Genomic DNA, 288,358 nt, shown 5'->3' with positions numbered 1-288,358 from the left:
ATGGTTAACTGATTTTCAATCATTTATTTATAATATTTCTGCAAGAAATATTGTCTTTTACCTTTGGAAGAGTATCATAGTTAGATAAAATAACAGAAGTAAAATTGTTGGTTATTTGGCAGACTAATTGTTGGTTATTTTGTATTTTTATACAAGTTGTTAAATTGTTTCCAAAAGAATGTACCAATATATTAGTTCATTCTCATGCTGCTATAAAAGACTGCCCAAGACTGAGTAATTTATAAAGGAAAGAGGTTTAATTGACTCACAGTTCCACATGGCTGGGGAGGCCATCCTCTGAAATCTAGACAGAGGTTCCCAAACCTCAATTCTTGTCTTCTGTGCACCTGCAGTCTCAACACCACATAGAAACTCCCAATACTTGGGGCTTGCACCCTCTGAAGTCATGGACCAAGCTGTACTTGGGCCCATTTTAGCCATGGCTAGAGTGGCTGGGACATAGGACACCAACTCCCTAGGCTGCACCCAACAGAGGGGCCCTGTGGCCAGTCCACTAAACCATTTTTTCCCTCTTAGGCCTCTGGGCCTGTGATGGGAGGGGCTGCTGTGAAGGTCTCTGACATGCCCTGGAGACATTTCCCCCATTGTCTTGGTGATTAACATTCGGCTCCTTATTACTCACGCAAATATCTGTAGCAGGCTTAAATTTCTCCCCAGAAAATGGGATTTTCTTTTCTATCACTTTGTCAGGCTGCAAATTTTCCAAACTTTTATTCTCTGCTTCCCTTTTAACTGTAAGTTCCAATTCCAAACCAAATTTTGTGAATACATAAAACCGAATCTTTTTAACAAAACCTAACCACCTCTTGAATACTTGCTGCTTAGAAATTTCTTCCTCCAGATACCCTAAATCATCTCTCTCAAGCTCAACGTTCCACAGATCTCTAGGGCAAGGGCAAAATGCTACCAGTCTCTTTGGTAAAACATAGCAAGAGTTACATTTATTCCAGTTCCCAATTAGTTCCTCATCTCCATCTGAGACCATGACAGCCTGAACTTCATTGTCCATATCACTATCAGCATTTTGGCCAAAGCCATTCAGCAAGTCTCTAGGAAGTTCCAAACTCCCACATCATCCTGTCTTCTTCTGAGCCTTCCAAACTGTTCCAATCTCTGCCTGTTACCCAGTTCCAAAGTCACTTCCACATTTTTGGGTATCTTTACAGCAGTGCCCTACTACTTGGTACAAGTCTACTGTATCAGTCCATTCTCATGCTGCTATAAAGGACTGCCTGAAACCGGGTAATTTATAAAATAAAGAGGTTTAATTGACTAACAGTTCTGCAGGGCTGGGGAGGCCTCAGGAAACTTATAATCATAGCAGAGGGGAAAGCAAACACATCCTTCTTCACATGTTGGCAGGAAGTAGAAGTGACAAACAAAAGCAGAAAAAGCCCCTATAAAACCACCAGGTCTCTTGAGAACTCACTATCATGAGAACAGAAGCACGGGGGTAACCACCCTCATGATTCCCTTACCTCCCATCACGTCCCTCCAATGACATGTGTGAATTATGGGAACTACAATTCAAGATGATATTTGGGTGGGGAGACAGCTAAATCGTATCAAGCAATGTACACTCCCACAATTGGTGCCCATTTCTTCACATAGCCACCCACACCAGATATTACCAATTGATTTTACTTTTTGCATCAGTCAAGACAGTGGTACCTTGGCGTAGAAGTTTACATAAATATGTAATCCCCAAATCCCAATGGTTTAACAAAATCTAAATTTTATGTATTTATCACCAAAGTTTTCTCTCCTCCTAACCTTGTCACTAAGCCATCTGGAACCAATATTTCTGAAATTTGCTGCAGAAGTCTGGAAGAGAGAAGATGTTTAAATGTCCAGGCGCAGCAGTGATGAATATTGCTTCCTCTTGCCAGGCTTGGCACTCATTACCTGCCCCATCTAATTGCAAAGGAGTAGGGAAACATAATTTTCTTATGTGCCATGAAGGAGGGCAGCAATGGTTATGGATGAATACTGGAAGTTACTATCTTACTCTCACTAATATAATGTGTGAAAAATGTTATCTCATTATGGTTTTAGTTTTTATTTCTCTCTGGTGATCTTTCTACTGTGTTGCTTTTTAAATTAAGAACTTTTTAATTTTTATCACTGATTTATAGAAGATCATAAAGTACTATGCATAATAACTTTTCTTTCTATATATTACAAATGTCTCTCAGGCTTTCTGCTGTTAATTATAATCATAACATTTTAAATAAATGGATGTCCTTGAGAAAATCAATAGACGCCACACAATACAGGTTGGGGTCTTTTATTTACATTAGCCAAACTTCTTTGAGGTTATGAGGCTAAAAAGACACACACTCAAAAGTGCCATATTTCAGGTGTCAAAGTGAAGATAGTGATGCTGCATTACCTCAGCCTAGTTTCTGGATTATTTTTCTAATCTTCACATCCGTAATTTTATTTTCACCAAAGCTCAGAATTTTTGAGAGGCTGTCCATGATTGAGGACTGTCATTTTAAGCTATAAAGAGCAAACAAGAGACCCAATCAAACAAACCAGGACTAAAAGCCTGGTGAACAAGAATAACACGGTGTGTGTTATAGTTCTGAACAAACTGGAATGGGCTGTCAACAGAATCACATTCATCCCTTAAAAACATACACAAATAATACAAACACATGTGCCCAAAATTTGATTAATTAACAAAAGGAGCAGGTAAACAATGAGAATTTAAATGAATAAATCAGACTCAGAGTCCAGGAAATCGATATATAAATGGTAGTACCAAGCCGATAGCACAGATTGCAAGGGAAGGCCTACATGATTGTTGCCCTGGTTTTATGCTCCCTGCTGAGAGTTAAGTACAAAGCATGTCCATAGGCTGATATTTGATGGGTTTGGCTGACCTCTAAGCACAAGATGTCCGAAACTACCCATTTTCTCTATTTGCTTTTCCTTTTTATAACCTTCAGAAAAATCTTTCCGTAAAGCAAGAAATAATGGTTGCCCTTCCAAACGAGCATTTCTGGTCTTTTGAAAGCAAGCATGGTTGTTAGAGAAGGTTCTGAAAGGAAAATTTCTTATCACAGCTCCCACGGCAGATGCCAATACAGCAATTCTTTCCCCAGGAAATGTGTAACAAAGCATCACGCAGGTATGTCCACTCCACTCATGCAATCTGAAACAGACATCCTATCAGAGACCACAAATGATGACAAATATAATAGGATGGTGAATGCACTTTGCACGCCACTGTAACCATGTCTGTGTTATCATCACTTCTGCCGTAAAACACATTTCTGCAGACTCTAAATCACATTAGCCATAAGCTGTGTTCCAGGCTGGAAGTTGGAGTATAGAGCCATAACTGAAAGCAACATTGTTAAGCTGAATGTCAAAAGAATTGAGGTTGCACAGTTGTAAACAAAACAGAAATTCAGCAGGATTTAGGATTAAGGTAATAATCTGATTCCATAAGAGTTTTCTATTTTTAAACTATGTTTTTCAAGGCATGAATCCAGGATATGGAATTTATAATCTCTGCTTTATTTAATGCACTGTCCATCATATTGCCTGATGCCAAAAGTGTCCTGACATAAGGATGAGAACCTAAATATAAACGATTGAATCAAAACATTACTGAAATGACAACCATATCAAAATGTAATTTAAAATAAGATATGTTCCACAAATTTAAGTTCTCTTCTCCAGGAACATTCCAAGCTCATAGTTAGTTTTAAAGGATGATTTTTTTATCCTTGCACATACCAGTGCATTGTAAGTATAAATTCGGTGGACTGGGAGTTTCTGAGAATAGATGTATGGTTCAGAAGGAGGTGAGGAAGGTCTTTGAGATGCAGCCCCTGTCATTTTCCACCCTACCACATCATCACACCACTGTAGTGAGCTATAAGCACCAAATGGCGTTACCTGCTTATATTATACTCCACTAGGATCACAGATTCTATTTACTTCAGGAGTCATCAGGGTGACATTCCTAAGTGAAAAGGAGCAGATGAAATCCAATGGGAGTGCTTAGGTATAAGATAAACTATACTGCAATATGCCTGTGCTGACTAAAGACATTCACATTTTTAAAGAAATTAATAGAGTTGTCAGTTAAAATTAACCAGATGCACATAAATATTTCTGAATTGATTCTGTTAAAATGAGCACTTCTCCAAGATGACGCTAAGTTATAATGTGCCGGTCCACCCCCAGAGTTACAGCAGTATCTAATATTAAGAGTTTTGCGATGACCATTTGTATAGTTGAATTGAGGGAATGCTCTTACAAGAATTGTGATTAGACAGGACGTTCAAGCTCCCGTCTTATTTCCTTCAACCACTCTGAAGGCAGATGGGGGCAATGGGAAGATGTAAAGAGCCATCAGACAAGCAGAGCACAGAGGCAAGGCCATGCCATTGAAAAAGAAAAGCAGACCATGAGAACAACTGTACCCATCCCTCTGAGCTTTCAGAATTTTCCCTAGGGTCCCCTCCCTGGAGTACCTCTTCCTTAATCAGTGCCCTACAATTGCTCCATCAAGACTATCAATGGTCATTTGTATTTTAAATGAATAACTTCTTAATCCAAAATATGTGTGCTAATAATGGAATTTTAACAAGTGATTTAGGGGTATGTGAGAAGTGGAAAATACTACCAGGATTATTAAAATCATGCTATGGAGATGAACTACTACATAAACTATGTGTAAACGAAGATGTGGTCAGGCCCGGTCGCTCACACCTGTAATCCCAGCATTTTGAGAGGCTGAGGCAGGCGGATCACTTGAGCCCTGGAGTTCGAGACTGGCTTGGGCAACAAAATGAGGCCCTTTCTCTAAAAAAAATTTTCAAAATACAAAAACTTAAAAAATTAGTCAGGCATGCTGGTGCATGCCTGTGGTTCCAGCTACTCAGGGTGCTGAGGCAGGAGGATTACTTAAGCCCAGGAGGTCAAGGCTGCAGTGATAGTGCCACTGCACTCCAGCCTGGACAACAGAGTGAGATCCTGTCTCAAAAAATAATAATAATAAAAAAAGACATTAAATACTTAGAATAAGGGAAGTATTCCTAGAATTCTGTTGGAATACAGTCAGAAAATACTATAGAGGTTATTAGCCCTATCTTATTCTTTTACGGATATAATTACTGAGACCCAGAAGAGTGATGTTCTATGCACAAGACAGTTTTATGATCATTATCACCCTTTTAGATCTCTGTAACAGAGCTAGAATTCAAATAGTTGGATTCCTAATCCAGTCCTGGTTCCTTTTACCACAGCATACGGTCTCCTTATGAAAGCAAATCTATCTCAGTAGGTTGTTTCATTTCCACCATTACAGATAAACTGGGGGAAAAAGAGCCAAGCAGAAAGGGAAGATCACTCTCCTTAGGTATTCTCGGCATGTGGGGGAGTTGGCACCAGGGCAGGGAAGAGAAATTTTCCTGTGCTGTTGTAGAGAATAAAACAAACTTTGAATGAATCAGGATATAGCAAGTCTATAATACATTTTACGCTCTTAAAAAGAACAAATTTAGCAATTCAAACAAAGGGAAAAAACTATAAATTGCAGAAAATCTACCTTCTTTATCAAAATTACAAACTGAGCTATATGATTCACTCAAGTTAGTGTTTTCACAAATTCACAAAATTCTGCAGTTAGAAGCATTAAGAGTAGGTAAAAAAAGTAGTAATAATTGAGAGGTTGATAGCTTTTGTACAGAGGGAGCAAAATTCTCTACATTTCCACTAAAACTTAGTTTTTATAAAGATCTTTTATTTAACATAAATGCTAGCAACTACTTCCCTCATTTTGAAAATGTTTTTATACTTTTGCTTATACTCTGTGCTTTCTTTCCTGCTTGGGATGTGATTGTGAAATACACAGATGCTCCTCAACTTGCAGTGGGGTTACGTCCAGATAATAAACCCATCATAAACTAAAAATATAATAGTTGAAAATGCACTTAGTACACTTAACCTACCAACATCATAACTTAGCCCAGCTGCCTTAAATATTTTCAGAACACTTACAATAGCCTACAGCTGGGCAAAATCATCTAACAAAAAGCCTGTTTTACAATAAAGTGTTGAATATTTCATGCAATTTATTGAATACTGTACTGACAGTGAAAATCAGAATGGTTGCATGGGTACTTGGGGTAGGGTTTTGACTAAATTCATATAACTTTCATAACATTGTAAGGTTGAAAAATTGTAACTTAAATCCTTGTGAGTTGGGGACTGTCTGTATGTATAAATACATAGTCAATCTTTGGTCTTCACGGTCCCTGCATCAGCAGATTCAATCTTGGATCAAAAATATTTGGGAATCTCAGGGTATGCTTAAGTTAAAACAAAACAAAACAAGCAAAACAAAATTTGGAAAAATAAATAAATAACAATACAACAACAATAATAAAATTTTTTAAAATACAGTGTAACAACGATTTACATAACATTTACATTGTATTGGGTATTATAAGTAATCTAGAGATGATTTAAAGCGTAATGGAGGACGTTTATAGGTTATATGCAAATACTACACCATTTTATATAAAGGGACTTGAGCATTCTCGGATTTTGGTAGCCACAGGGGTCCTGAAACCAATCCACCGGGGATACCGAAGGATGACTTTACATGTATGTAAAATTTCATCTTGAAAATATTTTCATTTAATTGCTTGATGTCCTGCCTATACCGAAAGCAGCCCACAAGACACTGGCATTCAAACCGCAGCTCCACGTCATCAAGTTGAGCTTCTTACCCATTTAAATAGTGGAGAACAGACTGAGATCATTTCAGCCTCAAGACAAGCTCTAATCACTTCCTTTGCCAGATAAAAACGTGTGGTTGAGGTAAGTACCACAGATATTCTGAGGGAAACACTAGAGGAGCAAGCTACTGGGTGGTTCAATTAGTCTTTCTCTCCTACAAGGAGCTGAGATGACAGGTTTATGTTAGGATCTGTAGGAATCTCCAGGTGAACAGCCCTTTGGCATCGCCCTTCCCAGGCACAACTTCTATCTCTTGGATCCTGTCTTGCCACCACACAAGGTGTGTGCATTGGGCTGGAGATGCCTCCAGATCTCACCTTGGACAGGAACTTCTGCCTTGACAATGAACTGAATCTTTCTGTGTCTCTCTAAAATTAGTGTATTGAACCCCCATTCACAGTGCGATGGTATTGGGAGGTGGGGACTGTGGGAGGTAATTAGGACATGAGGGTGTAGCCCTTGTGAATACGATTAGTACTCTTATAAAAAGAGGCCATAGAGCTAACTTGCTCTCTCTCCGTCCTGTGAGAATACAATCAGAAGTCGCCTATCTGCAACCCTGAAGAGGGCTTTCATCAGAACCCAACCATGCTGGTACCCTGGGCTCAGACTTCCAGCCTCTGGAACTATGAGAAATAATTGTGTGTATTTTATAAGTCTCCCAGTCTATGGTAATTTGTTAGAGCAGCTGGAGCTAAGACAACCTTTATTGCTCCATGGCCTTCTGAGCAGCTTTTTCTCAGGACTCACTGACTCCCCCTTTCAATTGCTGTTCACATGGGACCCAGTTCCTCTTCAGCCTTCAAAGTTCTCATTTGAATATTGGCTACTGCCACCAAGATCTGCACCTGTACCTGTGACAATGGCCTTCCTACTCATAGGGACTTGGGAAGAATGGGAGTTGTTCTGTTCCCTCTCTTCTAGGGCATCCACTCTCTCCATGGCCAGGTATGGGCCCAAAGTTCCTACTCTGCTTACAGAAACACACTTGACCTTCCATATTAGATAAGTTAGTTGATCTATTCTCCCTGTGGATAAATATTTATTTAATGCTTCTATGTGTCAATCATTGCTTAGTTTGGAAACATGATTGTCTCTTCCCTCAAGGAGTTCATTGTCTCAGAAGGAACTCCTCCTATCTTCCCAAGACTGAGAATTTTAACAACTTCTTGCCCTTCATCTGACATTTAGTTTACCATCAAGTTGTTCTAATTCTATTACTTTCTAACCTATTTCCTCTAAACTGAAGAAGCTATTCATTTTCTCAGTCTGAAACTTACTTACTGAAACAATATATCTTACCTTAGAGAAATTGCCCAGCTTATTCTCCATTAAGAACAGCCCTGTTGGGGGGGGGGCAGGGCGGGGGGCGGGGGAAGCAACCACCTCACTATTCCAATAAAACTGGAACAGGGTTAAACACTAATAAAGCTTATACTAATAAAATTTTCTTGCCTGGGAATTTGGCAAGCAGAGAAAGCTAATCCAAAGAGAGACTCAGAGAGAAGATGAGAACGTAAAAAAGACACAGGTAACCATGCAGAGACATTCAAGTGGAGTGATGGTTTTTCTATACCTTGCAATCCTCTAAGTTCTGAAAGATCAAGCTACTTTTTTACAAGAATTCTCTTTTAGTTCCACTAATAATTTTTCCTGCCACCCAATGACTTTCACTTAAAATACTTAATTTCCATGTTCAAAATCAGCACCAATCATAGGCAACCTTCATGTCTTACTGAGTATACTGTAATAGCACTCTTAGTAGTTTCAGGTTTAATACATTCCCTTTCTTAATTTTAAAATATTTCATTCACAAATAGAGATCGTATATATTTAAGGAATACAATGTGATGGCCTGATATAGATTGTGAAATGATTATTATAATAAAATTAATTAACACAGCCAGTAACACCCACACTGTACATCAGAGCCCAGAAGTTATAACTCATAAATTATTGTGTTATAAGTTATTGTGTTCATCTTACGACTGAAATTTTGTACCCTTTCATCAACATCTCCCAATTTTCCCCACTTCTCAGCCCCTGGCAACCACCATTCTACTCTGTTTCCTTTAGTTCAACTTTTCTAGATTCCACAAGTAAGTGATATCATACGGTATGTGTCTCTCTGTGTCTGGGTTATTTCTCTTAGCATAACTTCAAATATATTCTTAACATGGGCTACAGTGCTACCAGCTAAAATATATACCATTCATGGCATACCTTACTGAAACCTTTAAAATGTCCCCATTGTCTACAAAATGATGTCTGCATACCTTAGCATAGCATTCCAGGACCTGTATAATCTGCACTCTCCATAGCTAGGTTACCTTTTCCACACACACACACAGAACATTTCTCAGTGGTATACTGAGCATTTTCCTGAACCCACATTAATCGATGCATGTTCTTCTTTCCTCACGTTTTATCTTCTCTGAATTCTCTTCTCTCCACAGGCAATCGCCTAAGTCTATTCATCCTTCACAGTCTAACTCAACTGGCATTTTCTTGATGAAGACTTCCACAGTTAACATTTCTGTACCATTCTTTGTGCCTCCATAAGACTAGAAATTGATATTTCAATTTCACAACATCCAATAAAGTTTAATCAACCCTGCAAAACTCAATGAAATTATTATATTTATAATCATACAGTGTCCAATCACAAAGTTAGCATTCAAGCAAGATCAGATTCCAATATGTTTGCCCTTCTCACTACGATAATTTTCTCGTTATTATCATGAAGTTTTTCTTTGTTGGGTCAATAATTCTCATATTATGACTTGGATAATTTATTTGTATATACAGATAGACTAAAGAGATGGTTGATTGTTATAATAGGCTTTCAAAGAAAGCTATATTGTTCAAAAGTCATTTCTTTTTCAATATGCATTTTTAACCCTAAGAAAAGAACATTAATTTTAGGATCAAAACCTATAGTAACATAAGCCTTTTGTTAATATAATCCAATTGCCTTTGACACTAAATGCAAACATTTTCTTAGAAAAACTTCTAGTTTATGGCTTAATATTTTACTCGAAACCATAAAAAATATAAAATTTCAAGCCCAAAGCAATCCCATTAAATGCTATAATTATTTAATTCAACTCCATACCAAATCTTACATTATTCAAATGCAGTCTTTTTAAAGAATTAAGCAAATTGATGGAATTATATACTGGGTAAACCTGGACATAATATTGATTCAGAAAAATGTAGGTATTAATTCCCTATGATTTGCCTTTGAAATTTGAAGCCAGTTGTATGGGTCTAAATCAGGAAAATTGATGAGAAAATGTTTATTTTAGGCTTTTTTAAATGACAAAATTGGGTATACAGAGAGTATCCTCTGCTAAGGTGTCTTATATCCTATGCTATTTAATCTTCTAATTTTTATTTATCCTAATAGGAAATTCAGAATTTGCACTGATGAACTTTTCTTAAAGTATGTTCTGAAGAACAGTCATAAGTAAATATAAAATCATTGCTTAATATAACTCTCTTGAAGAGTTAGAATATAGAAATTATAATAAGCTCTGTGGATCATTACAAAGTAGTAAACCATTTACTCTTACATAATTTGTCATTGACTAATCTCTTTTGAACACAGGAACTATTATTCGATGATATTTGAAACAAATTAAGGTGCAAGTTTCCCTTTGGGAATTTCTGTCTTGTGCGGAGGGCATCTCTGTGACTTTCCTGAGTCCATGTGATGAAGCACAGAAGATCACCCTGTGGAAGCTTTTCAGCTTTCCACATTAGGGAGTGCCCCAAATGGAGGGCATGGAATTTCTGAAGGAGGTCCTACCTGCTCCTCTCTGAAGAGGTCTTCAGTGAATAAGTGGGCTGGAGGGAAGCAGAGCAAGAGCAAGGCCCCGAGAAAACCACACATGTCACCTTCCAGGAGATCACCATTTCTACAGGGCTACTAGGAACTAACTGGAGCAACTGGAAGCAGAGTGAGGACATGGACACCTGTCAATGACTGGCATAGCCTCCCCACTCACCTATACACTTTCATTCTCAAAAGCCTGGACCTAGATGTGGGAAGTGTAGAAGAGATGACACAGAGGCATACAGGGAGGCCTCTCTTTCAAACCACAGGTGACAAATCGATCCTTTGGTTGAGGGATGTGAGAAACAGAAATTCAAAATCATCTGAGATTAAATTTTTAAATTGGATGTTTTATAACAAAGTTATCAGAAAATTTTAAAATTTTTTCTCAAGTTGTCTTTATGAATTGAAAGAGATTTTGCATAGCATAATGGGACTCACTAATTAGAAAAAAAGAGAGAAATTTTATATCTGTATCACTGATTTGAGAATCCTTATAAAAAATCTACGACTTTCTCTCTCACTGCTCCTTGAACGAAGATATTGTAAGTCCTTCATATTTTATCTCAACATGAAGCATAGAGTAGATGTTCAAACTGTGCAGGTTGAATGAATAAATAACTGCAGAGATATTAGTAAAGCAGTGTAAAACTCAGACTCTCCATATCTAAAAGTGCTCATATTCAAACAATTCTTCTCTGTATGCATACCTTTAATATTTCTTCAGGCTCAAGAATGATATGTGTATATTACAGAAAGAGGATATCCTAGTTATGGTTTTAAAGATGAATCTAAATGAATTTCCAACATGACTGGATAGAAGGTAAGTAGGAACAGTTTTTTAATCATAATTTTTCTTGTAGCCAGAGCTACAGATTTTTACAGTTTTTCAGTAAGACAATATCCATATGACTGAGCAATATATTTTCTATGTATTTACTTAAGTCTTCATGTACATGCATAACTCAACAGTGATTTGGGAAGTGGGAAACATAAACATAAATATATCTGTGATGGTAAATAGTGAGACTTTAAACAAATGAAAAGAAAGGATGATGAGAGAAGCAAAATTTCATGCAAAAGCCAACAAGTGTTACTAGATGTTTGCCTGAGAATGTATGTTCTATTTGGTAATGCATTACTTTTCACTTGAGTAGTCACTTTTTAGAGGTGGGGCAGGTTGCACCTGTAGTCTAATCTGGAGCAATAAGAAATGATCTTATTAGCATACTACAACATAGATATTGAAAGAGAAACTTTCATAGAAAAGACTTCTAATAATCCTAGAAAAACTAAAGCTATAGGTAAAGGTCCTCATGAACGATCATGCCTAGTAACTTGATATTTACCCTGCAGAAAATGGAGATCAATTACTAAAAGAGTTTAAGATGGAGTTTCATGGTCAGATTTTTTAGATTAGCCCCTTTAAAAAAATTAATTTAAGTTTGGGGGTTCATGTGAAGATTTGTTACATAGGTAAAAACGTGTCACGGGGGTTTGTTGTACATATTATTTCATCACCCAGGTATTAAGCCCAGTACCCAGTAATTATCTTTTCTGCTCCTCTCCGTCCTCCCAGCTTCCCTACTCAAGTAGACCTCAGTGTCTGTGTCTGTTGTTTACTCCTTTGTGTTCATAAGTTCTTATCATTCAGCTTTCGCTTATAAGTGAGAACATGTGACATTTGGTTTACTGTTCCTGCATTAGTTTGCTAAGGATAATAGCCTCCAGCTCCATCTGTGTTCCTGCAAAAAACATGATCTTGTTCTTTTTATGGCTGCATAGTATTCCATGGTGTATATGTACCACATTTTCTTTGTCCAATCTGTCATTGATGGGCATTTAGGCTGATTCCATGTCTTTGCTATCCTGAATAGTGCTGCAATGAACATTCGCATTCATGTGTCTTTATGGTAGAATGATTTATATTCCTCTGGGTATATACCCAGTAATAGGGTTGCTGGGTTGAATGGTAGCTCTGCTTTTAGCTTTTCAAGGACTCGTCAGACTATAGATTAACCCCTTCAGCAGCTCTGAGGTGAGTGAAGTCTAGAATCTCAATGCAGGGAGACTGTTTGCAATAATGCAGACAAAGGATGGTGAGAGTCCACACTAGAGCTCTTTTAGCCGGAATAAAAAATTAGGGACTGATTCAAAAACTGTTTATGGAATTAAATAAGCAGTACACAGTAATTTGATTAAACATTAAACGTAAGAATGGGATACGAAGCAAAGAGAATGCCTAGGTTTGTAGCTTGGGTGACTGGATGAAGGTGAATGGGATTAAGTGTGTTGGAGCACAGAGGAAACATGGGGTTCAGGAAGAAGATGATAATCATGCATCTTTGAGTGAAAAAAATTGACAGCTTTTATGGGACAAAAGGCATCTTTTAAAACCTGAAGACATAATACCTGTAACTTGACAATTGTGTGCCTTCAAATTAAAGTACATTTCAATGATAGTACAAATTAGTTCTATGTTCCTCAGCTATTCAGAGAAAATGAAACAAAGGAGTTCAACAAACCACTCATGCTGATTCAAAGTAGCTCTGAAATTCAATGATAATATAAACAACTAATCTGTTTTTGTTTTTTCATTGGCAATTTTAGTGGATACTGGCATGACATATAGAAAGAGCTAGGGAGAGAGATAGAGACAGCCCAAATCTCCAGCAAATATAATTGCTTGCTCTCCTTTTCAATCAATGTCAGGTGTTAGATAGAACTAGCTTTGAGTATAACAGATGTTATAACTTCAGGTTTTCATGAGTTAAAAGACTAATGACTAAATGACTGTTAGTACATCAAGAAAGCCAGTAGGTAGCTGTAAATCCAGTTTGTATCTCAACACTTTCCTCAGTGATGATCTGGTGGCCTCAAGCCCTCAGGAGCTCTAATAGCATGAGAATGAATTGGGAGGTGGTAGCAAACCCAAGCAGAACACAGGGAAAATAATCTGAATATTGCCCCTGGTAACCAATAATTTTAACACATAATTGTAACATTTTCCTAACTCACTTAACTTTGAAGCACTTGAGAACATCTTGTTTCTTCTAATAGGAACAGATGGGTGTATCATAGATGATCACACTCTAAACACTTCATGCTTATGGCCTCCTCAATCCCTCATTCCCACACGGTTTGCACATTTTTTCACTATTTGTTAATATATTTTATAAAATGTCCAAAAGAAAACAACACCAAATATTGAGTTGCCTCAGGAAAAGGTCATTCATTCTACCTGCTTCTTAATATCATAAAGCCTCTAGGCTCCATTCCCTGTGCTCTTCAGAATAAACAAATGTTCCATTGCTGTACTACTGAAAACATGCTTGGATAACTTTTTAGGTTATTTTTTCAATTCATTTGAATTCAAACCTGCAATGTTACATCAACCAATAGTGCTTAAATATATACCTTTTTCTTCTTTATGAATAAAACCAAGGCACTTCAAATCTGTCTGTTCAAATCAAGTTTAACAGATTGCTAATTCTAAGAAATTAACTTTTGTGACTTTTAATATATTCTCAAAAATACATCAGCCTATCTTTAAGTTATTGTTTTTGAATCTCAACCTATTTTTCAGAATAGCACAGTGTTTTTTTTCAAACTAATATGACTTTAACTGCCTTTTTCCCAGAGCATAAGCTACCTGACATCCTCATGAAGAAGACCAGTTTATCATATTCACAAATCTCTATTTCTTGGGGAAGATTCTGCTATCAAACACAACTTTCAAATATAAGATTTCAGTGAGGTATGTCGACGAGGTGGTACTTTGTATTTACCCCTCGTGCTTGTAATTGTCAGTTCTCACCAAAAACCCAAATATGTAGTTTTGATTATTTGCTTGTCCATGGTCCATTAAGTTTTGTTTCGTTTTTGTGTTTTGGATTTTTGGTTTTGAGTTTGTTTTGTTTTGCTTCAGCTACAGAAGGAAAGAAAAATCATTGTAAGGCCCAGGCAGCAGAATTGGCTGTTCGTTGGTTTTCTGAATTGCCACCGTCTTCCCCATTCATCCCATGTACTCAACTCAGAGCTTGCAATTGCTTATCTTCCTTCTGCCTCTTACTCTTACTCATGGGGTAACAAGACTGTTAGCCAAAATGGCAAGAATACTTAGCACGACGCTTTCCTCGCCAACTGCCAGGTGTTTCTGGCTTTCATTACCTGTATTATCCTCTACCAAACTTGTTTAAAATATTCAATGAACAACATAGCATCATTATCCAGTACTTATGTCCTTGTTTTAGAAAAATGCACACCTACAAGTAACTTAGTCTGCATATTGAATCAAGACGCACCAGAAAAAAATATGTGTCATAAGGTGTCCAACATTATGTTACTTCCAAGGGGCCTGGTTACGTAATTGCTGGAAATGGCACCTGGCAAGACGGACTGATCCATGAGTCCACCATGGATCTTGAAAATGTCAACTACGAGGAGGAGCCAAGATGACCAATCAGAAGCAGCTCTGGGCCGGGTGCAGTGGCTCACGCCTATAATTCCAGCACTTTGGGAGGCCGAGGCGGGCGGATCACAAGATCAGGAGATCAAGACCATCCTGGCTAACATGGTGAAACCCTGTCTCTACTAAAAATACAAAAAATTAGCTGGGCGTGGTGCTACGCGCCTGTAGTCCCAGCTACTCAGGAGGCTGAGGCAGGAGAACCGCCTAAAGCTGGGAGGTGGGGGTTGTAGTGAGGCAGGATCGTGCCACTGCACTGCAGAGTGAGACTCCGTCAAAAAAAAAAAGAAAAGAAAAGAAAAGAAGGCTTTCTGGTCTGTGGCTCCCGTGGAGAAGAATGAAAACAGCTGGTGCATCCTATACCTTCAGCTGAGGTATCCAGGTTCTCTCAATGGAACCTACCAGGCATTTGGCACGACCAATGCAAAGCAAAGAAAAGCAGGGTGGAGCAATGACCCAGGAACTGCACAGGATAAGGGGAACTCCCACACCCAGCCAAGGGAGGTGGGAAGTGACTGTGCTACCTCACCCAGGAAATCATGTTTTCTCCACAGATCTGTGCATCCTGTGGATCAGAAGATCCCCTTGTGAGCCCGTGCCACCAGGGCCTTGGAACCCAAGCACGGAGCTGTGCATCCCCCTTGAGTTGCCGCTGGCAGCAACACACTGGACACTGCCTAAGACAACTGAGTTCCTGGGGCAGGGCAGCCACCATCACTGCAGCTCCAGTCAGTCATTTTCCCTGCTGTTGTCAGGGAGACTGGGCAGTTTGGACCAACAGGAATTCCCCACAGCACAGCAAAGCGGCTGTAGCAGATAATGGCCACACTGCCTCTTTAGGCGCTACCTGGATCCATCCCTCCTCATTGGGTAGTGCCTTGCTGCAGGAATTGCAGCAAATCCAGCCAAGGGTTTATGGACAGAACTGTTATATCCCTGGGAAGGAGCCCCTGGGGAGAGGAGCAGCCATGGTCTCACGTTCAGAGGACCTAGTCTTTCCTGCCAGCTGTCTCTAAAGAGGCCAGGAAGTCTGGATGAGTGTGAGTCCCCCCAGCACAGCACTCCCACTCCACCAAGGGGCAGCCAGGCTGTTTCTTTAAGTGGGCCCAATCTCACGCTGACTGACTGAAACCTCCTAACGGGTTGCCAGACACCACATACAGTAGCGTTATGGTCAGCATCAGCTCCATGGCCCTCTGGGATGGAGCTCCCACAGAAGAAGGAGCAGGCAGCCATCTTTGTTGTTCTGCAGCCTCCCCCAGTGATATCTTCAGGTCCAGGTGAATTGGGTCTGGAGTGGTCTCCTAGTAAACTGCAGCAGCCTTACAGAAGAAGGGCCTGACTGTTAAAAGAAAAACAAACAAATAAACAACAACAGAAATATCAACAAAAAAGACCCCACAAAAACCCCATCCAAAGGTCACTAGCCTCAAAGATCAAAGGTTGAAAAACTCAGGAAGATGAGAAAGAACCAATGCAAAAATGCTGAAAACTCAAAAAGCCAGAGTGCCTCTTCTCCTCCAAATGATTGCAACATCTCTCCAGCCAGGGCACAGAACTGGGAAGAGGCTGAGATGGATAAATTGATAGAAGTAGGCTTCAGAAAATAATGAAGGTTGCTGAGCTAAAGGAGTATGTTCTAACCCAATGCAAAAAGGCTAAGAACCATGATAAAACATTACAGGAGCTCTTAACCAGAATAACCAGTTTAGAGAGGAACATAAATGATCTGATGGAGCTGAAAAACACAACATGAAAACTTCACAATGCACCACAAGTATCAACAGCTGAATAGACCAAGAGGAGGAAAGGATCTCAGAGGTTGAAGACTATCTTGCTGAAATAAGACAGGCAGACAAGGTTAGAGAAAAAAGAATGAAAAAGGAATGAACAAAACTTCCAAAAACTATGGGATTATGTAAAAAGACCAAACCTATGACTGATTGGGGTACCTGGAAGAGACAGGGAGAATGGAAACGAGTTGGAAAACATACTTCACCATATCATCCAAAAGAACTTCCCCAACCTAGCAAGACAGGCTAACATTCAAGGAAATCAAAAGAACCCCAGGAAGATACCCCATGAAAAGATGAACCCCAAGACACATAATCATCAGATTCTCCAAGGTAGAAATGAATGAAAAAATGTTAAGGGCAGCCAGAGAGAAAGGCCAGGTCACCTGAAAGGGAAGCACATTAGACTAACAGTGGACTTCTCAGTGGAAACCCTACAAGCCAGAAGAGATGGGAGGCCAATATTCAACATTCTTAAAGAAAAGAATTTCCAACCAAGAATTTCATATCTGGCCAAACTAATCTTCAGAAGTGAAGGAGAAGTTAAATCCTTTTCAGACAAGAAAATACTGAGGGAATTCATCACCACCAGTCCTGTCTTGCAAAAGCTCCTGAAGGAAGCACTAAATACAGAAAGAAAAAAACTGTTACCAGTCACTACAAAACCGCACTGAAGTACACAGATCAATGACACTATGAAGCAACTGCGTTAACAAGTCTGAAAAATAACCAGCCAGCATCATGATACAGGATCAAAGTCATGCATAACAATATTAACCTTAAATGTAAATGGGCTAAATGCCGCAGTGCAAAAACACAGAATGACAAGCTGGATAAACAGACAGGACCCATCAATGTGCTTTATTCAAGAGACTCATCTCATGTGCAAAGACACACATAGGCTCAAAATAAGGCATGACAGAAGATTTGCCAAGCAAATGAAAAGCAGAAAAAAGCAGGGGTTGCAATCCTAGTTTCTGACAAAACACACTTGAAACCAACAAAGATTAAAAAAAAAAAAAAGGCAAAGAAGGACATTACATAATGGTAAAGGGTTCAATTCAGCAAGAACAGCTAACTATCCTAAATATATATGCACCCAATAGAGGAGCACCCAGTTTCATAAAACAAGCTCTTAGAATAATAGTGGGAGACTTTAAAACCCCACTGTCAATATTAGACAGATCATTGACATAAAAAATTAACAAAGATATTAAGGAAGTGAACTCAGCTCTGTATCAGTTGGACCTAATAGATACCTACAGAACTCACCGTCCAAAAACAACAGCACCACATTCTTCTCGGCAGCACATGACCCTTACTCTAAAATTGATCACATAATTGGAAGTAACATATTCCTCAGCAAATGCAGAGGCGCTGAAATCATAACAATCTCTCAGACCACAGCACAATCAAATTAGAACTCAAGATTAAGAAATTCACTCAAAACCAAAAAACTGCATGGAAATTGAACAACCTGCTTCTAAATGACTCCTGAGCAAATAAAGAAATTAAGGCATAAATCAAGAATTTCTTTGAAATGAATGAGAACAAGACAACACACCAGAATCTCTGGAATGCAGCTAAAGCAGTATTAAGAAGGAAACTTATAGCACTAAGGGCCCACATCAAAAAGCTAGAAAGATCTTAAATTGACATCCTAACATCACAACTAAAAGAACAAGAGAACCAAGAGCAAACACACCCCAAAGCTAGCAGAAGGCAAGAAACAACCAAGATCAGAGAAGAACTGAACAAGATAGGAACTCAAAAAACCTTTCAAAAAATAAATGAATCCAGGAGCTGTATTTTTGAAAAAATTAATAAAAGAGATAGACCACTAGCTAGACCACTAAAGAAGAAAATAGAGAAGAATCAAATAGACACAATAAAAAATCATAAAGGTGATATCACCGCTGACCCCACAGAAATACAAACAACCGTCAGAGAATGCTATAAACACCACTATGCAAATAAACTAGAAAACCAAGAAGAAATGGGTAAATTCCTGGACACTTACACTCTCGCAAGACTGAACCAGGAAGAAATTGAATCAGTCCCTGAATGAGTTCTGAAATTTAGGCAGTAATAAATAGCCTACTAACCAAAAAAAATAAAAGCCCAGGACTAGACAGATTTACAGCTGATTTCTACCACAGGTACAAAGAAAAGCTGTTACCATTTCTTCTGAAACTATTCTAAACAATTGAAAAGGAGGGACTCCTCCCTAACATATTGTATGAGGTGAGCATTAACCTGATACTGAAACCTGGCAGAGATATAACAAAAAAGGAAAACTTCAGGCCAGTATCTCTGCAAAAAATTCTCAATAAAATACTGGCAAACCAAATCCAGCAGGACATAAAAAACTTACCTGCCACGATCAAGTTGGCTTCATCCCTGGGATGCAAGGCTGGTTAAACATATGCAAATCAATAAACATAATTAATCATATAAACAGAACTAAAGACAAAAATCACATGATCATCTCAATAGATGCAGAAAATTCAACATCCTTCATATTAAAAACTATCAATAAACTAGGTATTAAAGAAATATACCTTAAAATAATAAGAGGCATTTATCTAGATCCTGTATCTAGAAAACCGTATTGTCTCAGCCCAAAAGCTTTTTAAGCTGATAAGCAACTTCAGCAAAGTCTCAGGATACAGTCAATGTGCAAAAGTCATAAGCATTCCTATACACCAATAACAGACAGCAGAGAGCAAAATCATGAATGAACTCCCATTCACAATTGCTACAAAGAGAATAAAACACCTGGGAATACTGCTAAGAAGGGAAGAGAAGGAATGCTTCAAGGAGAACTGCAAATCACTGCTCAAGGAAATCAGAGAGGACACAAACAAATGGAAAAACATTCCATGCTCATAGATATGAAGAACCAAGATCATGAAAATGGCCATACTGCCCAAAGCAATTTACAGATTCAGTGCTATTCCCATTAAACTACCATTGACATTCTTCACAGAATTAGAAAAAACTATTTTAAAATTTATATGGAACCCAAAACAGCCCACATAGCCAAGACAATCCTAAGCAAAAAGAACGAAGATGGAGACATCACATTACCCAACTTCAAACTATACTACAAAGCTACAGTAACCAAAACAGCATGGTCCTGATACAAAAACAGATACATAGAACAATGAAACAGAGAACTCAGAAATAAGACTGCACAACTATACAACCATCTGATCTTTGACAAACCTGACCAAAACAAGCAATGAGGAAAGGATAATTAACTCAAGATGGATTAAAGACTTAAATGTGAAACCCAAGAAGAAAATTCAGGCAATACCATTGAAGACATAGGCATGGCCAAAGATTTCATGACAAAAATGCCAAAAGCAATTACAACAAAAGCAAAAATTGACAAATGGGAACTAATTAAACTAGAGCTTCTGCACAGCAAAAGAAACTATCATCAGCATGATCAAACAACCTACAGAATGGGAGAACATTTTTGCAATCTATCCATTTGACAAAGGTCTAATATGCAGAATCTACAAGGAATTTAAATTTACAAGAAAAAACAACGCCACTAAAACTGGACAAAGGACACAAACAGACACTTTACAAAAGAAGACATTCATATGGCCAACAGACATGAAAAAAGCTCAACATCACTGATCATCAGAAAAAATGTAAATCAAAACCACAATGAGATACCATCTCATGCCAGTCAGAATGGCAGAAATCAAGAAACAACAGATGCTGGTGAGGCTGCAGAGAGATAGGAATGCTTTTACACTGTTGGTGGGAATGTAAATTAGTTCAAACATTGTCAAAGACAGTGTGGCAATTCCTCAAAGGCCTAGAACCAGAAATACTGTTTGACCTAGCAATCCCATTACTGGGTATATACTCAGGGGAATAGAAATTCTATTATAAAGATACATGCACATGTATGTTTGTTGCAGCACTATTCACAATAGCAAAGACATGGAATCCACCCAAATGCCCATCAATGATAGACTGGATAAAGAAAATATGGTACATATACACAATAGAATACTATGCAGCCATAAAAAGGAATGAGATCATGTCCTTTGCAGGGACATGGATGGAGCTAGAAGCCATTATCCTCAGCACTTATAAGTGGGTTCTCACTTATAAGTGGGAGCTGAACGATGAGAACACATGGACACAGAGACGGGAACAACACACACTGGGGTCTATACTAGAGTGGTGGGGAGAGGGAGAGAATCAGGAAAAATAGCTAATGCATGCTGCACTTAATACTTAGGTGATTGGTTGATAGCTGCAGCAAACCACCATGGCACACATTTACCTATGTAACAAACCTGCACATCATGCACATGTACCATTGTTCTGAAAATTAAATTAAATTAAAAAAAGAAAATGTTGAATAACTCCTCCAAAGCACTTTTTAAAAAGAACTGTAAGTAGCCAAGCATATTATGAGGAGTTTGAAGCTTATTTTCTTTGAAGCAAGAAACGAATATGTTCCAGGAGCACAGAGTACTTAAATCAGACTGTGACAAATAGAATCGTGTCCAAAGCAGACTCTGTGAGTTTTCCCCTCTTCAGGAGTAGAGAATAGGAAGAACCAAATAAATGCTATAGAACCAACTTGTGTGACTCTTATGTTATTTCCTGAAATCTTTCCTGTAGAGCTTATTTTATTTGGGAACAATTCCAGAGGTGTGGCTACTGATCATGTTTCTTCCTTGAGTTCTACAAACTATTACTAACAGAGAAAACCTAGTGGTTCCTAAATCAACTTGCTGTGCCAAAAATGAAATAAAGTGGGCATGTTGCAAAATGCTGTGTCATCTTTTATAGTCATTAGTTTGTATGAAGCCCTTCTGTTGATAAATGATAGTTTTCCTGGTTATTTGACCACCAAACATATCTTCACATCTAGAAAAAAAAAGATTAAATTAATTTATTTAGTGCTTGAAAACTTGAAACATCTATAAATTGCTTACTACTGAAATCTGCCAGTGTGCATAATCTTATGTTGGAGAGTAGGCCCTGCTCTGAATTAAAACCAGGTTTCTAACCTCTAGAGAAGAAAGATATACCAAACTCATTTTATAAACACATGCAAATATAAGCCTGAATTGTATTTGTAATAACTTTTCACCTAGATTTATAAGCCAGCTAACAGAGGGGAATAGCAACATTTCAAGTATTTTAATTGAAAGTATTCAGTTGTCTCATCCATTAATAGAGTAGCTATAAATATATGTATATATTCATATATATATGATATACTCTGCTTAATAATTGTTTAAAACTTTGAACTCTGAAGAAAATAAACTTTAACATGTACTTTTAAAAAATAATGTGTAGCTCTGGGACAATTTAATATTCTCAAGCAGAGTTAGAAAGAAATACCAAATTTGGCCCTGCCTGCCAGCCACTGCCTCACAAAAGCTTTCCAACCCATGCAATTTCCTTCTTTTCCTTAATGTCTTTCTTTACTGTCTTCTCTTGAATAATAGCCTAGTATCTAACCTCAGCACTTTGGATCATAATGTTCCGTTCTTTTGGAATGCCTCTCTTCTACTTAGGAACATATTCAATTCCTTTTCATAATTTAAAACTTGCTCAAAACCCCATGAACATCCAAGGCAGAAAAGATTGTTCTTTTCTCTCTAATCTTATCTCCTTTATTATCCATATACCAGGCAGGAACAGCAATCCCACACTACCTGTTGTTTCTTCCTCTTTTGTTGCATATGATCAGTTACAATAAATAGCACATAAAAAGCTAGAATCTTCAGTCCTATTTCTAAATAACAAAACTCAAATTTAAGTAGTAGAACTGGATTTCATTGCAGATTGTCTGACTCTATGACACTTGTGCCCAATCATCAAGCTCTAGGCAAGATTTACAGTGTTATTTTCATTAGGAGTTAAAAAATGGGCCTGGCGCAGTGGCTCACGCCTGTAATCCTAGCGTTTTGGGAGGCTGAGGCCGGCAGATCACCTGAGGTCAGGAGTTCAAGACCAGCCTGGCCAATATGGTGAAACCCCATCTTTACTAAAAATAGAAAAATCAGCCAGAAGTGGTGGTGCATGCCTATAATCCCAGCTACTTGGGAGGCTGAGGCAGGAGAGGCGGAGGTGGCAGTGAGCCGAGATTGCGCCACTGCACTCCAGCGTGGGAGACAGAGCAGACTCCGTCTCAAAAAGAAAAAAAAAGAGTTACTATGCAGCCATAAAAAAGGATGAGTTCATTTCTTCTGTAGGGACATGAATGAAGCTGGAAACCATCATTCTGAGCAAACTATCGCAAGGACAGAAAACCAAATATCGCATGTTCTCACTCATAGGTGGGAATGGAACAATGAGAACGCTTGGACACAGGAAGGGGAACATCACACACCGGGGCCTGTTGTGGGGTGTGGGGAGGGGGGAGGGATAGCATTAGGAGATATACCTAATGTAAATGACAAGTGGATGGGTGCAGCACACCAACATGGCACATGTATACATATGTAACAAACCTGCATGTTGTGCACATCTACCCTAGAACTTGAAGTATAATAAAAAAAAGAGAGTCACAAAAGATAATTAAGGTTATATTTATAAAGTAATTCAGGAGCTAGGATTAACACTGTATTGATATTGTAATACACTTTTTATTGTTTTAGCTACTTAGTATATTTTTGTCCTATTAAAACAGTTCTGTATTTACTTTCAACATCTTACCAAATGAGATGGAATTTAATGATAATGAAGTGTTTCACTCATGAAATTAATACTTACTGTAGTCATTATGGTTTTGCTTTGGTCAAGAAACATTTTATTTTACCGATGAAGCATGATTCCTAATCACCCCCCTCAGTGGAATTATATATTAGCAATTGTTTACAGACAGAAAAATTGGAAAGAGTAACTGAGTGGCACGTTCAGTATGAGTAGAAAAGGTGAGTCCTAAGTTTCAAACTGTCATTGATATTAAAGGGGGATCTGAAAAAAAGAATAGACCACACACACTTACCCACAGTCTGCATCGCTTTCATCCTGCATGAAAATCCACGAGAATTAAGTCATTGTCCCTTAACCTAGAACAAAAATAGATAAACACGATGTTGAGTTTCCTTACTTCTTAAAGTTTAAAGAACTCACTCTCTTATATAAAAAAAGTTGAAATCTATTCAAATTTAATTTATAAGTAATTTAAAGTAACACTATTATTAATGTAATAATAATGGTCATTATACTGGATTAGACTCTTCTTGTTCATATATGAGATCTTAACTTCAGATTCAACAAGAGAAAAGTTAGAACAAAATTTCCTTAGACTCCCTCAAGATTAAAATAATACATTCGTCTTACACTTACAAAACCATATTTTTCTTTATCAGCATTTTGCTCTGCTGTTTCTCTTTGCGTGCAGAATGGGCCAAGAAACTTACATTTTGGAAAATTGCCCACTGTTAGAAAAGTGTTCTTACCACAATATTAATAATAGGCACAATTTTGTACACGAGGCACATGTCTTCTTTTTCCTTTCATATCCACTATGGATTTTAAGTGGGTGATTTTTTAAAAAAAGGATATTGAATTAAGGCAGAGTCCAGGAAATTGATTGTGTAAACAAAGTATGAGGATAGGTTCTGAAATATGGCAGATGGTTCATAAGAGTTCAAATGAGTAGGTATATAACTATACATACCCAAGCATCAGAGAGGAAAGTGAGAAGCTGATGTTTAGAGAATTAAAGTCCCTTTAGACTTTCATGTTGAAAGTAAACACTCAAATAAAATGCTTTCATTTGAAATATTTTGAAATGATTGAAATATTGTATGCTACAGTACCTTAACATTAAAGAAGAACAATAAAGCAAGGAATTAAAATAGAATGAAAAGAACTTTCGATGGGGAGTTGTGGGACCTTGGGAGGCTCACTTAGAAACATGGATTACCTCATCATTTCTCTTAAATGAAATGGTTGGACTGCATTATCTGTGATGTCTCTCCTACACATCTAAACTAAGTTCAAAAATAGATACACTTCTGAAAAATTATTTCTGATATAAGTAGTTTTGCATACAAAATATTTATCTTATAATTCTAAGAGGTAACAGATAGAAACTGTAGAGAAATAAAGTTGTAGATAAGGAGTAATTACTTAAATATGAAGATCATAGTTGATAGTAACAACCGAAATAAAAGCTGGCTTCTTGACATATTTAATAATAAATCTTATCACTAGTTTTGAAATAACTATCTCTTATAATAAGAAAATTTTTACTGCATAATAATGCAGTAACTAAAATAAAATATCATTTATTCAATAAATATCTGTTCAACCAATATTATAAACAACTACTTTGCCACAAGGTAGGTGATAGTCTATTGTTGTAGGTGCTGGAAATACAGTAGTGAAAAGATAAAAACGCCTGCAGTCATGAATCTCACATTCTAACTACACACTCACCCACACATACACACTCAAACATACAGTTGGGGCACAATATGACTAAGTTTCAGGAAGATGCTGCATTTAAAGAATACTTTCCAAAACAACAAATATTAACTAATGCTGATATTTACTTTCAGATCTCCCATAATATTTTATTAAAATTCCCTTTCTCTTTTTTCTAGTTTCTTCAACACTGTTCTTATTTCTCATTCTATGAAACCTTCACTCTTGGTCCTGTATTCCAAATCATTCCATTTTGTAGCCCTGGTGAGTTTTAATTTTCTTCCTCTCTTAGGCTCTTCCAGCTTTTCTGTTGGGAGAATGAAGGTATTATTTTGTAAAAGTGTTGCAGTATCACACTTTCTTCATTCTCAAGCTTCTTGTTTTGATTCAACTATTGCTTGACTGGACTTTTTCCAAGAATGTTTACTAGCAGGTGCATTTTCTGAGTTGTTTCATGTTTCAGAATGTGCCTATACTATATGCTATGGATTGCTAAAGGTGCTGTGTGCATAACAGTGAATAAGTGGTTCCTGCTCTCTTGGATATTATCTAGATGATACTTACAGACACATTTCCATTCTCTTTTGGCATTGATGGTTATTGTGAAGATGTCTGAGACCAAACAGATTTTTCCTTTTTCATGCTTCTTGCTTTAATGAGAATGAATGCATGAATGATTATATTTTCATTCTTGTAAAATTCCATAGCTTTACTGAGATAAGATTTAGTGTGTGCCCTTTCAGTTTACAGATACAGTGATTTCTTCATTTCAGGGACATTTTTCTGTGATGTATCATTTAATACGTCTCCCTTTTATGTAGGTTATGTATTTCCGAGACACTCATTCTTTTATGTGATATTACTGCACCCGTCTTTCCCTATTATGATCCCTTTTTACTTTAATCTTTTTTATATTTTCCCTCTGTATCGTGATCATCTCAATCTTCTCCTCTACTTTAACAATTTAATGTTCAACTGGGCCTATTCTCCTCTTTGAGATTTCATTTGTTCTGCAGGTTGCTCTTTTGACTGTATGGCATTTTGCCAGATGATTTCTTGCTGTGTTGCTCATGCTTAACTTCTGAAGCTCTGTTCAGAATCTCTAATTGTTTTTATAGAGTGTGGCAGAATTTTCCCCTTTATGAGACTCCATTTCCAAATTATCTGAGAGCTGTTAGTATTCTCTGGCTATAACAGTTTGAGGGCTTGGCTTAGGTTATACTCTTTTGGAGGAAAAAGGGAGAGCTGAACTGGGTCCCTTTGATTATTGGTGGGATGGGGCTCTGTCCCATGTTCTGCAATGGAACAGCTGTCTCCCAAGGTTCATTTTCCATAATGAATGGTATATTCTATGTCTGAGATGGAAATAACTTCGTAATCTGGAGCTCCTCTCTGTTGCATCTCTGAAGCTAACATTTCTTTATAAAATGGCACCTTTACTTTTACATAAAAAGGCAGCCCTGGTTTTACATATACCCCCTTCACCTATCTCTACAAAACTAATGTTTCCATCAACAAACAGAAGAGCAATCAAATAAGTGTTAACCTCAAGCTTGCCTCTTTCCAAAGTTGGAAACATTATTAAACATTCTTATGTCAAGTCATCACAACTGCCTTGTGCAGAAGAGGTAATGAGGTGAGGAAATATTCAAGTTTCCTGTAACTGTTTCTCCCATAAATGCCATAGATGATGGATTAATGCCTTTATCTTAAGTTGGGACCCTAAGCAATAAAAATTGTGACCTCATAAATGTATATAGTAGCTTCTTTGAGCATGAAACTTCATTCTCTGCTGAAAGTCAGTGTATCTGGGGTCTGTGTTATGCCTGAGGGGGTCAACAAGAATAACAAAATTCCAAAGAGACACAGATTCAGAATGTCCTTTTAGTTTTACACAGGGCTTGCATGAATGTCACTGGGGAGCTTGCCAAGTTTTTACTATGTCCTGTAAGTTGTATAGAGACAATAAACTAGAGGCTACATTAGTAACCCAGAACCTGCCTGAAAATAAGAGAGATCAGAAAGACTAACTCAATGAAAGGCAGCTACTAAGAGTTGTCACAACTGACAGTAAAGAAAGTTACTGAGAGCTGCTGCTTGCTTCAGCATACCTTGGAACTGAGGGGAAAGGAAGAGCCAATATTTAAAATAGTTGTTAAAAGATGGCCTTCCAACTGGGAGCTCTCAAAGATGGCAGGCATCAGGGTCAGCTGACTTAACTTCATCCAATAATGGCTGAAAACGTGACACCAGGAAAGACAATATACATTGTCAATTTTTTTCAAAACGTCCCTTTTTTTGGAGAGAAAATAAAATGTTTCCTCCAGTAAACTTGTGGGTTTCAAGGCTTTGTAACTCTGGATATAGTCTCAACTCAACCACAGAGATTTTGATTTTAAACCCTTCCATTGCATCCTAATGTAGAACATCACCTAGGAAAATAAAGTCATTTTAAAATGCAGGAGCTAATTAAACAGCTCTGTAGATGGTCATGGAGTCCATCTGTGTTAATTTGAGATGGACTTTGGAAGGTAATGCAGGTCAGTTTCCTCAGTTGTCAAAACAAGATGTCATGTATACCTCCTGTTCATCTGGAATTTAAATCACATGGATACTTCTATAATCAACGGTGGTAGAAGAGCTGTACTTCAGGCACTTGTCAGAGGATGCAGCTATAAATAGGCTGTGATGCAGCACTTGCCTGAGGCTTACTGGAGAGAGCTGATATATGATTGGCACAGTCTAATGACAGGCTAGCTCTTTATTCCTCAACTTTCTCCAAACTCTTTCCCTGTATTAAGTCAAATGTCAGATTATACATGGAAAAAAAATAAGATCTAGATCAGATTCCTTATAATTCCCTGTAGAAAGAATTTTAGTGAACTAAAATTTTGACGTCTCTATCTTGCTCAGAGATGTAATTTAAGGAATTCCAATATGAAAAATAATTACTTTCTGTTTTGTAAGGTTAAACTGAAGACTTAAGAGAAATGTGATTTAAATATTCACAATCTGTTTTTCATAGAATTCAAAGTCAGTAAAATATTTGTTTTTCAAGATCAGATTTTACAATATGGTGTGTAATACTCAGGAGTCCAATAGGTTTAGATTGCAGCTCTTCTACTTACAGGATATTTAGCAGGTTACCTCCTGGGGTGAAATCACAATAATCACTGTACTGGCCTCCTAGGATAAGGGTTAAATAAGTTAATATACATAAAGATTTGGGGTGACTGGTACATAGTGAACTATTACAAAAGGGCAAAAAAAAATGATTGTTATTTGTACTAGGTAAGTAGCAATAAAGATGGGGAGAAGTGGACAGATTTTAGAGATTTAGGAGATAATATTGACAGGACTTGGTATGGAATTGGATATGGAATGTAAAAAGGAAGAAGGATATCTAATATAACACCTAGATTAGGGCTTAACAACTGGAGGAGAGATGATATCATTCATGGAGACAGAGTACATTGAGAGAAAATTACATTTAGGGGATAAGATCCTAACTTCAGTTTATATGTCTTGAGTTTGAAAGGTTTTTGAAACAGATGGTAGTTTGATATTCAGATCTCAAACTTCGTAAAGCAGTCTAAATTGGCTTTGTACATGTGGACATTAACAGTTTCAGATCAGGATAGGAGGAGAGGGAAACAGTTTCCAAAAAAAATACACCTAGGACTGAGACCTGAGGCACTCTCAAAGGCATTATGACATTATCACACTAATACACTAATCCATACTTTTTAGAAATGAATACAGGTACTTCATTATCTTTTTTAAGTCAACTCTTAAAAATCCTTGTTAATAGGAAGTGAAGATTGTAGACACAGATAATCCCAAACTGAAAGAAGCAAGACAAGACATTTCAAAGCATGTTATAAAATAGCTTTCATATAAATGTTGTTTAATAATTAAGTATAATATTGAGAAATCAAACACATTTGATAATTAACGGTAATAGTATTAAGGATAATATTCTTGACGTATTCCATTATACTAAGTGACCTCAATTTGGTGAAACTATAATGAATAAAGAATTATCTGATTATTCATAGATGGGTTTCGTTTAGTTTATTATTCCCAAATACATTTTAAAATAAATTCTGATTTCCTTAACACTCTTCTCAAGCTTACTTTGAACATGTATCTTAAATAAACTTTAATTGGTTAACAACCAGAAGATCAATGCAGATATAGACCATCAATACAAGTAAGTCTCAAGGAAAAAAGAAAATAGCACCAAGTTAAGTGATTATCCTAGACAAAATTGCTAAATTATATTCTGTGAAAGATTGTGGAAGACTCAGAATGAATGAGGAGGTCAAAACTTTTTATTTTAAGTATGTCACAATTTTTCCATTTGTAAAAATTGATAATATAATAGTATTTATCTCGTGGACTATTCTGAGAATTAAAAGAGTTAATACAACTAAAGATCTTAAATTAGTACCTGGCATATAGGATGAGCTTAATAAATATTAGTATAAATTATATGATTCAGAGATTTGGCACACTTTTGAGTAAACTAATGTATGCTTAAATATTATATTGTTAAAATTCTTATTTACTTAAAAATTAATTTTAGAAAGAAAATAGTCAAGAAGCAAAGTTGGCTCCAATTCATTAATAATTAGAGATAGCAGTGAACTTTTCTAAAAATAAAATAATAAGTAAAGGGTAAATTATCGTGAGTAATTTTAAAAAATTTTAAATTCATTTGGATGACTAAACGCATGAGTGATCATTAATATGAGAATTTATTGAAGAAGAAAACGAGACATAATAGACCAACTGCTTTACAGGGATAACTTATTATTCTTAAATTATATGTAGATTAATACATGGTTGGATACATAAGTGTATAGATAGATACCGATGTAGGTGTAGATATTTCTCTAGTGATAACCAGCTATTATAATAGATGTAAGTGGGAGAATTTGAACACTGACTATGTAAAATAACAGCATTGTATAAATATTACATTTTCTGAATAATAGAATTGTGTTATAATCATTATAGGAGAATGCCTTTGTTCTATAATCATTATAGGAGAATGTCTTTGTTTTAAGGGTGTAAATTCTGAAATACTTAGGAATGAAATGTCATGATGTCTGTAACTTACTCTGAAATTACACACGCAAACACATACACAAAGAAAGAGAAATCAAATGCAGTAAAACGTTAACATTTAGTGAATCTGACAATAAAGCAAAGTAAAGTAAAACACAATAAAACAAAATAAATGGCACAATTTTATTCCAAAAACTATGTCAATCGGTCATGTTCTATTACTTTATTAAAAATTATTTGTATTAACAACACTTTAATATTTCTTAAAAGACAATATCTTTTCTGTTAGAATGTAATTTTTTTCTGTCTATACATTACATCTCCTAGTACAATTCAATGCAAAGTAGAAGCTTAAGAAATACTTTTTTTTTTTTTTTTGAGATGGAGTCTCCCTCTGTCACCCAGACTGGAGTTCAGTGGCGCAATCTGTGTTCACTGCAACCTCTGCCTTCTGGGTTCAAGTGATTCTCCTGCCTCAGCCTCCCTAGTGGCTGAGATTACAGGCACACACCACCATGCCCAGCTAATTTTTGTATTTTTCGTAGAGACAGGGTTTCACCATGTTGGCCAGGCTTGTCTTGAACTCCTGACCTCAGGTGATCCACCTGCGTCAGCCTCCCAAAGTGCTTGGATTACAGGCATGAGCCACTGGGGCCAGCCAGAAATACTCATTTTTGTTAGTTACCATCTATTACATCAAAACCTATTTAAGAGATTCTTTTGGGATTTAATCAGTTACATAAAAATCTTATGGACACTGCTGATTCTCTGCCCAAATCTCCTTGGATCACTTTTACCCATTCTGCAGCCTTTCCTCTTGCTTCTGTAGGCTTTTGCTTCCATGGCCCATACCAGCTACTGTCTTTCAAGAATTGGCCCTTGGCTATATAGATTCACTTACAAAGAAGTAAAGTCAGAAAATCAAGAACCAGAAGTGCTTGGAGTTGATCTCGCCATTGCCACCATGCTAGGATGGCCCTTACCTAATGGCTAATCAATGGGCCAGTGTGGACACGCAGCTCCTTTGACTCAGGGTGAGAACCACTCTGAAATGTAATTTACATTCCACAACTTCCATGGAGTCATATCTGTTACTTGTTCTCTTCCCCTTCCCTGTTCAGTTTCCCCTATTCTCTTTCCCAGGCTTCTCCTGGGAACACGTTCCTAATACAACACTTGTATGCAAACCCTTGTCTCAAGCTCTACATTATTTTAAGAAAATATATTTCATTATAGAATTTACCTTCGTTTTGGTACTTTTGTACTAAAATGAGCATTTTATATATTCCAAATAGATTATAAATTAGATTCTTCTTCAATTACCATTTGTTTCAAAATAGTGCATACGAGTATATATAAACTTTTCTACTCTCACGTTGTTTTATTTTAGCAAAATATTGCCTCCAAAAACTACAAATTCAAATTTAAAAGCCTAAACAAGGGAAACTCTTAAAAGGTAGCAGATGGAGGAATTAGAATTAAAAAATACTCAAACATTTAAAATAAATCTCCTTTACTCATGAATATTACAAAACTTTATATTTCAGGGAAATTCTCTTGCTCTCAACCATTTTTTTCCATCTCTGCCCCACAAAACCAATATACAATGATTCTGCTGTCTCAACTCTCCCATTCATTCATCTTCTCCTAAATTCCAGATATTTTATATGAATGTATGCACATATAACCACACGTGCCAACAGGTATTTTATAGATATACATATAGAAATAAATATAGAGATATATAAAGTTTTATTATAATTTATATATACTGATTTTTTTTTTGAGATGGAGTTTCACTGTGTCACCCAGGCTGGAGTGCAGTGACACGATCTCGGCTCACTGCAACCTCCGCCCCCAGGGTTCAAGTGATTCTCTTGCCTCAGCCTCCCAAGTAGCTGAGATTACAGGCATCTGCTACCATGCCCGCCTGGCTAATTTTTGTGTTTTTAGTGGAGACATGGTTTCACCATGTTAGCCGGGCTGGTCTCATACTCCTGATCTCAGGTCAGCCGCCTGCCTCAGTCTCCCGAAGTGCTGGGATTACAGGCGTGAGCCATCGCGCCCAGCCTATATATACTGATTTTAATGCAATATTTGTTTAACTTAACATGATGCACATTATAATTTCCAGCCATAATAGCCTAGCATTATATCTCAATCCTGAAAATTTGAAATTACTTATAGTAAGAAAAAAAAAACCTGAGGTTAACTCTTTTTCTGTCTTCTAATATTTTCTTATTTACTCTTAATTCAACAACAAAAAACAGTCTGCCTACAAAGATACACAAAATAAGGAAAAATAAATAAAATAGCAATGGGTGATAAAAAGAAAATAGAATATGAGAGAAGAGATACAAAATGGAGCATGGAAAGGAGTTAATTTTATTATAGACACAGAAAGAACAAATTAACCTTGGTCAGGGGCAGGGAAAGGAAAGTGAGCATAGCAAACATTCTACATTGCACCTGCCTATCCCTATTTTTCTTTCCAAGTTCCCCTTTGGCACCAGGATGAAAACTGTTGCAAAACTCATTGTTCCTTCAGTGACATCATTTTATTATTTTTTTAATTTATTTATTTTTTTATAATTGACATTTAAGGAAGTTTATTGAAAGAAATATGAATAGCCTTCAACATGTAAAAACATTGTTCAACTTCAGTCATAATATGAGGAATAAAAATTAAAAGCACTAATATACAGTTTCTCACTTATTAAATTGACAAAAATCCAAACATAAAGAAATTCTTCAAATAGAAAAGAATTCTCTAAAATGAATGAAGCTAACTACGCATCAAATTAGAAACTAAACTACAGAAAGTATGTTTTACAAATAAGTCTGAAGTTTAATTTTGTATCAAAGAAACCTGCACGTTCTGCAAATGTATCCAAGAACTTAAAGTGAAATTAAAAAGAAGAAAATATGTATATCAGAAATTATGAGTTTTTAATAATATTTTCAGTAAACTTTTAGCTGAATAAATAGTATAACTCATTTGATTTTAGAATGTTTCTTGGCTGAAAATATTGATTTACGTATTATTTACTTCCTCTTACAATGCACAAAGGCAGTGATTTGTGCTTACCAGTAAGTTACAAATTAAAAATCCAAAATAACTTAAAATGTTTTGAAGTCTATTTTTGATTTTTAGAATATGTCTTACTAAAGATATACAAAATTAAAGTGACATCATTTTAAAATGAGTATTTCTAAGTCTTTTCTATTAATTAAATTGGCATAACTCAAGAAAAGAGACTATGAAATGAGATAATAGCTTTAAAAATTATACTAATAAGCTGGATTTTACCTAGCACCTAAGATTAAAAACAAAGATAAATGTTGTAGATTATATAAAATTAAAGTATTTTAGCCACATTTTAATTAAAGGGTACTTCATAATATTGTGCCATAAAGAAATGTAGTTAATGGAAAAAAAATAGTATTTTTCAAGGATGATTTTCTAAAATATTCTATATATTTTTAAATTATTTGAAAAGTGAAATTTGATAGTTGCTTTAAACATATATTTTCTTATGTACTTTATTTCAAAAAATTTTCTTTAAAATCTCATTAGAAGTTTGCAGAAATGCTAGAAATTATACAAACCAGCTAGCAAAACAAACAAATGAACAACAGCTACAAAAAACCCAAAACAACAACAAAAAACCCAAAATACAAAAACCAAACAAGTGCCTGAAAAGGGATTCCCTTTCTTGCTTCCTCCACCCACTATCTCCCTCAGCTGTTTGGCATTGCCCTGATATTTTTCGAGGGATTTGCTTTCTTACTGTATTAATTACAACGTTTATTTTCCAGAGGATTATTTTTGATTTGTTGGGGTTTTTTTGGTCTTTTTTGATATTAAAGACAGCTGGAATTCAATGGTCTCATAGCAAGAATCAGCACTTAGCTACAAATTGTATGATAACAAATGCAGCGTTTCTCTTGTTTCTATTTGGCTCAGAAACATGTTAAGGAATATTTAACAAGAGGTGGTGGAAAAAAATCTAGAAAACATGAGGATCTTGGCTTTAGACTTATGCTAGATGGCAACAGCATGCGTTTACTACTGAAACTTCTTTCTCTTGTGAACTCTGAGACCAAATAGGAAGGGAAATTTAAATCCTACCACTATGACATTTTCCAGGTCCAATATATGGTAAACACCTATAATTAGTAGACCAGCCATAAGCAATGCCTTCAAACTTTTATTTTGTTTTCGTCTTTTCCTGGGATTGTGCCACAAAGGATATCTTTATTTGGTAACTTCCATTTGAAACACATCAATACCCCAATTAAAAGAAAAAGAAAAAAATGCCAATTACTGAAGGTAAATCTAACAATTTTAAATTCAACAGCTCTTTTTGTTTTGAAAGTTCTTTAGAAAATTTAAGATGCTGTTACACTAGTGAAAGTCACAGAGATACTGTGGTAGGCAACCAGATTGATGCTTGCCTGCCTGTGTAATCCCTTCCTTTTGAGTGTGGGCTGGACCTAGTGAATAACTTCTAGCAAATAAAATATGGCAAAAATGATAGAATGCCACTTCTGAAATTGATTATTAAAAGGCTGTAATGTGTATCTTGATTGTTCTCTGTCTCTCATTCAGTCATTTCTATTGAAGCTACATGTTGTGAGCTGCCCTATGGAAAGATATTCATATCTGGGAACTGAGGAAGGCCCCTGTACAACAGTCAGTGAATAACTGAATCCTGTTGACAACCACATGAATGAGGCTAGAAATGACTTTTCCCCAATCGAGCTGTCAGATGAGATCACTGGCCCAATAGACACCTTGATTGGGGACTTGCAAGAGACCTTAAGGCAGAGGCACCCAGGTTGCATCACCTTATTTCTAACCCACAGCATCAGTGACATAAAAAAAAAAATACTTGTTGTTGCTTCATTTCAGGGTAATTTATTACACAGTAATAGATAACTAATATAGATGCCAACTGCAAATGTATTAGATATTTTGGACGGATATCTGTTTAGAATCTATTCTCATCTCTTTTCATAACTTAGCATACTTTCTGGGCTACAAAATTTAAAACTACATTTCCTAAGATTCCTTGCAAGCTGAGGTTTGGATTGAACATAATTAAATTCTGATAGTTAGAAGAAAATGTGTGAATTTTGGAAGGCAAAATGAGGTAGAAGCCATCTCTCTGCTGCTGTTTTCAGCTCAGCAGCGTCATCACGGGTCTGTGATGATTTTCTCCAGCGGTGTTCCTGGATCTACTCTCCAGTTTTGAGGGGGTAAGGAAGCACTAATAGCCATGAAAATCTCTATCTGCAACAGCCATGTGTTCTTAAACCTAAAAACTCAAGAGGCAGTCCTCTGAGTTTCTGCCTTTCAGACTGTGGCACAGGTAGCAATTCTCTAGCAGGTTACTTTTGTGATCTCAGAGAGACAATAGTACCCCTATTGTCTATTAATTCACAAATACATGAATTAATTCTATTTTTGCTTAAAATATCCAACATAGCTTCTAATTATTATGCTGAACTCAGACTCATGCTTCTCATACTGATAAAAAGCAGGTGCTATATCTATTGGGTTTTTTCCAAAATCTATTTATTTTGAATTTTAATACAGTTTATTCAAGCAAGGGACAATTCATGAACTGAGCAGCACCAAGAGCCAGAAGAGCTTCAAGAGCTATGTTCAGTAGTGTAAGCAGCAAGCTTTGATAATCCAGAAACAAAAGCAAAGTAGAGAAATCACCTGACTGGCTACAGCTAGGCATTGGCCTTATTTAGGCATGGTGTGATAAGGCATTTACTTTACCTGGGCATGGCCTGATCAGGTGGTTTTTTAAAGTTTGTATTTTTTAATTGTAAACTGACAAATTACAGCTGTATATATTTATTGGGCCTGAACTGATGTTATGATTTATGAATATGATGCACATACAATTAAATCGAGCTAATTAACATATTCATTACCTCAATTTTTTAAAATTTTTTCATGGTGAGAATATTTGAAATTTACTCCCTTAATGATCTTGAAATGTATATTACATTACTACCTAGTATATACACCATGATGTGCCATATATTTCAAAAAAAAAAGATCTCTTTTGAATAACCAAGATTTTGTACTCTTTGATCATAATCTTTACATTCTGCCCATTCCATACCACTCCAGCCTCTGGTAACCATCACTCTACTATTTTTCTTTTAGTTTAATTTTTTTAGATTCCACATATAAGTGAGGATATATGGCATTTGTCTTTCTTTGCCTGGTTTATGTCACTTGGTATAATATTCTCTGATTTTATTCATGTTGTCACAAATGACAAAATTTCTTTTATAAGGCTGACTTGTATTCCATTGTGTGTATATACCACATTTTCTTTATCCAGTCATCTGTTTATGAACACTTAGGTAGATTTCATAACTTGTCTATTCTGAATAGTCCTGCAATAAATATGAGAGTGCAGATATCTCTTTGACATACTGATTTCAAATATTTTGGGTAAATACCCAAAAGTGGGATGACTGAGTCATATTTTTAGTTGTTGAGGTATTTCCATACAGTTTTCCATAATGACTGTACTAATTTACATTCCCACCAACAGTGTATAAAGGTACTTTTTCCTCCACATCCTTACCAACACTTCTTATCTCTTGTCTTTTTGATAATCACCATACTGACAGATATAAGGTGATATCTCATCATAATTATAATTTGCATTTCCCTAATTATTAGTGATATCTCAAGAAATTAGGAAAAAAATGTGCCTTGATGCAATAAGGGTCACTTATGATAAAGCCACAACTAACATTCTACTCAATAATGAAAAATTAAAACTCTTCCCAATAAGATCTGGAGCAAGACAAGGAGGCCCACCCTCACTACTACTATTCAACATAGTATTTGAAATTTGTGCCAGAGAAAATAGGCAATAAAAACAAATAAAAAGCATCCATATAGAAAAGGAAAATGTGAAACTGTTTCTGTTTGTTAATGATATAATCCTATATAGAGAAAACTCTAAAGATGTCAGCAAAAACCTGTTAGAACTAATAAACAAATATGGTAAAGTTACAGGATAAAAAATCAACACAAAAAATAGTAGCATTTCTACACAGTAACAACAAACTTTCTGAAAAAGAAATCAAGAGAACTACTCCATTTACAGTAGCTACATAAATTAATATACTTAGGAATACATTTAACCAAATAGGTAAAAGACTTCACACTGAAAACCATAAAATGTTGATGAAAAACATTGAAGAACACACAAATAAATGAAAAAAATCCCACATTCATGGACTGGAATAATTAATATTGTTAAAATGTCTACATGACCCCAAGCAATCTATAGATTCAATACAATCCCTATCAAAATTCCAATACCGTTTTTTATAAATTCATATGCAACCATAAAAAAATCTCAAATAGCCAAGGCAATCATAAACAAGAGAAAAAAAGCAAAACTGAAGGCATCACACTACCTGATTTCAAACTATATTGCAAAGCAATAGTAATTAAAACAGCATCATATTAACATAAAAATGGATCAATGAACCCAAAAATAGAGAGCTGAGAAATAAACCAACACATGTGTATAGTCAATTGATTTTCAACAAAGCTGCCAAGAATACACAAAGGGAAAAGGACAGTCTCCCAATACAAAGTATTGGGAAAAGTAGTTATCTACATGCAGAAAAAATGAAATTGGATCCTTATTTAGACCTGAAGCTATAAAACTGCTAAAACAGAAACATAGGTGAGAAACTGCACAATATCACACAACATTCGTCTGGGTAATGATTTTTTTTAGATTTGATAACAAAAGCACAGGCAACAGAAACTAAAATAGGGAAGTGGGATTACACCAAAATAAAAAGCTTCTGCACAACAAAGGAAACAATTGAAAGACTGAAGAAACAACCTATGGATTGGTAGAAAATGTTTGTAAGCCATATATCTGTTAAAGAGTTAATATCCAAAATACATAAGAAACTAAATCAACTCTGTAGAAGAAAACATAGTTTGATTAGGAAATGAGAAAAGGGCCTGCATAGACATTTCTCAAAAAATATATACAATATCTATTTACATTTTTATAATAGACTTATGCATGGTCACCTTTATGTAATACTCTAACATGCAGTTAATTTGGTTACATTAGTAACACTTGGTAGCACTAAAAAGGTGTATTAATTGCTTCCTTTTTAGCACTAAGAATCTCTTTTTCTGGTACAGTTCTCCACCTCTAGACAGAATTTTAATTCTTAGTCTTTTCATTTGACTCCACAAAAGCAAGACTTCCTCCAATATTATTCATTTCAGATGAATAGAGGTATTTAATAGCTCTCAATCTATGATGAAGTAGGTTCAGGTTTGCTGAAGATTAAGGTAGAATAAAAATGGAATTTCTCTTCATCTCAAACTTCGTATCTCTTTGAATTTGCAAGGTTACCTGTTATACTGAGATCCTTATTCTTTTCAGAAATTTTAAAGGAACAAAAGATGTCATTTTGAGAAAACAAATTCTTAAGTGGAAGTAAAATATGTACAAGTTTAGCATCATTTTTCTGTATTAAACAAACAACTCTTACATTCACAGATTAAATTATAGGTTGATAAGCTAGTCTTTTTAAGGGATTAAAAAATGACTTATCTTTTCATACAGGTAGCTTAAGGTAGTTAAGAAAAATACTTGCTTAAAAATTGAAATATGCTTTCCTTATTGCTGAAAATCTAATTTATTTGAGTTGCTATAAAATGACCTTAGCATCTTAACTCAAATTTGTTTTAAAATACAGATGAGACAAATTGGAGAGAGAAAGAAAGAGAGAAGTCTCTTTTTTATTCTAAAAAAGTAATGTCGCAGTTTTGCAATGTAACCAAACTAAACATACTTATGAAGAAAGAAGGATAACATATTTCATCTTCATTATTATAAATGACAATCTCTTTCTGTATTAGTCATATGGTTTATTAACTTCATATCAGTGTTACTCAGAAAATATTCCAGATCTTAACGTGACAAGTACTCATTTTTTGAATTATGTAATTTTCAGCATATTAGGTTAGTTCAACTTAATTTTATTCAATCTCATTTCAATTCAATTTAAGCAATCTATATAGGAGGTCTTTTTAGTGTGCAGTTCTGTGTAAGTACAGAAAAAAATAAATAGCATCTACTTGCTTTTGAGGATCTCAAAACATTGCACAGAAAAAGTATCAACATAAGAATAAATGAAATCAGCATGACAAGTAATTTGGGGGCATACTGAGAAGTGCACTCAAGATAATTTTCAATACCTTTTCTGTAGTGCTTTCTAAAGCATATTATCTTATAACAAAAGCTATATATTTGATGCACAATATACTACGAAATTGATTTACCTTGCCTTTCTCTACAGAATTACTTAAAGGAAACTGCAGCATAAAATGCATATTATCTTTATAATTCATAGATAACATGCTAACAGAAATCTTTTATAATATCTGGCATTTGGAATATTTTTCTCACATTGAAGTACAATCTTGATCTCATTAAAATTAATAAAACAGAAAACATGAATAAAAATGATTTATAAAATTATCATTTTAATAATGTTCCTTGAAGTTAGGACAATCCTCTGTAGAAGGCTAAAATTAAGGATAACTCAGATACATTTTTACTTCTGGATTCTCATTTGAGTTGTTAACTGTATTTATTGACAATTATCTTCCGCTGAAAATTATTAGGTTTTTTAAATCATTTTGTTTCTTAGTAACTACATCATTTGTTGTTCTTTTTCTTCTAATATATGATAGTGCCTTTAGGAGATGGATTTCTTGTGATTTTTCAAAAAAATTGTTTAAAAATATTTCCAATTTTCCTACAGTGTTCTGTAATTAGATATTTAATTGAATTATGGATTCAGCATTTTCTGTCAAGTACATTTTGGCAAAGATTAACAGTTAACCTCTGCACAGATTCACAGCCCTTCACTCTGCATCAAGAATGAGATTACACCTGGATAGTAAAAGTACAACATAAAATGTTGCTTCATTTTTAACAGGTTCCCTTCTATCTGAGCATTTGATCCCTCAAGTCCTAGCTCTGTTGGAAGCTTGAGGATGCCTTAAACATAGAATTATTTTCTTTTTAAATGTTTTAACCCACTTTTCTGTTTATTCTTGGTGGAATATATTAGTTTTAGGCAAGCTACTCTATTATAACTCTAAATAGAAATCAACAAAATTTAATCAAACTGCATAAAATCATGTACTTAATGGGAAAGCTAATGGCTTTCCTTGCTTTTAAGTGAGATAATTTTGAACATATTAGCATTTAAAATCACACTATAAAGAGCAAAGTGAAAATCTGAATTTATGATTACTTTTTAAATTTAAATATAATTTCTATATCTATCCCTCTTTAAAGGGATTCTCTTCGTCACAGACATCATGTGATCTTGTATGTATTTTATATCCAAGATTCCCATCTGTAATATTGGAATAATAATACTTATCTCACAAGGTTATTGTGCACTCTATAAATGCTGAATCTGAATTAAAAATCTACATAGACATGAATTATAATATTTTATCTTAAAATCTCTTGAAAACATGTTTTTTAAAAAATCATAGATCATGTTGTAAAAAGCTAAAGGGGAAAAAAGAGAAAGAGAAGGAGGAGATTGGCATTCCTAGCTGGCAATTTTTTTATAATTTATGGTACATATAAATGTTTGTTTTTAATATAGCCAAATATTTAATTCTTATGATTGTGGATTGATTAAAATTGTGTAAAGTTCATAAATACATAATGTACATTTATATTCTAATATTATGTCATATTATATGTACCAATTGTCTATTTATTGCTTCTCAATTCTAAATATGTTTTTCATTGCCTGCTTTAGAAAATGGAGCTGGTCCCTTTGAAAAATTATCCTTTGCTCTTCTGATGTGAAGCTGCATCAATACAGAACCATGCAGGATGTTGCTGGAGGAAGGGGCTTCTCCTAGTTCTGGTGTCCTTCTCTGCTTCTCTCAGCAGGCTCTGAAAGACTGCACAGCTTCCCCGTAGCCCAGCTACTGGAGTTCAGGTGACTTCCTAAAACCAGTTCAAAATGAGAGTTTTTCTATAGCAAGGAATTAAATTTATGGTCAATGAAAAAGAGCATCTGCAAGTATTAGTGTCAAATGGTTATCCAAAATGTTTGCATTACTGTTTACTGCATTTCTGTCAGCAGTGCGTAAAAGTTTCTATGCTATACATCCTTGCAAACACTTGATAGTGTTTAAGGCTTTAGTTACTAATGCAATGGACACAAGATAGTACACTATTCTTTAAATTTGAATTTTCCAAAATAACAGCAATGTCAAACATGTTTTCATCTCTTTTTTTTTTTTTAACCATTCTGCTTTCCTCTTCTGTGAATTGCTTGTGTGTATCCTTTGCACATTTATCGATTACATGGGTTGCCTATTTTCTTCTTTAAAGGACCAAGTGGCACTTTAGGATTTCTAGGCCAACAGACAATGTCTTCAAGTCTTAACTTTTCTTGCCAAAAGGCTAACAGTCATTTTAGGTATCATTCTTAGGTCATGGAGTGGACACAAATAGTCAGTGAGCTGAAATTGACTCACAAGATGTAGATTGCCAATTCCTGATCGACGGGGTTGTTTGTATCTCACTGAATTTGAGGGTTTTAAAAATAATCTGGTTCCTAATCCTTTGTCAGATATATATCTTGCAAATACCTTATATTATGCTATCTGTCTTATTAAGATCTTAGTATCTTCATATTATCATAATGAATTACATTTTTATGATTTTGATAATTGTATATATTTTGAGGCTCTAGATTTACATTAATCAAAAATTTTTTAAATGTTCTAGATGCATTGTTTCTTTTGTCATTGGAGTTGCTAATCTTATTCCAAATAGTCTCTTATGCCTAAAAAAAATCAGCTATCATTAGCTTAAAATATGCCCAATATATTTTTTCACTTTCAGCTTTTCTCATACTTTTTTACAAGCATCTTTTCTAAAAGCTCATGGATGACACTTTAATCCAATCTGAATATGCCTTTTCTTAAATTGGAAATTTTAGTGTACTTACATTTATTGCAATTACTAGTGTATTTTTTATTTCCTCACTCATAAAATGGGGACAATAAATTCTAACTCACATATCTGTGAGAATTAAATGAATTACTATCTCAGACACTTAGAAAAATGCCTGGAAGATGTGTTTTACATTTTAAATATTACTTATTACTGTCTTTTTACCATTTTATTTTGTGCTGTCTATGTTTCTCACTTTTTCTATGCCTCTTAATCTTCCTTTTATAAAATCCTTAAGATTTATTATTTTTATGCTATCTTTCTCTCTCTACTGGTTTAGAAATTATATATCCTACTTTTATTGTTTTGGTTAGCCTACCATTTTACCCTGAACATTTAACAAAATATTAAAGTAGTACTCTTCTTAAACACTACAAGGACCTTAGAACTTTTCAACTTCAATTAATCCTCTCTAGTTGTACATGATATTATATTACTGTTTTATATTTACTTCCACTTTCTTTTAAAATTATTCATTATTATAATTAATCACATTAATTGTAACAAGATAATGAACATTATTTTATAGTAGTAAATATTTTAAATTGACACCTAACCACCAATTCTTGAATAACTAATCCTTCTTGCATATCATTTAGTTCCTATTTGTAAGTGGTATTTAACAGGATATAAAAATTTAGGTTGACAATTGTTTACTCTTGATATCTTGAAGACTTGATTTCACTATATTCTGTATTGGAAAGTCTGCTATATTTCTAAAAGTACCTTCTTGATGATCTGCCTTTTTCTTTGACTACTTTTAAGATTTTTTTTAACTTCGTATTAATCAATTTCAGTACTATGTGTCTAATCTTTATTTTTATGTATTTAGCTTTAAGTGCAGCTTTATTTTTATGTGTTTTCTAAGTGCAGCCTTATTTTTATGTATTTTCCTTGGGAATTTTTTGTGTTTCCTGAATGTGAGGATACGTGTCTCCCAAAAGTTTTGGGGCATTTCAGGTATTTATATTGAATATTTTATTCTCCTTCATTGTCTATATTGTCTTCCTCTATAACTCCTAAAAATACATATTAAACATTCACATCTACTTCTCATGTCTCTTAAAATATATTTTTTCATCTGTTTGTCTCTCTGTTGTGTTCTGTGATTCTTATGTGCTTCCACCTCATAAATCATACCATCAACCATATCGACTACATTTTTTATTTCAATTACTGTATTTTTGCATTTCTGCAAGTTTAATTTATTCTTTAAAAATCTACTCAATATTTTGAAAGTGTCTATAGCTTTTCCACATATTTCGATTTCCTTTCCTTAATTATTTTAATGTGCTTTTCTTTATACTCTACATTTGATCATTCCAGCATTTAAAATTCTTAGAGTCTAATTCTGTTACTTATGGTTTGGGATTACTCTTACCTGATCTTTCTATAGATTTTTCTAAATTGTGGCATCATATTCTATGAGGCGTTATCTGTGTGCATAATATGTTGCCTAGGTTGCAGGTATGTGCTTCCAGAGTTCTTCTGTATATATACACACGTGTGTGTGTTTGTGTGTGTGTGTGCATGCACCTGTATGCGTGCTCTTGAGAGAGCTGGGCATTCTAGGGACTTTACTCACCTTTAAAAAATCACTCGTTGACTTGGAAGAGAGGCAAATAGTGAGACAGTGTGGCATTTTACTGTCCTGCAATCACACTATTGGTGAAAAAAACTCCTTTTTCCACCAGTTAGGTCAGCATTGATTGGAGATAATGGGTTACATGTGTTTGATATTTAGAACTACAATTTATCAAGTGCTGCTGGTGCTAGTATTAGGTAGCTCTTTTTGTAAAACATATTGTTTACAAAAAGCCCCAATTGTCCATCCTGAGGTTCAGTAATTTATAAATTAAAAATACAAGTAATACGTGCAAAGAAAAACTTACTTTTATAGGACAACTGAATTTTTTTAAATGCTCAAATGCAGAACCAAGGATGTTTATGTTGATGCTAGTCTCAAAATACAAACCACACAATTTTGCAAAATGCTCCCAAATGGCAGTAGAATACACATGCATGTTTCATTACTGAAATTTCAACTTTGGGGGGTTACTTTAAATTAATGCTTATCTCTTTAGTATGTAAACTGCATGAGAGCAAAGATTGCTACTTTTTCTTTTTTATCTCGAATTCATAGTACTTAGCACAGTATGAAGCATATTGTTCAGTGAATAAACAGAATAAATGAGTGAGTAAAATACATTGTTGTACTATGCGTTTTGGTTTGAAAATGGCAAAACTTATTATGAGCGACCTTTTAATCCCAGGGAATTCAAACACATCTAATACACATATAGTAAAAGTATAAAAATTGAAAACTTTATGAAAAAATTTTTCATAAAGAAATGTTTCATAAGGAAACGTTGAAAAATTTGTGATTCCCGAGGAAAATTTTCCTGCTATTTACATTTTGTCTCAATTATAGTTCCTTCAGGAATATCCACTAAATAATTTTTAGGGGAGGTTGACATATTGAAGCCTTATTATCTATAATCCTTTCACTTTGTCCTGTCTGGGCAATCTTTCTGTTTAAATATTCTTAATGTCATTCCTTAAAGTAATTCCTCTTATACCTCTGTTAGTGCGGTGACATTACTACTCTGTTTTCAATGTCAGCTATCACTTTTGTGAGGCACTAATTCTAACATAAAAATATTACAAGGGAATATAGATGCATTTTTATATTTTGATGGACATTTATTGTATTTAGCTAAATGTTTACAGTTGCTCTTCAAAAAAAAAAAACAGAGCTTTTGAACGATAATGCAACTTTTTCTTTCTTAGATTTGTTGTAGAATTAAATATTGTGGCTAATATAATCATCCTATAATATTATTCAATAGAAGAAGCACCATTGAATCTATTTTTAAATATGTAATTTGCAAAATACACTGAAACATTGAGAACATGTTTAAAACAGTGTAAATCAGTTTAGTAATCTTCATTGCTATTTGTTTTCAGAAGCAAGTATGCTCTGAAAATTTGATAATTGAGCAAAAATAAAATGTTATATAAGTAACTTTCCAGATATAAGGACAATACAGACAGACAGACAAAGTAAGATCAGAGGGACTGGGGAAGCCGTTAACTTGTATTCATATAGAAATATAACAACAGAAGCAATGTCAATATTTACTCATATACCTCCAACCTGGCAATGCATAAAGATAAGCCCTGATCACTAGGACCTTCTAAGTGCCTCAATCTGTGTATAGTTTAATAGATCTCTTTTCAACTGCTTTTTATGCAGATACATTTCCACCTACAAGTTTTTTGAAGTTAGAAGTTGATATTCATTGTATTCATTTGCCGCTTAGAATATTGGATGAGAGGGAGGTTATATATAGTAAAGTGTGCTCAGAGCCCTGTAATTCCTTTGTTTTCATCCTGCATGGGTACTTGCATTAGGGTGTCATGGCTGGAACTAGAGTCACGTGACCAGCTTGGATTCAGGTTCAATATACTGGAGTGAGGGAAAGTTAGGCAGGTTGGAAACTAGACAGTGAAAATGTAGATGTCAGAAGAAAGTTTGGAGACAAACAATACTATTTCACAAAATATCAGAGCCAGCCTCTCCACTTCTTGTTTCCTAACCTAATGCAAAGTTTCTCAGTTTTATAACAATAACATAAAAGACCAAAAGCTAAATATTCATTGGAAACCAATTACCATGCATTGAAGCATAACAACTTTCAATTCATTCACAGGCCACCTTTTTTTCTCTTTTTGACAAGTTCTTATTACACATTTGTTGTTGTAAAATAGAAAGCATTACTGCAATTCGAATTATATATCTTTAGGAGGCAATTATATTTTCTGCTTTCCTCCTTCCATGCGTGATTTAACAAGTGGCATCAAAAATTCTCCATAAGGCAAGTCTTATTCTTATTAGTAAATAATAGTTTCCAAATATTTGATAACTGTTTTAAGTAATTTATAATGTCACACAGGGTTATAGTCCTTCTAAATCTACACAAAGACATAATTTAATGTTTCTTTTAAAAATAAATTTTAACCTTACAAAAATAAAATTAGTCATTTGATGCTTTTAGAGATCTTTCTATATGGCAGAACAAAATTTGATATTTGAAGCTTACCACCAAAGATACAGCAGTATCACAAACCAAATAAAAGAGACTAAGATATTTTAAAACAAAGTTAAACAGAATTTGAATCTTATACTGTGACATATTAAAATGAGTTGTAGATAGCAAAAATCCAGCCAATATAGGAATGGGATACTTGAGGGTTTTGGAAACACAATTGCTTCTCATGCATTTCTTTTAAAAAGTTATTTTGTCCATTTAAGTTAAGTCACGATCTCCTTAATAAACTCAGTTATTTTCAAAATTGACTTTTAAAAATAATTTAATAAAATCAAGCGAGAACAGTGTTTTTTTGTTCTGTGTATAGTCAGAGAGGACAATATGGGAGTTAGGACTTTGGCAAATATAAAGCACAACCAATATACTGATGTAGGGTGGAAAATAATTTAAAAAATTAATTTAATAAAATGCCTGGAGCAGTAACTAACAATTATTAACAACACAACAATGAAGCTGTCTGTATTTTCATTTAACAACACATTTAAGGCAAATGTTGAATTAATATAAAAATAATATGTGGTAAACTGATATCTGACATGATACAATAAAAATTAATTTTCACGTTGAAGACCTAGTTATGACAACATCTCTATATGCCTTCTAAATACCTAATTTCTCAGTTGTGCAGAGCATAGCTCCCTGTGGCCTAATAAGATGTCAATCAGAATATCCAGAATATTTCTTAATATAGAGCAACACATTTCCCCTACCACATCAGGCAAAATAATTTAATATATTTATTTTCACAAAAGGCTCATACTAACTCCAAACTATAGGTTTTTTTAATTTCTAGTACTAATTCTGATTCTTAAAGATAGCTATCATTGATATTCTAAATTTCATGCTGTTCTTGAAAAGAACAAAATGCTTATCCTGAAAGTTTTACTCTAATTCACCCCTAAAATTTACTTTATGTGGGAAAGTTTCACCATAAAAAATCTACTATTTATATAGGTCAAGATTGATTCTATTACCTTTGTAGAACAAGCAGAGACTCATTTATATAAGACAAACTGGGTTTCAACATCTAACTTTACACTGTGACTCCGGGAAGGTTACATAAATTCTTTGAGCCTCAGTTTCTGAACTACAAAACGAGAACATGATGACAGTCCTCAAAGTGTAGCACGGAATTTAAAAAGAGCTAGTGCACATTCCTAGCACACGGGTAGGAGTAGTATAGAACAGTATAGGTGTTAATGACTTTTTCTCCTCTCTTTCCCATTTCTGGCATATTTTGGCTAACTGGAGATTAGTGAGAAAATACGGAAGAAGTTACTGGAATAAATCAGCTCTACTAAAAGGCTCATCTACATTGCAGGCAATAGTTATACATTTTCAAAGTAACATTCAATAAGATCAAAACTTGGTTATAAAAATGTATTTACATTTTACAATTCATATGCAAGAAATTTTTTCAGGGCAACAATTTAAGAAAAAAACAGATAAGCTACATCTGTGTGTATAGTTTAATTTTGTAAAACTGAAAGAATACACCCAATTGTATTCAATGTTGTATGCTCATGGACAGGTAACAGAAACAAAGCTACTTCATACAGTAATCTATATTGACATCAAAATAGAGTTTATCTAAAGGAAAGAGCCTTTTTTTTTAATGGGATTGATCAAAATTAGAAGTTCCCATTATTTGTCCATGAAACCTAAGGAAGGCGCTATTTCAAATGGAATTCTAGTAGAACTTGGCACATACATTTTAACTTTTCAACCACCTGTTATTTTTTACCTCTTGTAGTTTCACTCACTCAGACAATCACACTTCTACATTCATTAATTTTAAAAACACACATGCCTTTAAAGCAGAAAACTCATCCTCAAATTACATTTTCTACAATAAAAGCAGCACACCATATTTATATCCAATGCTTCAGTCATGGAAATGGATTTTCTTCATAGAGCTGTTAATTAACATACACTATTATGTTCAACATTTCAAAAGGTGTGTTTTAGGAGGATCTGTTTGATCATGTGCAAGAATTCTAAGGCATTATAAGTAGTTGTTCCACAGGACAAGTGTTGCCCTTGCAATGATATACTCTTGATATATTTGACAAGTCTTTAGTCTTCAAATGCCACCAGCCATAGGGAGACATTCGTAGTCTACAGGTGGGTTGGCTCAAAGGTCAAAAACTTGTTTAAAAAAAAAGTTTATGGAATAGCACCATAAGAAGTCTTTCAGAAACAAATCTTTTTTTTCCAGCATTGCATTTTGAAAAAATGAATCCCAGGAAAAGAAAAATGAAAGAGATCTTTCAGTTCTCACAAGACCTACTTCTGCTTCATTTCATTTTTAAAAAATAGATTAACCATGACAACATCAACAATAATAATACAGCAATAACAGATCGACAACAAAGGAAAGACAATAGCAGCAGCAGTAACTTGAGTAATGAACCATCCAGACAGTCATTCAGAAGAATCCTGCTCACACCTCTTCGGAGTTTTCTCACAAGGTTCATAAGACATCACAGGCTTCTTGGATTTGGTGTGAAAAGACAGCACTTCCAAAAAAATGAACTAAGTTTACCAATTCACTGGGCATTTTCCAAGACTTAAAGAACCGGTGTCTAGAATTTAACTGCAATAATAGACACCATTGACATTTCAAACTCATCAAAATGTAAGTACACTAAAGTGGTCTCAAGATCATTTGTGTTTCAGAGGTTAAGCTGGCCTGCAAGTAGAAATAATGAAGCTGAAATATCCCAGTTTCCAAACACCAGACACACACATACACATGGAAAGTACAAATCACCCTCAAAAGACTCCCATTTCACATTCACCTTATATGGATCTGGTTTACACTGTATCCAAGATACAAAGTCAGCAATTATCCTAAGACAACCAGAATACTGTTTTCCAGTTTATGACCTGCAAGATCATTTTATGTCCCTAAATCTTGACAAATTGTCAAAAAGAACACTGCAGGGTCACAGTTCCTGAATTAAACTGTCTGAATTGTGAGGCATCTATTTCAAGCTTTGAACAAAAGCTTGTAGAGTCTTCCTTGAAGTATATGCTGCCCTCTCACCAGCTTTATTAATACCATCAAGCATGGAGTTCAAATATCCTTGTAATGCTGATGAGGGTTTCGCTGGAAACTTCTCTTTTAGTACAAAGATAACTCTGGTCTTACAGGGATTTTTTTGTTCAAACTCTTTGTATAAAACATTTGTGCCAATATCTTCAGTTTTAAAAAAAATATGTCTTCTCTCCATTATGCACATTCCTTTGTGTTCTGACAGAGGTTTTGGTGTTATTTTTTGGTATGTGTGGTATCTGGATATCTTATGCTTTTGTATCTTATATGAAATCCCTTCTTGTTGATTGTGTCATCAGTGTGGAAATGAATTAAAACTGCATCTCCAATTGAATAAATCTCTTCTGGTGGCTGAAGGAAAACAAAAACAACAAGCAAGTAAAGAAGCAATAAAAAGAATCACTTTTTCTTCAATGTAATGCATGTTTGGGAATACTTTTCTTTGGAATATAATTTAATCCTCCCAACAACCTTGGAGAGTAGGTGCAATCGACTTCTTCACTTTATAGAGGAGAAAATGGGATTCGGAGAAGAAAGTGACATGCTAGAGCTCATGTGGCTAGTCGGTGATGTAGCTGAGCTCTGAACATACATTACATTTTCTAAGTTCCGGGCACTTTTCTCTCTAGAACTTGAGTGTTTTTCCCTAAACTTTTAAGCCAAGTTCTCTTGATTTACAAATCAGTAAAGTGAGGTTCAGAGAGTGTAGAGATACTAAATGTGTTTCAGAAGCTGCTCTGGAGCAGAGCCACTTCCAAAATCCAAATCGTCCATTATTTCTTGTTTTAACAATCTAAGCACGAAGAAGCTTTTTCGTTATATTTCAGTTGTCATTTGGGCAGGAGTTCAACAGTATTACTGAAGCAATAGCTACTGGTAGATGTTTGAAAAACTGGGACTATTATCTTCAGGACAAAATATGTATTCAGAAGACTATAAATATATAAATATTAATGCAGTGAATCCTGGGGGAAAAGCACTGAGAAAACCTTATGTTTTTCTTTTCCTTATTTCTCATGGTGACCTCTTCTGACCTGTACCTGGCACTCTGCACCTGCACAAGCGACACTCTGCAATGGAACAATATCTCTGTAGCACTGCCTGTGTACAGACACCAGTGGCTGACCTTGCCACTGCCGCCAAATATATTTTTTAAAAAGAGAACGTGAATTAGAATGGTGTGCATATTATTTTTTTCCTTTATGCTTTACTTTAGAAATGTGACAGAATTGTCTATGGTATGTGTGTAAATATGCTGCTGTTAGATTAAGTATTTAAATATTTATTGCATAATAAGTTAGAACAATGGAAAAGTGACAAGAAATTATACGTACTGATTTCATCGGTTTCACCTGATATTCAGGCAAATTCATAGAAGTGAAGTGATAAGGGTAGAGACATGTTATATTTTGTCAAGCCATTTATAATACAATGTAGCTTTTTTTTTTTTTTTTTTTTTTTTTTTGCAAAAGCATTGCCAACTTGTGAATGGTACACATATCAATCATGAATCAATAGGCATCTTTAATCATGTCTAGGGTATGCTGTTGGTGGTATATTTACCCCGGATCCACAGAATCGACCAAGCCCCACAGCTGTTGAATCGAGACCATCAAAGAGCTCCACGTAGTCATAGCCACAGTCTGCTTCTTCTTCCACTTCAAATGTCTGGAAGGCTAATTCAAGTCGAGAGCCCCGTTCTGATACTAACAGCCATTCACAGTCAGCCTGTCCTGGGTAGTTGTTATCACCAAACTGAGCATGTGAGTACAGATCTCTGGGTTTTGATTCTGCTTTCAATCGTCCACCACACTCTGCCCAGGAAAGAAAAATAAAATGAGTAAGGTCAATGAGCTTTAATGGGTCCAATTTAAATTTCAGTGTAGTTTCAGTGTAGCCTAGCCATTGTCTAACTTGTGTTTCTACTTCCAGCGTCAGATACATTTTCCATAACTGGAGAGTCAGATAGTGTCATGGGTGTCCACCCAGGCCCCAGACATGGACGACCTGGGTTGGAATCTCAGTCCCAATACCTGCTGGCTCTGTGACTCTGGGTAAGTGATGTCTTTGAGCCATAATTTTCTCAAGGGTAAAATACAGATGAAAATAATGGTACCAATTGTAGTGAGGTTTGAGAATTTAAAACATGAAAATCACTTAGAATCTACCACCTAGTAACTCCATAATTTTTAAAATTTTTCTACCTAACACTGTCTCTAGTCTCAAATAACTATTTTCTTAAAGAAGACGCCAGAGTATTAACTCAAGTTTAATCGTAACAATTTAAGAACCCCAAATGCAAAGAAGAAGTAACTTAAAATTCAACAATAGATATAAAACTCCTCTGCGTGTGTTTGTGTTACATAGAACTTTCTATATAGAATATATACAATAGTAGTATTTTACTTCAATAGAAATATTTATCTCACTTGATGGGGAAAAACCTACATATATCATTAATTATAATTATCTTTGCAGTTCTACAACCTATCCAATAATAGTCTGTGTTTATTACATGAAAAAATAGTAAATGCTCCTCACAGCTCCTTTAAAAAAGAAATTAATAAACATAGTCTCTACCAGTTATTTTTGAGTGACCTTTGTTGCTCAAGGTAAATACACCAACAAAATAAATAAGTGTGCATAAAACCTTTCAGTTAGTATAATTTAGAAAATAAAAGGTTTCAAACACTCTTCTCAGGAACACTTTGTAGTCAGAGCCCCAAAGCTTTTTTTTTTTTTTTTTTTTTTTTGTTGAGAAGAACTCTCACTCTATCACCCAGGCTGGAGTGAAATGGCGTAATCTCAGCTCACTACAACCTCTGCCTCCCAGATTCAAGCGATTCTCCTGCCTCACCCTGCCAAGTAACTGGCACTACAGGCGCTCACTACCACATGTGGCTAATGTTTTGTATTTTTACTAGAGACAGGGTTTCATCATGTTGGCCAGGCTGGTCTTGAACTCCTGACCTCAAGTGATCCACCTGCCTTAGCCTCCCAAAGTGCTGGGATTACATGCATGAGCCACCGCACCTGGCCAGAGCCCTACAACTTTTTAATTACTGGAGATTAAATAAAGGCAGAAAGCCTACAATGCCCCACCAACCTATCCAAGCAAGCATGGTGGTTAGGAGGGAGATAAAAGAATGGGATATGAAAAGTGTCAGGAGAAAGTAGAGTTTCTTTCTGTCCCTGTTCGTCAAGGATTGAAAGAGTTTCTGGGAAGCAGGAGTTTCACTGCTAAAATGAGGAACATCCCGGGGGAAATCCAATGTGGTAAGATCTGGAGAAGCAAACCCCTGGATAGCCAAGTACAATTGTAATACTGTCATGGTAGTCTGTGACCAGATAGTCCTTAGTGAAGATGGTTAGGCAGCTGAAATTCTAAATTGGACTTTTCAGATTTGTGTATAGTTTACCCATATTGTGGTTTGTTGACTTTTAAATAACAAAATATTTCTGAATTACGGGTATGGAACCCCTTTCACATATGTCTGAATTCATGTGTGCCCAAGCAAATCTATGGGTGTTGTCATAAACAACAGCAAATTCAGAGACCTTTGTGTGACTAACATATGAAGGAACTTCCAGCTAGGGTTCCAATCACAAGAATGACTTCCCCATTGGGCTGTGTTACATGGTGAATGTAAATGTAGCTCCATCTTCCAAATGGTAGATGAGTATCTCACACAACCTACTGATAGAGGTGCCACTATTACAAATGTATTTATGTGAGGAAATATTCCTGAAAGCTGGAATACTAATTAGCCTTGGGATTTTATCTCCCAAGTCCCACAAACTGGAAGCCAAGCATCTTCCCTTTCCCACTACAGTGGTTTTTTTATCTCAGTAACTCCAAGAATTATTTGCCCCTTCTTGGGATGGAACTCTCAGTCAAATTGCCTGGGTGCAAATCTGGCTCTGTTCTTTACCAGCTGGGGGACTTTTTTCCACAATTTCTTTTCTAAAAAGGGAATCATCCATAGTACTCACATCATAGGGTCCAGATGAGGAGTGCATAGGTTCATATATGAAAAATGCTTAAAAGGTACCTGGCATAGTAAAACCTGTATAAATTTAAGCTACCATTATTATTGTTATTATTTTCCTATAAGTACATGTAAATGCCATCATCTGTGCTGTAGGATCCACTCAGGTATGAAATGAGAAACCAGGAAAATTGAACAACAATTTAAAGCACTATTAATCTCCTATTAGAAAGGAAAAATTCGATTTTTGAAGGCCAGTAAAATATTTTGTGGAAAATATTTCTGAATTCAACATATAAATATGTAAATCTGTAATCTCATTTACAGATTTTTAAAAATTCTCCCTCTTCTCCAAGTTTGAGAATTGACTGATATATTTTGCTTTCAGCTTTTTAAAATAGCTTCAGCACTTGCATTACTTTTATTCCACAGCCCAGGAAATGCTGCAGCAGAGGACCTGGAGATCTGGTGCAGGCAGCCTTTTGTGTGTCTGCCTCACAGATACAAGTTAGCATCACAAAGACCAGGATCCAGAAGAAGCAACCCTCTGCCAGCCACAGCTTGGAATAAAAATCAAGGAAGAACTGAAGAAATTAAACAGAAGAGGAAAAATGACTTCATAGAGGCTTTATGAATCTGAAAATCACAGGAAGTTGTCTTTATGGAACTTTATTAAAAACTTCTAGAAAAATGGCCTACATTTAAAAACAAATGCCTTAAATTGCATTTAAGGACAACAAGAAGTTCCCCCCACCCCCGGTTTTGCTTCCGTTTTCGTTTATCTGTTGCAGTGCACACCTTCATTCCTATGGATCACCGCTCAAACTAATAAATCTGGAATTAATTTCTAACCATCACACACACACACACACACACCCCATGACAGAATTCAGTCCACAGGATGAATTTGTAAAGAATGAAATGAACATTTGAATGCTATATGCAAAAGAGGTGTGATTTTATTAAACTGTAATTACTGTTGCACCAACCTATAATATACCCTGAGAGAAATTCCAGAATAAAATAGGCAGCCTGAGGGCAATTGCTTCTGGGTGTTTTCCAGAATCCTCCCGGCCACTCAAGCAATGGTCAATAGGTCATTTATTGTAATAGGTCACTTTAAAAGATGATTTTTAAATACGGTGAACACATTTTCATCACAGATTTCATCAAATCTACCTATTCATTTACCAAGTCAGAAAAATACAAAACCAGTTATTTAGTATGTTGGCAATAGCATTTTTACATCAATAAAGAACAGCTGCCCAAGCGGTTCTTATAGAATTCTGAGAAATGGAAAATGAAGCTGAATAAGAAAGGTAACAAGAAGGGAAGAGAAGCCTAGGGTGAACTTCATTTTAATTTGGAAAGACAGGTTTGTTTATTTCCTGGTAAAGTATTAAACTCCAGGAGAAATCTTGTAATTTGACCTACAAATGCTTTTAGTGAACATTCCAATTTAATTGATTTAGATCGAATAATTTCCTTTCCAAAGAGTTTAATAATATATTATTTTATTTTTAAATGTCATTGACAAAGAGCATGATGTTTTATATTACAGAAAAGAAGTCCCAAGAGACAATGCTTTGATTTTAAAAATTATTTTCTCTCCATGTTTCTCCTGTTTTTCTGTTTTGTAGCCACATCCTCTTAGAAAAGACACAGGATTTTTTTTTTACTAAAGATTTGTTTCCTTTAATTAACTTATTTAAGGCTGGAGTAATACTGTTTGTTACTTATTAAAATAAATTTGGAATTAGAATTTAAGCAAACTATCAGAGGAAAAAAGAACTCTTTCCAATTAAGTCCATTTTCCGTGGACTTTTTTTTTAACTTGTAAAGAAAAGCAGCCATCATTACATAGTACAACATTTCTAATCACCTAGTTTAAAAATTCATAGTTAAAAATTTTTCTTGGGCATAAAATTAAAATTGTATACAGAAATATAAATTTACCTAAGCAAATTAAACTGTATACTTAAGGATCCATCAAAAATAGCTGTCCATATTCTAGAAGACAGTAAATAATGAATAAATGCTTTATACATGTAGCAAATGCTGACAGATATGGTACTGGACTTGGCTGTCTTGTCAGCAGAAATTGAAAGATAAATTGAAAATCATAAGTTTAACTTATCAGACTGTAAGCTGTCAATAGGCAGGATTCCCTTCTATTGTCTTAAAAATTCCCACACATTTACATTGTCCAAAGCAGATGCAAAATAAATATTTGATGAAAGAGTAGAATAAATGAACCTGTTAAAGAGACTTTGAGGAGAAATAAAAGCAGACATAAATAAGAGTATTTCAGCATGTATGACTGCTAGAAAGTAACAGAAAAAAGAAGTCTACCAGAAAAATTCCAACCTAGCTGAAAAAACAAACAAGTAACATAAAAAATTCTCAGAATAATAAAGGAACAGCAATCGGGAAGCCAGGACTCTAATTTCAACTGTTAATTTCTTATGCTATTTTAGTTACCATTAAATGTTTTAGCCTCAAATTTCTCATTTCTGAAATGACAGGGCAGGCTTAAACAATATCCATGGCCCGTTTTGCCTGACAAATTGTGATTAGGCTTCTTCACGTAGGTATCTGAATGGTTGTGAATGAAACAGGGAAATAAAATGAGCCTAGTCACATATACTTTGAAGAGATTTACTTAATATTTCTATAAAGAAGCATTCAATCTTCACCTAATAAGAATGACAGTTTTATATTCATTTTCTTCCTAATCCAAAAGTTTTACATGAGAAAATATTACTATAGTAGGAAGTACATTATCTTCGGAGACAATCAGAATTAGAATAAAATCCAGGCTTTGACACTATTTTAGAAACTGCAAATTAATCATCCAGATTTTCACTGACTTCGTCTGCAAAATGAGGATAATATCTATGTCATACAGTTCTTTTGAGGATTCAATCTATGTAAACTATGTGTGTATGCCTAAAATGTCCAGTGCATTCTCTACCATTGGATCACAATACATGACTGTAGAGAAAAGAAAGAGAGATCAGACCATTACTGTGTCTATGTAGAAAGGGAAGATATAAGAAATTCCATTTTGACCTGTACCTTGAACAATTGCTTTGCTGAGATGCTGTTAATTTGTAACTTTGCCCCAGCCACTTTCCCCAACTTTGAGCTCAAAAAAACATATGTTGTATGGAATCAAGGTTTAAGAGATCTAGGGCTGTGCAGGATGTGCCTTGTTAACAAAATGTTTACAAGCAGTATGCTTGGTAAAAGTCATCGCCATTCTCTAGTCTCAATAAACCAGGGGCACAACGCACTGCGAAAAGCCACAGGGACCTCTGCCTTGGAAAGCCGGGTATTGTCCAAGGTTTCTCCCCATGTGATAGTCTGAAATATGGCCTCGTGGGATGAGAAGGACCTGACGGTCCCCCAGCCTGACACCTGTAAAGGGTCTGTGCTGAGGTGGATTAGTAAAAGAGGAAAGCCTCTTGCAGTTGAGATAGAGGAAAGCCACTGTCTCCTGCCTGCCCCTAGGAACTGAATGTCTCAATATAAAACCCAATTGTACATTTGTTCAATTCTGAAATAAGAGAAAAACCGCCCTATGGTGGGAGGCGAGACATGTTGGCAGCAATGCTGCTTTGTTATTCTTTACTCCACTGAGATGTTTGGGCGGAGAGAAACATAAATCTGGCCTACGTGCACATCCAGGCATAGTACCTCCCCTTGAACTTAATTGTGACACAGATTCCTTTGCTCACTGTTTTCTTGCTGACCTTCTCCCTATTATCACCCTGCTCTCCTAGTGCATTCCTCTTGCTGAGATAGTGAAAATAATAATCAATAAAAACAGAGAACTCAGAGACCAGTGCCGGTGCAAGTCCTTGGTATGCTGAGTGCCAGTCTCCTGGGCCCACTATTGTTTCTCTATACTTTGTCTCTGTGTCTTATTTCTTTTCTCAGTCTCTCGTCCCACCTGACGAGAAATACCTACAGGTGTGGAGGGGCAGGCCACCCCTTGACATGACCTCTATTAAGATAAAATTAGATCCTCTCAATGGAACGTTAATCATAATACAAACACTGCAAATGGCGTGCATGGGCAGAAGTCATGCAAATTAGGGAGTTACGGAGTTTTACTGCTGTAAGTAACCTTGGGAGTATTATTTTACAGATGGGAAAACTGAGATCCGAAGAAATGATCTTTTCAAAAGTTTCCCGCTAGTTAAGGGTTCACTTGTAGCAGGAACCCAGATGTACCGACACACTGGGACATGATGGAACCTCAGTTATCCCACTTACAAGGGGTAAAAAGAGACAGTATAAAAGTAAGTTTTTATAAAACTAAGAAAAAAATAGATAATCTTAAAATACTATATCATCAACTATTTAAACAGTTTTGACAGCATATTTTCACACTACCTTCTTGGAACCTATGATGATGATATTTTCTAAAATGTGATGAACTCTGCGCTATCAGTGAAATATTGATTAAGTAATAGGATTTTATTTTTCCACCCCTTCATTAGGTGACAAGTTATAAGAAAAATATTCAAAGAGTAAATGTCAAATGTGTGGAAAATCTCTCATTAGCATGACATTTCTCTGGTCCATGTAAGATTTTCCTCATGCCATAATATTTATATTTATATTAATCATAAGAAGCAATTAATTTGCATTATTGATAGAAGACCAATTATTACTATTATTAATCAGATTAGTATCCTGGCAATATCTTTATCACAGACTTCAATATAAATCTAATGCTCATCATAAAATATACTAGAGTGAAAAATAATGTTGGATAATGGAATAGTTAAAATTATGAATTACAAAATCAAGCAAAAGAATAAAAACAATCAGCAGAAATTCATGACAAAATTTCACTAAAATTATGTCATGGATGAATTTGTATGTTTTTGTTTTGTTTTGTTTTGTTTTTTTAAGACGGAGTCTCGCTCTGTTGCCTAGGCTGGAGTGCGGTTGCGCAATCTCAGCTCACTGCAACCTCCGCCTCCCAGGTTCAAGCGATTCTCCTGCCTCAGCCTCCCAAGTAGCTGGGACCACAGGCGCATGCCACCACACCCGGCTAATTTTTTATTTTTTTATTTTTAGTAGAGACAGGGTTTCACCATGTTAGCCAGGATGGTCTCGATCTCCTGACCTCGGGATCCGCCCGTCTCGGCCTCCCAAAGTGCAGGGATACTGTGTTTTCCACCAAGCCAAATTTCTCCCGTGTATCAATCGTTTATGCATCAGCAATGCCACTAGGTGTCAGTATAAGCTAAATGACCAGCTAATATCTACATTTAACTGATACATTGTCTTAACTGAATGAAAAGGGGACATTCTCTAGATATTTTATGGAACATATAACTAAACTGTCTCCAAACTATAAGTAATGTTACTCTATATTTTTGTCTAAAATTTTTCATGTTTTTCTAAATTAAATTCTATTTCTTTAAGATTTCCAGAGCAGTTAGTTGAAATCTGTAAGAGTAAATTAGAGAGTAGGATTAGGCAAAAGATCATGTTGCATACCAAATAAACAAAGGAAAAATAGAGGCTCTGTCAAGTAGATCAGTCTTAAACTTATTTATAAAAATATATTAATGTAAAATATAGCTAATCAGATAGGTTATTAGATAAAACATACATCTTTAATATCAAGCCATTTCTATCTGTTAAACATAACATACAAATCAAACTGCTAATGTTAATATGAAATACATTGTATAAATATTTAGGTACAGTTCTACTTAAACAAACTGCACTGTTCTACTTAAACAAACTGTACTGATCACAAATCAGACAGAAACTATTGGGTTTTCCTAAAGCTCAACAACTGCAAAGATCTTTAGGTAGGATGCTGTGTGGTACTGCAAATATTTCACAAAGTGCTTCAATGAAATTTTATCTGCTATGCTTGGAGATTTATTTACAATCCTATTATTGAACCAAATTCACCAGAAGAGAAACCTGGATCTCAGTCAAAAAAAGAGAAGCATGACTCGAATTTGCTGACCTGTAGAATGTGTGGCTTGAAAGCCTTTTCTTTGAACAGATGCATCAGAAACAAACCGAACGAACATTTTATTTCCAGTAGCCACAAGGGGATCTGGTATCTTGTTGCCACATAGTCGTCCAAGAATTGGTGACTTTTCTGTTTCTCCATCAAATACTTCTAGGTGGTCATAAGCACATTCTTGATGCTGCTCAATCTCAAATTCACTAAAGGCCTTTTTTAAAAAGAAGAAAAATTTCTTTTTTAAAAAAACAAATCACTCAAAATGAGATAATTTTTGGGACAGAAATACATATCAATAAAATATGTTCAGGGCATACTAATAATTTAATACATTTAGAGCATAATTGAGAAAGATGTGAAGTCATTAAAATATGTAATCTCTGAAAAGACACAATGAGGAAAACAATGTAATAACTTCATATGAAATTTTACTATTTGGCTATTAAAACCAATTCTACTATTGCAATTCAATCTCAGAATTTAAACAGAATATAAAAAATGGTATTTTATTCTGAATTTAATCCAAAGGATTCATCAGAAAATTTCAAACAATCATATTAAAAGATTGGGTCCTTCTGGGTTTGATAATCATAGAACCCATTGAACATTATCCTACCCTTAGGCACTTAAACTAAACTCAATAAAGTATTATTACATTTTTACAAAACTTAAATGCAACAAATCTTCATAGCATAAATAAAAGGAGAATAATTTTCACTATATATTTCTTTATTTAGCTCTTACAAACCATATCATTAGCAAACACTGATAATACTTAATGCTAGAATATTTTTAATTTACTTTTCATGTAGATGGTACACTTATTTTAATATTGGACATCTTGGAGAGTTTGAATGCTTTGCTCTTATTTATGACATTTAAAAACTATTCTAATTTACCTGTGTTGTAATTTTCATCTGTGTGACTTAGCACATTTAAAATAAAAAATAATTAAATGTATAACATACTATAGATCACAAAGGAAAGTTTAATTGAGATGGACTGAAAATAACATTGTCCAAGCTATTAATAATTACATAAATTACAGGTTATTTGCCATTGCCAAAGGCTCTTTCCTTTCCCCAGAAAAACCATCATACATTGAAGAAATAAAGCCATCATTCCTACTTAAGTCTATAGAAGAAAACTAAAATATTATAAAGCAAATAAACATGAAAAAGTATGAAATATATTTCAAACTTTGTTAATTTGCTATAATCCCTCCAAAAAAATATTGGCACATAAATTTTAATATACTTATTTTCTTTGATACAGTTTTACTGAAGTGACCATAATGTTCAGTCTAATTGAAGACATACAAAAAAAAAGACTAAAAATTGCTCTGTCTCAGTGTGAACCCACTGTCTATTCCATACCACACTACATCACCCACTATCACTTCTGACTTTGGAGAAGTGAGGAAAGAAATGAAATAAACAATTCATATTAACTAGGGAGTAGAAGAAAGGAATGGAGTTACTTAACAGAAGAAAGAAAAGGGGGAAAAAAAGCTGATCTCTCTTTTGCCTCTTTCCACTGCACTCTACTTAAAAAGTAGAAATAAAAAAATTATAACCAATAAGCATTAGAGTAATTGTTTGTTATAATCATTATGGATGAAAAGGAATGCTTATTTCATTTGACCAAAGACACTGGCTAGTACAAAAAGACTGAACATATCACAAAGAATCTCACTGGAAAGAGAAGACAGTGTAGGGAAATACAGTGAACAAGGAGACATCAGTAGAGTCTCTTTATCCTGAAGCACAACATGCAAAGCAGGTGATAACTGAAGGAATGTGTCACTTGTTAATCTCTGTAACCCACTGGAGTACACACATTGCGCAGGATGCAGAAGATTCTGAATAAGTATATGGATGTCTGCGTAAATCTGTCAATGTATCTACCCAAAAACCTAGCTGACGTTTATGGCCAACCTCAAGTATGAAAATTCTACAGACAGGGCCTACTAAATCTCATTTTCTGCCTCTCATGAAATAGCAGTCTGCTTCTATTACCATTGTGTACATATATACATTCCTAACATCAGTTTGTAATTGATAGGAAACCACTATGAGAAAATTGGTTTAACCGCACCTAGAGTTCTTTATTAAATATGAAACTACGCTTCTGAATTATAAATATAACGTTATTTCAAGAGGAAAAACATTGGTTCAGGAAAAGAATATCTGAAAACCACTGCATGTTGAACAAGTATCTCTTTTGATTGTGATTTAAAGTCATTAATCTGTAAATATAAAGAGCAAAGAATCAGGGAAACCTGCTGCATAGAAGAGAGTATTTTAAGAAAGTTGGAGGTAGTGGCATTCTAAAGTATTTGCTGTAAGTAATGGCTAAAGCTGGGATCAGAATTTACAGACCACACATGTTCAGTTAGTTGATTGGTCCATTGAACACTGAATGAATGAGATAAATAGGTGACTATTTTTCTTCCTAATGAAATGCAGGATGTCTGGCCTAAATCATAACATCTGTTTAACAGAACGGAGCAACACCACACAAAGTAGCATTGAGCTGGTGGGCTGGGGGCCATTCTGACAGCTGGTCTGGAGTCAACTGACTACAGCTCTTTATCAAATTACTGGTGGAATCAGACTGAGTCTGTAAGAGTCATATTAGTCAAAGGTTCCATAGCTGACATATATTCTAGTGATGCAAACAACTCTCATTCATTAAGGTATTAATGAATTTTCTTTTTGGAATAGGTAGCAACTTGTTAGGTCAAATGCCAAGGCCGGGTGGTCCTTTTCCAGAAATCAGCCTGAACTAAAAGCTCCACCACACACAAGCAAATGTGTGACTAATTCACAGGCTGAGATCTCGGAAGTCTGCACCTTGTATAGTAGAGATACCCACACAGAGAACCTTCCATACCCTGTGACTTTACATCAATAGAAAATATTTCCAGGCCACAGAAATTTATTATAGGAACTCTTCGGAAAGGAAAAACTTCTAAAATATTTTTCAGAGTTCATGATGATAAGGTGTGATATGCCATTTATCACTTTATTCTACAACACAAGCTCAACCATGAATCTCAATATCTAAATAATAAAGAATGTGCACATTTCCAACCACCAGGAACCAATGCTGCAGAAATGTCCCCAGAAGACACTTAGGTTCCCGAAAAGTCCTGCAAGTTCTCAACGGAGACAGGATAGCCAGCAAAGCTGAATGTATAAAGCTGTAAGGAACTTAGATTTCCACTCAAACACTATCTTCCTTTGGTAGACTTAAACATTTTTCTTAAGTGTTTAAGACTTTATAAGTATTTGGGTATTAAAAAACTTTAAAGCATACTCATTCCATGATTATATTTCTATAATTTTAGGGTTACTAATCTGGGTTTTAGAAAGGCCAAAAAAAAAAGTGAATAACCATGGGCCCTAGTCAGAAATCCTAATGCATTTCCCACAAGACAAGCAAGCTAAGAGATTAAGGAGTCCAATTCAAAAGAAATAAAACTGAACTCTTGTTATAGGCTGTGGAAATAATAACTTTATTTCTGGAACACCTAAGCAAGCCTAATCTACCTGGCTGGCCCCTGGCCAGGCTTCCAGACGCTGTTCTCTCATATGAACATCTGTAGAGGTTCTTTTATTGAAAATACAGGCAATGGCTAAAGAATGAGGCCTTACAGAGTAACTGCATATATTCACAAAGGACAAGATAGTAAAATGATAGCACTTAATGCACAAATAAAATTTAGCAAGGGTGAACATTTAAACTAAAAGAATTAAAGAGACTGATGCAATTTGAGCAACTGTAAGATAAGCTTTAGAGGTCCCTAGTCCCAGCCATCTTTCACCTTTTCCTGTTCTTGGTAAAAGCTGGCATTTGGTTTCCCACAAAATATTTGAAGGATTAGAAGCCACTGGAAAAAAATGGCGTCATGGAGTACAAACCTCAGTCTCCTGATTCAAAAGAACCTTTCTTCTCCATGAGTCCTCTATAACTGTGATCAAATATATTTCTTATGGATTTATGATGGATAATTATTTAACAGTTGTAGATGTTTTTGTTTTTTAAATATCCCATATATAAAGCTATAACTTGTAACTGTATGTTATATAGCAAAACTCAAGGATATGATAAATCAACTAAAAATGATATAAGCACTTTAGCTTATTGCAGTATGCTCAGATGCCTAGAACTTTGTTTGTTTGTATTGTGTTTTGAATGAACATTAATTCAAAATATAAAAAGGTACCCTCAAATTTAATGATCAGAGTCTTTCAGAACCAAGACAGGATAAAAACAGGGATAACAGATACTTGTACTTACACATTTAGAACTTTGTCCCTTTTCTAGCAAGAAGACTTTTTTCCCCAAGCATTTTGGACTGCAATTTCTTTGTATTTTAAAGCTATAATCATGCAGTCAGTACCTCCTGATTAAATAAACACACACACGCATAATAAAAACAAAGCAAATGTGTTTTTTGTGTGTCTTGGCTGTAGCAGATTGCCAAACATTTAATGCCTTAAAACAACACAAATTTATTCTTCTACAGCTGTGGAGGTCAGTAGTCTAAATTGGGAAGGCAAGGTTGTGTGTTTCTAGTCTAATTCTCCTCCCCTTGAATCCTGGCCAGCCTTAGTGATTTGCTTTACCAACAGAATGTTCCAAAGTAACATTCAAGGGCTTCTGAGGCTTCCATGGCCTCTTGGGACACTTTGGGGATCCAGGACTGACAGAAAAGAGTCTGGTTCCTTTGAGACCGCCACGTTGCAACGGTCATGTGTAGGTGCTATGGTTGTCCCGGCTGAGTCAGCCTTTTAGCCCTCCACATCAAGATGACAGACATACAATTGAAACCACCTTGACCCTTTACATATGCTCCCAGGTGAATCAATCAATGTCACATGCAACAGAAAAGTTACCAGCAAAGTACTACTTAAATACTGATGACACTCCCTCATACTATGGGATATAACAGTGCTCATTTTAAGCCATGAGGTTTTGGGCTAATTTTCTATGCAGCAGTAGATAACTAGAACAGTCCATAAAAGGTAATAACTGCATTATAATGCCTAAGTCTCGATATACATCTATAATAAACTGACCCTGATAGTTCAGTTCTCATATTAATGTACAGTAATATATATTAGATTTAGATAATCATACTGTAAATTGAATATACATATGGTGAATGAATACCATGCACACAAATGCTCCTATCTCACAAAGGGCACATAGGAATTTTATTGTAATTCCTATTATCTATAACCGCTAGATCATCTAAATATCTTTTTGAGATTATAGTCTTATAACCCAAATTAACCAAAATAATTGTTATCTCAGACACAGTGAAAGAAGGCTTGTTTATACCTATCAGCCACTACCTACATGTCACTCAGCGAAACCATATATCAAGTTAGAGGACAATTTGGATTAGAAAGTACAGTAGGCTTTCAAAATTCATAAACTATGATTTTAAAAAATTGTCTCATAAAATTGTCTTCAGTGACAATTTTATTTTCCTTGCTTCTAAATTGAATAGAGAACATGTAGAAATCTTGTGCTATCCTTATACCAAAACCAGACAATTAGGCAACAACAGCAACAAAAAACCTGAAGACCAGTATCACTAATGAACATAGATGAAAAGCCTTCAACAAAATACTAGCAAATCAAATTCAACAGAACATTGAAAAGATCATTCACTATGATAAAGTGGGATTCATCCCAAGGATGCAAGGATGGTTCAACATACGCAGATCTATAAATGTGATGCACGACATTAACAGAATGAAGGACAAAAATCATCTGACCATATTAATAGAAAAAAGCATTTGGCAAATTCAACGTCCTTTCATGAGAAAAAAAAACTCTCAACAAATTAGGCATATAAAGAATGTGCAACAACACAATAAAGACTATGTATGACATACTCACAGCTAACATCATAATCAACTGAGAAAAGCTGAAATCTTTTCCTCTAAGATCTGAAATAAGACAAGGATGCCCACTCTCACCACTTCTATTCAGTATAGTACCGGAGGTCCTAGACAGAGCAATTAGGCCATAGAAAGAAAAGGCATCCAAATTGAAAAAAAAAAAAAAAGTTAAATTATCCCTGTTTGCAGATGACACAATCTTATGCAGAGAAAACTCTGAAGACTCCACCAGAAACCTATTAGAAAGTAATAAATAAATTCAGTAAAGTTGCAAGATATAAAATCAATAGGCAAAAATCAGTAGCATTCTTATTTACTAGTAATAAACTATCTGAAAAAGAAATCAAGAAAACAATACCATTTACAACAGCTCCAAAAATTAAAATACTTTGAAATAAATTTAACCCAGTAAGTGGAAATCTCTACACTGAAAACTACAAAACATTGATGAAAGAAAACACAAATAACATTTTTTCACAGAAATAGAAAAAAAACACTAAAATGTGTATGGAACCATAAAAAGACTGCATAGCCAAAGCAATCTTGAACAAAACAAAAACCGAAGAACAAAAAAACCAAAGTTAGAATCATCCTAATACCTGATCTCAAAATATACTACAAAGCTATTGTAACCGAAACAGCATGATACTGGTATAAAAACAGACACATCAACTGATAAAACAGAATAGTGAGTCCAGAAATAAATCCACACATTTACAGCCAACTGATTTTTGACAAAGATGCCAAGAACACACAATAGGGAAAGGACAGTCTCCTCTAATGGTGTTGGGAAAACTGGATATCCACATGCAAAAGAATAACATTAGACCCATATGTCATGCCATATTGAAAAATCAATTCTAAATGAATTAAAGACGTAAATATAAGATTCAGAACTATGAAACTACTAGAGGAAAACATAGAGAAAAGTTCCATGATATTGGTCTGAGCAATGACTTTTTGGATTTCATCCCAAAAACACAGACAATGAAAGCAAAAATAGACAAATGAGATTACATCAAACTAAAAAGCTTCTGTACAGGAAAGGGAGCAATCAACAGAGTGGAGAGACAACCTACAGAATGGGAGAAAATATTTACGAACCATACATCTGATACCAGGCTAATATCCAAAATATAAAAGGAACTCAAACAACTCAATAACAAGGAAATGAATAAACCTATTTATGGGCAAAGGACTTGAATAGACATTTCTCAAAAGAAAAGACACATATAACCAACAGGTATTTGAAAAAACGCTCAACATCACTAACCATCCAGAAAATGCAAATCAAAACCAAAATGAGGTATCACTCCACACCTGCTAGAGTGACTATTACCATAAACACAAAAGAAAACAAGTGTTGGTGAGGATGTGGAGAAAAGGGAATCCTTGCATACTGTTGTTGGGAATGTAAATTAGTACAGCCATTCAAAAAAGTACGGAGGCTCCTCGAAAAGTTAAAAATAGAATTACCCTATGGTCCAGCAATTTCACTACTGGGTTTATACCAAAAAGAAATAAAATCAGGATGTTGAAGGAATGTCTGTTGCTCCCATGTTCATTGCAGCACTATTCACAATAGCCAAGATATGGAATGAACCTAAGTGTCCATCAGTGGATGAATGGATTACAAAATGTGATATATATACACAGTGGAGTACTATTCAGCCACAAAATGAAGGAAATCTTGTCATTTGTAACAACATGGGTGAACCCGCAGGACATTATGTTAAGTGAAATAAGCCAGGCACAGAAAGACAAATACTACATGGTCACACTTATATGTGGAATCTAAAATGATCAAACTTAAAGAAGCAGAGAGTTGAATGGTGTTGACCAAAGGCTAGGGTGGTCGAGATAGGAAAGGGTTGAGTAGATTTTAGTCAAAAAATACAAAATTTCAGTTAGATGGAAGGGATAAATTCAATAGAACTATCATACAACATGGTGACTTATAGTTAATAATATATTATACTCTTAAAAATGCTAAGATAGTGGATGTTAAGTGTTTTTTCCCCACAAATATGATCAAAACATGAATAATACATATATTAATTAGCTAAATTTAGTCATTAAACAATGTACATATACTTCAATATATCATATTGTACATGGTAAATACATGCAATTTTATCTGTCAATTAGAAAACATAAATTAAAAAAAGAAAAAAAATTCTTTCTTTTTTATTTTCCCACCCTGCTTAAAGAAAAAGAAGTATCAATCCATGAACTGTGAAGAAAGCTCCACTGTATACATAGGTACCCAAGTGTTTTATTTGCCTTTCATCACTGCCCTTGCCCATAATGAAGCCAGTTGGTAACCAAGTATCTATCAGGAGTTCTTGACCTAAGAAGATTAAAATATTTCATAATTTTTCAAGTTTCATTGAACCCATTTTCTAAATTACAGTTTTGGTTTAAGTTCTTCCATCTAGCAGGGCACGGTGGCTCACTCCTGTAATCCCAGCACTTTGGGAGGTTGAGGCCAGCAGATCACCTGAGGTCAGGAGTTCGAGACCAGCCTGGACAACATAGCAAAATCCCGACTCTACAAAAATACAAAAATTAGCCAGGCGTGGTGGCAGGCGCCTGTAATTCCAGCTGCTCGGGAGGCTGAGGCAGGAGAATTGCTTGAACCTGGGAGTCGGAGGTTGCGGCGAGCTGAGATTGCGCCACTGCTCTCCAGCCTGGGTGACAGAGCGAGACTCCATCTCAAACAAAACAAAACAAAACAAAACCAAAAGAAAATGAAAGATCCTGAAGAAATCAGGCAAAATGCTTTTCTTTTACACATTGTAACATCTTGATGAAATTTCCTGTATTATAAATGTCAAAGTACATGGGTAGATGATTGAATGGTTTGAACTGTTATTATAAAGTATTGTTCACTAAATGACTATTGGCTGATATCTGTAATAATAGTGATTTCAGTTTTAAAGCAGATAACACTAGATAACAGTTACATTACATGCAGAAAGTCAATCGGGGAAACACAAGCAATTATAATGTCAAAATGGCAAGAGTTAAAAAATATAGAACAAAAATGTTACTTGGAGTGGTGGCTAATCCTTTGTGACACACTTTCTACCAACCCTGGCTCTTAGGATGATATTGAGAGTCAGGTTTTATATGAACATGATCCATGGGATAGGATGGTGGGAGTCAATATTATGCTCTGAATCAGAAGTTCTGGTGTGGCAGCGATGTGTGTTTTCACAAGCCTTCCAGGTAATTCTGACACATGCTAGCATTTGAAAAACCTGGCTTACACTGTAATTACTTCCACAAAAAACACAAATTCCAGTTCCTAAAATAAAGTTTAATACTGTGTTAAAGCTCTCATTTTGCTTCTGAATATTACCTTCCTAGGATACCAGCAGGTATGACCATTGTTGAACAGACATGCTTTATGTCCTAATTCTCAAGTCGAATATTGGCAAGAAAAATAAATCCTGCAATGTGTGAAGGAACAGATTGCCCTAGAGTTAGATGGGATGTTTCAAGCTGAAAGATATATAATTGAGAATGGATTGAGTATTGCTATTTTTAAAACCGGGGTATATCAGGAGTTCTACTTCCCCTTAGATATAGAAAGCTGGAACTAGTTTTGCTTCTACCCTGACAACAAGAAAAAGCCATGATGTAGAGTGTAAAAAAAAAAAATAACAACTTTGAACACATCAATGTATGGAAATCACAGTAGTCTGAATGAAGTCTACTGAATGTCAGGTCCTTCCAAGGAAAGATGTGATAGTGGCAGACTACAAGAGGAAGAGATGTTTGTATCATACAGCCAGATGAAAAGCATTCTGATAAAATTGGTGATGGGTTGGTGAAGGTCATGTGTGGATGAGGGGAAAAGGATAGAACTAATGGAAACTGCAGATACAAGGGGAGCTTGCACACACTCACAGATCCTTTTCCATGGACCTCCATCTCCTGCTCACAAGAACATTTGTGGAAAAAGCAGGAGGTGCATGAGTGCCTTCCTTGGTGTTTCAGGCTTGAGAAAGGGAAATGGTCACTGCCATGAGAAAAGTCTGAAGCCTCATTGTAATCGTTCTTCAGAAAACACAGCTGTAAGCCTCTGAAGGAGAAGCAGAAAACTCTGCCACCCCTACGACAAAGGTACAGACCCACTGGAGGCAGAGGAAATGTCAAAACAAAACAGACAAAATAAAACCAAAAACAAAACCTACTACCCCTAGGGGAAGTCCTGGATTCAGGATCAAATGCCTGTAATATTAGAGATCTTCTACCCCTAGGAGACTGAAAAGAAACTCTCTCCCATGGAAGACTCATAAGATATATAGACAGAGTTTCACTGCCATGAAGAGAAGAAATAGGATCACTGAGAAAGCTCAACACCAAGACCTGAACATGCAGGGCCTGCCTAAGGTGGAGTCTGTACTGAAATAATAAAGAACCCCTTGCCTTCACCACCAGACTAGCAAGTACCAAGTAACAAGCAACTGCCATCTACCACTGATAAAGATAAAAATGGGTGGAGAGGAACAATATTTGCACTGGGGATGAACAGAGAAGGTAAGGGTAAAATAGAAGCATTGGGAAAACACCTCTTAAATCCCAGCCTCCACCCTAAGAAAAAGGAATCTGAAGCCAGTGGTGCAATGAAGATAATAATAGAACAAGAAAACCCAATCTTGACTTAATTCCTGATTAGATCCACCTAACACCCTCCTTCATACACATAAATACACTAATAACCTAACACAAGAGATGCATCCATTTCCAGACATAAAGTCTCTATTATTGCATATATAATGTCTTATTTTAATAAAAAAAGAGACACAAAAAGGCAAGAAAAATAAAAACAACACTGCTAAGAGACAATCAACAGAACAGACTCGAGCACATGGCCCCAATGTTTATATCAAATGGAATTTAAAGGAACTACGAATTTAACATTGATAAGTTAAAGGTTCTAGTGAAGATGTAGAGAATATGCAAGAACAGATGGGAGATTTCAGCAGATAAATGGTGTTATGGATTGAATTTTGTTTTTCTAAAATTAACATTGAAGTTCTAACCCCCAATGTGATATGTTTAGGGAGGTAATTAAGGTTAAATGAACCATAGGGATGCAGCCCCAATCCTATAGGGCTGGTATTCTTATAGGAAGAGTAAGAGACACTGGAGCTCTGTCTCTCTCTATGAATACCCAGAGAAAATGCCATGTGAGGATACAGTGAGGTGGAGGCCATATACAAGCCAGAAAGAGAGGCCTCACCAGACACTAACCTTTGTTAAGTCCAAGTTAATCTTGGACTTCTAGCCTCCAGAACTATGAGAAAATAAATTTCTGTAATTTAAGCCATAAGTCTGTGATAATCTGTTATGGCAGCCCAAACAGACTAACACAAATGGAAACTATAATAAGTGAAATGTAAATGCTAGAAATAAAGAACATGGTAATAGAGATAAAGAATGCTTTTGACAAATTCATCAGTAGATTCAAGACAGCTGAAGAAATAATTACTGAATTTGAAGATAGGTCAATAGAAATTACTGAAACTTAAACTCAGAAAAAAGGGCAAAAAAATGAACTGAATATCCAAGAGTTGAGGAATAACAGCAAACAATCTAGCCCATAAGTAATTTGAATCCCAGAAGAGAGACAATGGCAAAGAAGAATTATATGAAGAAATAACAATTGAGAATTTTCAAAAATTAATGACAGACCCCACAATACAGATGTAAGAAATTCAGAGAATTCTGAGAAGGAAAAATACCAAAAAATTACTAAACAGAAATATACACACACATAAACACATACACCTGCATACATTATATTCAAATTGCTGATAAAAAGAAAATTTTGAAGGCAGCCATAGAAAAAAGAATCATGACTTACACAGAAATAAAGATAAGATTTACGAAAGAAGTATGGAAAACTATGTAAACCAGAAAAAAAATGGAATCATTCAAGATGGAGAAAGAAAACTGTCGTCCTAGAATTCTATATGCAATGAAAACAGCTTTCAAAAGTGCTAATGCACATACTTTATACAAAATATAAAAATAATTTCTTCAGAAAGAAGGAACGTGATACCCAAAAAAAATGTGGATTGAGACAAAGAAATGTCTTCATGAAAATCAATTTTTCCAACTCTCTTAAGAAAATGAACGCCTTAAAAGAATGCAGCCTCTATATTTCAGCCCATAAGGCTCAGGAAGTTACCATGAGGTTCAGGGAATCATCCTCTCAATCAGGACCTTGGACAGGACTGGAAAGCAGTTGAGTTTCTCTAGTGCTGTCATTTCAGCATTTAGTATCCTTCAACAGTGTGGCTGAAATGAATCGATATCTCTGTCTGGGAAGTCACTTACAACTATGGAGATTGGAAGGACCTCCATACTAAGAATATGAATTTCTTGGCGACTGTCTCTGATTTTATTATAATGTCGTATATAAAGAAGGCCTTTTTATTGGCCAATAATACTCACTGAAGGGAAGAGTCAAAACAAGAAATTTAAAAATTAAGCTTATGATTGGACTGATCTAGTGAGCTACCTTGGATTGGTAGCCTCACTCCTCAGACAATTTTTGTTATAGTGCCTGCTAGGCTCTTTCCTGAGCCTTGTTAGTTGGCACTGCCTTCTGCTTCTAAAAACAACATATTGCCGGAAATTGTTAACATTTCTACATTTCTATAATTTTATTTCTTTAGATTATACTGTTTAAACACTCTGTGGCCTATAATGAAATTTAACATTTATTATCAGGTTATTATTTATGACCAGGCCAGAATGCAAAATGCAAAGAATGCAGGAGAGATGAGACATTATACTCATATTTGAATTACTCAGGCCAAATAAAATGTGGGCAAAATCTAAGGAAATCAGTATCTTTGTACAGAGGGCAATACATCATGCAAAAATAATATTCTGTAAACCACAAGACAAAATTGATTCTATTATGAAAAATACGTATGTATACGGAATTGGTGTAACCAGTAGAATATGTTATGCTGGGTTTAAGTGAATTATTATTCTATTGCTTTCTGGCAAATTCCAATTTTTTTGTTCCTTCATTTATTTTCCAAATTTGGAAATATAATTACCAGTAATACATTAGGAAGTAAAGACTACTGTTTTGCAACAACTTTGGTAATGCCTTTGAAAACATCCAGAATGAGAAACCCTAGAGGAGAACAATGTGGCAGTCACCTTGATCTAGGAAGTCAAGGATTTTAGTGCAAGTAGGAAAGCATGAGACAAAAAATCTTTTCCAGCTGCCTATGATTCGATTCAATTAGATAAACCTCCATTTTATTTCCAAGTGCTTGTAGTGAAAGAGAAGGGCAGTCAGCTTAATGGAAAGAAAAAGGATGTGCTCACTTACTAATTTGATTCGGTGGCCGGGAGTGGCGCTGATTTCCCAAGTGCATTCTTTCCTGCTTGGGTACTTGTCTGGCCAGTTGGGACTGGTGATGAGGCCAGTTGGACTGTGGATCTTCTGTTCACACTCAGCTGCACCAATAACCATAATATCAGACAGTGTGGCAATCCAGCTCAGGTTTGAGGCAGAAAGCAAGCAGCCTATTTACCCACTGCCCTGTTGAAAGATTTTCCTGAATACCAGCTAATTTTCACTCCCGTGTCGGTTATCATATTCATCTGCTCTGGAAAATATGTTGCTGAGCATAATCAGGCAATGTTTGTTGTCTGCCTCACATGAAATTAAGTATTTACCATAAATCAGATAAATGCCTAAAAGAAAATGAACTTTTATTTTAAACTGATGGGTCTGTAGCTCAGATTTTAACAGTGCAACTTATATTGACAGTCGAGAATATCAGCACTGGGTGTATTTAATCCAATGTCACAAACAAACATCATTGGACTATGCCATTTTTAATTTTTTTCCTATTAAAAGAAACATCATTTACAGCTAATTAACATCATTAAGGCACCTTATGAATCATGTATTTACATTTTCTCTCTCCCTTAGTTAAATATACACTTGAATACCTACATCATAATTTTAGCTTCTAAAATAAATTAGCCCTAATTTTATCAAAGCAAATGGAAGCACTAAGTGGAAAGATAAATGAACAGCTACTAGCCCTGGAGATGCTTCTGAACTAATTTCAAAGGATACCTCATTCAATCAGTATAATTATTTAAGGTTTTTTTTTTTTTTTTACAATTAAAATAACCTCATTTTAGACAAGATCATTCCACATGGTTAATGTTAAATTTCAAAAACATTTAATATCCTCAAGCTGTGCTCTTTCTATATAATTTAGGAAGCTCTATAATATACATCCTTGTTTAGACTGGGATTGTTTGTTATATATTGTGTATCCCATTCTAAAATACAAATAACTTTCTAAAATTTCCGGAGCAATATATTTGGTGAAATACTTTATTCAATGGACAACACACCTGTTGGTGTGGCACCCTTCGGGGTTACCCACACAGCAAGGGTAACATGCCCAACATTAGTTAGTGCACCTGCTGTAGTTTCTGTTGCCCCCACTGCTGCAATCATTAATACTAGACCTTCACCTTAATTGTGCTAGGTTTCCATAGGGAGATTTGTATTTGCAACAGAAGATTACAATAAAGTGGAAGGTAAAATTCAGTTTCTGTCTAATAATCTATGATTATGGTAGCAAGACATAGCCTTAAAAGTTTGGATCCAGTCATGACAAGGGTTTTCTAAATTCCATTGTCCCTGTCTCTGCCTCACAATGTGAAATGTGAACTCTGCAGGATGTGGCAATGACACTGAGACTAGGTTGAGAGGCTCGTTGCTGAACTGTACAAGGAGCATGTACCATAGTGAAGGTAAAAGATGATCCAACCCCTTTCCTGGCAATAGGACAAGTTTATGAAGGTGCGTCTGGATGTTGTTTTATCTATTATGAAGTTTCCTATATCATTTATGTAATGAACAAATTTGCTACCTGTGATCCACAGGCTACAGGTATAATCTATAAAAGCTGTCTTGTTTTTTTCTCTGAATGACCTTCAATGTCTGCAAAACAAAAAATAAAAACCTGGGCCAAGTGCAGTGGATCATGCCTGCAATCCCAGCACTTTGGGAGGCCATGGCAGGTGGATTGCTTGAGCTCAGGAGTTCAAGAGCAGCCTGGGCAACATGGCGAAAACCCGTCTCTACAAAAAATACAAAAAATTAGCCAGGCGTGGTGGTGTGCACCTGTAGTCCAGCTACTTGGTAGGCTGAGGTGGGAGAATTGCTTAAGCCTGGGAGGTCGAGGCTGCAATCAGCTGAGATCACCCCACTGCATTCCAGCCTCGGTGACAGAGGCAGACCCTGTTTCAAAACAAGAACAAAAACGAAAACCCCAACACCCACAAAAACCTGGGCCTATTTCCTAACCTACTGATTTAATAGCATATCATATCTTACCAAGTTACAGATATTATGCTTATACATGAAAGTACAGAAAGAAAAATTCCTGTTTGTATATGATTCTGCACAATGTAATTAGCTCAATGAAAAAAAGAAAATCCCTGACATGTAACCATATTTCAAAGGAGCTACATGGAACAAGGGTCAACTCAGGATATTCTCTATTATTCCAATGTTTACACAAAACATTCTTATCTAACTGTGGTTAGAGTCAGGTACCTTCCAATGTACATATGGTGACTAAAGTTATAAAATTTGCCTTAGTAGTTCTCCTGTCAAAACATGCATAAATCCAATTTAAGTAGAAAATTCGGGAACAGACTGTCAAAGGAAGAAATAAGAGCTGAATAACTATTTATTGTTCTCATCCAGTTCATAGTGGCTAAGGGGATTAGGATTACTGCTTTAAAGTTTTGGAATTTTGTAAGGCCTTGGGGACAAAATCTGGTAGGGTATGACTGTGCTACTATTAAGCTTTTCTGGACCAAAACCATGACTTAAAACTTTAAATGACACAGTGTCTACCATTTTCAAATGTCTTCCCTTTGGTAGGCATTTGAGTTTGATGCTCCTGGTATTTAAAGGGACATCACTTATGTAGCACATGCACAAGATACACAAGATATTTTTGGGAGGAATATTACATCAAATGCAAAACATTTAGCAGAAGTTAAGTTTAAATATGCATAGTGTTATAAGGTCTGTTCCACAAAGACCTGGGGAGAACTTGGTGCTTTTCTGGCTACCAGATGGTATCCTAGCAGCTACTATGTCTGCTATACAAAGCTACTCTAATGCCACCTATGTGCGAAGTACAGATCCAGTCACTTGCCTTGGATCTTTGAACATTACACAGGATTTTGTTTTTTGACATTTGGCTAGCCCACCATGATATCACTCCTTGAAATGATTAACTCTACTTGGAAGCAGTGCTTTACCCAAACCACATGAAATTCTACATGTTGTCAAAAAAAGTGTATTCCTTTCCATACCTTCCTTGCAATCATGTTTATTTTCATGCAGCACAAATCCATTACGGCATTGACACATGTAGCTCCCCATTGTGTTGACACATTCGTGCTGACATCCACCATTATCCTTAGAGCATTCATCTTTGTCTAGCAAAGAGATCAATCCCATAGTTTAGTAAGTAACTTTAAAAACAAACGATATCAAAGGGAGTCATTTAGTTGTGGTTAACACTGCCAAAGGGTAAACTAAGTCATGGTTTCTCCTGTTCCCAACATAAAAGAAACAAAAATGTATGATCTCTTAGTTTTACCCTTTCCTTGTTTAGCTTGAAGCCTTGTACCATGAATCAAGTTTCCAAGACTATTAGTGCTATGATAATAACTTGTAATCCTCTTTTATTCCTATGCTGGAGTAGAAGTTTTAGGTAGGAGAAAGAGGGAATCAATAGATCTTTTTTCAAATTAACCCTAAACATTTATTGCCAATTTAAAAAATAAATTTAAAATTGTGCATAGTTTGAATAGGGGCAAGAAATAGCATTTAAGTAGAGGGATATCCTTCAATATATTAACCATGGTATACAGACAGAGGCTAAACAAGGTTCCAAGATTTGTATGTAATCACTTAAAAAAATCACTCAGTATAATTACTGTAGTTGATTTTTTTCCCCATTAACTCTGCAGTTGTGCTTAGCGTTAACGAATTTGGACATTTCATAGCATTCCAAGCAGAAAAAAGGCATAAACTACTCTAAAGAAGAAATGAAATTTATATGTTTTAAACAAATCTACTCTGGTAGACAAGTTTATTAATAAGTCATCCCCTAAAAGGGCTTTTAGTGTGCTAGAAGTAAGGTAAAGATTAGACTAGGAAATATGAGCCCCAAGAAACAGCCAACAAATTCACTACAGGGAAAAAAGCCAAACTAGATTAACAGGCAGTCAATTCGGGGAGACATCAACCATCACTCTATGTCACTCAGCTGTCGTTCCATAGCTGGCCTGTCCATTAACGTCAAAACTGGCAGATTGCTCCTGACACACATTCATGATGGCACGTCACTCAGACTTTCATCACTCCCACACATAGAGAATGAAAAGGACTTGTTACAGTCATATGAGGAGTTAGGCTGAATTCAAATTGTACCCTCTCAGCTGATTTTGCAAGTGAGCACTAGCAAGATCTTGGTGGCATAGAAATTATACTATTTTTGCTTTTTTATCAATTCAATATTCATTCCACGGAAAAAGGTTTAGGGAAGATATTTTCATCAAAGAATCTGATAGTAATTTTTAAAGGTGCATCTATTTTGTTACATTTGAAGATGGATTATACGACGCACGCGCTTACAGGTGATATGAATGCATTGGCAATATCTGAATATTTTAAATACATACAGGCAATCTCAGTTTTTAAAGAATATATCATAATTAGTGTATTTGTGATTTATGTGTTCTCCACCTATCCTTGACACTTCCATTATTCTTTCAACACTTACTATGGAGAATAAGCCAAAAGCAAAACAAAATGAAAGCAGAATAAAGAAAATTATTCTGTGAAAGAGCATCAAACACCGAAATGTTGAAAAAACCAGGAGTTAATAGAAAATTAGATTTGTAAAATTAATTTTAGAGAAATTTACCATAATTTTGAACTCTTATTCCATTAGCTGTATCAACAGTGAGAATTATAGTTTATGAATTATAAATGACTTCTACAGAATGGGTGGATAGTAAACCATACTTCCTATCACCGTGGCATCAGCTGCCTGCATTTTCTAATGCAGACAGTTAAGCAGTAAATTGCTTGAATTTGTTTTTCACTCTGACTTTCTAGAGGCTCTTTACCTTACGAAACTTCAGAAAAATGCTTCCTTATGAGTGAATGTAGAATTTATCTCTGCTAAATGGAAGAACCAATTAAGAAAATGCTGGTGGCAGAATTATTCTGAAATAGACACATATTTCCTTTGACAATGTTTATATAATGATGGTTTGGTATATTTAATATAGACCTGATAGAGTGAACTTTAGTTGTACCCTGGGTCAACCAGGCTTTTGAGAGTAGCTTGGAAACCTAACAACTGTATGCAAAGCAGCTTAGAGAAAATTAGTTCACATCTGCAATTGACTGATAAACAGATGAACTGCTCAGAGACGAACAGTGTGGAGGCAGAGATGGCCTGAATCACCCTTTTATTGGTACCTATTTGGATTGCCATGCAAGAAAGATACAAAAATGTTAAAATACAAATGTGAACACGAGTGTTATTCAACAACACATGCATTATTGCTGTGTTTAAATCCAGTCATTTTATAATAAAAATAATTCCAAAACATAAAATATGCCTAATATCCAAACTTCATTCTAGTGGAAAGGTTAAGTCCTTTGCTCATATTTCTGAGTATAATTAATTTCAAGATTTGTTAAAAAATAAACTGACCTATAGTAATAGTAACTAAAGAGAGATAAAATTAAAAATGAAAGCAATTATATTTCAATGATTTTGTAGCCAACCATTAATACTCTTGTTGTGCTAAAAATAATAATAATAACAATTTCAGAATAATTTTTGGAAGACGAGAAAGCAGAGGAGGAGGAGGAGCAAGAGGAAGCAGAAAAGAAAGAAGAGGAAGGAAAAGAAAGAGAACAGGTATAAGAAAGCGAAGTAGAGTTATTATTATTATTTATATAGTCATTATTCTCTAAGTATCTGTCATTTTTTACTTTCTCAATTTATCAGAGTTTCCTGCCTTCATTCGCACATCTGATATAGCATAATTTAATCAAGGGTGCATGAAAATGAAAAGTTATCTGTTAGGCGGCTAGAATATACTTATGAGTTAGTCTAAATTTAAGCTAAGATTCAAAACTGAACTAATCAAAATAGCATCTAAAGGCAGCAGAAGAAAGTTATTATATCCTGAAATGTAGCATGTAAAACTGTGCCTCCATGTGTCAAATAGTCATATGAAAAGAGAAAATTTCAGGAAATCATTGGAATACTTAAAATTATCCAGATGTTTGACATCATGCAGACTAAAAAAATTTTGGTATTTTGCACTATATTTTGAAAAAATTTTAATTTGTCTGCAGAGTAGTAAATATGGTGTGGTTGTTTTAAAACCACTTGTTTGAAAGGGAGTTAACAGACTATTCTAATTAAAGTGAATACAATTTCGGATTTCTGATGTTGGTGAGAAATGGCAACTTCATAAAAGATCAATTCTGCAAATACATTATAGATTTCTTATTTACGAAAGGTCATCAAACTTGGGAAAAAGCTATTAGCAAACATAATTAACTTCTGTTTTCACTTTCCATTTCTGCTCTTAGGACAAAAACTCTGTTTTGAAGAATACAAATCCAAGGAAAGAGAAAAGGGAGAAGGAGAGACATTTAAACATTTGTCATAATGTCTGCATAACACATTCAATAATTGAGATTTCTATCAATAATTTATTTGAAATTTTCTGGCATTTTCATACACTAGACACAAAATAAAGAAAAAAGTGTTTTCCTTAGTGCTAGAAATAAATGTTTTATCGAGGAGAAATAAAAGCATTTATTTTCTGCAGAAGGAAATTAGCCCCCTTCTTTGGAATGGACATGTCTGCTTTCCATTCCTTCATGTAAGATAAAGAAAAGGCCCATCATTAGGAAAAAGGAAGAGGGTATTCTTCCATCAGAGGCCTGCAGCGAACCTCTGAGACTATCAGAGGTCATCAGTCTATGAATGATACATACTGGATGGAACTGAAGTTGCAACCTGTATCAAGTTCTTGCAAGATTCAAAAATAAAAATTTTCTCTTTGCAGAAAGCTTCCTTATCTGTAGGAAAAAGAAGTCAATGGTCCATGCAACAGAACAGAAACATACAAGAGCAGGTATTCTCAAATTAAATGTTCAAGATCTGAAATAAATGGACACATGCACAGCACACACAGGCCCAACATAAAACTATCCAGTAAATAATCACCTACAAAAAAGCACCAATAAACACTGTGAGAGCTACAACAGAGACAATTTTCTCTTTCCATAAACATGCAAATATTTAAATTTCAATAATGATGAAAACTTGGAAGCAGGATTCAAAATCATACAAGAAAGTTGTAGTTCTGTTACTGTGTGTAATTAATCACTTTAAAGTTTTGTTAGAGTAATATCATGTCGAATTTCATTTGCAAATATCAACAACCATTCCATGAGAGAAAAAGTGAACAAGAAGGACACTTACAAATATCGAGACACAGTGAAAGAAAGATAAGATGAGGAGCATGTCAATTGAAATCACTTGAATTTAGAGCTAGACAGATTGCAACGCACACATTATTTTAAGTGACTCCTCCGTTTGTTACAGACAGAAATGAACTGGGAGTCGGAAAACGAGTTTTAGTCCATTTCTGTCCTTGAGCAAGTCCCTAGGCTTATCAGCAATAGTTAGATCACATTCCTAATAGATTTTTCCCCAAGGGAGACTGCTATTATTCTTCATATTTTCTGTTATCAGAATAGCAGTCATAACTGAATCTTTTCATTAATACAGGGTTGCCTATAAAAGGCAGAATGCCTGTGCTCAACTCTCATTGCCTGAAGTCATTGTTATATTATTCCCAAATAATAAATGCTATAATTAAAATTTTAAAATATGTCAAGTTCCCAAATGTGCTATTTTTTTCAGGTATAAAGTCCAACTAATATTCCTGTTATGCTTAACTCATTTAAAGAAAAGAAACTCTTCTGAGCGGAATACTCTTAGCTTTGCTTCCTCACTTAAAGTTAAGTAAATTGCATCATGTATACCTATGCAGACTTGCAGACTTGTGCTCAAATATATCATATAAAATTAAATTTGGTTTTACTACCATATAAACGAAATTATTATTGTTAATCTAGCAACAAATCTCATTTAGTCGAACAAAATAACACCGATCTATTGTTGGACTATACATCCTCTAGAAAATGTCTATGGCACTATATTCTCAATTACCTGAAAATAAATGAATACACACATAATACTACATAATGTCCAAATGGTCTTATGTTGGCTTCCTAATTTCTTTATTTTCTTTAATATTACTTCATTGTATTACTCTTTAAATATACCCTGGAATAAGTGTAGCATATTACACTGATTTTTATAGAGCAGCTTATAAATTATTTTGCTATAAAATCCAATGACTTCTTAATTTTTAAGCTATGGCATTTTTATGATTCATTTATGATATTTAGTCAGAATTGATAGATGAGAGTTTCTTAATTTTATGAGCATGGAACTGATGTGAATTATTCCTCTAAAAAGTTCTTAGAGACATCCCTTCAATGTTATTTCTTAAATCTAAAAAGTGTTTGTTTTAAAAATCTGAGGCTACGTGCAAGGATAGCTAAAATCTCTTATGCAATTATTTTATTAGACAATGTTATGTTGAAAATAATACTATAAATATATTATTTCATTGTATGTTAAAACTTAAATATATTTGTCTTTTTCCTGATGTATCACTTAACTGAAAGAAAGCTAGAGTTTTATTTTTAATAGATTTCTTTTCCAAATACTATAGAATCACTTATTACCAAATATTATTTTTTACTATTATTGAGTTCCTTGAAAATTCTTAGAAGTTCCTGGAAAAAGAATGTGGAACAAATAGCTGAACATGCTATATATTCTGTGTTAAGTTTTCATAAAGCCACAACTACTGAAATTTTTAGAATACTGGCTATAAACATAACCATTTAAGACTGTGTGTCTATAAAATATCTCTTGATTAATGTATATAATATATTAACATCTTTATTAGATTGCCTGTAATAAAATTTTTGGGAATCTAACTCAATTAATTACACTTGTATTAATATTTATTAACTAATGAAGAAATAGGTGTCTATAAGGCAGTGTTTGCAAACTAAAAATATTTGGCTAACAGTAATAGGTGGAAACATAATAGGAGTTTTTTTTCTTTTATATTTATTTTTATATTTAAATGAAAAGAAAACTGAGAAGAAAATGGAGAAAACCATAATGCATCGTCTTTCCACCCTAACCAAGCATTCTTGGTATTTTTATATGGCAACTTTCAGGTTTGTTCCAATCTGTATGCTTAGCTGTATAGACACTGCATGCACTGTTTTATGCCTAGATTTCCATTGACATTTTACCACGTACAACATTTTACACCGTGAAATCGCTGAACCATCTTTGTAGCACAGAAGAGTCCACAAAGTGCATTTGCCATAACTTATTTACGATTTTCCTGTTGTCGCAATTATTAGGTAGCTCCAAATTTCTGTCACTATCATATTATTTTGAAATTCTTCTTCTGGATTTTGAGATATTTCTTGATGAAAAAGTCCCATGGATGGGATTTCTGGGGCAAATAGAATAGTCATTTTAATGACTCTTGATTTCGATGCTAAATTTCTTTCTATAGAATTTGTGACAATAAATCCAGTAACAAACTTTATCAAAGCCCCAATAGTGAGTTTTAGCATTTAAGAAAACTTCGATTTTGTTTGTGAAGTATAATATCTTTATAGTTGACATACCTACTTTATAATAATGTAGTTACAGTGAATTACTTGGCTTTTGACATATGATTATATATTATCACACTGAAAGCATTGTTAGAAATCTAATATTTGCAATGTGAACAGACATCAATTAAAATGGATAATCTTTTGTAAATTATGACTTCATAAGATCATCATAATGAAGATATTTATTCACCTAAATTCTTATTTTCTGCCATCTCTTGATAATACAACAGCAATTTATTACAAACACGTTTTTAACCTTCGCTTTTCGTGGGCAAACATCTTTCCCGCTAACAGAAACTCCCAGGAAATTAAATGTGAAATAGATCTAATCACTCATCCAGAACTACAGTATTTTAAATATCAATCTGACAAACAGCCAAGACTTTTCAATGATTCACAAAGTGAACCCTGAAAATTTATACTTAATAATAATTGTCTTGGACTTTACAAAACAATAATCTAATAAAGAAGTGAAAATTATATCTGCTGTTGTTTCCCAGGTCATAAGGAAAAGAACTAATGCCATTTGCCAAGGTCATGATCAGTTCTTACGGTTAAGAGAACGGTCTTTGGACCAAGAGATACTAGGTTTAAATGCTCTGTGACACTGAGCAGCTTACTTAACTCCTCAGCTGCCTCATCTGTCATATAAATATATGAATATAACAATATAAAATGAAACTTTGGGGTTTAATTTCTTCATGAACTTTATTGTTCAGTTTAGTTAACTACTTATACTCCATCAAACAATCTAGGCTAGACTCTTTGAAAACTATTGTCATGTTAATTGATTTATATATATATATTTTTTTAAGTGCACTGATAAATACTTAAAACATGGATGATTTTCTGAAATCATCCATGTTTTCAGTATGCGTCAGTGAACATGATTTATACCAAATTATCTGTTATTGGCTCAAGTACTGCCAAGGTGCTCAGTTAATTTTACAAAGCACAGTTCCACAGAGATAAAGAATAAAGACCATACATGCTCATGTGGTGGAGAACAGAATCTTCTGCACAAGCCTTCAGAGCTGTATTTCAAAGAATTAAGGAAGCATATCTTATATTTCAACAGTACTGTTTCTAAGGACAAGAATAATCTGTTTTTATAATTTGGAAAATTTTTTCTGACCAAAAATATCAGAAAGGGAATTTTAAATTTTCTGGGTAACTAAATTTAATCATACTTTGTAGCATGTTTCTTTTCTTAAAAAAATTTAAAATTAAATATATGACTAAAGTAACATAAAAAGGATCCTGAACACTTTCTTTTTAAAATCATTTTAGATTCATGTGGTACGTGTGCAGGTTTGTTACATGGGTATATTGTATAATGTTGGGGTTTGGGGCTTCTATTGAACTCATCACCCAAATAGTGAACACAGTACTCACTAGTAACTTTAATTATTATGACAAAATTCATTTACTTCATAATTTCAATTTTTAAAATAAATGTTTAGATAGCTTTAAGATAAGTAACTTTGTATCTACCTAACCACTGGATCATTTAAACTTCATAAAACACATAATATTTATAAAATAGTGAAGTCTTAAAAAGTCTTATTTTCATTAAAATATTAAAACTATACTTTGACTAACACAAATCTTAAATGAATACCTGAGAAGCATTTGTAAAAGGTCATTTAATCTGGGAAAAAGAAGGGAATGAGAACACGGGAGCCGAGGTCCATTGTATTCTGGAGGCTCTTTTCTGTATGACTTGGAACTCAATGGAGCTTGTGAACCATTAACTTCAATTACAGTGAAAACCCCAAACAAACCCTGGACATTGTAAATCTCATTAATTTTAAACACATGAGGACCAGAATAAATGGCCTTTGAATTAACTCAATCCAAATTACCTAATATTAAAACATAATTGGAATTCAGTTGCTCTAAATTGCTTGCTAGTTGCAAAGACAGAATAGATTGCTATACTAAGGTTTATTATAATTTTATCTACTTGGGAAGTTTCAAAATAATGTTTTTATAAAGCATGATTCTGAGATTGAGAAAGAAATTTCTTGGTTTTTTTATATATTTCCATACAATCTGGGGAGTTTTATAAAATTTCAGCTCTTTAAGAAGGAAATTTTACTTCGAGCTGCTTAAACTAAATGTTAAATTCCAAACACAAAAGTGCAAACCATTAAATACAGCTGACAATATATTATATTTAGTAAAATTATAATTTCCATGTTCCTAGGTTTCTTACTGCAAACATTTCTGTAACGATGAGGCTAAGCACAATTTTAATATTAACTTAATAATAATGAAAATATATTAAAATAAGAAACAACATACTGCTAAATAAAAAGATATAAAAGTGTTGCTAAAATGAGACTACATTTTCCAAACACAAAGAAAAATTATTTTGAAAAATCTGCCCCTTTTGGGAGGTCTTGTATCATTATTCCCATCCACCTGTAAAGAGTAAAGTCACTGTATAAAAATATTGCTATAATTATTTTTGTGTTGTTTGTACCAGACTTTATAATATTTGACTAAATTTTATATAAGATCTAATTGTTTGGAGGCAACATTTCATCAGGGCCCCTATTATTTAATATCCTACTTTTAAGTAAAATATTACTAAACCTATGTCAAATGGTAAGGCCTTCTTAACTTCAAGTTGCATTTACAGAAAACTACGAAAAATAGATCACATATAATTTAATCCAATCCACACTGAAAATCTGTAATATACACATACAACATGTGAATACTTATACCTGAGAAAAAATGTGCTTTGAAGCCCTTCTTGGATACAGTATTGTCAGATTTGAATTCAATTCTCATATTGTTGAACTGGGATGTGATCACTTCAGGCACTTCAGCGCCACAGAATTTGCCATGCAATTTAGACTCAGAGGAAAGACCACTCCAGATCTCCACATAATCATATTTGCAAACCTAGAAAAAAATGTGGTTATCAGTTGCCGGATTTGTGAGTATTGACATTTACCTTAAAAAAACGTATCTTGTTTTTCCCATTTTACTCTTACGGTAGTCAAACTAGAACTAACAGGTAAGGAAAAAAATCAGGCCAGACACAGTGGCTCATGCCTGCAATCCCAGCACACAACTACTAGCAATAGAAATAGCTCTTTCCATTGTAGAGATGAGAAAACTGAAGTTCAGAGATTTTTATATAGCTTGTCCAAAATGATGCTTGTCATACATGGCACTGCGGTGATTAACAACAAGGAGTTTGGCTTAGTCCAGTGCTGTCTCCCAGAAACACCACATTCTAAAGAGAACAGCACCATTAGTAACTTTAAAAGAGAAAGATGGATACTTGATGTATAATAAAAAATTATTTGCTTTTTAAACTTACTAAAAGGACTGATATTACTTAATTTCTTTTTGTTGCTGAGCGCTGTGAAGTTACTCTGTAGGATTGCTGCAGGACTGCAAACACACAGGAATTCTCTTCAGTGCAAAGGAGGTAAGAATTTATATTAAAATAAGGTAGCCTCATTCTGATTTATATATAATATACTAACAACACTAAAATGGAAGAAGCTAAATGAATGCCAGGTATTTTTAAGCAATTTTATGGCCACTAACAGATGTTTCCAGAATATACTTTTCCAAAGTTCCAACAGGACACATGTTCAAGAACAAATCTTGCATGAATGACCTTATTACATAAATATGTAATTAGCAAGGTTTAACAATGCATATGATTGAACCCTGGGGCACGATCTGTGCTTTGAAATATGTCAACTCAAATTACTGGTTCTTGTGCTATTAAATAGGTGATAAATAAGCAAAATGCTGCTAGGGAAAATGAAATAACTTTTCTACTTACTTTGTTACAATTGCAATTTTTGTTTGGAGAGTTCCAATATAGTATAAAAGACTGTTTCCAAGGCTAAAGATGTTGTCATTGACTTTCCTTTGGAATATCAATATAATGAATAAAATAATGATGTTTTAAGCCTAACCCATTATTCTGTAAGTCAAGTTTTTGCTCAGTCGTTTTATTTTAAATAGCTAAGATATCAAACTATGAAAATACAGAGAATTCTGTAACAGCTTTCTACAGAGTAACATGATTGTAAATTAAAGAACACAAGAACATGTTAACATAGTTTGTAAAGAGCCCTTCTATGAATGGTGACCCTGACTATGAGAATAATGCTTTCAGAACACAACACCTCAGTTATATAAAACCATCTCCCCTGCTTTCTCCTGAATGCAGACCTCTAGACTTATTACAAATATCTATCAATTAATAAATCAAAATGTCACACCCAACACAGTAATAGCTTAAGGGAAAACTATGGGAGTAGATGTCATTCAACACTAAGTTCATATCAAATCGCAGAATTGGAGGGAAATTCCCATTTTCAAAAGGTGTAGCTCAAAAAGAAAAACCTCTCTAAAAACAGTATAAAATAATTTTCTTTACTTATTAAAAGAAAATTATATTTCATGTAAAGTATGTTAAAATGATAAATTGCAGTCTTTCTCATTATAAAACTTACACATAATGTTAAAAAGAAGCTCAAATGGCCCATTGAGTTCCAAGATTCTACAATTCCTTGAAATATGTAAGTTCATCACATTTCTTTTTTTTTTTAATTATTATACTTTAAGTTCTAGGGTACATGTGCACAATGTGCAGGTTTGTTACATATGTATACATGTGCCATGTTGGTGTGCTGCACCTATTAACTCGTCATTTACATTAGGTATATCTCCTAATGCTATCCCTTCCCCCTCCCCCCACCCTATGAAAGGTCCCAGTGTGTGGCAGGATGTTCCACACCCTGTATCCAAGTGTTCTCATTGTTCAATTCCCATCTTTGAATGAGAGCATGAGAGCATGCGTTGTTTGGTTTTCTGTCCTTGCGATAGTTTGCTCAGAATGATGGTTTCCAGCTTCATCCATGTCCCTACAAATGAGATGAACTCATCCTTTTTTATGGCTGCATAGTATTCCATGGTGTATATGCGCCACAGTTTCTTAATCCAGTCTATCATTGATGGACATTTGGGTTGGTTCTAAGTCTTTGCTATTGTGAATAGTGCCACAATAAACATATGTGTGCATGTGTCTTTAAAGCAGCATGATTTATAATCCTTTGGTTATATACCCAGTAATGGGATGGCTGGGTCAAATGGTATTTCTAGTTCTAGATCCTTGGGGAATCATCACACTGTCTTCAACAATGGTTGAACTAGTTTACAGTCCCACCAACAGTGTAAAAGTGTTCCTATTTCTCCACATCCTCTCCAGCACCTGTTGTTTCTTGACTTTTTAATGATCGCCATTCTAACTGGTGTGAGATGGCATCTCATTGTGGTTTTGATTTGCATTTCTCTGATGGCCAGTGATGATGAGCACTTTTTCATGTGTCTGTTGGCTGCATAAATGTCTTCTTTTGAGAAGTGTCTGTTCATATCCTTCACCCACTTTTTGATGGGGTTGTTTGATTTTTTCTTGTAAATTTGTTTAAGTTCTTTGTAGATTCTGGATATTAGCCATTTGTCACACGAGTAGATTGTAAAAATTTTCTCCCATTGTGTAGGTTGCCTGTTCACTCTGATGGTAGCAAATCAATAAATGTAATCCATCATATAAACAGAACCAAAGACAAAAACCACATGATTATCTCAATAGATGAAGAAAAGGCCTTCGACAAAATTCAACAGCTCTTCGTGCTAAAAACTCTCAATAAACTAGGTATTGACGGAATGTATCTCAAAATAATAAGAGCTATTTATGACAAACCCACAGCCAATATCATACTGAATGGGCAAAATCTGGAAGCATTCCCTTTGAAAACTGGCACAAGACAGGGATGCCCTCTCTCACCACTCCTATTCAACATAGTGTTGGAAGTTCTGGCCAGGGCAATCAGGCAGGAGAAAGAAATAAAGGGTATTCAATTAGGAAAAGAGGAAGTCAAATTGTCCCTGTTTGCAGATGACATGATTGTATATTTATAAAAGTCCATCATCTCTGCCCAAAATCTCCATAAGCTGAAAACCAACTTCAGCAAAGTCTCAGAATACAAAATCAATGTGCAAAAAATCACAAGCATTTAGATACACCAATAGCAGACAAACAGAGAGCCAAATTGTGAGTGAACTCCCATTCACAATTGCTTCAAAGAGAATAAAATACCTTGGAATACAACTTACGAGGGATGTGAAGGACCTCTTCAAGGAGAACTACAAACCACTGCTCAAGGAAATAAAAGAAGACACAAACGAATGGAAGAACATTCCATGCTCATGGATAGGAAGAATCAATATTGTGAAAATGGCCATACTGCCCAAGGTAATTTATAGATTCAATGCCATCCCCATCAAGCTACCAATTACTTTCTTCACAGAATTGGAAAAAACTACTTTAAAGTTCATATGGAACCAAAAAAGAACCCACATTGCCACGACAATCCTAAGCCAAAAGAACAAAGCTGGAGGCATCATGCTACCTGACTTCAAACTATACTACAAGGCTACAGTAACTAAAACAGCATGGTACTGGTACCAAAACAGAGATATAGACCAATGGAACAGAACAGAGTCCTCAGAAATAATAGCACATCTACAACCATCTGATCTTTGACAAACCTGACAAAAACAAGAAATGGGGAAAGGATTCCCTATTTAATCAATGGTGCTGGGAAAACTGGCTAGCCATATGTAGAAAGCTGAAACTGGGTCCCTTCCTTACAACTTATACAAAAATTAATTCAAGATGGAGTAAAGACTTAAATGTTAGACCTAAAACCACAAAAACCCTAGAAGAAAACCTAGGCAATACCATTCAGGACATAGGCATGGGCAAGGACTTCATGAATAAAACACCAAAAGCAATGACAACAAAAGCCAAAATTGACAAATGGGATCTAATTAAACTAAAGAGCTTCTGCACAGCAAAAGTTCATCACATTTCAAACTTTAATCTTCTTTAAGAGAACACAGAAGTCAGCTACCTCTTTTTTACCTAAAAGCCACTAGTAAAAAGCTAAAAATTCCTTGGTTACTACAAGCAGAATTAAGAGGAGAAAAAGTAATTAAAAGGAAAGAGGCCAGGCACGGTGGCTCATGCCTGTAATCCCAGCACTTCTGGAGGCTGAGGCAGACGGATCACTTGAAATCAAGAGTTCGAGATTAGCCTGGCCAACATGGTGAAACCCCATCTCTACTAAATACAAAAATTAGCTGGGTGTGGTGGCACATGCCTGTAATCCCAGCTACTCGGGAGGCTGAGGCAGGAAGAATTGTTTGAACCCAGGAGGCGGAGGTTGCAGTGAGTCAAGATAGCACCACTGCACTCCAGCCTGGGCAACAGAGCGAGACTCTGTCTCAAGAAAAAAAAAAAAAAAAAGAAAGAAAAAAAGGAAAGGAGGAAAAGTAGGCAGTAAAAAAGGAAGAAGCAAAACAGACACAAAAGCAAAACTATGGTATAAAACCCACACATATTATCAACAATTACTGCTTCAATGGCATAGATCCATTACATTTCTGTTCTCTGATATACATCAGAGACAAAAGTGTCCAACTGATATACATCAAAGACAAAATATTTTTTGTGGGTTAATTTTATTTTATGGATGGATAAAAATCATGTTCATTTAATAAACATTAAAAACATTGTTGGGAGAAAAGGATGCAAAGGAAGTTAGAAACAGAAGAGAACGTACAGAAGATTAAACAAAACAAACGTTTATAACCTTTCCTCTGGAATTAAACCAGTGTTGACCAATCACACAAAGGACATTTTTCTAAATGTTCCCATTTCAGGCTTGACATTCCATTTGAATTTGATGTGTGTGTGTGTGCACTAGCACAAAGGAACTTTCAAATAAATGATTTCACTTGTTTAAATGTAGTCACCTGACAGAAACTGTACCTTTAGTAGAGTAAGCTATATTCTGTATAAAAAAGGATAGCTTTAAATACATCTTTTACTGACGTTAAAAAATTAATCTTTCTTTCTTTATGAACCATGATCACATTCATAATGAAAAGCTACATATATAATGAAAATATACCCATTTCCATAAGTAAAATATGCCAGGTACTTCCAAATGATATTTTTGTTATGACTCAGCCAGAGGGTTTTGGTTTATTTTTTTCTAGAAGTGTCTGTGTGACAAGAAGTTGACCCTAAATACTCCATAGTTATTTAATAAATCAAGAAAATGGTAACTATTAAATACACTAAATAAAAACTCCCTCTAGATAATTTTCAATCTTCCAGAAAGAGTCTAAACTGTCACCCAATGCCAACAAGATTCATAAGCAGTTGCAGAAATGAGCAGTAAGACAAAGAAAGAATACAATGTCTATACTATTTTACTACATCTTTCTTTTTTTTTTTAATTTGACAGTTTGCCTTCACGGAGTTCCAAAACATGATTTTAAAAAATTACAGTTATTGTTCACTTACTTCATTGCCTTCCAATTCAAAAAACTCAAACTTCACAGAAATTCTGTACTGGGTTGGTGCAACCACTTGCCACACACAGTTCTTATTAGGAGGGTACTCCTTGGGCCAGCCGGGGGTGGTTATGGTGCCGTTAAGTTTGGTAAGAAGTCCACCACAAGCAGCTAGAAGAAAAGAAAAGAGAAAGGTATATTCTCCCCATAAAGTCACCCACTTCTTAGCACCTGTCCATTAATTAATACCCAAACATCTCAGCACTAAGTTTCAACCATCTTCTGGATTTTAAAATCCAGAAATGGCAGTCTCTGTTCCTTAGTCTTTATACAAGTATTGTGGTCATTAAGTCTCATTTTTAAAGTGTTATTTTGTAGCTTAGGAGCAGAGAATATTATGGCTGTACTAAATTTTAGTAACTTTAAAGTAGGGGGAGCAATTTAAAAAAATTTAAAAACCTGGGTCTCAGTTTTCTTATCTTTAGAGTTGGTCTAATAATATCTTGTAGTGCCTTGGCCACTACAGAATTAAAGAAAAAATAATATTTTTTTTGTCGGAATTGAGAAGGGTGTTAGGAGATTTAAGGAAAATATACATGTAAAGCACAGTTTAGGCTGATGTAATAAAACCAAATCAATTGTTCATTTCCTCAAACTTTTTTTCCAAGACAAGTAACTCAATATTACGTGAGCTACCAGACAAGATAAATTATGGTAAATAGAACATATTTGTTATTCCAAAAAGCTCAATTTAAATACTGATTTTCTTTTTAAATAGACCTGTGATGATCTATTTTTAAAAGGTTCTATTTAAATTTCATCTCTTCCTTATTGACAGTGAAATTAGCAAAATCAAAAAAATCCAAAAGCAAGCTGAGTGAAAAGAACATATATTGTTCATAATTAATTCCTAAGGAGTCAAGAGTTACCTAAAATAACTGGTCCCTTTTTTGTCTTTGTGCACGTGTGTGTGTGTGTGTGTGTGTGTGAGTGTATACACATATACATATATGCTATAATTATGAGTATATACAAACACTACCTGTACAGTTACTTTTACCACTTTCTTGGTAAATTATGATAACGTAAGTATTTCTAGTTGCTCCACAGAAACAGTAGTCTTGTTATTTTTTGATCGTCTCATATACAATGTACTCTTTTAAAAATACACTGCTTCATTACTAGGTCTTTTTTATTCTAGTAAAGGGGGAAGATTAGTAGGTTAATAGGTGGGATAGAGACTTCTGGAAGCCAAACAGGAAAGTTCAGACTTTTAAGAAGAAACAGGGAGTCTCTGATTTTTGCTAAATAGGTCAACAGGGGGGTGTGCATTAAGCAAATAATTCTTTCCCCTTTGCCATTTATTATATCCTCTATCACAGGTACAGTAGAGAACAGGTGCTCATTTTCAGAGGACTAACATTTTGGTGGGAGACACCAACAGTAAACCAATAAATACATAAATATAAATAATGTTAAACTGCTACACATTCTATGAAGATGAATTTTGCAGAAATTTTTAAAGAGGAATAAAGGAGGAACAGACTGGAGGAAGAAAGATCTTCCAATTCATCCTGCCTGTAATAGCGGTATGGGGCCTGTAATAGGGTGGAGGCAGGGAAAATAAAAAAGAGTTAGCTTTAAAATCTGAAGGAAGAGATCATAGATAATGGTAACAAAATGCTGTACAAGAAACCTCATCTTAAAATGTAAAGACGAAACACAGATAACCACGACAAAAGCGTCTTTTTTAAAAAATCAATCATTTATTGATAAAACACATATTTATCTCCTGCTTTATGTCTGACTGTGCTAGATGTTAGAGATACAAAGATGATTCTAGCTCAGGACTTTTCATTTTAATAATGGAGACATACCTACAGACTATATTAAGAAAAAGATAAAAACAAATGATAGATAGGCAGATGGATGGATGGAGAAATGGAGGGATGAATAGAAATATAGATGGGTGGATGAAAATCTAGATCTAGATAGAGATGGAAATAGATCTAGATACATTAACGTATATACACATGGTGGCCTGGTATGACAGATGGATGAATGAATGATGGTAGGATGGATAGATAAAAATCTAGATCTAGACAGAGATATTTACAGATATATTAATATGTACAAACACAGTGGCCTGGTGAATGGATGGATGGATGGATGAAAGGAAGGATGGATATAAATCTAGGTCTAGATGTAGATTTATATAGAGATGAATCTAGATAGAAACAAATACAGATACATTTATTTATATATGTGTGAAATGGTTTGGCTGTGTCCCCACCCAAATCTCATCTTGAATGACAGCTCCCATAATTCCCACATGTCATGGGAGGGACCTGGTGGGAGGTAACTGAATCATGGTTGGGGGTAGTCTTTTCCATGCTGTTCTCATGATAGTGAGAAAGTCTTACGAAATCTGATGGTTTTACAAAAAGGAGTCCCCTGCATATGCTCTCTGGCCCACTGCCATATACGATATGCCTTTGCTCTTCTTTTGTCTTCTCCCATGATTGTGAGGCCTCCCCAGCCATGTGGAACTGTGAGTCCATTAAATCTCTTTCTATTATAAATTACCCAGTCTTGGGTATGTTTTCATTAGCATAATAAATATGCTAATGTGTCTGTATTAGCAGCATGAGAATGGACTACTATGGTGTGTTACACATATATAAACAAGGTGGCCTGGAAATCAAAGGAGGAAAGGACCCATTCTATAACAAGAATTCAGGTAAGGTTTCACATCAGCTGTGACTGTGAATTGAGTCTTACTAATTGAGGAAAGAGGTCACTATAGGAAAAAGGGAAGGAAAGAGGAAGACAGACAGAGAATGAGAATATAGAAATAAATAATTGTGGGGGGTGGGGGTCCAGGAAGGAGCGCAGTCATACCTTCACAGCTCCTCCTGTCTGGGCCCAGCTCATAGCCAGGCTCACAGGCGCACTGGTAACTGCCCAGAGTGTTCAGACATCGCTGCTCACAGCCTCCACGGTCAGGTTTGGCACACTCGTCTTCCTCTATGAAAATGGTCATAGTTATAGAACAACTATACATATATATATGTGTGTATGTATGTGAAATGGTTTGGCTATGTCCCCACCCAAATCTCATCTTGAATGATATCTCCCATAATTCTCACGTGTCATGAGAGGGACCTGGTGAGAGGTAACTGAATCATGGTTGGGGGTTCTTTTCCATGCTATTCTTATATGTATATATATATGAGAGTGTAAATCTTTCTAAAAAACTACCATGCTTAATGGTTCCAAATAAAATGGAAACAATTCATTGCTTCCATTGCTTCCATCAACAAAGGAGCAGGAACAACATATAAGCCCCTGATGGATAACGTTTACAAATTCATGTTGCTGCTACCTAAGCATTATCAAAAAACCCACAGAAGGCCTGGAAACCTATTGCTGGGCGAACTGAAGATCACCTTATCTCAGACACAGTGTGTGTTTTTCTGAATTTGAAGTCAAATGAGGATAATGAAGCCTAGGCTTTTTTCAGAATGAAATTTAAAAACTTACTAAAAAGCATAGCTTCAGCAACGCTGATTTTACATTATAGTTAGATAGATATATCCACAAAAATGCTTTTAAAGAAATATCATTATTAAGAAATGGATTGTGGTGAACATAAATTAAAAGATATAAAACTCAGAAATTGACTAGATCTCTTTAAATTTAAAATATTGTGTTTCTTATATAGACATTTTGCTCCAGAAAATATGATAACCCCATATTTTAATAAATATACATACTGTATAATTGTATTTTGAAACACAAAAGTATACATAAAGTATATATATAATATATACTATTTTTAAAAATGTATATGACAGGATACTTCATAATCTCATTCTTCAGGAATAACCTAATATGAGTTAGACAAATAGTAAACAGTCCCTGAAGAAATTATGCATCAACAAGATACTTGATTTTAATAAGTAAATATATGAATATCACATGAAAGAAGATTGATAGCATGTTTCTTCTATGAAATATATCACATACAGAAAATTTCAAACAGGTAAATGGAGATTTTAATGAGTTCTTTTAATACCTGTAGTAAAAGTGCCAAGTTTTTCTGTCTTTCATTTCATATGATGAATAAAATAGCTTTCAGGGAAAATCCATTATACTGTTCTTCTTTAAATTTTGACAATATTTACATATCTGTCACTCTAAGTTTTGCAATACACAATTGAATCCTTTATCCTATCCTATATCATTTATCCTATAAAATCAATATAGAGGAAAATTTTGTTTTCTCTTCCCATAGAAATATTTTATTCTATAATGACACACAACATAAGTGTCAATGAATTTCCTAAATGCATATGTCATGTTAATATTTTCACCAAAATATTTGCTTTCTTTTCACCTCACAATACATACAAAATATGGGACATAAGAATAAACTGAAATGTAGTTATGTAATTCAAAATCAAAGCTGATCAGAGATAATTATTTGTCAAAAAGACATTTTAGATATCAGAATATTCTGCTAAGGAGGCCATAAATTATTTTCAATGTGGGGGAATACTAGTCTGAAAGGGAGTAATGCTGGGACCAGGAAACAAATAGACAAACTTCATGTCAGTAACCTTTTTCTGTTCATGAATTCTTGGTTGGTTATTTGCATTGCAAATATTTTCTTTCTGTCTGTATATCCTTTTCTGGAACTTGCTGTTTTGACTATTTCATAAAAAACAGATGGTAGAATATCCTAATGGAATTCCTACCCTGTGCTACAAAGTTCTAAACTCTAGTATTTTATTAATAACCTTTTCTATCAAAACTCTCCAAAATATCCATATTCATATTCAACTTTCAATACAACTTTCTCTAGTTCTCCCCTAACTCAAAGCTAAACACTACAATTATCCTTGATAAAGAAAATCTCATGTTTGAAAATTATTTCAAATTACCTTTAAAAAAGTTAGCAGCAAACCCTGCTTTGTTCACAGTTCCATCAGAAACAAACTTCATCCACAAAGTATTGGAGGTAGATCTTATATCTTCAGGTTTGTCATAACCACAGAAACGCCCTATCAAAGGGCTATTTTCACTGGTTCCATCTCTAACTTCCAGGTAGTCATAAGCACAGTTGTCATGTCTTTCAATCTGCAACAGAAAAAAATATGTGAACATATATGTTTATAGATAAAACATTTTCTGTAGGAGGATAGATGTCTTCTCAGTGCCATACTTCTGATTTGTTAATATAAAAAGTTATTTGTATCAAATGAGTGTACTTGAATGTTTCTCATGAGTGTACACTGTAATAGCCATGAACAAAGAACCTTATTCTAGTAGACAGGGAAGGACAAAAAATAACTATGAAACAGTACATCCACATGAGTCAGGATCAACAGAAATTAGTTGTCTTTTAAAAGAAAATTAAACTACAAGTAGAAATTCTTCATTCAATAGAGGCTGAAAAAAATCCCAAATTAAAAATTATCACTAAAAATCTGGGCCTGATATGCTGCTACAAGTAATACATAATTTCTTCTGAATCATAGTTATAAAAATTGCTCCATAGTCTTTCAATAAAATCACTATTTTATTCATAGAAAATTTGGATTCAAATTCTCTGAACAAATGTAGCACTGTTTTTGGTTATAAATCTCTTTTTGAAACGAAAATCTGATAATATGGGATTACTGTTCTTCCTTAGTCTATTGAATTCTTTCTCCGCAATTAACCCGGCTGTGTAGAGAAAGACTACTATATAGTAGAAGCAACAGTGGTTTTCCCTTTCCCAAGGAAATATGGCCTTGTTTGGATGAGGCTTTTTACCTCAACACACTCCTCTCAGCCCAGATAATCAGGGGAAACTCAATCTCTTTCCTTAACAAATGAATGCAAATATCAGGTCAGACTATTGGCCTATGACACTTTATGGGGAACTACATGTTCATGGACCCGTGTTTCAGCCCTGAGCTTCTAAAAACAAGCCAACAAAAAAACCCAAAATTTACAAATTGTTTTAAAAATTGTAAGACAATTTTTATGTAAAATTCTTGTTTTTCACCTTTCGCAGAAGTTGACTACTAGAACTAAAGTCTTCAAAGAGTCAACTGCTTATTAGGTAGTTAAAAGTAGAAAGCAGAGATATCTACAATTAAAACACCATGAAAAGTATAAAATGTTGTCAATATCACTCAACATACAATTTGTTAATTTATGAAACTCTGTTACTAGTGTTAAAGAATATGTAGAATGTCAAGGAATATCGGGGAATGTCCATGGAACTGCAACTTGAACGCATGAAACTGCTGGTATAGTTGGTAGAAAAATCTGCTTTCTGCCTTATCAATACACTAACAATAATAGTCTTCAAATGAGGTAGTATAAAGACAAACCAAAAAAAATACACTTTGAAGCACAGATTTAGTTAGAACTAGGTACTACATTTGCTGCTTCCTAGTCACAAAATACTCAGTGCCTACTCTCCACTAGGCACTCTCTCTGCTTGGTATGCATCATTCAGAAAAATATCAAATAACCTTGCCCTCCTGGTGCTTGCATTCTACTGATGAGTAGCCAGAAAAGGAACAATAAACAAAATAAATAATTAAATCATAAAATGTTAGAAAGTCATCAATTCAACGGAAAAATAGAAAGCGTGGCAAGATAAGAAGTGTGAGAAGATGTCTATGGCCTTACCACCCTGAAGGTTCCTGATCTGATCTGATCTGATCTCAGAAATTAATTAAGAACAGGCCTAGTTAGTAACTGGATGAGAGAGGTATGAGAAATTGGGTGGGGGAGAGAAGGCTGTAATTTTAAGGTAGGTGCTCATTGGATACTTTTCATAAATCCATATTTTTCCCAAAAATAAATTATTTTTGTGAGTGTACAATTATGGGAATAAATGGAAAATATTTATATACAGAATATCTAATTTTAAAAGCACATTTTAAAAACTAGCTCAATTGGTCACCAGGGGTGACAAGCCCAATTTGGCCAAATATATATATAACCTCTTATCTCAGTCTTTAATATAATCCCTTCAAAATTAGGGTTCTCTATAAATATGAGAACATTTCCAGATGGCCAAAGGCTGTTCTTGGTCAAGGGGACAACACAGAAAATAATATCTCAGATTTCAAGTTATAGAGTCTGAAAACAGAATAAATGACAAAACTGTAGACAAAATAACCAAAGTCTTGGCAAACCAAACTATCCTCCCCTGCTAAAGCAGCACAGAATGAACTGCTCCTGATTCACAAATCCTATTGGAAGAGGGGGAGAAAGAATGAGATAGAAAACCACAAGAATTGAAAATACACAGTGAAGGAAGCAACATCTTGCAGTAGAAGGTCCATTAATAAAAATAATATTATGACCAGGCACGGTGGCTCACATCTGTAATCCCAGGACTTTGGGAGGTCTTGGCAGGTGGATCACATGGTCAGGAGTTCACGAACAGCCTGGCCAAGGTGGTGAAACCCTGTCTCTACTAAAAATACAAAACAATTAGCTGGGCATGGTGGCAGGCACCTGTAATCCAAACTATTTGGGAGTCTGAGGCAGAGAATTGCTTGAACCCAGGAGGTAGAGGTTGCAGTGAGCCGAGATCGTGCCCCTGCATTCCAGCCTGGGCAACAGACCGAGACTCCATCACAAAATAAAAATAAATGAAAAAGATAATATTACATTGCTTCATATTAGAAATCAGGCTAGTGTAAAAATTAAAAATGTTAATTAAAAAGGGTTTTAATTACTCTTTTAAGAAGATTATTATTAAAAATTATGGTACAAACAAGGAAGACAACATAGTTCCTATTGAAAATGAAACTCAAAATTTCAGATTTCTTCAATGATTAAAAAGAAATAGGATACTTTATATTGCCTGGTCTATAAAACTCACTCTATTCCTTTAATAGATATACAATCATTCACTTTACATTTTAATTTACAGTGTATTCACTGGTTACTTAGTAAAAATTGGAATTTTAAATATTTTATATGATACACAAAGAGTAAATATTTCACAGGTAAAAATAGCTAATTTATAGGGTTAAATTCACTAGTACATATTTATGCATTACATGTTATTTACATATTAAATATGTACCTGGTATTTGGGGTAACAACATTCTCACATAGTGAATGCCACAGATTTTGAGTTACCTAGAAAATAATATGTGCCTCATCTACATGAATTTATGATATTTGGAAATACATTATATCTTTACAACAACAATTCCAGATATCTCATCAATTACCTGAATGGTCTTCAGTTACTTATTTTTCCAGTTTAATCCTAAATGCAAGTCTTGCACAATGAATTTGCTCCATTTGTACTAATTATAATTACACTTCATCAGCTACATCAACACATGAGTGATAACAATGAGCACAAATGAATATTTGAGTTACTTTATTTGTGTCATTTGTGCAACATTTTCTTGAGCTATATCAATTACTTCATCAATTAATATATGGAATGGGTAGAAATAAATATGGTTGAAACTAAAACGTGAATCAAGCCCATCGATGTCATGCCAGTAACTTAATTTAAGCTTCATCAGTAAAAGAATACCAAAGGCAATGATTTATAGAAAGAAAGAATGAAAGAGAAAGAAACAAAGAAAAGAAAGGAAAGAAAGAGGAAGGAAAGAAGGAAGGAAGGAAGGGAGGGAAGAAAGAAGGGAGGGAGGGAGGGAGGAGAAAAAAAGAAAAAAAGAAAAAAGAAAAGAGAAAGAGCAGTTTCTTTTTGAGTTAAAGCATGGATACAGTTCAGATAACTGGGAACCGAACTCAACGTCATGTATAATTAAACACACAATAAACATATAATAAATAAAGATGATGCCGATTTCTTACACACTTTAAGGTAAGCAGAGCATAAACCATGTATTAATATGACAAGTTTATCATAACGTAAACAGACCTAATATCTTCATAGAGAATATAGGGAAAGCAATAGTAAGCTCTGAACAATTTTCAGAAAACTAATAAGTAAATGATATCAGAAGTAGAGCCAAATACAAAAAGAAGGAAGAACATGTACAAAGACTAGTCAGAAGGGATTCATAGTATATTTCACTACTGAGGGTTCATATCTTTAATGCAGAATGAAGACAAACCATAGAAAAAGTAAGTGATTTCTATTTAGCAAGAACTAAAATAAATTTAACCAAAAGTGGTCAACTTCTCATTCTAAACCTGCCAACCTGTACAGAGTTTAGTGGTCAGTGCATGTGGGTGAGCTCTGGCACTGAAGGAAAGCCAGCCCTGGAGGTAGGGGTCAGGCTCAGGCTTGGGACCCACTCACATGCTTGCCTTCATTTGATAACCAAATTTCCAAATCAATATACCATTGCACAAATATCTATTGCAGTATCTAGTTATTTGTAAAAATCTCTGAAAACTTAGAAATTTCTAGAGAATAAATTTTAGTAAAAGTATCCCATGCTCCCTAAAAAATTAAAAATAGAATTACCATATGATCTAGCAATACCACTTCTGGGTAAATACCCCAAAGAATTGAAAGCACAGTCTTGTAGAGATATTTGCACACTTATGTTCATAGCAGCATTTTCACAATAGCCAAAAAGTGGAAGCAATCCACAGGTTCATTGATAGATGAATGGATAAATAAAATGTGGTATACACATACAATGGAATATTATTCCACCTTAAAAAGGGGTACCAAAAATTCTCTAATTCACAGAGACAGAAAGAATGGAGGTTGCCATAAGGAATTAGGGGAAGGAGGAAAAAATTAGGGTGTTTTTGTGTGATGGAGACAGTGTTTCAGCTTTGCAAGATGAAGAGTTATGGAAATTGCTTGAACATTTTGAATCTACTTAACACCACTGAACTGTACACTTAACAACTGGTTAAGATGGAAAATTTTATGTTATGCATATTTTACTATAATCAAATATATCTCTCATGACTGTTACAATGTAGCTTTAAAACATAGCTAATCAGATATAATTAATGCAATCTAAATTATGCAACTTGTATAGATAGTATTATTTTAAATGAGATACACTTGGAGCAATGTTAAAGCTGTTTATGCTTTGGGGGAAAATGTTAAATAAAACTCTGATTAATAAAAACAATGCAAATGAGCATTTATCATTAAAAATTAAAAATAATTTTTATAATGAGAAAAATCTAGTAAAGTCTAGGAAATAATAGTATAAACAAAAGGAACACTGAACAAAAAGGTGAAAAGCTTAATACGTAATTATTTTAAATTATATTGTCTTATTGATTTAATAGTTTATTAGTAGTAATATTTAAAATTAAGTTGACACAACACATGAATAATTACAGCTCAAGAAAAGGTTCAAACATGTTAAAAGCAACATCATAGGTCTTGCTTAGGTTTATTTTCACGTGAATGGTTTATTTAACTGCTGCCACTTCATTTTTTTTCTTCATGATTCAAGTATTTTTTTATTACTCGTGAATTGAATAATTTTATTGTAAACCTGCTATGGCCAAATAATATTCACTTCACAGTATGTGAACAGTGGTGAATAAAACAGACATGCCTCTGATGGACTGATACATAATGATTAAACAACAAAAATGTATAAGTGAAGATAGTTACAAAAGGAAAGATTTGAATGCTGTAATATTATATTAATAGAATACTGACGCTTCTCTTTACTACTAGACCTGGTGACATAAATGCACAGAGCCAGGACTTGGTTTCGATCATAGTGCTATCAGTTGTGCAACCTTGGGCAAGTTTATTGAAACTAACAAGTGCTAATCTTTCAGACACAATGATAGCCTAGACCGTAATTCATGAAGAGCTGCATAACTCCTCTGTTTTATAGTCATTACTAAAATATATTCTCAGCTAAGTGGCCAGAAATAGTACATGGCAAGCAGAAAATCCTTAACTAATTAAAACCTCCTTATCTCGGCTTTTTAGTTCATTCACAAAGACTAGTCTACTTATCATTAAATTAATAAAAAATATTTAAAGGATTTAAAGGATTACTTTTAGACAAGCAATCTACCAAGTACCAAGATAAAAACTTATGCACATAGTTTAGAATGTTTCAGCTCGCAGCCGTGGTGGTTAAGGGTATTAATCAGCTCTGGTTTTCATAAGGAAAGTATGACCAAATCAGAATGTGTAGTAATGTTGACAAGTACCTCAAACTTAATACCATTCGAACTAATGTACGTGGTAATTTCAATTTAAACAAAAGTAAGCTCCAGGTTTATTTCGCTTCTTTTCTGCTTTGGTGACATTCCTTTGAAGTTGTTACTGTAAACATTTCCAGCCTTCCAAACTTTTTCTCTTTTATATTTCTTCTTACTGAAAGTTCTCAAATAAAATAATAGTACTAGAAGCTTCTTTACAAATGACTCTGCTGCTAAATAGAGAACAAGCTTTCCAAATTACTTTCAGAGGAGATTTATATTCATATACAAACTCACTTCAGTATACTGGTCTTAAGAAATAATGTATCCAATAACTACCAGAGGAGAGAAAGCTTCCTGTATTAGTCCATTCCAGGTGCTATGAGAAAATATCATAGATAGGGTGGTTTACAAACCACGAAATTTATTTCCATAGTTTTCAAGGCTGGAAGTTCAAGGTTAAGGCACTAGCAGATTCAGTGTCTGGTGAGGGCCCTCTTCATAAGCGTTGCCTTTTCATTTTGCCCTCACATGGTAGAAGCTCCCTAGGCCTTTTTTTTTTTTTTTTTTTCCCGAGATGGAATTTCGCTCTTGTTGCCCAGGCTAGAGTGCAGTGACACAATCCTGGCTCACTGCAAACTCTGCCTCCCAGGTTCAAGCGATTCTCCTGCCTCAGCCTCTTGAGTAGCTGGGATTATGGGTGCCCACCACCACGCCCAGCTAATTTTGTATTTCTAGTAGAGACGGGGTTTCACCATGTTGGTCAGGCTGGTCTTGAACTCCTGACCTCAGGTGATCCGCCCACCTAGGCCTCCCAAAGTGCTGAGATTACAGTCGTGAGCCACAGCACCTAGCCCCTAGGCCTCTTTTATAGGAGCACTGATTCCATTCATGAGGGCTTCACTCTCATGACTAATCACGTCCCAAAGACCCCACTGCTAATACCATCACCTTTGGAATTAGTGTTTCACCATATAAATTTTGGGTAGACACAAACATCCAGACCACATCACTTCCCAAATGGTATAATTACAGAAGCATCAAGATTCTATTGCCTGCCAAATAGTGTTCCTTCCTGCTCAAAGATTCCTGAAACTCATTGACCAAGACACATAGACTTTATTTGAGCACTTTCATGAAAATGCAAATGGCACTGGCAAAGGTAAAGCCATGACATAAATTCACATAGAAGCATGAATGATGGACAGCTAAGAAGTTCTTTAAAATAGATTTCAACAGCATGATAGACAAGTTTATCTTCATAGTCGTTATATCTGAAGAGGAATACAGTAATATAAAGAATAATAAACGAGTCCAGGTGCGGTGGCTCATACCTGTAATCCCAGCACTTTGGGAGGCCAAGGAGGGCAGATCACGAAGTCAGGAGATCGAGACCATCCTGGCTAACATGGTGAAACCCTGTCTCTACTAAAAATACAAAAAATTAGCCGGGCGTGGTGGCACGCGCCTGTAGTCCCAGCTACTCGGGAGGCTGAGGCAGGAGAATCGCTTCAACCTGGGAGGTGGAGGTTGCAGTGAGCTGAGATCGCGCCACTGCCTTGCAGCCTGGGAGAAACAGAGCAAGACTCCATCTCAAAAAAAAAAAAAAAAAAATAATAATAATAATAATAATAAACAAAAATATAAACAGTTTTTGAAATAGGCAAAGACTAAAATCAGTGACTAAAAACTGTACTTTGTCAGGTAAAATCACATAATATTGGAAATTTATGAAAACATTTTGATTATACATTTTCAACATAAATATCTATAAAATGTGTAATATCCATATTGAAAACATATGTAAACAAAAAATTGATATAAACAGATAACTGACTAAATTAACCAACTAATGACTATTAGAACAAATAAGAAAATATATAAAGCTGATTCTTGATATTCATACTAGTTACATTCTATTAAGTTGCTCAGAATACTGAACTAGCAAGTACTGATTCATTGCTCCTAAAGTTAGAGTTCCTGTGAGATTCTAGTCACAATATTTTGTTTTGTGCATTTCTGTTTAAAGACACATTAATACAGGTTGCCTATTTATTAATACTGAACTCTTAGCCAACAGCACCATATATACGCCATACATGTCTGAATGAAGATAATCTGACACACATATTTTCTCAGTAAGGCACATCACAGCTGGCAAATGGGCACATTAGGTGACTCAAAATTTGCTGCTGTGTACACATCTGTGAATGACTCAGAAGGCACTGCAAATATTAATTTTAGACTTCCAAAATTTTAGTAAATAGGCAAATTTGCAAATAAAATCAGGATCAAATGTACCTGGGTTTTAATGCTCTTTTAGTACTCACCTATGTGATACTAGGTTAACGGCATAAACTCAGTTTCCTTACCTAGAAGATTTAGATGTTTATTAGGCACCTTTAAATCCTGTTACTTGTGAATTTCTTGAAACTCAGCGTCTCTAGTCTAAAGTCAATCTAACTTCAGCATACCAGGTACTCCATAATCTAAATCTTTCTTATCTATCCAGCCTTGTTTTCCTCTGCATGGAAACTTACATGCCTTTAATAAAGGATATATTCATTTTCATCTGCCAACCGTCACACATTCATACATTGACTTACATATAATCCATCCATCCATTTATCTTGTCTATTACCCAACATTAATCTCACAAACAATGTTGCTGAAGATAAAATGATCAGAGACACAGGTAAGATCCCAACAAAATGATCAGAGACACAGGTAAGATCCCAACCCATTGGTGGACATATTCTAGTACAGATAATAAACATGTACATAAAGAGATCTGTAGCATAAATTCCGGTAGTTGGAAGTGCAATTTACTAAAAATAAAACAGAGTGATGATTTGGAGATAATTGTAGGTAAGAAAATATTTTAAGTAGTGTTATCAGCCAAGAACTTTTTAAGAAGGCAGTAATTAAGCAGAGATCCAAATAAAGTAACAGGAGAGTAAAAGCAAAGACCTGAGGCAGCGGAACATCAGTGGTAAATGCTGTGATGTGGGAGTGAGGTTGGTGTTTCTGAGAAAGAGAAAGAGGGCGAGACGAGCTGACACAGAGGGAGTGAGGAGGAGCCAAAGACCAATCAAAAGTATCGTGGCCCATGATAATCGAGTCTAGATGTTATTTTAGGTGTGACGGAAATCCCCTGTCAGTAGCGCAGTGTCATAATCTAACGTACATTGTAAAAGCATCACTCTGGTTGTGAGGTGAAGAACGGGATATGCAAAGCAAGAGTAGAGACCTGAGTTCTTCCTGTGAGTTCCAAGCAAAGGGGGGGATGGTGAGAACAGTGGTGGTGTAAAGTCATCGTGTATGGGGTATAGTTTGAAAACAAAGCAACTGATATATGCTGATAGATTGGCTGCAGGACTTAAGAGAAAAGGTAGAATTAAGGATGTTCCTTGGATAAGTGGTGACAAAAAGTACTGAAATAGTACTGAAATAAATAGAAGAAGAGTGGGTTTAGTGAGTAAGACAAAATAAGCAAGCGTTTGGTTTTGGTCATGTAAAGGCAAGAGATCTACCAGATATCAAAATATGTCTAACACATAAATGAGGGAGGCAGAAACATATAGAAATAAAGTAATATGAAGATAAGACAGGAAACTAGAGACAATAAATAAAATGTACTCTCAGCCATTCTATGACATGACTTTTCCCAGGTCATAAAGCATAGTTATCACTGATTCATTCATTCAGTAAGCAAGTATTTATTAAGCGACTGCCGTGTGTCAGGCACGGTTCTAAGTACCTGAGGTGCAAATCTTTTCCATTTGTCCTTATGTTATCTTATTTTTGAAGACTATCACTGCTATTGCATTGATAAATAAAAAAATAAACTACAGATCAACTAAGGTAGCAATTTCATGCATCAGTTTTCAGGTTGATGGAATGAATGCATTTTCTGACATCACGTCTATAATAGAATTCCACAAAAAACTGAATTACATATTAAAAGACAGTTAATCTCTTAATTCTTGAAATATCACAAAACAAAGCAAATACATTAGGTGGATAATTTTTATGAGGCTTTTTTGTCTAAATCATGGGTGAAATTTTTCTACTCAATTTTAGTTAACTATCAACAATAAACTGGTCTATTGGAACAGTATTTGCAAACCTATTAGTCCATTAAATTAACAAAGTTCAACTGTCAATCAAATAATGGCAGAACCAAAGTTTCCAAAAGTACGAAAAAAAAAAAAAAGGTCAGGAGCATAAAATACAACATAATGACTAAAGTAGAAAGTATATATTTTTTTGGTAACAAAAGGAAATTCATCTGGGAAGTTAAATGGTACATGCAAGGGGAGAGAGACAAGTACTGAAGAAACAGAATGTACAGGCTTGCAGATGAGGATGAGAGATTCTCTGGGTTTACTGGCAATGCCTGGATTCCCCTGGTGCTCCTGCTGCAGTTACAGACACACAACCATGACCATGTTCAATTGCCCTCAGTAGGTAGTGTTCATAGTGCTCATTACTACGCACTGGGTAGTAGGGCTCATTACTGCCTTCCGATCACTTGGTGAATTAGTCTTCCAATCAGTAAAGACTCCATCTCCAATCATGCATCTAAATTTCTAACCCTGGCTGGGACCTCCCACCTGCGTCTCATTGTTCTTCTCCACTTCAGCTTGGGCTCTCAATTACTAGACCAACTCTGATTTAAACATACTCTGGAGTTCCTGAGAAATTCCTCTATTTCTTGGCTTTAAATCTTTAACTCAGTCCCTTTCATCCCACAAAAATGACTCATGCGCCAGCGTGTTAGTTCTGGACCCGGACTTTGATCCAAAAATTCTGATTGGCCTTTGGTTTCTTCTGGCCCTTCATCTTTGGTTTCTTCTGGCCCTTCATCAGCAACGATGCTGCTGATCTCCCTGACGAATATTTTTAAGGAGGTTGAAAGCTTGTAAGAACACTTAAAATCCCTATATTTGATATAAACAATTATCTGTGTTAGGGTAAAAAAAAAAAAGGTGAAAAATGTTTTGTTCCTCTTACAAAAAAGACTTTCTACCTTTTAACCTCTTAGTTTAGAAGAGAAATACAAGCTCTATTACTTAGTGGACCCTCTTGTGAAACAGGCCTGTGCATTTGTCAAAAGAAACTATTGTCAGTACTTCAAACATTCTAATTCAAATAGCACAGATAATGTAAACTCACTTTAATCTTCTTGAAAATGTCTGCAAATGAGGAAAGAAGAAAAAAAACCCTTTTGCTCTTGATGTTGCATTTTATGAGCGATCCTTTGCTTCTTTGCTGATTAAAAGGCTGATTCTCTGTTTCTTTGCTGATTTAATGAGGATTCTCTTAAATGCCATTGTCGTTTATGAGAATATGTGCCAGGAAGATAGCCTAAAAGACTTTACCTCAAAGGACTGAAAGGTCAGCCCGACGTGGTAGCTCTCAGACACTGTTATTTTCCACACACATTCTTTCATCGGGCGATAGTCATCAGGATAATTAGGAGACTGAATCTGTCCTTCGTTTTTACGTATCTCACCTCCACAGATCGCTGAAGAAAGCCAAAAAACAAACAAATAACTAAGCCTGGACATGCCATTTCATTTTCATTTTCTTCTAGGGTAACATTGAAGTTCAGCTCCTGTAGCTCAGTACATAAAGACCAGGCTATAAAAATCAAAGTTGACTGGTTGTAATGTAGTAAATATTTACGTGGTAGAAAACCCTAGTCAAGTAACTACAAATATTAGATAATGGTCAAGGAATAAATAATTTTTAATCCTATCTTAACAAAAAGGTATTTTTTAACCTTTAAAAACCTTTAGCGGCTTTGTGAATTTATTCTCTGTGCGTTTGTTCTGTGATTCTCTGGGCTACTTCCTTTGGTCTTCTGACCACAAGTAAAATAGCTCATCAGAAGAGGAGCCTCATCCTGAACTCAACTCACTGGGTCTCTGGCAGTGAGTTAGTGTCATGTGCGCAGCGTCCGTGACTCCCTCCAAATAATCCTCTTCACTACTAGGTAGCTAATCCTTAAAACAAAATGCTTCCGTTTACTTAAAAGTTTAAGGGAAGCAGAAATCTTCTGTCTTCAAAATTACTTAAACTGCCGTACTAGGAAGTGTCTCCTCCACCCAAAACCTGGCAAGAAAGGAGCTGGTTTTAAAGCCAAGAAAGCACAATGCCAGTTTATTGTTTTAGAGAAGCATAAAACAAAGCATTTAATAAGTCCTTCCTCAAATGCTGACTCTCTTATTTAGATAAAGCATGCCTCAGAAATCGGCACAATTACTTTCCGTGCAATTTCCTCTAATAAAAAGTATTTCAGGAATACAGGGACCAAACAGACACAAAATCAGCACAAAGGAAAATGATAATTTCTTCATAATGTTTTAAAACTATCATGAAACAATTAAACTTTAAGCATTCTTGCGCCATTTGCTTTTTTCTCCACACAGCCTGAACACATTTAGATATTATTACATCACTGATACTAGACAACAGGTTGTTCTTGCAATTTAAATTTACTGAGTATTTTTATTAAAATTATCTGTATGAATATTATAATACAGATTCAGAAAAATTCATAATTTTAAAATGTGGTCACAATGTCATTGTAATGAAATTAAGAAATGAACATTTCTGTTGAGATATAAGATGAATTACTCTCTAAAATTCAATGTGACTTACCTTCATAGACAGCTGCAAAGCCTTTTCCTACCCAATTACTGCTGCTACGAAACTCAATCCACATTCTGCTGTCTGTAGAAGTAAGAACTTCAGGCACTTTGTCCCCACAGAATCTACCTAAAAGAAATAAAAGAATAAAGAGAAACTCCTAAATAGGACTCTATATTCTACGTTCTTTTTGTACTAGCCACAAATAATATATAAACACTAATTTGGTTCACGTTTCCATTCCAAGTGGTTGCAGCTACAAGTGTGACTTAAATTTACTTACTAATGGTAGATAAACAAAACAATGTCTTCATATATATTTATAAAGTATTTGACCACCAGCCTCAGAGTAGCTGACTGATGTCAGTATGTTACCATATGTAGAAGTAAGATGGTTACTCAAAAACAATATTTGAAAAAGGTCAAATGATGCATCAAGGTGGGGAATATTATTTAAGGGGGAACAGAAAAAAGGTGCAAGTCACCCTAAGAAAGTGGTTTCAAATTGTCAACCTGGCCAATAGCAGGGAAATGACTTGGTTAAGAATGTGCTCTCGGCCAGGCACAGTGGCTCACGCCTGTAATCCTAGCACTTTGGGAGGCCGAGGCGGGTGGATCACAAGGTCAAGAAATTGAGACCATCTTGGACAATATGGTGAAACCCCTTCTCTACTAAAAATACAAAAATTAGCTGGGCGTGGTGGCGTGCGCCTATAGTCCCAGCTACTCGGGAGGCTGAGGCAGGAGAATCGCTTGAGCCTGAGAGGCAGAGGTTGCAGTGAGCCGAGATGGCACCACTGCACTCCAGCCTGGCGACAGAGCAAGACTCCATTTCAAAAAAAAGAAAAGAAAGAAAAGAAAAAGAGAGAAAGAATGTGCTCTCAGCTCAAAGTGGAGTTCTTTATTCACCCAGGTTCAACAGTACTCCTGAGGAAAACCCTGAGGCTACTCTTGGTATCTTTTATCACTGCACACATTCCATCTCATCTATAAAGCTATAATCTGTAGATTCTATCTGTATAGGCAGAATAACAAATACTATCAGAAGACTTGAGCATAATTTCTAATTTCTTCTAATTCTGTATCCAGAAATATGAATTACAGCAAATGAATATAATACCTGTCATTCCTTCCTTCCTTCCTCATCTTTCCACAAATATTTATGCTTATGTCTGCCTCTGTGCGCTAAGCTTTCACATGATCACAAAATGCTTAAATATAACAAAGCACATGCAATAATTCTACAAACATGTTATCCATTTTTATGTGTCTCTGGAAATGGCATACGTAGTTTTAGTATATGAAAAATGTAGCCAACTTGCATAAAGCAAGTTCATACTAAGAGCTAACAAGTGAAGACATATTTTCCTAAATTGCAAAGCAAATTAGAGGCAGGTAACACAGAGCAGTGTGTTTTAAACTGTAGTGTGCATCTGAATTTCTAGGAAATCTATTAAAATGCAAACCCTAATTCAGAGGATATAGAGTGAGAGCCAAGTTTCTACAATTCTAACAGCTTTCCAGATGATTTCGATGCTACCAATCTAAGTGCTGCACTTTTTGGAGCAAGGTCTTAGAAGAAATAATAAGGAAAGCTTTTCACATAAAAACCATGATTACACTGCCTCACTCTGGTGGTCCATTATACATTGAGTCATTTAATGCTGATGGTGCTCTAAAAAGAAGTGTCGTTCAGAATTTTAGCTCTAGATTTGTTTCTCTAATATGAGTTTAATGAAATATTTTCTTTGGCTTGTGCATACATATGTAAAAAATTGCTTCATCTAGGCTAAGAAACTAAATATAGAAGACAATGTTTTCCTCAACCTGACTTAGCACATTAGTTCAATTCTTTATTTTTAAATATTTCTACAGATCTCTTAGATTTACTACGGCTGCTGTCACTTTTAATACAATTGTGCCCATTCAGTAGGTGTTAGATGTTAAAAGAGCTGTACAGTTCATCAATGCAACTGAGCAAAACTACTTCTAAAAGTAAAGAAAAAGTTACAATCTCAGAAAAAGATCAATATAGAGTAGATGCCTGCATGCTCCAAACAGCTCTCACCTTTAAGTAAAACAGAGGGCAACAGTAAACTGCCTATGCAAGTTAATAGTGTGGTCTGTGGTTAAACGTTGGCAGCAGACTTTCATGAGCACCAGATCTGAGCTACAGTTTATGACACAAACTACAAATGTCTCTTCTCAGCCACAGAAAACTCTCTGAGAAGCAAAATTGTGACGTCTATAATATAATAAGAGTTAATATGCTTGGCATAGGAAGCCAGTTACCAACATGTACCTAACAGTTTACACTACTGGCTTAGCAACAAAACAAAAACAAAACACACAAACACACAACATGTACACCCACAATTAGTTTTTTTAAAATCAAAAACTGATTCTTAAAGCAAAAATACAGAAACACTGTGAGGAGTACTCATGATAGGCACAATATATGAGAAAGCTATTCTCAATCATTATGTTCAAATCCTAGTACCTACCTCATAACTCAAGCTAGCTCAAATTAATTAATCAGTCAATGTATTTATCCATTTGTCTTTGAGTATTTTTGGTATGGTTGAAAAAAGTATAACTAACATAAAAATAATGTTAGTCACACACATTTTTAACTCTAAGATGACTCTTGAGAGAATCGGTTGGTTATTTTAGACAGGACAGAATAGATACATAGCCACATAAGAGGGAAAAGATATCTTACCAAGGAGAGGTGATTTTCTCCAGTACCCGTCTCTTACTTCAATATAGTCATACCAGCACAAACTACTCTTGTATAGATCCATCGTTGTAAAATTTAAAACAATCTGCAAAATGGAGGTAAGCAATGCACAGAGTAAAAATGATTGTATCTACATATAGTGATTTGATTCCTAAAGGTAAGGAACCCTGGTCTACAGTAAAAATGCATGTACAGCTAATTATTTTTCTGTATTATAATTATCCTAATAGTTTTTTCTGAACCAAACCTTGAAACCATGTTTTCCCATTTTCTTTAACTATTTTACAATGTCAGGAGAAGTACAATATGAGTAGTTGAACAAACTAGATATTTTAGCAATTAACAAAAAGTTTCTGTAAAGTTAATCCAGACAACTGTAAAGCAAACAGAAATTTTTATTCAAATAGTTTATTTTGAATTTTCCCAAGATAAACATAGCTTGAACCATGAAGAATTCTATTTTTTTCATGAAAGTCTTTTTAAAAATAATTTATTTCAAAGATGACCAGTCAGACATCTATAATTATGTTAAAAATAACCACCATGTGCCACTTTCCCAGAACATATAATATCATTGTGCATGTTGAAATGTTTTAAATACAGTCCTAGAATTAGAATTTATTCATCTAATGATAATTAAAGGCAGATGTCACTATGTTTCTCTAGATCCAAAGATGTATATACAAAGAACTTTCAAGTTACAGCATCTTATACATGACCCTTATTCTGTGCTTTGTTTCAAAATGATGCTGTTGTGTAAAGATAACTCAAGAGACAATTCTAGGAAAGACAACTTTCTTACTGCTTTATAAAAGGACTTTACTTTTCAAACAACTCTTTTTTTCTTACTTGATTACGCCAAAAGTAAAGCCAAACTTATGTGAGAAATGTGCTTATCTGATGCAATTAAATTCATTTGGATTTTTTTTTTCACACTCAAAAACTCATTCTAACTCTATTCTGCTTAAAACATCTGAGATGCTTAAGGCTCACAGTAAGCCAGTTCTCTACTCTAGAAATTGTAATGGACTTTGGCCAAAAGCAACAAATTTTGAGTATTCAAAATGCTCCTACTACAAAACTATAGTTTGTAGCAATATTCAAAAATCCCTTTTGTGAAAATACAAAAGGCTGAATGTGAAAGAAGTCTCAAGGAATAACAAAGGAAGGAAGAAAAAAAGAAGAAAGAAAGGGAGATAAGGAGATAGGAAGGAAAGAAAGAAGGAAAATAAAAACATAATCAATACTGAATCCATATTCTAGAAAAGTATTAGCAATTCTGTGTTGGAAAGTATATGCTTCTCCCCTTTCTTGAACACAATATTTAACATCAAGGTAAGCACTAATTATTGCAAATCAATGCTGAATGAACTTACTGCTTTCCCAAATGACACAGGATAACTATAAATATTTCTCATGGCATCTCATATCTAGGTACCACAGTGATCAGTGATGAAACTGTACACCAGAGTTGGTTTCAAATATCCATATAGACTAACATGTACTTTCCTAGTAACAAAGACAAAAATCTGCCAAGGATAAGAAAATAGGGGTGTAACTTTTTAAAAATGTAGTACACTAAGTTGCGGAATAAGTTTTTTTTTTCTTTTTTTTTTAATTGGAGACGGAGTTTCACTCTCATCACCCAGGCTGGAGTGCAGTGGAGCAGTATCAGCTCACTGCAACCTCTGCCTCCCGGGTTCAAGCGATTCTCATCTCTCAGCCTCCTGAGTAGCTGGGATTACAGGTGCCTGCCACCACGTCCAGCTAATTTTTGTATTTTTAGTAGAGACAGAGTTTCGCTGTGTTGGCCAGGCTGGTTTTGAACTTCTGACCTCAGGTGATCCACCAGTCTTGGCCTCCCAAAGCTCTGGGATTGCAGGCATGAGCCACTGTGCCTGGCCATAAGTTGGTTTTAATAGAGTTGTTCATTTATTTTTATCTTCCCTCTTTGCAGTTTATCTTTTCTCTGTTTTTCTTCACCTCATTGTAAGGTTCCATTTTTTAAATGTTTACAAAAATTTTCAAAATATCCAAAGGCAAAGCATTGATCATTTTTCCCAATAATCCTCAACCCTTGATTATCAAAATGCTTTAGTATCTAATTTATTTTTGTGAATTTCCCACAATATTTTCTCCTACATCTCTAAATACCAATGCAACATTAGACTATATTCAGGAAATAACTAGGAAATAATACCTGGTTTTTCCCTTTAACTTTATGTTTACTTTAAGTCTGCTCCAAATGGAGAATACTATCACTGCCTGATACTATGTTTCATTTTGCATTTATATTTTCCCTATAGCAACCACCAAGGTTTCAACTCTATATGATTATATAAGAACTCATTTATTATAGCAGAGACAGCAAAACTTGAATATAGACACAAACAGAGACTCCCCCAAGGCTCACGTTCTGGCTTCCCTCTTAGATTGAAAGGGCAGTTTTATAATGATATGCAAATAGCTTCTACTGCCTTCTTCATGACGAAAAAAATAAAGCTAAATTAGAAGTATGTGTATTATCAATTTCATCCAAAATTAAAAAGTGTGTTTGGATTGCAAAGAAATAGTTAATATTTGATCTCTTGAAACACACACACACACACACGCACACACACACACAGTTGGATGGGGATAACTCTAAGCAGAAAATTTTTCTAACTTGTTTTTAATCTTCTAGTTTAAACACCAAGCACCATGGAGGAACGTAACTGGCCTGACATTAACATAAAACACAGAGTCCTTTAAAAGCAGAAAATGTAATAAAGATAGGTTTTCTAAAATCAAATCATAGGGCTCTGATTATAGATGTAAAATTCTGGCCTTTGACTGAGGTTGCTAGCAGGATTCGTACTTGAATAACAAATCAAATACACTTGGAAAATATCTGGTTGTTTTACATTATGTTATTTTATGTAAACATATTGCGTCTTTCCCCAAAGAATGATCAAACGAAAAATACAAAACACAACTATATAAATATTTTATTTTTGACGTAAGTATAAGTAACAACTCAAAATTAATTATAGCTCCCTTGGAGTATGAGATTGAGGGAACAATTTTAAGATTTCCTGTGATCTGTTAGGAGTCTAAGTTGCAACGTTGAATAGATGTCACTGCTGCCAATTGTGCTTATTAAAGACTTTGTTTTCCAATGCTGCGGAGTGAAGAATCCTAAAGAAAGGCAGATCAACAGTTCAAGGGACTGGATGTCTGCAAGTCTCCAGAGAAAGATATAATCAATGAACTTTTTTTCAGCACAATTAAGATATTACTGGCTACCTAAACAAATTCCATGAGCACCACAAAAAAGGCCAATTAGTGTAATATTTGCACCATACCTTATAAGGCTGAAGATAGAGAATGTACAAACCTTGCCAATTAGACTGAAAAAGCAGCAAGATAAACTAGATTGCTATGCTACAGCCAGAAGAAGCCTGGACAAGTCCAGTAAACTTTCTAGAGTGGCGATATTTTTTTTTCCTCAGAAATAAGGCTCAGAGAGAGTAAATCAGGGATCAGTAAACTATAACCCATGGATCAAATTCTGCCTGAAGCCTGTTTCTGTAAAAGTTCTATCAGAACCATTCCTTTACCGCATGTTGTTAATGTCTGTTTCAATGCTACAGTGTTAGAAATCAGTATTTGTGACAAATACTGTATAGCCTGCAAAAACAAATGTATTTACTGTATGTTCCTTCCAGAAATGTTTGCCAGTCTCTGGAATAACTGTTCATTAAAGTTTTGTTCAGCTCTGAAATTGTATCATGTTATAGGAAAAAAAATACAACATTTTCTACATCTGGAAGCTCTTCTTGATTGGGAGTCAGAAGACCTGGGTTCAAGTTCTAACTTCTCAGTTCGCTGGTTTACTTAAACATTCTGAGGTTGAATGAATCTTACTGCTGTAAACGGGAGGTCACAATATCAGGCTTATCTCACCAGAATTAACTCGCAAGACTTTAATTGAATGATGTGGAGAAAAATACTCAGGTAATCCCAAAGCACTATTAAGATTCTTATGTATTATTATTTTCATGGTATATATTCAGACGTTCCTCACAATATAAACCCTGAAAAAAATATATAAAATGAAGTATTACTCCATTTCTTTATTCCTTCTATGCTCTGAAACATATAAACATCAGTTTGATGACAGGTGGAAACCAGGAGTTGAATTATTCTATTAAAATAATTTTTCTGCTTAAACTTATGTGATAACATCTGACTTTGAAATTTTGATGAATCATCACTCACTATTCATCAGAACATTTTTATACGTCTCGCTATGGTTTGAACGTGTATGTGCCTCCAGAATCCATATGTTGGAAATTAAATTCCAAAGTGATGGTATTAGGAAGTGACCACTGGAAGCTGATTAAGCCAGGAGGGTTCTGCCCTTAGAAATGAGATTAGTGACCTTATAAAAGGGCTTGAGGAAACAAGTTGATCCTTTTATCCCTTTGTCCCTTCCAACCCTTCAGCCAAGTGAGAATGCAAGAAGAAGCAGAGAATGAGAACTAACCAGACACCTGAATCTACAGGCACCTTGACCTTGGGCTTCTCAGCGTCTACCTCTGTGAGTGAGAAATACATTTCTATTGTCCATAAATTACTCAGTCTGAGGAGCTTTGTTACAGCGGCATTAATGGACTAAGACTTCTCTTTCCTAAATTCCCACTACACCCCTACATCTAGTTAACTGTCAAATTCTATAGATGATATTCTATAATATCCTTAAAAATACTCCTCTGCTTCTTTTTCCTTTTTCATGTCAATGCTGGCCGTACTTCTCTTCTGAATATAATGTAATAGTTTCACAAGATGTGCTTTGGCTTTTAATTTTACTCTTCTCCATTTCATCCTACAATTTATGGCCATAGTAATCTCAATAGAGTTTGCTTCCCATCAAGGTTTTGGAATCAATGACTAGTCATAACCCAATTTTGCTGCCTCATCTTTCATTATCTCAAGCACACAAACTTCATCCCACTCATCCCTAACTTCTTGCTATTGTGCTCTGACAAAGTATTCCAATCTCAGCTCTATTCCCATTCCTTTACTTAAAGTGAACATAATTCTATATGGATTCTACTTTCCCCTTCCTTGTTCCTTGAAATTCTTCATATCACTCAAAATCTTTATTGAATGCCACCATCTCTTCAGTCACGCATGGATCTTCCAAAAATATCTGAGCTTTCCTAAAGTCCATGACAAATTGTATTTTCTTTTTTCAGTTATTTTTCAAAGTTTAACCATTATATTACTAGGTTATAAGTTTATAATAGCAATAATTTATTTCACACATCAAAAGATACATCTATTTTAATAGAATAAAAATGTATTTATGTAGTAATTGCTAACTTTAAGCAATGTCTTTGGCAATATAAATACACTATTGTGAATTGACTCCATATGTGTAAATCATAGATGAGTGATTAAAAAGAAATATCTGCAAAAAATAGTCAATAGCTTCTAAATGGGTTATATAGGAAAATAGAAAATATTAAGTCTATTCAAGACATAAGCAATCTGCCCTTGTTCACAGGTTAGTCAATTCTAAGGGATGCAAGAATCAGTACCATGCGCTTCTATCAGCTCAACACAGCCACCCTCTTAGCTGCACATTTTGGATTGTTGCCAGCATGAACCATGTAACATCAAAGAATAGCCTTAGATTGAACAGAAATCCCTCTGTACCTTGGGTGGCTCAGTCTAATAAAGATATGCATGTGAACTGAAACGCTTATTTTTTAATTGTGGTATAATATGTGTGCACAATGTAAAAGTTACCATTTTAAGCATATTTATGTGTACAGTTCTGTGCATTAAGTACATTCACATTATTGTCCAATGATGACTGTATTTTTTAAAGAGAATATTTTTCTCTTGCCCAAAATAACATATGCTTATTGCAGATAATTTTTTAAAGGAACAAAGAAGACATAAAAACTATTTGCAAACTCAGCAGGTAGAAATAAGCATCATTTTGTTATATATTCTTCCATAAATTTGTCTCAATGTACATAATTTAAAATGCAGAACTTCTCATGCCACTAACTTTTGATTTGCCTTAAATATTTCATAATATATTGTAAACATTTTCTCAAATCAGAGTTTTAAGTTTTCAAAATTTATTTTGTTTCCAATTTTCACTATTATAATAAACAGTTACCTTTGCACACACTCAGGTAATTGTTCTAGGATAAATATCTGGGCAAAAGTGCAGGTACATTTTGTAAAGTGTAATACAAATTACCCAATGTGCTCCTAAAAGGTTATTTTAATTTCTACTTTGAGGAGTTGTATATCTTCATGATCACTTGATATTAACATTCAATTCCATCTTTACCAATATGACAGGTGAAATATGACAAATTATTGTTAGTTCAACTAGCATTTCTCTGATAAAAAATAAGATTAAAGAATTTCATATATTCATTGAATATCTACTTGCATTGATACTTCACTAAATTTTCTACTTTCTCAGGCATTTTCTGCTGCGGGGTGAATCTTTAGTTACCAGTTTATAACAGCTCTTTACATATGAATGACCCAATGGTCCCTCATCCTTATGTGTTATAATAGTCTCCACTTTCATTTTTATTTGTGCTTTTTGTATTTTTATAAAAACAATTTTACGTGGATAATCTGAACAAGTTATTTTAAATTTTCTTATTTTCAACTCATGTATTCAACACATCTTTTTCAGAAAGAAAATAAAGCATTGTTTTCTTTAGAAAACTATGCAATATGAAGTAGAACTTGTTTAATTTTTTCACATATCCTTTAAAATGATTTAAGTATTAAATCATCTTAAAAATGATTTAAGAAAATCCATTTTTCCAATTTATTTGAAAAATGATCCTTACAAGTATATGACAGAAGTCTTCTATGCCCTCAGGCATAATTCTGGTCTTTTTAGTTTGTCCACTGATTCAGAAGACTTTTTGACATTGCCACAGAACTTGAATTACTGAGGCTTCATGTTTTTCTATCTTATAGTGCAACCCACTCCCCCATATTACCATTGTTTGTGAATTTGCCAACTATTTTATTTTTAAGATAAACTCTAGAAAAAATTGGTCTTGTACAAAACAAAAATCTATTGGAATTTAATTTGGAATTACTATTCATTAATTTGACAAGAACTGATAATTTATAATACTACACTTTTACATTTCGGTTCATGACGTTATTCCAGTTTATTTTAGTCCCACAGTAAAGTTTCTAGTTTTCTAAAATATGTTATATTTTAATACATTTGAATACCTCTAGTCTTGCTTAACTTTTGGTTGATTATTTTGATTTTAGAGAAAAGAAAACACATTCTCTATAAGTAAAGAAAAATTTAATAATTAGCTCTGGCAAATGTCAGATGCCACATGTGTGATGTTAGATAAGTTACTCAATCCTTTCTCAACTTCAATTTCTTTGTAATATGGAGATAATTCTAGTACTAACCTCAGTAGGGTGCTGGGAAGATTAGAGAAGCTTGGCACAACACCTAGTATATATAGTGTAGGCACTCAAGAAATACTAGGTTTTTTCTATTTATTGTATTTTTAAAAAATTCCTTCTACTCCTATTTATTCAATTGTTTATCATTATATGTTGAATTCTAATTCATTCAGTATTTGTGGAAATTTTGAGACAGGATTTGTTAAACTTTGACCTATTACTTTTCAAATTAACATATTTTATAACATTGAAATACTCTCATATTATTGGAATCAAAAAAACTTAAGGCCAGGCATGGTGGCTCATGCCTGTAAGCCCAGAACTTTGGGAGGCTGAGGCAGGTGGATCACTTGAGCTCAAAAGCTCAAGACCACCCTGGGAAACATGGTGAAACCCTGTCCCTACTAAAAATACAAAAATTAGCCACGTGAGGTGGTGCATGCCTGTAATTCCAGCTACTCAAGAGGCTGAGGCACAAGAATTGCTTGAACTGAGAAGCAAAAGTTGCAGTGAGCCGAGATCACACTCACACCGTTACACTCCAGCCTGGGCAACAGAGCAAGGCTCCATGTCAAAAAAAAAAAAAAAAAAAAAAAAAAAAAAAAAGACCTTGCAATTGCCATAATTTATAAAATTTATAAATGATACAGCTTGATTTAACTTATTTATATAACAGCCATGTGTTTATATTCATATAATGAGCTGTATATAGTTCTATTTTTTGGATTGTATGAGGTGTGCCTTTCAGAATTTTACTTGTTTAAAAAATAAATAAATAGACTTCACATTGACTTACAATACTTTTAAGATACATTTTATTACATGAGAGGTATCCAAGAATTTGGGAAAACTGCCTTGAGAAATCATCTTAAGCAGCTTCATTTTATGAGTAATTCTTTGTTCATTCATTTTATATGGGTATTAACTTATTAAATTTTTAGTGCTTGTTAAATCACTTTTGATAACTTTAATGTGAAAAATTGTACATTAAAAATGTTTGAAATAAAGGTATTTTTGCAAGCTTTTATTTAAAACAAAGGTAAATGTGCAGCCAACTATATCCAGTGAAACTATAGTTTTATAAATTCATGTAAAAAATCCACATTTTCAAACAGAAAAAAACAAAAACGTTAATTTAAAAAATAATCTATAATGTAAGCTATAGGCAGGACCAAAATAAGCCATAATGAAAGTCAGAAACATGAGCAGGAATGCTGAATAAAAACATTTAGTAAATCTTCAACAAATGGTGTTGAAGAAACTGGATAGCCACGTGTACAAGAATGGTTTCAATTAACACAATATTGATTAAAGACCTAAATATAAGACTGTAAAACTATAGAACTCATAGAAGAAAACACGGGGTAAAAACTTCATGTCATTACATATGGCCATGATTTCTTCGCTATGACACCAAAAGCACAGGCAATAAAACTAGAAGCGGACAAGTGGTATGACATCAAACTTTATAATTTGTGTTCATCAGAAGACACAATCAACAGAGTGAAAATGCAACCTGTGAAAGAGGAGAAAATATGTGCAAATCATATCTCTAATCAGTGCTTAATAACCAGAATATATAAAAACTTCCACAGTTGAAAGACAAAATCAAATAATCTGATTTAAACATAGGCAAAAGACTTGAATAAACATTTCTACAAAGACGATATACAAATGGCCATTAAGTATACAAAAAGACGCCCAAGTTATCACTAGAAGATGTTCACTAGTCATCAGAAAAATTCAAATCAAAATCATAATGAGATATCACCTGACACCCAGTAGGATGGCTACTATCAAAACAACAGAAAATAACAAGTGTTGGTGAGGATGGAAAGAAATTGGAACCCTTTTGCAGTCTTAGCGAGGACTGTGAAATAATGCAACCACTATGGAAAAGAGTATAAAGGATATTTAAAAAATTAAACGTAGAACTACCATACAATCCAGCAACCTCACTTCTGGATAGATAACCAAAATAATTGAAAACAAGGTCTCTGAGAGATATTTGCAATCCCAGGTTCATATCAGCACTATTCACAATAGCCAAGAGGTAGAAGCAACCTAAATGTCTACCAATGAATGAAAGGATAAAGAAAATGTGGTGTATTCATACAATGGAATATTATTCAGGCATAAAAAATAAATCATGTCACATGGATGAACCTTGAGGGCATTATGCTAAGTGAGATAATCCAGTCACAAAGGGACAAATACTCTATGCTTCCAATCATATGAGGTTTCTCAAATTCACTGAAACAGAAAGTAGAATGAGGACTGCCAGGCACAAAGGGATGGAGGGAAAAAGGATTTGTTGGGTTTAATGAGTATAGGGTTGCAGTTTTGCAAGATGAAAAAGTTCTGGAGATCTGTTTCACAACAAAGTGAATATACTTAACATACTGAACTGTACACCTAAAAATGGTTAAGATGGTAAATTTTATGCTATGTAGTTTTTACCACAATAATGTTATAGTTTATTTTACCACAATAAATAATAAAAATCCATGGTAGCATTTGCACATGTAAAACTAATCTTAAGTGCAAAAGACAACAGTGTCTTACTTGTGTGATTAAAAAAAGGTATCAACAAATATGCAAAACAATATCTTATGAAAAGGGAATAATCTTATATGTTTTAAGATCCTTTTTTGAATTTGGATAAGATCCTTTTTTGAATTGGGAAGAGGCTAGAGATACAAATTAAATATAACTTGATTAAGAAAGAAAGCTGGTAGAGAGTACCAAATGATAGAGCATACATTTAAAACTTTCAAACCAGTAGAGAGAAAAATATGAAATAAGAAAAAAACAGAACATAATTCAATGCATAAGAAGGCAAAGGGGGAGAACAAAAAAAGGTATGTATTAAAATGCAAATAAGAAATAAAAACACACCAATAGTCACAATAAATAGAACCGCAATGAGCATTCTAACGAAAGACAAAACCTGCCATCATGGGTTAAACAAAAAATAAACTGGACTGTATACTGTCTAAAACACACCAATAGTCACAATAAATAGAATTAAAATAAGCACTATAATTACAGACAAAACCTGCCATCCACCGATTAAATAAAAATAAACTGAATTGGATACCTGAAACAAAAGGTTGGAAATTATTGAATCCCTAGATGTCTAGGAACAGGACAAAGATATACCTGGAAAATATATTAATCAAAATATAAGTGTAGCTTTACTAATAATAGACAAAATAGAGTTTTAACCTGAACCATCTCTAGAAATAAAGAAATTCATTATACAGTGATAATAGTTTAATACATCGGGGGATAAAATATTGTAAACATGTGTATAAAATGATATAGCATAAACATATATAAAACAAAAATTAACAAGGCTATAAAGAGCAATTAACGAATCTACCATAGTGACAAATATTTGTAAATATCTGATAAACAGACAAAACAATAATATCGAGAATCTATGAGCATCACAATTAAGATGATGCACTCAACCATTGCACAAAACATATTTTTAAAGCAAAGATTAGTCTTATGAATACTAGTCACTTCCAAGGTCATATCAGCCTGAAGCTATTGCAAAGACTGACACACAAACATAGTGCTTTACCTAAAGGTGACTCAAGGAGAGATAAATAGGAAAAGGATGATTGAGAAAACAATGTTTGCAAAGAAGAAAAACACATTACTGAAAAAATATGTGGGTTAAGAAGAAATAATAACAATAAAAAAAGTAGAATTGAAACATAACAAATTCTCTATTTTGAGCTGGTGGAATTCAGGTAAAGTAGTTCTGAGGGGACAATTACAGCCTTCAGTGTCTGCTTTGGAAAAGAAAAGATGCTTGAAATTAATGAGTTAAATTCCCAGCTCAAGAAGTAAGAAAAAAACCCCAGCAGAATGAAACCAAATATTAGGAGAAAGAAAATAAGAAAATAATAAAGACACAAGGATTATAATGAGTTAAAATTGTTCACTGGCTTCTTATAACACTCCACTTTATTTGCTAATCATCATAAATAATATTAAGAAAAATAATAGATGATAGATTTTTTCTTCCTATTTACAACATTTTTGGAAATATAGTTTTATAGATAATCATACATACAAGAAAAATAAATTAACTCTAAATGCTAATGGTGAGAGTTTTAGAATTGGACAAGAGAAATGTTTTTCCCAGATATTAACTTGCTGTTATGAAACAATTTAATTTGATTAATCCTGTTCCCTAACTTTTCATATTCTATGAGGTTTTCTTTTCAAAATCGTGTATACTTTAAACTTGTTCTCAAAATTTGTGTCTTTTAAAGTTCACTCTTCAGTGTTTTCACAAGAATGACCTTCATAATATATTTTCTGACTCTTATTTAAAGAACTTAAATAAAAATTGATCAACACCTATAACCATATTACAACGGACTTATAATTTTTAAATTAAAAATAACTGTCAAGAACTATGCATGCATTCATGTATTCCAAGTCAGTTGTAACTTTTTGCATCTAAAAATTATTTATGTTTCATGAGGGTTTCATTCAGAGTTTCCACTGCGAATATTATAAAAACCTGGACAACTCCATACCCATGATTATCTCCTAATACCATTTAGTTATCATCAAGAACATCAAACTGTTAAAAAAATTGCAATTGCATTCCCACCACAGCTAATGAGAGTATTTACATTCTTCCAGGTAAATAAGAATCAGACAAAGTACAAACTACCCATAGGTCGTTTTTCAACCCATTCTCTCTTTTCAGGCTCCCCCATCTAGCAGTCTTCAGTGTCTATTATTCCCATGTTTGTGTCTATGGGTGCTCAATGTTTAGCTCCCACTTACAAATGAGAACTTGTGGTATTTAAATTTCTGTCCCTGCATTGATTCACTTAGGTTTATGGCCTTTAGCTCCATCTATGTTGCTACAAGGACATGAGGTTATTCTTTTTTTATGGCTGCATAATATTCCATGGTATATATGTACCACATTTTCTTTATCCCATCCACCATCGATGGGCATCTAGCTTGATTCCATGTTTTTGCTGTTGTGGATACTTTTTAATTTCTTCTTGAATAAGAACTTAGTTGTAATATTTTATAGAAATTTGCCCATTTTACTCATTGTTTTTAAGTTATTGATATAATGTTCAAAAGATTCTTTTATTCTCATTTTGTTGTCTAAAGACTCTATGGTTCTAATAATCTTTTAAATTTTTTTCCCAAATGTTAGATAATTGCGCTTTCTCTATTATTCTTCATCCTTCTTGATCAGACATGTTTTCATCTATTTCCTTGGGGTTTGTTCTTTTTTTTTTTTTGAGACAGAGTTTCGCTCTCATCGTCCAGGCTGGAGTGCATAGGCGCCATCTCGGCTCACCGCAACCTCCGCCTACTGGGTTCAAGCGATTCTCCTGCCTCATCCTCTCAAGAAGCTGGGATTACAGGCACATGCCAACACGCCCAGCTAATTTTTGTATTTTTTGTAGAGACGGGGCTTCACCATGTTGGCCAGGCTGGTCTCAAACTCCTATTCGCAGGTGATCCACCCTCCTCGGCCTCCCAAAGTGTTGGGATTACAGGCGTGAGCCACCGCACCCGGCCTTGTTTTTGTTTTTGACAGAGTCTTGCTCTGTCACCCAGGCTGGAGTGAAGTGGTGGGATTTCAGCTCACTGCACTCTCCCTGTCCGGGTTCAAGTGATTCTCCTGCCTCAGCCCCCTGAATAGCTGGGATTACAGCTGTGTGCCACAGTGCCAGGCTAATTTTTGTATTTTTAGTAGAGATAGGGTTTCGTCATGTTGGCCAGTCTGGTCTCAAACTCCTGACCTCGAGTGATCCGCCCACCTTAGCCTCCCAAAGTGCTGGGATTACAGGCGTGAGCCACCTCGCCTGACCCATTTCCTTGTTTGTTTTTTTTAAAATCAATTCAAATTATCAACTTTTTCATACTTCCAATCGTATGTTATTTTCATGTTATTAATTTCATCTTTTACTATTTACTTTTAAAATATCTTTTATTTTATTGCTCTTTTTCTAACCTCTTCATATGGTCGTCTAGGCCCATTAGTGTGAGGTCTGAATTTCATATTTCCTAATGTAAGTATTTAAGTCTGTGAATTTTCTTTCAGCTAAGTACTATCCTATTTGCATTTTGCAGGGTTGGTATTCAATATTTTTCTGATATTATAGTTGAAAATAGTTTACAATTTTCATTATAATTTTTTCCTGGTTGAACTGGACATCTAGATATATATTTTTAAATCTCAAAATATATGGAGATTTTTCTAAGCATCTTTCTGATACTGATTTTTACCACAATTTCATTTGTGTCTGAGAATATAATTTGTATTATTTCAACCCTCCTATTGCATTAAAAATTTTAAAATTATATCTTTCAAAAAAATTCCTGGAGTTTAAGCAATTCCCATTATGAATTTTCTGAACTTTTTAGTGTATTTGAAAACTCAAACAAGAATAAAGGATAAAGCAAATTTATATTTGAAGGATAATGAACTTTTGTACTTATATAAGCATAAAATAGTGGGCTTGATGATATAAACTACCTTCTCCCCTGGGGTCACAGAAACTCTCCAGATGCAGTGTGTGTAAGAAGGGTAGCCATTGGGAAATCCTGGAGAGGAAAGGTTGCCATTGGATTCTTGTAGAGTTTCTCCACATGCTGAAAGGAAAAAAATATATAAGATCATTAGTTAATTTGTATAAAATACATGAATATCATAAATAAAGCCATGAAGGGTTTTTTTGGTAGTAGACAAGACTAAATGTATTTTATAGAAGACGCTTCCTTTCTAAGTAAATTTCTTCTTATGTCCCTTACTGGAATTCCAGTATATTTAATGGCATCATTATGGCAAATCACCGAATAAGATTATAAGATAAATAATGTGGCATTCATAAAATGAGAATGGAAACCTTTCTCATTCATTTCCAAGGAGCCAGTAGCCCCTCTAAAGCACACCCATGTTCAAATTCAGGCCAGTGATACCTGGACGATATGGCTCTGGGACCACGTGAAACATTTCACTAATATGTTTGATTTAAATTGAGGCTAAGCTTAAGTGAATATCATATCAAGTTTAAAAAATGTTACATAATAACTAATGAGTAGTCAACAAAGGTAATATCAAAATGTCAAACAATAAACTTTTTTTCAAAATAAGAAAAAAATATATATGTATATAAACATCATGGAAGATTCAAATTTTCCAAAAAGATGTAAATATTTATTTACTTTTCTCAGTTGAGGTTAAGTAGAAATTGCTAAAAAAGCAATTTGTGTATTTTCCTCTTGCTAAGCTTGTCTAATTCCCTGGAACCAATTTTCAGTCATTTGAAATAGCAAATTATTAGCTGCACAGCATGAGGATCTGTGTTCACCCAAGGCTAGTTCTCAGCACCATTCTACAATGGGCTTCCCTGTTGCTCTTGCAAGACATGTTATGTGCCATGAACCTAGGCTGTTTGAAGTATCCTTAACTTAAGAATAATTCCTCCACTGCAGCTAGTCCTCTTTCTAACCTTCACTCAACAATTTGAAAGAACAGTTCCTTCTCTCTGAAGGACACTGCAATCAAAACAGAGCTATCATCATATTACAAGGCCTTAGCTACCAGCAGGTGAACCCTCATCTCATCAACTCCTCAATAAATTATAAATGGATCTTATAGCTTGTGTTAAATAAAGAAAGATAGTGAATACAAAAACAAAGCATACAGCTCTAAAAATAGTCAGATATGATATAAATGTTTATTCAGAAAAATAGGTATTATGTTTGTACAACACAATATATTTAAAGTAGGAGTAAATAATGTTTAGTCTGATGAACAGGCAGACAAAAGCAACTTTAGGACAAAGAAGCTCAAGGTCAAGAATACATAAATCAGTGCTGTTCTATAAATCATCCAGGGCACTTGATAAATGGAAGGTTAAAAGAGGTCTTAGAAAAATGAAAATGTATTAAGATTTTTATTGATGCAAACAATGTGCTTCTAAGTAGGATCAGTTAAATGCTAAACAATGATTTGGGAGTTGAGTGTGTTTCTATTAAAAAAAAAACAACCAAATCTATAATTAACAGCAGTTTAAAAATAAATTCTGTAATAATTTAAAACCCCACCAAGCCACAGAGAATGCCAGTACTGAATTTCCTCAAGTGCCATTAAATAAATTAAATATACTTAATCCATAAATGTATGCATACAATACTGTTCTGATTAAGAAGATAAATACATGCTAAACAAAATACAACATACACTAAAAATTAACAAGTCCAGATAATATAGTGTCTGATTATAATGCAAGAAGTAGAAACATGTATATTCAAGTTGTGGTAATTACTTGTGAATTTTCTTCAATAAATGTGATTGTCCCAGGCTAGCTGACCCCTACTACATAAGATGTTTCAGAATTTGTTGATTTATTCTCAGATATAAAAGTCAAACTTTATTATTTAAAAAACTAAAGGAAAATTAGTAAAACAAAAAAGTGGGCACTACTAAGTCCAAATACTTAGACTGTTCATTGACAGCAAGGTGAGTGGATGAGATGACATAAGTTTTTTATTTCACTTTGGGGAAAGATACTCAATCTGTCACCCAGGCTGGAGTGCAATGGCTCAATCTCAGCTCACTGCAACCTCCACCTCCCAGGTTCAAGTGATTCTCTTGCCCCAGTCTCACAAATAGCTGGGATTGCAGGCGTGCACCAACACTCCCAGCTAATTTTTGTATTTTTAGTAGAGATGGGGGTTTCACCATGTTGGACAGGCTGGTCTCGAACTCCTGACCTCAGGTGATCCACCTGCCTCGGCCTCCCAAAGTGCTGGGGTTACAGGCGTGAGCCACTGCTCCTGGCCAAGATGACACATTTAAATGCTGTCATTGTCAGTTATTGATTACATCATCACATGCAAAGCTCAAAAGCTTTATCCCAGTTTTCTCTTCTGTAAAATGGCTATCATGATAATATAAACTTCACAATGGTGTTTCTTGTGAGAGTAATAATCTGTGAGCAATACAACTACTTCTGCAATAATATTAGGGAAAGTAAAAGCATAATTATTAATATAAAGAAGCATACCAATGTTCTAATCACAAGAAATTTAAAACAAAACAACTGAGAAGTTAAACTTACAAAACTTTTATCATGTGATCCATCTTACTTTTAAATTAGATATCCATATGTATGTTCCTTCTAGCATACAAAATTGTGTTTGAATTGTGTAAACACCACTTAGATTGTGCGTTGTTGAGGAATTATTATAATAAACTCTCATTCTTTTAATTACATGGTTACTTTTATGGCTGACTCCACATCCATCTGCAAATATTTTTGCTGTCTAATGTCCATAGCTCCCATCATATCTCAAAGGTTGAAAACTTCCCCTTCTCCATATTCTGTAGGAACACATTTATAATTTTACTAAGAGTAATGATAACATAAGTAGACACACAATAATTTGTATTAGGTTAGTCTCCAAAGAAACAGATAAACTTGGCCAGGCACAGTGGGCTCATGCCTGTAATCTCAGCACTTTGGGAGGCCAAGGCGGGCTGAATAAAATAAAAACACCTGAGGTCAGGAGTTCCAGACCAGCCTGGCCAACAGGTGAAACCCCGTCTCTACTAAAAATACAAAAACTAGCCAGACGTGGTGGCGGCAGGCACTTTTAATCCCAGCTTCTTGGGAGGCTGAGGCAGGAATCGCTTGAACCCGGGAGGCAGAGATTGCAGTAAACCCATATTGCATCACTGCACTCAAGCCTGGGTGACACAGCAATACTCCATCTCGAAAAAAAAAAAAAAGAAAAAGGAATCTTTAGGGCAAAGAAAGAAATAAAAATATGTTGAACCAACTTAGTAGTTGGTAAATTTAAACTATTCATAAATCCATAGTTCCTTTCCATTTTTAAATATCATAAATACAATTGTGGTTTAAAATTATGTTTAAATAAGGAATATTAAAAGAGATAAATTACTAGAACATTTAAAAATACATTTCCGTTATAACTGCATAGCCAAGCCCAAACTATCCTTTAAAATGAAGCACCAATATCAACTCCAGGAAGCTTTTCTCATCCAGTATGCAGCCCGCACAACAAGCAGCATAGCTGGAGAACAGATAGGATATAAAAATAAAGGCAAGAGGCCAACGGGAGGCCTGCGAGCTGTCCAGAAAAGAGAGGATGACACCTAGACAAGGGATTCACTACAGGAATGTGAGATACTAAGAGGGCAAAAATAGGCCAGGCGCGGTGGCTTATGCCTGTAATCCCAGCAGTTTGTGAGGCCGAGGCAGGTGGATCACGAGGTCAAGAGATTAAGACCATTCTGGCCAACATGGTGAAACCTCATGTCTACTAAAAATACAAAATTCAGCCGGGCATGATGGCACACACCGGTAGTCCCAGCTACTTGGGAGGCTGAGGCAGGAGAATTGCTTGAACCCAGGAGGCGGAGGTTGGCAGTGAGCCAAGATCACACCACTGCACTCCAGCCTGGTGACAGAGTGAGACTCTGTCTCAAAAAAAAAAAAAAAGGTAAAAATAATAGTAATAACCCAGGAACTCATTGAGTATCAGGAGGGAAGCAGAGGGAGGAAGGAGGCAACAATGTTCCCCACAAGCCACAGTTCTGGCTTGGGCTGCTGGATGGCCCTGGCTACCATTCACTAAATGAGGGAATATCTGCTGGGTAGATGAATAAACATATCCATGAATAAATTAAAAGAAATAGCTAAACGCATTTTTTTGCATCTTGGCAATATAGTTTAGCCAAGAATCACATATACAAAAGCAGTTATATAAAATATATTCCATTCAGAATCTAGGAGAATTCTCTCAAAACATAAGTAACTATGATTTAAGTAATTGAAAAGAAGCTTTACTTCATTTTAACGCTAAATTAAGTGAAGCAACTGTTTAAAACAATGCATTCAAACTCCATGCGTGTTGAAACTGGCCTGCCATTCCTACAGCCTCCACATAAATGTGCATCCATAGATATGTACACTCTATATAAGCATTATTTGTTTATTAAAAGTAGAAACACTTGTATATTTGGGAACATAGGTTGTATGTATGTTCCTGTGAGAATAGGCAACATTTTACATAACAATAGAGATTCTAATCCTCAAAATCCCTTTATTTTTAGATTATCAATTTATGTTATACTTTTAAAAATTTCACTATGTTACTTGACATAATTAAGGAAGACTTACTGAGAGAATATTAGGGACAATAGTTGGTCTAAATACTAAACAGTTATAAGCAAAAGGTCATGAGATTATAGAAAAACTAAATTAAGATAAAATGCAGATAAAAGCAAAAGAATAGTTAAAGTAAGCATCTTAGTAATAAGAAGGGAAAGTAATGCTATGAGTAGGGTAAAGTGAAGGTCAATGCATTTAGAAAATGAGAATCACAGAAAAAGGGGACCCCAAAAGAGAGAAAATACGAGAACAAATCAATCATTTAAGACGAGAGAAAATACGTTACCACTCGTATACCTTAGAAATGATCTCCTTCACAAATAAACTGCTAATATTGGGTTACTGTGAAGATGAAGTGTTGTAATAATAACCTTTCTCCTCCCTATGTGGACATCTGTTGTCCTCACAGTATATGGAATGCAAAAGATTATAAGACAGGCAAGTAGCATTAGCTACTAGTTGTTCTTTAAAATGCCTTATGCTTGAAAGGCTTGGAATCCATCATAAAGACAAAGGATTTGCCTTTTGGAAGCAGTGTCCAGAAACCTATTCAACCCCAGTGTCGAGCAGCTCTACCTTCCTTTCCCACACCGCTTGTGGCTATGTGATGTGGCAATGAATGAGGGTGTCTTATAGTAGTAGAGTGCCAGAGCTCTAAGGGATCATATTCTTTCTTAACACAGTAATGCATAAAGAGACTTTACTCTCCTGTCCCTAAAGCCAAGAGCAAGAAATGGCAATGAAAACAACTGCAAACTGAAGGAAACATATCCTCATACTATCCCCTTCCTAACTTTATTTCTGTATTGAGCTTTTTCATGATGAGTATGCATTGACTGTGTAATAACTAATAACTAATTGTGGTTTCATATGCCAACCTAATTTATATTTTTGGCATATATAAATAAATATAAGAATATACTACAAGGTATTTATCAGCTATAAATTTCATAAACTGATAGTATTATTTTAAGGAAAACTAAAATATATACATTTCAATGCCATCACTCTTCTGACACATTAAAAAATTTATATATCATTTAGTAGAGTTCAGCAGTATTTATAGCTTGCCTGTTAGAAACTTGCCCTCTTGGACTCAAGGCCCCACTTATCACAGACCATAAAACCCATAGTCTTGTATATACAACTATATTCTTTACCAGGTCAGTATTTTTTTAAGATTAACTTCTATAAAACAGTGCCATAAAATGCAGATCTAATAAAGCTGTGAGCAAAAACTGATGAGAAAAAAAGCTGGCATTAAAAGTAGCCAAATATATTTTATTGACTTCATTTGCCAGCATTTCTTTTATTTTTTAATTTCAACTTTTATTTTTAGGTACAAAGAGTACATGTATAAGATAGTTACATAGGCATATTGCACCCAGGTAGTGAGCATAGAACCTAACTGGTAATTTTTCAACCCTTGTCACGTCCCAGCCTCTCCCCTCTAGTAGTCCACAGTGTCTATTGTTTCCATGTTTATGTTCATGTGTGCTCAATATTTAGCTCCCACTTATAGGTGAGAACATGCAGTATTTGGTTTTCTATGCCTGTGTTAGTTGATTTAGGATTATGGCCTCCAGCTCCATCCATGCCACTAAAAAGGACATGATTTCATTCTTTTTTGTGACTGCCTAGTATTCCGGGTCTATAGGTACCACATTTTAAAAATCCAACCCACCATTGATGGACACCTAGATTCATTCCATGCCTTTGCTACTGTAAATAGTGCAGTGATGAACATGAGAATGCATGTGCCCTTCTGGCAGAACAATTTATTTTGGTTTGGATATATACACAGTAATGGGATTGCTGGGTTGAGTAGTAGTTCTGTTTTAAGTTCTTTGAGAAATCTTCAAATTGCTTTCCACCATGGCTGAAGTAATTTAAATTCCCATCAACAGTGCATAAGTGTTCCCTTTACTCCACAGCCTCAGCAGCATCTGTCATTTTTCATCTTTTTAATAACAGCTATTCTGACTAGTGTGAGATGACATCTCATTGTAGTTTGGATTTGCATTTCTCTGATGTTTAGCAATGATGAGCATTTTTTCATATGTTTGTAGGCTGATTGTATGTCTTCTTTTGAGAAGTATCTGTTCATATCCTTTCCCCATTTTTTAAATGGGGTTATTTGTTTTGTTTGTTGATTGGTTTAAGTTCTTTATAGATTCTGGATATTAGACCTTTGTCAGATGCATAGTTTGTGGATATTCTCTCTCATTGTGTAGGTTGTCTGTTTGCTTTGTTGATAGTTTCTTTTGTAGTGTAGAAGCCCTTTAGTTTAATTAAGTCCCACTTGTCAATTTTTATTTTCGTTGAATCGCTTTTGAGGACTTAGTCATAAATTATTTCCCAAGGCCGATGTCCAGAATAGTGATTCCTATGTTTTATTTAAGATTTCTTATAGTTTGAGGTCTCACATTTAAATCTGTAATTCATCTTGAGTTAATTTATGTATATGGTTATATATGGTAAAAGATAGAGTCCAGTTTCATTCTGCTGCACATGGCTAGCCAGGTATCCCAGTACCATTTGTTGAATAGGAAGTCCTTTCCCCATTGCTTGTTTTTGTCTGCCTTTCCACCACGGATTTCTAACAAAAGAGTAAGAATAAAACAAACTCCAAAGGAATACTCAGCTTTATAACCCCCTCCTCTCTGTATGAAAACCAAACACAATCCGAACTCAATTTATAAACTCTTACTCTCTTCTGGGTCATTCACAGATAAGTCACCCTATTTAGACTTACATGTACAGTTATGAATCTTTAACTCTACTCCATTTATATACTTGCAGTTATTGGTAAACCTACTGCATCAGTGTAGCTTAATGTCATTTGGCTTGTGGGAAGTATTTTATGCCAATATCATTGTCCTTATCCTGATAAGTCATGAGTGTACTTCATTTAAGGAAAAGAAGAACCTTAAACATATAACTATATGTAGAGCTCAAAGCTAACGATTTCAGAAAGAGAAAGAAGCAAAAAGGGAGACAGATATATCCACATGCACAGAGTGGCTGAGAGGGACAGAGAAAGAAACATAGAAAAAGAGAAGGAACAAGAGGAAGGGAGGGGGCTATTTGTTGAACATTTAAAAGTCCCGCTCATACCAATCAAAATAGCTGTTATTAAAAAAATGAAAAACAATAGACACTGGCAAGGCTGTAGAGAAAGAGAATGCTTACACACTGTTGTTAGGAATAAAAGCAGTTCAGCCATTGAGGAAAGCAGTTTGGAGATTTCTCAAAGAACTTAAAAGAGAATGACAATTCAACCCTGCCATCTCATTACTAAGCATATATCCGAGGGAAAATAAATCGTACCCCCGAAAAGACACATGCACTGGTATGTTCATCGCAGCACTGTTCACAATAGCAAGGCCAAGGAATCAACCTGGATGTCCATCAATGGTGGATTGAATAAAGAAAGTGTGATACGTATATACCATGAAATACTATGCAGCTATAAAAGGAATGAAATCATGTTCTTTGTAGCCACATGAATGGAGCTGGAGGCCATAATCTGAAGTGAATTAACTTAGGAACAGAAGACCAAATACCACATATTCTCACTTATAAGTGGGAGCTGAACATAGAGTATACTTGGACATAAAGATAGGAACAATAGACAGTATGGACTACTAGAGGGGAGGGAGTGGGAGGCGGCAAGGGTTGAAAACTACCTGTTGGGTTCTATGCTTAGAACCTGGGTGACAGGGTCATTCGCAGCCCAAAACTCAGCATCACACAACATTCCCATGTAACAAACCTGCACATATAGCCACTGAGTCAAAGATAAAAGTTGAAAAAAAGGCCAAGATAGAAGTCATTCCCAAAGATTTGGGGAACTAAAATTTAACACTAAAAGATATAGATATAGATATAGATATAGATATAGATATCTATCTATATATGTATATTTATATATCTCTCTATATATGTATATTTATATATCTCTATATATGTATATTTATATATATCTCTCTATATGTATATTTATATATCTCTCTATATATGTATATTTATATATATCTCTCTATATATGTATATTTATATATCTCTATATATGTATATTTATATATCTCTATATATGTATATTTATATATCTCTCTATATATGTATATTTATATATCTCTATATATGTATATTTATATATCTCTCTATATATGTATACTTATATATCTCTATATATGTGTATTTATATATCTCTCTATATATGTATATTTATATATCTCTCCCTCTATATATGTATATTTATATATCTCTATATATGTATATTTATATATATCTCTCTATATGTATATTTATATATCTCTCTATATATATGTATATTTATATATATCTCTCTATATATATGTATATTTATATATCTCTATATATGTATATTTATATATCTCTATATATGTATATTTATATATCTCTCTATATATGTATATTTATATATCTCTATATATGTATATTTATATATCTCTCTATATATGTATATTTATATATCTCTCCCTCTATATATGTATATTTATATATCTCTCTCTCTATATATATTTATGTATCTATATATGTATATTTATATATCTCTATATATGTATATTTATATATCTCTCTATATATGTATATTTATATATCTCTCCCTCTATATATGTATATTTATATATCTCTCTATATATATATTTATATATCTATATATGTATATTTATATATCTCTCTACATATTTATATATCTCTCTATATATGTATATTTATATATCTCTATATATTTATATATCTCTCTAGATATGTATATTTATATATCTCTCTATATATGTATATTTATATATCTATATATGTATATTTATATATCTCTATATATTTATATATCTCTCTATATATGTATATTTATATATCTCTCTATATATGTATATTTATATATCTATATATGTATTTTTTTCTTTTATTATTATTATTATTATTATTATTATACTTTAGGTTTTATGGTACATGTGCCCAATGTGCAGGTAAGTTACATATGTATACATGTGCCATGCTGGTGCGCTGCACCCACCAACTCGTCATCTAGCATTAGGTATATCTCCCAATGCTATCCCTCCCCCCTCCCCCCAACCCACAACAGTCCCCGAAGTGTGATGTTCCCCTTCCTGTGTCCATGTGTTCTCACTGTTCAATTCCCACCTATGAGTGAGAATATGCGGTGTTTGGTTTTTTGTTCTTGCGATAGTTTACTGAGAATGATGATTTCCCATTTCATCCATGTCCCTACAAAGGACATGAACTCATCATTTTTTATGGCTGCATAGTATTCCATGGTGTATATGTGCCACATTTTCTTAATCCAGTCTATCATTGTTGGACATTTGGGTTGGTTCCAAGTCTTTGCTATTGTGAATAATGCCGCAATAAACATACGTGTGCATGTGTCTTTATAGCAGCATGATTTATAGTCCTTTGGGTATATACCCAGTAATGGGATGGCTGGGTCGAATGGAATTTCTAGTTCTAGATCCCTAAGGAATCGCCACACTGACTTCCACAAGGGTTGAACTAGTTTACAGTCCCACCAACAGTGTAAAAGTGTTCCTATTTCTCCACATCCTCTCCAGCACCTGTTGTTTCCTGACTTTTTAATGATTGCCATTCTAACTGGTGTGAGATGGTATCTCATTGTGGTTTTGATTTGCATTTCTCTGATGGCCAGTGATGGTGAGCATTTTTTCATGTGTTTTTTGGCTGCATAAATGTCTTCTTTTGAGAAGTGTCTGTTCATGTCCTTCGCCCACTTTTTGATGGGGTTGTTTGTTTTTTTCTTGTAAATTTGTTGGAGTTCATTGTAGATTCTGGATATTAGCCCTTTGTCAGATGAGTAGGTTGCGAAAATTTTCTCCCATTTTGTAGGTTGCCTGTTCACTCTGATGGTAGTTTCCTTTGCTGTGCAGAAGCTCTTTAGTTTAATTAGATCCCATTTGTCAATTTTGGCTTTTGTTGCCATTGCTTTTGGTGTTTTAGACATGAAGTCCTTGCCCATGCCTATGTCCTGAATGGTATTGCCTAGGTTTTCTTCTAGGGTTTTTATGGTTTTAGGTCTAACATTTAAGTCTTTAATCCATCTTGATTTTTGTATAAGGTGTAAGGAAGGGATCCAGTTTCAGCTTTCTACATATGGCTAGCCAGTTTTCCCAGCACCATTTATTAAATAGGGAATCCTTTCCCCATTTCTTGTTTTTGTCAGGTTTGTCAAAGATCAGATGGTTGTAGATATGTGGCATTATTTCTGATGGCTCTGTTCTGTTCCATTGATCTATATCTCTGTTTTGGTACCAGTACCATGCTGTTTTGGTTACTGTAGCCTTGTAGTATAGTTTGAAGTCAGGTAGCGTGATGCCTCCAGCTTTGTTCTTTTGGCTTAGGATTGACTTGGCGATGCGGGCTCTTTTTTGGTTCCATATGAACTTTAAAGTAGTTTTTTCCAATTCTGTGAAGAAAGTCATTGGTAGCTTGATGGGGATGGCATTGAATCTGTAAATTACCTTGGGAAGGATGGCCATTTTCATGATATTGATTCTTCCTACCCATGAGCATGGAATGTTCTTCCATTTGTTTGTATCCTCTTTTATTTCCTTGAGCAGTGGTTTGTAGTTCTCCTTGAAGAGGTCTTTCACATCCCTTGTAAGTTGGATTCCTAGGTATTTTATTCTCTTTGAAGCAATTGTGAATGGGAGTTCACTCATGATTTGGCTCTCTGTTTGTCTGTTATTGATGTATAAGAATGCTTGTGATTTTTGCACATTGATTTTGTATCCTGAGACTTTGCTGAAGTTGCTTATCAGCTTAAGGAGATTTTGGGCTGAGACAATGGGGTTTTCTAGATATACTATCATGTCATCTGCAAACAGGGACAATTTGACTTCCTCTTTTCCTAATTGAATACCCTTGATTTCCTTCTCCTGCCTAATTGCCCTGGCCAGAACTTCCAACACTATGTTGAATAGAAGTGGCGAGGGAGGGCATCCCTGTCTTGTGCCAGTTTTCAAAGGGAATGCTTCCAGTTTTTGCCCATTCAGTATGATATTGGCTGTGGGTTTGTCATAAATAGCTCTTATTATTTTGAGATATGTCCCATCAATTCCTAATTTATTGAGAGTTTTTAGCATGAAGGGTTGTTGAATTTTGTCAAAGGCCTTTTCTGCATCTATTGAGATAATCATGTGGTTTTTGTCTTTGGTTCTGTTTATATGCTGGATTACATTTATTGATTTGCGTATATTGAACCAGCCTTGCATCCCAGGGATGAAGCCCACTTCATCATGGTGGATAAGCTTTTTGATGTGCTGCTGGATTCGGTTTGCCAGTATTTTATTGAGGATTTTTGCATCAATGTTCATCAAGGATATTGGTCTAAAATTCTCTTTTTTTGTTGTGTCTCTGCCAGGCTTTGGTATCAGGATGATGCTGGCCTCATAAAATGAGTTAGGGAGGATTCCCTCTTTTTCTATTGATTGGAATAGTTTCAGAAGGAATGGTACCAGCTCCTCCTTGTACCTCTGGTAGAATTCGGCTGTGAACCCATCTGGTCCTGGACTTTTTTTGGTTGGTAAGCTATTGATTATTGCCACAATTTCAGCTCCTGTTATTGGTCTATTCAGAGATTCAACTTCTTCTTGGTTTAGTCTTGGGAGGGTGTATGTGTTGAGGAATTTATCCATTTCTTCTAGATTTTCTAGTTTATTTGCATAGAGGTGTTTGTAATATTCTCTGATGGTAGTTTGTATTTCTGTGGGATTGGTGGTGATATCCCCTTTATCATTTTTCATTGCATCTATTTGATTCTTCTCTCTTTTTTTCTTTATTAATCTTGCTAGTGGTCTATCAATTTTGTTGATCCTTTCAAAAAACCAGCTCCTGGATTCATTAATTTTTTGAAGGGTTTTTTGTGTCTCTATTTCCTTCAGTTCTGCTCTGATTTTAGTTATTTCTTGCCTTCTGCTAGCTTTTGAATGTGTTTGCTCTTGCTTTTCTAGTTCTTTTAATTGTGATGTTAGGGTGTCAATTTTGGATCTTTCCTGCTTTCTCTTGTGGGCATTTAGTGCTATAAATTTCCCTCTACACACTGCTTTGAATGCATCCCAGAGATTCTGGTATGTTGTGTCTTGGTTCTCGTTGGTTTCAAAGAACATCTTTATTTCTGCCTTCATTTCGTTATGTACCCAGTAGTTATTCAGGAGCAGGTTGTTCAGTTTCCACGTAGTTGAGTGGTTTTGAGTGAGATTCTTAATCCTGAGTTCTAGCTTGATTGCACTGTGATCTGAGAGACAGTTTGTTACAATTTCTGTTCTTTTACATTTATTGAGGAGAGCTTTACTTCCAAGTATATGGTCAATTTTGGAATAGGTGTGGTGTGGTGCTGAAAAAAATGTATATTCTGTTGATTTCGGGTGGAGAGTTCTGTAGATGTCTATTAGGTCTGCTTGGTGCAGAGCTGAGTTCAATTCCTGGGTATCCTTGTTGACTTTCTGTCTCGTTGATCTGTCTAATGTTGACAGTGGGGTGTTAAAGTCTCCCATTATTAATGTGTGGGAGTCTAAGTCTCTTTGTAGGTCACTCAGGACTTGCTTTATGAATCTGGGTGCTCCTGTATTGGGTGCATATATATTTAGGATAGTTAGCTCTTCTTGTTGAATTAATCCCTTTACCATTATGTAATGGCCTTCTTTGTCTCTTTTGATCTTTGTTGGTTTAAAGTCTCTTTTATCAGAGACTAGGATTGCAACCCCTGCCTTTTTTTGTTTTCCATTTGCTTGGTAGATCTTCCTCCATCCTTTTATTTTGAGCCTATGTGTGTCTCTGCATGTGAGATGGGTTTCCTGAATACAGCACACTGATGGGTCTTGAGTCTTTATCCAATTTGCCAGTCTGTGTCTTTTAATTGGAGCATTTAGTCCATTTACATTTAAAGTTAATATTGTTATGTGTGAATTTGATCCTGTCATTATGATGTTAGCTGGATATTTTGCTCGTTAGTTGATGCAGTCTCTTCCTAGTCTCAATGGTCTTTACATTTCGGTATGATTTTGCAGTGGCTGGTACCGGTTGTGCCTTTCCATGTTTAGCGCTTCCTTCAAGAGCTCTTTTAGGGCAGGCCTGGTGGTGACAAAATCTCTCAGCATTTGCTTGTCTGTAAAGTATTTTATTTCTCCTTCACTTATGAAGCTTAGTTTGGCAGGATATGAAATTCTGGGTTGAAAATTCTTTTCTTTAAGAATGTTGAATATTGGCCCCCACTCTCTTCTGGCTTGTAGGGTTTCTGCCGAGAGATCCGCTGTTAGTCTGATGGGCTTCCCTTTGATGGTAACCCGTCCTTTCTCTCTGGCTGCCCTTAACATTTTTTCCTTCATTTCAACTTTGGTGAATCTGACAATTATGTGTCTTGGAGTTGCTCTTCTCGAGGAGTATCTTTGTGGCGTTCTCTGTATTTCCTGAATCTGAATGTTGGCCTGCGTTGCTAGATTGGGGAAGTTCTCCTGGATAATATCCTGCAGAGTGTTTTCCAACTTGTTTCCATTCTCCCCGTCACTTTCAGGTACACCAATCAGACGTAGATTTGGTCTTTTCACATAGTCCCACATTTCTTGGAGGCTTTGCTCGTTTCTTTTTATTCTTTTTTCTCTAAACTTCCCTTCTCGCTTCATTTCATTCATTTCATCTTCCAGGGCTGATACCCTTTCTTCCATTTGATCGCATCGGCTCCTGAGGCTTCTGCATTCTTCATGTAGTTCTCGAGCCTTGGTTTTCAGCTCCATCAGCTCCTTTAAGCACTTCTCTGTATTGGTTATTCTAGTTATATATCTCTCTATATATGTATATTTATATATCTATATATGTATATTTATATATCTATATATGTATATTTATATATCTCTCTCTATATGTATATTTATATATCTCTCTATATATGTATATTTATATATCTCTCTATATATGTATATTTATATATCTCTCTATATATGTATATTTATATATCTCTCTATATATGTATATTTATATATCTCTCTATGTATATTTATATATCTCTCTCTATATATGTATATTTATATATCTCTCTCTATATATGTATATTTATATATCTCTCTCTATATATATGTATATTTATATATCTCTCTCTATATATATGTATATTTATATATCTCTTTTAGCTCTCCCTTACTCCAGGTACTTTATTAGCTGTAGTACAGTAATTTGCTTTTCATACTGTTTCAGATATACAAAATATCTTTTTCACAGATCATAGTGCTTTCTTCAATGTGGTTTTATTGTATTAAACAAAATAATGTACACATTATTTCTATATTTCAAGTAAGAAAATGGCCCATTAATGTATTTTACACAATTGAAATCTAAACTAGAAACTATACTTCTAATTATCTTCCTGTTTATAACTGAAATATCCAAGAATTGTAGGCTAAAAAATAAATTACAGTATCATAAGGTTAGTTTTTTATTCTTCCTGACTTTCCTGCAGTTCAGTGTGCATACAAATCTCCAGTGTGCTTCTCAAATGCAATGTATCTAGACATACATTTAGAGATATAATCAAGATAGTTTTATACACAAAGTGTTCATTTATTTAGTTGCTGTTAATCAAATAATTTTCACTTTTTAAACGTTGAAAAGTATATGCCCAATGTTACTAGACATTAGTTAAGGATCATCCATATCTTTTGTCATAGCAGTATCATTCTCTTATAAATTCATTTTTTCCTGTGGAAATTTGAATTTAAAAAGTATACCACATATACATGTGTATCTTACATACATACATAAAACATTTTAAAGGGATTTATGTAAATATGAATGCAACTTAAGTAAACAGCATGAAGTAATAAATGAATGATTATTAAGTAGAAATGTCTTTTAGTACATGAAAAGTTAGGCAGACATATATTTATACGCAAAAAATTTTTGAAAACTCACTTTCATTATTGAATCATTATGATGTAAAAGGTTTTACATACAGCTTTAAATTCCAAAAATATCAACTGGCCCTTTAAAAACTTAATAGTCCTAAGTTACAAGAAAACTAACAATTACAGTAAAATTGAAAAAAAACATAATTTCTTACAATTTTCCTTAGCAAATCAGTATTAAGGAATAGGAAATCCCTTCTCTCAGCAGGAATGTCAACAGAATCCACTGGGTTGAATCAATGAATTAAGTACCATCACATACACAATTATGAACTTCCAGGGAAGTTTCCAGGTATTTCCTGGGATTATTCAACCAACTCACTTTTTCTTGCTTGCACTTGAGTTTTATCTGTCCAATAGAGGGTTCTATACCATATGTCAACGTGTACATATTAAATTTTTATGAATGAATTAGCTAGCCCTCTTCTACAGCCTAAAAGTTCCCTGGACTGACACCAGAAATCATAAAAATTTAACTAATACAATATTTTCCCAATAACTTAATATATAAATAAAGAACATAAGCAACTATCTATGTAAAACTCCAATGATTAAGATATCCATCATTTCTGATTTTCTGCAAACATTATCAGATTTGCAGCCAATTAAATCTTTTATAGTTATTGTTTTATTGTATCTGCAACCTTAAGTATCTAGAACAATATTTCCAAAAGTGAATTCTACAAGTAAGTATTAGGTAAAAGGAGGTTTCCTTGGACAAATAATTTGGAAAAGACTGTGTTATGCAAAGTTAAACATGTTTCTTTGCTGTAGGATATTTCAAATATTGTGAGTATACTGGAGGTGCATAGAATCTAGATTTCTAATGTGGAAAACAGAATCTTTTTCTTTCTCGGACGATTAAGGCATAGTGTTCTCTTGGAACATTAAGACCTTTCATGAATCTGCTTTTGAAACTTTATTTAGGGGCAAAACGCAGAGCAGTTCACTTGCAACTGGTTAGAACATTTTTTTTTACAACAAAGTTATAAAATTTCTACTGATAAAATTGTAATTTATATGCCATTAACTATGGTACTTGCGAGAAAAGATCATCCAGGATCCAGTTCTGAAGTTCAAATAAAGGATATTCTTTTTATGTTAGAAAGGAAACTTAGCATTTGACTATGAAATTATGCAACTATTTAATTAATGACTATCAAGCAACCATTCTATTTTGCTCTTTCACTCATTAAATTAAAAGAAATAAAACATACTATCCCTGTGTTTGAACTTTGATTTCAACAACTTGTTTTTATTTACAGCAATTAGGTGTTCCAGAGTTCCCTCCCGCCTCATTTTATGATTACTGACTTTGAACTGTACACGTCACTTGCCAACAGGGAGGGAGACAAACAAACAGTTGAGTAAATCATGACTTATTCATCTGGAAGAGCACAATCAAGTACAATCATGCTCTTGTGTTTGTGTAGTGCAATACCTGGACATCTATACAGCTTTCTTGCCTGTGCGATATCTCCTTTGCTTAGACGGGTTCGTTGACCAATTGCAGGACGTATGCCATTATCATCACGGGAGGGGAGAATGGTATCCAGAAACATCCCCCTGAAAAAAAGCAGAAGCAAACCACACCTAAGTCACCAAATGAAAACTCATGAATTCCTTACATTTATAAGGTTATTTATTTCAAACTCAAGTCAATCAAAGGGGAACTACACCTTGTGTGCTTTAAGCAGTGTATCAGGCTTTCAAAACACTTTCATCAAAGTAGAAAAAAAAATGCATGTTAAATGTGTATGCCTAGTATAAACTGAATGATGACATTCATTTTTTTCCTTGAAACATGTATGTTCTTAAAAATATGGAATACCTTATAATCCCCTACAAAGTACACCATGATATTTGTTTTGGTTTCCCAAGCAGATCTAAGAATTCCTTAGATTATCAGGTTATAAAACAATGATTCCTCATAGAGGTCTATTTCCCTAATAGCAAACTACAATAAATAATGTTGAAGTCACTAAAATTGTAAGAGTAAAATAAAATATACATAGGTTAATTTTTCTGAATTAAACTACTAATTTAACCTAAGTATTCTTAGAAGTCCAAGTATTACAGCATATGTTAAAAAAAAAAAAAGGAAGTAAAACAAAGAATGCCAAACCTTAGGGCAGTTTAAAGCAATTTTTTCAATTTTTCCATGGTAAAACTAGTAAATAAGAAAACCTAATCAATGCCCTAATAATGTTAAACTACTGTTAGTGAGTTGTTTGGGACTCAAGATTGTGGTAAAAGATTCACTAATTTTTCCTAATATGCATGACCTAAAGTTCTGAATATAGCGCCCTAAAAATACTTTCTAATTTTTTTAATGTATGTCAAACATTTATAGCCCTAAAGAAGTGGGAGCTTAAAAGTTACATGAACTGGGAGGCTATTCCAAGGGTTTGAGAAGTATGAGTTGTGTGTTTGTGGATTTACCAAAAACAAACAACAACAAAAAACCTTTCTATAAAAATATTTTAAATTAAGAAATAAAATTTTATAATATCTTTTAAATTGAGATAATGATGGAACACTTCTTTCCAAAAGTTATAAATGAATATAATGCATTTAAACTAACATTTGCATTAAAAGAACAGCATTTTCAGCTCTACTTAGCTTCCATTAGGAAATAGTTACTAGGTACTGTTCTAGGTCTGGATTTGTAGCAGTAAATAAAACAAACAGAAATTCCTTCCTTTATGATTCTAATATTCAAATGAGAGGAAAAAAACATTAAACAAACGATTAATAATCCAGGTAGTAATAGGTACTATGGAGAAAAATAAAGGTGAGAAGATGGGTATTGATTGTGCAGTGATGGGCTACTTTTAAATAGAGTGATCAAAGTGAAACTCACTTGAAAATTGACATTTTAGTCACACATGAAGAAAGTGAAGATCAGAGAAATATGGGTAACTGGCAGTAGAGTCTTTCCAGACAGAAAGAACAAGAAACACAACAGCTCAGAAATGAGAGGACCCCTAAAGTGTCTGAGAACCAGCCAGATAATTTAACTTTTACTCTGAGGACAACTGTTAATCTGTAGGAAAATGGTAAGCAGAGGAGTAATATGATCTATGAGCAATTTTATTACTAACTTCCCTAGCTCCTAGGTAAGGGAAAGGGCACTGATCTATAGATACAACTAATTCAGATAGGGAGACTGGAACTCTTTACTACAAGATCTAAACATCTACAGAACTCCATATGTACATTGTCTGAAAAGAGAGTAGAGAAATAGAGCTAGTGATTTATGGGAATTGACCATCAAAAGTGAGATCTGTGCATATTTCATAAGAAACCACTCCAGGTAGGCCAGTGTAACTGAAAAAGAAATGAGTTACAAGGTAGCATTGAGAAAGGCCTTGTAACTTGAGGCATGAGTCAACAGATACATTAATTACATAAACCCAAATTAATGGAGTATTAAATTTCTGTAGTACTTCAGTACTAACAAAGTATTCACCATTTTCTTTTTCTATTTCTAAAAACAAACTTGTGGTCTCTGGGGTTCGATTTTTTCCTAACTTTCAAAAAAAGGTTCAATTTGAAAAGGTCAACAACATCTTGGAGAGAATATATTCAATTTCAGACAAGAGAATTATGAATTTTGTTTCATTCTGTCTACTAAGGTAATCTCCCTTCCATTTTAAGGGAGTTAGTCACTCACTCTTTTCTTCTTTTTTTGTGGTCAGGAAGTTAGCAATTATTCTTCTCCATATCCTGACAAGTAAGCAATGCAAGATCTTACTGAACCTCCTCACTGAGCCACTATCAATAGGCAGAGACAGATCATATCATGGTTCACTTACTATTCTTGATTTGTTCTAACTACATTGAAAGAGCAAATCAGCTATACTTTTAACAAAAATTTGTAAAATTTTACAACTTTTTAAATGAAAAATAATCAGTCCACAGTTCAGAAGCATGTATATTACAAAATAGTCACTCATATAAAGACCCTACAGATACATTCCTATTCTTCCCATAAGTGATTTCCTAACTATATTGATGGGCAACATCATAAAAACAATTGGAACTTTTATAGACTCTGTGGGTTCAGAATTTTTAAAACTGAGAAACTTCAAATACCTACATTAACAGAATAAAGAACAAAAACCACATGATCATGTTAGTTGATATAGAAGAAGCACTTGACAGATTCAACACCCTTTCATAATAAACACACAAAAATCTAGGAATAGGAGGAAGCTACCTCAACATAATGAAAACTATATATAAAAATCCCACACCTAATGTCATAATCAATGGTGAAAACCTGAAATATTTTCTTTTAAGATAAACAAAGCAAGGATGCCCACCCTTGTCACTTATATTCAACACAGTACTGAAAGCCACAGCCAGGGCAACGAGAAAAAATAAAATAAAATAAAAGCCATCCAAATTGGACAGAAAGAAGTAAAATTCTCACTGTTTGGAAATGACTTGATCTTATACATAGAAAATTCTAACTGTTACACACACACACACACACACACACAAAACCCTGTTAGAACCAGTCAACGAATTAAGCAAAGTCATGGGATATAAAATCAAAATGCAAAAATAACTGCATTTTTATGCATTTACAACAAAGAATCCAAAAGGTAACTGATTCCATTTACAACAGCATTAAAAAAAGCTTAGAAATAAACTTAACCAAAGAAGCGAAAGATTTTACACTGAAAACTAAAGACACTGCTGAAAGAAATTAAAGAAGAGACAAAGATCCCTTGTTCCTGAATTGAAACACTTAACACTGTTAAGCTGTTAATACATCCAAAGTGATCTACAGATTCAATGCAATTTCTATCAGAATCCCAACAACTTTTTTTTGCTGAAATAGAAAAATTTATCCTAAAAATCCTATATGATCTCAAGATACACGTAATAGCTAAAACAGTTTTGAAAAAGAAAAAATATTTGAAAAATTCACACTCCAACTTTGCAGAACTGATTTCAAAACATATTACAAAGCTACAGTAATCAAAACAGTGCAGTATTGGTATAAAGACAGACCTATAGACTGGTGAAATAAAAGAGAGAGCACAGAAATAAACCATCATGTACAAGATCATATTATCTTTGACAAGGGTGTCAAGACTCCTCAATTAGGAAATGACAGTTTTTTCAACAAATGCTACTGAGAAAACTGGATATCTACATATAGAATAATAAAATTGGGCTCTTTTTTAAAAAAACACTTTAAAAAATTAACTCAATGCATTAAATAAATAAACATAAGACCCAAACTATACAACTTCTGGAATAAAACACAAGGGGAAAGCTTCATGGTGCTGCATGTGACCAGGATTTCTTGGATATGTCACAAAAAGCACAGTCAATAAAACCAAAATAGACAAACAGGATGACATCAAACATACAGCATTGTGTACATCAAAGGATGCAGCCAACTGAACGAAAAGGCAACCTACGAAATGGGAAAAAAATTTCCAAATTTTATATACATATATATATATACATATATATATGTATATATATGTATATAAAATAAGTGGTTTAATCAGAATATATAAAGAACTTCTACTACTCAACAACAAAATAATCAAATAACCTGATTTAGACATGGGCATAGGACTTAAATAAAGATTTCTTCAAAGATGATATACAAATGCCACCAAGCATATAAAAAGATGTTCACTAATCATCAGAGAAATGTAAACCAAAACCACAACGAGATATGACATCACACTCGGAATGGCTACTATTCAAATAACAAAAATAACGTGCTGGAGAGATATTTGCACACCCATGTTCATATCAGCATTATTCACAAGAGGCAGAAGCTACACAAGTGCCCACTGATGGATGACAAGATAAACAAAATGTGATATATACTTACAACGGAATATTATTTGGCCTTAAAACTGAGAAAATACTTTCACATGCTACAACATAGATCAACCTTGAGGAAATAATGCTGAGTGAAATAAGCCAATCGCAAAAGAACAAATACTATATGTCTCCAGTTATGTACAATATCAAAAGTAGTCAAATATATAAACAGGAAGTAGAATGGTGATTGCAAGAGGCTGAGAAGAGGTAGAAAAGAGAAGTTGTTTAACAGGTATAGAGTTTATGTTTTGCAAGATGAATAAGTTATGGACATCTGTTTCACAATAATGTCAGTATACTTAAATAACACTACTAACTTGTATGCCTAAAATGGTTAGGACAGTAAATTTGATGTTTTGTGTTTTTCCATAATTAAAAAAAAAGAAATTTCAAAAACTTTGAGGGAGTAGCAGAATGAGACCTGTGTCAAATTTTTCTTTTCCTGAAAATCATTTAAATATAAGTTAATAAACAGCTTCTTTAAAGACTTAAAAAATAAAATAATGTGAATGAAACAATCAGGCTATCCTTCTAACAGGTGGATATGATCTCCTGTATTGTAGAAGTGTTGAGTTTATTTATGAAAAATGCATAGGATGGTTTTGAAACAACAGGATAAGTAATAAACAAAGGCTGATTGGCATTCAGCTCATAAGCAGGTGTGGGTGAGGTGGACTACGGGCAACAAGAGCAGATTAATTTATGGGAAAATACACAATGTAACATGGAAAAAAAGTATAGAATAAGGGGAAACATACATTTAGAACTTTGCTAAAGATTTACCATCTGTGAAGGACAGAAAGCATAAATTGTTTTTCTCCACTCTCCAGTACCTTCTCTGTTCCAAGGAACCAAAACTCAGGTTAGTTCTAAATAATATAATTCAGTAGCAGAAGAGAGGCACTTTGACTGAACTGGAACCTATATACCCATTTGTTACATGTTTCATGGAAAACTCCATTCCAAGCATTTACCAGAAAATAAAATTCTGTAACTCTTTATGATTAATTTCAGGTCAAATTACTGGGTATGTATTTCTATCAAAACTTAAATTCATATTCTAGAAAAAATAAACATTTGGACAGTTAATTATATTTTAACAAATGAATGCGTATGTCTACAAATAATGTACTTTAGAAAAGCGCAATTTTAAAAATACAATTAACACAAATTTTTTAAATAATAAACTTTGGTTTGGAAAAAATGGATAATTAATAAATGTGTCCAAGTATTAAGGTTTCATTTACACACCCTTCTCTACTTTTTACCAAGAAAGTTTTATAAAAGCAGCTTAATAAATTTGAATATTTTTCCCTTTTCCTGACCTTCCCTTCAGAAATAGATGTCAATGAACTGTGAAATGGACATGAGTGGGCCAAAAAAAAAAAGAGCTGAAATGACATATGAGCATAAAACGGGCATAAATGGAAAAAGGGGTGAATTCAATGGTTTAACAGTTCCAAATTCCTTACCTGGGAACTATTTTCTTGATGACATCATCTTGAGAATGAAGTAGATCAAAACCCAAATTTATTGCATTCTTTAAAAGTAGCTTTAAGTCATTAATGACGTAATTTTAGGGTTAATAAGTGATGAACTATAATTCTAAATTATATGAGGTAAAATATCTTTCTAATCTGTTATTTGACAATTCATTTAGTAATATCAATTTTTGAGTGTAAGTTGTACTTGAGGAGTAGAAAATACACAGTATAAAGCACAAGTCGCCTAGATTGTGACATTTTAACTGAACTGCTAAATAACCTATTTAGCTTATGAATATCCAATTTTCATTAAACAATGCTTTGCCAATTTAACATGCTGATTGGTTTGGTAATGCTTTCAATTCAACTTTTTAATGATTTAGGAATATAAAACTGTTTACATAATTTATACCATCTTATCACTTTAAATTCATATATTTGGTAGAGAATGTAAAAATATATTTTTAAAATGCCTTTTAAATTCTTGCTCTTGTCTATAAATGTTCATGAATTATTTTTCTACTTTCTGCAGTGAGGTAGCAATATTTGAAAGTAATTCTAGTTCTAATGTCAGGCATAGCTTTGTGAGGAGCCACATGGAGGAAAGGAATTAAAAGTCAAAAGGTATAACCTGAGACTCCAACCTTGAGAAGGTGTTCCTGGCATAGTGCATGATACTGTCAAAATCATATCTTTCTCCAAGTGAGTTTACTTCTCCAGGCTCCATCTTCAGAAAATTGTACTCTTGACCTAAGAACCAGGGATAAACAAAATCTCAGAAGCCTTTTAACTGACAGAAAATAGACCAGAAGGCCTTTCCTACACCTGCATCTGTTCTTTGTGAAATGACCGATCTTGCTGATCGAATTTACATACAAAACACACAGGCACATGCAGAAAGCATCTGTCTTCACTCTACCATCATATTGAAAAGCAATATTGAATTGGAACAAAGTGTTAATTTCTGCAAAAAGGTGAACTACCAAAAAGCATACTTTGTTTTATATGTATGCTCTTTTACCACCTCATAATATTTATTTCTTTAAAATCTTACTGCACTTTTGGTAATGTACAAATAACAAAAAGTTATGTTTTTATCTAATGAGTTTCCCATTTTTATGACTAGGTTTGCCAGGTCACACAAAAATTATCTTCCTATTTGGTTTAGATCCTTTCTATGAAACAATGGGAGAAGATATAAAAGCAATATTAGTTAAACAGAGCTCTGCAGGCTTTAGCTCCACGATTTCACCACTCAAGATAGAACAATAACAGCAAATTCTCTACTTTCATTTAAAAATGAAACAAGTTATTCTTGATGAAAAGGCAGTTCTCCTTTGAGATTAAGAAGAACATGCTTCAGAACGTAAATGCTTTTTTAAATTTCCACATCTGTTAGTTTAACTTCTGGACATCTTCATTTTTATTAGATTTTTCAATTGCCTGTTTGTATCTGTATTGTAGTATTATTTCTCGAAATTTGAAAAGAACACAGACTTAAATTCAATGATTCCAGAAAGAAACATTTCTTAAAACAGAATTTAAACTTTGGTGACTCAGTTTCCACAATTTAAGTACCCAAAGATTTTACAAATCATATCACTTACGTAACAAAAAGCTTTGAAACATCAAAGTACAAAGAAAGATGAGCTACAGGAATTCTAAATTCACTTTTGGAGCTAAAAATGGAACTATTATGCCATTCATCTACTTAGGTTTTTAATTCCAATTGCCATATTTCAATCAAATATAAAAAGATCCCATTAATACAGAGTTTTCTAAAGGCAATAAAGAAATTGAGTTATGTCTCTCCAATATGTGATAAAGGAAATCTGGGGTATTCACTTGAGAATTAAGAATGAAGAATCAACCTGGAGTTACAGAACCCAAGTCCCAGACCAAAGTTTTTTAGTCTGTCTTTGAATGAATTTATACAATACATAATTTAAAATTAACTAACCAGACCTTATAATGAAATATGTGCTCCACAAATCTCTGAGAGGTCTATTTATGTTATAACCATTCTTGGGAAATATTCAACATTCTCTTCAACCCATGATAGAGGCAACTGTTAAAACACTTGTCTCATAAGGAATCTGAAGTCTAATATAACAAATCTATTATCAGATTTTCAAAAAGCTATGGATCTAATTTTATACTTATTAACCTGTAAGATTTCAATTGAGAACTTAATATGGGACCAGATTCTCTAACTAAAGCAAAATATTCCATAAAAATATCTGAAAGTAGAACATTACGCAACTTCAGCAATACATTTTAATGCATCTAACTTGAGAACTTAAAGTGTATATGAAACAATAATTCTTGTTAGTTAAAAACAGCATAGCCATGCACAACCCAAATAACAGAAAAGTAGACTTATTACATGAAAGGAAAGAGAAGCAGAATACATAGCACTAAGAGAAATCACATTTGACAATTTTAAAAATGGCAAGCCTCCTTCTTGAAATCATATTCTAACATGGATTAGAGTAACCCAATCCTTATACCAATTTGGTTCCTATCATAATCACTGATTTTGCATGTAAATGCGAAGCCAAAGTTTGTGCTTATTAGACATCAGCCTTGACTAAGACTTGATCTTAAGTTTCTGAGTGACAGCAAATCATAAATTCGTTGAAGATTAATCTTCAACATGAACACTTTTATACTGGAATTGCTCTGTTACAGTGGTTCCCATCATTCAGGAAATCTCACCCAATAGATTATTTTTTTCTGTTGGCCATAATGTTTAGTCAAAAGAAAATATTACAAACCATAATTTCCTTAGCACTGTTTTAGGACTGTACATTTATTTATACCTATATTTATATATAGGATTGTACGTTTATTTATAATGTTTTAGGATTGTACGTACATTTATAAATAAATATATATTTATTTATATATATACGTTTATTTATCCTAAATAAATAAATAATATTTATTTATTTAGGATTGTACGTTATATTTATATATAGTATATTATATATACTTCTCCTTGTTTTAGGTACATATTTATATTGAAACAGGATCCTATTTTTAAGAGTAAAAACCATTTTTGAAAGTTACATCTTTTATAAATTTTTTCCACATAATAAAATGTTTGGCAAATAGAAGACACTAATAACTCTTGTTAACAGCAAAGTTCTCATTTATGTGGTAGTTGAAATAATTTTCAGATTTATTTCCTCTTTATTTCCCTCCTAGTGATATATAGGACGAATCTTGATAGTCGGCTCGTTCATTAGAGTCTTCTATATAGCGGAGAATACTTGTTTTTAACTTATTTTGATATCTAACCCTACAGATCACTTCGCCATCCTTCAAATTATTTATTTCCTTGGCTTCCAGGACACCACAATCCACTGATTTTTCTCTTACCTTTTAGGCAATACCTTCTTAGTCTTTTAGGACATACTCTACTAAGTATTGCTTAAATATTGTTTTTACCCATTTTATAGTCTCAACCTTTTTTTCTTCTCCATCCAGTTTTTCCCTAATTAGTCAAATCTATGTCAAATTTTTATCTTTAGATACATACTGAAGTCCAGACTCACCTTTCCTTTCTCTACAAAATAAGGATCATACAAAGCCTTTTTAAATTCAAGGATATGCTAAATTGAATCATTGTTTGTCCTTCTCTTTCTCAAAAACATGCTGTTTTATCAATATTTCAATATTTCAAATGTTTCATGTGATGGTACCAACATTCATCTTGTTGCCTAAAAAGAAAACTTTTGAAGATTTCCCCTCCCATGATGATATTCCTCTTAAAATATTTTTGAAAGATTATTTCCTCTTCTTCCTCTTGATGTGTACTACCCTAAGAACTTAGTCACCTCTCATACCTACTTATTTAGATTTCTATTAGGTTTCCTGGACTTCAGGCACATCCCCCCCAACACCCAGTTAACGATCGCCATAAGTCTGACTGGGAAAATGAGTTCTCTTTATTTTAATCTGAACTTTTCCTGCTTATAATCCTTTAATTATTCCCCACTAGCTAGAGAATAAAACCTGAATTTCCTCCCTAGGTTTACATCATACAGAATCTTTTCTAAGTAAAGGATAAGATACCAACTAATCTCCCACTTGTAACTTACCATCAACCAAAATGGTCACATAAAAATAATTCAATTTTCTGTAATTGTAGCTTTGCTCATGAAGTTCTTTTCGCTTGAAATTTAATCACTCTTCTGTCCGTCTGAAATACTTCTACTTTACTTCTAAATTTCCATTCCTTTACAACTCCCTTGACTCACTAAGGCACTTTTCGTCACGCCTTGCTTGGACTCTACGGTATTCTCAACATATATTACTAACTACTGTCACTTTTCTCGCTCACTTGCAATCATTTATATATATGCACATATCCCACACTAAACTTTGTATTTTCCATGACAGTATCTTCAACGCCTAACATTGGCTTAATAAATAATTGGCATCAAATATATAATGAGCATATAAAGAGATCAGTTCTGTTAATTACAGAAGGAATTCAATGTTTGTAACAAAACTGATCATGAATAAGAAAATAAAAACACATTTTTACTTTGCTTATGCTTAAAATACATGCTTAAAATACCTTACAAGAAAATTCCAAACAACAGAATATTTTTTGGCAACTGAAATACACTGATCTTTATGCACGTAAAAGTTAAATAAAAAGTCTTACATTGAGGCCATTATCAAATATCAACTATCGGAGAAAAATAGGTTTTAAGTAGAAATTATATTTCAATTACTGAAAATTTTCCTAAGAATTTGTCTTCAGGGTAGTCAAGTTTAAGAGGAAAATCTCGGAAAAAACTATTTATATTAGCTTGGAAATGACTCATTTCACTGGATTTTCTCCAGAAATTGTACCTGGTATAACACAGATTCCTATGGTAGCAGCACATTTTATGGCAAACCCCGGGCCCTTTTAAAATCGTTATAGCATAAATTATAGAACTAAGTACAAAAAATGCTTCAGTAAAAAAGAAACATTTAATAATATTAATTTATGGCTCAATAGTTCACACCCATTCTTGGAAAGCACCAAAGTTTAGAAATAAAACAGCTAAATCTTAAAAAAGAAAGCAAGTCTAAAAAATGCATGAAATTCACACAGACTCCAGAAAAAAAAATTAAAGTATAAAATCATCATGGGTAATTTTTAATCAAGCAAAATGTTACTCTATCATATCAAAAATATAAGTTTACGTTTTTGGGAAAGTGAAATAATAAACTGCATAAATACGATTCAAAGATACCCAGTCAGCCTTAAACCCAACACATTCTATGCCTCTCACCTGGCTGGATGTTTTCTCTTATGATAGTTACGTGGTTATCTCGATCTGGTCGTGTGTGTTCATGCCAAAAGCCTATCACATGACCCAATTCGTGAACGACAATCCCAAATTTATCACAGTTCTTGCCAATAGAGATTGCCTGAGGTCCATTTCCCCGCCGACCTACATAGGAGCAGCATCTGGAATAAAAGAGAAAGTGGAGATGGTGGTGGAAAGGTGGTGCTGGACAACTGACAATACGGTGAATTTTTTGTAAAGAATAGTGATGAGCTATAAAGTCCGACACATTCAGGAGCAGAACAACCTCTTATTGCTACATATGACTAGTTTCTGGTATCCTTTCAAATTTAAGTTCAACAAAAGTTTCCAAAGAATCAGTTCAAGTGCTTTTGTAATTATCTATATATTAGAAAATATGCTTACATCATTTTTAGAAGCATTCAGAAATACATCAGAAAATAATTATCATGATGATGATGTATTTCTAAGACATATAGTTAAGCTGAAGACATCAATACACATTTATTTCTAATATAATTTTATCCTCAGAATTCATATTAATTACTTAGGTTACTACTTTGTCAGTGTGGTTATCTGACAATAATTCAATATTATTTCAGTATTAAATATAAAAGTAAAGAAAGTTTATTTTTCCTCTTTGAGAAAAAGAATTAAACTTATTTATGAAAGATGTTGGTTTATCAAAAAAAAGAAATTACTTTTTCTACTCATGGAAGAATTTTTTTAATAAAAGAAACGTTTCAAAGAAGAAGTTAATTAAAGAAAATTACTTTTGGCTGGTTGCAGTGGCTCATGCCTGTAATCCTAGCACTTCGGAAGGCCAACCTGGGAGGACTGTTTGAGGTCGGGAGTTTGAGACCAGCCTAGGAAACGTAGTAAGACCCCATCTCTACAAAAAATTCAAAAATTAGCTGGGCATAGTGGCGCAAACCTGTAATCCTAGCTATTTCAGAGGCTGAGGTGGAGGGATGACTTGAGCCCAAGAGTTTGAGTCTGCAGTGAGCTAGGATCATACCACTGTGCTCCAGCCTGGGCAACAGAGTAAGATCCCGTCTCTTAAAAAAGAAAAAAAGAAAGAAAAGAACATTATTTTCAAAAGATGAATTAAGTAAGGTTAACAGTTAACTGGTGCTAGGAACTGAATATTATGTCCCCCCAAAATTCATATGTTGAAACCTGATCTTCATGGTGATAGTATTTGAAGGCAGAGCCCATGGAAAGTGATTTGAGGATCAGGAGGACTCTGCCTTTATAAAGAGATCACTGCCTTTATAAAAAGGCCCCAGAGAGCTCCCCTGACCCCATCTGCAATGTGAGAACACAGCAAAAACACATCTCACATCTGTCTACGCACCAGAGCAGGCCCTTACCAGACACCAATTCTGCAGTGCCCCGTCTCCAGAACTGTGAGAAATAAATGTTTGTTGTTTAAAAGCCACACAGTCTATGACATTTTGTTATAACAGCCTGATCAGACTAAGACAAGTAGTAAAGAAAAATCAACAACTGGGAGTAGTATAACGAATGATATTTATGATTTGTGTCAAATGAGCAGTCTAATAATTGAGATTGATTTTGTATTTCATCATCTGAAAGAATCTCCTGGACTGTCAAATAGAATGTGAAACATCCAGGAATGTCTTTCTGCAAATGTTCATCAATTGATTGATATTTATACATATTCAATGACATTTTTCTTTTTGTTTTTTTTTTTTGAGATGGAGTTTTGCTCTGTCACCCAGGCTGGTGTGCAGTGGCACAATCGGCCCACTACAACCTTTGCCTCCCAGGTTCAAGTGATTCTCCTGACAACCTCCGGAGTAGCTGGGATTACATGCACCTGCCACCACACCCAGCTAATTTTTGTATTTTTAGTAGAGATGGGGTTTCACTGTGTTGCCCAGGCTGGTCTTGAACTCCTGACCTCAGGTGATCCACCTGCCTTGGTCTCTCAAAGTGCTGGGATTACAAGTGTGGGCCATTGTGGCCAGCCTCAGTGATGTTTTTCTATCCAAAATATAGAAGTTCCATCTAGTCATTGTGTGTGTGTGCAAGTGTAAGTGTGTGAGTGTGTGACAGTCTCAAATATTCTTGGGACACAGGGTGGGAAAGACTGAGCACACAGGATGCCCATTTTAAAATAAATTTTAAATGGCATAATATTATAGTAGCTACAATTATAAATACATCTAAAACTTAAATAATTAGAGTTTAAATTAAAATAACATCAATAGCACAGCAACAGAGGGCACTAAATAGTCGGCTTTGAATAGTTGGGATCATGATGCACCAGACATTGCCAAACACCTTTTCTGATATATTAAATTGGAAGAGAAAAATGCCAAAAACTAATTGACCGAATGATTAAGAGGAATTTCACTATTTCAGTTTCTGGGGTAAGTACATTTGACAGCCCTTTTGATTTTCCACAAATATAAATCCTTATCTCCCTCTCCCACTGCCCTTTTTTTCATTTTCAAATTGTTTCTGTAGGCTTTAAATGCCTAAGAATTTTCATCCATACTATGCCAGTTAGATGAATTAATTTGTACTCATCACTTATAAATTTATTATAGCAGTTAACTGAGTTTAATAAATCAGTAATAGAAAGAAGAAAGAGGTGACTGGTGGGTGAAAAGAGGAATCAATGAAATTTGTTTTTGCTCCAGGTAGTTTTTTTGTTTCAAATAATATGCTTTACTTCATATATAGGTGCTTATTATATATTTGAATATTATTACATGCCTAAAAACGTATTAGATGAAGAAAAAAACAAAAAAATTTCAAATTTTGGAGATATTTAAACTAAAATATTTGCTACCTTAAGTCAATAGTAAGGAAACTGAAGCATCTGATGATTATACAGCAACTAAATTACCCCTATTGAGTCATTCTTGCTGGCTTTACTCAGGGAATAAAGTTATTGCAAGTCAAAATGTGGGAGACAGTAAAGCAATGTGGTCAATTTATTTCATCTAAAACATCCTTTTTAGCATAATTGCTTTCATAGCAATTTCCTATAAGATGGGGTTTTATACTGGAAAGGAAAAATAGATTTCACACTGCCTTATTCAGAGGTATTATTTTACAATGGTCCTGTGAAAAAACAAAAATGTGGTGTTTTGATCCCCAACTAATTAAAGGTCTTGGGGACAGATGAATTCTAGACTCTCAGATTAAGAAAATAACTACATATATGCTTACACAAATATTAGTCATGGAAAGACAAGGGTAATATGTATTTTTAATGTGATTTTAAAATGTCTAAATATTATCTTAGTTTCTAATGTCATCCAGGTTTGATGCTGTTTTCTTGTATACAGCTGTTGGATTTTTGTTTCTCATTTGTGTGCCACTTTTAAAGTTTGGACATTTTAAGGTCTACCTGTAGCATTGAGCAAAACTTTCCCTATCAACAGAAAAGCCTCACCTCTCCATAAGTCATAGATGGTAATCAGGTAAATCAAAATCTGCTACTTCCTACTTTTGCCTTGGTTTGGTAGAACAAAACTCATTTGGAACATTATTTGGTAGACCAAACCCTTTTGGAACAAAACCCCTTTGGAAGCTAATCTATTAGATTATCCATGAAGGTGGAACTGGTTCTGCCTTTTCATGTGCTGTATTTGAAATAGTTTCAATTATTTAGGTTAATCACCATTTACCTTTTCATTAAAAAAACTCAGTTTCTTTTTTGTTTTGATTTAATAAGTTTTCCAGGGCTGAGCATGGTGGCTCATGCTTGTAATCCTAGAACTTTGGGAGGCTGAGGCAGGTGGATCAATTGAGCCCAGGAGTTTGAGACCAGCCTGGGCAACATGGTGAAACCTCATCTCTACAAAAAAAAAAATACAAAAATTAGCAGGACTTTGTGGCTAATATGGTTTGACTGTGTCCCAACCCAAATCTCATCTCAAATTGTAATCCCCACGTGTCGAGGGACCGACCTGGTGGGAGGTGATTGGATCGGGGGGTGGTCTCCCCTACGCTGTTCTCGTGATAATAAGGGAGTTCTCACGAAATCTGATGGTCTAAAAGTGACAGTTTCCCCTGCACCCTTTCTCTCTCCTGCTGCCTTGTGGAGAAGGTACTTGCTTTCTCCTTTGCCTTCTACCATGATTGTAAGTTTCCTGAGGCCTACTCAGCCATGCAGAACTGTGAGGAAATTAAACCTTTTTTCTTTATAAATTACCCAGTCTCAGGTAGTTCTTTATAGCGATGTGAAAACAGACTAATACAAAAAATTGGTACTGGGAGTGGAGCACTGCTATAATGATACCTGAAAATGTGGAAGCAACTTTGGAACTGGGTAACGGGCAGTGGTTGGTACAGTTTGGAGGGATCAGAAGACAGAAAGATGTGGAAAAGTTTAGAACTTCCTAGAGACTTGTTGAATGGTTTTGATCAAAATGCTTATAGTTATATGGACAACAAAGTCCAGGCTGAGGTGGTCTCAAATGGAGACGAGGACCTTCTAATAAATCGTTTTTTCTGCTTAAGTTAGCCAGTCTCTGTCGCTTGCAAAGAAGAATCCTGGCTAGCGCACCCCCTCTGCCTAACTATATAACCTCCTTGAGGAGAGAAAACACCTTATGTTCAACTTTACATTCCCAAAACTTAGTATGTAAGTGGGACAAAATGAGAATTCAACAAGTATAGGATGAAAAAGTGTCTATCTTTTTTTTTTTTTTTTTAAGATGGAGTCTCGCTCTGTCCCCCATGCTGGAGTGCAGTGGTGTGATCTCGGCTTACTGCAAGCTCCACCTCCCGGGTTCACGCCATTCTCCTGCCTCAGCCTCCCGAGTAGCTGGGACTACAAGCACCGGCCACCACGCCCGGCTAACTTTTTTTGTTTCACCATGTTAGCCAGGATGGTCTCGATCTCCTGACCTCGTGATCCGCCCGCCTCGGCCTCCCAAAGTGCTGGGATTACAGGCGTGAGCCACCGCGCCCGGCTCAGAAGTGTCTACTTTTATAACCTGAATAATCAAATAGACCAAAGTTAAATATCATTTAATCATAAAGTTTAAAGATTAGTTAAACAGGTTAACTGTAATTTTTTTGTTTATTTACTTTTTTGGCAATCATTAAAGATAAGTAGATTAAAAAGTAAGACTGTTCCACAAAAATTATCTAATAAAAGAAGTCATATAAATAGAATATATTTAGCTATAAAAGTCTACGTAATAGACTGAGCTAATAAACATATAAATCTCTCACAAAGAATGAAATCAATCTCTATCATAAAATAATCTCACATTTTGCTAATAATAATCATCTTGCAAAATAAATAAATGCCACTGATGACAATAACTATTCACTGAAAAATACTTCATTGAAGAAAAAAAAATAAGGAAAAGAAGAAATAAGAAGGCAGTTAGAGAACCTCCTCTCTTACCTGTCTCTATAAGGATAAGTAGCTGAGAAAGTCTGATGAGCAGCCTGCTAATCAGCTGCAACCAGAGTTCTCTCATACTGTTGTACTAAATGCAAATGTAAATAAAATACTTATAGCTCAGTTCAAATCTTTTACCAATATAAGGGTGAAGGTTAAAGCATGTCCCACTGAAGATGACTCAAAGAGATCATATATTTAGAAACATACATGTGCCTATATATACAAATATGTCTGCAGTCATACACAAACTATACTTATAACACAATTTAAGAAGAGGAAATGCACTGGAGCTAAGTGGCAAAAAGTTCTGACCTCCACCTTTTGTTTATTATACTTTATTATTTTCCCATCTACCAAAGGCCTGATATGGAAAATGTACCAATAAATGTTAATTGAATAAGAGCTGACTATAGTAGAATAAGGTGGGAAATAATAGTTAATGTTCTAAAAGACACAGGTAGTTTCATGTATAATAGACCTTCCTATAAATATGGGCAAGATTATTTTAGCTCTTATTTTAAAAAATCTCAAGAGTTAGCAGTTGCCTAATTTTGTGGGAGAGCTAAATGAAAGTGATAAAAGCGTTAAATGGTAAGATGTGTTTCTTATCAGATTAAAGTTAGAAATAGAATTGATGTATGTTGCCATCAATATCAATGACACTACCTTGCAGGCTCTCAATTAACGATTACACTAGATATTGTTAAATGCTACACATTTATTGCCACATTGTTGTCTTTTTTTATGAGATGAAAGACCCAATATTGAAGCCCCATAGGAGTGCTAATGTGCTTGACTTGACAAGTATCTTATTCTAGTTGAGCTGAAGTACTTTGTGCACACCAACTACCAAGCTCTTTAATAATTTAAATGAATTTTTATGAGATTTAAGTGAAGCATTATCATAGAAAAATCATCATGAAATATGATGTTTTATGAAATTGTGTCAACAATGGTATTCCAAATGAAGTTAGAATGATTATAATGCTTTGCCAGCCAGTGATCAATTCCTATACAAGTATCATCCTTCCTAGCACCAAAAACACAACACAGAGAAAAGTTTGAACTGTAAAATGAGTAGCAAGATAAATTACCAAAATTCAGCATTACTGCATTACTACTATAAAAATCACAAATATAGGTATATATTAATACACATGTATATGCATGTACAAATATATATTAATACATATCACATTATATGAATTATATACATCTATATATAGATGTATATATTAATTAATACTATATATGTATATATTAATACTCAAGGGGCTAACTTCAGGAGTGCAACTACAGATTTAAGTTTCTTTGGGCAAGCCACATTTTAGTTTTCACATTTCTAAAATAATTGGAATACATGTCCTTAAATATCCCCTGAAAGTCTCACAATCTTGTAATGTAAAAGAAAAATTCTCAACTTCTTTTATTGTGTGTGAGGAATATGCACGATGTACTTACATAATGTTTGTTTGTTTGTTTATTTATTTATTTTGAGATGGAGTCTTCCTCTGTTGCACGGGCTGGAGTGCAGTGGCGTAATCTCGGCTCACTGCAACCTCTGCCTCCCAGGTTCCAGCCATTCTCCTGCCTTAGCCTCCCGATTACAGGTGTGCGCCAACACGCCTGGCTAATTTTTGTATTTTTAGTAGAGACAGGGTTTCACCATATTGGCCAGGCTGGTCTCGAACTCGTGACCTCAAGTGATCCACCTGCCTCGGTGGATTACAGTGCTGGGATTACAGGCGTGAGCCACCGTGCCCGGCTCCTTAGTTGATGTTTAAATTGTCAGTACTTTCTTGATCGCCTACATGTAAAGTAGTGGGCTGGGTGTCATGAGGGACACAGAGGTAAGTTACCCATCCTCATCATTGAGAAAGACAGACATTTGGATAAACTGTGGTAATATTACGATTACAGCTATGGGTAGAGCAAAATCCCAATGTGGGCAGCTCAGGAATGGGTGAGAATGAAAGATGTGAAAGATTTCCACTGATAAGAAAAGGAAGGGACAGGCATTCCAAGCAGCAAAACTATCATGAGCAAAAACATGAAGATGTGATAGTGAATGAGGAAAAACAGTTTGGCAGGATAAAACAAGTGAAATAGGAAATTATAAAAAAAAGATAATTTATATAAATATAAATTTATTACAAACAGATATTAGGCAATAAAATAATAAGTGATCAGAACTTTGGATGTGTTTTACAAAACTGATATGTGGGAAGGAGGAAAGATGTATTGATCTGAATAGATTATGGATTTAGAAATATGCAAGATGAGTTTATATCCTTTCCTATTAGATAACCAGAAAGATACAAGGATAGCCTAGATCTGGATCTCTTAAATATTAAATAGATAAGATGGAGGAAGTATTTCAAATGTAACCAAAACATATCAAGCCAAAGTTAATTTAGAAGGAAACCTTGCTGAATAAGTCATAACTAAAAATTTATGGAACTATCCAAAAATATCTAGGTTAATGATGTATAAACAGGCCAGGTGTGAGATGATAAATACATGAATGAACTAGGGCATTGACATGGAATAGAAGTTGAAATCAAAAGATACAGTGACTATCAATAAAAACTTACTGCACTATTTTAGAGGCAGCACAAGAGAATCCCTAGTTGACTATACCGAAGTTTCTAGCTCAGGTGAGTGGGATGTTGGTAATGTCATTGTTAGAAAGTAACTGAGGTGGTAGAAAAGAATACACTTGCAGTAGATGCACAGAGGACTGTGATCAAAGAATACACATACCTAGTATATAATATTTTTACGTAAAATCCAGACTTTCTCATGGCCAAAATACAAAGCAAATCTTAAGAAATAAATCTTACCTATGGACATTTAATTGCTTTCCTTTCCATTTTTTTTTTCCTTAAGTCAGTCCCTAGTTCTACTTACCCACAAGGCCTATAGGTGAATACAATGTAACTCTCTTCATCACTTCTTTCTATGAAAGTCACACATGTGTGCTTTTCCCAGTGCCTCATGGCCTGCTTGAACATGGCTCTCTGGCTGCCTAGAAAAAATGTGTGATGTTAACGAAAAGGTGGCTGCCCCAGGAAGAATGCTTCTTGCTGGATCCTCTACCCTAAGTCTGGCTGAGCAGTGCAGAATGCCACCTCTATCATCAACCAAAGAATACTAGTTTATGGCACCACAAATGAGTCATTGTTAAGAACGGACACTCACTTTATAATCAGAGGGCTAAAGCTCACTATCTCTACAAATATGTGTCTACAAGGCTCTATAAACGAGGCATACATTCTTCCTGTCAGTTGAAAGAGATCAGCTTCCAAATTTAATAGGCACATCTGAAACTCTGTTTAAAAACCAGAACAGTGCTTTAAACTCTTAGAACACAATACCAAAGATATGTTTTCAATTTCAAAGACACTCTACACTAATAACCTAAGTTAATGAAGTAGTTTTCCAACCTTGACTTAATACTATGTATCTTGTGTTAATATTCTATAAAAATAGACACTTAATCTGTATGATAGTTATTTCTTTTTGAAAACAGATATGCTGGGAGTATCTTACCAGTGAAGTTGCCTCCTATAACATAAGGAATAACGCCTCCAGGCCATATTCTTTCCGTTCTTGACGTAGCGGCTCTGGGAACTCGATTTTTCTCATTTTGCCCTGAGAATTGTAGAGGTACTTTTCCCTTAACTGTGTTGTTTTGCTCCAAGCCTGCAGTGACATTTAAAACATTCTGTGAAACAGAAGTTCTTGGTCAGGGAATCATTTACCTCTTAAAGGACAAAAGTTAAAATGTCTTATTTACATATTTTTTGTATAAATGCCAGAAGTCAAAATGCATTAAAGAAAAACTTCAGTTATATTACACACTTGAACAAAAGCATTAAAATATTGAAGTCTTTCATGTCAAAATACTATTTTTTAATGTTCTGTGAGTGAATTTTGATGGCTATCCATACAACAGCCTAAAGTGGATAGAAGTCAGTCAGGCTTACAGGCCACAGAAAATTTGTTTTCTGTTTCCTGTCTTGCTAGTCACTACCAATTCACCAACAGTTAAAACAGATATTGTTTAATAAAGTCCCATGATATTTAAGATTCTTGTTACTCCTGCTAGTTTCCTAATCCTTCAAATCTGAACTGATATTCTATAGTACAGTCTAAAATTAAGAATACGATATTATACAGGTAGTAAATGAAGTAACATTAAGACAAATATGGTCTCAGCCTCCTGTATAAGCTATCTCCATTCCAGTTTCCTCAGGATTCATATTAAGGAATGCAGCATGATTTAGACGTCAGTAAACAACACGAACAAAATGCATTCTATTCTGGAGCAGCTTTCAACTCTATAGTCTTTTCCTTTTCTTAATGGCCTTTCATAATATTTTTGTTGCTGTTTTTGTTTCTCCTAAATTTACATGATTATTCTTTCTTATCTATCACTGTCAATATGAATATCCTGCCACTTGTATATACTTTGACACAACAAATAGGGACTCTGTCTCTAACATGTCTGTCTTTTCAATAGCCTGGAGCAAAGCATCATTGCTTGGGAAAATTATTCCTTGGAAATACGTACTTCAAGCATTTAATTAATAATCCATCAATTTAAGGAACGTTAGAATATGAGATATGCATATGGGATTTTAAACAAACCTCAAATCTACAAATAGTTTTTAATACATTCAATACTGTAAATATTAACTAATTATGAGTCAGAGGCAGTTTTTCTGAATGTTTATATATATTTATAACTATTTGCTATTTTTTGAATGGTCAAAACATTTTAACTTTTTTAATCCAATAATGTTTTTCATTTTACTTTAAGTAGATTTATTTCAAAACAAATAACCATGATATTTTTTCACTTGATTAAAATTGATATAACTCCAGGCTTTATAAAAATACCTTGGTGTGATGCTGAATTGCCTGGAAATAAGTATCAATAATAAAATAAACACCTGATACATGTTTCAATAAAGAGAAGCTTAAAATAAATTAAAGGAACATTTCAAATTATTCCAAATGAGTTCTAAAAGGCTTTGATCAGATGTGAGCTAGCAAAATAAAAATTTTTACAACATATCATTTACATACTTCACATCATAATGGCACACTGATTTTAATAAACTGAACTGCTATGAGTATAATATTTACTGTACATCAAGTCAAGCGTCTGCAACTTTAAACATTGATATACCAAAGCCAATTCTTCTTATCCTGTCTATAAGTTGGTAGAGGGCCCCTCGCTTCTTTGACATAGCATGGTCTCCAAGTCCACCTTAAAGAATAAAAGGAAACAAGTTAAACTCAAAATATGTCAAAGTTCTTGCAAATAAAAAACAGTCATAGGCAACAATGATTTCTCTTTGGTCATTTTTTATGTGGTCTTAAAGTGTTGAAATTATGAATATCCATGAATCTTTGAAGGGGTAAAAACTCTACAGCAACCAATGTTGGTAACTAAAATAAGGGGAAGGGGAGACTCAGAGAGCAATGTAAATGACTTTATTTGGACATCATGACAATTGAGTCATCTATTGATAATTTGAAACATTTTTCTTTACTGTGTGACCTTGACATCACATAGTGCTATATAGAATGACAGCAAGTTGTTCTGCCCTGTTGATTGCATGCCAGCTATTTCCCCAGTGCAAACTGAATATTTTCAGAGGCCAAATCAGCAAATGGAAATACAAACATTAGAAGAGCAAATGTGTAATGCACGTTTTCTTCCAAAGCTTCCATGAATTTCAAAAACTTTTTAAAGCATATCACATTTTAACAATATATTCAACTACATTTTGAAAATTTAGTTGAATTTATAGAAATCAAAACATAATTTGGAAAAAGCCACAGGAATCCAAACGAATGTTCAGCTGCAAAATATATTCTGTTACACTGTGTAATTTGAAAAATTTATAAAAAACGGAGTGTAAAAAAAGTCTGTAGTGCAAAAGGAATAGGAAACAGTAGGAATAAGGAAATATGTGTTCTTGCAATTTTACCAACAAAACCTAGAAAAGGTAGATTCCTGTCATAAGTCAGAAAGCAGAGCATTTGGCAAAAATTCAAGTCTCCAGATTTTCATTCCAGGGCTTTTATAAAATGCTACTCTTAGTTTTGTCACCTATTTTCTCTATTCTCCTTGAATTTTTATTAGACAAATAGGAAAAAGTTATCATTCAGCAAACAACCAATATAACTACTAATGACATCTTAACAAGTGCCTATGAATTTGTAGTAACATGGAGTATCTATGGTTCATAGAGCATCTTTGGGCTAAGACAAAGAAAGCCGTAATTCCACGATGACAACTTGAACTATTCACAAATCACTTGAACTATTTCCTTCCAATATCTATTTTTTTATTTAAAATTGTGCTGAACCTAATTACCTAGACTGAAGCTAAAAAATAATGATACACTCTATTGCTATATAAGCCTCTTAAGGGAAAAATCAAGTAAGTCCTTATAAGGCAAATAAGTTAGAGTGCTTGTTCACTGACTAATAATCTACTTAATTACTTGCATTACATAGCCACATTTTTGCTGTGCATCTTGAGAAACATTTTTGAAATTTTTTCATTGCACATTTTAGAAAGATGAGGTCATACTTAAATACATTCATTCCTAAGCAATTAGGAGAAACATTTTAAAAGTATGGCATCAATGATGTTTGAAATGACCATTATGTAACAACTATATTTATATTACATTGTTTGCAATTCAGCTGAATAGCGCAAGTTACTGTTGAACTTTCAAACATGTAACTTCCACAGAAAAATTTAGAATAAGTGTTTTTATTATTATCAGTATGATCTGTTTTATTCTATGTCTAAAATAACACTATTTTTCTTCCAATTATTATGGTCTCAGAGTTTAACAATAAATAAAATTAAATTAAATAACAACATTTTAAAAATTTAAAATCATAGAAAATTAATGCCTTCAAAATAATGGGAGAAGGGAGGTCAAAGAAGTGATCTAAAGCTTAGAACTAATGAAAATTTTAATAAAAGTTGGAAATGCAACTTAGAATAACTCTAGCATTTTATTGTTGTATCATTGCTCTACTGTCCAGAATGCGTTGCCTCCATGACAGTGTTACAGGTGATACAGCAACTGGAGATTTGGCCAAGAAACATAATCTACAGGGACACATTATCTGTGATGACACTGCACAGCAATATTAGCACCCATATTGATATATGTTTTAGAAAAGATTGTCACTATGCATAACAAACACCAAAGCACACTATTTTTAAATAGTAAGTGTTATTATTTTAAATGAATTCCTTAAGCTTTCTCTTATATACTTCCTACTTTAAATAAATTTTTATATCTGATAATGGTATTTTGATTATATAGAATAATATCCTTATTCTTACGAAGTACATGCTAGACTACCTAATAATATTAAAGTGCGTTTTCTGCAGTTGACTTCAAATTTGTTTTAAACACACGTATGCATGTATGCACACACACACAACACACACACACATTCAGTGAAAATGATAAACTGTTAAAAACTGCTGAATCTAACAAGTAAGAATACCACTATTCTACAATCTAATAGGTAGAAATATTTCGATATATTTAAAACTGGTCATAGTAAAAAGTTGTAAAAAAAGTAAATTGGGCAAAGTAAAAAGTCTTAAGTCCATAATATATATGTGCATTTGATACCAGAAATGACTACATATTGTATTTCCACAGAATAGGAGAAAATAAAAATACTAAAAAGGGAGAATGCAATGAAATCAAAAGCATGACATGAAATAAATATTTTAGCTATTAATATAATTACAGAAAGAGATTTTAACTTTGTAACCTTGCAATTTTCTCCAAAATAATACACAGATGAAAATTTTACCAAGATACTATAAAGAATTTTGAAATTTTAATTTAAAAAATTGTTAAATGAGAACTGAAATAATCTTTTACATATATCAAGTTTCTTACAGGCATAATTCAAACATGTTTAAATCAACTAAAATTAAAATTGCCTTCTGGGGTTTTTACAAAAATTATATAGATATATAAATTTTCCAAATATTATTCCTATATAATTTGAAATATATTTCCTGTACAATTTCTCTAAGAATAATTTACATTTTCCAACTCAATATCCAAATGAGAGGCAACTTAATATAATACTCAAGAGGACGAAATCAAGCTTTTTTCAGAATTGAATTCTGGTTCTGACATGGTCACTTCCTGATGATGTGACAATAAGAAAGCTGTATAGCCTTCTAAATCTCAATCTGCTGATTTCTAAAATCACAGTAATATTAGTAACTACCCTGAGGGGGTTGTTATGAATATTCAGACAGTTAATATCTGCAAAGCACTTAAACCAGACCTAGTATGTAGCAAATACTACAACCTGTTTGGTAAAAAAGTAAATTAATAAAATGAAAACTATGAATAAAACCTGCATTTCTAAATATGTATATTTGTGTATAGGAAGTCAAAGTTGATCAACAGGAGATGAAAAATGATCCAAAAATATTTATAGCACTTCAAGAGTATATTTTCTCCAAAATAAAGACAAATTTTCTGAAACAATCAACCATACCTGTGGTATGTCCAAGGTTTCCAAAGGGGTTCTGCGTAAGGTCAATTGTCCTATCTATTTGAAAGATATTTAAGTCTTCATCATCTAAGGCAATATCGCCCCAAAATACAGCTAAAAAAAGAAAAGTTGAATTAAAATGTAAAATATTTCCGTGAAATCAATACAAACAAAGCTAATTAGAAAAGCATTGTTAAAAATATGGAAACGTGGTCTGGATAGAGACAGATCTTTCAGAAAGTAATCATAACTGAATGCACTGGACCTGTTACAGGACAAATATTAGCCACTTGTAAAAGGGCATAACTCCATTTTTTTACATTGTTGCTTGTGGAGAGGGGGAAAGTAGTTTCCTTGAATAAGAAGGTTACTGATTATGGAGATTCTAAATAAACAGAAATAGGCAGTCATGAGCTAATTCACAAACATCTGAAAATTGGATAAGAACGTCTGCATCTTCTGTGGATTCTTATGACCAGCAGCAGGTCTTCATTGAGAGGAAAAAGGAAAAGCAGTAACGACTAAACCATGTGATATTTTATAAACTAAGATAATTTTATAACGCAAGGTGCAATCAAGACAAAAGAATATAGTGCTATTGTAGCAATTCATTCACCACATTTCATACAATTCATAATACACTTTATCTAAAGATGGCATTGCCTCTGAGTCTCTGTAAAATGGATATATAACTATCAAAAGTAATACTTAAGTCAATATTTATTTAGGCAACAACTAGATGCCAGATTTTTTATCTTTAATGACAAATATAACATGGTCCATATTTTCAAGAGCCACCAAGTCATTACCCTAAAACCTGAAAACACTCTGACTCTATTATTATTATTTTTATTATTTTTGAGTTAGGGTGTCTCTGATACCCAGGCTGGAGAGTGCAGTGGTGTGATCACAGCTCACTGTAGCCTTAACCTGAACCTCCCAGACTCTAGTAGTCCTCCTACCTCAGCTTCCCAAGTAGCTGCGACTACAGACACACTCCACTGCGCTGGGCTAATTTTTGTAATGCCTGTTAATTTTTGTATTTTTTGTACAGAAAGGGTTTTGCCATGTTGCCCAGGTTGATAACGAACTCCTGGCCTCCAGCAATACTCCTGCCTCAGCCTCCCAAAATGCTGGGATTACAGGAGTGAGCAACTGCTCCCAGTCTGACTCTATCTTTTTTACCTAGTGTATTATGCTACTTAATAAAGCAAAGCTCTATAAACCATTGTGAAACCATGGGAGACTTCATTGATAACTAGTATGTGAATTTCTCTTTTAAAGTTAATCATATATATTAGTGTAACAATAAAATAGTCTCACTGTTTATCTGAATACAAGCTACACCAACCAATCCCTTAGTACTGCCAGAGTCAAAGCATAGTAACTTTAGGAAGCACAAAAAACTTGAGAAATAATGAATTAATCATAAGACAGTAGAACACTGAAAAATGCCTAGAAATACAGGGATATTTGTTTTTTACAGGTTTACCAATTTTCTTTATTTTTAAAACTTTCTTCAGACTTTCTTCTGTGAAACCAAAAGGAAAAGAAAGAAAATACATTAAAATCGTAGAAAGTGACAAAATCCATGCTTTTCAAATTACTGCCTTTCATTGGATTTAAATCTTAATATTTATGAAGTTTTCCACTATAGAGAATTAGTTATTTATGAAGTTTAAACTTCAGTCCTAAAAGCTGTGCAATGTCTTAGGCTTTGATCAAAGGTTTATCATATAAAATTATTCACCCAGTGCAAAACTGACATGAGATAAGAAGGAAGGGGTTAGATTTATGTGTGAATCTAGAAAGGAATAAAATAGAAATTAGTAAAATATAGGTTATCACTTCAACATATGGAAAAATCTTTACTATAATTAGATTTCTCTCTTAAACCCCTCACTGGCCCTATTTCCAATGGAAAGGCAGTCCAAAGAAGCAAAAAAATGCTTACTTTCGTTTACTCTCATAGCAGCAAAGCCACAAAGAGTGTACAGAATAGTTTATAACACTAGCTAAGAGGGTGGTTTTGATGCCTGAAATTGAATCGAGATTCTAATCAGCTTCGTACAGATGCAGCAGAAAACACTAATGCTCCAGCGTCCCTAAAGCCAGACCCCCTCAAGAAACTTACCCAAGTTAAATATTTTGCCAATTATAATATAAGGCTTGTTGGTTTTCATAAAAATACATTTTACACTTTTTAAGACTGTAAGGTAAATCCAAGTTGACTAGTTATTTGAAACTTCCATCAGGTGCGTTTACAATGCAAATAGCTGTGATCATCCACTGTCAGGGACTCAGCCTGTCTCCTCCTTTCTTAGTGCTGGTAGTGTGGTGGCCACTAGACACTGAAGCAGTGCTTCACTAACTTTAATTTGCATAAGAATCATAGCGAATCTGGCCAAAGTGCAGACTCCGATTTGGTAGGTCTGGAGAGGAGCCTCAGATTCTACATTTTTAACAAGCTCCCAATCACTACAAATGATTATCATTGTCATCATCTTTATTAGTATTAACATTTTTCTGCAAGAATAAATTCCCACTCTCCTTTTAGTCAGATGGTTGACTTGAAAACTGAGGCACTCAACTAAGCAAAATGAACTTTGTCAATACTACATTTCAGATAAAAGCAGTACACATAAAATAAAATTCAAATGTGTTTTAGATTTTATTTTTTTATAATGGCTTTTTATATGCAGTAGGATCCATGTCTTGATGGATTACATCGAACACAGATCAACAGTCCAAGGATAAATCACTTCACAGAAGCAAAAACATTACTTTTGGGGAGAAGAAAGGGCACCAGGCTAGATGATACTTAAAAGGAGAAAAAACAGTTCTGGAGGACATAAGCCCATTTACTTATCGTTATATTTTCTAAACTAATAACTTCAGAATAGTTTGGCAGTGATGAATACACCATAAATTGCTTCAGGAGAAAACCAAATATTTCTTTGAAAGAAAGCAATAGTGAGTGAATAAGCCAATTCATTTACGGCCAGACTTGACGCACTGTAGCCCATATACATCTTTAAATCTTGATATTCTCAACAGAAAAAAAAGGGACGTTAGAACTTTCAACCTGTCATATAGTTTAAAATGCATTTCTTTCTTTATATTGCACACATTTGAAGATTTCCTTAATTCGTCTTCTATTTAAATCTATGTCCTATTTCTGTATACTAAAATATTTTACTTATACATTGGCACAGTAAGTTGGACCATGACAATTTATACTCATATGTATTAGGATGCATTATAATCTAATATATATTTGATACTTAGGTGCAAAAATACATACGAAATTGTGGAATCCACTTTGGAATTTTGTTTTCGTCTTTATGTGGTATTTTCTATTTATTTTATCTCAAAAAACAAAGTTGGAGATAAACAGTCTTAAAAGTATGAATTATCGTTCATTTGGCCCATTTAATACATGATTTGAGGTTAGTGAGATCAGAACTGAAAAAAAAAATGGGAAAATGGTTATTGGGACGATACTAGGAAAATGCTCAAGTGCAATTAGAATATTTACTATCTGTTTGGAATTCTGCTTGGATTCTTATGGTCAAATAGGGGGTTGGAGCTAACCAGTAAGCCAAAATTAAATGTCAGAGAGAACAATTTTTAAGCTACATGGAAAACCACAGGTTTTGTTTTTCTCCTAAAGGTTATTTGCTGTTAATGCACAACAAACATTTTTTTAATCACAGACTAAAACAGAAAGACTGCTTTTATTATAGTATGCAGAATAAGTGCATTTTATAAAGTAATGTATGATGAGAATAAGCAATTCAAGATTGTGATTCCCTAGGCCTTAACTTTAAAAAATGCCACTTCCACCCATGTCCCCAATTCCTCAGTGAGTTCTAACTCTTCAGTCTGAAGCTGAGGCCATCAGCTTTAAGGAGGCTTTAAGTTCGTGATTTCGGAAAAACTACAGGCAAAAATATGTACAAATTTATAAACACAAACACCATCTATTTTTCTGGGACAAGTCCACAGTAGATTGTCAAAAAGGGTCACACAAAATAAAGAACCACTACTTTTGCCAAGGGTGAAGTCTTTCTGTCCACTCAGGAGAAAATACTTGGAAACCAAATATCCTCAAGAAAATGAATACATTTATTTGAATTAACACTAAGATATCTGATAGCTGGTTACCAGTCGAGAACACACTGACAAGAAAATTGAGTCTCCTTAGGCCTTCCCAGAAAAACCTTCCCAGAAACCTGCTCTTCCCATTTGCCCTAATTTAATGTCTCTACTTTCATGTCCTGACTGTGCTTCTGCCAATAATAAGGCAACACACAAGATTTCATAATTGTTTTCAGCCTGCTTCCTCAATCTAATTTTGAAAATACTGACAACAGGAAGTATGTATTGCTCACCTTAATATCCTTAATGCCATAGTACCAGAAATAAATAGGTCTTCAATATACACATTTTGAGGCACAAAAATGTGAATGAGAATATACCATGAATTGGGGTATAAGTTGTGTATAACAAAAGAGTCCATATTAGAGTTTATGAGGCTGCTTGTGCTACCTATTTGACAAATTTGCTTTAAGAACCAAAATACTAAATATTTAACTACTCCAAGAATAAATATTTACAAGCCCCTCAATCTCTAGTGGTTACTGTTATAAACATTTTTAAAGTAATTAAAAGACAGCTGCCTTTCTTTTTTATTTTAGTGGCATATATTATTAAATGTAATTATGGGAATTATGTCCCCTTTTCTCCTAACACCACACTTATATGCCCAGGAAATACATGATTGAGCTAGAAGATTCATTATCTTGAGATTTATGGGATTGGAAGAGATAGCTCAAAGATTCAACAATAGCCAACAGCATTTGTTCATTACACTTTTTCCATATACAGTTTAAGCTTTCTGCTTTTATTGATATTGGATTTAGGGAGGAAAGATGATGTCATGTGAAGGTCTGAGAAGGCTGCTCTGACTGTTCTTGCTCACAATGAAGGCATAATGAAAATTTTCTCAGACAAAGGCAACAGTGAAGTCTCAAAAGTCAACTATTTTTACATGATTGACAACCACTGAGCAAATTCCCAAGGAAAAGTAAGACTTGGCAAAAGTTCTAAGACATACATTTTAGCTAGAGTTACACCAGTTAAAAGAGAAAATAATTTTCTGGTAGCATTTCATATGCATAGAATAAATCTGCCCCAACATGACACACAAAGTTATTATAAATTCCAAATTTGAGAAACAATTATCAAAAATTTTAAAAGCTCTTGATACAATAGAAAAATAAATACAAAAATATTTTATATAGAATCAGAAATATTCTTCAGAAAAAGACATGTTTTAAGGTAGTATGTGTCTTTGTTAAATTTCTAATAATAGAAAAGAAAGTGTTTGCAGTCCATTATTTTAGTGTTTGTTCATACAAAGGCATCCTATGCAATGTTTTATTTAAAACATTATCATTTTTTTCAAAATCTACTTTTCCACTTTTACCATACACTACCATATAAAATCAAAAAAATCATCTAATCTACAATTAAAAAGTGTGCTTGCAGTAAAGTACTATTAATGAGTTAAATAAAATTGTTCACTCATCCTTTCCTCGCACACTGGATTGGAAGGTGCATCTAGGTAACCTGATTTTTACCTGGCCATTTGAAAACAATATGTCTTTACTCAGTGTAGATTTTTTGAAAGATGGTAGGAGCACCATATAAGAAAGCTAGACTTTGGATAATTGACTCTAGGAAGAAAAAAATAAAGAAAGAAACTGTCCAAACATACTTCAAATTTAGAAGTTCCTTCAAAAAGCATAGAACTTCTCCTCAAGTTAAACACAGTCTTCTTCAATTACTTTTTAAATCAGGAAATAGAATATAATCTCAATACACAATCAGATGTGAATCTGAAGTGTAAGACAAACAAATCTATATACATATACAGATACAGACACATTCTGTTAGTACAAGGACTGTTCCGCCAGAATATGAAAATATTTGATAATAAAGACATTTTTCATGATATTTATTAGTTTCAAGATGAATCAGAATTGATCAATCCATTCTGAACTTAGACACAAGCAGCATGTTGCCTTTTTCAATCCTTTTCTGTTTTAACGTAATTTTACATTATGGAAATGATTAAATGCTAAATTTCCAAATAAACATATCTTTCTATTTAGGTCAGAAAACAAAATTGTTCCCCTAACAAAAGATCCATTGAAATATCATATCAATCTGCATTTATAGCCCACAATGTCTGCGGATAGGATTTCTCAGGACATTTTTAAAATATCATCCATACCACAAATATTCATTCTGAACTCTTTGTCTCAAAAGAGAAAACACTGACAGAAAAGTGCTTTGATCCAGAAACATAAAAGTAAATATTGAAACTTTTTTGTGTGTATGGCCTAATATTTTCTCTCCTGAGCTTTAAGAAAATAAATTATTGTAGTTCAGAAGTTTTAAAAAAACTTCCATTCTTACACTGCTCAAATATTAAGTATACAATCAACCACTAGCAAGATTTGGTTTATTTATATTTCCCACATCATACATTTTATAAGGACAGGGCAAACATTTGTTTTTTCTTCCCTTATGCCTGTAATTGCTTACGTTTGTGGCCAGGGTGGCAGTCAACCCTGATACGTCTTTTTGAATTAAGTTTCCTTATTTTCTAAATATTGACACTAGGTCTCGGAGTAAATCTTGATCTCTTTCTGGAAGTAAGACAGTTCATGCAAATTTGCTTTTTTTTTTTACATACATTGCTCTATGGTTTACCCACTGGATGGTCATTTCTTCACACAAACACAAGAAACTTTTTTCCCCCTTTTCTGCATTTTTATTTAGTCTATTTTTATGATAGGTTGAGAAAAACTGTACTACAACCTTTCTGGTTATTATTATTCTTTGTAAAAGACTTCCCTTTCGGCACAAATCAAAGTCTGGAGTCCTTTCTCTTTGGTTAATACCTCACACCGCACAGCCATAAAACAACATGGCCTCAGCGAAATAAACTTCCCAAAATTTAAAAACTCACTGACTCTCTGAAACTTGACTTAATATATTGATTTCTATTTCTTCTTTTCATAGTCTTAGAGACCTTAAACAATGGGAAGAATATCTAAAGATAATTTTACTCACTCTAAAACAAGCACAAAATTGAAGATCTATGAAATATTCCTCTCAATATTATTTGTAATGTTTTACAGCTTTACTTTAGAAGTTTCATAGTGTCAGTAACACATATTGCTATTAAATGCATGATGCTTAATATTAATAAGTCACCCTCCCTGACATTATTCTATTTGAGCCACAGATAATTAAGTGATATTGATTAATACTATTAACTTGCTGATATAATTTACATTTGAAAAAATTTCCCATTCTCTTATTGTCTATCAATCATATTATTTGGTGTCTACACTTTGCTTAATACAGCAGAGTCTGTTAGCACTGATAACAGACAGGTCATTTCTTAAAGCAAAATTATTCCGAGTCAGAAACATCGTTTGTCTAAGAGTTTCCCTTTGAAATCATGCTGACGATCCATCTTAACCACCGCAAAGTCTCATATAGGGAATGAAGAAATAGATGATTCTTTTATTTTCGGGTTTGCAGAAACAGGGATGGTGCCTGCAATGGCACACAGAGATGATACACTTTATTGAAAAATGAAAGCAATCTGCAAAGAAAACATTTACTAAAGGAAAATGGAGTTCATCATAATTTGCATCCTGGTAGCAACAAAACCACCTAGGGCTATGCCCATGTTCTAGGTGTAATTTCAATGTTAAGTAATCCGCCAGTGTTGTTTCAAAGCTTGTTTGAGATAATAAGGGAAAAGATGTTGGAATCCATATACACATGAATACTAAGTAAATAAAATCTTTATAAATAATTGCAAATCACAGTCCTTGGTATGTCCTTTTAAAATTTACATATTTAGAACTGACATAAGTTTTAGCTAGTAGATATAAATTGGAAATTTGGCCCATCCAAACCTCCAATCTCCCTGCAGCATTACTGATTAACTAATTTAAAATGCATACTTTGACTCAAAGCTTATCAACTCTGTAAATCTTGGACTCAAGATAGAACTGTAATTTTCCACTTAAATTATTCACAGCAAAAAATTGTTGAAGGAATTCTTTTGTAATCTTTGGAAAACAAAAAAAAAATCCACAGGTTTCTATGCATTTTATTTTGCTTGTAGCAATATAACATCCAAAACATTTCAGTAATCACTGTCTCTTCGGGAGTGAGTGTCAAAATCTATTGAACTATCTGGTTAACTGAAAGATAACCTCCTTTTCAGTAAAATAGGAAGAATCATGGGGGAAAAAACTCTATAGAGGATGAAGGCAATTATCACCTGCTGCTATTAACTGAGTTTCAGGTAATTACATTGGTTACTCTCTCATGTGCAAAATTTTAGAAATACAGTAGTTTACCAATTGGGCCTAAAATTTTGTAAAGAGCTCATTTATATTAAGTCACTTTAATGAAGCCATGGAGGCTTACAGAACAAACCAACGTCTAAAATGAAGCCCTCCAAAAAGCATAGAATTTTTAAAAAACTGTTTAAAACATTTTATTTTACTCAGACATTGAGACAATATAATTATCATTATAATGTATTGAACTTATATTTTGTGTCTGATATTGTGCTAGGCAACAGGAATTCAAAAACAAGGCAATGTCCCTTGGAGATTAATAACCTAGAATATCAAGTAGGCTCTCTTAACAACTTCAAGTCCATTTTAAATTGACTATTTTGCCTTCTATTTACCATTTAAAAAATTCCAGTAGGCTTAGGTATTTGAAGGCTACTTTGAATATTAAAAATAGACTTCTCTGCCAAAATTAATCATATTACCATAGCAACTGCTCACAAGGTGTCTAGTTTTATCAGTTCTGTACATTTGGTGCTAACTACACACAATCCTGAGTTATTTCTGAATGACAGCTTATCACTACAAGTGGCTGCACGTTTGAATTACTTTATTTTCTTAGGCTGTCCCTGCAACAGCCATTAATTTTCTACTTCACAAGAGACTACTAACTTAAATTCAAGAAGAATACGCTATAGAGAATAGAAGGATGTTTCCAGGGATATGCAAACTTTTGATGAATTTGCTTGAATTTAAGGTCTGGGTTGAGACTTGCAGAGTCAGAAACTTGGTCTTGTCCATGTTCCGGGATCCATTACACTTGGAAATACAGACATCCCTGAGACAGCGCATATGAGATTGCTATCATGAAAATAAAGTGCCAGCTCACTGTAAGAACTATAAAGGGGATTGGACACTCAGAGTGTCTGCCCAACATATTCTCAATGGAAATAAAAATATGTGAAGAAAAACCATGCTCGGAAGAGTGCTTGTTAAACATGGAGCCAGTACAAGGAAGATTACTTATATGCTTCCAATGTTTAATGATAACATGGATACGGTTTGGATAGGTACTTTCAACATTTGCCTCTGAAACTGTCTTTTTATCTTGGTTTTCACATCTAACTAAAACCTTTCTGATTGTCACGTTCATTATCCATGTTAATACAGTCAGACAACCAGGCTGATTCTCCCTCTCTATTTAGAAATCATGATGTATTTCAACTGTAGAGAAAAGCAAGTTCACCACAGAGTTTTGTAAAAATCTGAACAGCTTGCAAAATTTGCCTCAAATCTTTATTTATTTGTTCATTTATGTAGAGATGGGGTTTAGCCTTGCCACCCAGGCTTGATTACAACGGTGCAATCATAGCTCACTGAAAGCCTCAAATTCCCGGGCTCAAGGAATTCTCCTGCCTCAGCCTCCTGAGCAACTAGAAGTACAGGCGCACACCACCATGCCTGGCAAATTTTTTATTTCAGATCTTTATTATTAGAATAGTTCTTATACTATCTATGTTTCCCTTCTAATTACCATGACCCCATGTTCTCTCAGAGTAACCAGTATCACAAATACAGTATTTGTCACTCCCGTACATGTTTCTATTCTTCCAAACTCATATGTATCTGTGGAAAAGTATAGTACTTCTTTTTGCTTAATAATTTTAAGTATTATATAAATATCATTAAACTCTATGCTTTCTTTTTCATCTGTATGATTTTGTGCAATATTGAATATATAATGTTTGTTATACACATTTGACTATAGTTTTTCTTAACTTTTAAGTTAGTCTTTTATATGAATATAACATTTATTTGTATCTTTTTCTATTAATATAAATTTACGTAGCATCAAACTTTTCCCTAATACAAACAATGCTCTAGTAAACACCATGTATTGCACAAGACTTGTCTAGGATATATATATCCTAGGTAGTCAATCAGTGGGTCATAGGATATGCATGTATACACCTTTTTTAGAAATTGCCTAGAATTTGAATATAGAGTAATAATGGCAGCAGCAATAGCCACATAATAATGGAATATTCACTGATCCTGCTATAAAAACACAGAACAACCAGTTCAAAAAAACCCCAAAGACCCTTGGACAATATATAGCATAGATCTAGGTTACAAAGTATCACCTCAAACTTTCAAATACAAGTGGATGGGAACAAACTATTTTACAACTTTTCTGCTGTGAAAACAGCTACAAGAACCACACAGTAACCAGCACATGAGTAAGGAAAAAAAAGATGACAACTAGGTTTCTGATGGGCCTGGGGACAGGAATATGTCAAAATCACTGAGAAGATATTCATTGGAAAGCACAGCAGACCAACCTGAGAACAGCTAAAATTGGGAGAGAGTTTTGCAGAATCCAATTTACAACTTAATGCAAAGAAACAAATGAACGTATGCACATATTTGGTGGCATAGCCACAAAGACAGAAACCATTCAAAGTTCTTTGGAAACAAACAAACGAAAACAAAAAACAGCAACTTAAATATATATATCCTCATTGAAATGTATCCTAAAAGCAAAAGAATTTTAAAAAGTAAACTTTTCAATAATCATATTATTGGTGGTAGGCAGTGATGGTGATATTATTTTGAGATTGTGTATGTGTGATAAGATAAAGTGTAAAAAGCAAAAACTGTTATCTTTAAGAACCCACATTTTTACTGTTTGAAGAAGGCTGATTCTGAAATTGGGGAGGTTAATTAAAAGCTTTGGACCCCAAAAATGAACTGGAATTATCTATATAAAATTATGATTAATTTCATAACTAAGAATTGTATGTACATATATTTCCTCTTTCTCACTAATAAAAAAAACCTGGAAACAATGAACAACCAACACAGTGGTAATAAAAACCACTGGCACCCAAAAAACTCCCCAATAAAAGAATCAGAGCTTTTTGGAAAAAAATGATTTCAGGGTTGAGGCAGAATCTGAGTAAAATAAGCCTTGGCTATTGTAATACCAGAAAGCAATAAGGCTTCTAAATATGAAAGTGTTCTGTTAAAAGAATTAGGAAAAATTGTGTAAGCTCCTGCTGGCCTAAATTAGGATAACATGAATATCAATAGAGAATAATTGATTGGATTGAAACACATTATCAAATATGTTTAAACCCATTAGTTCATAGTAACACTAAAAATACAATTAGAGGATGCTAGGAAATCAACTCATCTATTTTGCAAACATATATAGAGAGAAATGTATTTTAAACAACACATTACCTCATAACTAGTGAGAAGGACATTTGTATTTACGTTTTTGGAATCCTTCCTCTTTTGTGAATGACCTATTCCTTTCCTTTGGGATGTATTTTCTTTGTAAGATTTGTCTTATGCTTATTGATTACAAGTATTGCTAGATACTAATTTTCTCTCATTGAAGAAGCTTTTCCCAGTACAGGTTTTGGGTTACACTGGATGTAGTTTATTTAGTGCATTCAACTTAAATAAATGCATTTAATTTAGTGCAATCAATTTTATAACCATTCTCCTTTATATTTTGGGCTTCTGAGTCCCATTTAAGCAACATATCTTTTCCTGAGACCATAAAAATAGTTTACTATTCTATTAATCCATTTTCACACTGCTATAAAGAAATATTCATGACTGGGTAATTTTTAAAGGAAAGAGGTTTGATTGACTCACTAATCCACACGGTTGGAGAGGCCTCAGGAAACTTACAATCATGGTGGAAGGGAAAGCAAGCACATCTTATATGGAGGCCGGCGAGAGAGCGTGTGCAGGAGAAACTGTCAAACATTTATAAAACCATCAGATCTCATGAGAACTAACTCACTCTCACAAGAACTCACTCAGTAAACTTTCAGCATGGGGGAAACTGCTCCCCATGATCCAATCACCTCCCACCAGGTTCTGCCCTCGACATGTGGGGATTGTGGAGATGACAATTCAAGATGAGATTTGGGTGGGGACACAGAGCCAATCATATCGCCTATATTTCCTAAAACTTCTAAAATCTAACTTTTAACATTTATGTCTTTAGTCCACATTAACCTATTTTTTCTTTTGTTATAGTTAAAGACTAAATATCTTTTCATTCAGGGGTATCCAATCTTTTGGCTTCCCTGGGCCACACTGGAAGAAGTGTCTTGGGTCACATATAAAATACGCTAACACTAACTATAGATGATGAGCTAAAGAGAAGAAAAATGCAAAAAAACCGCATAATGTTTTTAAAAAGTATAGGATTTTGTGTTGGGCTGCATCCAAAGCCATCTCGGGCTGCACACAGCCCACAGGCCATGGGTTGGACATGCTTGATCTACATGGATAACTAACTGTCTCAGTTCCATGTAAAGAACCTCTATCCCTTTTCCAAATATTTTAAATACTCTCTCTGTCATATATCTAAGCCTTTTATTCTGTTTCATTGGTGTATAGCTTTAATACCCTACTATATTGGTAGCAATCACTTTATATGAATCTTTATATCTAATAGAATTAGTCCCATACCTATGTTATCAAATTTTCTCGTTTTCTTAGCAATATGATTTTCTATATAAATTTTAGAAGCAGACAGTCAAGCTACAAGAAATACCCAATGAGACCTTGATTAGAATTGCATTGTCTATGTAAATTAATATAAGAATAATTGTCATTTTAAAGATCATAGTTCAACTTATTTTGGTTTTATTTACATCTTCCCATAAAGGGAATGTAAGTTTCTTCCTAATGTATGTCTTGTTAAGTTTATTTCTAGGTAAACTTTCAGACTGTATTTCTTTAACAAATATTGACATTTTAAATTATATTTTCTAAGTGTTCCTTGTATATAATAAAAGAATTGTTATACTTTGATCCTGTATTCATCAGATATCCTGAACATTTCCATTGGCTCCAATAGATCTCTTGCATTTCCTGTGAAGTCACTTTTACCATCTGAAAGCAGTGTCATATTCATTCTTTTCAGTTGCTCAGTGTGTGTATGTATGTTTTAGCTAAATGCTAGAATCCAAACCATAATACTGAATATAAGTAGTGATGGCAGGAATACTTGCCTTATAATCTTTTTTTTTTTTTTTTTTTTTTTTTTTTAGATGGAGTCTCACTCTGTTACCCAGGCTGTGCAGTATTATGTTCTGGGCTTACTGCAACTTCTACCTCCCGGGTTCCAGCAATTCTCTTGTCTCAGCCTCCCGAGTAGCTGGGATTACAGGCACACACTACCACGCCCAGCTAAGTTTTGTATTTTTAGTAGGGACGGGGTTTCAGCATATTGGCCAGGCTGGTCTCGAACTCCTGACCTCATGTGATCCACCTGCCTCAGCCTCCCAAAGTGCTGAGATTACAGGCATGAGCCACCATGCCCAGCCATCTTATAACCTTTAAAGAGGCTTCTAATAGTTTCCCATTGACTATGGTTTTAGCTAAAAGATTCTGGCAGTTACTTTATCAAGTCAAATAAACCCCTTAGTTCCCATTTTGGATTTTAGCATTTAGCTTTATAAGAGATCTAACCCATAATATTTTTTCTTTTATTTTCATTGTCCAGTTATAGTATCAAAGTTATATTCACCTTATAAAATGAGCTGGAAGACATTATTTCTTTTTTAGTCATTCAGACAATTTGTATAAGTTAGAATTATTTTTTCCTTAAACAGCTGGCAGAAATTGTTAGTAAATGTATCTAGGCATAGCATTATATTTAAGGGCAGATTTCTTTTCCTATACAGTATCTTAGATGTTCCCTGCCTCTACTGCCCCTATAAATATGGAGAGGGGTTGGGTGGGGTGGGGGAGGGGGAAGGGGTACTACTACTAGAGTTTTTTCCATGGTGTTTTTTAGAGGGTGCTTTGATGGTCTGCCCAGTTCCAACCTCAAGACTGAATAATTTATTCCCAGATTCTGGGAAGGCTGTTGACTGAAAGACTTCAGCTGTCAGCTCTCTTGGCTGAAAAGCTGCCTCATCCAACGCCAAACCCACTTCCTGTGGGTAGCCAGCATCTAATGACTGGTCTAGAAGGGTATATAAGGGCGTAGCTCCTTCCAACCAACATGAGACATCTCTGATGGGTCATCCTAGCATCAGGGTTTCAGATTTGTCTAAGACCCACACTGAAACTACATTGAATCCCAATAAACTCCTCACACCTGCTTCCTCCCCTTCCTTTTCACAAGTGGTGATCCTGAGAACTGTTCCTGAGAACCCCCGACATAATAATCTCTATCACAGGGTCTGCCTCCTAAGCAACGCAACCTGTGACAGTTGGTGCCAATACTGGTCCACATAAGCAGGCACTGCAATGGTATTTTGGCAATGGAGATTTGGAGCTGGCAATGAGAATCCCATCCTGGGTTGTTGGAGCTTGAGCAAAAAATAGCCTCTGGGATATAATATCAGTATAATTATTAAATCTTTCTCTTGTACTGATGGTAAATTGTAAAAATAAATGCTGGTGTTATATATCTGGTGTTTGTGCAATACAGGGAAAATAGTAACTCTAAGGATAGTAAATTGGGTAGCTAATGCTAAACTCCATTAATGCTTGTTAAATGTTAACAAAAGATTGGTCACAATTAATGAATAATTAAAAGCTATGAGTGAAAGGCAGATAACCTTCTCGGTAATATACAAAAATACTGTCATCTCCTACAGCTTGATAGCAGAGAAAACTAAAGATGAGGTCCAGGACTTAATCCTAAGAGTTACAGAGTGCGGTTGGCCTCTCGATCTCAGCAGGTCAGCTATGCCAGGGTACAGTTCTACTTTGAAACCCAGACACATGGGATGAAAAAATATAATCTTGAAACTCCAGACTTCTCTGATCCTATTAAGAACTAACGCTGGTTGGGCACAGTGGCTCATGCCTGTATTCCCAGCACTTTGGGAGGCCGAGGCAGGCGGATCACCTGAGATCAGGAGTTTGAAACCAGCCTGACCAATATGGTGAAACCCCATCTCTATTAAAAATACAAAAATTAGCTGGGCGTGGTGGCTCACACCTGTATTTCCAGTTGCTTGGGAGGCTGAGAAAAGAAAATTACTTGTATCTGGGAGGTGGAGATTGCAGGGAGCTGAGATTTTACCACTGCACTCCAGTGTTGGGCAACACAGCAAGACTCCATCTCAAAAAAGAAAAAAAATAAAAGAACTAATGCTTACTCCCTTGTTAAGGACAGTGCTACAATATTTTCTCCCCTGAAAGACAAAATGCACCCCTCAAGATCTGCCCTTACCTCCCCTTTCCAGCCACTAAACCAATAAAAGGGTTAAATCACAACATAACCCAAGCAGAATGAATTGCACCTAAAACAGGAAGCAAGGGACTGTAGCCAAAAGGATCTACAAAACCTTGCCTACTTGTAGCCCAGAGAATACTCAAGGACTCAATTCCAAAGGTAGAACATGAAGTTGTATAAGATAGCTTATTTATTTGATAGCACCATCCTGGGATACAGGATTTGATGCTCTTAAAAGAAGACTGAAAGACAATGTAAACATGCTTTAAGATGGTGAAGACTGCACTATCAGCTTCCCTTCTTTGAGGCTTTTGGACTCAGACTGAGCCACTACTGGCTTCTTTCATTCCTAGCTTGCAGATGGCCTATCGTGGGACTTCAGCTTTTGATGGTGTGAGCCAATTCTCTGTAATAAACTCCCTTTCATATATATATATATCCTATTAGTTCTGTCCCTCTGGAGAACCCTGACTAATACAGACGGCTCCTGGAAGAAATACTAAAGCACGGACCTGCATTAAGTAATAGAGAAATGCCAGGGAGATTAAAAGGCTCAGAGAAGTAAGCATGCTTGAACAAATATACTATTCTCAGCCAGAATGCCCATCAGATGACTATACTTCATACGAAGGCCCTAAAGATAGACCATTTACCAAGGCTACAAGGAACACACTGGTGAAAGGAAAAACAACATCACTAAGAAGTTCAGACTTGATGTTCCTCTGAAGGCCAAGACTGATGGTAGAAGGTGGTGTTATGGAATGGGCTTACTGACAACAATGGACATGATGGAATCCTGAAAAGACAGATAGGGTAATATCCAATTATTATAAGCCAGGTAGAGGTAATTATAATGTTTGTCAAGGTTTTAGTCACATGTAGGAACACTGACCCTTAGAGCGTTATGAGATAGTTAATAGAACATGGTGTCCAAGGAGCAAAATAGATAGACAGTCAACCAAGAGTATTATTCAGGGTATACAATCAAAAGAATGGATACTGGATGATCAGAAGATAGAGTGTGTTTACTCCCCACCCCACCACCTACCATCCAAAAATATCTTACTGAGATTCAGGATATGAGCCAGTTTTCAAACCTGGAACCCATATGCTGAAATGAAAAAACAGATTTCCAGGAGGAACAACCATGTAGCATCATGAAAAGAATACATGATAATGATTCTAAAGTCCTTCCACAAAGGTGCCAACAGTCATATCTTTGGATAACCATATACAGGCATTTTAAGGACTGTTGGAAACAGGATCATTGACACCGATACGTGCAAAATCAAAGAGCTTTCATGGGCTTTTCTGGAACTAATAAATTGAGTCTTGTCCCAGGTTTGACTCATAGTCTGTCCACTATGTCTGTGATCTACCTAATGTTTTCCAGGTCATAAAATATATATGATTCACACAGGTGGCTGGCACAACTTCCAGAGTGCTTCCTTAGCTCAAGCAATCTGTCCTACAGGGAAAGCCTCTTGGACTGCAATCCACATTCCCCACCCCAGGCAAGATATCAACTTAAAAACAATTATCCTGATGGTTCTACTTATACGTAGGCTACACAAAGCTGGAAGAGAATGTTGCTGTCACTCTAACCCTGTAAATAAAAAATAAAAAACAGATCACTGACAAAACTGTAATTTTTCTGGAACCCAGAGAGCTAACATTACAAAGTCCTGTTGAATTCCATCTAGTGGCAAGCCCCTCCAAAAAGAGACGGGACACAGCAACTATTTCGCCTCTGGCAGAGCTTGAGAGGAAGAGGCAGCACCCTAAAAGTGGATAAGAAGAAAACATCTAAAATTTTTAAAAAATTTTAAAAGGCTGAGTGTAGACTTGCATTAGAATAAAAAGCCAAAGGGAAAAGCCAGCACTCCCAGTGACCCACTGAGAAATTTGGGCTTCTCATCCCCCACGCTTCTGGACTCTCAGCATTCAGAGATCCTGATTCACAGAAAAGCAGTTTTCTACCAGAAGCCATGGCAAGAATGCCACTGAATTTTAAGCTAATGCTGGGCACTTTGGGATCTTTTTGTAAAACAATCAGCAGGCAAGATAAGGAGTCGCCGTCTTGGCAGGATCCTTTAACCTGATCATCGGAGGATTTGGGGTGCTGTCACACAACAATGGGAATGGAGTAATATGTCTGGCATCAAATGAAGCCCTTGGGCACCCTCATGATATTCTTGATCAATTTTTATTGTAGATGCAGCACCTACGGCCACATCTACAAGGGGCATGGCAAGCAGTGGCTTAGAGACCTTAGGGACGTGAATGGGGGTGATATCACTAGCTAAGCTGCCTGGACTGGCCAAGGGAAATCTAATACTGACAACACACACTGAATAATCTTAGGTGGGAAAACCCCCATGAATTCCAATTCCTGTTGTGCATGATAGAATACCAGTGAAGAATAATTATAATCACTTAAATAATTTATTTAATTATTTACATATAAGTAGAACCATCAAGATAATTGTTTTTAAGTTGATATCTTGCCTGGGGTGGGGAATGTGGATTGCAGTCCAAGAGGTCTTCCCTTTAGGACAGATTGCTTGAGCTAAGGAAGCACTCTGGAAGTTGTGCCAGCCACCTGTGTGAATCATATATATTTTATGACCTGGAAAATAACCATTAGGTAGATCACAGACATAGTGGACAGACTATGAGTCAAACCTGGGACAAGACTCAATTTATTAGTTCCAGAAAAGCCCATGAAAGCTCTTTGATTTTGCACATATCAGTGTCAATGACCCTGTTTCCAACAGTCCTTAAAATGCCTGTATATGGTTATCCAAAGATATGACTGTTGGCACCTTTGTGGAAGGACTTTAGAATCATTATCATGTATTATTTATTATTAAATAATAATTTATTTGTTTATTTTAGAGTATGCGGAAAATTTGAATAGGTTAAAAAAGTAAAGGGAAAGACTCTTAGAGTCCAGTCCTACATGGTCAAAAGAATAATGTCTATTTTAAATGCCGGCATTCTTATGCCTCCTGTGAAGAAAAAAGGTTCTACCCCAACCTCCTCCTCCACTTTCACTTGCCAGGAGAAAATAAATATCGAGTATGGGAATTAACATTCTCAAATAGAGTTTAAATGTCTCAAACAATTCACCTGCTTTATGTAGTCATATTTCAGTTAAACACTCTGTTGTGGTAGATTCCCACTAGTTCATTTCCAAAACCACTGTGAATGTTTATGTTTATATTCCTTCCTGATTTTGTTAGAAATCAAAGAAAAAAAGGTTCCACAAGAAAACAGCAATGTTTACAATATTTTAAAATATGTTTAAATAGAATAGAGCATCTCTAATCACAAAAGTAAATAATAAACATAAATATCGTCTGATTAATTATAAACATTAACAGACAAAAGCAAAGACTAAAACATTCTTAACAAATTTAATTCAAAAAAGAGGTCTTCTACAGCCTTAGAACACTCATTAAAGCTCAATTTTTACATCTTATAAAGTAATGAGACTTATTTAGCATCCTTTGTAGCTTGTGTATTTCAGGCTAATGAATTTCCTTAGAGTTACACAGGATGAGAAAATCCGTGTAGGAACTACAAATTTCTGTAAAATTATACATACAACATTACACAGATTAGGACCCTACCTAGGAGTAACAACTTCTAATATACTTGATATGATAAGAATGTGTCCAAGTGAGAATACATACAAGATTCTTCAAAGGACAAGTTAAACTTTAATAAGTTAATAAAAATTAATAAGTTAACATTTTAATAAGAAAAAGTCCATTCAAGTACAGTAATTAATAACTCCAACCTTGTGCTCTATTTTCATGACATCAAGAATGCTACAGATCCCTCAAGGGAGAAAAAAGCAGGCCCTGAATAATGTGCGTTAGGTTATCTCTAAAATAATAACCAAAAAACCCCACAACCAATTTATGACATTCTCTGCTATCACAACTTTTATTGGTTTGAAGAAAGAGAAGACATTTTTCATATATTTTTCTCAGAACTTGGTTTAAAGCTAGACACTGGAAACCATTCAAATATAAACAACATATATGCAGCATTTTTCAAAAATATGTGTACATATAAATACTTATAATGTTATGTACTCCACCTCCATCAAATAAAAGATACAGCAATCCTGATGCTTAATGGCGTAGAGTTGTAAACTCTTTCTAAATGAATGTCTACTGAAATATATAAAGGTAAAACTACATTTATAATGATAAGATAGACTACTTAAGCATTTCAATAAAATTAAATACAAACATAAAATGAATGACTGAAGATATCTGGTCAACCATCAGGAAACAAATTAAAAATTGTAAACTGATCTCAGGCTTTCTGGAATAGAATACAATTTAATATTGGCAAGAAAAAATTTCCAGGTTCAAAGAAAAACGTCCCACGGTTATCAAAAATCTCTCATAACATGTTGGAAATAACTCAGAAACAAAAATAATATTACTTAAAATACTCAGAGGTATAAACTTAAGGGAGAAAGAAGTTTTCAAAATATGTTTTGAGTTTTGCTAAACGCAAAGCACCTCAGTGTGAAATTCAATTTTTCCCAGCTCAAAACACTTCCAGGTTCTACAAGGCTTAACACATACACATTTACATTCTTTCTTTTCACCACTCAGGCAGCAATAAATGTAGCTTTCTAAACCACAATCAATATTTCTTTGACTCAAAGTAACACAGTTCTCTATGTAGGTCATCATAACTATTGCTACAATCACAGAATGGGAGAAACTCTGACTTTTAATTTAAAAGATGAACTACTACAACAATTCTATCTCACAGATAGAAAAAAATGACATTTTGGTAGAAAACATTATGATTGAAATAGTTTTCTTTAAAAGAAATTGACATGACAAAACTTATCATCTCCCCCTTTTAGGCCATTGAATGTGGTAAAATTGACTTAGATTGTTCTCTGGGAAAAAGTCAATACTTCCACATTCAGTTAAATATTCATGTACCTAACTATTTTGGCAAAAATAGTCCTTAGCCCAAAAAGAATAAGGATTGAACATTAAACAGATAACCTTACTCTATAGAATAGTGGGGAAAAAAGTGTTTTCAGCAATCACTTGCTTAGTCTGTATTCCTATGCAGAGAATTGATAAATTAGGAATCAGGGATAAGAATTCAGAATTGGCAATAGGAACAGAAAAAGTGTATTCTGAAATCCTTTGGACGACAAGCAGTTTGTTTACTATTACAAGAATGGCAGTCCTTTAGGTATACCATATGATGGCTACTAATGTAATATTTCTTCAAAAATAGTCAAAACAACCTCCGAAATTTAGATATTTACTTCTTGTTTAGAAATGTTATGTTGTAAAAGAAAAAGACATGTAAACATAAAACTTGTTCAGGGAACAAAATTTGGACACCAAAGACAGGTAAAACGCTCATAGAAAGTTTTCTGTGATGTTTACAACTTAGAGAAGGGATGAAAAACCACACTGTATGTGCACTTATTTTTCTTAACAACTCTGTGTGGATGGTTCGCCCCTCGTAAAGATAACTGAAGTTCAGTGCCATGAAGAAACTTGTCTAAGTTAGAAAGTGGAATTCAAACCTAGGCATCGTATCATTGTTATGTAAACATCCAAATAAACCTTAAATAGGCTGATCATGACCAGATAAAGGATACACTCAATATAAAGTCTATCTATTGCCTTAAAATTGTTTTCCTTTCCAGTTATATCTCAGTACATCAGCTTTGCATTGCTCTACTCCTCTTCTGTACCCAATATTCAGTGTGAATCATCAAATTCCACTGACTCTGCCCTTTACACACCCCTAGTAACTTTTCTGCCCTTCTAATGTTCCTGTCAGCATGTCCCATCATGCTCTCACCACCTCTGAGGTGAACTAATTAGTAGCTTTCATATTGGCCTCTGGCATGCCACTCAACCAGATTAATCTTCCTGGAATGCTCTTAACATCATTCTTTTGCAAAATTGCCAACAAATATTTCCGTCTTTGTTGTGGGCAGTCAGGAACCCCGAACGGAGGGACCGGCCAAAGCCATGGCAGAAGAACATAAATTGTGAGTTCCCCAAGTTAATACTTTTATAATTTCTAATGCCTGTCTTTATTGCAATCTCTGAACATAAATTGTGAAGATTTCATGGACATTTGTCACTTCCCCAATCAATGCTCTTATAATTTCCTAGGCCTGTCTTTAATCTCTTAATCTTCTTCATAAGCTGAGGATGTATGTCACCTCAGGATCCTGCAATGATTGTGTTTTGATGTATGTCACCTCAGGATCCTGCAATGATTGTGTTATCTGCACAAATTGTTTGTAGAACATGTGTGTTTGAACAATATGAAATCTGGGCATCCAAAAGGAACAGGATGGCTGCAATTTTCAGGGAACGAGGGAGATAACCATTGGGCCTGACTGCCTGAGGGGCCAGACAGAACAGAGTCATATTTCTTTTCTTACAAAAGCGAATAGAAGAAATATCGCTGAATTCTTTTTCTCAGCAAGGAACAGCCCTGAGAAAAAGAATGCATTCCTAGGGGGAAGTATCTAAAATGGCTGCTCTGGGAATGTCTGTCGTATACGGTTGTAGATAAGGGATGAAATAAGCCCTGGTCTCCTGTAGTGCCCCCAGGCCTGTTAGGACTAGGAAATTCCTGCCTAGTAAATTTTAGTCAGGCAGGTTGTCTGCTCTCGAACCCTGTCTCCTGATAAGATGTTATCAATGACAATGTGTGCCCAGTGGGACATAAAACTTCATCAGCAAATTCTAATTTCACCCTGGTCCTGTGATTTCGCTCTGCCCCCATTTGCCTTGTGATATTTTACTGCCCTTGAAGCACGTGATCTCTGTGACGCATACCCTATTCATACACCCCTCCCCTTTCGAAATCCATCATAAAAACTTGCTGGTTTTGCAGCTCAAGGGACATCATGGAACCTGCCGACATGTGATGTCTCCCCCAGACACCCAGCTTCAAAATTTCTCTTTTGTACTCTTTCCCTTTATTTCTCAGACCAGCCAACAAGGAGGGAAAATAGAAAAGAACCTACGTTGAAATATCGGGGGCTGGTCCCCCCGATACATCTTCCCTGGTAAGATTTCTCAGAGTGTGAACATTAGAATTAATTGGAAAGTTAGAAAAAAATGTTGATTCCTGAGCCTAACCTGTTGCCACTGGAACATATGTCTGACGACAGAACCCATAAATCTGCATTTTAACTGGAATGCTGGGTGATTTCCATAAGCCATAAAGTTAAGAGGTCCCCACCCCTCAAAGTCTGGTTTGATCCTTTGCTCCAGTCTTGTCAGCTTTCCAATCGTCTACTGATCATGGCTTTGTTCTACCCTCTTGTCTTTATTCAGGTGGTTTGCTAGTGCTCCCTGTCCTCTAATCCTTCTTTTTTTTTTTTTTTTTTTGAGATGGAGTCTCGCTCTATTGTCCAGGCTGGAGTGCAGTGACACAATCTCGGCTCACTGCAACCTCCACCTCCCAGGTTCAAGCAATTCTCTGCCTCAGCCTCCCAAGTAGCTGGGATTACAGGCGCCCACCACCACACCCAGCTAATTTTTGTATTTTTAGTAGAGACAGGGTTTTGCCATCTTGGCCAGGCTGGTCTTGAACTCCTGACCTCGTGATCCACCCACCTCAGCCTCCCAAAGTGCTGGGATTACAGGCATGAGCAACCATGCCCAGCCTAGTCCTTGTATTTTCTAAGTTCAACTCAATGTCCTTCATGCTACCACTCTTAATACTATGATGTGCTCTAGTATTTCAAGTAAGTGAGCATTCCATATCAAATTCTTAGATGGCAATATAGTAATGTATGAATAGAAGATACATGTGCCTGTCTTCGTAAATAGTGGTTAACATTCTTTCTCAGTGACTCATTGTAGGCAATGTGAACGTTATTGGAAACTGCAGGAATACGTATCTATGTTGACATGAAGGTGCCTATTTCCTCCTCTGATCTTGTAGGGTACTTCTCTCCAGCCATCGCTATTTACCTCCAAAACCTTTTCTCAGTCCTTCTCTAGTTCTCAGACTCAATATGCTGTGGGTTAATACAGCTGATAAGTAAGCTTATTAAAAATACTATGCTAAGAAAGAATAAATAAGACTCTGATAGAAAATCCAAGAAATAAAGTGCCCAATTTAACACAGGGTTTTGTGACACAGATTTGTGTTGAATATTGGAGTCCTACATTTATTGCAAAATTCAAAGCTGTGCTCCATAGGGTTGAAATAGCTCTAAATCTGACTTTAGAGTAAAGGGGTGTTGAAATAAAATCTTTTGCAAAGAGATTTTTGTACGTAGGGTTTTTAAAGTAAATAAACCCTCATCAAAAATTATCTAAACTTATCTACAAAGAAACATATTATGTCTTTTCAGAGTCTAAATACTATCCCAACATGATATACCTATATTTAGAATTTAATTATTCTAATTTAACATAGAAACAAAGTCAAGGACAGACTAAAAATGCAGTTTTAGAAATCTAAATGATTTGAACATAACCAGATAACATCAATCAATATAATTTCATATATTAAAAATAAAAATATATAAATGCTTAAAATTATACACTGGTAATTAAGATAGATGGATCTACTTATTTTTATTGCATTTATTTATTTATTTATTTTTGAGACAGGGTCTTGCTCTGTCACTCAGTCTGGAGTGCTGTGGTGTGATCATGGCTCACTCTAACCTCTAACACCTGGGCTTAAGCAATCCTCCCACCACAGCCGCCTCAATAGCTAGGACTACTGTCATGCACCACCATGCCCAGCTAATTGTTGTCAGCGATTTTTGTTTCTGTAGAGACAAGGTCTCTTATTGTTTCCCAGGCTAGTCTTGAACTCCCGGCTCCTGGCCTCAAGCTAGCCTCCCACCTCAGCCACTAAACATGCTGGGATTACAGGTATGAGTTGTCACACCTCGCCTTGACTGTACTTTTGGAAAGTATCTTGAATACTCATACAACAACCCTCAGAGGTAGGAATTGCAACATGTGAGACTAAATATAAGAGAGATTTAATGACTCTCTAGAGTTACATCTCAAACATCAAGGCTGGAGGAACCCAGATCTGCGTGACAAATTTAAAGTCAAAGCTCTTAGGTGCAACATGCCCAAACATATGCAGTCACAGACAAACATACCTAGGGGCATTAAGTTTTGATACCTTATAGCTTGTACATTACAATGTTGCTCTCATAACATTTTATGCACAATTATCCTCATAACTAGCTTACTATGTGTAACTAGCACCAAAGTTAGTATGGTGAACGTAATTTTACACAACAGCCTATTAAATCATTCAGTTATTTTCCCCTGATTTTGAAAAACTGTTGAAGATATTGAAAATCAGAAATTCAGCCAGTAAATCACAGAACAGATTCAAACCCAGAGAGTCTGATTCCAGAGCCCAAGTATTTAACCATGACGACTTTCCTAGTATCTTTCTTTTGTAGCACTTAATTCATTTTAATGTATATGCTAAGATTTATCCCCCAATTAGGTAGTAAAATTTTAATGAAACTCTGCCAAATGTAGCCTAAAATTTTGAGATTCTAGTATACAGCATGGCAGATGGGAGATTTGCAGTAGGAGATAATGAAACACACCTCTCATAAAGATATGGTTTAACACATGTTATTTCAGTAATTTCTGAAATTTTTAATAATGTACAGCTGGACTTATATCTCCATGTCTTCCATTCTTCCATTTCTCCCCAACCACACATTTTCACTTCATCAGGTCCATACTGAGCCAAGCACAGCTGCTCCCAATCTGTAAACCTGAGCACTGTCACTGTGGAAACATGTTCTCTTCTATCCTACCAGGTGAAGATAGAGTGTGTTATCTATTGAGCATCACTTGTATTCCTTACAATTTATGATAAATTATAGACAATTATGATCCTTTCAGTCTTCCAAAAATTCTGTGTATTTCTTTCCTTCCCTGGATTACCTTTTCTTGTTAATTTATTATTCTTCAATTCTCAATTTAAAAATCTTAAAATTACAACATTTAAGTTCAACATATCTGAGCTGTAAGGAGAATATAACCTCCCCCACTTACCTGATAAAGAGAGAAAAAAATGATATATGAAAAAGCATAAAGTACTGAAAATGCCATCATGAAAAGAAACTATAATCCAAATATTTGCTCATTTCAGCCTTTGTTCAAGAATATGGAATCTTAAAAACCTAGATTCTCCAACTCAACAGTTCTTTTCTTTTTTTGTTCAACTTTTATTTTAGATTCTGGCTGGAGGATGGGGGTACATGTGCAGGTTTGTTACAAAAGTATATTGAATGATTCTGAGGTTTAAAGTACGACAGAACTCCCAGGCATTTGGCATAGTACCCAATAGACAGTTTTCTATTCCTTGCCTGTCTTGCCTATCTCTTTCCCTCTCCCTCTTGTATTCCGCAGTATTTATCTATTGATCTATTGTTCCCATCTTTACATTCATGAGTACCTAATGTTTAGCTACCGCTTTTTGTTTTTTTTTTTTTTTTTTTTTTTGAGACAGAGTCTCGCTCTGTCACCCAGACTGGAGTGCAATGGCACGATCTCAGCTCACTACAACCTCTGCCTCCTGGGTTCAAGTGATTCTTGTGCCTCAGTCTCCCTAGTAGCTGGGATTACAGGCACGTGCCACCATGCCTAGCTAATTTTTGTACTTTTAGGGAGACATGGTTTCACCATGTTGGCCAGGCTGGTCTCAAACTCCTGACCTCAAATGAGAGCATTTGGTATTTGGTTTTCTGTTCTTGTGATTGTTCCCTTAGGATAATTGCCTCCAGCTGCATCCATGTTGCTGCAAAGAACATGATTTCTTTCTTTTCTTTATGACTGTGTTGTATTCCATGGTGTATATGTACCACATTTTCTTTATCCAGTCCACCATTGATGAGCACCTGGGTTACCTTGCTACTGTAAATAGTGCTGCAATTATCATGCGGATGCTTATATCTGGTAGATCAATTTATTTTCCTTTGGGTATATACCCAGTAATAAGAGTGCTGGGTTACATGGTAATTTGACTCTCAGTTCTTTGAGAAATCTCCAAACTGCTCTCCACAGTGGCTGAAGTAATACATTCCCACCAACAGTGTGTAAGGGTTTCATTCTCTCTGCCAGCCCTGCCAACATCTGTTATTTGACTTTTTAACAAAAGCCATTCTGACTGGTGTAAGATGGTGTCTCACTGTAGTTTTGATTTCCCATTTCTAATGATTAGTGATGTTGAGAATTTTTTCATGTTTTTTCACCACTTGTATGTCTTCTTTTGAGAAGTGTCTGTTAATGTCTTTGCCCGCATATTAATGGAGTTATTTATTTTTTGTTTATGGATTTAAGCTCCTTGTGCATTCTGGATATTAGGTCCTTTTTAGATGAACGGTTTGAAAATATTTTCTCCCACTCCATAAGCTTCTTGTTTACTCTGTTGACAGTTTCTCTTTTTGTTCAGAAGCTCTTCAATTTGATTAGATCCCACTTGTTAATCTTTGTTTCTATTGCAATTTTTTTTAGAACATAGCCATAAATTTTTTGCCAATGTCAAGAAGAACATTTCTTAGTTTTTCTTCCAGGATTTTTGTATTTTGAGGTCATGTTCCTTCGATGTCTAGTTTTTGAGGGTTTTTATCCTGAAGGGAGGCAGGATTATATCAAAAGCTTTTTCTGCATCTATTGAGATGATCATATATATTTTTAAATTGTGTTTACACTTAATTCTTTAATCCATCTTGAGTTAATTTCTGTATATGGTGACAGGTAGAGGTTGAGTTTCATTCTTCTGCATATGGCTAGCCAGTTATCCACACACCACTTATTTAATAAGGTGTCCTTTCCCCTCTGCTTATTTTTGCCAAGTTTGTTGAAGATCAGATGGTTGAAGGTATGCAGCTTTGTTTCTAGGTTCTCTGCTCTATTCCATTGGTCTTTGTGTCTGTTTTTGTACCAGTACCATGCTATTTTGGTTACTGTAGCCTTGCAGTATAGTTCAAAGTCAGGTAATGTGATGCCTCTGGCTCTGTTCTTTTTGGATGGGATTACTTTAACTATTTAGGCTCTTTTGGGGTTCCATATGAATTTTAGAATAGTTTTTTTCTAATCCAGTGAAAAATGACATTGGTAGTTTGACAGGAATCATGCTGAATCTGTAAATTACTTTGGGCAGTATGGCCATTTTAAGAATACTGATTCTTCCAATCATGAGCACAGAAGGTTTTTCCATTCGTTTGTGACATTTCTGATTTCTTTCAGCTGTGTTTTGTAGTTCTCCTTGTAGAGATCTTTCACCTCCTTTGTAAGGTGTATTTCTAGATATTTTATTCTTTCTGTGGCTAATGTAAATGGGACCGTGTTCTTGACTTAGTTCTCAGCTTGAACATTGTTAGTGTATAAAAATGCTACTGATTTTTTTATGGTGATTTTGTATCCTGAAACTTTACTGAAGTTGTTTATCAGTTCTAGGAGCCATTTGGTGGGATCTTCAGGGTCTTCTAGGTATTGAATCATATTGCCAGTGAAGAGACATAGTTTGACTTCATTTCCTACTTAGATGCCTGTTATTTCTTTCTCTTGCCTGATTACTCCAGGTAGAACCTCCAGTACCATGTTCAAGTAGGAATGGTGAGAGTAGGCATGCTTGTCTTGTTCCAGTTCTCAAGGGAATGGCTTCCAGTATTCCTGTTCAGTATGGCCTGTTCAGTATGATGTTGGCTCTGGGTTTGTCAGAGTTGGCTCTTATTATTCTGAGACATGTTTCTTAGATGCCTAGTTTGTTGAGGGTTTTTATCCTGAAGGGCGGCTGGATTATATCAAAAGCTTTTTCTGCATCTATTGAGATGATCATATATATTTTTAAATTGTGTTTATGTGGTGAATCACATTTATTGATTTGAAAGTGTTGAAACCACCTTGCATCCCAGGAATAAAACCTACTTGATTGTGGTGAATTAAATTTTTGATATGTTGCTGGATTTGGTTTGCTAGTATTTTGTTGAGAATTTTTGCATCTATGTTCATCAGGAATGCAAGTCTTCTTTTTTCGTTGTGTCTCTGCCAGATTTTGGTATCAGGATAATGCTGGCTTCCTAGAATGAGTTAGGGAGGAGTCCCTCCTCCTTCACTTTTGGAATAGTTTCAGTAGAACTGGTACCAGTTATTTGTACATCTGGTAGAATTTGGCTGTAAATACATCTATTCCAGGGTTTTTGTTTGCTTGTTTACAGTTTTTTTGCTATTAATTCAATTTCACAGCTCATTATTGGTCTGTTCAGGGTTTCAATTTCTTTCTGGTTTAATCTTGGGAGGTTGTGTGTTTCCACTACATTTTCTAGTTTGTGAACATAGAGGTTTCATAATAGTCTCTGAGGAATTTTTTGTTTATCCTTAGGATCTGCTGTAATATCATCTTTGTCATTTCTAATTGGGCTATTTTGGATCTTCTTTCTATTTGTTAATCTAACTAGTGATCTACCAATCTTGTTTATTCTTTCAAACAACCAACTTTGATTTTGTTGAACTTCTGTATGGATTTTTGGGTCTGATTTCATTCAGCTCTGCTCGAATTTAGTCATTTCTTTTCTTCTGTTGCCTTTTGGGTTAGTTTGTTCTTGTTTCTCTGGTTCCTTTGGTGTGATATTTGATCATTAATTTGAGATATTTGTAATTTCTTGAGGTAGGTGTTTAGCACTATAAGCTTTCCTATTAACACAGCTTTTGCTGCATCCCAAAGATTTAGGTATGTTGTGTCTCTGTTTTCATTAATTTCAAATAACTTTTTTATTTCTGCCTTAATTGTGTGTTTCATCCAAGTCATTCAGGAGCAAGTTGTTTAATTTCCATGCAGTAGTGTGGTTTTGAAAGATATTCCTGTTATTTGTTTCTATTTTTATTGCACTGTGGTCCAAGAGTATGCTAGATATTATTTCAACTTTTTCAAATTTATTGAGACTTGTTTTATGGCCAAGCATGTGGTTGATCTTCAAGTATGTTCCATGTGGAGATGAGAAGAATGTATATTCTTTAGTTGTTGGGAGGAATATTCTATAGATGTCTATTAGGTGCAACTGGCCAAGTGTTGAGTTAAAATCCAGAATTTCTTTGTTGGTATTCTGCCTCAATGATCTGTCTAAAGCTGTTAGTGGAGTGCTGAAGTTCCCCCACTATTATTGTGTGGCTACATTTTTTCATAGGTCTAGAAGTGCTTGTTTTATGAGTCTGGGTGCTCTAACATTGGATGCCTATATATTTAGGATAGTAAAGTTTTCTTGTGAATTGAATCCTTTACCACTATGTAATGCCCTCTTTGTCCTTACTGACTATTGTTGGTTTAAAGTCATTTTATCTAATGTAAGAATAACAACCCCTGCTCTTTTTAATTTCCAATTGCTTGATAGATCTTTCTCATTCTCTTTACTTTGAGCCTGTGGGTATCATGACATCTGAGATGGGTCTCTTGAAGACAGCAATTGGCTGGGTCTTATTTTTTTTGTCTAACTTGCCACTCTGTGCCTTTTAAGTGGGGTGTTTAGATTGTTTACATTTAAGGTTAATACTGATATTTGAGGTTTTGTTCCTGTCTGTTGTTAGCTGGTTGTTTTGTAGATGCGATTGTGAAGCTGCTTTATAGGGTCTGTGGGCTATGTATGTACTTTAGTGTGTTTTTGTGGTATCAGGTGTTGCGGGAAGTCAGGGACCCCAAACAGAGGGACTGGCTGGAGCCGCAGCAGAGGAACATAAATTGTGAAGATTTCATGGACATTTATCAGTTCCCAAATAATACTTTTATAATTTCTTATGCCTATCTTTACTTTAATCTCTTAATCCTGATATCTTTGTAAGCTGAGGATGTACATCACCTCAGGACCACTGTGATAATTGTGTTGGCTGTACAAATTGATTGTAAAACATGTGTGTTTGAGCAATATGAAATCAGTGCACCTTGAAAAAGAACAGAATAACAGTGATTTTTAGGGAACAAGGGAAGACAACCATAAGGTCTGACTGCCTGCGAGGTCAGGCAAAAAGAGTCATATTTTTCTTCTTGCAGAGAGCCTATAAATGGATGTGCAAGTAGGAGAGATATTGCTAAATTATTTTCCTAGCAAGGAATATTAACATTAATACCTTGGGAAAGGAATGCATTCCTGGGGGGAGGTCTATAAACAGCTGCTCTGGGAATGTCTGTCTTACGTGGTTGAGATAAGGACTGAGATACACCCTGGTCTCCTGCAGTACCCTCAGGCTTATTAGGGTGGGGAAAAACTCCGCCCTGGTAAATTTGTGGTTAGATCGGTTCTCTGCTCTCAAATCCTGTTTTCTATTGTTTAAGATGTTTATCAAGACAATACATGCACCGCTGAACATAGACCCTTATCGGTAGTTCTGCTTTTGCCCTTTGCCTTGTGATCTTTGTTGGACCCTTGTCAGTAGTTCTGCTTTTGCCATTTGTCCTGTTCCCTCAGAAGCATGTGATCTTTGTTCTGCTTTTTGCCCTTTGAAGCATGTGATCTTTGTATCTACTCCCTGTTTTACACCCCCTCACCTTTAGAAACTCTTAATAAAAAACTTGCTGGTTTGAGGTTCAGGTGGGCATCACGGTCCTACTGATACGTGATGTCACCCCCAGTGGCTCAACTGTAAAATTCCTCCCTTGGTACCCTTTCTCTTTATTTCTCAGCTGGCCAACACTTATGGAAAATAGAAAGAACTTACATTGAAATATTGGGGGCAGGTTACCCTGATAATCAGGTAGTGTTCTTTCATTTCCATGTTTAGAATTCCTTTAAAGACCTCTTGTAAGGCTGGTCTAATGGTATCAACTTCCCATAGCATTGCTTTTCTGGAAAGGATTTTATTTTTCCTTCACTTATGAAACTTAGTTTGGCAGCATATGAAACTCTTGGTTAAAATTTCTTTCAATAAAGATGCTGAATATAGGTCCCCAGTCTCTTCTAGCTTGTAGCCTTTCTGCTAAGTCTGCTGTTAGCCTTATGGGTTTCCCTTTGTAAATGACCTGCCCCTTTTCTCTAGCTTCCTTTAAGAATTTTTCCTTTCTCATTGACGTTGGAGAATCTGATGACTATGTGTCTTTAAATTAATCATTTTATGCAATATCTCCCAGGAGTTTTCTGAATTTACTGAATTTTCATGTTGCCCTCTCTAGTGAGACTAGGGAAATTTTCATGGACTATATCGTCAAATACCATTTTCCAAATTGCTTACTCTCTCTTATCTCTCAGGAATGCCAATAAGTCATAGGTTTGGGCTCTTTATATCTTATATTTCTTGGAGATTTTGTTCATTTTTTAATTTCTTTTTTCTTTCTTTTTGTTTTTATTTTAATTTTTTGGTCTGATTGGGTTGATTTGAAGGACTGGTCTGCAAGCTCCAAGATTCTTTTCTCAGCTTGCTCTATTCTGTTGTTACTGATTCCACCTCTATTATGAAATCCCTGCAATGAAATTTTCAATCCCAGAGTTCAACTGGTTTTTTCTTAAGATGGCTATGTTGTCTTTCAACTCCTGTATCATGTTACTGGCTTACATGGATTGTGTTTCAACTTTCTCCTGAATCTTAATTCTGTCTATCATTTCAGCCATTTCAGTCTGGTTAGGAACCATTGCTGGGGAGCTAGTGTGAAAGCTTGGAGGTAAGGAGACACTCTTACATTTTGAATTGCCATTGCCAGAGTTCTTGCATTCATTATTTCTCATCTGAGAGGGCTGATGTTCCTTTATCTTTATGAAGTTGCTGTCAATTGGATGGGGTTTTTTGTTTCTATATTCCTTATTTCTCTTGGGGTTTGACCATAGTTTATATTGAGTATAGTCAATTGCCTTTGTTTCTGGGTGCTTTCAGAGAGCCAAGGCTCTGTATGGGATATTTATTTCCAGCTAGATTCCTGACTTGGTTTTCATAGGCAATGTGTGCATTTTCTGGTTTCCAGGGTGTCCTGACATCTTAGCTGTGGCTCTCCCAATACCTGCAGGTCACAGGGCAAGAGAGGTCTGGCAAAGTTACATAGGCATCCAAAAGCAGAGGACACAGAGCCATGAAGAAGAACCCAGAATCCAGTTCTTTTCTTTCTTTTGCTCTCACACTCCTAATGCTGTGCTTTACTGTGTTTTTCCCCCAGTATTATTATTAAGTTTGTGGTCATAATTTTTTCCATTTATCTTTTTATAAGCCCATCAATATTTTCTTGAATCATAAAAAATCTTCATTTTGGAGAACCTACTTACTCCTTCTAAGTGTATTTATCCCTTCCACTCCTCTCAAGTGTGTATGTGTTCTGGGTATTTCAGACAAATAGTCAATTTCACCCAAAAACATTCTTAAAATCCTCTTCTCCCCATATCCTTTTGTTTCCCTTCTTATTATTGGGTAATGTTGTATAGCCGTTGGCAATATTCTGATATACAGCCAATTAGTGAATATTTGAATGAAGCCAGCCATTATTTGAGGAGTTAAATAAAGATCTCAAAAAAGACATAATAAAAGTAAATCTTGAGTTTAAAAGTAAAAACAGTAAGATAATATCCAAATTAGGAATTCAGCCATCAGAGTAAAGTTGAAAAGAAATAAATAAATTAGGTGAGCACCAATGTTTGAAAACAAAGATCACTTTTGAAAAGTAAAAATATAAGAAAATATTATCACTCCTTATTACAAGAAATTTTGCCACAGGATCCCTTCTTGGGCTTAGAACCTTATATTTCCAATGTAATTATAATTTCAATTATAAAATGCTAACATTCACATAATTCCATTTCAGAAATCCCTTCTCCCTTAAAAAGCTGCAAAAGGAGATTTAAAGAAAATTACACTCCAGTGTTAAATAAAGAGGTGTGTAAATGGCATTTTGTCCTTGACTAGACTGAGTGAAATTCACTCTCTTCATTTGTACATAATATTTATATATATATATGACAGAGCAAATAGATGACCTATCTCAAAGGTGTTTCTTTGTTTCTTTTTTTTTTTTTCTAAATGAAAAAGAAATACCACTGCAGTTAACATCTCTGCAAATGGAAAGCAACAACAACAAAACCAGCTGGGTGCTGCAGCATGAGGTGATATATAAATAGATGCTCTGTCAAGAGAACATAGCTGAGGAGAGGCAGGTAGAAATTAGCTCCTGGTGCTGCAGTGTTGGCAAAGTCCACCAGACTCCAGATGGAGAGGGAAGCATGGGGGAGCTGCAGCATGTGAAAGCACAGGCTGTCCATCTGGCGGTACCTCACGGTTCCTGAAAACTGCAAGTTGGGCAACAACCCGAACAACAACAATAAATACCAAAGGACAAATACTATATACACTCACTTGGACCCGCCTCCCACACATGACCTAAAGCTATAGTTTAGTTTCAACATGTAGAAGTCACTCATCCTTTCACCGTGGCACTCTGATCATCATGATGTCAAACCTAATACTTTTTGTATTATGCCTTCAACAAGACAACAACTGCTTTTAACATCTTATTCTGACCTTCATTTTGATTTGATATCTTTAGACTTGTTTTGTGTCTGAAAACATCTGCCAAAAAAAGTTTGAATCCACCAAGGTTAGAAGTAAGTAAATGTACACAGTGACGTTGGAAATTGAAGCAAAAAATGTCAGCAATGAAATCTAGATAACACCTCAAGTTTTCTGTTTCTTTTTAAACTCATTCTTGCTCTTTAGTGGGGGGATGCTTTGTGCATTATAATTTGAAGGAAAAATGACATTTTTTCTTTAAATTTTTTGATTTTTTTGACTTCTGAAAACATTGATTACCCCCCCAGCCACCAATAATATGAAATATAATGAATGAATGTTTTGGCGGTGTCAATTTTATCATGCCTTCCACTGACTACTAATACATTAGAATCATGAAAACAATAACTGTTGGTGTCCTTAGAAGGTGTACACTATTCTGGGACTATAACTTCATGTCTTTATTTATATTTTCAAAACTTTGAATTCATCCATTCTCATCAGTCTTAAAAATAAATCTGTGAGATGCAAGGGAAATTATTAAGTGAGGGGTCCCAGTTCATAAACTGAAAATCAATATTTAAAACCCACTATTTCCTTCCCTGTCTACTTCATCCCATAACTATTCAAACCATTGTTTAAAATATTCAAGTTAATGCACAATTTAGAATTAACTCCCAAGCAAGTTTTCTTCAAAACCAGAATACAATATAATTTAATGTTCCAAATGCTTTCTGGAAGCTGTACAAAAATGTTTAAAAGTTATATTGAATCCATATCATTTTGTAGTTTTAATAGGTCAACAATATGGACAAGGAACTATAAAGTACTGTAGAAATTTAGTATAATCCTTTAGTATTTTTCAGATTTAGAAGAGTATCATTTCATATTTTCCTTGACTTGGCCAAAATTGTGGAGTTTGTAAGAATAATTTGGTGAGCAGGAAATTCTCCATTTTTAATCACATGGGAAATATTTGTACCACAAGTACTATTTGTAATTTTGAAAAGTCAACTTTTTATTTCTATCTCTTAAGAGCTACATTAACATAAAACATAACAGAGAAGTTTTTCAGATTTATAACAAAAGGGTAAAAATAAGTACAATGCCACATAAAGTATGGTACAAAGTAGATTAGTAGTGCTCTAGCACCGTGCTTTCTTTTAAGATCAACAACATTGCTATAAAAAGAAAAAAAAGTACCAACAACTAGAATTAGATTAACTTGGTAATAGTGGATCGATTATTATAATAGAGTTCTGGAATATAGCAAGATGTTTATATTCATCACCTGGAAAACTTCACTCCAGTGTAGAACACAGTGGCTGAGTAGGGAACTTATGAAAGCACTCAGGCCCACAGGAACTGTCTCCACTACCAGTAGCACCAAGACCTGAAGTCATACACAGCTTAGTCAAATTCTTCTCCTCCACATAAGTACTATGTCACTAGGGTAACACACCTAATATAGCTCTTTCTTTTTAACATGACTCAGTGTCCTCTTGAGACTCTTTCTCTTCTTGAAAGATCACCTAGACCTTGAATGTAGCCACTAATCACATTCTCTTCCCATGTCATTCACTGTTCATATGAGGATAATAACTGGCATTAGCTGTGCATGGGCCAATTGTGACCAAGACAGACTTTTTGTTAGGGGTTCCATTCCATTCCTGCCAGCAGCCTGAGTCTAAGATTCCTCTGTGTTTCAGCACTACACCACAGACTGCCCAGACCTCATCTGGCCATTATTTTTCTCACTCGAATTCCTTACACTAATCCCAGTCCTCCTGCATCTGACATTTTCTCTGTTTGTAATTCAATTTATTTAATAGGTGTAGGCTATTCAGGTTATCATTTCTTTATGGGTAAGGTTTTGTAGTTTACATCTTTCAAATAATTTGTTTATTTCATCTAGTCTGTCAAATTTATGTGCATAGAACTTTCATAGTTTTCCATTTTTTGTGATGCTAATATCAGTAATTACATCCCCTCTTTTCATTCCTGGTATTTGTAATTTGTGCATTATTTTTCACTTGGTCAGTCTGGCTAGAAATTTGTCAATGTTATTGATTTTGTTCCCAAAGAATCAGCTTTTGGTTTCATTGATTTTTCTCTAATGTCTGTCTCTTTCAAGCTTAAATGACTTTTGCTTTGATCTTTATGATTTCCTTCCTTGTGCTTGCTTTAGGTTTTCTGTTCTTTTTCCAGATTCTGTAGGTAGAAGCTAAAATTATTGATCTGAGAACTTTTAAATATAAGCATTTAATGCTGTAAATTCTCCCCTAAGAACAGTTTTAGCAACATCACAAATATATTGATGTTGCATATATATTTTCTTTCAGTTCAGAATATTTCCTCACTTCCTTTGATATTTCTTCTTTGACCTTTTGAGTATTTATTGATATATTATATACATTATTTAATATTTCCAAATATGTGAGATTTTTAACATATCCTTCTGTTGTCAATTTCTACTTTAATTCTATTATTGTAAAAGTTGAATAATTTCGATTTTTTAACTTAGATATTTTTTTACAAACAATGTTGTCTATCTTGGTGAATGTTCCATGCATACTTGAAGGAATCTCTATTCTGCTGTTGCTGGGTAAAATGTTCTATAAATATCAACTGGGTCATGTTGAATGGTGATGATGCTCAGGTTTTCCAAATATATTTGCACATTTATCGTCTATTTGTTCTACCAATAAGTGACAAAGGGAATGCTAAAGTCTCCAAATGCAATTGTGTATTTCTCTCTCTTTTCAGTTCTTGCTTCATATCTTGTGATAATTTGTGGTAAAAATAAATAAATAAAACAACAAACAAACAAAAAATCTACATAAATAGTTCTGACTTGCTAAGTTGACCCTTTTTACATAATATTCCTTCTTCTCCCTGGTAATTACCCTGGTTCTGAAGTCTTCTTTATTTGATATTAATATTGACACTCTAGCTTTTGTTTTAATTTGAGTTTGTGTGGTATATTTTTTCCATCCTTCTATTTTTAACTTAATAGTATAATGATAGTTAAGTTTCCAGTAGAAAGCATACAATTGGGCCTTTCTTTTATATCCAATCTGATTGTCTCTGCCTTTTAATGGTGTGGTTAGATCATTTACATTTAATGTGGTTATTACTATGTTTGGATTTATGCCTGCCATTTTGTTATTATTTTTCTACTTGTCATTTATGTTTTGTTGTTGATATAATTTGGCTGTGTCCCCACCCAAATCTCACTTTGAATTGTATCTGCCATAATTCCCACATATTGTGGGAGGGACCTGGTGGGAGATAATGGAATTATGGCAGTGGTTTCCCCCATGCTGTTCTTGTGGTAGTGAATAAGTACCATGAGACTATATTGGTTTCACAAGAAGAAACCCCTTTTGCTTGACTCTCACTGTTCTCTTGTCTGCCACCATGTGAGATGTACCTTTCACCTTCTGCCATGGTTGTGAGGCTTCCCCAGCCACGTGGAACTGTAAGTCCAATAAATCTCTTTCTTTTGTAAATTGCTCAGTCTTGAGTATGTCTTTATCAGCAGCATGAAAACAGACTAATACAGTTGTATGAGTTTTCTATCACTGCTGTAGCAAATTAGCAGAGTGGCTTAAAACAATATTCATTTATTATTTCATAGTTTCTGTTGGTCAGAAGTCTGGAGACAGTGTGGCTCAGTTAGTGTCTCTGTTTAGAGCTTCATAAGGCTGAAATCAAGGTGTTAGTAGGGCTACATTTTTTTGTGAAGGTTCTGAGAAAAATCAGCTTCTAATCTCACTCAAGTGAATTCGAAAAATTCAGTTCCTTGCATTAACAGAGTGGAGGTGCCTATTTCTTCACTGGCTATTAGTTGGGAACATTTCTCAAATCTTTATATTACCTGCATTTCTTTTTTTTTTTTTATAGATGTTAACATTTTTATATGCACAGGAGCTTTACAGAAAATAAGTGAAAACAAAGAATTAGTTAAACTTGGGAACCTATATACCATTTTAACCAAGGGCAATACATTGTGGAGAAGTACCTAGACAAAGGAAAGAGGGTTTGGACTTCTAGGGCTGTATATTACCTGCATTTCTCCTCACCTTGCCCTCCAGTAAAAGTGGGTTGGGTCTTTCTCACGTTCCCAGTCTCTCTTACTTCCCTTTTGATGAATTTTTCTAACTCTTTGCCTTGCTTTTCTATTTTTAACATATCATTTAATTACAGTGGGTCCATTCAGATAATCCAGGATAATCTTCCTATTTTAATATCAGCTGATTACATCTTAATTATATCTGAAAATTCCCTTCACAGCTATACCTGTATTATCACTTGATTGAATAACCAGAAGAGAGGAAGCCTGAGGAAATATCTTTAGAATTATGTCTACCACAGTCTTCCCTCTAGCCCCCAAAGATTCAAGACCCTCCCAAATGCAAAATACCTTCATACTTCTTTCAGTGTTTCCAAGAGTATTGCTATGCTTTGAATGTTTGTCCCCCCCAAAACCCTTATTGAAATTTAATCACCAATGTGGCAGTATTGAGAGGTGGGGACTTTAAGAGGAAGAGCCCTTATGAATAGATTAATCCATTCATGGATTAATGCATTAATGGATTATCACAAAACTGGGACAGGAAGAGAAGCCTGGGCTAGCATAATCAGCCCCCTCACCATGTGAGGCCCTGCACTGCCTGTGACTCTGCAGAGTCTCCATCAGCAAGAAAGCCTTCATCACTTGTAGCTCATCAACCTTGGGTTTCTCAGCCTCCATAACTGTAAGAAGCAAATTCTTTTTCTTTATAAATTCCTTAGTTTCAGGTGTTCTGTTATAAGAAACAGAAAGTGGACTAAGACAATTCCATTACAGCAACAACTCAAAGCAGAAAAATCTCATTTAAATCTCATTTGCTCAAAAATCCAAAATCTCTCAACTAAATCTAGTTTAGTTGAATAATCCATTGGGTATCACTCCTGAGAACAATTTCTGTCCATCTGTGGACCTGTGAAATTAAAGACACAAGTTATCTGCTCCTAACATACAATTGTGAGACAGGCATTGGATGTCAGTTATAAATAACACCAGTTCCAACAGGGGGAACACGGATGGTAGAACAAGCTGACAGGTACAAAGCAGTATCCATGTACAGGTCAGCAAAATACATTAGGTTTCTAGGCCTGGGAAAACTCCTCTGTGGATCACAGCTCCATCCTTTAGGCTCAAAATTCCACGATTTGGGCAAGCTACTCTGCCCTCTGAGTCATCTTTTTTCCTAAAAGGTAGCACGTGTTGGCAGCTAAGAGTTTCATCAGTAGTTTTATTTACCAGTAGAATTTGAGGGTTCAAACAGCCTTATTTCATTTTATAGCCTTTGTCCCTTTCTGTCCATGCTGGCAGTGTTTTACTGGTATACAATTCTCAACAATCTTGTGAGTTTGGCTTTAATTTAACGGGGGTTCACTCCATTAGACAAGATGCCTTCCTGCAGATTTTTCCTAGATAATCTTTCTTGTTTGGCTTCTGCAGACATGGATAAGTGACAACACCCTTCAGATTTCTAGAAGCACCCTGGTTTGAATGAGGGGATTCTGCAAGTCACACCCTTAATCTCTTTAAAGAGTCTTTTATGTAACTAAATACTCTGATCTTTTAATCTCTCTGAGATTTCAGGGAAGAATCATACAATCATATCGTTAGCCTTTTCTCCAGTGCATTCTTTGCTGACAATGAATCTCTTAATTTTAGTCTTTTGCTGGGTAAAGTGAAAATTTCTAAAATCATTAAGTCTTGCTCCTTTTTGTTTGACAGTTTTTCCCCTCAGTTTATCTCTTTCCTCTCACATGTTTCTATAAGCTGCAAGAAGAAGCCAGGTGTAACGGACTGAATATTTGTGCCTCTTCCTCCATGCCCCCAGCCAAGGAAAGTGATATGTTGAAGCCCTAATCTCCAGTGTGGCTGTATCTGGAGTAAGAAAGTAATTAAGGTTAAGTGAAGTCTTAAGGATGGGGTCCTGATTTGATAGTATTAGCGTCCTCAAAAGAAGAAACATCGGGGAGCCCCCCATCCCCACCAGCTCACACAAAGAAAAGGTCATATGTATACATGGTAAGATGATGGCCACCCGCATGCCAAGACAGCAGCCTCAGAATGAACCTACTTTGCCTAAATGACCTTGGACTTCCCAGCCTCCAGAACTGTGAAGAATAAATTTGTTTTTATTCCACCCAGTCTGTGACATCTTGTTATGGCAGCCCTAGCAGACAAATACAGTAGGTAATACTCTCAGTATTTTGCTTGGAAATCTTAATATCCAAGTTCATCACTTAAAAGTTCTGCTTGCAACATAACTACAAGACATAATTTTGCCAATCTCTCTTCATCTTATAGCAATAGTCCCTCTTTCTCCAGTTTCCAATCACATGTTCCTCATTCCCTTTTAAGTCCTCATCAGGATTCTAAATTTCTACTATTGTCCTGTTTAAGGTAATCTAGGCTTTTTCTATAATGTTCCTCAAAATTCTTCCAGTCTCTTCCCATAGTCTGATTCCAAAGCCACTCATGCATTTTTAGGTATTTGTTGCTGAAGCACCCTACTTCAGAAACAAAAATCTGCATTTGTTTTTATTACTGCCTTAATAAAGAATGACAAATTTTTATGGGCACCATGGGTCATGCCTATAATTCACGCACTTTGGTTGAATGAGGTGGGCTGATTGCTTGAGCTCAGGAGTTCCAGACCAGCTTGGGCAATATGGGAAAACCTCGTCTCTACAAAAAAAAAAAAAAAATTAGCTGGGTATGCTGCCATGTGCCTGTAGTCCCAGCTACTTGGGAGGTTGAGGTGGGAGGACTTGAGCCTGGGAGGTCAAGGCTGCAGTGAGCTATGATCATGCCACTGCACTGAAGCATGGACGACAGTGTGGGACCCTGTCTCAAAAAAAAAAAAAAAGGAATGACAAATTTGGTGGCTTAACACATTATTTATCTCACAACTCCTGTCGGTCTTGGCTCAGCTGTTTTCATTGCTTAGAGTCTTACAAGGCTGATCTTGAGGTATCAGCAGAGCTGCATTCCGTTCTGGAGGCTCTGGAAAAGGCTCAGCTCCCAAGCTCATTCAGTGTTGGCAGAATTCAGTTCCCTGCAGTTAGAGAGTGAAGTCCCAGTTCTTTGGCTGTCATCTGGGAACCTCTCTCAGCTCCTTAAGGCCATGTGCATTCCTCCTCAGCTTGCCACTCCAGCAACAGCAAGTTGAGATCTTCTCGGGCTTCAGTTCTCTCTGATTTCCCTCCTCTTCTGCTACATCTTTCCAACCGACTCTTCTGTTTTCTTATGCTTTTAAGAGCTTTATGTGATTACAGTGGGCTCACCTGAAAAATCTAGGATAATCCCTCAATTTTAACGTGTGCTGTTTAGCAAACTTAATTCCACCTGCAGAGTCCCTTCAGAGCAGTACTGTACCTGGATTAGCTTGACTGAACAGCCTGTGGACAAGTATCTTGGGGCGGAGGTGGGAAGACATCTTTCGAATCTGCCTAACCATTTATGTTCTTGTTTTTCATTCCCTGCCCTTTTTTGAGACATATGAATATATTTTACATTTCCATTTTAATTTTTCTCTTGGCTTTTTTATTACAATCACTTATACAGTTCTTTATATAATCTTTTTAGTTGTTCTAGTGTTTACAATATACAATTCATACTTCATATCACCTATTTAGAATAACTTTATCATTTCAAATTTTAAAAAATGACAAGTACATAGCTCCCTTACCCTCTCTCACTATGATGTTGTCATATACATCACAATGAAAGTCCTACCATTATCTCTGCTCTCTGATGAATCACCAACTATTCTCTCTCTACTAGACAACTTCTGTCAACATATAAATTGCTCCAATATGTATCATTCTTTTTAAAGTCATCCCCTGATCCCAAATGTCCCTAATACTTCTATACCATTATCTGCTAATCATTCAGATAAATTTTTGAAAATTGTCTAGATATGCTGCCGTTAGATCCTCCTCTCCTACTTAATAAATCCTACTCAATTTTTGTCCCACTCACATCACTAAAACTTATCTTGCCAAGATTTGTAATATTTCAGTGGCATCAGGCAAGGCTGACCACTCATTCTCAGTCCTCACAATTCAACTTTTTCTCCCATATCATCAGCTATTCCTCATCAGTCTATTTGCTGCCTCTGCAAAATTCTATTTCCTAAATGTTTGAATTTCTCAAGCTTTATCCCTGGGCTTGCTTCCTTCTCAATACTGCCTCCCAGATTATTATACCCATGTCTGTGTATTTGAATAATAGTGATATATCAAAGATTACCAAAGATTGAATTAAAACCTCTTTTCTGAGTTACCAACTCACATATCCACTGCCTAATTGATATCTCTACTTGGATGTCTCAGACATCTTCCACATAGCATATCTAAAATCTTTTGATCTACTACCCCTAATGTGTAGCCTTAATGCCAGAATTACACATCTGCAGAAATCTCACAGATTTTATCTTCTCCCAGTTTCAATCTTATTTTTTTCCACTAACCACCACCACAAGAGTCACCGTCTTCTTCCCTGGATACTGTACAAGCCTCCTACTGGGTTTTTCCTGGTTTCATTCTTGCCCACATCTAAACCAGTCTCCAAGAACAGCAAATTTAAACACTCTAAAATTCACTTTGTCATCTCCTGCTTAAAACCCCATAATTATTTCTCCTTATACTGTGAAAGAAATCCAATTTTTAAAAAATATGGCCTTAAGTCCCTGATAAAGTTGATAATCTCACCTCATGCCATAGTCCTGCCACCCATTATGCTCCAGACACACTGGTCTTCCTTCAGGTCCAGGAACACATCACGCTTCTTCCTGCCTCAGGAACTTTGCATAAGATGTTATTTATGTGTGAAGGAATATACTCTTAACCACTCATTCTTTCTTTTTCTTACATTGTTTGAGTATAAATCATGTGCTAATCACTGTGTTAGATGCATAGACTGCTGTTAAAAATACACATAAATTCCAGGTCTTCAAAGTCTACCATGTAGGTCAGAGAAGACAAATAATTTAGGCTCTGTTGCTTAAAAGAGCAATAGAGTGACAAAATTTGATGTACAAAAATAACTTTAATACAGTATGTTTTAAAAAATCTTTTCATCAGACATAGCTTAAAACCAGCTGTTGGAAGTACCAATAATAAAAGCATCTTCAAATGCTACATGTACCTCCAAAGGGGCATTTCATTATTTTATTATAAAGATATATCAGAAGATGGCTTATTCTCAAATAGCTGAGCCCATAAAGCATAAAACAAGACTTTATTTGAAACTACTAAAAATGTGTATGTACAACCACAAAGAGGTCAATTCCCAAAAGGAAAGTGGAATAGGAAAACCTAATAATACCATGATGAGCAGAAGCCAATATACGCTGTACACATGTAGCAGCAATAAAATATCCTAACCATAAATGATCAATTCCCAATAAAATATAGAGCAAGAAGTCAGAAATAAAAAATAACTCCAATCTAATTTAGCAGCTTTATTTATATAGTAGATGCATTTTTTTTCATGGCTTTAAGTGATGAGGTCAGTAATAAGTATTTTGCTTCACATTTTCCAAATGTGGCTTAGGAAGACGATAGGAAACAATTTCCAAATAACCACAGCTAGAACTCAGACTCATGATTTACTTAATATTCCCTGGCATGAGTATTTCAAAGGTTCAATTTTTAAGGAGATAAGCAGTTTTATTTCAAGGAAGCATTCTCTTTTACGCGCATTTAATCTATGCTTAAGAAAAATCATAATGAAGAGTATAAGAAAGAAATAAAAAATATAAAATATTACCAAGCAGGAAAAACTTCTGATCTTTTAAAATTTGGAACTCACAAGGCTCTCTAAGAAGGTTTATAAGAGCATAGATAAAATTAACATTACAGTACATACAAATAATGAAGAGAGTTTTTCTATCTTATCATGGAGATGACACTTAAGAAATTAAACATTTTGCTTTTTTGCATGAAAGCTTAAAATTTTCTGTTTTGAATACAGGTTTTAAAACCACTAAATAACTAGACTGCAAAGAAGAAAAATCCATTTAAGCAATGATTCTATTTGAATGAGCGAGCAGTCTTTACTTATATGCTGAGTAAAGGAAATGAATAATGGAGTTAATCTCGCAATGCAATTAATTTTGATTTAAGGTGCCTAGAAAAATGTTGCAAATTTAAAGGCGAATAAAGGGAACTTGAACGTCCTATTCACCTTTGGTAACTGAAGAATTATTTTCTGCTCTTTTCAACAATTAACTGAAATATTCTCAGTGAAAATATCTGACATGAAAATAAATGGTGCCCATGATCCAGGACCAGTGATAAACTACACATTTTGGTTTCCTGAGAAAGTGTCCATATGTGATTATGTGAAAAGTCTCCATATAATCTAAGACACTAACAATGATCATAAAAACAGCTCTCACTTATTAAGTAAGCATTCTAATGGCATGTATGCACTTAACATATATTAACTTTATTCTCACAGTTATCCCGTGAGGTTGGAATAGTATTGAACCCATTTGTACAATGGAAGAAGCAGAAGCTAAAAATAAATAATTTGTTCAAATTCTACAGCTTATAATTAATATATATAGTATATATATAATTATGTAAAATATATATACACACATAAAAACACACACATTCTGCTCTCAATTAGTTCCCTACTACTTTATACTGGAAGGTATTCAGTTAGATTATATTCTAGTGATACAAATACAGATAGGAGGTTACTTTTGCCTCAACTCAATCATGGCGATAGACAAAACAGTAACTGCAATGCAAAATGAAAAGATAAAACATGAAGAATGACATAGGAGCCCACATTATTGTTTTTAGCTCAGCCTAAGGTGGACAGAGAAGGAAGGCTTCCTGCTGTAAGTGATGCTGTTGTTCAAACTGAGTCTTGGCAGAGGATGGAGGGTTAGCTAGGAAAAAAAATAAGGAGGGTGGTGGGAAATATCTTGGAGGCAAGTGCATGAGAAAGCCATGCAGGTATGAAATGGCTCATTTCTTCCAGCAACTGCAAATGCCAGTGTTGTTGGGAGCATAATGCTTCTGGAGAGAAATGGCCAAAAAATAAAAATATATCAGCAAAATGTTCCTGATGAAGAAACCATGATTTGAGTTCTTCTGGGAAAGCAACTTAATCTTTCTCTGAGTGCCCATTTCCATCTGTAAAATGGGTTAATAATATATAGAGTTTCTGTGAGGAATAAAGGAGTTAATATCCAAAAATTAAAACACAAGAATGACTAGGACACCTTACACATTGAATCATTTGCTATTATTAATAGAAGAAAAGTAACTGGGTCCAGACCATACAGCTAGTAAGTGTACTAGCCAAGACCTAAAATCAGATTGAAGGAACCCTAAAGTCATTGATTATCACACTACCTGAAGCCTAGTGGCCTATGAAATGCTGTAATTATGTTTTATAATCTAGAAAAATAAACACTAATAAACAGCTATTGGTTATAGGATTTAGTCCTTGTATGTGAGAGTGCTTTGTTTAGACAATTATTTCCTACATTTAGATTAATTTTAAGTTTTTTTTCAAATGAATATACTTCAAATCAGGTACATTTTTATGTTGACACTGGGCGTTAAATATCCAAACAATTTGTTAAGGAGTAATGCCAAATTAAATCAATTACTAAATCTCAGCAACAATGAATTACAAACTATATTAGTTTTATCATCCATTCAACAAGCTTGTCCTCTCTCTCTAACCTTCTGTATAAATTCTACGCTATGCTATAATGGTTTGCACTTTTGGGTCATCCATTCATGGTACATGTTATCTATGCTTTCAAATGATTTCTTCTCTTCCACTTAACTCTAGACTCTTTCCTAAAATGGGATTCTTGCCTCATCATTACAACAAGTTCAATTTATTCTGTAGGACATCAGAAAAATTACCCCTTCTCAAAGTCTCTCTTTTATAAACTGATAAATAAGGAGTAGAAATCATCTCTGCATCATCACACAGCAAGGACCCATTAAGTAAATTCTTTATGTTCAGAAGTAAAGGCAATAGTGCGAGTCATAAACAAACAAATCATGTCTTTCAAACTTACACACCAAGAAGGCATCCATTTTAAGTTTTATATGAGCTTGACACAATTACGAAGACCTGAAGAGAGAGAAAACCTATCTGTCTCAGGTCTAAATGTTGTAAAATGATCATAAAATCTCTGATATAACAGAATTATGTTAAATTCAGAGTTATTCTGTACAAATAATAAAATAAGCAATCTAAGAGACAGAGTTGAGCAAATATATGACATTTTCAGCTAAATGGCAGAATGTAGAATAGCCTAGGAAGAAATAACCCCCGAAATGGTGAAGGCTTACCAAAGAAAGCAAGTCTGGCTCTGCCCAATATCATATTCAGTCCAGAAATTAAATAACAAAGGTTGGCAGTGTACATTCTGCTCTCTAATAAAATTGATGGTATAAGGAAAAAGTCACATATCCTCATCATATCTTTCCTAACAATAACATAGGAAGGAATATCTAGGAGGAAAAAATCTCATGGTATTTTGCTTGGAACCGTTTCTACTTTGCATATGTGCATATTAATGAGAAACTTTATTTTTTTGAACAATTAAGAAATAAATTTCTCCTTTTCATATAATGAATTCAGCCACCATAAAATTACCAACCTCTTTGATGAATTTTATGCCTAATGAATGTATATATGTATCAGTGTGTGTGTGTGTTGAATTTAATATAAATATATGTATGTATTTTTAAGTTCTTAGAAATTCCAACTTCCTTACATCAGTTTTATGAAATTTACACTCAGTAGATTTCTTTAGTATATGAATGTGTACTGTATAGCTCTTATTAGAATAAAGAAAAACATAGTTCAAATTGGATTCAAGCAGCAGTGATGGAATGGAAACATTGAGTGCAATCACATACAATTTTGAAGAATGAACCAAACAGATTGATTTAATTGCCAATTAAATACATAAAGTGTAGTTAAAGGTAATTCCAAAATGTCAAGCCTAATTACATAGAAAAATTGTGCTGTAATGAAAACAGAAAAATAACATAAATGAAAATGTCCAGAAAGAAGATAGAAAAGTGGAATTTTAGTTAGGTCAGTGCTAGATGTGATAGTAAAAGTGATCACTGATGAAAAGACAGAAGAGGGACAATAATAAAAATCTGAATTGTATCCCTGTATAAGAGGTAGAATAGATAAAAAGTAGCACCATAAAAATAGACAAAAGAGAATGCAAAATTTAAAAGAGAGTAATGAAAATCAAAGGAAAGAAAATTCTAGCAAGAAAAATAAGTGTGTCGAATGCTGCAAAAGACTGCAGTTTATGTACAAGAAGTCCATAGGAATATTTAAGTAAATAGCTGCTGTAGACTTCCCATTTCAAGATTGATGTGAAGACACTTCCATACCTTTCTACTCTCAAAAACCTCCCTTAAGCAATAAATAAAACAAGAAACCAAAATCTAGACACTATCTTAAATGAAACTAAAAAATACCTGTGACTCAAAGAAAGAGTAGATAGAGAATTAGTGGCCTAGTAGAGGTGAAGAATGAACCTTGCAGTAATAATGAAGAAGAAACAAACCAATTTGCCCTGTAGAACTCTAGAAAGCTTCAATAGCTTGAGGATCCAATGGTAATGGAAGGCTGAGATGAGGCTGGCTCTGAAAAACAGTGGGTCATTTCAAAATCTGTTGAAAAAAAATGTCGTATGCCCAGATTTTACTCTATTCAGATCTATTAAGTTACATAGAATAAAGAAGTTTTATAGATATCAGAGGAAACGCACTAGTCAGATGCAAGATATAGGAACACTAAGTATATAATAAAACTGCATGAGGCATAAAAGTCACAACAAGAGGGTTAAGTGGTATTCTGCATAGTCATCAGTAAGATTCAAAGCCCCCTTTTCCTGCCCCATATCAAGAAGATTGGCAGCTTATATAATCAAGAAGGACATTGGTGGCTATTTCTCTGAAAGTAGAAAACCACACCAAGAAAAACATTTACAGATAATTTGAGGGTCACCAATCAGTGACCAGCTAGTTGTTCAATCACTCTACAATGAAGCCTCAAAGTTTGCAAGATCCACCCATGCACATAGAGCTTCTGATCAGATTTTCTGCACTTCAGACTTAATATCATTACATCATTAAGAACCAACAGATAGCTGAGAAACATATTCAACTTAAAAAAAAAGGCAAAACAAAGAGAGAAAAAGAATTCTGAAGAAATACGAAAACAATCTTCCAGGAAATCATAATTAATATTCACAAAGAGTTACAATGACATTGCAACCATGAAGCAAGAATAGATGTTTAAAAAGGTTTAAATGTAACTTAAAGTAAAATACTTATTAGAAAGGTAGTTTTAAAACATTATCTACAGGTTGAGGAAACCTACAGAAAGGAGTACCAAAAAAAAAAAGATTTTAAGGGGAAATTCTAGGAACAGAAAGCAGTGGTTGGCAGGAGCCAAAGGTAGGGAAAGGGACTGGCTGCAAATAAGCAGAGGGCATTTTTGCAATGACTGTGGGGCAGTTAAATGACTGTAATTTGTCAACATATAAAACTGAATACTTAAAAAGGGTGATTATACTTTTAAAAAAGGTGTCAAGATGGAAAGTAGAAAAACAAAGACAAAAATAATTAGAAAATTCATCCAGAAGACCAAGCATTCAACTAATGAGTTGTAAAATAATAAAATTAAGGAAAGGAAGAGAAAATTTCACAGAAATAATGGAAGAAAATTTCTCAAGCGGAAGCACCAGACTCTCTAGATAAATATGGTTCACCTAGTGCCTAGTCCATTGAAAGAATGAAGACCTGCACTAAGGCACCTGTTTGAGAAATTGCAGAACACTGGGAATAAAATCAAGATCATGAAGGCTCACCAAAAAGAATCAGAAATAAAAGAGAAACATACAATAAAACACGACTCAGAATGGCTTCTGAAGTTTTACGTAAGACACTAAAAAGCAGTGGGATGGTACTTTCAAAATAATTAAAGAAAAACACATCCACTCTATTATCCAGGCCCTGAAGGGAACCAAGCAAACACTAAAACAATAATTCAAAGACATCAATCCTCTTTATCTTGATCCCAATAAAAAAAAAAAAAAGTTGTTTTTGTTCATTTTAAAAAAATAATAATAATAATAATTCAAAAAAATTTTTTCTAATGTATATATCAAATTGTGTATCCAAAGAGCACATGGTGTACCTGAAAGTATCAACCCATATGCCAACATCAATACATAATCTAGGAAATGCTGAAATTTTTTAAAATAAAATTTAAATTTTCTTTAAATTTAAATGAAAATTCTTTAAAGAAAGAGAAAATAATCCTATGGGTATCTAGATAAAAGGAGCATATGACATAAAAAGGAAAAAAGAAATAATTTTCTTTGAGAGCAATGCTTTTTTTGGGGGGAAAACAAACCAGAAAGTATAATTAAGATGCCCAGAAAAATAAAAATGTGAGTCAAAGATTTTATACCAAGTAAAACAGCCTTCAATATAAAGGACAAAAACTGCTCATAACATTAAGTAGATCCGAAAATGTGGTTGCTATTAGTCCTTCTTAAGAAAGCTACTGGAGAGCCATGCGTGGTGGCTCACGCCTGTAATCCCAGCACTTTGGGAGGCCGAGGTGGGCGGATCACTTGAGGTCAGGAGTTCAAGACCATCCTGGCTAACAAGGTGAAACCCCATGTCTACTAAAAATACAAAAAATTAGCCAGGCGCGGTGGCGGGCGCCTGTAGTCCCAGCTACTCAGGAGGCTGAGGCAGGAGAATGGCGTGAACCCCGGGGGGCAGAGCCTGCAGTGAGCCGAGATTTTGCCACTGCACTCCAGCCTGGGCAACAGCGAGACTCCGTCTCAAAAAAAAAAAAAAAAAAAGAAAAAGAAATCTACTGGAGAACAAATTTCAAAAAATTAAAAGAAATTGCATAAAAAAACATCAAAATGACAACAGGAAGATCAACAGAAGAAACTGTGCAGAGCATTAAATTAAAAAATCACTTGCAGAACAAAAATAAATGAGGGTTAGAGAGAATATTGTATGTGACAGTTATAAGCTCTGACAATTAAAAAGTAGTAGGTAATAGATGTAGCATATGCAAAGTCATTTTGTTTTGTTGTTTTCAGTAATCAGAATTGGTAGTAATAGTACTAGTATAGTTATTCTGAGAATGTGTATGTGAAATGTGGATAGAATCATTATGGAATATTCTAATTCTAATGTCCCCTGTCCTTGAAAGCCAAAGTGAAATAAAGAGAATAACTAAAAACCCAGTCATCCAAAATTGGAATCGGACATATTTGAACAAACACATCAGGTTTTTTTATTGTTAAAAATAAATAGATGTGTCCTAGTTCTTCCAGAATAGACTAAGAAACAGTAATAAATGATAAATGAAGGGATCTTGGAGCATGAATAAGGAAGAAAGAGGAACAGAAGTAGCAGAAATTTGGGGTTACCTAATAGTCTATTCTTTTCCTGAGTTTTATAAATCATATTGAATAATTGAAACAAAACTTATAACACCATCTCTGATACTCAAGATAATGACATTTAAAAGTAGAGACAATAAAGAGACCTAAGTGGAAGTAAGGTTTCTACATTTCTGGGTGTTTTTCATTTTTGTTTTTTGTTTGAGATGGAGGCTCGCTCTGTTACTCAGGCTGGGGTGCAGTGGGGCCATCTCAGCTCACAGCAATCTCTGCCTCCTGTGTTCAAGCTATTCTCCTGCTTCAGCCTCCCGAGTAGCTGGGATTACAGGCACCTGCCACCATGCCCAGCCAATTTTTTAAAATTATTTTTAGTAGAGACAAGGTTTCACCATGTTGGCCAGGCTGGTCTTGAACTGCTGACCTCAGGTGATCCACCCACCTCAGCCTTTCAAAGTGCTGGGATTACACCACCATGACCGGCAGATTTCTACATTTCATTCAATGTTGTAAAATGTCGATACCAGTAGACTGTGTATACAGTTACATATGTATACTGTAATTGCTCTGGGCATTATAACTATGCAAACAAATACAATCAAATTGTACAAACAAATACAATAAAAAAGTATAAACAGGCCGGGAGGAGCTGTAATCCTAGCACTTTAGGAGGACGAGGAAGGCGGATCACTTGAGGTCAGGAGTTCAAGACCAGCGTGGCCAACATGGCGAAACCCCGTCTCTACTAAAAATACAAAAATTAGCCAGACATGGTGGCGCATGCCTGTAATTCCAGCTATTTGGGAGGCTGGGGCAGGAGAATCACTTGAACCCAGGAGGTGGAGGTTGCAGTGAGCTGAGATCACATCACTGCACTCCAGCCCGGGCAACAGAGTGTGACTCCATCTCAAAAAAAAGAAAAAAAAAGAAAAAAGAAAAAAATATATATATATATGAAGCAAAATGAATTTCTAATTATTTTAATTATAGTGGGCTAGAACACATCAAATATTTAAAATTATATAAATTAAAAAGAATGATAGAGTATCATCATTTTGCAACTCTCAAGGAATCAACAATCTTTCTAATCATTAAGAATCAACAGCTGCTGACATGAAAAAAAAAAAAGTTAAAACCAGACATTTTGTGTGTCCTGATAAAAGAACACACCACCACTCAAGAGATTAACTCAAATCTGATTACATCTCTGTATCCAACTGCCAATTGCTGGAAATATAAAAGAGGAACAGGTTGAATGCATTATAAGCATCCAAGTCAGCAACGCCTTGATTAAGGTAAATTATACTAGTTAAAGGGTGCAAGTACAAATTCTCCCTCAGATAGATTATCAGGAAAAGAGACTGAAGAAGAACCTGAAGATTAAAAGACTTAAAAGACATCAGATTTCTAAAATGGGCCAGACTAAACTATAGTGTGTAGGAATGCACTTTTAGCTGATACAACCATAGAGAAAAGTGGTTATTATAAAAATCAAGATTGCAGTTACATTTGAAGAATGGAAAAGGCCTGTGATCATGAAGGGCACATGGATAGCTTTTGCAGCCAGTGGAAATGTTCTATTTCTTGACTTGGGTGGTAGTTAATGGGTATTCAGCTTGTAATTCGCTAAGCTGTATGTTTTTTATTTCTGTCTGTTTTCCTCCATCTGAGTTTTGTTTTATAATACTAAGGTCTAAAAAGGTTAAACATAGATCATGTGCATTAAATTAGTACTACATTAAATTTAAATACTGCTAGAGCAAAAGAGACAGATGCCAGACAGGTAATACTGACTCTTTCAGCATAACTTCCCAAGTGTGTTCCTAAGGTAACTAAGCATTAAGCATTATTTATTTCTCACAAGGTTTTCTGTCACAGAGGTATTTCCAGCATGATTTATTTACTGAGGCTTATTAACTTGAAAAGACATAGATGTTGATCTTAAACAGGTCTAAATATTAATCCCAACTCCACTTCCTTTTAGTTTTGCGACTTAGCCTTTCTGATTTTCCATCTCCTTATGTGCAAAATGAGAGTAACTACTGCATATTATTATTGTTTTAAAAACATTTTATATAAAGTGCCTAGAAATAGTTAAGGCACTCGGGAAATATTATCTGCTATTCTGATTACAGAAATTCCTTTTATAATCCCAGTATTCGCTGTAACAAAATAACAAACCCCAAAATACTGACTCTCCCCAGCAGTATTCTATAACAAAGAAAACAGATCTTTGGTTCAGGTTAATTAATTTTAACATTTTTACTCCAATTTCTATGACTGGCTTACAGGTATTTTTAATCAGTAAGAAATATTACAGTTATCTTTTTATTATGGAATCCTAGGGCCATTGTGACAAACATGTTAAAATGTATCAGTTTCCTGGAGTCACTAAGGAGCCACAAAGGCCAGCCACCAGGAGATGGGTTACAGGTGATCCAGGGAGTCTGTTGGAATCAAATCAACCCAGGTGTTAAAGAAAGAACGTGGTACAGAATAAAAAGAAAATCTGTTCCTTTACCTCTGCCCTTTTCTCTTTAAGTGAACCTCTTCCTCACTGCCATCAGCACACTGGGACACTTCCCTAAAGGGGGATGTCAGGTCTTGTGTCTGATTTGTAAACACCACTTTTTGTCATCTTTACAAGGTATTTTATCACCACTTGACACAGAGGCCTCATCTTCCAACTTCTAGTTGTCAGGATAAATGTAGTCAGTTTAAGTCGCATATGAAAGGCAAGAGATTGATATTTTAAAACACCATTGTATTTTTTTTTCATTTCTTCTATTATAAAAAGTGTTTCCCAGAAGGCACTGTGCGCTTAGAAAGGGAGGATGAGGCCGGGCGTGGTGGCTCATGCCTGTAATCCCAGCACTCTGGGAGGCCGAGGCGGGTGGATCACCTGAGGTCAGGAGTTTGAAACCAGCCTGGCCAACATGGTGAAACCCTGTCTCTATTAAAAAAAAAAAAAAAAAAAAAAGAAATACAAAAATTAGCTGGGCGTGGTGGCAGCCACCTGTAATCCCAACTACTCTGGAGGCTGAGGCAGGGGAATCGCTTGAACCCAGGAGGCAGAGGTTGCAGTGTGCCAAGGTCGTGCCATTGCACTCCAGCCTGGGCAATAAGAGGGAAACTCCATTTCAAAAAAAAACAAAAAAAAAAAAGAAAGGGAGGATGAATGTCACCAATGGAAGGTGGATGAGACACAGAGGAATTTCCATCAAAACAGAAAGGAGAACTAAAAGGAGCTCATCACAATTTGAGGGATAAGAGGAGCAGCAGAGGACTCATTCAAATGTGTTCCAGCTCCCATATCATGTGTTGAAATGGCAAAGGTTGCAGCGGAGGAGAGGTGCTCAGACACGCTGGAAGAAAAACAGAAGTGGAGAGCGCTTGAAAATCTGGGAGGGAAGTGTCTGTGGAGCGGACCTGCTCTGAGGTGGTGTGGTCATATCAGAATAAAAAGACAGGGCTACTGTTGTAGGTAAGAAGCCATCCAAGTTAGCACTCCCAGGCCCTCCTCAACTCCCATGGGCAGGATGACATTTGGGATACTTCTCCAAGCCCTGTGCAGGAGGCAGAAGGTAGCCGATATGGCTGGATAAAATTTCCAAGGATGGTCACTGCAACAGAGTCAAAGTGGTTCTGAAATTAATAGCTGATGGACAGGCTGCCAGGATGGAATGCACTGCAGACCTCGAGATGCGCCATGATGATGACAGTCTGTGCAGTCTGCCTCAGCTGGGACACACACCCATCATCCCTGATTTCCATGGTGAACTGTATGGACACAACACCGGAATCATTGCCTCCCAGGGGAGGCCAGAGAGAACCTGGGGAACAACACTCAGATCTGAGGTGTCTTCTCCCCACAAGACCATGATGTCACAGGACAACACTGGGCTCTATGTACCCAGATAACATCTCAGGGAGTGTATGAGGGGAAATTGATCTGACAGGGAAGTGAACCCACTGAACAATTATGCAAAATGAGGCAGAGATAACTTGATGCTTTAAGTATCCATTACTGCAATCAACACCACCAGCAGCAAAGTAGGCTTGAAAAATACATGTGATAGGCTAGAGTATTGGTTTTGCACATATACTACAGTATAAAATTGTGATGTCTCATACAAGAATATTTTGAGAAAGTTCATATACTTAAAGATGTTTTAACTTTCTAATCAGAAGCTGTAAATGTACCCAGGTAACATAAATGTCTTATGTATAGTTGATGAGAGTGGTATTATATCCAACTGGAATTTACAATGCAGCTTTAACAGCTCTTTTCCGTACATTGAACAATTCAATATCACAATTTATTCCACAGTTCAGCAGGTTTATTGTCTCGGAGGAAGTTTAAATGGTCAAATCAATGCATACAAAATAGAAGGCCTTTTTTGCAGAGTCAAGGAAACAAGGAATGCAACTGACTTTAAGTGACGTTTTAAAACACTTTTCTGACAAGTAATTCCAAATCTCTTCAATAACAACAGATTACAAACAAACTCTAAAAAAAAAAAAGAAGGAAATCTGAAGCTTAAATATCAGAACATCCAGTTAAAAGCAGTACTAACTTCCCATTCTGTCTTCATTTCTAGCCCCATGACTGAGCTCCATCCTCAGTTATGCAGTTATTGCAGATGCTGATAGGCATTCCCAATCTGGAAGATTTATAAGTCATCCTTATTCACTAGCCTGCCTTTTGCCTTGATGTAGACAGTTGTAGTGGTAGAACTTTGCAAAAATGGTATTAACCAGGAATGAGGAATACTTTCTATTAGAAATACTTCCTATTCACACAACATTTTTTAATCAACTGAGAAACGCTCAGTATAAAGAAACAACCTGGAAGAGATGGTGCTATGTGGAACAAGTCAAACAGCGTTTTCAGAGTTAAAAGCATATAATACATGTCAAATAGCTGAAACAGCAGTGCTTGGGTCCAAAAAAGCAGAGTAGGGTGAATCTCGTAAGTGTGGACTGCCTAACTAGGAGATCTTCTGATTTTGAATGTCTCTGGTGGTGTTTCTTACCTTTGCTTCTCACCTCTTTTTATTGTATCCTTTGTGCTTTCTCGAGACAAATTCCAGAGTACGTGAAGAAGTGGTGTGACATACGGAACTGCAAACATCTGCTCATCACCTACTCCCAAATGTCCAACAATCACCTGGCTTTCCAGCAAAGGAAAGTCCCCACTAGGGCTTCTACTCACAACCAAATTCCGAGTCACTCGCCTGACCTCCTTGGTAATCAACTTAGTGTAGCTTCTACTTTACTACTAAATGCCATACATCTGCTTATCAATTATCAAGCCACCTGCTAAGAATTTGTCTTTGCCTCAGGGCACTTCCTCTTAGTGCAAGTGTGGTATCGTGAAATGAGCTGCTCAATGGAGAACTACCGTGTGCAGTATCTGAAGTTAATCATTGCAATTTTTTTTTTTTTTTTTGAGACAGTCTTACTCTGTCGCCCAGGCTGGAGTGCAGTGGTGCAGTCTCAGCTCACCACAAGCTCCATCTCCGTGGTTCACGCCACTCTCCTGCCTCAGCCTCCCAAGTAGCTGTGACTACAGGCGCCCACCACCACACCCGGCTAATTTTTTTTGTATTTTTAGTAGAGACGGGGTTTCACCGTGTTAGCCAGGATGGTCTCAATCTCCTGACCTCGTGATCCGCCTGCCTTGGCCTCCCAAAGTGCTGGGATTACAGGCGTGAACCACCGTGCTTGGCCAATCACTGCAATTTCTAATCACATCTGAATGTTTTTAACTTTAAAGGATGAGAAAAGTAAACCCAAAAGAAACCTAACTGTATAAGGTTAAATTAGGCATAGAAGAAGCTTGAGAAAATTAAATTAAGCTCAGAACTGAAAACTATCAAATTCCTATTCAAGATAACACTCCTATGCTATTAAAATTATTCTCTATCATTTTTAATGCTTTAATTATGGAATATAGTCAATGCCTTGGCTTTATGATCTCAATAAATATAATTATTGTTGTGTCCATTACCTATGAAATAAATTACAAATGATATTTTATTAGTTGTTTTTCTTACCTATCATATTCTTCAACTTTATTTACAACAACAAAACACATAATCTATGAAAGAGAGATAGGAATTATCCTACTTTAAATGGTTGCTGAAAAAAGAAACGTAAAAGTACTTAGAACATTGCTTGACACCCAAGGAGCACTTTAGAAGCATTTGCTATTGTTATTGTTATTTATTCATTTCCCTAACACAACCAATAACATACTATTCAAGATCACTTTACAGTCACTATACTACATATAGGCATATGCTTTTTTCTGGAGTGCTTATAAATCATAAGAAGTGTTTCTTTTGACATTATTTAAACAATTGCATTGTAAAAGAATTTCTCAAGTATTATAAAGCAAATACAATGAGAAAAACGTATTTGTTATCACTTTTTCAAAACAAGAATTTCATTTGTCTAGGTGAATAATGACCCTGAGAGAACTGATCTCAATTGCAGAAATTCATTTTTGTTTTTAAAAGGTGTTTATTTAATGCAGGAGTCAGTAAACTTTCTCTGTAAAGAGCCAGATAGTACATATTTTATTGTAGTCTTTGTGGACCATAAATTCTCGGTTGGAGGTACTTCACTCTGCCTTTGTGGCACAAAAGTACAGTAAATTTTACTGTGTTTCAGTAAAATTTTAGCTATCCCTGCTCTAAAACATGCAGTATATGATTACTCATTTAGAAAGCAAAATCTAACAGAATAAAAGAACGTAAGTTATCACATATTATATAGTGAATAGTCTTTAAGAACTCAGAATACTTTAAATTCTCCTATATCATACTTAAGATTGATCATCCATTAATTGTTCATTATAACCCCTCTACTACTACCACCAAAGGTCTATACACATACCAGAGGAAAAAGTGTTGTCTGCTATGCGTATATTTATACCTCCCCGTCCTCTCACCAGGCTAATAAAGCCAGCTGAGCTCCAGCGATTTCTGGGAGAATGCACCCAGACCTTGATTTCTGAACATTCCCCCTTAGCTCAATCCAGATTAAAAAGTATGGGCTTAACTTAGTGGCCAAATCAGTAAAGCTTTACTGATTCAACTCCAGCCAAGTCTGCTCTTTCTGGGATATTTATTAGGTTAAGTGAAGTTGTGACAAATTCATAGCGAGCAGTGAGTTAATCATGAATTTTAGTTTCTGGTGGGAAAAAAAAAGAGTTTACCAAATGTCAGACTACTTCAAACTTAATCATATAAACAAGGAATGAGCTGATATCAAGAGTGGAAAAATACTTTGTGTGATAGAACCTTTTTCTTCTCACATAGTCTGCAGACATTACTTCGGAAGTACTGAGCAACCAACAGCAGGTATTATTAGATTGATTTCTAGAAAGAATCGCAGACATCAAGGAATAATGTGCCACAAAAAGTCATCTGCTAGTCTGGAAATAGAAGTCAGATTTCCTGAACTTTCTTTAAGTCACAGTGATATCTACTACAAAACTTCTTTTTATATCTGGATATTTCTAAAGGAAACCAACAGAGCTATTCCACTTAAACTCCCTTCTCCTGAGAAAAGTCAGATTTGCTGAGGGAAAACTCAGGCAAAATTTATCTACTTTTTTTTTTTTTTTGAGATGGAGTCTTGCTTTGTCACCAGGCTGGAGTGCAGTGGCACAATCTTGGCTCACTGTAACCTCTGCCTCCTGGGTTCAAGCGATTCTCCTGCCTCAGCCTCCTGAGTAGCTGGGATTACAGGCATGTGCCACCACCTCCAGCTACTTTTCTTTGTATTTTCGGTAGAGACAAGGTTTCATCATGGTGGCCAGGATGGTCTCGATCTCTTGACCTCGTGATCCGCCCACCTTGGCCTCCCTCTACTTCTTTAAACAACAGAAAGATGAGTTTCCCTCAGAATACACCGTTTCCTTTTGTGACATTATCTAAGCTGACTTTCATGGCTACCAAAGAAAATCGTGTTGGTGGCTTAGTTTACACTAAGAACCTGTTGTTAAACAATGCTGAGCAGCATTTGATTGCCCGAAGCCAAAAATTAGTGCTGCCTGTCATCAGATTGTGCCAGAAGTCTTGGCACTATTTCTGCCATCAACTTCTCCACTTAGTGTAGAAAGGCTCAATGGGATGGCCCGACACTTGCTTCTCCTGAGTTTGTGAATTAAATCAGCATTTTTAATTACCCAAATCCACTGCCCCAAGGGGGCTATTAAAATTCAAAAGTACTTCAAGAGAATTTGATGAGGAAAAAAAATCAGACACTTTTTTAAAAATTGGATTTGTTGTACTTGAACTTGTCTGCATCACAAGTCCCAGTATAAACAATGAGGCGCAAATTAAGACAAGCAAAGTAGGAGAATGAAGTCCGAAGGAATCTCGGGACTGTAACTGAGGCTGTTTGTGCTTGTGATGCACACACTGTAGAGGAGTGAACAGCTAAAGTCTAAGAGCAATGGCTAGATGGGAATATTTATTTTTCCTGGCTTTAGATTCTTTTGGAAATTTTTGATATGTTAAAGCAATACAAAAAGAATATTTTTATTCAGTGATCTTCATGTTCCAGACATACAGAAGCTTTCAACATTCCAGAACATCCCAGGGCTTTTTGTAATTCTAAGTTTTTGCTTTTGCTGTTCCTTTTGCCTGAAATGCTCTTCCTCTTTTTCTCCTGGCAAATCCCTACTCTCCTCCAACAGCCAATTCAAATTCCATCCTCTCTCAGAGGACCTACCCAACTCTCCTATAGATAGTGGCTTTCTTATTCTGTTCTACTGTAGAACTTTCATTAGAACTATTATAACAATGTATGGTTACTTCTGTTTATATGCCTGCCATCTCCCCAACTAGATTCAGGCATTTACAAATCAGGAACTATGTCTTCTGTATCATATGAATCTTAGAGCACATTGTTAGACAAAATGGGTGCTCAAGTCCGGTTGAGTCAATGATTTCACCAAGTTAGTCTGAATGTGTTGCTCTAAAAGAAACCTTAGATCTCATTTAATTCTGATTTTTAGAAACAAAGAATTGAAAGCATGAGTGACATGCCCAAGGTTATATAGTTACAATGCATGGCTTTTGACACCCTTTCCACTCTGTACAAAACCACACCCTGAGAAATCACTCTGAAAAGATTACATTTAGCATAAAACAGAGAGACGCTTACTCATCTCCATACCTTAGTCATCTCCATACCAAGTGACAAAATACCTATTTAACTAAGAGGAAGAGAAAAAGAAAGAAAGGAAAGGAAGGAAAGGAAAAGGAGATAAAGAAGAAACCAAACTGGAAATATTCCTAGAACAAAGGGGTCTCAACCTCAGCCCTGCTGTAATTTTGGACAAGATAATTCTTTGTCATGGAGGGCTTTCCTTTGCATTGTGGGTTATTTAGCCACATCTCCGGCCTCTACTCCCTAGATGCCGGTATCAACACACTCCACCCCCAAATGTGACAACCAAAAATGTCTCCAGACATTGCTTTATGTCCCCTGGAGGCAAAATTGCTCCTGGTTGGGAATAACTGCCCTAGATGAACAATCTTAGAGGAGATAATCTTCTACATTACTTCAAGCAAAGTAGCATCAATTAGCATGTATGGCACACTGGCTTCAAACCAATACTCTCATATTAAGCATAGAAGCCAGAACCTGAAATGCTTAATCCTCTTACATTTTTATTAATCCGTTTTATTAAAAACAACGATGTTGTCACTTGGTCTATGGCTGCTAATGCAACAGCTAAAGGGAAAAAAACTAAAACTTCCAGTTCATAAAAATTTAAACACATTTACCAAGTTCTAAAGATAATCTTAATAATTTTTACTTTAGCTTGACATTAAACTTACTTAAAGTTCCTTGCTCAGTATTAAACATAAGAACCACCAATTCCGTATTACCACACAACATCGCCTAAGGAAATAAAATTACTAAGAGAGTAATTGAATGTCCTTCATTTGCTTTTAGTATATATCCTCCAAAAACTATCTATTCTTTTGTGGTATGTAAAGCTTTCTAATGGAGATTTTTATACATACTTGTGCATTTTAGGAATTTGGGATTTCCTCTCTTTAACCCTTAAAGTTGCTTCATAGTTTGCAGAGTTCTACTCTAGTTTCTAAATATGCAGCATAACATCAAATTCACATTTCAGGACTGTAGGAACAAACATAAATAGTCAATGGCCAGAGCTAGTACTTTTTATTTTTGAAAAAGAAGCCGAGACTGTTTTTTGAAAAAAGGAGTAACATTAACCTAGTATATTTTATCCATCTAGTGCAATAAAACTTCATCATTACAAGTAGATACAGTCCAAAACCACCGTTGTTGAATTGCACAAACCAGGAGCTTCCATTACTGCAAAGTTAATGAAACGACAGAGTTGCCAGTAAAGCTAGCTGGCTGGGAATTCTTGGAGTCTGGCTTCTAGCTCCTGACTGGTACAGAACCACTGGGTAGCAACTGTCCACTCTGGCTTAAATATCAATAAACACGATACCTGGCACTAATGCCAGCTTTGATGTCCAAGACAGCAGCAGGGATACATGGAACTCGAGTGATTTTATCACCAGATTGTGCAAATTAGACCCAAAAGATACTTAAGACAGAGGACTCGCCCCTCTGCCTTCTGCTTCCTGAGACAGAGCAGTATCCCATTTCCTATCTGCATCACCCTCCTCTGTGGAATTCCTGTCCCCACAAGATAAGAACTTTTACCAGAGATAAGAACAAACTGAAAATCATACTATATCCAAATTCCAGTTCTCGTGCAAATTTTAACAGTCACTCGCGTGTTTAAAATGCATTTAAGTATCAAGACTTCAAGTGTGAAGTTTTTAACCAGAAATCTTCCCCATCCTAGTTTCTACCTCCTCTGTATTGTCTTAAAACTGTATGAATGTGTCAAAAAATAGATAGATGGACAGAAGCATTATCTGGTATAGTACTTCTATTTCAATATATACTTTCCGAAATGTCAATCTTTCATTTAAATTGAATTGCTTTCCTAGCCCCAAATCTCATTAAGTACCATAGAAACAATTCTTATACAGGCATACCTTGGAGATATTGCAGGTTTGATTCCAGACTACCGCAATAAAGTGAATGTCACAATAAAGTGAGTCACACAAACCTTTTTGTTTCCCAGTGCATATAAAAGTTATATTTATACTATGCTGTAGTCTATTAAATGTGCAATAGCATTATCTCTAAAAAAAAGTATATGCCTTACTCTAAAATTACTATATTGCTAAAAATGGCTAACAGTCATTTGAGCCTTCAGTAAACAGTAATCTTTTTGCTGGTGGAGGGTCCTGCATCAGTGTTTATAGCTGCTGACTAATCAAGGTGGTGGTTGCTGAAGGTTGGGGTAGTTGTGACAATTTCCTAAAATAAGACATGGAATTTGTCACATCAATTGACTCTTTCACAAGGAATTTCTCTGTATCGTGCTATTCTGTTTGGTAGCATTTTACCCACAATAGAACTTCTTTGAAACTTGAAGTCAGTCTTCTCAAACCCTGCCACTGCTTTATCAAGTAAGTTTATGTAATATTCTAAATTTTCTGTTGTCATGTCAACAATGCTCAAAGCATCTTCACCTGGGGTATATTCTCTCTCAAGAAACCCCTTTCTTTGCTCATCCATAAGAAACAACTCTTTATCCACTCAAGTTTTATCATGTGATTGCAGCAAATCAGTCACACCTTCAGGTTTTCCTTCTAATTCTAGTTCTCTAACTATTTCCATCACATCTGCAATTACTCCCTCCACTAAAAATCCTGAACCCCTCAAAGTAATTCATATGAGTTGGAATCAACTTCTTCCAAATCCTGTTGGTGTTGATATTTGGATCTCCTCCCATGAATCTCATTATTCCTAATGGCATCTGGAATGGTGAATTCTTTTCAGAAGGTTTATGATTTACTTTGCTCAGACCCAAATCCATCAGAGGAATCACTATGGCAACCATAGCCATACAAAATGTATTTCTTAACCAATAACACTTGAAAGCCAAAATTGCTCCTCTGTGAGATGTAGAATGGATGTTGTGTTAGCAGGCATGAAAACAACATTAATCTCCATGAACATTTCTTTTGGAACTCTTGAGTGACCAGGTACATTGCCAATGAGCAGTCATATTTTGAAAAGAATCTTTTTTTTTGGAGCAGTAGGTCTCCACAGTGGACTTAAATATTCAATAAACCATGCTGTAAACAGATGTTCTGTAATACAGGGTTTGTTGTTCCATATACAGAACACAGGCAGAGCAGATTTAGCATAATTCCTAAGGGCTTAGAATTTTCAGAATGATAAATAAGCGTTGGCTTTAACTTAAAGTCATCAGCTGCATTAGTTCCTAACAAAAGAGTCAGCCTGTTCTTTGAAGCTTCGAAGTCATGCATTGACTTCTCCTCTCTAACTATGAAAGTCCTAGATGGCATCTTCTTCCAATAGACGGATGCTCCATCTCCATTGAAAATCTGTTGCTTAGTGTAGCCACCTTCATCAATGATCTTAGCTAGATTTTCTGAATAACTTGCTGCAGCGTCTACAAAAGCACTTTCTGCTTCACTTTGCACTTTTAGGTTACGGAGAAGGCTTCTTTCCTTAATCCTGCTGAGCTAACCTCTGCTAGCCTCCAACATTTCCTCTGCAGCTTCCTCACCTCACTCAGCCTTCGTAGCCTTGAATAGAGTTAGAGCCTTGTTCTGGATTAGGCTTTGGCTTAAGGGAATGTTGTGGTTGACTGATCTATCCAGACCACTTAAATTTTCTCCATATCAGAAATAAAGCTGTTTTGCTTTCTTATCATTCATGTGTTCACCAGAGTTGCACTTTTAATGTCCTTCAAGCACTTTTCCTTTGCATTCAAAACTTGGCTAACTCTGTGGCCCAAGAAACCTCGCTCTTGGCCTACCTCGGCTTTGGACATACTATCCTCAGTCAGCTTTATCATTTCTAGCTTTTCATTTAAAGTGAGAGATGTGAAACTCTTGTTTTCACTTGAACATATAGGGGCCACTGTAGGGTTATTAACTGGCCTAATTTCAATATTGTTGTGTCTCATGGAATATAAAGACCCAAGAAAATGGAGAGATACTGGAAAATGGTTGGTAAGTGGAACAGTCAGAAGACACACACAACATTGATAAAGTTCTCTGTCTTATATAGGCATGGTTCATGGTGCTCCAAAACAATTCCAAGAATAGCATCAAAGATCATCAATCTCAGATCACCATAACAGATATAATAATGATGAAAAAGTCTGAAATATTGTGAGAATTACCAAAATGTGACACAGAGACATGAAGTGAGCTCATATTGCTAGAAAAATGGCATTGGCACAGGGTTGCCACAAACATTAAATTTTGTTTAAAAAAATGCAGTATCTGTGAAGCATCATAAAGCAAAGTGCAATAAAACCAGGTATACCAGCCAGGTGCGGTGGCTCACGCCTGTAATCCTAGCACTTTGGGAGGCCAAGGCTGGTGGATCACAAGGTCAGGAAATCGAGACCATCCTCACTAATACGGTGAAACCCCGCCTCTACTAAAAATACAAAAAAAATTAGTGGAGCATGGTGGCGGGCGCCTGTAGTCCCAGCTACTCAGGACAGGAGGCTGAGGCAGGAGAATGGCGTGAACCCGGGAGGCGGAGCTTGCAGTGAGCCGAGATCGCACCACTGCACTCCAGCCTGGGCAACAGAGCAAGACACTGTCTCAAAAAAAAAACAAAAAAAAACAGGTATACCTATATTTCCGATGCACTTTCCTATTTATATCATATTACTACAATATTACTTTATTTAAAACTTTGGATATTTGACAGATAAAATGTTGATAATCTCTTACTTACAAAAGTCAGCAATGTCTGATTATTGACTAAGACTGAAAAAAATTTTGCTGTGGTTTGAACACTTGATGATTTATAAAGCACCATCATTTTTAGAGAAAAAAAAATCACATTTTCCCTAGGGATTACTGCATATGATTGTACTGTTTATTTATGTGCAGAAGTTCCTGGGTGGCATGAGGGGCCTAAACTCAGCCCAATTTCAATGCCAAGCCAAACTGAAAAGTGGTTTATAATTCTTTGGCTCAGAAGGGGCACTTTTTTTGTAATGTTTCCAAGACAAGTACAAGCCAGCTAATGATATCCCTACTTGAAAGACAGAAGTACACTACAGCAGCTCAATAACCACTCAAATGCAGAAACCAGGTAAACGAAGAAATCTCGAGGAATCAGAGACTGATTTTCCCAAATCCTGTGCTGGCTACCAGATAGTAACCCTCGTAAGATTAGGCTCTATCTAAATATCATAGTCCAAAATTTCCAGTGTTTACATACATATAAATTCTGAGAATCATAAGCTAATGCTCAAAAATAGCCCAAATTTCTGAATATTCTGTTTTTAACTTTTATGTTTTTCTCAAATACTAGTATCTTTTCACACTAGGGAAAATTTGAGAATTCAAAGTGGCACATTAATCTTCTTTGAGTTGATATTACTTATGATTGATATGCCTGAAGAAAAATATTTCTGAGATTTGACAGTGTCATGTAAAGACTTGTAAGTCTGAACAAATCATTCTAAAATTTTGGAGTAGGGGAACAGAAAACAAGTAAGCAAAGGAAGAACAAAGAGACATGGGAAGAAAGGCAGGGAAGAAAAAGGATGATTATATTAAAGAAACGGAGGAAGAAGAATAATAGAGAAGAAGCAACCCCAATTTTCTGCCTTAGGGTAATAACAGGATGGCAAACCATAGCTATGGAAATATTGAGCTTTCTAAACCACTCTTTCAACCAGAGGTTTCAAAAACAGCCAACCAATAACAAAGAATCATAGCAAGCATTTGATGCTAATAAGTTTCAATAGTTTCAAAACAGATACTCCTCTTAAGTTTATGCTGTTTAAACTATGAATGCCAGAATAAATGAGTCCTTACCTTCTGTTACCCATTCACTTCTGGCTTTTTCTCCCTTCCCAGTGTTCTCGGCATAGGTCAACTGGGGAGCACTGATTCCCTGGGTTCCAGAGCCCTAGTCAGCTTTTCTGAAATAAGCCCTGAAAAGCTAGAGCAATCCTGGTAAAATCAGTTTTCTTTTCTTTCTCTCTCATCCAAGTCTTCCCCTCATCTCCCAACCTAAAATTCACCTTTGCTGTTTTCATTATATAATTCAGGTTTCTCTGTATTTCTTCTCATGCTCTATTTACTTTCCTTTGTATGCATTACTTTTCTACGTTTCTGCTCTGAGTTACTTTATTCTAAACATGCAGTGATGCAATGTTTAAACTTTTTTAAAAAAAAAACTGTAAATGGTATGACAGATACAGCTAAAGAGTTTCAAACCACAGAACAGTCTCAGCTGAAGTGTGACTATACACACCTGTCAACACTACCTGTAGTTTTATCACTCCTTGGGGACCAAACACTGCTTTTCCTGTTTCTGGTCCAGCGGCTTAGAACGTCACCTTGTCTAACTATAAGACATCAAGGGAAGGGTGTCAAAAATGCCTTATACAAAATCTGCCAGAATAACTAAGTGATATAACACTTTGAAAGAAGGGTCCCCGGGGTATAAAGCTTATGGTCAGGAGATAAACAGAAAAGTCTTTTCAATTTTGGAAGAAATAGTGTTGAGAAAGAAAGAGAAGGAAGGAGGAGAAGTTAAAGAAAGGGAGACAGGGAACTAATAAAAACAGTTTGATTCCAGAATATGCCATGGTAACTGAAGCTATTTTGCATTTTGATGTTGCTGTGCCATGCATTTTAGCCTATTCTATATTAATTACTTTGTTTCTTGCTTTAACCAAAATACACATATAAAAAAGACAACCATCTCTAAGGTTGTTGGATAAAATATCCTAAGTTTTGTGAAAGTTTTGTTCTAAATGCTGCATCCAAAAGAATAACGAATTTTATATAGCTTGTTATACTTAGCAAGGAACTTTCGCATATGCCATATGTCGTCTCATTTGGGCCCCATAACAAACCAGGAGGGTAGGCAGGACAGGTTATCAGGTCTGATGCTGAGAGAACTTAAATGACACTGTAGTAAACAGGGGTGTCTGAACTTAGAGTATACCTGAAGCTTTTGAACTGTATGTTCCACGCTCTTCCCAATACATGTGATTTTAATGTGTTACAGGATAGATTCAATTAAGGAAAGTACTATTTGTAAAACATTTGTTTGTATGATATTCGTTGCTCAAATTCATCTAACTTGGATCTAAGCCATGAAAAAGGAAAAAAAAAATAAGCTAATTTGAACCTTTACTTATTGTAGACCTTTGCTTTCCCTCCTATTCAAATTATTATAATTTTATGCAAAATGTTCTAAAGTTGAACTGTACTAGATAAATGATCTTCACACGATCTCCAAACACCATTACTATATAACTTATAAACAAAAAGAATATTTGAAAACAGATTTATATCCTCGGGATTTGATGAGAATGAAACTTGATGGGATTGTAATATTTTCTATTCTTTCATCACTTTCTCATCTATCTCGGTTTTTAATGAAAATTCCATCATAATACAAGCATCAAATTAGGTTGCCTTATAGGAGAAACCTAATTCTATTCCCCTACAATTTCTCACAAATAAACATTATTTCTACCATTTCTATTGTCCATTTGTGTACATGGCAAGTATTTTCTGATACAATTTACTGAACTGTTACTTTTAAGAATTGTTACATGATTGGGAGTTCCTGAAGCAACATCATTGAAATGATATAAAGCTGTATTAACCAACAATACTCAACAACAATTCTCTAACTCTAGCAAAATTAAAACTATTCTCAAAGTTATAAATGTTTCACCTTTGCCCACATATGCCTTTCTGCCTGACAAATAAAGCTCTCTACTTAGCTATAAAGTCCAAGAAATTTTTAAATTAGACTTTCTAAGTTTTCTCTTAATTGATGCCAACGTGCAAAGCAACTCCAATGTCCTCAAAGTAGTATTTTCATGGAATTGAAAATATCAATGGATAACTCTAGGGAAATGATGCTTTTCACAGGAGACGCATGGCATTTATTACTTGAGAAACACTTCTAAAGTTTTATTTTAGGTCAATGGCAGTATTTTGGGGTATGATGCTGACATAAAACACATTGGAAATAGCTATTTATATGGCTGACTTCATACAGACCTCAATCACTGAAGGGATTTAGCCCCCCAAATTAGGAAGTCACTTACATTGACTCTGACCTCCCCTCATGAGAAGTCCAGGTGCTTCTTCTTGAACTTCAAGGGCTCGGGCAGCCCAGGCATTGCCCCAACACTGCTTAGAGCAGTGGTCAGTCTGGAAGTAAAGAAGCACAGTAGTATCCCAGAGTGAGTGTTTTAAACAAGGCCTGCAAGAGGCACTAATACTGCATCCACGTCTGGCCACATGCCATTTCAGACTACAACATTATCCCGCCACAGCAAGAAATGGGGATGAAAGCCTAGAATAAGCTGTATTTATCCAAAGAATGTATCATAAGTGAGTTACAAACACATTTCTCCATATTGCCATTCATTTGGAGGTTAGCCTTGATGGCGTGATAATATTACAACTCCATATTCCAAATAATTATGGAATACACAGCAAGTCAGTTAATTATATATATACTATATGAATTATATTGTCTACAAATAAGAACAAAATTATAATAATATCATAAAATAGGTAAAATTATTTTAATTAAGTAATTAAGTTCCAATTACAAAATAATAATGATTTTTGTTTATACTTCTTTTTTTTTTTCCTTTTTTTTTTTGAGGCAGGGTCTCATTCTGTCACCCAGGCTGGAGTGCAGTGGTGTGATCACCACTCACTGCAGCTTTGACCTCCCAGGCTGAAGTGATCCTCCTGCTTCAGCCTCCAAAGTAGTTGGGACTACAGGTGCACACCAACACACCTGGCTAATTTTTTATTATTTTTGTAGAGGTGGGGTCTCCCTATGTTGCCCAGGCTAGTCTCAAACTCCTGGGCTCCAGTGATCCTCCTCCCTTGGTCTTCCAAACTGCTGGGATTACAGGTGTGAGCCACCACGCCTGGCCTATTCTTCCATCTTTTCAAAAAACCTAATATATGCCCAAAACTGAAACTATTCTATTACACGTATATTCCATTATTACTGAATAAAGTACAATATAATTTTATTAATACATAGTGCATAAGATTTAGCGTAACCAACTAGAAATTCCACAGGGTTTTCTCCTGACCACAGAAGAACTCTATTTACAGAGCAGTTTGACTAGTCCAGTTGAGGTACACTGGAGCTACGCCAGGGTCTTCATTTACTCTCCAGTGTTTCAGGAAATCCAAATGGATGATTCATCTGGGGTCATCCACCAAAACCAGGCTTAGCTACAGGTGTAGGTCCTACCCCAATGGTTTTGGGGACCCTCACAAACTCAAAATAAAAAACACAAACTAGAGGAAATGAAAATGATAGCATCGTGGGAGAGGGGAGAAACCATTGTGTAAGAGGAGACCAAGATGCTATTTCAATTCTAAAGATAAATAGCTCTATGACTTTACCAAGATTTACAGCAGTGATCTGTTTCCTCTTGAAACAGTGGAAAAGAAAAAAAAACCCAGAAAATGTTTTTTATAATTGATATCATGGTAGGATCACCAGGTGAGCTTTTAAAAACTAGGAATATTCAGGACCCCTCACAGAGATTCTAATTTCATGCATCTGGGATACAACCTAAATATTAGTATTTTTAAGACTCCCCCAAATAATTTTAATGTGAAGCAAGAGTTAAAAACCACAAATCTGAAATTCCAAATGAGCTCAAAGCATCTTCCTTGACTCCAGAGATTCTTAGCTTGTAAGTGTTCTATGACTGTGTGCCTCCAAATTCTATGATACTGTACCTTAAGCTCATTCTGTCACCCGTAAATCTAAGAAGTATCACATTATTTTAAAAAAGGATTTCAAATGATGGACCAAAAAAAGCATTACACAACTATTGAAATGTAATAAATATAACCTTGACAATTTTTCCTTCAAATGGTATACTATTACCTTATATGTATATTACTTACTATACTATCATCTTATGCATGTGTATATGTATGCTGTGGGGGGCAAGATATGTATCTAATAATCTTCCAACTAAAATTTCCATTTGTCTAAAATTACATCTTCAAATAACACCAATATTTTTATCAACTTAATAAGAAAGAGTAGCATCTCTGCACTGCAATTTTTTAAAGTTACGCTAATGATAAAAAATTTAATTACTTACTAATTTGGCCTTATCCATTTCCCACAATTTGACTGATGCAAGGCTACAATTCTATAATTCTTACATTTTGGATTCTAGGGAGGAAACTGAAAAGCAGTAATCAATGCCAAAATTTAAGATGGCCAAAAGAGTCATTTAAAGGACAACAGAATTGAGAAATAAATATGCCCAATCCTAACTAAAATGTGCTTTGTAGATGACTCATGCTTTCGGGTAAACAACTGTAAGAGTGAACACTGCACAGGCAAGATGTAAATCCTGTAAATATGCAGAAGCACAATCCCATGTAGAGGTGAATATCAACAATAAATAAAAATAAGATAATAAAATAAAATACGAAAATATAAATAGATGTTATAAGTACAAATATGACAAAGATATGTCATTCACTAGCAAAGTCTAAGTTTACTACTAATAAAAGTTACACCTGATACATATTAAATACTAAGAGCCATAGGATACTAGTATTATTCCCATTTTATACCCAAGGAAAAAAAGGCTCAAAGAAGTTTTGTAACTTCCCCATGTTCTCACATCTGGAAATACCATAACCAGAATTCAAACCTAAGGCAGGCTTGACTCCAGAGATTCTTACCCTGTAAGTGTTCTAGAACAGTACAAGAGTAATGGAGAAATCACTTTTAGGTTGTCCTTTACCATGACATGCTAGTCAAACACTAGAAGCAAGGCGATTTTTTTTTAATTTCAGAAAAGACATCAAAATAATCTGTAGAACGTTCATGGACCTTTTCTAAGATGTTACCTTCATTTCTGTACTTTCAAAGGAAGATATTCTTCATAAAATACGATGCATTTATGTAGTTGTGAATTGAAAACAATGAAAATTTAAGCCATAAATATTATATAATATAGAAATTCACAATAAACTCTAATGTATTAAACTAGAAGCAGCACAAAAATTGCCTCAATGTTACCAGAATAAAAATTAACAAATGAGCATGAGAAGATAGCATCATGAAAGTAAGAGTTCCAATAACCCTGCAAAATGCCTTTTTTCATCATTAATAATACTATTATTTCATCAAAAATACATGATTTTTCTGGCATTCATGCAAAAATTCTTGGGCAAATGCTCAAATCGGAATGTATAGACAGGCAGAAGAACCAGTTCTCTGAAGATTTTTTGGTACTAGATGCTACTCTGCCAATGATTTAATCATATTCTCCCTGAGCATCACTTTCCTTATTTACAAAAATGAGAGGGCTAAACTATATTGGTGAGTTTTTTCCCATATAATATTTTAAGAAAGTTTTCAATCATGCAGCGAAGTTGAAAGAATCATACAATAAGCACCCCTACATATATCCTTTATCTACCTTCTACCATTACTATGTTACTATACTTGCTTCATTGTGTATCCACCTTATATCCATCCATCAATGCACCTTATTTCTGGTTCACTTCAAAGTAATTCACAGACACTGATGTACACCTCCCCCTAAATATTTCCGCATGCCATAATTGAGTTCAGTAATTTTTTCATCTTTTTACATAAAATTTACAAATCTTAAGTGTGCACTCAATTAGTTTTAATAAATGCATGCACCCAACGCCTGTCAAAATATAAAATACTGTACTAGTGTGTTTTAAAATATGTTTTCTAAGTAACAGAGACCAAGATATAAAACAGGTATAAGTAAAATGGCTTTATAAGAAATAAGTAAGAGTGAAGATCTTCACCCTCAGCGGGTCCCTCTACCCTACCTCAGGGGTTCCAAGAGCTCGCAGTTCTTCAAACGGGTGAAAATCATCTGATCAGATGCTCTCAAAGATCCCTTCCAGCTCTCTATGGAAATGCCTCTGACCACAGATGAAAGTGATTAAACCACTCTGCCTTTCACCAAACATGAAACAAGGCCAACTTCTCAAAGCTTGCAAGTTTCACTGGTAAGTTATAATTGGTTTAATTATTTGTTTATTATGCTTAAGGCAACCCTGGGTTTGCATCTTGGATAGTCATCTTTTTTTAAGTGATTTTGAATGGTAATTAATATTTTTCTGTACTAGGGCCAAGCTCTAGTCACAAACTGGAAGGAGCTTTCATACATTATGGCCAGTTACCAAAAACAATACTACTATGGGTTGGTATTTACAGTGAAGAGTGGGGTTTACTATACATAGAGGAATTACAATTCCTGCTGAGATCAATCAGTCTTGGGAGCATGCACGCTCCTTCTGTCTCTCTGACCTTAACATAAGCTGTACCCTTTGAATAAACAAAGCCCCTCCAGGGAAATGTGAGAGGCTAGCCCTGCTCCTCCCTCACATGTAACTTTAGGCAAGTCTCCCAGCCGTCTTGGGCCTCAGTTTTCTGGTTGGTAACACTGAGGGAGGGGTGACTAAATAATCCTCGGCATTAATAACTTCAATCATATGAACAGTGAACACAAAATTCACTTCAAAAAAGCTAGCCCCCTGCAGACAATTAAATACCCAGAAAAGAAAGCTATAAACCTGTAATTCATCAGATCACTCAATCGTCATAAACATTCAGTCCTAACCACAGATTTGACTCAGACTGCAGGAAGACTTAATCCTGTTCTCAGTATTTATATAGATCTTTTTAAATAGCTGATTCTTGTTTCTCCAACATAAAACTTTCTTTTTTTTTCCCAGACTATCTTCCTTAAAAAGAATTCCAGTTTGAGCTATCAGTATTTAATGAATTTTCTAGAACTTCAAAAAGGTCAGTATTACTTATAGTACATATGTATGAAATGGGGCCAAATCAATGATGAGCTCTCCTCTGTACTTCTTGTTATTTATGTTTTAGCCAGTCTATTGATCATCAATAATGCCTATGACAAAGGTAATATAAAAAGACCCACTCCATGGGTAACTCAAGTAAATCAGAATTAGTAGAGTGGGGAGACAGTTCTGGTGGGAAGAGTTTGAACCATGAGCATATTCACTGCTCAGGACTGTTGGCAGACAATTCTCCATGGATCTCTTGGGTTTCTGCACATCTTGTCAGCAGAAGTACCGATCTGATGTCCTTTGTTCTAGATTATATTTTTAAACATTTTTGTATAGAGACAAACTACCCAGATACAGCAGAGGGCAGGTTTGTTTGCTGATCAGTATAACATCTCTCTCTGGGGAAAATCTTGGACAGGTTTGCTTCCAGCCTATTATAAAAGAGTTCCCTAAGTTCAGGGTCCTCAGTTGTGACAAGGGTACTCTGCATTCATGGTATCCACCTTCCCACTCCATGTCACCCCCAAGGGACTTAGGGTGCAAGAGGAACTCATCACAGAAATGAATTTCATACCGTTTGCTATGCTAGACATAATAAAAGTCTTTATCTCTGAAGAAAGAGCCACTGTGAGCATCTATGAAATTGTGGCAGCCTAACAAGTTAAATGTCACAGTTCTTCACAAGGACATTGTCATTATCCATGCTTGCTATCTGGGTGCAATCTCTGTTGATCTGAAGAATCACTCAGTCTCTCAGGTAACACTGAACTGGCTTAAACATCATGCCACTACATAACTTTCCTGACAGACAAATTGCAGTTCATAGAATCAAAAAATTATTAATGTTTATTTAGAAAACAAATTCTGGGGAAAAAATAGCATTAGTAAGTTCAAGACTTCTTCATATCTATATAAACATAACATTTTTAGTAGAGACTATTGTTTTCTGGGATAGTGATGGATAAACAAAACATATGAATATTTTTAACATGGTAATAGAAAATAAGCCAAACAAGAAATACTATCTAATGAAGGTAATGATTGTGAAAAATAGGTAAGCATTCCTGAAAAGAGTTTAAACATCATTTCTTGATGGTACTAGAAGCAACCAAAGAAGGCAAAGAATGAGAGGATTCTAGAGATTTACTACATTGGCTTCTCTTTTTTTTTTGGAGACAGGGTCTCACTCTGTCACCCAGGCATCCAGGCTGGAGTGAAGGGGCCATCATGGCTCACTACAACCTAGACCTCTCCGGCTCAAGAGATTCTCTCACCTAAGCCTCCTGGGTAGCTAGGACTACAGGCACACACCACCCACACTCAGGTCATTTTTTGTATTTTTTGTAGAGATAGGGTTTCACCATGTTGCCAAGGCTGGTCGCGAACCCCTGGTTTCAAGCAGTCCACCTGTGTTAGCCTCCCAAAGTGCTGGGATTACAGGTGTGAACCACGGTGCCCAGCCTACACTGCCTTCTTGTAGTACCTAAACTTCCCCAGTGGATGCTATAAATAATTATAAACTAAAATATAACTGTCTTACATAGTATCTCAGTTTAAATGGCTATTAAGAGACAGCTGTTAAATTGTATGACAGCAAATTAAAGGCAAGATACAGAATGGGAAGGCTCAGTGATACAGTATTCTGTTTTGCAACACAGCACTTGCATATTTTCAACTAGACCTTCATACCTAAAAAGGATCAGCTTTGCCCTGAATTTCTCAAGTGAGTAAGCTACATATCATTGATTTGCTTTAAGGAGTTCTTTCTAATTAAGCCATATTTCAAAAACTAACATATATATGCTTTCTCTGAGTGAGATACCAAACAGTGTGAGATACCAAACAAAAACACTCAGCTCTAAAAAGGCCTTCTCTCACAATAAAAATAGAAAACATTCAGCAACATGAGGACATAAACTATGTTTCTAGAACCTATTAAGATTCTTAGAATTTCAGAGACATGTATTAAAGATTCATTGAGTTAATAAGCATAAATAATTTCATTTTCACAGAAGACTTTAATCATAACAAACTATCACGTACTAAGGGAGTTTCATTGGTGTTTTTTTAAGTCAATGATCTGGACTTGTTATTTAAATAAGAAAAGTATCCATTGGGAAATTGGCCGAAATCTCTTATTTCAAAAACTGCTTGGAATAAACACGTAATTGCTTCAGAGTTCATGTGGCATGGTGATGATTTTTTCAAATATTTGCTCGTGAACTCCAATGCATAATTAAGGTATTTTATATTTGATTAAAGAAGAAAAATGAGAAAAAGAAAAGAACTCAATCCAAAAGCTTTTTTTTCATTCTATGGTAAGATAAGCACCTCTATGGGAAATGTAATTTCAAATGTAATTTTCTATGATGTGTTTACACAACAGTAAGTATAAACAGACACTTTTTTTTAAAGGAATAGAATGCAGTCTTGTTATAATTATCTCTCAATAGAAAAGTTCCTAATCAAGACACCCTGACAGAATGATACCTGAGTCCCTAACTTCTCACATTCTATCGATCAACTATGGAACAAGGAGGAAATCTACTTGGAACCTGCTTCCAGTAAAGCTATCACATGGGCAGGGATTCTAATCAGACTGTGCCTGAAAGCGCTCTTTTCAATATATATTTCCAGATTCCAATCCAAGCAACTGGTTTTGCACTTCTGATGTGTACTTTAGAGTCTTTAATTTTAAGAAATTTCTCCAGGTGCCTCTAATACTGTGGCAGGTTTGAGAGCTGTTCACATGGGTCACAGACACTGAGTAGGAAACCAGAACAGTAAGCAAACCAAATCAAGTTTTAGAATGAAAAGTAGGAAGCAACTAAGGAGTGGATCAGATCTGAGAGGGCTCCATGGCTGACAATGAAGACAGAAGTGGAAGTCAGATACTCAAGCTGGACATCTGAATAACACAGTGTGTTAAGACCAGGAACACAGTCAGGAAACTAGGTGTATGGGCCCCTAGATTGTTAAACAAGGCAACAGTGCTTCCAATAGAAAGACTATCATCTTATTTTCTGGCTCCAGGGACAATACCATGTTTAAGAACACCATTACTTTGGGAGGCCAAGGCAGGCGGATCATGAGGTCAGGAGATCAAGATCATCCTGGCTAACATGGTGAAACCTCGTCTCTACTAAAAATACAAAAAATTAGCCAGGCATGGTGGTGGGTGCCTGTAGTCCCAGCTATTCGGGAGGCTGAGACAAGAGAATGGCGTGAACCCGGGAGGCAGAGCTTGCAGTGAGCCAAGATTGTGCCACTGCACTCCAACCTAGGCAACAGAGCGAGACTCTGTCTCAAAAAACAAAACAAAACAAAAAAACACCATTGACTTAATTTTTCCTGTAGCACTAAGAAATACTGTCACATTAAGCAGACCCATTAATTACAAGACATTTGGGTTTCAGAAACATTCAAGCTGGGGCAATGCATTTTATGAATGAAATACATGAAGGTAGGGTTATATCAATCTGAGACACAGGAAGAACATTGAGCAGTTTACTTAGTTAACTAAAAAAGTTAACTTGAAAATTAAAAAGAGTGGGTTCAGAAATGAGAGCACGTGACAAAAATCAAGCAGATTCTTGTTTCTCTCTTTGTAAACCAAAATAAATCACTGCTTTCCTATATCAAGGAAGTCGTTTACCACCAAAAAGACTGAGACAGCAGATGTATTTAGTGATTATGATTTTAGGCTTAGACTAGTCTCATCATCAAAGATATGAATCAACCTAAGTGTTCCTTAATGCATGAATGGATAAGGAAAATATGGTATATATACACAATGAAATACTATTCAGCCATAAAAAAGAATGAAATCACATCATTTGCAGCAACATGGATGGAACTGGAGATCGTTATGTTAAGTGTAATAAGTCCAGCACAGAAAGACAAATATTGCATGTACTCACTCACATGCGGGAGCTAAAAAAGAGGTAGAGAGTAGAATAATAATTATCAGAGACTGGGAAGAACGTGGGTGTGAGAGGGATGAATAGAGATTGGTTAATGGGTAACAAAACACAGTTAGATAGAGGGAATAAGTTCTAATGTTTGATAGTAGAGTAGGGTGACTATAGATAATAATAACACATTATATATCGCAAAATAGCTAGAAATGAGGACTTGAAATGCTCTCCACACATAGAAATGATAATTGCTCCAAGTGATGGATATCCTAAATGCCCCAGCTTGATCACTACACATTCTATTCATGTAACAAAATATCACATGTACCCCACAAATATGTACCAATATTATGTGTCTATCAGTAAAAAAAATATTTTAGGCATAGCACTCAGGCTTGGGTTTCATCACTTAGCAGCTATGTAATCATGGGCATGTTACTTAATCTTGATAAGCCCCAGTGTTCTCATGTGTAAAATTGGATAATGGGCTATAATAACATTAACTAATTCAAGTGTTGGGCATAGTTATTTGACGTAATGCATTGTTTTATTAAATTACTTAGTACTGGTACAAATTCCAATTTTAGCCTTATAGTGTTATCAGAGCATTTCAGTTAACTGATTTTCATGAAAACATCAGTGCAAAGATTGTCTTCTATACACTAGTTACAAAAGGGCCCCACATCTTGAAATGTATGGCTCTAATAGAAGACAAGATGCCAGAGATGGAATTGGTTTTAGGGACTCTTGAAAATTCCCTAATTTTATAGCAGAAGAAATTAAGATTTAGAAATCAATGGATATGAGCCACATTTTTCTACTGGTGTCTAGAAATTGCTTAATTGAATTTTGTCTTACAGTTTTTCCCATTTTCAATTTCTGATGAAACTAAAAAAAGTAGCACACATACACATTATTAATAATTCAAATAATAATGAAGAGGAAAGTAAAAAAACCTCCATTTGTTGCCCCCTCTAAGCTCATCTGCTCCCAAGAAGTTACTCCTGGATCTAGGCGTCCTCCCAGACCTTTTTAATGAGCTTACAAATCCATCCTGTAAGAAAGTCATGTTCTCAGAAACACACTAAGCCTTAAGAAACTGGCTTCCAGGCTTTCTGAAAGTGAAACAGCTGGGACTGGTATCCAAGTTTCCTGATTCTCAGCTAGTGCTTTTCACCACACCGTGATTCCTCCTGTCCTTGTAGATGATGCTTCTGTTTCGGTTCCAAGTGTTCTCCTATTTTCCTTAATGGCAGCTCTTTTTTCTAGTTTGTTCTGGCCTCTGTTTCCTGCTTATAAAATATATCACTGCAGAAATTTATAAAGAACTTTGTCAGTAGGTATTTGGGGAAAAAAACTGTGCTACTATTACTTGCAAAACTACATGTAACCCTCTCACCTCTAGTCTCAGTTTCTTTATGTTAAAAATGAGGATAATGATCCCTGTTACTTCTCACTCTGCTGTTATGAGAACTAAATAACGGCTTAATCCCTTAAATAAAAATGTTTGATCGCTATGGTGTTTTATTATGGACTTTGCTTGAACAATTCAATGCCTATCATACCATGAGGCCCACAGCATGGTCTATAGACAAAACTCACTAAGTTGCTTTGAAGTTATGTTTCAACAAACCCTTATAGCTTTTCCCACATTCAGTGGCCTCACTTCAGCTCATTCTAAAGCAACTGCATTAGTATCAGGCTCCTTATTGGTTCCTCCTCATCTCCAACAACTCAAAACGCTGAAATGTCCCAGACCTAAGTCCTTGGAACTCTTTTCTTTATCTACAATCATTCCCCTAGTGATGCTACCTAATCTTACCACTACAAATATCACCTGCATTCTGACAGCTTCTAAATTCATGACTCTCCTCTGAACTTTAAATCTGTGTCCACTTGCCTACTTGAACTTACCGTTTGAATGTTTAATTGGCATCTCAACTCTACGTGTCTAACTCAACCCTGGCCTCCTCATTTCTCAGTTGTTTCCCATCTCATTCAACCATAATTTTATACTTCCAGTTGCTCAAGTTTTAAACTTTGGAGCCGTTCTTTTCTTTTTTCTTTTTTTTTTTTTTGAGACGGAGTCTTACTCTGTTACCCAGACTGCAGTGCAGTGGCGCGACCTCTGCTCACTGAAACCTCTGCCTTCTGGGTTCAAGTGATTCTCCTGCCTCAGCCTCCCAAGTAGCTGGGATTATAGGCACGTGCCACCACACCCAGCTAATCTTTGTATTCTTAGTAGAGATGGGGTTTCACCATGTTGGCCAGGTTGGTTTCAAACTCCTGACCTCAAGTGATCCGCCCACCTCGGCCTCCTAAAGTGCTGGGATTACAGGCATGAGCCATTCTTGATTCCTCCTCTTCAAGCCCTACAATCAGTTCATCAACATATCCAGTTGGCTCTACCTTCAAAATACATCCAGAATCCATACACTTCCCTCCAACTCCATAACTAACCCTTTGGTCCATGCCACAACCATGCCTGGCCTGGATTACTGCAAGGGTCTACTCACAGTCTCTCCTGCCTCTGTGCTTGACCTACCCCTTCCCATCGCAGGTATTTTCTCAGCCATTTAAAAAGCTAAAAAACTGAGTCCCTCTCTGCCTCTGTATCTCCAACCTCTTTTACCTGAATTCCATGCAGACTGCTATTAGTTTAGTGCTTTCCACGCTTCCTTTTTTTTTGGGACAGGGTCTCACTGTGTCACCCAGGCTGCTGGAGTACAGCACGACCATGGCTCACTATAGCCTTTCACTCCCAGGCTCAGGTGATCCTCTCACCTCAGTCTCCTGAGTAGCTGGGACTATAGGCACATGTCACCACACCTGGATAATTTTTAGTACAGATAGGGTTTCTGCCATGTTGCCCAGGCTGGTCTTGAACTCCTGGGCTCAAGTGATCCTCCTGCCTTGGCCTCCCAAAGTGCTGGGATTACAGGCATGAGCTACCGTGCCTGACCCATCCTTCTATTTAAGGGGTGTTACAATGCAAAACTTAGATGATTTGGAGTTGGAAGACCGGGGTATAAGTAGAACCTCCACCACTTACCAGCTGTGTAAGCAAGTCATTTAACTCTTCTAAATGTCAAATTATTTTTAAAATGAGAATAACAATTACTACTTATTCTATCAAGTTGCTATAAAATCAAATTACATATTTGAAATTGCTTCAAAAAACATCAAGTGCCAGAGAAATATTTAGTATTCATTGTAATCTCATCCTTCCTGTCTACTCAAAACCCAGCTCACACCTATTGTGAAGCACTTCCATGGTGAACTGGTAAAGAGTATCTCTTCCTTTACAGGCCTATAGCACTGTTTGTTGGAAACATTTGTTATACTTTGTATCAATTGCTATAATTGTGCTGAACAGGTATTTCAATATTAGAATGCTGCTTATCAGAAGTTTATAAAAGTGTCTCAGAAAGCCAGGAGTGGTGGCTCAAGCCTGTAATCCCAGCACTTTGGGAGGCCAAGGCGGGTGGATCACTTGAGGTCGGGAGTTCAAGACTGGCCTGGCCAACATGGTGAAAACCTGTCTCTACTAAAAACACAAAATTAGCCAGGCATGGTGGTGCGTGCCTGTAATCCCAGCTACTCGGGAGGCTGAGACAGGAGAATCGTTTGAACCCAGGAGGCAGAGATTGCAGTGAGCCAAGATCGTGCCATTGCACTCCAGCCTGGGCAACAAGATCAAAACTCCGCCTCAAAAAAAAAAAAAAAAAAAAAAAGTCTTGCATTAAATTAATCTTACTCTGCATTTTATTAAACTAATCTGTATACTTATTGTGTTACTCCTGACCAGACATACTCTCTTTGCAGGACAAGATGCCTTCTACAAGTTACCCTTTTAATTCCTCAATATTCCACACATACCTAGTAAAATAAAATACACACATTTCTATAGCCATTGTGGCTATTTGAATTCAATGAACAGGCTATTTGGATTCAGTGTATCATGATGAGCAAAATCATGCTTCCTGTGTTAAAAGAAATGTCTACTGTGGCCCTAAAAAACAAAAAAAAAATATGGCTTGAGTCCAAAGACAGTCTTTTAACAAAAACATTACTATGACATACTCTTAAATATTTGTTCATGCTAAACTGGGGTCACAAGTGTAATCTTCATGAGGACAAACACAAAACTGTATGTTCTTAATTTTTAAACTATTTTGAGACCATTGATATATGTACGTCAAAAACACAAACTGAAGTTTCAAGAAAAATAAGCAAGCTGTCAGAATCTCTTGAGCCTGTTTTGTTTCACATGTTTTAGTTGCAAACAATTACTGAAATAAATGCTGACTGATTTCTCTATTACAATGATGCAGTAAATATAAAACAGGTTTAAAGAAAAATCAAAGTTATGAAACTAAAAATTTGGAAATGATTCTGATTCCTTGGTGGAACAGTTCCTTGGATATGACACTGAACCAAAAAAAAAAAAAAAAAAAAAAAAAAAAACTGGAGAAATAAGCTGACAAAAGGATCTGTAGTCTACTATCCTATAAAATCACTATACTAAGATACAAGCCTAATTCAAAGAGACAATTTACTAAGAGTGAATAAAACCAAATTTTAAAAGAATTGTCTACTCACAATTCTTTCATGGATGAGCTTGAAAAACTGCAGTAATTAATCTAAAACTAATTAAATATATCTTATCTCCTTTCTTATAATTTAAATATTTCCGAGATTTTCACTAAACTGGTTGGTTGTATATTATAATTTCACTGTTTATTAAAATAGCTTGTATTTCCTCTATTTCTCCAAATGGAGCAGCAGTACAAGAAGCTATTAAAAGCCCAGGCTTGGAGTCAAGCCACTTTTGTTCAAATCCTAGCCCTTGTATTTCTTAACTTTGTGACAGGGAAGATTAACCTTTTTGTGTCTCAGTTTCCTCATGTGTTAAATTGGTATTGGAACAATATCTACCTTATAAGGTTATTAAGAGTATTAGAACTAAGATTTTTACTTAATATACAACAAAAACCTGGCACGTAGTGCATACTATGTGTTTGTTATTATTAATTTTAATTAACTATAGAGGTTAACACGCATTTTCTTAAAGGGCCGAAAAATAAATACTTTAGGCTTTCTAGAGGCTCACACTATCTATAGTGGCTGCACCTACTCAAATGTGCTGTTGTAGCATAAAAGTAGCCATAGACAATACAAAATAGAATGAGCACAGCTATGTTCCAATAAAACCTTTTTTAATGAAACTTTTATTTGCCAAAACAGGCAGCGGGCCTTAGTTTGCTGACTCCTGAATTATAATGTATACAAAACTGCTCCTATCCTAGAAATGAACTATGCCATTATGACTCTCAAAAGGCAAGCAGAATCATTCCTAGAACGTAATGATGTTATCTGCCTCACCAGACATTTGTGGGGTGTCTCACTGGTGAGGGACTGGGAAATGAGTCAGAAAACCAACCGATGATGCTTTTCAAAAATAGATTAGGAATCCTAATGTTTGTTTTAACACATTCAGACACTTTCTCTTCACTTCAACCCCTAATCCTAACCAGTTCCAACATTATCACTCTTAATTGTTCTATGCTCACTTCAAAGTTGTATGTGATGCTAATTTCAACCAAATTTCACCTCTATAAAAGTAGGAGTGTGTGTAATTCCAGGGAGGAGGTGCAAGCAGGGCATGCCAGTAAACAGGAAGACAACAGGAGGAGAACATGACGAGGTGAACAAGGCCCAGGAGATAAAATCTAAACAGGAGTCAACAGAACATCACAATAACCAGGAAGAATTTAGTACACGAAATCCTTTGTGAATCAAGACATTATAATACAGGGCTAAAGGAAAATTTAATATGAGTTTAATCTGATGAGGGAAATATTTAAATTTTTGTTCAATTAAAATCCAACGTAAGTTGAATTTCAATCTTAACAGCTTTATTGAATAAAATCAACATAAAATAATCCACATTCTAAAGTGTACGTTTTGTTTACTCATTCACCTAAGGGTGGACATTTTGGTTGTTTCCAATTTGGGACTATTAGGTATAAAATTATTGTGAATAAAGGTTTGTAGGGACATATGCTTTCATTTCTCTTTGGTAAATGTATATGAATGGGATAGCTGGATCGCATAGCAGGTGTAAGTTTAAATTCTTTAGGAATTGCCAAATAGTCTTCCGAAATTGTATTGTTTTACACTCCCACAGTATTATATGAGCACTGCAGTTACTTCACTAACACTTGATATTTATTGTGAGGCATTTTGAGGGGTACTGGTCTAGTATTTTGTAAATTGCCCTTCATTTGCCTAATGGTCTGTCTATTTGAGATGTTCTAATAGGTTAAAGAAGTATCTCACTGTGGCTTTAATTTACATTTTCCTCATGGCTGATGTTAAGCTTATTTCCACGTGCTTATTTTCCATCCAATTTCTCTTTTTGATGAAGTATATTTGGTAAAGCATTTAAATACATTGCTTATTTTTTATTAAGTTGCTAGTTTTCTTATTAGATTTTGCGAATTCTTTATAGGTTGCATATGCAAGTCTTCATCAAAGATGTGAATTGAAAAGATTTTCTTAAACCCATGGCTTACATTTTCATTTATTGAAATAATTTGTGAAATTAGAAAATATTTGTTATTACACAGGAAAACAAAACATGGTGCTTTTGTGAATTAAGAAGTAATTAATTAGGTGGTAGATAAATCTACATATCAGAAAATATTCTACAAATTATAATTTATCATAGAATTATCTAACGGTTCAAATAATTGACACCTTCATTGTGTCTCCTCTAATTCCTCCTTCCTCCCTGCATGCTTATAAGGGGTACACACTTTGGGCCAAATATCCTGCCCATCGTATCGATAAAGTTTATCAACTTCACCTTCACAGAACTAAGAACAAATGCCAAGAGAGCTAGTGTAATACCAAGACTGAACTAGTCAAACAAACAGGGACAGAAACCAAATTAGAAACCAAGAGACCCGGACACAGGTAGGAATGGATGAATGAGAAAACATGGCATTTTTCCAGGAATCATGAGGTAATAATCTTATTAGACTTCAGAGCAAGTAGTTGGCTGAGTAATCGATATAAGATTGTATTCATAGGCAAGTTCTTCCATTTTCTAGGAAACATTTCATGGATTTTAACTGTTCTAGACTCCACAGCATAGAGAATGAAGGAAAACTCGACTGTAACATTAATACAGACTTTTTTGAAAAAGATGACATATAGAAAAAAATCACAAAATAACGAAAGAAACATGCAAAATTCTAACATATTAGCAACAAGAAACTAGCGTTTGTTAAATGTATAATATAAAAAGACTAAACGAGATTTTTTTCCTGAAATATAATGGTGGTAAATGTATTTTATTTACTTTTATACAAAAAAAACCTATATATTTTATGTATACCCCTTGATGAATCTGGAAGTAAGCATCCACCCATGAAACCTAAGCCATAGATTATACCACAATATGTGCCATAAACCTCTTGTCATCACCAAGTGTCTTTCTGCCTTATTATTTATCATTATTATTATTTGTGTGTGTGTGTGTGTGTGTGTGTGTGTGTGTGTGTGCGATAAGAACTTAAGATCTAACCTCTGCTGGGCGTGGTGGCTTTCGACAGTAATCCCAGCACTTTGGGAGGCCGAGGCAGTCAGATCAAAAGGTCAGAAGTTTGAGACCAGCCTGATCAATATGGTGAAACCCCGTCTCTACTAAAAATACAAAAATTAGTCGGGCATGGTGGCGCACACCTGTAGTCCCAGCTACTAAGGTGGCTAAGGCAGGAGAATTGCTTGAACCCAGGAGGCACAGGTTGCAGTGAGCCAAGATTGTGCCACTGCACCCCAGCCTGGGTGACAGAGTGACACTCCGTCTCAAAAAAAAAAAAAAAAGAAAAACGAAAAAAAGATCTATCCTTTTAGAAAAATTTTTAGTATGCAATACAGTATTGTCACTTTCTTTGTTTTGTTTTGTTTTTGAGATGGAGTCTCGCTCTGTTGTCCAGGCAGGAGTGCAATGGCGTGATCTTGGCTCACTGCAACCTCCACCTCCTGGGTTCAAGCCATTCTCCTGCCTCAGCCTCCTGAGTAGCTGAGACCACGGGTATGCACCACCACACCCGGCTAATTTTTGTATTTTACTAGAGATGGGGTTTCCCCATGTTGGCCAGCTGGCTCCGAACTCCTGACCTCAGGTGATCTGTGTGCCTCAGCCTCCCACAGTGCTGGGATTACAGGTGTGAGCCACCGCACCCAGCCTATTGTCACTTTCTTAAAAGTATCTTTTGATGAGCAGAACTTATTAATTTTGATGAAGTATAATTTATCAATTATGCACAGTGTTGTTGGTATCTTAAATCTTTGCCCAACTGAAAGTCACAAACATTTTCTCCAATATTTTCTTAAACAAGTTTTAGAACTTTAGGTTTTACATCTAAGTCTTTGATTCATTTTGAATTAATGTTTTATATGGTGCTGTATATGTATCAACATTTTGGGGGTGGGTTTTACACATAGATATCCAATTGTTCCAGCCTCATTTGTTGAAAAGACTATACTTGGTGTGTGGCTAGGAAGATGGCCTAATAGGAACAGCTCCAGTCTGCAGCTGCCAGCAAGATCAATGCAGATGGTGGGTGATTTCTGCATTTCCAACTGAGGTACCCAGCTCATCTCATCTGCAGTCCACGGAGGGCGAGCCAAAGCAGGGTGGGGAGTCGCCTCACCCAGGAAGCAGAAGGAGTCAGGGAACTCCCTCCCCTAGCCAAGGGAAGTCATGAAGGACCATGAGGTGAGGAACAGTACATTCTGGCTCAAATACTGTGCTTTTCCCACAGTCTTTGCCTACCTGCAGATCAGGAGATTCCCTCAGGTGCCTACACCACTAGGGCCCTGGGTTTCAAGCACAAAACTGGGCAGCCATTTGAGCAGACACCAAGCTAGCTGCAGGAGTTTTTTTTGTTTTGTTTTTGTTTTTTTTCATAACCCAGTGGCACCTGGAAAGCCAGTGAGACAGAACTGTTCACTCCCCTGGGAAGGGGGCTGAAGCCAGGGACCCAAGTGGTCTAGCTCAGCAGATACACACACATGGAGCACAGCAAGCTAAAATCCACTGGCTTGAAATTCTTGCTGCCAGCACAGCAGTCTAAAGTCAACCTGGGACACTCAAGCTTGGTGGGGGGGAGGGGCATCCACCATTACTGAGGCTTGAGTAGTTGGTTTTCCCCTCACAGTGTAAACAAACATGCCCAGAAGTTCAAACTGGGCAGAACCCACCCCAGCTCGGCAAAGCCACTGTAACCAGACTGCCTCTCTAGATTCCTCTGCTCTGGGCAGGGCATCTCTGAAAGAAAGGCAGCAGCCCTAGTCAGGGGCTTATAGATAAAACTCCCATCTCCCTGGGACAGAGCACCTTGGGGAAGGGGTGGCTGTGGGCGCAGCTTCAGCAGACTTAAATGTTCCTGTCCGCCAGCTCTGAATAGAGCCATGGACCTCCCAGAACAGCACTCCGGCTCTGCTAAGGAACAGACTGCCTTCTCAAGTGGGTCCCTGACCACTGTGCCTGCTTACTGGAGTCACCTCCCAGTAGGGGTCAACAGACACCTCATACAGGAGAGCTCCAGCTGGTATCTGGCTGGTGCCCCTCTGGGACGAAGCTTCCAGAGGAAGGAACAGGCAGCAATCTTTGCTGTTCTGCAGCCTCCGCTAGTGATACTCAGGCAAACAGGGTCTGGAGTGGACCTCCAGCAAAATCTAGCAGACATCCAGCAGAGGGGCCTGACTGCTAGAAGGAAAACTAACAAACAGAAAGGATTAGCATCAACATCAACCAAAAGGACATCCACACAAAAACCCCATCCGAAGGTCACCAACATCAAAGATCAAAGGTGGATAAATCCATGAAGATGAGGAAAATCCAGGGCAAAAAGGTTGAAAATTCCCAAAACAAGAACATCTCTTCTCCTCCTCCAAAGGATCACAACTCCTCACCAGCAAGGGAACAAAACTGGGCAGAGAATGAGTTTGATGAATTGACAGAAGTAGGCTTCAGAAGGTGGGTAATAACAAATTCCTCTGAGCTAAAGGAGGATGTTCTAACCCAATGCAAGGAAGCTAAGAACTTTGAAAAAAGGTTAGAGGAATTGTTAACTAGACTAACCAGTTTAGAGAAGAACAAAAATGACCTGATGGAGCTAAAAAACACAGCACAAGAACTTCGTGAAGCAAACACAAGTATCAATAGCTGAATCAACCAAGCAGAAGAAAAAATATCAGAGGTTGAAGATCAACTTAATGAAATAAAGCATGAAGACAAGATTAGAGAAAAAATAATGAAAAGGAATGAACAAAGCCTCCAAGAAATATGGGACCATGTGAAAAGACCAAATCTATGTTTGATTGCTGTACCTGAAAGTGATGGGGAGAATGGAACCAAGTTGGAAAACACTCTTCAGGATATGATCTAGGAGAACTTCCCCAACCTGGAAAGACAGGCCAACATTCAAATTCAGGAAATATAGAGAACACCACAAAGATACTCCTTGAAAATAGCAAACCAAATACACATAATTGTCAGATTTACCAAGGTTGAAATGAAGGAAAAAATGTTAAGGGAAGCAAGAGAGAAAGATCAGGTTATCTGCAAAGGGAAGTCCATCAGAATAACAGAGGATCTCTCTGCAGAAACCCTACAAGCCAGAAAAGAGTAGGGGCCAATATTCAACATTCTTAAAAAAAAGAATTTTCAACCCAGAATTTCATATCCAGCCAAACTAAGCTTCATAAGCAAAGGAGAAATAAAATCCTTTACAGACAAGCAAATGCTGAGAGATTTTGTCACCACCAGGCTTGCCTTACAAGAGCTCCTGAAGGAAGCACTAAATATGGAAAGGAAAAACTGGTACCAGCCACTGCAAAAACATACCAAATTGTAAAGACCATTGACACTATGAAGAAACTGTATCAACTAACGGGCAAAATAACCGGCTATCATCATAATGACAGGATCAAATTCACACATAACAATATTAACTTTAAATGTAAACAGGCTAAATGCCCCAATTAAAAGACACAGACTGGCAAATCAGATAAAGAGTCAAGACCCATCAGCGTGCTGTATTCAGGAGACCCATCTCACAAGCAAAGACACACATGGGCTCAAAAGAAAGGGATGGAGGAATATTTACCAAGCAAATAGAAACCAAAAAAAAAAAAAAAAAAAAAATCAAGGGAAGCAGGGGTTACAATCCTAGTACCTGATAAAACAGACTTTAAACCAAAAAAGATCAAAAGAGACAAAGAAGGGCATTACATAATGGTAAAGGGATCAATGCAACAAAAAGAGCTAACTATCCTAAATATATATGCACCCAATACAGTAGCACCCAGATTCATAAAGTTCTTAGAGACCTACAAAGAGACTTAGACTCCTACACAATAACAGTGGGAGACTTTAACACCCACTGTCAATATTAGACAGATCAACAAGACAGAAAATTATCAAGGATATTCAGGACTTCAACTCAGCTCTGGACCAAGTGGACCTGATAGACATCTACAGAACTCTCCACCCCAGATCAACAGAATATGCATTCTTCTCAGCACCACGTCACACTTATTCTAAAATTGACCACAGAATTGGAAGTAAAGCACTCCTCAGCAAATGCAAAAGAACGGAAATCATAACAAACAGTCTCTCAGACCACAGTGCAATCAAATTAGAACTCAGGATTAAGAAACTCATTCAAAACCACACAAATACATGGAAACAGAACAACCTGCTCCTGAATGACTACTGGGTAAATAACAAAATTAAGGCAGAAATAAATCAGTTCTTTGAAACCAATGAGAACAAAGAAACAACATACCAGAATCTCCAAGATACAGCTAACGCAGTGTTTAGAGGGAAATTTATAGCACTAAATGCACATAGGAGAAAGTGGGAAAGATCTAAAATCGACACCCTAACATCACAATTAAAAGAAGTAGAGAAGCAAGAGCAAACAAATTCAAAAGCTAGCAGAAGACAAAAAAAGTAACTAAGATCAGAGCAGAGCTGAAGGAAATAGAGACACAAAAACCCTTCAAAATATCAATGAATCCAGGAGCCGGTTGTTTGAAAAGATAAACAAAATAGATAGACCACCAGCCAGACAAAAGACAGAAGAATCAAATAGACACAATAAAAAAAAAGACAAAAGGGATATTACCACTGATCCCACAGAAATACAAACTACCATCAGAGAATACTATAAACACCTCTATGCAAATAAACTATAAAATCTAGAAGAAATGAATAAATTCCTGGACACATACACCCTCCCAAGACAAAACCAAAAGGAAGTTGAATCTCTGAATAGACCAATAACAAGTTCTGAAATTGAGGCAGTAATTAATAGTCTGCCAACAAAAAAAAGCCCAGGACCAGATGATTCACAGCCAAATTCTACCAGAGGTACAAAGAGGAGCTGGTACCATTCCTTCTGAAACTATCCCAAACAATAGAAAAAGAGGGATTCCTCCCTAACTCATTTTATGAGGCCAGCATCATCCTGACACTAAAACCTGGCAGAGACACACAAAAAAATGGAAAAATTCAGGCCAATATCCCTGATGAACATCAATGCAAAATCCTTAATAAAATACTGGCAAGCCAAATTCAGCAGCACATCAAAAAGCTCATCCACCGTGATCAAGTGGGCTTCATCCCTGGGATGCAAGGCTGGTTCAACATATACAAATCAATAAACATAATCCATCACATAAACAGAACCACTGACAAAAACCGCATGATTATCTCAACAGATGCAGAAAAGGCCTTCAATAAAATTCAACAGCCCTTCATGCTAAAAACTCTCAATAAAGTAGGTATTGATGGAATGTATCTCAAAATAATAAGAGCTAAACCCACAGCCAATATCATACTGAATGGGCAAAAGCTAGAAGCATTCCCTTTGAAAACCAGCACAAGACAAGGATGCCCTCTCTCACCACTCCTATTCAACATAGTATTGGAAATTCTGGCCAGGGTAATCAGGCAAGAGAAAGAAATATAGCATATTCAGATATGAAGAGATGAAGTCAAATTGTCTCTGTTTGCAGATGACATGACTGTATATTTAGAAAACCCCATAGTCTCAGCTCAAAATCTCGTTAAGCTGATAAGCAACTTCAGCAAAGTCTCAGGATACAAAATCAATGTGCAAAAATCACAAGCATTCCTATACACCAATAATAGACAAACAGAGAGCCAAATCATGAGTGAACTCCCATTCATAATTGCTACAAACAGAACAAAATATCTAGGAATACAACTTACAAGGGATGTGAAGGACCTCTTCAAGGAGAACTACAAACCACTGCTCAAGGGAAAAAAAGAGGACACAATCAAATGGAAAAACATTCCATGCTCATGGGTAGGAAAAATCAACATCATGAAAATGGCCATACTGCCCAAAGTAATTTATAGATTCAATGCTATCCCCATCCAGCTACCATTGACTTTCTTCACAGAATTAGAAAAAACTACTTTAAATTTCATATGAAACCAAAAAAGGGCCCATATAGCCAAGACAATCCTAAGCAAAAAAACAACAACAACAAAAAAACAAAGCTGGAGGCATCACACTACCTGACTTCAAACTATACTATAAGGCTACAGTAACCTAAACAGCATGGTACTGGTACTGAAACAGATATATAACCAATGGAACAGAACAGAGGCCTCAGAAATAATGCCACATATCTACAACCATCTGATCTCTGACAAACCTGACAACAACAAGCATTGGGGAAAAGATTCCCTATTTAATAAATGGTGTTGGCTAGCCATATGCAGAACACTGAAACTGGACCACTTCCTTACACCTTATACAAAACTTAACTCAACATGGATTAAAGACTTAAATGTAAAACCTAATCCATAAAAACCCTAGAAGAAAACCTAAGCAATACCATTCGGGACATAGGCATGAGGAAAGACTTCATGACTAAAACACCAAAAGCAATGGCAACAAAAGCCAAAATTGACAAATGGGATCTAATTAAACTAGAGTTTCTACACAGCAACATCAGAGGGAACAGGCAACCTAAAGAATGGGAGAAAATTTTTGCAATCTGTCCATCTGACAAAGGGCTAATATTCAGCATCTACAAGCAACTTAAACAAATTTACAAGAAAAAAAAATCAAAAAGTGGGTGAAGGATATGAAAATTTCTCAAAAGAAGACATTTATGTGGCCAAGAAACATGCAAAACAGCTCATCATCACTGGTCATTAGAGAGATGCAAATCAAAACCACAATGAGATACCATCTCACATCAATTAGAATAGTGATAGTTAAAAAGTCAGGAAGCAACAGATGCTGGAGAGGATGTGGAAAAATAGGGATGCTTTTACACTTTTGGTGGGAGTGTAAATTATTTCAACCATTGTGAAAGACAGTGTGGCGATTCGTCAAGGATCTAGAACCAGAAATACCATTTGACAGCTGGGTGCGGTGGCTCATGCCTGTAATCCCAGCACTTTGGGAGGCCTAGGTGGGCAGATCATGAGGTCAGGAGATCCAGACCATCCTGGCTAACACAGTGAAACCCCATCTCTACTAAAAATACAAAAAAATTAGCCAGGCGTGGTGGTGGGTGCCTGTAATCCCATCTACTTGGGAGGCTGAGGCAGGAGAATGGTGTGAACCCAGGAGGCGGAGCTTGCAGTGAGCCAAGATCATGCCACTGCACTCCAGCCTGGGTGACAGAGCGAGACTCGGTCTGAAAAAAAAAAAAAAAAGAAATACCATTTGACCCAGCAATCTCGTTACTGGGTATATACCCAAAGGATTATAAATCATTCTACTATAAAGACACATGCACATGTATGTTTATTGCAGCACTATTCACAGTAGCAAAGCCTTGGAACCAACCCAAATGCCCATCGATGATCGACTGGATAAACAAAATGTGGCACATATACACCATGGAATAATATGCAGCCATAAAAAATGATGAGTTCGTGTGCTTTGCAGGGACATGGATGAAGCTGGAAACCATCATTCTCAGCAAACTAACACAGGAACAGAAAACCAACCACTACACGTTCTCACTCATAAGCTGGAACTGAACAACGAGAACATGCGGACACAGGGAGGGGAACATCACACACGGGCGCCTGCTGGGGGTAGGAGGTTAGAGGAGGGATAGCATTCGGAGAAATACCTAATATAGATGATGGGTTGATGGGTGCAGCAAACCACCATGGCACGTGTATACCTATGTAACAAACCCGCAGGTTCTGCACATGTATCCCAGAAATTAAAATATAATAATAATAAAAAAAGAAAAGACTATACTTTCTCTGCCGAATTGTCTTTGCAACTTTATCAGAAAGCAACAGAAATGGAAGTATACACCTATTTCTGCATTCTCTGTTTCATTCTATTTACGTATCTGTCGCTCTTGATGCCAAAACATGCCCTGTCTTGAGTACTGTAGCTGTAAAATAAGTCTTGAAGGCAAGAGCTATAAGTCCTCCAACCTTTTTCTTCTTTTATAAGATTATTTTGTCTATCCTAGGTTCCTTGCATTTCTGTATGAATTTTAGAATCACAGTGTCTTTTTTTTTTTTTACAAAAAGTCTTACTGAGTTTTTTGGGGGATTGTGTTGAATCTGTAGATCAAGTTAGAGAACATTGTCTCTAACATCTTAACAATATTGAGTCTTCCAACTGATGAACAAAGTGTATCTTCCCATTTACTTAGGTTTTCTTTAAAATCTCTCAGCAATATTTTGCAGTTTTCAGTGTACTGACCTTGCACATACTTTGAAAGATTTATCCTTAAAATCACATATTTTAATACAATCATCAATGGCAATTTTGGCAGTTTCAATTTCTGATTGATCACTCCTATTATATAGAAGTGAAACTAATTTTTGTATGTGATCATATATCCTGCAATCTTAATAAACTCACATAGCAGTTTATAAGAACTGCTCTATTGGGAGTTCCATTGGATTTCCACATAGACAATCACACTGACTGCCAACAGAGTTTTACTTTATCCTTTCCAATCTGTATTCTTTTGATTTCTTATTCTTGGCTTACTGCATTAACTAGAACTTGACTTATTGCATTGACAAGATCAGGTGTGGTTCTTCCCAGGAATGCAAGCAGTCCTCAACAAATTAACATGTGAAAATCAATCAGTGTAATTTATCTCGTTAATAGATTACATATAAAACACGTGAATGTGGTAAGTTATACTGAATGATGGTCACACAATCTGTTTATTATATAATTTTAAGATTATATAGTCAATTTTTACAAAAAGTGTGTGCATGTATACACATTTTACATTTAAGCTGTTAATGTCACACACACACAACACACACACACACACTCATCATTTGACAAAATCTAGCATTCCTAATTAAAAACTCCAGAGAGGTAGTAACAGAAAGGAACATCCTCAACCTGATAAAGGTCACCCATGAAAAATCTCCAGCTAATACCACACTTAGTGTGAAAGACTGAATGCATTTTCCCTAAAGATAAGGAAAAAATAATAATGTCTGCTCTCACAACTTCTATTCAACAATAAACATGGTTCTAATCTATTTCACATCTACATTAATCTGTTATTTGCCACAACTTAAGGGACTTCTTTTAACATTTCTCATAGGTTAAGTTGGATGGCAATGAAGTCTTTCAGATTTTGCATAACTAGAAAAGTATTTATTTCACTTTCATTCATGAAAGATATTTTTGCTGGGTAGAGAATTCTAAGCTGACAGTGCATTTCTTTCATTACTTAAAGATGTTACTCCACTATGTACCAGTTTGCATTGCTTACAATAAGAAATCTGCTGTCATTCTCATTCTCCAAGAGTAACTCCTCTGTATGTTCCCCTGTAGTGTGTTCTTCCCTCTGGCTTCTTCTAATATTTTCTCTTTATCACTGAATTTAATCAACTTGATTGTAATGTGACATGGTGCAGTTTTCTTCATGTTCCTTGTGCTTGGGGATTGGTTGAGATCATTAGATCACACAGATCTACTGTTTTCACTAAATTTAGGAATTTTTGGCCATTATCTCTTCAGACATTTTTCTATACTTTGTCCTCCCCTGCTCCAATCTATCTCCTCTCCAGCAACTCTGATTACTTCAGTGTTATAATATAAGATATTCTAGCCACCATTTGTCTAATGATAAACATTTCTATTGTTTCCAGGATTTTTTGACTCTTAAAATAATGCTGTAATACTAATTGGGTGCAAGACAACAATGATTGAATTTCAATTTGTTGGTTGCTGGAAATGTTTATATTTCAATAATCTTCTTGAATTTTATCCTAGGAAGCAGTAAAGTTGCTTGGATCCCTTCTGTATTTTTTTCTAGCTTTTTTAGGTGGGACCAGAGTGTTTAAATTAGGGCTAAGATCTCCTCATTAACTGTGGCAAACTCTTCTCAATATTCTACATGATGCTCAATAAATTATGAAGTTGTACAAGTGTACTGCATGAGAATAGGTACCATTACCTGCTCTGGGTGAGCCCCAAGGAATTTTTTTTCTTTTTTCTTTTGGTGGTTATTTCCTCAGCCACAGGGAGTGTTCTCCCATGCATGTACTAATCAGTAGTGAGGTAAATCTTTGGGTTGGACATTCTGAATACAAGGTAGGGATTCTCTGCATGTCTCCAGAGTTCTTTCTCTATGCAGCTTTCTCCACTCTGACACTTCACGCTGGAAATTCTAGCTGCATTGGATTCTTTGAATTTCCAGCTCCACCTCTTCAACAGAAGGAGAGTGGTCTCTGCCTGGATTCCTCAACGCTGTTGTATAGACAGTAAACTGAGACAAACACAGGGCTCACTTTATTTCTTTTCCATCTCCCAGCAATAACTTTTCTTTGCTGCCTGATGCCCAGTGTCTTGAGAACTATTGCTCCATATATTTTGTCCAGTTTCTTAGTTTATCAGTCACAATGATAAATGTAGTCCCTGTTACTCCATCCTGTACAGAAGCAGAAGTTCACATTGCTTGGGTTTATTAAGATTTTATGTAGTCCTATATCAAGAAATATAATAACTCAATTTGGACCAAATATCTTTAAAAAGCAAATACTCAATTACAAATCCTTATTAAAGATAGAGTTTAAAAATTATCATCATTCTTTGGGAGCTAATGTGCCTATAGAGTGATAGTCTCACTAAATGCTCAGTGCTGAGTTACATGCAGTCATTAATGATTCAGTGCAAGCACAATTTGGATTTCTGTCAAAGAATGGCATTGAGGGAAATAGCTACCATCTTGAAAATGAAATCCAATATAAGGTCAGAATAATTTCTTTACAGAAAAAAAAATCTGTAACCAGATAAAGGCTAACAAAGAATGAACATAATGCAAAGGCTTCAATATAAGGAATGCAAGAGTTTAAAGGGTAAGAGAGTCACTGAGGTGCTCAGACTATAAGCTGTCCCAAAACAAACATGTGAAGTAGTTTAGAATAACTCTCAGGGTTGCTTTCCTGCCTTCCTAGTGAATATGTTCTTAGCACATTTATGAAATGGGCCTGATCTTTCACATTCCTGATTTTCAGGTTAATGACTTAATAGTTATTCAGAAAAGAGTATTTGAATTTTATAAGAAAAGAGGCATGAAGGGATCAATGCTTAACTCAAAAAAATCATTAATGGCATATTTTCAGGAAGCCACAATTAATTAGTGAATGGCACCTTGTAGGGCATCTCTATTCACACATACAAGTCAAGCATGATAACTGGAATTGGCTTATGACTTCAGAATAGCATTGTGGTGCCTCTTACATGAGGAATTTGGGGTTATAATCTCTACCAGTCCATTAGAAGGTACACTGCCATAAATTGAAGCATAAGATTTCCTTTGAGGCCCTGTAACTGAAAGTTATTAGAGGAAATTTTGAATGAGTGTTGACATGGTTTGGCTGTATCCCCACCGAAATCTCATCTTGAATTGTTGTTCTCATAATCCCCATGTGTCATTGCAGGGACCGGTGGGAAGTAGTTGAATCATGGGAGCAGTAACATCCATGCTGTTCTCATGATAATGAGTTCTCATGAGCTGTGATAGTTTTATAAGGGGCTGGGGTTCCCCCTGCTTCACTCTGCACTTCTCCGTGCTGCTGCTATTTGAAGAAGGATGTGTTTGCTTCCCGTTCCACCATGATTGTAAGCTTCCTGAGGCTTCCTCAGCCATGCTGAACTGTGAGTCAATTAAACCTCTTTCCTTTACAAATTACCTGGTCTCACGTATGTCTTTATTAGCAGCATGAGGACTTATACAGTAAATTGGTACTTGTAGAGTGGGGTACTGCTGTAAAGATACTGGAAATGTGGAAACAACTTTGGAACTGGCTAACTGGCAGAGGTTGGAAGGCTCAGAAGAAGATAGGAAAATGTGGGAAAATTTAGAAACTCTTAGAGACTTGGAGGGCTCAGAAGACAGGAAGATGTGGGAAAGTTTGGAATTGCCTAGAGACTTGTTGAATGGTTTTGACCAAAATACTCATAGTCATATGGACAATGAAGTCCAGGCTGAGCTAGTCTCATCAGATGGAGATGAGAAACTTATTGGGCTGGAGCGAAGGTGATTATTGCTATGCTATAACAAGGAGGCTGGTGGCATTTTGCCCCCAGCCTAGAGATCTGTGGAACTTTGAACCTCAGAGAAATGATTTAGAGTATCTGATGGAAGAAATTTCTAAGCAGCAAAGCATTCAAGGAGTGACTTGAGTGCTCTTAAAAGCATTCAGTTTTATTCATTCACAAAGCTTGGAATTGGAACTTATGTTTAAAACAAAAGCAGAGCATAAAAGTTTGGAGAATTTATGGCCTGATGATGATATAGAAAAAGAAAACCCACTTTCTGAGGAGAAATTCAAGCCAGCTGTAGAAATTTGCATAAGTAACAAGGAGCCAAATGTCAATCTCCAAGACAATGGGGAAAATGTCTCCAGGGCATGTCAGAGGTCTTCATGGCAGCCCCTCCCATCACAAGCCAGAAGGCTTGGGAGGAAAAAATGGTTTCATAGGCCAGGCCCTGGGCCTTCCTGCTCTGTGCATCTCAACACTTAGTGACTTGCATCTGAACCATGGCTAAAAGGGAAAAATATGCAGCTCAGGCCATTGCTTCAGAGGGTGCAACCTCCAAGATTTGGCGGCTTATATGTGGTGGTGTGCCTGGGGGTGCACAGAAGTCAAGAACTGAGGTCTGGGAACCTCTACCTAGATTTCAGAGATGTATGGAAATGCCTGGACGTCCAGGCAGAGGTGTGCTGCAGGGGCAGAGCCCTCATGGAGAACCTCTGCTGGGGCAGTATGGAAGGAAAATGTGGGGTAAGAACCCCCACACAGAGTCCCCACTGGGGCACTGCCTAGTGGAACTGTGAGAAGAGAGTCCCCAGACTCCAGAATGGTAAATCCACTGACAGCTTTCGCCTTGCGCCTAGAAAAGGTGCAGACACTCAATGCCAGCCCATTAAGGCAGCCAGGAGAGAAGCTGAACCCAGCAAAGCCTCAGAGGCAGAGCTGCCCAAGGCCATGGGAGCCCACCTCTTGTATCAGTGTGACTTGGATGTGAGACAGGTAGTCAAAGGAGATCATTTCGGAGCTTTAAGATTTGACTGCCCCACTTGATTTCAGAGTTGCATGGGGCATGTAGCCCCTATGTTTTGGCTAATTTCTCCCATTTGGAAGTGGTGTATTCACTCAATGCCTGAGCCCTCACCATATTTAGGGAGTAACTAACTTGCTTTTGATTTCACAGGCTGATAGGCGGAAGGGACTTATCTCAGGTAAGACTTTGGAATGTGGACTTTTGAGTTAATGATGGAATGAGTTAAGACTTTGGGGGACTATTAGGAAAGCATGATTGTGTTTTGAAATGTGAAGATGAGATTTGGGAGGGGCCAGTGGCAGAATGATATGGTTTGGCTGTGTCCGCACCCAAATCTCATCTTGAATTGTAGTTCTCATAATCCCCACATGTCATGAGAGGGACCTGGTGAGAGTTAATTGAATCATGGGGGCAGTTACCTCCGTGCTGTTCTCATGATAGTAAGTTCTCATGAGATCTAATGGTTTTATAAGGGGCCTTCTCCCTTTTGCTCTGGACTTCTCCTTGCTGCTGCCATGTGAAGAAGGATGTGTTTGCTTCCCCTTCTGCCATGACTGTTAGTGTCCTGAGGCCTCCCCAGCCATACTGAATGAACTGTGAGTCAATTAAACCTCTTTCCTTTATAAGTTATTCAGTCTCGGGTAGGTCTTTATTAGCAGCATGAGAACAGACTAATAGAGTATAAACATTAATTGAGGTCAAAGTTGTATTATTAAAAGTCTTAATAACCATACAACAAGGTGAATCAATTCAACTTATTTTAAATAAAGAAAAATGGAAACCTTATTAATTGTTTTCAAAAAACTGAAATGACTGATGATGGTGAGCTGCTTCTCTATTAATATCAATAAAACAGAATGCAATAAGTATCAAATAAGCATCAAAAGATGCAGAAACATATTTCCAATCCACCTCACTGACAAAGAAAAGCATAATCCTACTTAGCTGTTCTACAAAGTTAAAGAATAATCAAATCTGCCTGAAGGCAGCAAGTCAGTACAGGTAACTTGTGATACAACTTTATGCAAACACTGTCTTTCCTTTGCAAATCACAATGGGTAGTTTGAGTTACATTTGGATGTTCTTCTCCCAAGAAATTTGAATTGAATCTTTTCAAGTGAAAGGTACAAAAATTTTTACCCTTACAATGAAATGTTCACAAATAATTCAAGAAACCTCTGGATTTATCACACATACACAGGACTGAATGAATATCCTCAAAAGTCAGCTTAAACAAATAGTAGTTTGATTATTATAAAATCCGCATGTTAAGCAAATTAGATATATGATATATTTTCATAGAGGACCTTAGGGTTATATTTGATATATAATGATAAATGAGTTTCAAATAAAGCCATTTAATCATCATAACATCTAAGTTCTGTAACAAAATGCCCTGAAGATGTTTAACATTTAAAAGTCCATGTTAATGACTGCTGTTTCTGTCACAATGACAGACTAGGTACTGGCGCTGAGCTTCCTGCATAACTCAATATGCTAGATAAAGTATTTTTTAAAACCCTGAGTGTATCAATAGATGACAGAAGAGTGAAATATATTAATCGCTGAGTGAATGAGAGAATCCAGAGAGATAAGCAGAAGACTAAAACCAGCTTTCATCTGAGGGCATTTGCCAAAATTTGTTGGCATGACCATTAAATTTTGATGTCTCATAGGGCTTTAAGGATAGAAGACATAGTGCAAGGCCCACCCAGGCTGGAAAGTGTAATACAATAATCCCCCCAAAATCAGGGATTCCCGCATCTGGGGCTTCTAAGTATAAGGAAGAATGAAAATTAAACTCATACCACCCCAGGTACTTGCACACAAGAATTTTCTGGAAGCTTGAAACTAAGTAGAGGGGAGAAAAACAAATATCTTCTGAGATCACATAAGCAAGAACCATACCCAAAATAGGTAATAGGTCTGCATTCTGAATTGACATTATGACAGAAGCCTAATACACTCAAGCAGAGAATTTAGTTTAAAGTGATCTTGTGCTGTTACAGAGGTAAAAAAAAAAATATTTTCAAATGTATTAAAGGAACAAATAAAACCCAACAGGAAGAGTAGAATGAGGAGAGTTTTAAGTCAGTTAAACTGATAAACACAGAAACAAAGTAACAATAAACTGAATCCAGAGATGTAAAAAAAGGAATAGATTATGCCTAAATTGTCTTCATCCCAGGAATGCAAGGTAGGTTAATATTAGTAAATTAATTATTCTAATTTACTACTTTAAATGGTGAAATAAGGATAATTATATCATTTTTAGTAAACACAGAATTCCTAATTTGATAAAAAGTGCCTATGTTTAAAAAAATACCAAATAGAATAATTGGTAAATAATTGAAATCATTCCCTTTAAAATTAAGAACAGAGCAAGCTAGCCCTCAGTCAGCACTTCTGTGCAACACTGGGAGGCTGTCAGCACAGCAAAAAAAAATTAAATTAAATTAAAAACAGAGGGACTATAAAGGAAGAAATAAAACCACGTTTATTTGCAGATAATCTGATTGCCTATATGAAGAATATACAAATAAATTATTAAAACATACAAGACTGTCAAGAATGTTGGAAAAAAGCAAAAATATAAAAAAATCAAACACATTTCTGCATAATAGCAACAACTGGCCTTAACAATAATTTTTTAAAGCTACATTATATCATCAAAAAATAAAAATATATGAATAAATCTATATCAAAAGCATGCACAAATTACAGATAAAAATATTAAATATTAAACAGTATTTAAGGAGGCCTAAACAAATACAGATATATACCATGTTCATGGATTAGAAGGTTCAATACTATAAAAATAATTCTCTTTAAAATAACCCATAGATTCAATGCCATGGCAATCCAAATGTAAATGTTGAGGCTTGACAAGTTGATTTCAAAGTTAATATGGCATACAAAGTCCAAATTTAACCAATATATGCCTGAAAAACAACAACATGAGGGGATCTGTGATACCAAATAAAGGATTATATGCAAGTCAAAGGGTTCTCAAAACCAAATTCAATTGCTTTACAAAACACAAACTTAGTTTTTTATTGTTTTATACTTTGCTCATCTGTATCACTGTCTATCCAGTCACTAAAGTATGAAGCCATGAAATCATCTTTGACTCCTCCTTTTCTTTTCTTTTACTTTCTTGACCTTCACCCCAAGGCCATCCAGCTGGTCACTGGTCTCTTACCTCCAATCCCTCTTTTCTGTGGCTACTGACACGGTGCAAACGCAAGCACTCATCTAGTGCTTGCCTCTACTTCTACTATAACCTAACAAGCCTCCCTCCTCCCACTTTCTCATTACTTCTTCCACCAACTACACCAGCTCACTCTTTACCTCCTAACATATCTTTATAACATATGACTATAATCAAGCCAATGATCTGCTTTAAATTTTCAGTAAGCTCACTTCTCACTGCCAACAGGATCAAGGTCACACCCTGGCCTTTAAAGATCCCTTTACACTATTTTTCAGAATCATTTATTGCCAAAGCATTAACTCTTACACATCCTTTGCTCTGTCCACATTAGACCATTTGCCACTTCCTGTATTTTCATAAAATTCAAGAACTTTCACAGCTTCAACTTATATCTTAGTTATTTGACTCTAAAGTTTTGCCCCATCTTTTCTCCAGGAAGAAAATTACAGGACTTCAAGATCCAGCTTAAATGTCACCTTCCCTGAGATGCATAATTAATGCATTCCCTCCTCTGTGCTACCATAGAACAGTCAGCCCTCCATATCCACAGATTCAACCAACTACAGATGGAAAATATTCCAAAATAAATAAATAAATGCAACGGTTAAAAAATATGAATTTTAAAAATACAGTATTACTATTCCCATAGCATTTATATTGTTTTAAGTGTTATATGGAATCTAGGGATGATTTCAAATATATGAGAGGATTGAATGGTTTATATTCAAATACTATGCCATTTTATATATGGGACTAGTGCATTCTCAGATTTTGCTACCTGGAGGGGTGCTGGAACTAATCTCCCATGAATACCAAGGGAGACTGTACCTTGTTTACTACATTTTTATATTGATAGTTATTGTTACTTTTTTCCTAGTAGATTTTGAAATCTTTTTAGGAAGAGAACATCTTATTTGTGTACCCCCCAAGCATATTCTTGAAACATATCATACACAAAATAGTGCTTGTATTAATTTAAATCTGTACAGTGCATCATAGTTTACCAAGACCTTACACATGTAATCATTACATGTTTCATAGACTAGGGATCACTATCCCCACATTACAAATGTGTGAACTTAAGCTCTGAAGCTTTGTGTAGGTAGACCAAGATAATATAATTAAATAAAACAGCCAACACTTGCACCTAAGTCTCCTACAGAATATCCAGTGCTCTTCTAATTCAATTACACTACCTAGATTCATGTTATTGATTTCTACTGGACTTCCTTCTTACTATTATAAAAGCCACAAAAGTGAAACTTGCTTTGGTGATGATTTGAAAGTTTAAACTCATCAAAAAAAATACATAAAATGAGATAACAAGAATGGTTCCTTACTAGACTCTTTAAGAAAAATTAAAGGTTTGTGGAGCTGAATTTTATGAAGATAAATAACAATCCAATTGTGCCAAGCAGAAGTATATTTTCAAGGATATATTCAAGTAATTAATTAATATAAGGATATATCTGTTAACATGTCATGTACTTGGTAAAATGCTTTCAGCTGGAACAATTTTCCTGCAGTTTTGTTGCCTATAGTTCTTGTTCTCTCCATTATGAACACTGACCTCAAACTTGACAGAACAGGCTTTCCCTCATCCCAATATACCAATCCATTTTTTTCCTGTGAAAAAGATCCAACTGAACAACCTTCAATTCTGACGGTAATGTGACACTAACATGCTCTGATACACACGTAAGATATCTGCTATTCTCACATACCTTGCTACTGTTTGGTAGTTTTTTTGTTTGTTTGTTTGTTTTCAGAAGTAATGAGATAGGAAGAGGGAGGGAAATTTAGGCATAGATTGCTTTCGGGGCTAATTCTGGCAGACAAGTCATGAAATTGCATGGCCTACTTCAGGGCCTATAGTGGCTGCCATGATATGAACAAAACTGTCAGAAACCTGAGGGTTTATCAAGAGTGACCCCAGGAGAGGTGTGAACACCTTCCCCTTCCTCTCGGTGTACAGCGTATGCCCCCTGGCACTGCAACTTCTTGGTACCACTTGAGAGGAGCTCTTGCTTCCAACGTCAGAGACACCAGGATTCAGATTGCTTTAGGCCTCGAACAGCCTTAGAGATTTCCAAGCCTCAGAGGCTGAGGCCCAGGAAAACCAAAGGATGTCCTGAGGGCAACACAAATACAGCCATAGAGCCAGTACTGGAGTTTCCATTTCTTGACTGCCAATCTAGTTTGTTTTCCAGTTTTCATACCACTACCCAGATACGATTATTTTTTAAAAAGCAAAACTTATATTTACTTTTCAAAATCACAGTAGAACAGGAGAAGTAAAAAGAATAAACATTCACTTCATTCATTTTACTGTTTATTTTTGCTTCTACTGACCTATAAATGTAAAAAAAGTGAACCCGGTAACTTCAAATGTATTTAAGAATAAGGATACAGTGTGAAGAACAGAATTGTGCTCTACCAAATAATGGGGGAGAACACGAGAAACAAGTTGAAATTTTATTTATTTTATTTTATTTTATTATTATTATTATTTGAGACAGAGTCTCACTCTGTCACCCAGACTGTAGTGCAGTGACGCAATCTCGGTTCACTGCAACCTCCACCTCCCAGGTTCAAGCAATTCTCCTGCATCAGCCTCCAGAGTAGCTGGGATTACAGACACTCGCCACCACGCCTGGCTAATTTTTGTACTTTTAGTAGAGACAGAGTTTCACCATGTTGGCCAGGCTGGTCTCAAACTCTTGGCCTCAGGTGATCCACCTGCCTCGGCCTCCCAAAGTGTTGGGATTACAGGCATGAGCCACCGCGCCCGGCCACAAGTTGAAATTTTAAAATCAAGTTGTGTGATTTTAAAACCAAGCTGCTTACACAGACTACTTCCAAATATCTGTATAAGCAATTATTGGTTACACTGTACTAGTCCACTGCCAAATAACAAAGCCTACAAAGTACTTACTTAAAAGTTGCAGTGCTCCCCACAAAGCATTATATTAATATTATATTAATCTTCATTTATGTTGAGTAAAGAAAAATCCAGCAAAAATGTATAAGAACACATATTCAGATTATCATAATTTATAATAGTATCTATTTTCAAATGCTAAATTAAAATAACTTAGCATGCAATTATGTGATTAATACATAAACAACTATTTACACATGAGCAATCATCTACCTGCAAATGGCAATGTGAAGACTATACTAGGTGAGGCATACTTCTGTAAACCCCAAGGATAAATCTATGTTTCCTTCATAAGAATGTTCAAAAAACGTTTAATGAATTAACGAATATTTGTAGTTTGGAGCCATGTGCTCAAACTTAGCTCTGTGTAAACATAGATTGTGAATATCTAAGCTCTTCAAATTGATCCAGATGGCAAACAAAATCTGAACCAGAAATTACCGAAAGACTATATATATAGCCAAGACTCTATTCACACTTTAGTCAACGTGAATTGAAAATTGTCAATATATTTTGAGTGTATTAGGCATATGAGCAAATAGCCAAGAGAACAACATACGGAAAATGTTTCTATCGGTTGCCTCTGGTATCTTTTAAAACAAGGTCTATTTGGGGGATTTATCTTCTCAATTGAAAAGTTCAGAGGACTTGAGATAAGAAAATGTTTTTATGCATGGGAAGAAACAAAGACATTTATCCCACAAATGATTTCATAAAGATCATCTCTCCACAAATAAGTAGTTGTGATTAAAAATCCTCCACATCTCATATATTTATACTACTGTGAATAAAATAATACAGTGTTTGTTATGTTCCAGAAAAAGCGATGTGTACTTTACAACTAATTCTTATAACAACATCATGAGGATTATAATATCACCTTTATTTTATAGCTCAGAAAACAGAAATGTAATGAGGTTAAATAACTTGCTGAAAGCCACACATGGTTATTATGTGGGGGGTTTAGTATTATAACTCATGGCCCTCTCACTCCAAAGCCCACATTTTTAATAGATCGTTATTCTGTCTCCTTGAAACCTGAAAAAATAATTTTTAAACCAACTCCAATTTGCAAAAAAGTACCCACATAAAAAAAGAAAGAAAATGAAAGGCAGACCATGGCAGCTCATGGAGTCCAGAGTTTTGAATTCAAAATCTGATTCTGTCACTGGGAGATATAAACCAAGTTAAGTTAAAACACTCAGCTACAAGTGCCATTCAATACAAGAACAAGATTTAATATAGGACACTCGTTTTTGAAGCATACGGTTTTGTGTATGAAGCCCCATGCTACTTCTGAGTTCCACTGTAAATGCCAGAGATCTGTTCTTACTACAACTATTTTCATCCTGGAACAAACTGGAAGTATATCCTATAATCAATATCTTCTTTCTGTGCGTTAACTCTTGGTCACTAGTTCATCTGTTCTTACTGTAACTATTTTCATCCTTGAGCACGTATCTTCTTTCTGTGTGTTAACTCTTGGTCAGGAGTTCACCCAGCAAACTGCTCACAAATCTCTTTCCAAATAGAAGCTGAGGCAGGCAGATCACCTGAGGTCGGGAGTTCGAGACCAGCCTGACCAATATGGAGAAACCCCGTCTCTATTAAAAATATAAAATCAGCTGGGCTTGGTGGCGCATGCCTGTAATCCCAGCTACTCAGGAAGCTGAGGCAGGAGAATCCCTTGAACCTGGGGGGCGGAGGTTGCAGTGAGCTGAGATCACACCACTGCACTCCAGCCTGGGCAACAAGAGCAAAACCCGTCTCAAAAAAAATGAAAGAAACATAAAGCAACACAGGGGCCCTGATTTAGGTCATTATTTCCTTTACCCGTTCCAGATACCAAAACCCAATTATTCTGACCCTGGTGACTGCTTGCCAGCTACACTGCATTCAGGTTTAGTTATATACTATTTCTTCTCTTGGGACTAAAGAATATACATATATAAAAGAAAATTTTCCACTAGGTCTTAGGTAGAAAAGAAGGAGGCAAGAAAAAAATGAGAAGCCTGTTTTACCAGATTTTGTTCTACCACTTGTTAGGAAACAAGTACAAGCAGGAATTCTTCATCCTAGAAAACATGATAATTTTCTAAATAATAATATGTTTTCTTCAAAAAAATTATAATACCCGTATAGTAAATATTACATATGATATATATTTTGAATTTGCCAGACTTCCTCCTCTTAGGAAACCAGGCCAGAGTTCCAAGAAGTTTATTTGATCCTATTATCTCTAGGAGTTTTCAAGCATTTGACCTTAGGCTTTTAGACAAGTTAGGATTGAAAAAGGTGAAGTTATTTAAGTAACTTCACACAGCATATTTGTTTTCTCAAAGGCATTCACACATAATTTACATACATAGTGTACACTGTAAACCACTTTCCTGAATTTTTTTCACCTGCATTTGAAAGGATGTTCTTGCACTCTGTATGGGCTCATAATCATGAATTCAAGGAATACTCAGAGTAAATTTAAAGCGTGAAACAACATCTTACCACACAAAATGTCAGAGCCTGTGCCAGCAGCAGGGCACTCATGACTAAATTCTACCCACATCCAACCCAGCCCCTGTCTTAATGGACATGGAAAGCCTGCTGTCACAATGCATATACTTGAGGCTACACACAGCATTGTCTCCCCTACACTATTCACCCTCAAACATGTCTCTAATCCTATTAAAATTAGTCATTTGCATTTTTGTTTGTTTCATCCATAAGTAGGTATTTCATTCGTAACTTCTCACACTAAGAGAATGCTCTCAAGAGGGAGGAGGCCCTGCACTAAACTCCATGTGATTATAAAATACTGGTCTTACTCTGACAATACAATACGTGGCTTATAAAAATGCAAGAACACTAAAAGCAAGAGGCATTCTCAACAAAGAAATCACAAAGGATGGATGTCCACCACCATGTAAATTGACAGTCTCACTACATTTGTGCTGGCTGCAGAGCCAAGTGTGAGAAATTTGAAAAAGGAAAGTCATCAGAAATATAGAAACTCAGGTTCAAGCCCTCACCACTTGCCTGTTTTCCTCACGTATCCAGAAGGAGTGATAATGATAATTGATGGGGATATGGTGAAGACAGGAGGCTCTAGATTTTTTTAATGCAAAAATGTAAACTATGTTATGATGTGAGCCATGAAGAGACTTCCTAGATATGCGAGGTACTTGAGATAGGTGAGGACTCATTCCCTTCTTTAATATTCTCCATTTGGTGTTTCCTAATTATTCATGGTGTTCCTCCCGGGGATATTTGAAAGATATTAACTTCCATGCAATGAGGCATATACTTAATTATCTTTAATCTGAATACAAAACACAAAATACCATAAGCCTCAAATATTAGGTATTTGTGCTCTGAAAAGAATAGGGCAGAGGAACAAAGTTCCATCTTTTCTGGATGGTCAGTCAACTGAGCTAATGCCAAGGTGGTTTCCAACACTTTACAAGAAACTGAGATTATCCCAATAAACTCTTCAAATACACTCAGAGCCAAAGAAGAGAACTCAGAAGACACTTACAGCAGCAACCCGGCCAGGAGCTACCAGAGGTGACTCTGTGGTACACAATCCATGTGCTGACAGTTTAACATAGATGAGAAATGTAAGGAATGAGGGAACTATTCCACCCTTTTACCCCTCCATCTCTGCCTCCCTCATCACACAAATTAAATGTCGTCAACGGAAAGCTCAACAACACAGAATATTTAAAACGCTGAGAGTAAATATATGGCTTTTATCTCCACCTCCGTAACAACTCCCCTGACTTGTAAAATGGTACGGTGTGTTAAAAACTGTTGAAGTCTTTTTTAAACACTGAGTTGAATGCTTCAAGTAGCATACCAATACATAAAACTAGATTTTGGCTGGGAAAAAATAATATATTTAGAGCACTTCTGACCCATTTAATATATGGTTTCAACTTTTTAGAATTATTATCATTCAGGTAAGTTCTTTTAAAAAATATAATGGATAGCATTTGTTTTAGCTTAAACTCTAAACGTAAGTGGCAGGAGAAGAGCTGAGTAAGATAAACACCACCTTGCTTCACTTTCTGGATTTCAATTAACACCTAATTTACTAGACTTCTTAATACAAAATATGTAGTTGAGCTCTTTAGAACAGCGTGGCAGGATTAGCACACATTCTATAAAGAGTTGACAAAACTAGCAGTCCATTAGCCAGCCCACAATATCTCAAAGTCCAATAGTCAGTATTCCATTTTTAGGGCTCACAATGACAAGAATGAAATAAATAAGCAAGGGATTCCCTCCTCCTGCTTTCTGGAAAAGAACACAATCTATGTCATTCATTCCATAGCTTTGAGGTTATATATTTTTTAAGTTTTCCTCCCCAAGTGTTAGTATTCAATAGATAATTAAAGACAAAAACCACTAAAGCCATATTGCTAAATCATTCTGCCATATCCAGGGTTGGGGAGAGGACTCTGCACTCCTCAATTTAGGAGGATAAGTCCACAATTAATTCCAGATCCTGGAATATGAAAGAACTGTAAGAGGTTTCCAAACTCCCCTCATCCTGAGGATGAGGAAATCCTACATCCTCAGGAACCTTGCCAGGCCCCTGAGTCCTGGCCTAAGTCTGAGCTCAAGATGCTGCAGGGCGGAGTTCTCACAGTTCAGGGGAGCAACATGGCTCCCCCACCCCCACCACTTCCCTAGACACCAGATGGCCTCAGCAGGATGTGCAATGCCTCATTTTAAATGGATTATTTGCCTCTGTCTTCCCTAAGCATTCTTAGAAAAGCTTAAGGAGGGTCCTAGTTTTAAGTATTTTAAGCAGATGGGTCTAAGGAACTATTAGAATAAGTAATATTCTAAAATGAATGATAGTAAATTATCAGCATTTGATACTACCTACCTGAGTTCCAGAAGAATTTAAAGGCTAACCTCTTTTCTGTAAGCGATCATACCAAGGCCTCAATAATCGAAAGGTCTGAAGGATGATTAAGGTGGCTAATAGCCATAAGAAGGTTTGCAAAGAATATGGTTTTAACTATTGGCAAGTAAGTCTCAATTTCACATGAGAGAAATTTGCTAAGATATTCAAAAATAGGATTCTTGCATACACAATAGAGGAAGACAATATGGTTTCTGATGGAGGAACCATACATGGCTTATATTAGGTTTTCATAGAAAAGGAAACTGTCAGCCGGGTGCTCATGCCTGTAATGCCAGCACTTTGGGAAGTTGAGGCAGGAGAATCACTTGGTTCAGGAGTTCAAGACCAGCCTAGGCAACATGGTGAAACCCTGTCTCTACAAAAAAAAAAATTAAATTAAAATAATAAAATTAGCTGGGCATGGTGGTATGCACCTGTAGTCCCAGCAGCTACGGAGGCTGAGGTAGGAGGATTGCTTGAGCCTAGGAGGTCGAGGCTGTGAGCCAAGATCGTGCCACTGCACTCCAGCCTAGTGACAGAGTGAGATCCTGTCTCAGAAAAAAAAAAAAAAAAAAAAAAAGGAAGCCATCATCAGGGTAAGAGGGAAAGCTGTGGAATTATGTTAACTTTTTCAAAAAGCCTTTTCTAGGCTCTACACATATGAACTGTTTCACCTTGGTCTAAGGAGGCCTACACTGAGTCAAGTAGAGTTGACGGGGCACCTACTTGAATTAAGAATTCTATGCATTATTACACCAACTAGCTAAGAGAAGAGGTTCCACTTAGGTTTTGAATTTGTGAATGACACTACCCAGAAGCAAAACGTGGGAGGATCTCAGGAGACTATGTAAACAAACAAAAAGGAAAAGAAAAGAAGAGCTTTTGACCTTGCTCAGTATGAGGGAATATATTTAGGAAAAAAAAATCTATCTTTTTCACACCTAACAACAGTAACTGCCGTTGTGGACCAAATATGAATGTGGACCCTCAAGACAAGGACTAAGGAATTACTACTGACAAGCCAGGAGCAGAATTCAAGTGTATGGAATATAATGCCTTATCCATCCCTTCTGCAAACACTGTATTTTGGCCACTTCTGAGTTGGCACCCAAGGCAAGAAGAGAAAAAAAAATCAAGATCTGAGGAAATGAAAACTAAAACAGAAGAAACGGATTAGGAGAAGCAGCTCTATGAAATGCATTTTTAAATGAGAGTGCAGCAGTCTAGAGAGGCACTGACTAAGAAATAAATGTTTGGATATCTAAAATTATGATGGAATAAAGATATGGAAAAGAACATCAAATTCAAAAATGGCCAGTTCAGCTAGAAAGTACAACACTGAGGGCCAAAAGAATGAGGCAATGTTACCTAGAAATTATGAACTGAGGAAAATTATCACAAGGCCTAGCATACTAGGACACTGGGGCACCGACTATAAAGAAAAGCAGGAAGAGTTTTCTAAAATGCCAAAAGCCTATTTCTACATAGACAGGCTTGCAGATGCTCCTCTATAGGCAAATTTCACCTTGCAAGGCACTGACCTTTAATCATGCTTGGGTTTTTTTTTTTCCAAGATTAGGAGTCATTTACTCAGGAGCTTCTAGGTAGAAAGTCTTTTGTCAGGTGTTCACAAATGTCTACAGAGAATAAGGATATTGTTCTGCAAAAACATCTTACTCCACCAATTCTATACCCCTCTACCCAAAATTAAAAGTACTAATTTCTTCAATTTCTCCTATTAGATATTCTATTTACAGTTGCCTGAGCTTTCTTAATATTCCCATAAATACAAAAAAAAAAAAGAAAGAAGAAGGGAAAGAAGGGAAGGAAGTAAAAAAGCAAGGAATGGAAGGGAGGGAAGAAGAGGAGAGAAGAGAAGGAAGGGTATGTGTTAATACACAGTTAGTTCATCAGGTATCTGCTTTTCCATGTAATCTGTACACATATTTGGCAGAAGATTAACTTACAAACTAAATTTGCCTAGGCTCTTCACAGATATTAATACTCAGATTAACACTTATTTCTATAGTACAACAATGAAACAGGACACCTCCGTCTCTGCTCTGGAATGAGCTCTTGCAGCATCAGCTTCCCAATGTCCCTTGGGAGCCTCCTGACCTAGAGAGTAAGAGAAACCTGATTGTATATTCAGATGATTGTGCACTGCACTGTTGAAAGACAGACAGATATTCATTTGAATTATCTGTATCTTTGTGTATATCTACTTATATAGAGAAATAAAGTACCTATATTTTGTCCTAAAGGATTTGGCTATATAAATATGTCCGCAGCTGTGCTGCACTGACTCACCTACTATCACTTATACCTACAATGTCTTTCTGAGTAAAAATCCTATCAAATTAACACAAGGATTCGTTTCTACCCTATAGTTTCATGAACTTGAAATCAGAGTTCTGATAGGTAAACAAATTGTATTCTATTTCACAAATGTGTTGAGGATAGTGTAATTTTTAAAGTTGTAATTCAGAAACAAATCTTATTGGGTAACATACATTTGATCTTGTTTAGAAAAAAAGTTTGTAAATGGCAGTATCAACAGTCTATAGATATCGAGAAGGTATTGAGAACATATTAAATTCCTAACAGTAGTAATCCATCCCTGTGATAAACATTAAAAACCAGTTATGATCTCTGTCCTCAAGGATTTGAGTTTCAAAAAAATGAAGCTATGTTCTTCGCTTCACCTATATCAGATATGCAAGTAATTGCATCTCTATTAGTCTGGACTCCTGGTAAACCTAGACTAATTTCTATTGTTATCATCTCAATGAAAACCTCCAAAAGGCCAACTAAAAATGCAGTGTAATTGTCAAATACAGCTAGACTTTTCAGCCAGGAAACTTGGAATCAAGTTCTGAGTAATCCTGACAAAGACATGTAACCTCACTGGGACTCTGTTTTCCTATCTGTAAAATGGGAAGAGTAACAAACTCTACCATATTGAGCTGTTGTGAACACCAGCACTCAAAAGTGCTTTAAAACCACAAAGCCATGATTGTCATTGTGATATCAAGCCTCTGTGTACTTTGAGGAATATGAAGACCCTGTTAGAGAAGCTCAGAAAGGGCCTTTTATTTCATGGGCCATGCTCTCCAATCTGTTATTTGGAAAGGGAAGATTAAAGGTGCCCCAAGTGTCTGGAAAGTACCTTCTCTTTTGCTTTTGCCTGGCTTTCTTTCACAGACCCGTCCCCATCTTCCTTATTTCAGTGATTTTTTTTTTTTTGACTCTTGCTTGGGATTTCAATGTATTATTTCATCTTTTTCCTGTTATTGGAACTTTGATTTGACTTTCCCAGCGATAAAAAGGAGGCACTAAAATTTTGCCTGTCTTGAGCCAAGATGGTAAATTAAAGCCTAAATTCAAAAGCAGGGTGGATAATTTTAAAAGGGATCCACATTCTGTGCATACTTCTTAGCCCTCCACTTGGGCCATTCTTATTTCTCTCTCATTACACACACACATGCATGCGTGTGAACACACACACAGGTGTGCACTGGTATGCCTCTTCTCAAAAACAGAGAAGAAATAAGATTAGGGTAATAATCCGTTCAACGTTGGTTTTGTTGTTGCTTTACTTTCAACAACTATATTAAAAAATAAACCAGTATCAAAAGGGAAACAAAAGTAAATGCTATTAAAGTTTCTTTTTCCTTGCCTAGATGTTTATTTGCCGAGGAAACTAAACATTAATGTCTGAGGTGTGTTTCAATACACATGGTGCAAATACTTATCTGCTTGAATCTTTCACACAACAGGGTATCAAAGTAGCTGTTTTCCTAGACAATCTCTTGAAATAATGTACTTCATCTCTACCTTACCACAAACAAGAAAATGCACAATTTTCAGCAAGTTACAACATTATTCAAAAGAAATTTCTTAGCAAAAAGTACATTTAAGGAGTTGCAGAGAACAGATTCTGAATGCCCAGCCACTAGTCACCCACCACAGCAATCAGCATCTCCTTGTCCAAACCATCCCGGGCGGCCCAAGAAACTTTCAGTGGGAAAATAGATACAGTTATTAAAAGTGACAGCAGGGAACTTATCAGCAAAACTGAATTAAATCAGAATTCTGAGTTCCAGCCTGACAGGCTCCTGCTAAGCTACTCTGAGTTTTGAATAAGTACCTGCATTTAAGGATGCACCGAGAAAGACGTGATAATGTGAACACAACACACATACCCTTTTTGTCAGAACAATGGGTCATCAAAGGTAAAAATTAACTAGGGAATTTCCAGCATTTTTCTTCATTGTGTACACCTCTCCTTCCTCCAGGCCCAAGAGAGGGTGAATAATGCTTATCTAGTTACGAAAGGGAAGAAAACCTAGTCACAGAGCAACCTCGCACAGAATCCGGAGAACCCTAGATATATTTGACTTTGTCCACTCCCTCCACGCTTCGCTAAAGCCCACACCTCTTGGGATGGAACCCAACTTGCCTTCCGCTTACAAACCGCTCTACTAGGTTAGCCCCAACCACCACGCAACCTTTAGGAAGTTTCTCGTGCGTCCACACTGAGCGCGGATCCCTCAGCCACAGCCCAACAGAGCAAGGAACCAGGAGCTCCCGAAGCCCGGACAGGAGCCGCGGCCAGTGCTGGGCGCCCTCAGGCGCTGCGCTCACGTGGTAGCGGCCCCGGGCACGTGCGTCTCAGACCTCAGGCGGCGAGAGGGAAGCGCCGCCCCGCGCGCGAGAGAGGCTGGCAGCGGCGCCAGAGGCGTAGAAGGGAGGGGAAGGACCTGGGACATTCAGGGACCCTGCGAGGCGAGAAGCTGAGCTTCAGGCAGTGCCGGTCCGACTGCATTTCCCTGGGGTGTTAGCAGGAAGGAAGACACAAATTCGAATGGGGTAGCAACTTAAAAACATTTTTCTTTTCAGTTTATTTTAAATGGGCAAATGCATCAGAATCCCATCTAGAAGTGAGTTCTTCCGAGATTGTCACAATCCCTTTCTAGCCTGGAACCCACACTTGAAATTCCTGGTAAAAGAGGGAGCCAAGGTGTCTCGAGGTAGCAATGCCATCCTCCTGTATCTTTTGGGGAACCCTGCCAACTCGCTCTCGAACAAGCGCTGGGAAACCGCGCCCTGGGGGGGAAAAAAAGAAGACGGTGTCCCTTCCAGATGCATAAAGCCCGCTGAGTGTTGGAATTTAAAACGAACAGCAGCCAGCTATATTTACGACTTGTTTCGTTTTGCTGGGGGAGGGGAGAGGGATCAGAAACTCTAGGACCTTATTCGCAGACTGGGAGATGGGAGCTTGGCAGTGGATCCCACTAGCACAGAACTCTAGTCAACTGGGGCCGCAGCGGCTGCCACTTGCGGGTGGGGAAGGGAAGGAAAAGGAGGGGGAGAGAAGGAGGGGCGGCGGAGGGGCTGACGCGGGAGGGAAGGAAACAGGTGAGCTCCCACCGCCACCCATCGGAAACCCAGTGCAGCGGCCCCCGGCGCGCCACCGTCCCAACCTGGAGAGCCACTTACCGGCTTTACACGGGTCCTTGTAATCTATAGTCTCTGTTTTATCCTCTTCGTTCCCATCAAAAGTGTAATCATAATCGAGGCCAGCGCAGACCCATAGCTCCCCGTAGAAAACAATCCCCGAGGCCACCAGCCACACGAGCATCCTCGGGGAAAGCGTTCCCAACCCCATCCTCCTCCCCTGGAGGAAAAGGAGGGGACGGGACCCAGAGGTTAGGCAGCCGCGGTCCGCGCTGATGTGAGGGGCTACGGGCACCGGTGCTCTTCTCCCCACCCGGAGGCTCCTCGGCGGGACGGGGATGCTCAGGTGTCCGGAGACATGTGGATGCCGCCGGGACAGTAGAGAGGGCAAGCACTGCCTGTTACCCCCAGTCGCAGGGAGAAGTTGGCTAGGGGCCCGCGGGTGGGCGGAGGGCAGGTAAGGAACTCTGCACTCGGAGGCGGGGAGGGCGCAGGCAAGCTCGGCTCTGGCGGCGCTGGCGCTCGCAGCCTGCCAGGTCGTCCTTCTGGCTGCCGAACTTCCCGCGGCCGCGGCTCGGCGAGCGGCGCCCCGCGGGCTCAGCTGCCACCAGAGCTCGGACTCCCGCGCCGCGTCCCCGCTGCTGCCAGGACTCCGCGGCCGAGCGCGAGCCGCCGCCGCCTGAGCCCAAAGCCGCCGCCGCAGCTCCGAGAAGATGAATCCGGTCTGCACATCAGCACATCTGAATTGAAGGGGGAGACCGAGGAAGGGGGTGGGGGCCAGGCATTTCTACGCCGCGAGACCTTAAAAGCCTGCAGAAGCCAGCAAAGCAACTGACTGCGAGAGAGCAAAAGTGTGAGGATTTGGGGATGCACTGTTTGCCTTCCCCCCGCCAGCCTGTCTTTTTACCCTCTTCCTAACTTGAAAAAAAAAAAAATATTCGCACCATCTAACCCAATCACTTGCATCCTGCTTACTTATTCATACAATCAGGGTCAGGATCCGGGCCACAGCCTCCTCTCTTGACTTCTTTTGATAGCCTTAGACAAACAAACAGACAGGAGCGCGCTGACAATTCCATTTATATTTTACCAGAGATAAAAATGAATATATTATGTATCTGTGTACGCAAACAGCAATTAATAGATGATGTACGTGTCAGTTGAGAGTGCCAGACCGTGGGTGGAGCGAAGGATCGTGATAACTTAGCTGCAAATCCATATTTCCCCTCCCCCCAAATAAACAGCGAGTGTGTATTTCTTTCCTTTGCTGCTGTTTAACCTTAGAGCAGCGCAGGAATGGAGGAAAAGTGTGCGAGTCTTCACGATTTTGGTAAGAAAATAAACAGACTACTGTAAAAGTCTCCTAACCAACAAAGTTTTGCTAAGAACTAAGATCCTCAGAACTGCAATTAAAAAAAAAAAATCCAAAATCGAGTTACAGATTGCAGCAGCAGGAAACGCTGAGACCTTGCCGATGGGCTGGCGCTATGGCTCACGTGGGCGCAGGAAGGGAAGCTGGATGGAATACTCGGGAAGCAAATTTTCTGTGACAGTTCTGGCGCCCATGAGCAGAGTTGCTCAGTATCCTTCGGCTTCAGTAATGTTTTACTTCTTCAGAGGAGAGGGTGTAAAACCTGGCAGGAGGGTCAGCGAGGTAAACCACATGTCAGCCGAGCAGACTCAAGACAAACACAGGTTGTGGGAAATTGGGGAGGAAAAAAATCAGAGGAAATCTCTGCAAAACCCCTGTTGTGAGCAATTCCGAGGTTTCCCCACATCTGCAAGTAGTTTCCAAAATAGGTGAGATGACTTCTCCCCCAACAAGCTTTCAAGGGACTGGTGATTGGGAGCTTTCCTTTTCCAACTAAATCTTTAAAACTGTCACTTTAGCAAGGACTTGTTAAAAAAAAAAAAAAAAAGCCTTACATCTTATTTGACTAGTGTTCCCCCCATCCAAGCTATCATCTAGAGGAATGTATGAAGGTAAACACACAAACACACACACACACACACACAACTTTGACAGATAAAGTCATCTTTGGTTTGGAGATTTTACTAGGTTTTATTCATGTTCGTTAGAGAAAAGTAAGAAGCCAATCTTGAAAAAGTACCAAGTATTTTCAACTTAAACTAAAAGTATAGGAAGGCTAGGTGGAACTGAACTGACCAAATGTTCTTTGCAAAACTGGGTCTTTCTCAGAGGCCACTGCAATGATGGAGCTTCCATTCCATAGATCTTAAGCTTTTAATGCCCAGGATACAGAGCAGAAGTAGATTTTTAAAAAGAACATGTTCAACAAGCAGGTAGAGGCGTTTGATTTTGAAATCTCTTGCTGAGTCATTCTCAAATTCTTTTACCCATCCAAAAAAAAAAGTTTGCATAATTAATAATAGTGTTGCCCTAGTGCAGAGCTCAACAAGAATATGTCCTGCTTAGCCCATCTGAAAGCCTAGAGAATTCAAATGTCATCTAGAGGATTCCTGCTCTTGAGCTGCTGACAGTGTTCCCATTCCCTATCCCAAACCTTAAAAATATCCCTTGTTAATCTAAATGCCTGCAAACATCTCCTTAGACTATTTTATCATGTGTAAATTTGCAAGAAGTTTTACCTGTGGTTTGCCTAAACATCACTTACTTTGCAGGAATAAATATGTTTTATTCATTTGTTCTGGGAGAAAAAGTACTGTATAGGGATAATAGCCTCATTATTTATAATGACACCAATTACTTTCAACATGTTTTTCATTATTTGGTTTTAAAATGTTATGAATTTGTAGTCCAGAGAGTTAAAATGATTATCATAGTAGAACTTCAAGTCAAAATACAGGAATGTTTCTTTACAGCTAATATACTTGCAGAGAATACCTGCATCACAATACCCAGGCTTAATCCCTGATTTATTTTTAAATATTAAATCTAACTCTAGGTTTATAATAAGAAAATTCATTTTTTTAAACTAATTTTGTCTCTGTAGTTGTTATGATTACAAACTAAAAATAGATTTTTCCTTGTCCATGAAAGAAACATAAATTTGCAAGAATATGTATGTGAGTAAGGGAGTTGATTGCTCTGTCATAGTATAGCTGCAGACACGCAGTAGGTGAATTCAATCTCCTCAAGAAGACAAAAAGGAGAAATTGATTCCCTTAGTAAGACATGTGCTGATGTTGCCCTGGCTTCTAGCTGACAAGCTCTCTTGATCACCATTGCCACCTGCAACAGGACCCCATCACTCTCAGCAATAATAGGGAATGAAGCCAAGAGTGCTGCAAAAGGCAAGCTCTATGCCACTTAGTATATCACGTTGAAAATACCAATTAAAATAAATTTCCCTTGTGGAAAATATCAGTTAGACATGTATACTTTCTAATCTAGATTTGGGCAAAGCTAGATGTGATCACTTTGTGTTATAAAACCAAGTAATACATGAATGAATATATTTCCCTTTTGTCCCTTGTGAAAAAAAAATAATTCAGACATATGTGAAATAAAATGTGAGTTTTCCTCTTCCCTCTGGTCTCACTCCCTCCTCCAAACTAAAAACTGCTAACTTGTTAAACAAATAGCATGTATATAGATTGACTTCTCAAAAACAGCAAATATTGGCAATTTCATATTACTTTAAACCTTTAAAAAGTCCTTCTTTGTGTTAATGCTACTGTTATTCTGAATGAATCTATATGCAACTCAGTCAAATACTTTTAAGTGAAGAAATGATTCTTAGAGCCTTGGTGGACTGTGACTTCCACATTTTCTGTTTTTAAAATCTTACATTATATGATTTTTATATTGCATTATTTTATATATATATATATATATATATATATCACCACTGATGAATGCTCCCAACTCTTCAGAATTAGGATGATCCCACAGTAATCAAAATCTGCCCTTATTGCTATTTCCTAAAGAACAAATACAGTATCTGAGAAAAAATGAAAGAAGTAATCAGAGGGCCATATTTGCATCATTCACAAAGGTGTGGAAGAAAGTTTTGTTTGTTAAGAAAAAGACATACACCTGCCCCGGGGGATAAAAGGAGCTTTCATTCTGCAATGGATTCTGGATTCTAATCTGAATAGGGGCCCCTAAACTGAATCTCTGGTTATTCTTTAATAGTTTACTGTACTAGTCTTTCTCTCTACCATGCCCTCACTGGCCCTCACTGTGGGGAACAGAGATGTCCTTTGTTTTTATGGCTTTTAGCTACTCCAGACCATTTAACTCTTATTTTCACCCCATTCTGATGTGACCCTCTACTGGATACACACAGCTTTATTTCATGAGCTTTCTTTCAGTTCTACATGGCATCTCCTAATTCTAGAGTTCAGTGTCCCAAAGTGTGGTACTTAAATTGCTGCGAGTACATGAAGTGATTTTAGGTAATGTAGTAATAAACTACATATAGATGTGTATATGTATCAGAAAAAAATAGTTATTAAATTTGCCATTGCATGTATAGTTCTTACAATCATGCTTAAGCTAAAAACCAAGGCACTTGCTTTGTGAAATTAAGCCAGTGATGAAGGTAGCAGGTGAAGGTTGACTAATGTTTGATAAACACTGATCTAGTCCAACTCCTGTCCTCTGCTACACCACACTGCCTGTGGGTTCCTGCCATTTGCCTCTTCCATCACACCTGTCCCACAGTTGCTTCCTTCTTGTGCCTGCTTATCACTCATTTTCACTTCCAGTCCTTCAATACAAAAGGTCTGAGTCTGGACAGGGAAGCTGCATGTATTCATTGTTGGCACTTTGGATTTGTTTGCTGTTTTAGGCATCGCTTGCTGTATCACTCTTTAGAATATCCACTGACTTGTGTATTAAAAAATCATATATATTTGCTTAATGACATCCAGAAATGATTGCATTCTTCCTTTGGGCAACAGTTTGGCCAAAGTGAAATGGGGGCAATGGAATGGAATAAGAAGGAGGTCTTCCTATTTCCAACCTAATGGGACTCAAAGGCTTCAGTCCACTAGTAGGTTTCCAATTATGTAACTTCTGCTCCTTTACTGAATCCTCACTGTTGTCCCCTGAACACCTAATTAAGGAGGCACAAGAGTATGGAGCTTGGAAACAGTCCCTCAGTGCAATTTCCAGCTCTCTACTTCCTAGCTTGGTAACTTTGTACCTGCTTTTGTAACCTCAAGTGTCCTCAGTTTTCTCATTCATAAAACACAGACAATTTTAGGGATAGTGATATTTCATAGAGTTGTTACAAAGAGTAAGTTAATTAATGTATGTGATACTTTTTATAGTTCCTCGTATATAGAAACTATGTGTATACTGGTTCCTAGTACATAAGAACTTTTGGTAACTATTTGTTATTATTATCATCTTCAGCGAGTTCTAAAAAGTCCAATTATTTCCAGTCCCTCTAACTACATTATTTGAAAAGAGACTTTTCTTTCTTCACTTGACCTAAAGCAGAATAACTTACTCAAAGTGATGCTGGAGAGAAGCAATGAACAAATCGGTTAAGAGCACAGAATTCAGCCACAGAAAACACAGACTTAATACTGACTTTCCCATTTAGTAGCTATTTTGCCTTGAACAAGTTACTTCCCTAACTACACTCTCCTGGTTTTTGAAACAGAAATGAAATACCTAATAGGGTTAAACTGAGAACTAGATAAAATTATGCATGTAATGTACTCCCTAGCAGATGTAAGCTAGCAACATTTAAAAAGTTGGTTGTTATTATTAATTGGTATTTTTCTAGTGATCGGCAAAATCTATACATAGTTTTTCCACTGGCAGGCAAGAAATTCAGCATGCATGCACACACACACAAATCTGGCTACAGATTAAATAAAACTAGGACAATTTTCTTTGAAAAATTCCATTAATAATACAAAACCCCTCAAAGTGAAATAAACATTACTGGTGTTCTTTATAAACTCCCCAATAATATAGTAACTGACATTAGAATGCCTCTCATCTGGCCATTTTCTGTCCCCTTTATTTAGCTAATATAGCACTGTTTTCATATTTTTATATTATGAGCATAAAGTATGTCTCCCAAGATTTCCTAAGCAATTTCCCTATAAAATTAAATTTGTATTTTATTTTACTTACTTCATAGGTGATTAAAAAATAGACTCTGAAACCTTTGATGGATCGTATTATATACTTCCAACACAATGAGAATAATTTAGTTTTAAAACTATAATAATGGAGTATTATCAGCTTCTTGGAAGAAAGGAATACACTCAACTCCTTAAGGCACATTATCCAAGTCAATCACTTGCCAAAGTTTTTAGAGTCTTAAGCTATTTTAAAGATGAGGAAAGGGAGTTGAAATGAGTGAGTGATTCATGGACATATTACAGTTGCCTTATAACCCCTGACCCTCCACTGGCTCCTTTGGCTGGCCACTTTTTGGGAGCCTGCATTTCCACTAATCCTGCTAAACAGGTGCTGGGCAGTGGAGAGCTATATGCCGAACAATGGCCAATGACCTCCAACCCCAGCTAAAGCCCATTCTTCCTTCCAACCTGGCTGCATTGTAACGTTCCTGACTCCCCAGATGATAGTCTACAAGAAAGTCCCTCAACTCTGCCTTGCATTCAAGTTGTCCATCTCATAGAGGATAGGAGCCACATCTCTTCTATAAATGAATCCCACAGAATACTTTGTACATACAAGATGCAAAATAATTTTTTACAGACAAAAATAAAATTAACTCGATTTTATAATCAAAGTAGTATTCTAAAAGATTCCATCACTGGAAACATTGAACACTAGAATACCAGTGAAAATTAATTTTAAAAATCTATACATTCAGTATAAAAGCAGGGTTTGGGATGGGAAAACGCGTTTAAGTCCTTGTTGCTCTCCTTGTTTGATGTCTTTGGACACTTATCCTTTCTTAGCTCAATTTTTCTCACCTTTAAAATAAAATAAAATAAAACGCTTACCTCATATGGTTAT

At 35.6% G+C, this 288,358-nt stretch overlaps 1 protein-coding gene across 1 annotated transcript; it reads right to left on the bottom strand.

The window, feature by feature from the left end:
• Nucleotides 1-46,889: 46,889 nt before the first annotated feature.
• TLL1 (tolloid like 1) lies at nucleotides 46,890-282,478 on the bottom strand. Its single transcript, XM_054486131.2, has 22 exons — nucleotides 282,397-282,478; nucleotides 281,464-282,161; nucleotides 167,699-167,809; nucleotides 164,319-164,399; nucleotides 162,674-162,826; nucleotides 162,032-162,149; nucleotides 153,703-153,881; nucleotides 149,050-149,155; nucleotides 142,501-142,625; nucleotides 125,436-125,551; nucleotides 111,416-111,518; nucleotides 108,706-108,822; nucleotides 107,421-107,566; nucleotides 95,835-96,030; nucleotides 93,790-93,915; nucleotides 90,899-91,059; nucleotides 85,215-85,395; nucleotides 75,963-76,088; nucleotides 72,931-73,058; nucleotides 59,638-59,851; nucleotides 51,208-51,458; nucleotides 46,890-49,995 (listed from the first exon to the last, which is right to left on the bottom strand). Exons 1-22 carry the CDS (start codon nucleotides 282,402-282,404, stop codon nucleotides 49,861-49,863), a joined length of 3,579 nt encoding a protein of 1,192 aa, XP_054342106.2. The 5' UTR covers nucleotides 282,405-282,478; the 3' UTR covers nucleotides 46,890-49,860.
• Between the last annotated feature and the right edge of the window lie 5,880 nt (nucleotides 282,479-288,358).

This window comes from Pongo pygmaeus, chromosome 3 (assembly GCF_028885625.2).
Source record: "Pongo pygmaeus isolate AG05252 chromosome 3, NHGRI_mPonPyg2-v2.0_pri, whole genome shotgun sequence".
In the NCBI taxonomy this organism is placed as follows: Eukaryota; Metazoa; Chordata; class Mammalia; order Primates; family Hominidae; genus Pongo; species Pongo pygmaeus.
Note: the sequence above shows the minus strand (reverse complement) of the source record. Positions and strands in the feature narration are given on the sequence as shown.

What these genes read in the sequence shown, in the direction of transcription:
- TLL1 (XM_054486131.2), bottom strand. An exon ending in CAAGGACCCGTGTAAAGCCG is followed by an intron (nt 167,810 to 281,463) that starts GTAAGTGGCTCT and finishes TTCTTTTTTTAG; the next exon opens with CTGTATTTTGGGGCGATATT. An exon ending in AAAGCTGTATAGATGTCCAG is followed by an intron (nt 125,552 to 142,500) that starts GTATTGCACTAC and finishes TTTTCCTTTCAG; the next exon opens with CATGTGGAGAAACTCTACAA.